Here is a 261,823-nt window from a genome sequence, read left to right as displayed (position 1 = left end):
AATGCAAAATTAAACATTTCCAGCAATAAAATAAATATAGACATAGATTTATAATAAATGAAAAACTGTATAATAAATAAACTATAATGAGTGAAAAGTATAATAAATATCATAACCATTAGGTTACAATGATAAGAAATATGTTTTCTAATTGTACTTGGCTCCCAATACAGAGCTTCTAAATCCTTCTGGATTTCCTAAGTGATAATAAGGTGATTTTTAGTGGGTCCTAAATAGCTTCAATATGGAAGCTAGTTGTCAGAGGAACTACCCCTGTGATTAAAAGGTTTCGAACTTCCAGTTCTGTTCCTGGACCTTCTGAAAGGAGAGTGGAAGTAGAGAAATGGTCAATTATTTAACAGTCAACAATGTGACAACCATGCCCAAGCAATGGAATTGCTATGGAAACTCATCAAAATGTAATCTAATAAGCTGCAGACTTGATCAATATATTCAATTTGCTGGGAAGGTAATACATCCAAAGAGGACATAGAAAAGCTCATTACCACTTTGCAGCTGTATCTTACTCAATGTATCTTTTTCATTTAGATATATATCATTTATAATAAATGAGTATAAATAAAATACTTCTTGAGTTCTATGAGACAGTGTAACAAATTATTGGTCAGTACTAAGGGGTCACGGGAATTCCATGGTCAGTCAGTTGATCAGAAGGAAGTGCAGGTGGCTCTGGACTTTCAGTTGGTAGATGGAATTGGAGGAGTCATCCAGCACTTTAGGTAGAATAGAAGAAATAAAGATAGATAGAAAGGTGACAAGGAAATGAATAATTTTAAAATTGTACTCTTAAAAAACTTCAGCTTCATGACCCAAAAAGTTACACCAGACTTTTGCCCTTCCAAGAAGGGTAAAAAAGTTCCACTCTCCCCCCAAAAAATTTTAAGGATCTTAAAAATACAATTAAGTGTGCATTGGGCTTTAGACCCATGCTTTTTACCTGTAAACTGCCCTTTCTCTCACCGTCCTCCATTTTAACAAACGCAACAGTATTTATAGGCAATATATTCCAGCTTCATACAGGAGCAAACAACTTGCATTCTACCATAGTCCACTAAAAGAATAACCTGATAGAAAATATAAATACACACATTATATCACCCAATTTGAAGTCACTCTCAAGACCACATAAAAATCCCCGAATCCCAGACTGTAACGCAACTCTCTCAACTGCATTCACTCTATTGTCTCTGAGTGTGTGCTTCTTATAAATGTTGCCTAATAAACCTTTTTATGTCTGTTGTCTATGTATCTTGAAAATTGCTTTCCTTTGACAAAAGTCAGCAAACCTACAGCCTACCCCACAGGTGGAGTAAATTGAGTCTCCATCACTTCTTTAGGGCCTCATTTGGTGATAGGACTGAGTGGTTAAAACAGTGCAGACCGATGCTAACTCTTTATTGTTAGAGTCAGAACTGTATTGAATTGTTGCATATTGCTATGGTTTGCTCTCACCAAAAGTCACATGGAGATTTGGTCAATGAGAGGTGGTGTGGCCCTTAAGTGGTTTTGGGGTCATAAAGAAGCCACTTCCATGAAGAGATTAATGCTCTATCTTGAGAGTGAGTCCTCATTCTTACAGTACCAGATTAGTTACCCACTTCCTAATAGCACACTCAGTCACTGAACTTACCAGTGAATAAATTCACCAATGAGTTCAGCATCTTCCAGGATTCAACAACCTCCCCAAAACACCACTTATGAACTCATAGGAGTTTTGGGGTAATTCTTGTTTTAAACTATAACATGGCATGAAACAATGTACCCCAAACAGTGGTTAATGGGTGCTTTTAGAAAAAACTAAATAGAAATATTTTAAATAGGAAGCAAAGACAAAATATGAAGCCAAAAAGGTGTACTTAATTCTTTGCTTGAAATGTATAAATTATGCTTGTGAGATGTAGCAAAAATATATAATATTGTATGATATGAACCTCAATACATATAGAGCAAATATTTAAGATAATTATATGTAAACAATGAAAATAGAGGATTATATCATCATAAATTTTCTACACTTTATGACTGCAAAATACCAAAAAAGACATATATAAAAATGATACACATATAAAATATTTTCACATTTTGAAGTATGATATATTAAAAGCATATTTAACTATTTTAGAGTATGATAAATTATATTTTGTGTTGGCAAAATGTCAACAACAGTCAGTGATACATATATAACAATATTTTGATATACCATTATCAAAAATGTCAGCACAAATAGATACAAGAAAGCACTAAAGATAAACAAAAATAGTTCTAAAAATTTGTTCAGGAAACCTATAGGAAAGCAGGAGGAAAAGCAGGGAAATTAAAAGACAGGGGAAAATGTAAAAGAAAAAGTAAAATAACAGACAAGCCATTATATTTCAATAATTTATTGAATGTGAATAAACTAAATACACCAATTAAAAAGCAGAGATTGGCAGAAAGGACTTACAAACAGACGAAATCTTGACTCAGTGCTGTCCACAAGAAATTCACTGCAGTGTTACAGGTTGGTTGAGAGTAAAGTGAAGGAAAATATAAAACAGACAACTTCATAAAAATGAATAAGCATATTTTTAATAGATTAAGTAGACTTCAGAGTGAAGATAATCACCAGACAAAGAAATAGTATGTAATTTAAAAAGAGTCAATCTGCCAAGAAGACATAGGAATCTCCCTTCTTTTCTTTATGGAAGTACCAGGGTGTATGGGTCAAATGATAGCACTGCAAACTATATATAGAAAAAAACAGAGCAAAAAACTAAACCAATCCAAAATTTATACAGACTTCAAACCTCATTCTTCCATAATTGATACAAGATAATCATTGTCATTCATTTGATGCCATTGTACCATTTATATTTGTTATTTTGTAGTATTTATATTCAGATTTACCACTTTATTACTGTATTTTCTGTTTATCAGTTCTGGATTTCTTTCTCTATTTCCTTTTTTGCATTTGAACATTATTTCATACTCAATTTTAATGTATTCTTTTGATTTTTACTAAATATCCTTATGTAATGTTTCAGTGGTTGCTCTAAAGGTACTTATTTGATTTTTCACAGTTATTTTAGACTTATATTTCACCATTCTGAGTGCAATTAGCAACCATACTACATTGTACAATTTCTTATATCCTCCTTTAAGGTTATAAATTTTATTTTATTTACATTCATTGAACTCTGATCAAATAGTATTGTATTATTTTTAATTTGCTTTCAACAGCAAAGTACTTAATGAGTTCTCTAATAACAAATATTTTATATTTAAATTTTCTGTTATTTTTTCTTCTAAAAATGCATTCATGGTATTTATTTCAAAATATTCTCTTTAGGGCCTGGGGATTTAGCTCAGCGGCATAAGCACCTGCCTTGCAAGCAGGCGGTCCTGAGTTCAATCCCTGGTACCGATTAAAAAAAAATCCTCTTTTCTTAAAAATTTTTTAAAAATTTTATTTAAGGAGAAAAAGAAAAAAAAACAGAAAAAGGGTACAAGTTATACCGAATTTCAGAAAAAATAAACAGTAGGAAATCACTAGTTAATAGACTACATATTGTCATCTTAGAAATAGTTGTTCAAATTATAAAATTAAAGCATATAAAGTGGACTTTCAAACAGTGAGACTGCAAACAGTTCTGTTCAATGATCCAACAAAACAGTAACATGGTTATCTATCTTATACACTTAAATATACATGCAGTTGTATCCTTTAGAGCACTTTATTTTCCTCTCTTTTGTACAATGACAATTACACATTTTGGGTTTTACTACTCCCACAGTTCTTATTACTTTTTTTTGAAGAGAATAAAACCAAATGCGACATAACAGAACAGAGTCAGTCAAATCAAAAGAATGGACATAATACATAATGTAAAAACAAAATACAAGGTGATCAACAATGGTTACCATACTGCCTCTTGCTATCTTAAAAAGAATTGCCTATACTATCAGTTATAATAAAATTGAACAAAACAGTACAGAACAAAACCAATAAAGCCAAAACATTGGAGACATTAGAGGACTTCAAAAGAAGATAATAGTCAACTAGAATGGGCGTCATAATGAATCTTATTGTCTTCACAGTTGTTGCCTATACTTTCGAACGTGGTACTATCAAGCAAAACAGAATAGAGGAAAATCAGTTCAAACAAGATGGTGAGAGCAATATAGGATTTCAAATCAAGTTAATAGAAAATCAAAGTGGGTTACTATAATATATCCTGCTATTTTTATTTATTTTTCCCTTAATTAAAAAGATAAAAATAGAAAAGTAAATAATAAAAAAAAGGAGATTGAGATAAAAGAGGGCATAACAACAAAACAGCGCAGGTCAAAACATAACCATTTAAGCAAAATAGTGTTTCACCACAAGATATCCCGACATAAAAGTAGTAACCATAGTGTCTCTTTCCTTGAAATCTTTGAGTATAACTTCGTATACTCTAGCATCAAACATATCAAGACAATGTAAAACCATTCAAGAGAATGACAGTATTACAGGGTATTTGAATCAACTAACATAAAATGAACCATGGTTTCTGTATAATCTCATTGTCTATAAAAGTTTTTGTTTATATTATCACATATAATAAAATCCAATAAGATACAACATGTTAAGACCAATGAAGACAGAAGAACAAAAGCTTGATGGGACTTCAAAACAAGATGATATTAAATCAGCACTAGCTATTATGATGTCTTGTTTTCTCCAAAATAGCTGTTCCTACCATCCAATTTCCTCTTTAGCCAGACATGGTGTCTCACATCTGTAATCCCAGCATTCAGGAGGCTGAGGCAGGAGGTTCACTGCAAATTTGAGACCAGCCTGAGCTACAAAGTGAGCTTGAGACCATCCTAAACTGTGTAGTGAGATTCTGTCTCAAAAAAAGACCAAAATATCCTCTTTACATAACTTTGTAATTTGACTTTATTCTCCAGTTGTACATATTAAATATTTTAAAACACCAGTAAGTAACCACCTAAATCATAATATTTAGTGCTTGTTAAAATACTATTGTCCATAAAAATGAAAATACTAAAACTGTATCATTTTTATCCTTTTTTTTTCTTTTAAAATTTAAAAAAAGACTATCCAGACTTATGAAAGCAATCCTGGGAAAACAACAAAAGCAAAACAAAAATCATTACAATCCTGGATTCCAAGTTACATTGCAAAGCTACAGTGATAGAAACAACATGGCCCTGGTCCAAAAACATGTATCTGAATCAATAACAGAATTGAGAAGGCAGAACAAATTTCAGGCATATAAAACCATTTGACCTTCCACAATGTTTTCAAAAACACACTGGAGGAAAGATAGCCCTTCTAAAAAATGATTCTGGGAAAGCTGGTTATCCACATACAGTAAAATGAATTTAGGTTCATATGTATCACGATGTACTAAAATCAAACAAAGTGGATAAACTACCTATATAGAACATAAAAACTAAGTCTACTGCAAGATAAAATAGGTAAAGCTCTTCAGACATAGACATAGTAAAGGACTTTCTGAACATAACCCCAAATGGACAAGACATGAGAGCAAGCAACAAATGGAACTATGTCAAATTAGGAAGCTTCCGGCACAAAAGTCTGAAGAGTCAACCTAAAGAATGGGGAAAAAAAATGTTAACCATTCTACAGACAGAAGACTAAATTCAAGAATATGCAAACAACATAAAACAAAAATTTATATTCCCCAAAATAAAAGATGCAAGCACAAATTGGGTAGTACAAATAAACAGACAATTCCCAAAAGAAGTCCAAGTGGTCAATAGGTGCATGGGGAAAAGTTCAGTATCTTTGGCAATTAAAGAAATGTAAATAAAAACAACACTGAGATTCCATGTCATTTGAATGAGAATGTTTACCATCAAGATCTCAAAAAACAACAAATTCTGGCAAGCTTGTAGGGGAAAAGGAGCTCTTCTACATTGTTGATAGAAATGTAGAAGAGTGCTAGCACTATGGAAATCAGTATATAGACCTCTCAAAAAATAAAAATAGAACTTTCATTTGACCAACTGTACTTCTTCAGGATGTCTTAAAGAGTTTAAGTCATTATATTACATGCATATGTGCATGCTTATGTCCACACCAGCACAGTTCAAGATAGCTAACGTATGGAAGTAGGCTATAGATGATGAATGTGCAAACACAAAGAAGAATAGATCATTTGAGCCATTTGTAGCAAAATGCATGTATTTTGAGTCTATAATGATACAGCAATAAATCAGGCAGGAAAGATTAAGTATTGTATAGTTTCTCTTATATAAGAAAATAAAATTATAATTTAAAGAACAAAGTGAAAGTAAAATAATGTGAATCAGGGAGATACACTTTGTGGAAATGCTAAGGAGATCTGAGTACGCAGGGAGACAGCAGAGAGAAGGAGGAGAAGTGAAAGTAAAAAGGATCAAGATACATTATATGTACCAGTACCACACAATGAATATATTCATTGTGTATGGCAAACATGTATCAATAAAATGTTTTGTTTATTGTAAAGAGGACAACACAAAATAAAACCAATCATAGCAAACCAGTGTAAAAGATACAGGACTTGCAAACATTACAAAATCAACAATAGTTACCATAATGACTTTTGATGTTTTCAAAATAGCTGCAGATAAATCCAGACAAGTAACAGTCAAACAGAACAGAATAGAATAGAGACAATAAAAAAATGAGTGCAATAAAGGACTTCAAAACAAACCTATAGTAAGTCCAAAATTGCTACTCTATCTTGGTGTCTTTGAAATAGTTGCTCTTGCTATTGGATTTGGCATAATCAAACAAAAAAAGAGAATAAAACCCAACCCAACAAAACTATTGAAAACAATATAGGGCTTCTAAAACAAGACCATAGGCAATTAACAATGGCGGCAAACCTCCAAAGGAGATCCCTCTAGATGTCACACTGCATACTACTATCCTCTGAACCTATGATCAGACCACTGGGCATAGATGTGTAACGTTAGTGGAACACCAAAACATCACAAGCATCCAATTGCATTTCACCTCCATAGCTATCATCACAGCCGGTGTTTCTCTGGATAAATCTGTTGCTTATGGTGTGGGGGTTGGTACCTCTTGTACCAGCCCGCATGCAGGAAGGGGCTAAGGTCTGTCCGTCCAGTCTGGCAGTGGCCCGCGCATAGTGTTGGTTCCTAGACTGGGCTTGCTGTCTCATGTGGCTTTGTTCTCTCTACCCCTGATCCACAAATGGCACTGACTCATGAGGAGAGTCTGATGTCTGATTGCTCCAGTAGAGCAGTGGCTCATGCATGACAACAATAAAAAGCTTCTAAAATGAAAAATAAAATTAGGTAGTACCAGTTTTAGGTCAAGAAACCACATCTAATTCTTATCACTGAATCATGAAGTGGTTCACCTTTCTTTTACAGATAAAGAAAATTAGGGAGAGTAAAGTTACATAGTTTGCCTAAAAGTTACATTTATTAGTTTAACCCTAATCAAAATGCCTCCACAGCCCATGAATATTTATGGTGATGGAATATCTGATATAGAAGTACCCAGATAAAATCAAGATTCAGTAACAGAAACACACATATACAGGTCCATTGTCAAAACTTTCATTGGCTTATTTTTCATTTAAATGGTATTCTTTACAAATATTTGCAAAACAGAAACTTAAGTATATTATTTATTTATGTTTAAATCTAATTTCTTCATAAAATTTGCATATTATTATATTTTCTTGTGCATAAAATTTCTGAAAGTATAGAAACTTGCATTTATCAAAGGAAATTATATATAATAAATTTAATTATGAGGCTCCCTCCTATCTGATATTCATTCCTCTGCTCTGAAAGTGTCCTGTATAACAGAATTTTTCATGTTTTCTGGATGCCTTTTGTGATAGATGAAGTTTATTTTATAGTCACAGATATAAAAAAATCACTTAAAATATTAGAATGACATTACCAAAACTGTGCTACAACTTGCCTTTTTCATCTAAAATAGCATATCTCTAGATTTTCATTTGCATTTCATTAAACTATTTAAAATATCTATTGAATATGTATATTGCTATTTACATGAATTTATGTCTAAATTAGTTATCCATTGATGCATAACAAACGTCCTAAAACAAAAACAACTTAAAATTTTAAAAATGTGTATTATTTCATCATTTATATGAGTCAGTAATTTGAATTTGGGCTATCTGAGTGCCTCTGACTCCAGATCTCTCAAAGACCACAGCTACAGAAGAATAAGGATAACCTTACCTCCCTTCCAAGCTCACTTCTTGATATATGATCACTAGAGAGTATGTGACTGCTTTCCTAAGACTAAACAACAGAAGATACCCAAAACAAAATTGCAACCTTTTTATAAGTGCAGTGCTCTCACTTCATGAGTATTCTACTCATTAGAAACAATTAACTAATCATTATATACTCAAAAGCATAGGACTGCAATAAGTGTGATTACTGGGAGGTGTGCATTGGTGGGATTCATCCTAGAAAGTGTTAAATACATCATTTGTTATATAGTATTTATCTACCCCCATGGAAACTGGCCACACATAATTTCCAGATATTTAATCTAGCTTTTTTCAGACAAATTTTGCTTATTTTGTTGTCATTGTACTGTTCTGAATTTTAAGTACAATTGTAACTTAAGAGAAATATAATTTACTGTAAAAATACCATATTACCTCAGATCGCATCAACTTCCTAAAGTAGAACATTCAGAGTCTTGGAAATTTAAGAATGCAGTGGGAAATGCTTTATAGTAATTTTAGATTTCATTGTTAAGCAGGTATTTTTAAAAAGGTTTTTCTCATTTATATAACCATTTCTTAACTTCCTGCATGCTGCTCTGAATTATAAATTTAATCATACATGACTCAAATAAAAGCTAAGCTTAAAAGAGATGTAATTTAGAGTGCCACTAATATTAGCTGGTTATAAACACACTAATATCTTACCTTGTGGATAGATTTATCTTTCCCAGATGAAATATCTAATTTTCAACTGAGCTAAAGCAGTTAATTCACATAAGCCCCATGCGTATATCTTCCGGTTTAAGGGACAGGATTTCATTTCTATCGTCATCATCACCAAGACTGCTTTATTGCTGAGGGAGTATCCACATGGGAGTATAAAATGTCCTGGTGATCCATTATCTACATAGGAGGTTGTTAGATACATATAAATTTTCTCATTATTATTTAACTTTCCTCCTCTTAATGGATGAGGAATTTTAGATAATTCTTTCCTAATTAAAAATTTATCCAAAGAATATAATATGTTTAACACCAGAGACGTAGTTTATATCTATGTATTGGTTTGTGTCACCATGTGTTATGGTTTGTATTTGGATGGCCTCTCCAAGCCTCACGCAATAAGGGAGGCAGCTGAATCTAGCATTTGTGATTGGTTCTTTGTTGAGGGCTGGGATTAACAGTAAGAGTGCTACACCTGTCCAGGGGAGGGAGGCAGGCAGTTGTGCTTTCCTCTTTTGAGCTTTTTGTCCTTTTGCTTTTGCTCTTTGCCACTGCCATGAATGGCTACCCCTCAGCCATATCATTCTGCCTTGGATTCAGCTGAGTATAGACTGAAACGTCCAAAAAATTGTAATTTAAAAAAAAAACCTTTTCTTGCTTTACTTTGGGTGTCAGGTATTTTGTCTCAACAAGGAGAGAAAAGTAACCAGGACAGTATGGCCAACCAATTTTTGACTTTTTGAGCTAATGATTGTTTTCCAGTTCTGAGGATCAAACTATGGGTTTTGTACATGATAAGTAAGTGCTCTGCCACTAAGAACTACCCTAAATCCTAGTTGATATTTATATGGGATATTTCACTTGAGAGTTGATGCTGGAATGAATTAATTTTTGGAGAGAGTGGAATGGGATGGATGTATTTTTTTCCATGTGATAGATGGGAACTTTCAGGAGCCAGGGAATAAATTTGGAGTGTGTAAGTGTGATCTTCAAAAGATAAGTCCACTTGTGATCTCAGAATATGACTTTATTTGGAAGAAATGTCTTTACAGATATTAATAGAGGGACCATGAGGTAAAATCATCTTGATTTTGAGTGAACCTTAAATCCAGTAATGAGTGTGCTTAAAAGGAAGTGGAAAGCAAAAATACAAAGGTCACATGAAGATAGAGACAGAAATTCAATTAATGCTGCCATAAGCTAGCATCACAAGCAGCAAATATCACTAGCAGCAAACAGAACCTGGGAAAGCCAAAACAAAAATTCTTCCCTAGAGACTCTGGAGCAAGCATTGCTTTCCTATCACCTTGATTTGTGATTTTTAACCTCCAGAATTGTGAGAATACAAATTTATGTAGCTTTAAACCACCCAGTTTATGCTACCATATCATAGGAGCTTTAGAAAATTAACACATCAGTTTAGAGATTTGTACCTGCACATGTTGATTTTCGAAATGGCTCTCTTGATCTCTGTCTCCTTCCCTCCAAGATAATCCCTAGAGCTTTTTAGGCCTTCTTTTTGCATACTGCTCAAAGGAGCTTCCCGTACTATCACCTCTGGCTACATAGATCCTCTCTGGTGTGTCACAATGTCTTCCCACATGCCACAATGAATATTTATTCAGCCAACTAACCCCATGGTTCCTGGAGTTTGAAGAGCTCAGCAGCTTTGGCTGGCAACTACAATTGTATAGGGTGGTCCTCAAACTCCTGTTGCATCTGAATGGTGGAAAGCAGAATATCCCACATGTACAGAGCTTTTGAGGGTTTGACTGGGTAGTGGAAAATTGTCTATTTTTGTAAAGATCTAGTACCTTTTCTCTTATCCCAGATCATGCTGGTGCAACTGTTACCCATAAGACTCACTAAAAGATGGCTCTATCAGTGTCTGGTTCCATTTCCTAAGAAAGACCTTGTCAGCCTTGGTGCATCACTCAAAGACTGGTAGAGACCTGCCCAGCATACCCCATCATTGGAGGACCCATCAGAAGTTTCTTCTAGGCCTATTTGGGGCCCTCCCAGTAACCCCCAAATGACCCGGAGATACCTGTGCTCCACCTCATGAGCCAAAAGTGCACACAGTGACTTCCATCCCCTGGGGAAGATTCCCTGTGTTTCTCAGAGACTGTTAGGGCTCATCTCTGCATCCCCTATCACTGGAGGACCCACTTGAAGTTCCCCCCTGGCCTATTTGGGCTCCGCTCAGTGACACCCAAGTAGCCCAGACCTGCCTGCACTCGGCCTCTCAAGCCAAAAGTGTGGACAGGAATTTTCATCTAATGGGGAATCCTCAGCACATAGCTAGGAGACTGGAAGGCCCCGCATAGCATCCCCCATCACCAGAGGGCCGACAGGAGGATCCCTCTGGGCCATTTGGGCCCTGCCCAGAGACTACAAGTGACTATGAGCCACTTGGTAAGGCCTGTCTAATAGCATCCACTCAATTGGGGAAACTCCCTGCAGTAGGGATAGATATTCTCAACCCAAGAAACAACTGAGACTTTGCCTTCAGCTTCCCTAACAGAATACAGGAAAATGAAAAACTGAAAGAGCAAAATACAGTCTGAAACCTCCAGCCCATCCCAAGTAAGCCTAGGAGACATGGACACAGAAGAAAATGTAAGCCATCCACCTGACACTCCTGAAATGGCAGCGACTGAAGTAAAGACACAACTCAGGGAAGCTATAGAAGAGTGCAGATCAGAAATAATCTCCAGGTAAAAGAAAAAATGTTAAATGTAACAAAATAAATGCTGAATACACCTAAAGAACATATAGTTAAAAATTAGAGGAACAATGCAAAAAGATGGAAACCTTGAAGGAACAATATAAGTACAAACAGGATGCAAGAAGCTGATTCAAAGAGATGTACAGGAAATAAAAAATTCCATTGAAAGTTGTAAAAACTGCCTTAAAGAATGTAAAGACAGACTTTCATACCTCAAAGGCAAGATTGCAGCTAGCAAACAGGAGAGGAAAGAACTTTTTAAAATAACAAAGAATTGGGAAATAATTCAACAGCTGCAAGATAATGCAAAGAAAACTACAACATAAGATTGATAGTTATAAATGGAACAGAAGGCCACAACACAAATGATATCAAGAGGCTATTTGCAGAAGTAATAGCTGAAAAATTCCCAAGCATGAGAATGGAAACTAAGACACAGATAAGTGAAGCATATAGAACTCCAAGTAGCCATAACTGAAATAAAACTACACCCAGACATAATAACTAACATCCCAGAATTTCAAGATAAGAACAGAGTATTAAAAGCTGTTAAAGAGAAGAGACAGATCACCTATTAAAGAAAGCCTATCAGAACCACAGGAGACTATTCAACACAAACAACGAAGTCAAGAAGAGCATGGAGTGAAGCATTTCAGAACCTAAAGGAAAATAACTTCCAACCCAGACTGATGCACCCTGAAAAAGTGTACTTCAAAATTCATGGAACAATAAGATACTTCCACGACAAAGCTGAAGAACTTCATGACCACCAAACCAACCCTGCAAAGAATACCGAAAGACAGTGTAGATAGACATAGGAAAAAGCCACTAAGCAAGGCAAACAACTCAACAGAATGGAAAGGTAAAGAATCAACAGCAGAAAGATAACATGTCAAAAATAAACCAATATATATCAATTATAAGCTACAATGTAATTGGCCTCAATTCACCAATTAAAATAAGCAGACTTGCAGAATGGATCAAGAAACAACAACAATATGCTGTATACAAGAAACCCTTCTAATCTGAAAGGAAGCTCCGAGTGAAAGTCAAAGGAAGGAAAACAATACTTCAAGCAACAGGAACAGAAAAAAAAAAAAAAAAAAACAATCAGGGGTAGCTATTGGGTTTGCAGACAATGTGAACTTCAACCCAAGAATGATCAAAAGAGATAAAGAAGTACACTACATACTAGTTAGGGGAAAACTTTAAGAGGAAGAGATAACAATTGTAAATATATGTGCACCAAATTCGGGACCACCCACCTATGCAAAACAAATATTAACAGAAATGAAAAATCAAAGAAGCAATAACACAAGTATAATGGGAGATGGTAACACCCCATTGACACAAAGAGACAGATCAATTAGACAGATAATCAGCAAAGAAATAACAGAACTAAATCCCACTTGTGAACAAACGAACTTAGTGGATGTATACAAAGCGTTCCACAAGACAACATCAGAATATACATTCTTCTCAGCAGTACATGAAACATTCTCTAAATAGAACATATACTAGCCCACAGAACATGTTTAAGGAAATGCAAAAGAATTAAAATTTTTCCCATCCATGTTATCGGATCATAACACCATGAAACTAGAAATTAATGATTAAACCACATGGAAATTGAATAATACACTCCTGAGCAATCAGTGGGTCACAGTGGAAATTAAAGACCAAATTAAATAATATCTACAGGGACTAGAAAATACAAACACAACTTATCAAAACCTGAGGGATGCAATACAAGCAGTCCACAGAGAAAAATTTATTGTTGTCAATTCCCACATCAGGAAAACAGAAAAAAACACAAATAAACCACATGAGGCTACAACTCAAACATCTAGAAAAAGGAGAGCAGTTCAAGCCCAAAGCCAAAAGAAGGGAGGAAATTATAAAGATCAGAGCAGAATTCAATGCAATGCAATAGAGACTAAGAAAATAATACAAAGAATCAATGAATCAAAGAGTTGGTTCTTTGAAAGAATAAATAAATTGAAAAACCCTTGCCAAACTTACTTTAAAAAAGCAAAGAAAAAACTCCAATTCATTCAATAAGGAATGAAAAGGCTCAAATCACTACAGACCCTGTGGAAATACAAAAGCTCATCACTGCCTACTTTGAAAACCTCTACTTTAATAGGTTTCATAACACAGAAGAAATGGACAGATTCATAGAAACATACGAGTTATCAAAGCTGGATCAAGAAGATGTAAAACTACTGAATAATCTAGTTTCAATTAATGAAATTGAAAATGTAATTATAACCTTACCAATAACAAAATGCCCAAGTCCTGATGGATGCACTGTGGAATATTACAAGAAATTCAAAGAAGACTTAATGCCGACACTCCTCAAACTCTTCAATGAAATTGAAAGGGAAGCAATTCTTCCTAACTCATTCCTAGAAGCAAATATTACTCTAATACCCAAACCAGAGAAAAAACAAACCAAAAAAGAGAAATACAGGCTAATCTCCCTAGTGAAAATAGATGCAAAATTTCTCAATAAAATACTGACAAACAGAATGCAGCAAATCATCAAGATGATTATACACCACGACCAAGTGGGATTCATCCCAGGAGTGCAGGGATAGTTCAACATAAGTAAATCAATAAATGTAACCCACTATATCAATAGAGCCAAAAATAAGAATCACATGATCATTTCTGTAGATGCACAAAATGTTTTTGATAAGGTGCAACACTCATTCATGATAAAAACCCTACAGAAAATTGGAATAGATGGTCGTGACCTCAATATTATGAAATCCATCTATGGCAAATCAACAGCCAGATTCATATTAAATGGCCAGAAGCAGAAAGTCTTTATTCTAAAATCAGGAACAAGACAAAAATATCCATTATCACCACTCCTATTTAATGTAGTGCTAGAAATACTAGCCAGAGCAATTAGAAAAGAGAGAGATATAAAAGGAACAAGGATAAGAAAAGTTTAAATTATCATTATTTGCAGATGACATGACACTCTGCATAGAAGACCTCCAAAACTCCATTGAGAGACTTCTAGGTATAATAACTAAATTCAGTAGGATAGCTGGATACAATGTCAACACTCAAAACTCAGTAGCATTCCTATACACTAACACATTCACTGAGAGAGAAATAAGAGAAGCCATACCCTTGACAATAGTATCCGAAATTGAAATACTTAGGAATCAATCTAACAAAAGAAGTATTCAGCAAAAATTATAATACCCTAAAAAAGTAATTGAATAAGATATCAGATAATGGAGAGACATTCCTTTTTCATGGATAGGAAGAAAAAATATTGGAAAAATGGCCATTCTCCCAAAATTGTTATCCAGATTTAATGCAATTTCAATCAAAACACCACTAGCATAACTCACAGATCTAGAGAAATCATTCCTAAAATTCATCTGGAACCAGAAAAGATCTAGAAGAGCACAGACAATTCTGGACAACAAAGGCAAGGCAGGAGACATCACAATCCTTCACTTGGAGTTATATGACAAACCAACTGTAATAAAATCAGCATGGTACTGGTATATAAACAGAGCTAACGATCAATGAAATAGCTTAGAAGATACAACTACAACTACACTTGGTCACCTTATCTTTGATTATGGGGCCAAACAGTTTCAATGGAAGAAAGACAGTCTCTTTAATAAGTGTTGCTGGAAAAACTGGTTCTCCATATGTCAAAAACTAAAACTAGATCCACACCTATCACCATGAACTAAAGTAAACTCAAAATGGATCAAAAATCTTAAAACAGAAACACTAAATCTACCAGAAGACAAAGTAGGTAGTAAGACATAGAGGTAGGCAGAGAATTCATGGACAAAAATCAAACCACAGAGGAAATACTTCCCAGGATCTATAACTAGGATCTCAATCTTATAACTAGGATCTCAAGTTTTTGCATATCAAAAGAAATCTCCAACATAGTAAAAAGGAAACCCATGAACTTTGAAAAAATCTTAGTTAACTGTCCCTCAGACAAAAAAAACCTTTTGTCTAGAACATATAAAGATTTTAAAAAATCAGATTCCCAAAATTCAAACCCCAATCCAAAAATGGGCCTCTGAGATGAATACACAAGTTCTCAGATAAAGAGATACAAATGCCAAATAAATACATGAAAAAAATATTCTGTATCATTGGTCACTGAGAAATGCAACTTAAAACACAAGTGAGATTCCATCTCACTCAAGAAAGAATGGCCAGGATAAAGAAAACTACCAACAACAAATGAAAGAGAGGCTGTGGGGGGAAAAGAACACTTCTATACTGTTTGTGGAACTGTAGACTGTTGCAACCGTTGTGGAGGTTATTCTGGAGGTTCCTCAAAAACCTGGGATTGGAAGTCCCATTTGACCCAGCTATTTCACTTCTGGGTATATTCCCAGAAGTCCTGAAAACATCACATCACAGTGATATATGTGCACTAATGTTTATAGAAGCACAATTTGTATTAGCCAGATCTTGGAAACAGCCTTAAAAGCTCATCAATTTACGAATAGATAAAAAAGATGTGGTACTTTCACACAATGGAGTACTACTCAGATATAAAGAATGGTTGCATTGAAATATTTGTAAGTAAACGGATGCAACTTGAGATGATACTCATAAGTGAAATAAATCAAACTCACATGGGTAAACACCATATTTTCTCCCTAGTGCAAGGAATGGTAAGAGTACACGTGATATAAAATTCTCAATAAATACAATGAAAGGGTGAGAATCTGCTTAAGGCAGGGGAAATAATATCTCAGGGAAAAGGAAGGGAAAAAAGAAAAGAAAATGAAAAAACATCTAAATTTGTATATACACATTTAGGATAACTAAGATGATTGTGCTACAAATTCTATTATTTCTTGGAACAAAACAGCTAACATTCATAGGATTGGAAGAATTTTGCTTGTTTGTGTCTGGTGATCTGAGGAACTCTTTTGAAGATCACTGTATAAAAGAACAACCTTAGTTATGTTCCTACCATCTTGTTTTAAAGGCCTATATCGTCATTGTTTTGGGCTCTTTGCTATTGTTATTTATTTGTATTTTTTGTTTCTTGTTTTTCTAGTAATTTTTGTTTCATTTTGTTTTGTTTTTCCCTCTAGTTCAGAAAGGACTTTTGTACACGTAGAGGCTTATACATTCCTAGATCTTCTCCTGAACAGTTGATGAGAATCGATTGTATTGTACATGATGAAGTGAACAGCTATTTTGAAGAGAAAAGACATTATGATATCCATTGCTGATTCCCTACCATCATACTGCGAAATCCAGTAATGCTTTCATTCTTTGTTCAGAGTGTTTTTAGTGTGTTTTTTATTATTTAATTTCAATATACTTGAAGGTATGGACAGGTATTTTGAAGAGAAGAAGATACATTATGGTAGCCAATGTTGATTTTCCTATTGTCTGGTTATGAATGCCTGTAATGCCTTCATTATTCTGTTTTGATAAATTTTATACTATTTTTGTATGAATTCATTGTGTGTGAAGATATAGACAACTATTTAGAAGAAAAGAAGAGACATTAATGTAGCCACTGTTGATCTCCGGTTGTCTTGCTTTGAAATCTGTGTCACTTACATTGTTGTCTTCTGGTCTGCTTTGTTCTGTTTTGTTTCACCCTCTTTTAAATAAAATTAAAAAAAAGACCTTGTCCTTGTTCCTTTATTTTCCTAAATGGCTTGTTGGTGCCAACTCAGTCACTGCCTTGTGAATGATGCTCTGGCTTTCATTTTCCCTAGTGTTCTGATTTATAAATATTTTGCTCACTGATCTCCCTCTTCAGTGAGAGAGGGTTCATGACACATGGGTACCAGATAGTTGTTGCTGGGCTAGTACACATGAGTCACAGCAGCCTGGCCACATCTTTTCCCCGAGATCACATAATCACTAGGCCTGGGGTATAACCAGTGCCAGCATCAAGGAGACAACCCTGCTCATTTTTCTGCAAGGCAGGCGCTTATGCCGCTGAGCTAAATCCCCAGCCCCCTCATTTTTCTGTATATCTCTGATAGTGGGATTCATCTGGTGGGGCTCTCATTTATGTTGCCTTTTTATATTTGGGTCTATGCCTACATTATTACCCAGCACCTGCACTTGTTAGTGCACACTTTATAACTGACTCACAAGCACTATTGCTTCTATTTAGCCACTGCAGAATCTTGGTCTTGAAGAAATTTTAACAAACCTTACCGAATAACAGATAAAACTAAAAGATAACAATTGAGAAAATATGCAGAAAATTTAAACACTATGCATAACAATTCAGGTGTGGTGGTCTACATCAGTCATCCTAGATATTTGTGAGGCTGTGACAGCTAGCCTAGAAGTACAGTGAAAAACATCTCCTTTCACAAAAGGTTACACATACAGGAAAACAAATCTATTTACTTGACATAGAATACTGCACAGAACAACTACACACAGAACATTCCAGAATAAGTCATAAGGGTGACTGAAAAGCAAGCCTCAAAAAACTTCTGTAGGAGCAATACAATCTACACTTAATGGCTGATGTTAAGGAGGTTGGTGCTTTCCTTCCTCTCATCTACCATTATTGTGAATCCAAAGGATACTAATTTTCAAAAATCCTTGCTTCAGGTAGCATTCTCCATTCTTCAAACCTTGGACCTGAAAAGATCAAATAACAGGCTTTTTCTTTGATGAAAGGAAAATTTTCACTTCAGTTAAGTTACAGGAGGGAGGTTTTCTGTGTGTAAACACAGCGGATGTCTCAGGGCCCACTTGGTTCATGTCTTCGGCAGAGTAGCAAGTAATCATTCTGGGCCCTTGCTGTCCATTCCATCACCTCCTCTCCTCTCCTCTCCTCTCCTCTCCTCTCCTCTCCTCTCCTCTCCTCTCCTCTCCTCATCTCTACTTTCCTTTCCTCTTTTTTTCTCTCCTGTCCTTTCTTCTCCTCTTTTCTTCTCCTAGTTGTCCTTTTGGTGACAGGGGGGTGTCAGAATCTCTCCTATTTTGTGTGTACCTAAGGCCAGGACTTCATGCTGACCAACTAACACATGGTGAGTAATGAAGATGATGTTTTGTTGCTAATGTTCTCACAGGGTTCTTCTGAGGAGTATCTGGGTAGTCTGAATCTGGGAATCTGAAATAGATTAGGAGAGCTGCTGAGGAATACACAAGAAAGTACTTTCATTACAAGAAACTAAATTAAATAGAAATTAATATATGGTCAGAGAGGGACTGGGCTGTCAAGGAAGTTAGAGGAAAAAATAACGACATCAGAATTGTTGCTGGAGGTACGTCTGAAGCAGACTAGGTCTCAAAATAAAGATGAGCAGACCTAGATGCCTCTCCTAAGGGATAAGTAGCAACTTGAATTATCCTCTAATTGGTACCTGGTCCAGTAAAGTCCAGATAGATATCAGTCACCCACATGGTTGACCAGAGCATCTGGACCCGTCCTTTCTCCTAAAATACCTTTGTTCTTTCCATGTACACTTGTTGCATGACTCGCTTCTCTACTGGATCAATATTACCTAAATGGTTATACTTGTAATCTTATTGCTTGATTATAGTTTGACCCATGTTGTACTAACCTTGAAATTTTGTACCTGTCTCATGATGTTGTTCAGTAAAATATGCTTAGAGAAGATTTCAGGTTCCCTTCTGTCTCTCAGAAGCTATCTTTCAATAAATCTTTCCTACTATTAACCTTCATTTTTCCTTAGCATTCATTCTTCAATTTCAGAGCACACCAACTCAGCATATCTGACATCTAGCAGGATTTGGAATTATATTTTTACCTATGCCATTTTGTCAGTGCTAAACTGACAAGATGGAGTCCTTACAGGAAATTATATCTCCAGGGGCATAGATAGGAGAGAACTCAAGGCAATTGGAGGCTAAATTTCTTGTCCTTATTGTCGTCTCTGCTTTCTCTACATCAAGGAGCTGTTTCCCACTGAAATCATGCCATGTAGATGAAGCCAGCTAGAGTCAAAATTCTTGGGATCCAGGTACTTATTGGATATAAATATAGGGAGTTTTGCTTCCAGGTTTTGTGCTGGTTATATTACACTGTATTCCTTCATTCTGCAAATCCAGTGAACTATGAGTGTCTACTGTACCACAAGGTGCTGTACTTACATTACACATGTTATATTAGATACAAAAGGACTCTGGCCTCAGAATCACCAGGTTTCTTATATTGCTAAGGCTTATTCAGGCACTAGAGCTTCTGTGGAATCATCAAGACCCTACTTGGAGAAATTTGTGGTAGAAATGAGCACTCTAGATTTGGAATGACCCCTCCATGAACAACATTATTTAATGTCACATCATAGTGAAGTTTTCTTAAGTTAGGATAAAGTAAATCAAATGTTCTAAGATTAGTCACATAGCTGAAATCAACTCCAACCCATTACACAGACAAAGCACAAAAATCCAAACTGAAAAGTAAATAGCAACTTTTATTAGATGACTGTAAAGAGAATGGAAAGAAAAGTAGTTTGATAGATGTTTCCACTGATTACAGTCAGAAATGTAGCTCAGAAAGTCTCAAACTCAAGAGACTTGCAAAAAGGAAAGGAAAAGGGGGAAGTACCTGGGTTTCAGTACATCATTCAGAACCTTCTGGATATTTCAGCCTGTGTTGGAAGTTCCTTCTTAGGTCTCTTTCTCCTGAGAAAGGATGTCTAGGCCCTGAGAGAGGAAGAGAAATCAGCATATGAGAGAGTGTAAACATTTCGTGTCAAGAAAATATAAGGCAGGAAACAATGCAGCTACAAATTACACTCTCAATCAAAATTTAAGTTTTAGATTTCATCAACATTATTATGTGAACATCTTTATAAAATCGTAAATGTTTTGGCTTGAAAAGATGTGTCTCCCCAAAATTTGTGTTGAAATTTACTCTCTAATGAAACAATTTTAACTTGTGAAACTTTTAGAAAGTAATTAAGTGATGAGGACTCAAGCCTTATCTGTAGGATTACTGCATTTATGGAATGGCTCATGGCAGCACTTTTCTCCCGTTATTCCTTGTCTGCCACGTAAGGATGCAGCAAGAGGCACCATCTGTGAAGCAAAAACAAGCCACTACCAAACACAGAGTCTACTGGTACACTGACCATTTTATGCTTTCTTTTTTTTTTTAGGGGAGATGTTCTTTAGGTTTTGATTTTTACTATTTGATTAGCTTTTTCTGTCCTCTTTCTTTCCTCAGTGTTTTTTATTGATATATCTTCATGTGAATGAACACTGTGTCTAATCTTTCTGGTTAGCCTCAGTATTTGTTTACTTTCTCCCTCTTTGTTTATCTCCTGTCCTCTTCTCCAGCTTTCCAACATTTGGGTGATCATCTTTTGTCCTTCAGTTTTGATTCTACTATATTTCTCTTCAGTTACTGCTCTGATTTGTCTCCTATTCCTCTTAAATGCCTCTTCCCCACAGGATAAAATCACTCCACCAAGGAGAAAACTCTGCATAGAAGTTTCTGGATTATGTTGGTTGTTGTTATGTAACAATAGATCTTGCTCTTATTCTTAGAGATACGAATTCAGCAGTTACTGCAGATTGTCAGTTTCTAGGCTGTACTTGATGATATTGTTATTGCTCATTGTACCACTTTATCCAAGATGCCATACTTGTAATCATTTGCTCACCTTTGTCTGACATCACTGCATTAATCTAGGGTTAATAACTACTGAGAACCAGCTTAACACAGTACAGAGCGGGCAATAATTAATATTAATAAATTGGCACAAAAATAGAGAGTGTTGTAGCCCTAATGCAACCTGTGTCGAGACCTGAGGCTGGTTTATAGACAGATTAATCTTTAAGCCAATGACCAGAGCTGAGACTAGCAAACTGTGAAATTGTGATGCCTTAAAGTAAGATAACATGACAAATGAGAATTTGTTTCAGGCAAATTCCTTTTAGTTCAGTAGTCACAGTTAGCAGACAATCAAGTTAGTAGTTAACCATGATCCATTCTTGTGTGCTTTTAAAAATACATTGTTCCTCAATTCTTGAACCTTGAGCACATCAGAAGTTCACCTCCACTGTTTCCTGAAGCCCACCAGCACACACCCCAATCAAGCTGTGCACATAATAATGGCCAAGGACACCGTGCCTCATGGTATTAATCCTTACTAAGCTTTGAGCATCCTGTTGTCCTTGCAATTAAAGTATATATCATGTCTGTATTTTATTCTGTCATCATATATCTGAGCAAGAGATCAGTGGTCCTAGACGAGGACCCCAATGCATAATCATCTCCATAGTCCAGAATCAAAGGACTGGGTGCTGATCCAAATAGATAGTTAAATCCTCATCCATAATAGAATAGGAAGATAGTATCTTGGAACCAACAGAAAGAATAACAGCCAGCTACATCTAGAAGACACTTCAGAGGAATAGTCATTTCTTAGGAAAGCCTTACTACCAGTGATAAAGTTACTGAGCATAAGAAAAATAAAAGCAATAGCACAGAAAACAAATTAATTTTAAAACATAGAATATAACAATACACAGAATCAGACTTCCACCAGACTCAGTACAAATCCAGGAGAGAGCAGGATAGAGGAAATCAGAAGCTATCCACCTGAATTTTCTTGAATGACAGAGAAATAAAAAAAAAAAAGATATGTGAGTCTGTAGAGGAAAATATAAGAGAAATGCTTTATCAGATAAAAAGAGAATTGAAAACCATAATGAAGGACTTGGTTGGCAAATTCAGAGTGAGCACAATAAAAATGGAGAAACATAAGAAAAAGATTTTTTAAAAGCCTACAGAAAATCGAAATAGATGGTATTTATCTCAATCTACACTTAGAAGAAAATGTACAGCTGGAAATGACTACATTAAAAAGAAAAAAATATTTCAAATACATAATCTATATACCATAAGGAACTACTAAAAATAATAGTAAATTAAATACAAAATTATCTGTAAGAAAGGAATTGGTATAATCACAGCAGAGATAAATGGATTGGGAATAGAAAAACAGTAGAATCAACAAAACCAACAGTTGGTTCTTTGAGATGTTCAAATAAATTCAGAGCTAAAATGATTAAAGACAAAAATGAGAAGCTTTGAATAATTAAGTCATTAAAGAAAATGGAAACACTATTGTTGCCTTACCAAAATAAACAGGATTACAAAATAATACCATGAACTATGGTATGTTAACATTTATATAACCTATGTAAAATGGACAAATTTCTAGAAAAACACAAATGATCACAAACGTATCAAGAACAGTTGAAAAAACTCAGTCTCAATAGATTCATAACAAGTAAAAGAGACTGAGTCAGTCATCAGAATCTTTGCAACAAAAAAAGCGTATGATCAGATAACTATATTGGCGAAATCTACCAAATATTCAAAGAAGAAACAGTCCCAATCCTCAAATTCTTCCAAAAAAAAAATAGAACAGGAGAAAATATTTAATTCAATCTGTTAGAACAAAATCAATCATAAACAGCAACACTATGACCTAAAATCCTTTATAAGTTTGAATACGGAATCTTCAGCAAAATGCTGTAAAGCTGAATCTGGCAGAACATTACATGAATTATACTTTCCAACCCAGTAGGATCTATTGTATGAATGAAAAGTACTTGAATAATTAAAATCAAACACCATGACTCACTGTATTAGTAGAAAAATGGAAAATATAAGATTAAGTCAATTGTTTTAGAAAAGCATTCAATAAAATTGAACAATCTTTCTATATAAAGGCACTCAGAAATGTATGTGTAGAATAGAATTCCCCTAATATGGTAAAAAGCATTTATGAAAACTCCACAGTGTTAATCCTGCTCAGTGGTGAAAGGACAAAAGTTTTCCCCCTATGATCACTAACAGGAAAAGGATGTCCACTTTCACCACTGCTGTTCACCATCGTGCTGGAAGTTCTAGCCAGAGATATTATGCAACATAAATAAATAAAAAGCATTCACATTGAAAAGGAGATGCTAGAATTATCTCTACACACAGATAATGTGATTCTATATACAGTATATCTAAAATGTTCCCCTAATTTTTTCTCTGTTAAAAATCAGAGAAGGTATGATAAGAAATAAAACATTGCCCTTGTGGAAGATGCATCAAATGTCAAGCTGAGATCTTTTCCAAAGTTTTCACTTGAACCCTTACAAATTTCCCTTGAGTTAGAGTCAGGATTTCATTTGACACATCAGAAAGTTAATGACAAAGAGTCAGTGTCACATCACTATTTGTCTGACTCCAACACCTATATTCAGAACTAGGAGCAAAACTATCCTCTTCACATGCCTCACTCACACTGATCAATACTGGTGAGTGTACAGTAATTTGGAGAAAAAGACAGCACCATCTAGTAAAATATTTGATTAACTCAAATGTGATCCTGCATTATGACCTAGAAGTTAAACTCTTATTATACAAGCTGGAAATCATCTGCCATGAGAGCTCAAGGAAACAAATTAGATAAATAGCCACTGACACAGTATTTATAATAAATCTATAAGAGTAAACTACCCATCAATACCGATAGGTTGTTGAAAAAGCATATTGTGGCACATTCATACAATGGAATCATACACAATGGTGAAAAATGAAAAGATATCTACCATAAGCCTACAGAATCATCTGTGAAGTTCAAAGTGGAATATCATTTTCAAGGGATGTAAGGACAACTGTATAGTGAATTTCAATGCATATGTAGAGTTACAAGTATGCAAAAGAATACATTCTAATTATGGATATAGTCATTGGTACTGAAAGTATAAATCATAGAAATAAATTCTGAGAGCAGTTAGCTCTGAAAGGAAAGTACAATTCAAAAAGTGTAACAATTGTAGTTGTACCATTTCATGTCATATGCCATGTTCACAGCTATTATATTTTATAACATTTTATAACAGTTTGAAAGTCTACAATATTTCAAAATTAACAAGAAACACTAAGTGGCCTTTATTATTTTTAAGTTTTCTTACTTGACTTTTAGAAATATTAGGACATTCAGCCATAGAAGAGATTCATGAAATCATTTTGGGATATCATCATGCTCTAAAATAAAACCTAATTTCTTGGGTAGAATGCCCAGCATGTAAGCATAAATATGTTGCCTTCTGAGTCAGTGACCATGGCTCAGGCAGAACTACAGTTGTGACTCTTTTACAAGTGACTTTCAATAGCAAAGTAACACCACAAAGTTACTATAAATAAAATATAGGTTACATTTTATCTTCCTTATCACAGCAACTATACCTCTTACATTACCTCCAGTGTACAGATTAGAATTCAGCAAAAAACTGAGTGTACAACCTTGTAGACATGTAAGTAATTAAACCTGGGGTTACTATATAAAATATTTTCTATTGTGCTGTGATACCTTTAGGACTTTGATGGTTCTTATATCCTGGGTCTTGGCAATTGATGTTCTCCACTATAGTGCTCAATTTCAATTACAATGTACTGTGTTTTTAAAACCAAAACATTATTGAAATTTAAAAACACTTTCAAACTGGCAAAAAGATAAATGTTCTGTGAAAACTGAAGTGTAATTATTTGTGAATTGTATATAACACATAAAGCTGAAATACTTGAAGTGTGAAGCACATTTAACCACAAATATCAGCAGTAAGATTTCACATAAAAATATATAGGCATAAAGTGCAAATTTTAGCATACCAAACCCAAGAGAAATAGCAAAGTGTAAATAATAATTGAGATAAATTCAGATATTAAATAAGAAACCAGCTAAAATGAGTAGGTATTATGTGAGTATAATTTTGAGGAATACGTGAATATCTATTTGAATATATGTAAATATATATATATATATATATATATCCTTTAGATCAGAGGATAAAGATCAAGAAGTTAAGATCTACAACTGAATTGTGCTGTAATTTCATTGTATAAATATATATAGCCTTATCCTTTAAAATGCTTTAAATCTGGAAAAGTATCATAATAATAACTTGAATAAATTTCTGATTGATTTAGAAATATGTATGTGTCAAAGAGAAATAAATGGACAATTTAAAATCAATGAAGACATTTTATTCAGTATTACTGCAATAGGAGAAAAAGACTGAAGTATAGAACTGAGCTCAATTTCAAATGCAAGGACAAACTTGGATTATTCAACCACAGAATAGAGTGAGGGGGTAAAAAGATTCTTGCTGATTTGATGTAAAAGTAGTTTTCCTAAAGCTAAACAAAAGTAATCAGGTGTCAATGGTGGTAGATAAGGACCTAGACAATGTATCAAGAATGATCATATATCAAAGAAAGGATGATAAACTTAGTGTGGCTCTGTGCTAAAACTTACTCCAAAAGGTGAAGGAAAAGACTGTGAGATAGATCAAGTCAAACAGGGTTCAAATGAGCATAAGTCTGATCAAGGAGGGAATTTTGACATACATGTATATATACCATTTTCAAAACATATAAAAATGTACAGTTTAATGAGGGATACAGGTTAAAATAATTGCTTTAATGCATTAGAATTGCTTTAATTGTGTGTGTATGTGTGTGTGTGTGTGTGTGTGTGTGTGTGTGTGAGAGAGAGAGAGAGAGAGAGAGAGAGAGAGAGAGAGAGAGAGAGAGGATTTCTATTGCTGAAGCATAACAAAGTTGTGAGTGTTACTAGATTTCTAAATTCATCACCCCATACACATACTGCCTGGTGCATCTTTATTTCCATCTCAGACAGAATCTATCTTTTCCCTTTTTGGATTTATACATGCCCCAAAAAGACAGAAGTAGAGGGATTGGTGTCATCTGGTAGAAATTTAAAAAAGATCACAGTTGATACCATGACACTCAGGTCCCCATCACCCTCCCATCACTCTTGATCAGTTTCCATCTGGAATTCCTAAAGAAGCAAATTGGAAAACAGTACCTGTATCAATCTTGTTTTAGGTTTTCCTTTCCTACAAATTAATAACCCTAACCTTTGAAATGAGAAAATGTATGATATTCTTTAGAATAACTCAAGAAACAGTGTGGTGAGTATATAACAAGTGCTGCTTCAAAAATTCTTAGGTATATTAAAAAGCTAAACAGTAGCATATTTTGATATTGACACCATATATTCTGTTAATCGCCTGTATACTCTACCTGCTCTGTTCCCTCATATTGCTAGTTAACTTGTTCACCCTGTAGATATATCTCCTCCTAGAGACCAGGCCACTAAGATTCCAAGACCCCATGACACTTTAGGCTGCCTACACATTCTCTCCATCCTCTCTCTGTCATCTGCTCTCTAGGAGCCTATGGACACAGCTGCCCAGACACCTTTCACTGACTCATGCTCTGAGCTCAGAGGCAGACTGTTGCATAGCAACAGAGGTTCGGAGCCAAATATAGACACTGGAAGGAAGAGCAGCCAAAGATAATCCTTGATTTACTTGGAAAGAGAATAATAACCATACCTTCAAAACATTCTCAGAAGCAGCAATACTCCTCTTCTACCAAGCCCCCTTCTCCCTCTCCCCACACTGAGACATCTTTGCAGCACTCTGTGCTCTGAGAAAAAGGCACCATTGCCTAATCCCTCTATTTCCCAAGCACCACATGGTCTTATTAACATGAAGGGCTTCTATTTGCCAGATACATAGTTTACACACACACAGGATAGTAGTCCATCTCCATGACCACTCTATAAAGTACTGCTGTATTTCCCTTCTTTGAGATGAAGAAACTGTCTCCAAGATGTGTAGAACCAGAGCTGTCTATCCTCAAAAGTCAGCTTGCACCAATTTATGAGATGAGTGCAAATCCGAGATTTAGCATACCTGGATTCCCATTTCAGAAGTCATATAAAAGTACTCTAACGTATCTAGGCCAGCTTCTAGTTACCATGTATTGTAGTGATCAGTTCTTTTTATGATCTTCCTGTTCCATTCAGAGAATTGGATGAAACAATCTGTGAGTGTGAAAGTTTAACATTTATTTAGGGCAGAAGAAGAAAAGAAAAAGAAAAAGAAAAGAATTGCTCAATAAGAAAGAGTTCTCTGAAAATAAGTGGTCCCAAGAGCGAGTGGTTCAGTTAAAGTATAAAAAATATACTTTGCAAAATTCAACATGGGCTGGTGAAAGTCTCACAGAAGCCATGAGCTTATAACTCCTATTCCAACTTGAGATCTTAAAAATCCTTTTGATCTTGTGCCAGAAGATTAGTACCAGGTTCAGGGCTTTGTCTTAATCTCATGTCAGAAGGTTGGTATCAGTTTCAGGGCTTGCGTTGATCTCATGCCAGAAAAATTAAAGACAGCTTTCTCTCTGGGTAACACGTCTCTGTGACTGATGCATCAGGCTCAGTTGTTCAGCTGATTTGCCGTGCCCTAATATCCTATCTTATTTCCAACTAAAAAATATAAAAGCCTATAATTCTTTATGAGTTGCTGAGAGAGTATACAGCTCTGTCTTTGAATTGATACTTCTGCTGAAAGTTACTATAGGCTCTATCTGCTGGAGATTATGTACTTTCTAACTACTTACCTTAGGATGACATGGATCACTGGCTGAGCTGATCAAAACCCTTTAGAAGACAATTGTTGAGCTGCCTGTTCAACTAAACAGAGCTTGGTGAACCTGTCAGGAGCCAATGGAGATAAAGAGGGATATTAGGTTGCTAGTCACCATTTATAGTAACTGCTGTTTATAGTATCTGTCTGCATTTTTTTCTTTTGCTGAATTTTTTATGTCTGGTCTTGAGCTCCTCTGAGAGGCTATACTCAAGCCCTTCACATACCTGCTCCACCATTTCACATGATGTTTTAAGTACTTCTCTTAGCACATGAGAACATTTGGGATTCTCAGACAACGTACTTCTTTGCTTCTGTTTCCTGGTTCACGCTTAGGCCTCAGCTCTGACAGGAAATGGTGTGAATCAAGGAGCAGCAATGGAGATGGTTCATGGAGCTGTACTACTGGATCTCTGTAGGCACTTCTTTTCTGTGGGGACTGCAAGGCTACTACCACCCAAGCAACTCTGGGACCACTCTCAGCGTATGCTCCTCCTGACCTAGATGACCAAAGCTAGGCTGTTGGCTGGGATTTAGTCTGACAACTTTTCAGTGGAGGAACATGACAAAATCCCAGAGGTCCTAAAATTTACAAAGTCCTTCCAGATCAATCTTTTGTGGAGTTAGTTTGTTAAAGATGCAAAATTATTTCAGACATGTTAACTTTAAAAACTTAGAAATATTACGCAAGCAGGAAGTGACTGGAGCCAGCTGAGAATCATTAGCCAAAGCAGTCATCGTAGATGAGCAGGCTACCCACCCACTTGCCCCAGGACAGGGTATTGCTCATCCATCCACCTGAGAGAATGTGCAGTTAAGGTGTTAAAAAAAAAAACAGCTTCTTACTCGGCCTGGCTCTACCATCCCAGCTGGAGGTAGCACCTCCCCACTTGTGTTAGGGCCACAGTATTCCCATTTCTTAAAACATGAAGCAGAGGACATATATTGAGAAGTGTGTGCCAACCAACCATTTTAGAGGTGCTAACGCCTGGCTGGTGTGGGGGTGTTGCCTAGAAGTGGTTTGTCTGTCTCAGGCACTAGATTTCTGAACCACACTGCCCAGAGCACTTAGTTCCTGTCTTTATGAAAACCATTGTGGGTATCTTTATCTCCAATGAATAACATTCTTTCTCACTAATTTTTGTAAGTAGTTCTCAGCTTTGTAGCTCAGGAAAGGGTGGGGTTATGAAGTAGCACATACCATTTGGTTCTCAAGCACCTACCTGGTAGCAGCTGCAGCCACTTGTCTATACAGTCCTGAATGCTCTGGTTCAAGGCCTTGCTAGTTTCATCTTTCTGTTCTTTTCCCAGAAACATGGCATAGCATCTTGTGTTTTGAAATGTGAAAATTTGTAATTTCTATGCAACTAATCTTAAGAGCAAACCACTTTCTAGGCTTGTTTCTATATCCACTTCCTGTAACCCCTCTGCCTTGGCTCAGTGGGAGTACCACAGGTAGACAAGCTTCTGGGAAAGGAAATTTCCCCTGAAGAGGGGCCAATTAGTCTTCATGTGGTACCACTCAGTGATACACTCTTAGCAGAAGAGGTGGGTCACAAGGTATGGCCTTCAAGTGCCTGCTTAGCCTCCAGTCACATTATACAGAACCAGAGCAGGGCTCTAGATTCCACTCAGTTTTCCAACGTGCTCCTGTGGTGCTGTGCACCTGGTGCTCCTTGCTGGCTCACTGCCTCTGCTGAAACACAGTTACAGAGCCACAGAGTATCAGGTACTTCAAGAAGAGGAGCCCCAACAGCCAATAGCTGGCATGTACCATCATGCTTTCCCCTGGGAGGTGGCCAATGTAAAGGTAAGTGATCCTGGAAAGCATCTTGGCAAAGTGGTAGAAGGTGCCATGGCTGTAAAACCAGGAGACATGGATCGGGTCCAAAGGTCATGAGCTGTGCTGTCTTCCTTTGCTGCTCAGCAGCAGGGTGGTTGCTTGGCTATGTACATACCCAGCACTGTGCCCTGGACTGGCTGTGCCACTAGGAACCAGGCTGCTCTGTGAGGGCCAGGCTTCATAGTCTTGGGCCTGCATCTCCTGCTGCAGAGACAGCAGGGTCTTTTCCAACAGGTAGGGTGGGAATGCATAGAGCTCAACTAGCATATCACAGTATAACCTGGAGGGCATGCAAGGCCACGACAAGTTCACTTGGACTATAGCCACATATTGTTTCCTGAGCGTCTAGTAGCCTGTGTGCTGAGACCAAAGTAGGTTACATCTGAGAGCAACTCAATCACCTTCCTCTACCCCAGCCGTTTCTTTGCACATGCCAGAATGTGTAATACATCACATACCAACAGGCCACTGCCATAGAACTATACCTTCTATGCCAGGTGGGTCATTTCCAGGGGGCTGGCACTGATGGCATCATATTCTGGTCAAGAATGCCAATATTTTACATTTCTAATAGCATTAATTTGTGTCTTTTTCTTCATTTTGTTGTAAGATTGGCTAAAAGTTTGTCTATATTATTGATTCTTTCAGAAAAAAACAGTTCTTTGATTCATTATTTTCATTTTTTAGTCTTCATTTCATTAATTTCTGTTTAATCTTTATAATTTCAATAAGTTCTACGTATGGATTGTTCTTGTTTTCTGCAACTTTGCATTGCAACATTGGGTTATTTATTTGAGCTGGTTCTGTTTTTCTGATTTAGGCATTCACTGCTATGGATTTTTCTCCTAAGACAGTTTTTACTGTTTCCTATAAGTTCTGGTATGCTATACTGGCATCATCATTTAATTCTAGGAAACGTCATATTTCTTTCTTAATTTCCTCTGTGACATATTATTTAAGAGCGTGTTGCTTAAGTTTCATATGTCTGCCTAGTTTCTGTAGTTTCTGTGGCTATAAGTGTCTAGATTCATTGCATTATGATCTGATAATATGCATGGCAAAATTTTAATTACTTTGCATTTGCTTAAGCATACTTTGCTTTCTAGTATGTGGTCTATTTTGGAGAAAGTACCATATTTGATTGAAAAGAATGCATGTTCTGTTGTTGGGTAGAACAGTGTTTATATGTAACCATTTGTTTGAGGAGTTTGGTTCAACTCTGATATTTCCTCATTGATTTTTTTTTTCTTTAGTTGACTTATTTGTCATCGGGCTACATGAGATCCCTCACTATAATTGTAGTAATGTTTTTCTAATCTTTTAAATCTATTAAAGTTTGTTTATGAAGTTCAGTGCACCATGGTTTAGTGCATATGTTTTTAATTGTCTTTTCCTGTTCAAAAGTTCTGTTAAGTAATATGCAATTTTCTTTTTGTGTCTTTTGATCAGCTTTGGCTTCAAATCTGCTTTCTTTGAAAACAGGATACTACCCCTGGGTTTATTGTTGTTGTTGTTATAGTTGGATGGAGTATTTTTTCCATCCTTTCATTTTTAGTCTACCAATTTTTTGTTAAATATATTTCTTGTATGCAGTATACCACTGGATATTTTTTTTTTGATCTATTCTGCTAACCTGTGTCTTTTGATTGGCAAGTTGATTACATTTATGTTGATATGTATAATTGATAAATATTGATTTATTCCTTTCACTGCATTAATTTCCTGTTGCTATTTGGCTCTTTTCCCTTCTGGTTATTAGCTACCCTACCTGATGTGTTCATTTTATTGCATCTTTTGGCATTGTTAGCTTCATTGTTCTTTCCTAGGATATACTTGAGAATATTTTGGAGTATTGATTTATTGGTCATGAATTTATGTTTGTTTGTTTGGTCATGAGAGTATCTCATTTCTCCATCAATTTCAGAAGATAATTTTTCAGGATACAACATCTGTATCAGAACTTATTTTGCTCAGGAGCTTGAACATTTCATTTTTTGCTCTCCTTGCCTTTAATTTTTGTGTTGAGCAAACTGTTGTGGTTCTAATAGGTTTTATTCTATAAATGATCATTGCTTTTCTTTAGTACCCTTAAAGATTTGGTCCTTGTGTTATATTTCTGGTATTTTAGTTATTATGTGGGATGGAGAGATCTTTCTGATCATAGATATTTGGGGTTCTATGTACTACAATTATCAGTACATTACTCTTTTTCCATATCTGGAAAGTTTTCCACTATTACTTATTTTAACAGGCTTTTCATACCCTTGGTACTGTTTTCTGATTTGTTCTTTGCTAATTCCATTTCCTCTTTGGGTTTTCTAGGAACTATTAGATCCACTTTTTATGCTCCCTTATTGTGTTTTTTATCTCTCATTAATTGATCATTGATCACAGGCAGCCCTATCTTCTAAATCTGACATTCTACTCTGTCTTTACATTGGTTGCTTCTGCTACCTACATTTTCAGTCATGCTTTTAGTCACCTGGATGTCTGTTTGGAATTTTCTAATGGGCTCCCATTCTTTTCTTTGCTGTGTGTGATAGCTTGTGTCTGAATGTTCCCCCAGAGCTTCATGAAGACATAGGTGGGACTTTTCAGGGGAGGCTAGATCTAGAATGTGTGAAGACATGATTGAGGATTATGATTATTAAATTTGTCCACTGATTGGTTTGGCATAGCAGATAATGGGAAGGCCCTTTCTGGATATAATATAAGGGACAGAAAGAGGGTTGCTGTTTGATGATTGCTTGCTGCTTGCTGCCTTCTGCCTGCCCTGTTTTTTCATTTATGTGATGCCCTTCTGCCAAGCCACACAGATTATGTATAAATGGAAATTTGTGCTAACACAACTGCTTTGGTGTTAGGGAAAGATTCAAATCAAAATCACAGAAAAACCAAAAGCTACACTGTTATGAAACCTCCTCTAACATGAAAAGACATTTTCAGTTCATAATGTAAAGGTTGTTGAAAGATTTTATCATCAGAAATTAACATTTTTCACTATAATTTGTCACAATGTCTTGAAAGAGTGTATCTATGGAACATTTTATATTTATAAATCAACAAAACAGAGGCCAATATCACAGTAAATTAAAATTCAATTTATTGGAGTATTTCTTAAGAAGTGCTTATGGTATGAATTTTCTCTTTTTCTACTCTGAACATTTTCAAATCTAAATAAATTCCAAAGAGTAGTGAAACAAGTACACTTAGACATTTTTTTGTCCTTACTTGCTTTTGATACAATAGCTAAACATGTAAATCTGTCACAGGCATGCCTTTTCTCTCTTTACCCATTCTATACTCAATGTCAAGTAAGTTCTTTGCTGCGAAATATGTGTCTAGTATCTGACCACTACTGTCTTTTTCTTGGAATAAAGTATTAGTTCCCCCCCCAATTTTTCTTTTTGTTGACATTTATCCCTTCATTCTCAAGATAGTATCATGCCAATGTTTTATTTTCCACATTTTTATCTATTTATCTTACATATTTTCTATCTCATCTATTAATCTCTGAATTTCATGAAGACAAGAGATTTGCACATTTTGTTCATTATTTTCCAAAATCAATTACATAGTAGGTTCATATCACAAATTTTTTGAATGAATAACATATTTTCTTAGAGTCATTAGAAATAGTGATATGAAAGCTTTCCAGCTAGCGATGTCTGTAGATATAAGGGATTTTTCACATTTTACTAGGATAATTTAATTCTCTACCGTAATCACAGACACAAATCTACAGAATGTGCTACTCATTAAGGCAGAACTATGGACAGATTTTTATTAACTTCTAAGCACCCAGTTTCATAACACATACCAGCAGCCTGCTGTGTCCTTCACAGTCTCTGTAGTTCATGTTTTTAAAGAGCTCTTTGACCTAGCACTCTACACTAGATGCTATACAATGAATCTTGGACCATCTAACCACATGGCATTACTTTCTTTTGCTCAGACTCTATAAATAAATAACAGGAATTTACAAATACACTTTTCCAATAGGGATACTGATATGTAGTCCCCAAGTCTGGCAGTCTTTTCTTCTATTAAATAAAAAATTGTCAAGCTGTTCGTGATTGTGTACACCTGGAATCCCAGCACTCTAGACTCTGAGGCAGAAAGACTGCTGTTAGTTCAAGGCCAGCCTGAACTGCATATTTAAACACCCTCCCACAAAAAAAACCCCTGACAATACCTTGTCTCAGTATGATACTCGAAACTCTTTAACAATAATAACTTTGAATCTAGTATGATGCCCAAAACTTTTCAACATTATTTATTCAACATGATAGCAGTTATGCACAAATGATGATCTACTTTGTGAATTTTGAGAACATCTACTCAAGTAATGTTGTAACAGAGATCAAGATTGGGTAAGAACAAATTCTGAATGTACCTTGATTAATTCTTGGCTCCCTAGAGGCCCTTAACTTTCTATTTTTAAACAAAAATGAATATAAATCTTACAGAATTTTGTATATTTACAAAAGGTTACATATAGATTACATATGTAGATGCAAATACTATATGGATATAAAATTCAAAAGATCCATAGTAACAAAGATTTGTTGGTATACCTACAAATGGAGTGTGACACTACGTGCAGTAAGATGCACATGATTTCTGAGTGTTACAGTTTAGAGATAAAATAAAGCATGAAGCATCAAAAGTGACTATAAATAGCTGTTTAAATATATGTCACTGGACAGTGACATTTAGATAACCTAATAACTATGCCTCACCTGAACCTGCACAAAAAACAGAAGGTTTTAGCATCATCTCAAACAGACTCTTGTGAGGGACAAATTAAACTGAAAAGAATAGGTTGAAAGCATGTGTATTAATTCATACAAAAATAACAATTTTCAATAGAGCAAGTGTTACTAAATTAATTGTCCTAGGAAACCTATCTGGAGGGTAGAGTTGGTCAAGTTTCTCAGTATCAAAAGTACATGTGACTAAGAAAGTGGAAAGTGGCTATTGATACAATTAGATTAATTAGAACTGAATGATTATGTGTACTCAAAGGTGAATCTCCACACCTAGAAAGTGATCAATAAATTATAAACTGAGGAACAATCAGTTTCCTAGATATTTCCAGACCATAAATTACAAAATCTTTCAAGCTCCTTGTTATGAAATGTTTTGACTCTCGTCCATTAATAAAGAATAAAGTAACAACCAACCCAAGACATTATTAAAATAAGACTTTAACAGACACATCCATATATTTTAACTTCTTTGCCCAATAAAGGATAAGAATGCTTAAAACACCTGAATGGTTATACACTTTTTTCTCATTCAGATTTGAAAATTCAGAACACTTCAAGTACTCAAGAATAAGTTTGCCATCAGATTAGAACAGTGAGCATAATATAAACAGTTCTTTTTTAAAAATAAAAAAATCACTTAAAATGCATTTCACACAAGTAACTCAGACCATGTTTGTTTACATTTAAGAATCAAAACAAATATATTACTCTAGTGGAGACATAAAAAATCTCTCACTCTTGTACTACACAGGACAGATACATATTTACTTTTACACGGCCAGAAGCATCTAGATATAGATAATTTATAATAAAATGACATTTCACTGTATTTTATACGTCAAGGAACTATGAAGTAAATTAATTAAATTTTAAAGTTTGAAAATACCTGAATTAACTAGTTGCCCTAATAGCTCTTAATTTTTAAGTCAAAGAGTCTAAGCAATCAACATTTAACTGTGGTGGAGCAAATATTTCTAAATATCCCCCAGATGTTTATTTACTTCCTAGACTAGCAAGTAAATAAAATATCCATGATATGTATTTAAAAATTTTTAGTTAAAAGGATTTTGCAGGGAGTCATTTAAACTGGAGATTGATCACATGTATGGGGCTAAAGCAAGGCAGCCCTAAAAACACATAGAGCCCAAAGCAAGGTGTTCCAGCTACAAGAAGTCAAGAGACCCAGGCCAGGCATGCAAACAAGTTGCTAGGCTGTGGGGGTGAAGTTGATATTCTTCTTGGGAGTATATAAATAAACATGCTACAGCAGTTGAGCAGTTTCTTCTCTCTCATCTCTTTTCCTAATTTTCCCATCCTCTAGCTGTCCTTCAACTGGGAACATCTAGAGCTGCAACTGGTCACCACATATGGCATCTGAACATGATTCAGGGTAAGAAGAAACAGTAGGCGAAGGGACACTTCTCATTTATGTGCAACAGAGGTGAGAAGTAAATGGGTAGTGGTCTATATTCATCACTTGGAATGAATTGATATTTCCATCATCAGGTGTAAAATTTGGTGACAAAAATTAGTCCATTAGGGCTAGAAAAAAATTAAAAATAAAATGAATAAAACGCCACAGACAAATAGGCTTGGTAGAAGCCAAAGAAACAAATAAGCTTGAAAGAATGGAAAGGGAAAATTAGTTTACAAGAAACCAAAAGGCAAGAAATGTATCAATTTTACCAGTTCTTAGGCATGGGGCAAATACATTCTAAAGAATCAAAAATAGTTCTATATGTGGAACTGTTGGCTGTGTGCTTGATCCTAGCGTTTACATTTTTGTGGTGGATCTGGATTAGACAAGGTGGTAATTTGTGGAGTCAAGCACAAAAGAATGACCCCAGGCACTGTTTTAGAATCAAGGTTAAGATAGATAAGATAACTCCTACTACAAATTCTATTAGTTCTTGGAACAAAATAGCTAAGACCCATAAGATTACATCAATTTTGCATGGCTGTATCTGACAATCTGAGTAATTCTTTTCAAGATAACTACACAAAATAACAGACTTAGTTATACTCCTATAGTTCTCCTTTTAGTTGGTTCTTTCTCTGGTTTTGGTATCAGAGTAATACTTATCTCCAGGAATGAGTTAGGAAGGATTGCTTCCCCTTCAATTTCATTGACAAGTTTGAGGAGCATTGGCATTAAATCTACTCGAAATTTCTTGTAGAATTCAGATGTTAATCCATCAGGACCTAGGCTATTGTTTGTTGGTAAGGTTTTAATTACATTTTCAATTTCAGTAGCTGATACTGGGTTTTTCAAAATTCTTATAGCTTCTTGACTCAGCTTTGGTAATTCATATGTTTCTAGAAATACATCCAATTCCTCTGTGTTTTCCAACCTATGTGAGTAAAGCTTTTCAAAGCTTTTCAAAGTAGGTATTTATGATATTTTGAATTTCCACGGGGTCTATAAAATTTCTCTCTTTTCATTCCTTATTGAATGAATTTGGGTTTTTCCCTTCTTTTTCTTGATAAAGTTGGCTTGAGGTTATCAATTTTAACTATTCTCTCAAAAAACAGCTCTTTGATTCAGTAATTCTTTGCATTGTTTTCTTAGTCTCAAGTGCGTTTAGTTCCACTCTTATCTTTGTAATTTTCTCCCTTGAATGAGCTTCTGGGTTTTAATTTCTCTTTTTTTCTAGAAGCTTTACGTGTTGCATTTAGGTTGTTTATTTGCACTTGTTGTGATTTCTTGATGTGACAATTTATTGCCATATATTTTCCACTTAGGACCACTTTCATTGTGTCCCGCAGGTTTCTGTATGTGGTATCTACATTTTCATCAAATTGTAGTATGGCTTAATTTTCTTCTTTAATTTCACCTGCAACCCATTGATTGTTCCAGAGCTTGTAATTTAATTTCCATGTATTTATGTTGGTTTTGCAATTTCTTTTGCCATTAATTTCCAATTTCAGTGCACTATGGTCAGATAATATGCATGAGGTAATTTCAATCCCTTTACATTTACTTAAAAATATTCTATTGAGCTCAACAATCTCCATCCAGCTGTGCAACTTTGACACATCACTTGGAACCTGGTAGGGTCCCACCTAGCATCCATAGTCACTGAAAGAACTTCAGGTAGGTCTTTGTACCTAGTTGGGCCCTGTACAGTGACCATGAGTGGCCAGCAGTTGCCTGAACTCCATGTCATGAGCCAAAATGACATGCAGCAATGACCATCAAAATTTGCAGCCTCAGCACTTGGCATGGAACATGATAGGGCCATGCCCAATGCCCCCAATCATCAGAGGACCTTTTAGTGTGTCCCCAGAGAACCTGAGTGGCCAGGGACTGACCTGCACGCCATTTTGCAAGCACTCATCAGTGAGCCCTATCCAGCTGTGCAACCTCAGCACATCTGTCAGAGACTGATAGCACCCCATCCACTGACCCAATGCAAATGTGGAGCTCTGGCATGTCATGTTGCGTGAGATAAAGGCCTGCATAGCATACTTCACCTAGATGTATGGCATTACTATGCCATGCAGAATTGATCAGAGTCCCAACCAGCAACGTCAAGCAACTAGGGAGCTTCAAGGCTTACACAACGTATGCCCCACATTTGAGGAGCCTACATGTGCCACTAGTGATGTGGTAAGTCCTGACTAATGACCTCCACTCAACTGAGGAAACTCCCTTTAATACAGCAGAACCCAAACCAAGAAACAACTGAGTCCTTGCACTCACCTTCCCCAAGGGAATACAGTAAAAGTACAAAATGAAAGAGCAAAATACAATCTCAAGTGTCCAGCCCATCCAAAACAAGCCTGGGGGACATTTAAATAGAAGAAAATGTAAGCCATACAGCTCAAACTCCAGAAATGATAGCAACTGCAGTAAAGAAAAACCAAGAAAAACCCCAGGAAGCTGCAAAGGAACACAGATCAGAAATGACAAATGTAATAAAAGAAATACTGAACACATCTAAAGAAGAGATAACTAAAAAAAAATTGAGCATAGCTAAAACAAATTGAGCAACATTGTAAAAAGATGCAAACTTAAGTGAACAAAATAAAAAAGAAACAGAATGCATGAAACAGCTTCAAAGTAATATCCACAAAATCAAAAATTCCAAAGGAAACTGGCAAAACTGGCCCTATGAAAGTGAAGATAGCCTTTCAAACCTCAAAGACAAGATTCTAGGTAATGAACAGGAAATGAAAGATCTTTTAAAAATAACAAGGAATAAGGAAATAACAATTCAACAGTTGCAAGATGATGTAAAGCAAGAAAACATGAGATTGATGGGTGTAAATGAAAAAAGCGACACAAGTAATATCAAAAGACTATTTAAAGAAGTAATAGCCTAAAACTTCTCAAACGTGGGAATGGAAGCTGACAGACAGATAAGTGAAGCATATAGAACTCTAATTAGCCATAACCAAAATAAAAATACACACAGATGTATAATAATCAACATCTCAGAAACTGAAAAAAAGAACAGAATACTAAGAGCTGTTTAAGACAAGAGACAGGTCACCTACAAAGTCCTTCAGAATCACAGACTTCTCAACCTTAACAGTAAAGTCAAGAAGAGCATGGAGTGAAGTATTTAAGATTCCAAAAGAAAACAACTCCCAATCAAAATTGATGTAACCTGAAAAACTGTCCTTCACAATTGATGGAGAAATAAAATACTTCTATGACAAAGAACAGCTGAAGAATTCTATGACCACCAAAAAAGTGCTGCAAAGAATACTGAAAGATATTCTAGATAGAAATAAAAATAATTACAATTTCAAGAACACCAGGAAAAAAACACTAAGCAAGGCAAAAAAAAAAAATCTAAACAGACAGGAAAAGTAAAGAAGACAGATAACATGACCAAATAAACCCATATATAGCAGTTATTATCATTAATGTAAATGGCCTCAATTCACCAATTAAAAGAAACAAACTGGAAGAAACATTCAACCATATGCTATATACAAGCAACCCATCTAACCCAAAAGGAAGTACATAAGATTATTAATACCTATTTGAAAATCCTCTACTCTCATAGGTTTTGTAACATTGAAGAAACAGACGGATTCCTGGAAACATATGAATTACCAAAATTAAATCAAGAAGATGTAAAACTGCTGAAAAATTCAATTTCAATTAATTAAATTAAATCACAAATGTGATTAAAACCTTAACAACAAAGAAAAGGCCAGGTCCTGACAGACTCACTACTGAATTCTACAAGAAATTCAAGGAAAATTTAATGCTAACAATCCACAAATTCTTCAATGAAATTGAAAGGGAAAAAATCTTCCCTAACTCATTTCCGGAAGCAAGTATTACCCTAATAACAAGACCAGAGGAAGACCCAATTAAAAAACAGAACTATAGGCCAACCTCCCCAATGAACATAGATACAAAAATTTTCATTATAATACTGGCAAACAGAATGCAGCAAATCATCAAGAAGATTATATAACACAAAAAATTGGATTTATCCCAGGAATGTAGGGATGGTTCAACATACAAAAATCCATAAATGTAACTCATCATGTCAATAGAGACAAAGATAATCATATGATTATTCAATAGCTACAGAAAAAGTTTGATAAGGTCCAACACTCATTCATGATAAGAACCCTACAGAAAATCAGAATAGATCGTCTTTGTCTCACTCAATATGATAAAAGCCATCTATTACAAACCAACAACCAGCATTGTATTAAACGATCAAAAAATGGAAGCTTTTATTTAAAACCAGATACAAGACCAGTATGTTTATTATCATCACTCCTATTCAGTATAGTGCTAGTAATAATGGTAAGTGCTAGAAATAATTAGTCAAGAGAGAGAAAAGTACTAAGGATGAGAAAAAGTTGCTGAATTATCATTTACAGATGACATGATACTCTACATAGAAGAATACCAAAACTCCATTAGAAGACTCCAAGGTTTAATAACTGAATTGAGTAATGTAGCTGGATACAAAGTCAACACTCAAAAATCAGTAGTATTCTTTTTTTAAAATTTTATTTAAAAGGAAAAAGAGAAAAAACAAAACAGAACAAACAGTGTAAGGGTACAAGTAATACAAAACTACGAAAAAAAACCAGTAAGAAATCACCAGTTAATAGATTACACATTATCATCTTAGAGATAGTTGCTCAAGTCACAGTATCAAAGCATACAAAGTGGACATTCAAACAGTGAGACTGCAAACAGTTGTGTTCAATGATCCAAGCAAAACCATTAATATGTTCATCTATTTAACACCCCTAAACACACTTGCAGTTGTATCCTTTAGAGCACTTTTTTTCCTTCTCTTTTTTACAACAAAATTTACACATTTTGGGTTTTATTACTCCTAAGTTCTTATTATTTTTTTTGGAAGCAAATAAACTCAAATATGGCAAAACAAAGCTGTCAGTCAAAACCAAGGATAGACATAGCACATGATGTAAAAACAGAGTACAAGGTTATCAACAATGGTTACCATAATGCCTCTTGCTTCCTTAAAAACAATTGTCTATCTCATTAGGTATTATAAAGTTGAACAAAACAGTAGAGAACAAGACGAATAAAACCTAAACCTTGTAAACATTGCAGGACTTCCAAGGAAGATAATAGTCAAACCATAACGGGCATCATGATGAATCTTATTGCCTTCAAAATAGTTGCCTATACCCTCAAACTTGATACTATCATACAGAATGGAACAGAGTCTAATCAGTCAAAACAAGATAGTGGGAATATTACAGGACTTCAAATCAAGTTAATAGGAAATCAAAAAAGTTACTATAATATGACCTGCTAATTATTTTTATTTTTTCCCTTAATTAAAAAATCATAAAAAATAACTAAATAAGTTTTTTAATTAATAAGGGAGAGATTGAGATAAAAGGGGACATAACAACATAACAATACAGGTCAAAGCATGACAGTTTCAGCAACCTAGTGCTTTACCACCAAATAACCCGACTGAATAGTAGTTACCGTAGTGTCTTTTTCCTTGAAATATTTGAATATAACTTCATATACTATAGCTTCAAATATATCAAGTAAGTGTAAAATCATTCAAGTGGATGAAAGCATTGTAGGGTATTTAGAACCAGCTAACAGAAAACAAACAATGGTTTCTATATTATCTCTTTGCCTATAACAATTTTTGTTTATACTATCACATATAATAAAATCCAGCAAGATACATCATGATAAAACCAATGGAAACAGAAGAGCCATAGTTTGGTGGGGCTTCAAAACAAGATGATAGTAAATCAGTACTAGCTATTATAATGACTTATTTTCTTAAAAATAGCTGTTCATTTCATCACAGGCAATAATATCAAGCATCCCAGAATAAAGCCATTCCAATTAATAAGTGAAAACTTTATAAGCCTTCAAGGCCACATAATGGGTAATCATGATTACTACATACTATTTATATATTTGAATCATTACTTACATCAGGGAAACTATTTGGTATTCACACATGCGAGATTGATTTATTTCACTTATGAGTATGGTCTCAAGCTGCGCCCATTTATTGATAAATATCTCAATGTGATCCTTCTTTATAGATGAGTAATACTCCATTGTATAGAAATATCACAACTTTTTTTATCTATTCCTCAGTTGATGGACACTTGGGTTGTTTCCAAGATCTGGTGATTACAAATTGTGCTGCTATAAACATAGGTGCACATATATCACTGTGGTATGATGCTTTCAGTTCTTCTGGGAATATGCCTAGAAGTGGAATAGCTGGAACAAATGGGACTTCCAATCTCAGCTTTTTGAGAAATCTCCAGACTGACCTCCAAAAAGGTTGTACCAGTCTACACTCTCACCAACAGTGTAGGAGAGTTCCTTTTCCACACAGCCTCTCCGGCATTTGTTGTGTTGGTTTTCTTGATCCTGGCCATTCTTTTTTTTTTTTTTTTTTAAATGGATTACATATTGTCATCTTAGAAATAATTGTTCAAGTCACAAAATTAAAGCTTGTAAAGTGGACATTCCATCAATGATACTGCAAACAGTTCTGTTCAATGATCCAATAAAACTCTGTGATATCATTTTCTATCTTATACACTTAAATATACATGCAGTTATATAGTTTAGAGCACTTTCTTTTCCTCTCTTTTGTACAATGACTATTACACATTTTGGGTTTCATTGCTCCCACGGTTCTTATTACTTTTTTGGAAGAGAGTAAAACCAAATGTGACATAACAGAACAGAATCGGTCAAGTCAAAAGGGTGGACATAATAGATAATGTGAAAACATAATACAAGGTGATCAACAATGGTTACCATAATGCCTCCCGCTATCTCTAATAGAATTGCCTAGATCCTGGCCATTCTTTCACGAGATGAAATCTCAGTGTGGTTTCAATTTGCATTTCTCTAATGACCAATGGTGGTGAACATTTTTTCATGTATTTATTTGCCATTTGTATTTCTTGATGAGAAGTGTGGATTCATCTCAGATGCCCATTTTTGGATTGGATCTTTGAATTTTGGGGGTCTGAGTTTTTTAATTCTTTATATGTTTTAGACAAAAGTCCCTTGTCTGAGGGGGAGTTCACTAAGATCTTTTCCCAGTTTGTGGGTTTTCTTTTCACTATGCTGGAGATTTCTTTTGACATGCAGAAAATTTTTAGTAAGAGGTGGTCCCAGTTATTGATTCTGGGAAGTATTTCCCACGCAATTTGAGTACTGTTCATGAATTCTCTACCTACCCCTATGTCTTCAAGGTTTCTACCCAATTTGTCTTCCAATAGATTTAGTGTTTCTGTTTTAATATTCAGATCTTTGATACATTTAGATTTTACTTTAGTACATGGTCATAGGCATGAGTCTAGCTTTAGTTTTTGGCAAATGGAGAGCCAGTTTTCCAACACCATTTATTAAAGAGACTGTCGTTCTTCCAGTGAACCTGCTTGGCTCCTTTATCAAAGATAAGACGGTTGAGTGTGTTTGTAGTTGTGGTTGTATCTTCTAATCTATTCCATTGATCTTCAGCTCTATTTTGATTCTCGTACCATGTTGATTTTACTACTGTTACTTTGTAGTATAACTTCAAGTCAGGGATTGTAATGCCTCTGCCTTGCCTTTGCTGCTTAGAATTGCCTTTGCTATTCTAGGTCTCTTCTGGTTCCAGACGAATTTTAGGAGTGATTTCTCTAGATTTATAAGGTATGTTGATGGTATTTTTATTAGGATTGCATTGAATCTGTATAACAATTTTGGGAGAATGGCCATTTTCACAATGTTTGTTCTTACTATCCATGAGCAAGGGATGTCTTTCCATTTTCTGAGATCATCTTCAATTTCTTTTTTCAGTGTATTATAATTTTTCCTGTATAGGTCTTTCACTTCTTTCATAAGAGTAATTCCTAAATATTTCATTTTTTATTGCTAGTGTGAAGAGTGTGGTTTCTCTTATTTCCCTCTCTGTGATTTTGTTGTTATTGTATAGCAATGCTATTGATTTCTGAATATTGATTTTGTATCCAGCTACATTACTGAATTTATTTATTATATCTAAGAGTCTTTCAATGGGGTTTAGGGGGTCTTCTATGTAGAGTATCATGACATCTGCAAACAATGACAATTTAACTTTTTCTTTTCCTATCTTTACCCCTTTTATTTCTCTCTCTTGTCTAATTGCTCTGGCTAGTACTTCCAGTACTATATTAAATAGGAGTGCTGATAAAGGACATCCTTGTCTTGTGCCTGATTTTAAAGAAAAGGCTTTTAATTTTTGGCCATTTAGTATGATGCTGGCTGTTGGCTTGTCAGAAATGGCCTTTATTATATTGAGGTAAAGACCATCTATTCCAATTTTCTGTAAAGTTCTTATCATGAATGAATGTTGGACCTTATTGAAGGCTTTTTCTGCATCTATAGAAATGATCATGTGATTCTTACTTTTGGCTTTATTGATATGGTGGATTACATTTATTGATTTATGTATGTTGAACCATCCCTGCATTCCTGGGATGAATCCCACTTGGTCATGGTGTATAACCTTCTTGATGATTTGCTGTATCCTATTTGCCAATATTTTATTGAGGATTTTTGCATCTGTGTTCATTAGGGAGATTGGTCTATAGTTCTCTTTTTTAGTTGGGTCTTTCTCAGGTTTTGTTACTAAAGTAATATTTGCTTCCAGTAATGACTTAGGAAGGATTGCTTCCCTTTCAATTTCATTGAAGAGTTTGAGGAGTGTTGGCATTAGGTCTACTTTGTATTTCTTGTAGAATTGTGCAGTGAATCCATCTGGGCCTGGGCTGTTCTTTGTAGGTAAGGACTTAATTACATTTTCAATTTCATTAATAGAGATTGGGTTATTCAGCAGTTTTACATCCTCATGATCTATCTTTGGTACTTCATACATTCCTAGGAATCTGTCTATTTCTTCTGTGTTATCAAACCTTTGAGAGTAGAGGTTTTCGAAATAGGTGTTGATGAACTTTTGAATTTCTGTAGAGTCTGTAGTGATTTCATCTTTTTCATTTCTTATTGCATGAATTTGAGCTTTTTCTTCCCTTTTTAAAATAAGGTTGGCTAAGGGCTTATTGATTTTATTTATTCTTTCAAAGAACCAACTCTTTGATTCATTGATTCTTTGGATTGTTTTCTTAGTCTCTATTGCATTGATTTCTGCTCTGATTTTTATAATTTCCTGTCTTCTTTTGGCTTTGGGATTTATTGCTCTTCTTTTTCTAGCTGTTTGAGGTGTAGCATCAGGTTATTTATTTGTATTCGTGCTGTTTTCCTGATGTGGGAACTCAGTGCAATAAATTTTCCTCTGAGGATGGCTTTCATTGCATATCACAGATTCCAGTAAGTTGTATCTGTATTTTCATTTTCTTGTAGATATTGTTTAATTTCTTCTTTAATTTCTTCTGTGACACACTGATTACTCAAGAGTGTGTTATTCAGTTTCCATGTGTTTGTGGGATTTTTGCAGTATCTTTTATCATTAACTTCTAATTTCAAAGCTCTATGATCCGATAACATGCAAGGGATGGTTTCAACTCTTTTGCATTTGTTTAAATAAGTTCTGTGACCTAATATATGGTCTATTTTAGAGAATGACCCATGTACTGCTGAGAAGAATGTATATTCTGATGTTGTTCTGTGGAACATTCTGTATATGTCTATCAAGTCCATTTGTTCACAGGTGTGATTCAGTTCTGTTATTTCTTTGTTCATTTTCTGTCTGGTTGATCTGTCCCTTGGTGTCAATGGCGTGTTAAGGTCTCCTGTTACAATTGTGTTACTGATAATTTGAGTTTTCATTTCTGTTAATAGTTGTTTTATATAACTGGGTGCTCTGGAGTTTGGTGCATATATATTTAAGATAGTTATCTCTTCCTCTTGGAGTTTTCCCCTAACGAGTATGTAGTGACCTTCTTTGTCCTTTGTGATTTTTTTGGTTTAAAGTTCATGTTGTCTGCAAACAGAATGGCTACTCCTACTTTTTTTTTGGATTCCTGTTGCATGAAGTATTGTTTTCCACCCTTTGACTTTCAGTCTGTGAGTATCCTTCTGGGTTAGATGGGTTTCCTGTAAACAGCATAGGGTTGGATTTTGTTTCTTGATCCATTCTGCTAGTCTGTTTCTTTTGACTGGTGCATTGAGACCATTTACATTAATGGTTATAACTGTTATATGCTGGTTTATTGTTGACATGTTATCTCTCTGCTGTTGCATCTTTATCTTTCTGTTCTGTTTAATTATCTGCTTTGCTTAGCGGTTTTTTCCTTTGCATATATAAACTGTCAATATTTTTTGCAGGGTTGGCTTGGTGTTAATGAAATTCTTCAACTGTTCTTTGTCATGGAAGTATCATATTTCACTATCAGTTTTGAATGATAGTTTTGGCAGGGTACATCAGTCTAGGTTGGAAACCGTTTTGCTTTAGGATCTGGAATACTTCACTCCATGCTCTTCTTGACTTTATTGTTTGTGCTGAGAAGTCTGCTGTGATTCTGATAGGTTTTCCTTTATAAGTGATCTGTCTTTTCTCTCTGACAGCTTTTAATAATCTATTCTTGTGTTGGATTTCTGGGATGGTGATTATTATATGTCTGGGTGTAGTTTTATTTTGGTTATGACTATTTGGAGGTCTATAGGCTTCACTGAACCTGATGTGAGTTTCTGATCTCATGCTTGGGAAATTTTCAGCTATTACTTCTCTAAATATCCTCTTGACATCCTTTATGTTGTCCCCTTCTTTTTCATTAATCCCTATCAATCTTATGTTGTTTTTCTTTGCATCATCTTGCAGTTGTTGAATTGTTATTTCCTGATTCCTTGTTATTTTTAAAAGATCTTTCCTTTCCTGTTCACTAGTACAATCCTGTCTTCAAGGTCTGGAATTCTATCTTCACTTTCATTGAGGCAGTTTTTGCAGCTTTCAGTGGAGTTTTTTTATTTCCTGTATATCTCCGTGCATCTGCTTTATGTATTCTGTTTGTTTCTTATATTGCTCATCTAGGGATTCTATCTTTTTGTTTAGTTCCTCCAAATCTTTAACTTTGTTTCTTTAGATATATTCAGAATAACTTTCATTTCTTTTATCATTTCTGCTTTTACCTGGGAGATTATTTCGAGTTTGAATTCCTTTAAAGCTTTCTGGAGTTGCTTGTTTATTTCAGTAGCTATTATGTCCAATATTTGAGGTATATGACATATATTTTCTCCTATATACATCGCTCCTAGGGTTTCTTGAGATGGGCTGGAGGTTTGAGGTTGTAATTTGGTCTTTCGTTTTGTCATTTTCCTATATTTCTGTGTTTCAAGTGTTATTCGGAAGCTTCCTCAGGGTCTGTTGGCAATCCACTTCTATGTTCGCAGCTCCTCGGACTCTGGCACCCAGTTCCCCCAGGCCACTGGGCCTCTAGAACCAGTGGCCCTCTTCTGCCTGTTTAGAACTCCGTAGTTCCAGACAAGCTGGGCTCCAGGGACACTGTGCGCCAGCCTGCTTGCTGGAAACTCCACAGTTTTCCGAGCACAGCCAGAAATGGGAGGCAGATGTAGCTGTCTGGGGCCCACTTAGCCACTTCACTGCACCCAGAAGACTCGAGGGTCCCGAACAGTCTGGGCTTGGGGCAGAGTGCACTGGGCACTTACCACAGGCCACGGGGCCTCTGGAACTGGTGATGCTCACCTGCTTGCTGAGAAATCCACAGTCCTTCAGACACCTGGGGAGGCAGATGCAGGTGCCCCAGATCCGCCCAGCCCTTACTGTGCACCCAGACAGTGCAAGAGTCCCACATAGGCTGGGCTCTGCCTGCTTGCTGGAAACTCCCCAAAATCAGTAGTATTCTTATACACAAACAGCAAACTCATTGAGAGGGAAATAAGAGAAACCACTGCCTTCATAATAGCATCCAAAGAATGAACTACTTAAGAATCAATCTAACAAAAGAAATAAAAAAATCTATTCAGTTAAGATTTTAATGCCCTTAAAAAAGAAATGTTAGAAGGTCTTGGAAATTGGAAAGAAATTTCTTCTTCATGGATAGGAAGACCAAACATTGTGAAAATGGCCATTCTCCCAAAATGGATATACAGATTTATGCAATTCTAATCAAAATACAACTAACATACCTCACAGATCTAGAGAAATTATTCCTAAAATTCATCTTTAACCAGAAGTGATATAGAATAGCAAAGGCAATTATGTCAAATAAAGGCAAGATAGGAGGCATCACAATTCTTGTCTAGAATTTATATTCCAAAAATACTGTGAAAAAATCAGCATGGTACTGGAATAAAAATAGACCTGAAGATCAATGGAATAGATTAGAACATACAACCACAACTACAAACACACGCAACGACCTTATCTTTGACAAAGGGGCCAAAAATATTCACTGGAAGAAAGATAGTCCTTTTAATAAGTGGTGCTGAAAATCTTGGGTCTCCATATGCCGAAAACTAAAACTAGACCCATGCCTGTCACCATGTATTAAAGTACATTCAAAATAGGCCAAAGGTCTAAAGATTAAAACAGAAACTGTACATCTGCTGAAGTCAAAGTAGGTGGAAATCTTCAAGACAGCAAATTCATGAATGTAATTCAAACTGCATGGGAAATATTTCCCAGACTCAACAACTGAAATATCATCTTATTAAAAAGTTTCTTCATATCAAAAGAAATTTCCAACAAATTAAGAAGGAAACCCAGGAATTTTGAAAAAATCTTAGTTAACTGTCCCTCAAACAAAGGACTTGTTTCTAGAACATATAAAGAATTAAAAAATTAGGACACTGAGGTTCAAAACTTGATCCAAAAATAGGCATCTGAGATGAATACACAGTTTTCACATGGAGAAATACAACTGGCAACTAAATACATGAAAAACTGTTCATCATTGGTCATTAAAGCAATGCAAATTAAAATCACAATGAGATTCCATTTCACTCCAGAAAGAATGGCCAGGATAAAGAAAACCACCAACAGCAAATGCTTGAGAGTCAGTGGGGGAAAAGGAACTGTTCTGCACTGTTGGTGGGAGTGTAGATTCAGGAATTCAGAAGTTCAGAAATTTCAGATTTATGACTTTTAATGCCCTCTCAATGTCTCCTGTACTTGTTCCTGATGGACTAGATATTTGAGATTACATTTTGCTTTTTAGCTTTGTGAATTTCACCTCTTCAGCTAATATTTGGTCTTTCAAACCTACTAATCTCAACTGTCCATAGAATGTGCCTTAGGGTCCTATTATGTGCTTGATGTTTGCACAATTACTGGGTCAACAATGAAGAGAAGGCCCGTCAGCTGAATTCCTCCTGGAGGGCCTGTTGGGTGAGTCCTATATTCTTCCTAGGCTGATTAGCTAGGAATATTGATGTAAGTCAACCCTGAGTCCCTGCTATTATTATGGCTTCAGGTTATCCCAGGCCACAAGTTCAACCTGGCTACAGAGTTTGCCTCAGCTAGGATCCTACTTTATCACTGGGTGTTTCATAAGCCATTTTGATTTCCTCCAGGTTGGGGGAGGCCTTATTGGCACTCTCCTCAACCCACCTTGTGTTCTCTGCATGGAAGAAGGATTCACCCACACACTTTCCAGGCTCACCAAAGTCCTACAGCTTCATGGGACTTCACTACTGCTCCTGTTTACACTCTGAGGTCATCTATTTGAGGGGGAAACTCACCATACTGTCACAAGCCCACTGAGGTCTTCTGTGTCATTAAGGGTAACTGAATCTCCCATTAGCCCAGCAAGGTTAATCAGCTGCCATCCAAGGTCCAGGGGTTGAGGGGAAGGGGCCGCCAAAGATTGGCATCCATCCCAAGTTGGGCAAATGAACAGAAGGGCAGCCACTGATCTGTGACTGTTCTAGGTCAAGAGGTCGAAGGGGAGGTGCAACTGATGATCCGTGGCTGTTCTATGTCTGGGGCTCACAGGGAAGGATAACCAATGATCTGTGGCCATCCTAGGTCCAGGGGAGAGGAGAGAAGCAGAAGATGATCCATGCCAATACTAGGTCCCAGGGTCAAGGGGGATGGGCAGCTGACAATCAGAGGCTGTCTCTGGCACTTTGTTTTGAAAGCCTATATTGTTATTATTTTGTAAACAGCTACTTAGAAGAAGATGAGACATTATGCTAGCTATTGCTGATATTCTATCATCTTGTTTTGAAGTCCAATAATGCTCTTATTCTTTGCTTTGATTGGTTTTAGTCTGTTTTGTATTATTTCATTTCAGTATGGGTGAAGATATGGACAGCTATTTTGAACAGAATAAGAGACATTGTGGTAGCCATTATTGATTTTCCTAATTTCTGGGTTTGAAGGTCTATAATTCTTTCATTCTTCTGTTCTGATCAATTTAATACTATTTTGATTTGCTTGAATTCATGGTGTGAAGATATGGATGACAATTTTGAAGAAAATGAGGCATTATGTTAGCCACTGTTGATCTCCTCTTGTCTTGTTTTGAAATTCTGTGTCACTTGCATTGTTTTCTACTGATCTGCTTTGTTCTGTTTTGTTTTGTTTTATTCTCTTTTTTAAAAATAGAAAGAATCAAGTACTTCACAGGACAAGGATGGTAAAGCATCAAAAACCCAATAAAATTTAGGCCCTCTGACTTGCTCAGGTAGATAAGAAAGGAGCATTGAGGGACAAAGGAGAACTTTCCCCAGTAGATAGAGCTTTTACCTCAGCTGAACTAAAGGCAGCATTTCCTGCCTTTCTAGCCCAGACAAATTTTGCTTTGTAACAGGTTAGAAGGTCCACCCCTAGAGGAGTACAGCTTTTTGCTCTATTTCTGTTGCAATTGGCACTAAAAGAAGCCAGACAGGCAGAGGAGTACATGGAAGATTTTCAACATACCCATCTAGTTACAGAACTTTGATAATCCAGGGCAAATTATAGGTCTTTATGGATTGGTGCATTTTAAGCCACTAAAAGAATTAAAATATGCTACTCCGATCTATGGCCTTACAGCCCCATTTAGCTTGGGTTTCATAGAGCTCCAAGGACATCAAATTTATGGCCTCAAATTATTGAAAAGGAATAGCAAAAGTATGTTTAAATCTAGGGGATTATTCTTTGAGGAATGGAAATCTTTTTGAATTGTGCACAGATCTGACTCCTGCTGTGCTGATCAGAACATAGCTATTACAAAAGATATGTTGATTGGAGATGGTGTCTTTGCTGCTACAGGCAGTCAACTTACTTTTGATATGCAAGGGTTTAACTAAGTTAGAATAGTAGCCACAAGCCTGGATGGAGCTGTCCTCAAAAGGTGAGACCTTCCTTGATTTGACTTCTACTCATCAGGGTAGAGATGAACCATTTCAAAATTTTGGACCATGCTTGTTGCAAACTAGTGAGAGAATTACAAGTGCAAAGAATTAAGTAAGTTAATAGTTCAACAGCTGGCTTTTGATAAATGTTGTAAAGAATCTTACCGAGCCCACAAAAAAAAAATGTGTTACACTGTCTGCAATGATTCAGATTTGTGCAGATACTGGCCCATTATATGTACAGGGGGCTGCATTGGTAGCAGCTGTCACTCAGGTTATTTGTCTACAGCCTAAAGGGAAGGGAAAGAACAAGGTTAATTGTTTCCAGTGCAGAGAGGAGGGACATATTGCTCAAAATCGTTCTACTGCTACACCAGTGGGAACAACATAGTCACTATCTTTCCTTTCAAAAAAGCCTTTTACTATCTGTCCAAAGAGTAGTGGAAGATATCATTGGGGAAGTAAATTTCAAACCAAATAGATGTGGAAAGCTGGACCATTCCAGAAAACTTCTATCCAGGACCTGAACTTGGGCCCCACAAACAATGGGGGTACTTTCTTCAATTCCTTCTCAGCCCCACCCTCTGCCACCATGCACATTTCAGACCTCTGGTGAACAACAAAAGACAGCCAAGATTTGGACCTCAGTCCCTCCTCTGGATTCATACTAACTCCCGAAATGGCACCCAAATTTATTCCTTAACGAAATGTGGAAAATCTGAAAATAATAAAAGGAGATCCAATGGTTTTGGGTCTCCTGATACTTACTGGGTTCAACCATTGGATCTCCTATTATTTTTAGATTTTCCAAATTTTGTTAAGGGAAGAATAACTAATTGAGCAATATAGAATCTGGGGAGATTTGAGCCATGTTTTGAATAGATTGAATGGTAACCTTGATTTACCCTGTATAATCAGCATCAAGGGCACCTGGCAAAACCAGAGACTATTTAAATTGAGACTGCTGTGGCCTAATAATAGACCCACTGTTCCTTGAGGCAAAGGCCCACACACTCCAGTAGGAATAACAAATGATGGCAAGCATTTAGACCCCTCCAATAGCTCTTGGAATACCCCAATTTCTATAATACAAAAGAAGTCAGAAAAATGGAGATTATTTCAAGATTTGTGGGCTGTTAATTGAGCCACGGAACCTATGAGAGCACTTCAACCAGGAATGTCCAATCCTATAGCTATTCTTTTACATTTTTTCCTTATGGTGACTGATTTAAAAGACTGCTCTTTTACTATCCTCCTTCATCCTCAAGATTAAAAAAAAGTTTTGCCTTTAGTCTACTTTCTATTAGTCATCAGGCCCATATATGTCACTTCCAGTGGTGTTATTTGCCACAAGGAATGGCAAGTAGACCATTTCAATGTCAAGAGTTTGTGGCTGCAGCTGTTTTGTTGGTCCATCAAGCTTACCCATCTATTTATCTTACTCGTTATATGGATGATATACTGTTGGCACATGAATACTTATCCACCTTGTACCAAATATTTATTGAATTAGGCAATGCCCTTTGTAGTGCAGGCCTAGTTGTGGCATCTGACAAGTTATAAACCATGGCACCTTTTTCATATTAGGGTTACATCATCCAGCAAAGACATGTTATGCCCCAAACTGTTCAGAATAAAATTAATCATCTTATAATTTTATCTGATTTTCTGATCTTACTTGGTAATATTAATTGGCTTTGCTCAGATCTTATGCTGACAACTCATGATTTTGGACCTCTCTTTGACAGTCTCAAAGGGAACCCAGCTCCCACATCTCCAAGGACACTTACTTCAGAGGCTAAAGCTGCCTTGGCAAAAGTTAATCTGGCTCACTCTAATGCCCAACTTTGTAGAGTTGACTCATCTTTTCCAATGTTTTTAATTATTTTCCCTACTCGAAACAGGCCTACTTTGCCAGTTTCAGAGGCCTTTACAATGACTATGTATGTCATATACTCCACACAAAAACATTACTCCCTTTTATGAGGCCATGGCAGAACTGATCATATGTAGACAAACATGTGTTGATCAGATCATGAGGTACAAATTCTCATTGTTCCCTTTTCTTCTGTTCAACAACAGTGGCTGTGGCAGTTTTCATCCTTTTGGCAAACTGCGTTTACTAAATTTCCTTCTGTTATTCAATGTTGTTATCCTCCAAATAAATTAGTTCAACTTGCTTTCCTTACCCCTTCTGTCTTTCCTTCAAAACTAAGTTCAGTCCCCACAATAGGAGGTTTCTCTATTTTTTCAGATGGGTCATCTTCAGGCAGGGAAAATTATGTAATGTCTTCCTCTTTCTGAGTACAGGATATGGGTTTCTCTTCACAAAAGACTAAGTAACAAGCCCTCATTTGGGCCTTACAAGAATATTCATCTACTCCAATTAACCTCTTTTCAGACAGTGCTTATGTTTGTGGTGTGATGGGACACATTGAAGCTGCCACTATGCACACTGGTCAGAAGAGAAGAGTTTTTTCAATTATATTACACATCCAACTTGTCATTAGGTCACACCATGTTCCCCTGTTTTATTAGCTATTTATGTTCCCATTCCCAGTTACCAGTGCCTCTTATCATGGGAAATAATGTAATAGACAGATTGCTGGCTACTGTCACTGTTGCCCACTCAGATGCCATTCTACAACCTTCTGCCTCTTGTACCACATTCCATCAAAATGCCCTCTGCCTTGCACAGTTTCATTTAACCCAAGAACAGGCTCAATATAACATTAAGTAATGTTCTTCATGTGCAATTAACTTTCCTTCACTCTATATGGGGCTAGACACCAAAGGTTACACGTCAATCATCTGTGGCAGATGGATATCACTCACATTCCTAAGTTTGGCTCTCTATACTGGGTCTACGTTTCAATGGACACTTTCTTGGGATTTATCTTTGATTATTCTGGCACTGTTGAAGTGACCAAACTTGTAATTGCTCACTGCTTGGATGCCTATAGTGCACTTGACTGTCCATAGACACTTAAGACTGACAGTGACCCAGGCTATGTGAGATCTGCTTTCCAAAAATTTTGTCAAGCTTTTCATGTTTCCCTTACCGTAGGAATTCCTTATAATCCTCAAGGCCAAGGAATTGAATCTGCTTAGTGTATGCTCCAAATTCAATTACAAAAAAATGTGAAACTTTCCTTACCAAATTTATACCTCATAATAGACTTCACCTGGCAGTATGTACTATTAACTTTTTAAATTCTATTAAGGATGAAACTACAGCATCAGAAAGACAATTAGTCAGGTAAAGAAAAAAAATATTAGGCAGGGTCCTTTGGAAGGATCTTCATACTGGACAATGGAAGATATGTAGTCCAGTGCTAATTTGGGGTAGAGGGTATGCTTGTGTTTTTCCAGAGAATGTTAAATGGCCTATCTGGGTGCCAAAGCATTCTGTCTGGCTGTATCATGGAACCAAAACCAGAAAAGGAGCTGATTCGAAATCTCAAGAAGCTGATGCTCAATTCTATGACAGTGATGCCTCAGAGATCATACTACAACTGATAGAAAAGGATGAAGCTAGAAGCAACCTTAATTGACCCAGGATGCCCAGAAGCTAGCAACCAAAAATAAAACTAAAGGTCAAAATAAATGATAGGAGTATTATGCTAAGTCCTGTGACAAAAATACACAGTAATTATATATAGCATTTTGTCCTTTTTAAATTCTGTTTACAAGAGATCTCTGCTGATCGACCTACAAAAAATCTAACTAATCTATTTATAGTTACAAATTCTACAATCATAAAAAGTTAGTGTCATTCGGCTTGGCTAAAATACATTTGAGTACACTCTGATTATGTAAGATATATATCAGTATCTGTGTATCATTTTGTCCAGTCTGTGAAACTGTTATTGGGCATCACTGAGCTAGTGCTCATTCACATGTGCAGAGCCAAAAGCACAAGTGCCTGTAAAGAAGTACCCAAGGGCACAGAGCACCTAAGAAATGTCCTGAGGCTATGGAGTGCTGGAGGTGAACAGGTGTTCTAATATGGAGGATATGGGGTCATAAGAAGCAAACTAGTTCAGTAAAGGGGTGTGAAATAGCCCCTGAGAACTTAGAGAGTTCTTGGGGACACTGATAATTCTGTTTGCTTTTATGTCTGCTTGAATCTGTACAGATTGTCTATCATGTTGGTCCATTTGTCCATTCTGTCAACAGCTGTTCCTTTTTATTTGAGCTCAATGATCTTTCTTTTTTTACATCTTTCAATCATTTAATTACATTTTAATTTGGGTAATAGGCTTAAAAAGCAAGCTTCCAACTAGGTTTGCAGTTAGTCAAAAAGATGCTAAAATTGGTTGTGTAAATGTAATGTATGTACATTGTTGTTTATATCTTGAGTCTCCCATTGTTCAAAAACAATACATTAAATGTTGTGATTGAGTGTTTCATATGTCACTACAATTATTAATATGATTAAACAAAACCCCTTAAGATGAGGACAGATTATTGGAGAGGACATCAACTGATAAATAAAAATGTGGCCACCTGGTAACAGCTAACAAGGTCTTGTTCATTGATCAGAGGCCCCAATGATCTCCGTAGACTTGTGAGAGACACCATAACTAAAATTGTAAAATATATTATTGGAATATGATTGCATTGGTCATCTGCAAAAGAAATAACACAATAAAGTGCTTGATTTAAAGATGCCAATACAAAGGTTTTCATATGGCAATGATGGATTGTTATTATCTTCATGGTGTATCAGTGTATTCATGCTTCCAAATGTACAGGTTTTCCAAAATGTAAAAAAGAGATTATTTATGGTGACAAATTTTTGTTTCAGATTCAGACCTCTGCCTTTAACAAAACTTATGTGACATACGTTCCACTAAAGGTCAACAAGTTAAGTAAAAGATTCTTATGTGTTAGATAGAGATGATTAACTAAAAGCGGTATTTTATAACAAAATGAAAATTCAAGTGTGTTACAAAATGTCATGTTATAATGTTCTATATAGTTTTGATTTCTAATTTTCTGTGTATAATATGTAATTATCTATTAACGCTATCCAGGTATTCAAATGTTAAAAATCTAATGGTTCTATTTTATGTTCTAAGATGTTATAATATTTAGATAAGATGATAATGTTAAGCTTATTACCTGTACTACACTGTACTTGTATCAATCTTCTGGATATTGAACAACTGAGATTTACAGACCAAAAATTAAAGAAGTAGATGAGCTGAGAATAGCCAATATTGTGGCCCTAGCCTTTTGAGGTCAGTGAGGACCCAGAAAGTGAGAAAACCTCTGCTATATCATCTATATTCAGTGAGTCCCTGATTTTCTGATCAAGAATATTGTGAGACCACAGAAAAATGATCATCAGTGTGTGATGTGCCTAAGGAGAGTCACCAGGAGAAAAGTTCTCCCAAGCTTTTCACAGAAAACAACTTTGCCAAATAATGGCCATGACTCATCAGAGAGTTGACACTGACAGAAGACCTAAGAGATGATATGCATGGTTCCAAGGTAATTCCTGAGGAGACTTAACTGATATTGATAGATAACCAAAAAACTAATTGTGTTTAAAAATATAGGTCTCACTTTAACTTGCTCTTGGACATCCAATAGAAAAGTATAATCACAAAATATGTAAAACAATGTTATAATAATGTTAGTCATAAAATAAACTCAAATTAGTAACATCTGACAACTGTCAGTAACACTAATAGCTGCCTATTTTTATGCATTATTGGACCACACAGGATTAAATTACTGAATACAGGAACTTAAAATCCTTGGACTACACTTTAAATGAAACCCATTCAAGAATGAAAAGGCCTTGCAAAGAGTTCTTCAAACAACTCCAGCTTCAACTGATCAATCATTCTGTGCTATAACAAAACATAAAAGAGGGATATGTAGGGAGCCATTGAGGTTGGAGTTAAAAGGGTTTTGGAGGGAGACATTGAAGCTGGAGATTGATCACATTTGTGGGATTAAATCAAGGCAGCCCTGAAAACACAGAGATCCCAAAGCAAGCCACAAAAAAAAACTGTTCCAGCCAGCTCTAAGAAGGTAAAAGTCCCAGGCCAGCCAGGAAAACAGGTTGCTAGACAATGGGGTTGAAGTTGACATTCTTCTTCTATAAATGGGGGAGAAACAACTGCTCCACCACTGTAGCATGTCTACATGCTAGCCATGTTTGTGGAGCAGTTCTTTCTCCCCCATCGGGAGAGTAAGGACTCCATGTGACCTCAGCTTTCATCTCTCTTCTTTATTTTTCCATCCTTTCACCACAATTTCCCCTGGGAATATCTAGAGCTGCAGTCAGTTGCTACAGGGTTTAGGGTTTTTTGAAATTAATTATTTGAAAGCCCACAGCTCTGCACTAATGGCCAAAGGTACAGGAAGTGGTAGAAAGCTACAGGGTTATCTTGTTCTGTAGTTTTTCTAACAGCACTGCATTTAAACAGGCCAGAGCTTCTCAGGGTGTTAAAATTTCCAAACGACTGCCTACACAGCAGCACTTCAGTTACTGCCTGAGGCCCAGTCTCGAGATGTGAGACAGCTTAGATTTGTGTCTAGAGTATCATATTCTAGAATCCAGAAAACTCTAAAAGATTTGTTGCTAAATGAAAGAAGACTAAACAAGAATTCACATTTTAATAAATGATTAAAAGTAATATTTGTTATGTGTATCAGTCAGTCTTCACTAGAGAATACACACACACACACACACACACACACACACACACACACACACAGGGTTGGCAAATAACAGCAAGGCCTTGATACAAAATTCTAAAAGTCTCTGTCATGAGTTACAATTGAGCCCTGCCAGATACTCCCAAGAGCATCCCTATCTGCCACTGACACAAGTACCATTAGATCAGCTGGATTCTATGGCCACATATGGCATAGCAGCTACAACAGCATCCAAGACCTGTTGCAAAACCTTCTGTTCTGGGCCTCACTGAAAACTATCAATATCCAAGTCACTGGTCAGTGGTCCAGGGTAACACCTAAATTAGGAATGTGTTGCCTCCAAAATCCAAATAGACCCATTAACCATTTTCTCTCCTTTGTGGTTGTAATAAGAGTCAGATGCAACAAATGATGTTTAACCTTAGAAAGGATATATCTGCATGCCCCATACCATCCTGAATATTATTCAGATTCATTTCCCATCACTTAGATCATAAATGCTTTACTAAGAAGTCCCAAGTGTTTGCTATCTCTTACTCGCTTGGCCCAGTCAGCATAATATCAATGCAATGTACTAGTGTAAGATTTGTGGAAGAGATGGTCAAGATCTCTATGAAATAAGTCATCCCAATGTTCTAGAGCTTTAACACACCTGTGAGATAGAATAATGAAGTTGTGTTGCTGACCTTGCCATCTGAAAGCAAATTATTTCTTGTGGGTCTTAGAATAAGTGTGGAGAAGAAGGTATTTGCTAAATCAATGTCAGTTGTCAGGAACTGTATTAATCTGCTTAAGCAAAGAAACAATGTTCTATTTAGCAGCTGCAATTTGACTTGCCAATTGATATTTTTCATAAATTCACCATCATTTTCCAAGACACATCCATCTTCTGCACATGCCAAACAGAAGAATTAAATGGTAATGTGATGGGGACTCTCACTTTTGCATCTTTGAAGCAGTTGATAGTGCCACTAATCTCTGCAATCCTTCCAGGATTATGATACTGTTTTTGATTCACTATTTTCCCAGGTAAAACCAATTCTAATGGCTTCCATTGAACCTCTGCAACCATAACAGCCTCTTATACTATAGGCTAGGGAATCAATGTGAGTATTCTGTCTACTGCTAAGTATATATACTCCAATTTTGCATTGTGGACCTGTGTTTGTCATATATGATAGTCACATTTCTTTTAGTTATTTATTTCTTATATATAGAATTTTAAAATTTCCTCTTTTTGTCTGTTATTTGCACATTTTATGTACACATAATGATCACATTCATTACAAGGAATTTGTACCTGTATATGATATATCTTGGTTCCTACTTTTTACCCATTTCCATCCCCTCTTTTTAAACTCCCTTCTCCTCCCCATTCACAAAGCTTTGTTTTCATTTTATCATTCCTTTTCCATTTTTTTTCTTTCCTTTCCTTCACCTCTTCCCCATTCCAACTTCTTTTGTTAAACAGATTCTCCTTATTTCATGGTATTTATTGTGCATTTTGGTTCTTAATTACATTTTCAGTTTCTCACACCAAAGAGATAACATAACATTTCTCCAAGCGTGTTCAACATATTTCATATATGATTATGATCTGAAGATTCTTCTGTGTAGCTAAAAATGTCTCAAATTTATTTTTTATGGCTAAGTGGTACTCCATGATATCAAAAATATACATCTTTTAATCTATCCATTAGTTGATAAGCATTTGGATTGCTGCAAAATTTCAGTTATTGCAAACTGTAGAGCTATAAATATGGGCATGCATATATAGCTGTGTTATGATACTATTAATTCTTCTGGGAAGACACTCAGAAGGTGAAAATCAGGGACAAACAGTCAAATGGTCAAAGACTCATCTGAGTTTTTTGAGGAATCTCCACATTGATTTCCACAGTGGTTGCATCAGCCTACATTCATCAACAGTGAAGAAATATTCCTTTTCCCTTGCAGCCCCACCAGCATTTGTTATTAGTTGTTTTCTTGATTATAACAATTCTTTCTGGAGTGAGATGAAAGCTCAGAAATGTTTTCATTTGACTTTTTTAAATGACCAGGATTGTTGAGAAAAAATTTTATAAGTATCTATTTGCCATTTGTACCTTTTCTTCTGAGAAGAGTGTATTCATATCAGATTCCCATTTTTGGATTGAGTCTATGTCTTTCATTTTATTAGAATAAAGGTTCTCAAAGTATGTATTGAAAATTCCCTGGATTTCTGTAAAATATGATTTCACCCTTTTCACTCCTAGTTGTATGAATTTGAGGCTTTTAAAAATAAGGGTGGCTAAGAATTTATTAATTTTATTTAATCTTTCAAAGGACCAGCTGTTCAATTCATTGATTTGTGTATTATTTTCTTGAGTTTCAATTGCACTTATTTCTGGTCTGATTTTTATGCTGTCCTTCTATGCTGTCCTTGTATAAGCCTTGGGCTTAAATTGTTCTTCTTTTTTAGACACTCAAGATTCAACATTTGGTTTTTCATTTGAGCTTTTTCTGTGTACTTGATGTCAGTATTCACCATTATGGATTTCCCACTTAAGGCTGCTTTCATCATGTCCTATACATCCCAATAAATCATACTGGCTTTATCATTTAATAGTAGGTAGTGTTTACTTTTTTCTTTAATTTCATCTGTGACTCATTTAAATTTCAGTATGATATTAAGTTCTACATATTTATGGAGTTTTGTGATTTCCAATTTCATTGCATTATGGTCAGGTAATATACATGGGTTAATTTCAATTATCTTCCAGTTACTTACACATGTTCTATGAGTTTATATGTGGGGTATTTTGGAGACCATCCCATGCATAGGCCACAAAACTGTGCATTTGATGTTTTGGGGTGGAATATTCTGCAGACATGTACTAGGTCCTTATGTTCACAGGTTTGGTTCAGTCTGGATATTTCTTTATTGATTATTTTTCTTCTTGATCTATTCATGGTAATGGAATGTTGAAGTCCCGCATGACAATTGTGTTAGTACTTATTTGATTTTTCATGCTCATTAAAATGTATCATATATTTGTGGTTCTCTTGTACTTGGTGAATACATATTTATGATTATTATCTATTATTTTATAATTTTCTCTTAACAAAAATATAGTGACCTTGTTTATTTTGTTCTAGCTGTCTTGGCTCAGAGTTCATGTTGTCTGCAAATAGAATAGCTATTCCTAATCTTTTCCAGATTTCTATCACATGTAATATTGTTTTCTATCCTTTGCCTTACAGTCTGTAAAACTTTTTAAGTGTTTATCTTGCATGTCACATATTGTTGGATCTTGCTTCTTAATCCATTCTTTAGATCCACTATTGATCCATTATTACTTTGGTGAATTGAAATCATTTGCATTGATGGTTATAGCTGATATGTATGGGTTCGTATTTGCCATATTATTTCCTTTTCTATTCCCTCAGGTTAATTGCTTTCCCTGTCTGGTGGCTTCTTTTTATTGGTGTTCTTGGATTTGTGCACATGTTATATCTCTCTATAATGTCTTTCAGAACACATTGTAGCTCTGATTTGGTGGTCATGAATTTCTCCAGTAGTTCTTTGTCATAAAAGTATCTTATTTCCTCATTTATTCTAAAGACAGTTTTGCAGGGTACGTCAATCTGAGCTGGAAGTTATTTTCTTTCAGCACTTGAAATAATTCACTCCAAGTGCTGCTTCATTGAAGGATTTGTGTTGAAGAAGTCTTTTGTAATTCTGAGAAGCTTTCTTTTATAGGTGAATTTTTTCACAGTAACAGATTTTTATATTGTGTTCCTGTGCTTAATTTCTAAAATTTGGATCATTATTGTCTTAATATAGATTTATTTTTCTCATGGCTATCTGAACTTTATATGTTTTACTTATCTGTATGCCAAATTATTTTTTCATTCTTGGGATGTTTTCTGCTATTAATCTGTAAGCAGTATTTTTTGGTCATTTGAGCTGGCTTCTGCTCTTTCATTGATTCCAATCAATCTTATGCTATTATTCTTTGCATCATACAGTAGATGTTGGATTGTTCTTCTTTTTTATGATCCCTTATTATTCTTAAAAAAATCTTTCTTTCCATGGTGACTAACTGCAATCCTTTCTTCTAGGCCTGAAATTGTGTCTTTACTTTTCTTCATGTGGTTTTGAAATTTTTCAATGGAATTTTTCATTTCCAGGATATCTTTTTGTAGCTTTTTCATGGATTCCATTTCCTTCTTATTTTGGATATTCACAATTTCTGTCATTTTTCTATATTTTTATCTTTATCTACTCTAGAATTGCTGAATAAGATTTCATTATTGTCATCTCTTTTTTAACCTAGGAGATTAGGATAATGAAAGAGAGAGGAGAAAGGAAAAATGAATATATAAGAATACAAGGAACAATTGAAAAGAAAGCTTTTGCAAATAAGGACGGAAAGAGGGTTGAAGGGGAAGGAATTGCAAAGCATAAAGAGCACGATATATCATCTATAGCAACAAATTTCCTATGGTGAATGGTATCATTATGTAGATCCAAAATGTACCAATACAAAAATGCAAAAAAAAATTAAAAAACAAACACTGAATTAAAATTTGATTTTTGAATGCATAGAAGACATTAAATAAAACAATGAATAAAAGAAAATTTTACAGGTAAAAATACAAATTTATCGGTCAGCAAACCAAGCTACAGAAACCTAAATGGCAGGTTTATTTCAGGTGGCATTAAAAAAATGAACCAACTACCCAGTAAATTCAGCAGAGGGAAAAGACAAATACACAACATATAAAAGACAAATCTGAAATAGCAATTCATAAACAAGAATTTTTTAGACACTTAGTGATTATTCTTCACAGCTTTATTCAAATATATTTAAAAATAAGAGGAAGTGGATAAATTTCTAGAAAAAAATTCCAAAAAGGTACAAGTCAAGACATGCAGTTTGAAATAAGAAATTACATAGAAAAAAACCAGAGAAATTAGTTAAAGAGCTATCCCATAGGAAAAAAAATTGCAAGATTTTTCTAGAGAATTCTAAAAAATTTAAGGGTGAAGGTAATGTTACAGTTTGTATCATGAATGTACCTAAAAGAGCACATGTTGAGGTCTTGATCTCCATCTGTGGCACTATCAAAAGGAAGTAGAAAATGTAAGGAGTGATACCCAGTGGAAAATAATGTTAGACCATTAAAGATATGCCCTTGATGTAGACACTGGGGCAATTTGCTTCCCAGCCTCTAAAAGATGAATGATTTTTCTGTCATGTACTCTTGCTCTAATGAGCTTCTAATGGCCTAAGGCAACTTGGTCAATTGATGATGTACTGTAACCTATGCAACCATGAGTCAAAACTAAGCTTTCCTCTTTTAAATTATTTACCTTCAGGATTTTCTCATAGCTGTAGAAAGTGCACCAATACAGGTGAGATTATTTCAATGCTATTTAAATAACTCCAAGAGAATAGAAAAAAATGAAGAGCCTTTAAACTCTCATGACAAACTTTCCAAAATTATACCACAAATGAAAATCACAGATTAATTTTATATAATAATATGTAAGAATATGTTGAAGAGACAATAATAGTATAAGTGACTTGCATTTTTTTCTTTTCCTTTCTGTCCTTTCCTTTTTCCCCATCCTACTTCCTTTTACACTTTTGAACAATTTCTTCCCATTTCACAGTATCTATTGTACATTTTAGTCCTTATTTACTCTTTCAGTTTCTCACACCAGGGAGACAATACAGGTTTATATGTGTGAGTCTGATTCAGTCCACTTATGAGTATAGTCTCAAGTTACATCATCCATTTCCATAAAAGTCTTAAGTTCATTCTTCTTTAGGGCTAAGTAGTACTCCACTGTATAAAAATACTGTATCTTTTTTATCCATTCTTTGGTTGATGGGCATTTGTGCTGTTTCCAAGATTTAGTTATTACAAACTATGCTGCTAAAAACAAGGGTGCACATATATTACTGTGGCATAATGTTTTTATATCTTCTGGTAAGATATCAAGAATGGGATAGCTGGGTCAAATGGAACTTCCAATCCTAATTTTTTGAAGAATGTCTGCACTGATTTCCACAGTGATTGCACCAGTCTACACTCCCACCAACAGTGGAGAATGTTCCTTTTTCTTCATAATCCCTCCAGCATTAGTTATTGGTTGATAGCTTGATGACAGTTATTTTTTCTGGAGTGAGATGGCATCTTAGTGTTTTTTAATTTGCATTTTTTCCAATGATCAGTGATGTTGAACATTTTTTCATACATTTATTTCCATTTGTATTTCTTCATTTGAAAAATGTGTATTCCTCTTAGATGGCCATTTTTTGATTGGGCCTTTGAATTTGGAGAGGGGTGTCTCATTTTTTTCAGTTCTTTCTATGTTCTAGAAATAAGCCTTTTGTCTGAGAAAAAATTGGTTAAATTTTTTCCACTCTGAATTGTCTCTTCACTGTGTTGGTGATTTCTTTTGCTGTGTTAAAAGCATTTTAATAAGATGAGACCTCATTTGTTGATTCTTTGAAGTATTTTCTGCATAGTATGGATTTGTTAATGAACTCTCTATCTACATCTATGTCTTCAAGACTTCTACCTACTTTTTCTTCCAATAGATTTAGTGTTTCTGTTTTAGTGTTTAGAGCTTTGATCCATTTTGACTTTAGTGCATGGTGATAGACAAAGGTATAGTTTTAATCTTCAGCATGTAGAGAGCCAGTTTTTCCAGCACTATTTATTATAGAGGCTATCTTTATTCCTGTGAAAATGTTTGGTCTCTTTGTCAAAGAAAAAGTGACTGAATGTGTTTGTAGTTATGTCTGCATTTTCTAATCTAATTCACTGATCTTCAGGTCTTTTGCTGTTGTTGTTTGTTTATTGACCGGTACTATGCTGATTTTAGCACAGTAGCTTGGAAATATAACTTCAAATCAGGGCTTGTGATGTTTCTTGCCTTGCCTTTGTGGTCCAGGATTGCCTCTGCTATTCTAGGTCTCTTCTGGTTCCAAAACAGTTTTAGGAATGTTTTCTCTAGGTATGTTAATCATATTTTGATTCAGATGACATTAAATCAGTATAACAGTTATGGCTATTTATATTATGTTGGTTCTTCCTATCCAGGAGTAAAGGATATCTTTCCATTTTCTGATATCCTCTTCAGTCTCCTTTTTCAGAATACTATAATTTTAATATATAGATCTTTTATTTCCTTTGTTAAACTAATTCTTATTTCATGTTTTTTTTTGGGGGGGGGATGTTTAGATGGCAAGAGATGAAGCCTTTGCCAAACATCAAACCTGCTGGTCCTTGGATCTTAGATTTTCAGTTTCCACAATTAACAGAACTCATTTCTATTATTCTGAAGTCATCCAATTTCTGGTATTTTTGTTACAAGAGCACAAATAGTAAAATAATTGGCCCCTCCAGGTGGAGAGCCACCAGTGTCTCCTGAGAGCCACACCATGCTGGAACTTAAGATGCTGAGAAACCAAGCAACCAGCTCACCTCCCTGCTACGCAATAGTGAACCTACTGGTACTCAGCTAGAGTCAAACATCCCACTTCCCCTACACCTCTCCCTTGTCCCCCTGTTAGCAAATGGGAACCAGAAATCTGAGCATCTCTTGGGAGGTTGACCATAGCAAATAAGGGGGGTTTCCTTCTACCATCTCTTTGAAGGCAAATATTTTTATTACTGTTTTGCTTTATTCTGATTAATAGTACTGCTCTATTCAATATTCTGTTTTGATAAGTTCTATACTGTTCTGTATTTCATTTTATTTTGATATACATGATTGAAAGAACAACTATTGTAAAGATAATGAAATATACTGTGATACCTATTACTGTTATCCCGGTAACCTGCTGTGGAGTTCTGTACCAGTTTCACTACACTGTCTCAGTTGGCTTTATTCTGTCTTGTTCTCTTGTACTTTACTACTTTCAAAATAAAAATAAATAAATAAGTAAAGTAATTGGATAAGCTGATTACCAAATTCATTTGGTAGAATAAACAACTAGAGTGATCAAATAAATACCCCAAAAGAAGATTAGTGAAACAATTAGCAGCAAGTCCAATCAAATATTAAAGCATACCATAAAGCATATGGGTAATAAAAGTTTGATATTAGCCCATTAATAGGTAGAAAATCTAATGACATTGTATGAAAAATATTAACTTTCATTCAATTATATTCGGAAATCTAGAATACAACTAAGGCAGTACTTCAATTGAGTAGAGATACAATGTGTGATTTGCAGAGCTATGTTGCAATAACAAGATAACTATACCACTGGAAATACATGAAATCATTACCTTTCTCCATCTTACATCTGTACAAATTCCAAAGGGTTCTATTTAATTTTTTACAATTCTTTACCTTATTTCAAGAAAGCGTTAGTGAATTCCTATGAAATCTGAGAAAAAAAGAAACTTCCTTACGACTCAAAATCCAAGTGTATTAACATATTGGTAAATTTGACCTTATAAAAATAGCAGTAAGCTCCATGGTAAGTGAAGATCATGAGTTTGATCCCCTGTACCAAATATATATATATATATATATATATATATATATATATATATATGAAAATTGCATGGTAAAAATGTTTTAAATGTTACTTGGTTAAAAAAAAGATCCTACCAAACTAATTTCCCACCAATACCCTTAACAAAGTGCAGATAACCTTTATATACTAAATATTTTCAATATAAATGCATTAAAAATAATGCTATGAAAGATATGCTAGAAAGAGAAACAAGGGGAAAAGAGGAAAAGATTCAAATGTAAGTAAAGAAAATTCAGATGACACTACAAAAAGGTAACATTCCTCATCAATTACATTGACTAATCAATATTTTCCAATGCACTCAGTTGGTGAGGAAGGGGGAAATATGTGTTTGCATATATTGCCCACAAGTATACAAAGTGATACAGTCACTGTAACACATTTAATACTGACTCAAGTTACTTTAGGTACTAGGTGTTGGAACCTAAAAATATTATGTATGTGGGAAAAAGTCTTCACAGATGTGGTTAAATATTTTGAAATGGAGAGATTACCCTTGATGATCCAGATGGACTCTAAAGCAATACCATATGATAGGATTATTTCCAGAAGATGAAAAATATTTCCAAAAGATGAGGAATATAAAACAAAAGAGGCCTTTATTCTGGGAACACGGGGAGAGAGGACTGGCACGCTGGCCGCTGGAATCTGGCGAGCTTTCTCACACGGACAGGTGGTGTGGGGGAATATAAGTAGCCTAAGCTTAGGGCAGTGCCCTAAGGCCATTAGAGATGCACAGGTATTTCATTGACACACATTTGGTGCCAGGGGCAGATTCTGAAGGGTGGGGGCTATAGGGTTACAGGTAAATCTCTAGGGGTGGGAGAGACAGGAGCTCCCTAATTCCAGCTGAGGTTTTTTCTGGCTACAGTGTCCGGTCTGGGCCAGCAACCCTTTCACCATATACCCTTATAACAATGAGGCAAATCAACTTGACATGGACAGAGAGGACAGCAATCTGACCAAGGATGTGGAGCAGTGTAGTCAGTTATAAGCCAAATAGTTGAAATATGCACCTGAAGCTGGAGTAAGAAAGACTGGGTTTTTCACTGTCTTTAGAAAAAAACATAGTCCAAATGGTAATGTAGTTCCTATAAAACTGATTTTGAGCTTTTTAGTAGGCAGAATTGTGAATAAATTTGTTTTTATAGACATTAATTTGTTTTTTATAATAGACATAGGGAACTCACAGAACCATTATGGAGGTGAACTTGATAATACATAACAAAATTACTTATGCTATTACACTTTCAGAAATCTCATTTGCAGAAACATGAACAAACGTGCACACAGTATCAGCATCCATGAGAGATTGCTTCTAGGATTCTATTCAGATATAAAAGTCTGAATATGCTAAATTTTTTAGACAAAATAGCATAGCATTTACATATTTTCTATAAATATATATAATCATATATATCTCATTATCTCAGTTAATTATAATGACTAATGCTATGTAGACAGTTTTATAACGGGTTTATTAGGGAATAATGAGAAGAAAAACAGTTTTAGCATACTCAGTATCATGCTGATACAATTTCATTTTAATGCTGTAAACCATGGTTGATTGAATCAACAGATGCAGAACTTGCAGATATAGATGACTGACTATAGATAAAGATATGTATGATATGATTGTGTGTTACTTTTGTTCTTACTGAAATAAAATACCTCATATCCACAATTTAAAGGTGGATAGCTTTATTTTGAATTACCATTCAGTCCGGAGTCATCTGGGGCCAAGGCAGAACAGAATGGCAGAGGGCTATGGCAGAGGAAGAGTTGCTCATACCATGGCATCCATAAACAGAATGAGTCAAGGAAGGAACTGGGAAGGGTGATATAAACTTCTGAGTCACTCCTACAGTGACCTGCCTCTTCTAACTGTGCCCTACCTCCTCACAAACAAGTCAGTGATAATGTCCTCATAGTTACATAGCCTTCCAACGGTCCTTCCTTTGATCCTCTGAGGCTTCAAGGACACATCTAGATATAAACTATAACATGGTTACTCATGTATTTCCTAAAGACATATTGGTAATGACATCGAAGCTTACAGATATGAATATAGATATACACTGTAGTGTTATTTGTGGAGCAGGATTATAGAAATAATCTAAACATCCTTTGTGTGATGCATGAATGAACTGTTCTACACTACATAGCAGTGGGAACTACATGAAGTGTAAAGATGAATGATAAAAATCGCTACATGAGGCTATGGAGGAATCTCTGGGTTTCAGACTAAGTCAGGAGACATAAGGATGTAAAAAGCATGACACTTTTTATTTAATAAAGAGGAAGAGACTAATATGGAAATTTTACTAATTTATAAATAGAAGGAAATAATTTCTGCTTGAGGGACCAGAAGGAATGACTACACTCCCTCTCTTACTTCTGCTAGACACAGTTAAAATCCCTGGGTATTGTAAGTAAAACAAACATAAAATTGTGGAAATCTGCCTCTAAAAAACTGCCAGAAAAGAAACATATAGTAAAAAAATAAAGTGTTGAGGGCAAAATTTCCCCACTCTGGCCAATCAGTACACAAGAAAATATAGCCCTAGCACCAACATGCAAGCAAAGGCTAAGTGGGAGGCATGGATTTAACACTCATCTGACTAGCTGATTTTCTCTCCCCATTTCCTGAGATAGTACCAGAAAAGATAACGAGGAATCTAAATGATTATCTTTATTTATCTTTTACAGTAACTTTATTCTTCCACTGGAATGGTGCTAAATAAACCTTGCTAAAACATACAATTTAAAAAAGATCTTGAGTCACGGAATACAGCATCCAAAGTGTTCTGAGTACACTTTTAAATCTCTCTTCTATCCACGAATTGGGAAAATACCAACGTGAATGAGAAAAACTGATCAACAAACAACCTTAAGATGTTATAGATACTGTTACTGTATGACAAAGATATTAAAGAAGTCATTAAAATGATAGCTCAGTTAGTAAGTACAAGCTTCTTTGAAACAAATGAAAAGGCAACCTCAGTAAAGGTATTGGAGATATAAAGAAGAATCAAATGAAAGTTTTATAAATGAAATATATTAGGGATTTCCAAACAACCAGAACCAACACAGGAGAGAGACTTATTTTATGGAATTGAATCTCATTTATTTTGTGGAATTGAATCTCAAAAACCTGGTAAGTCCAAAATTTGTATGGTAGGCTACCAGGCAGGGGATCCACAGAGGGTTTCAGTTGAAATCCAAAGAAGTCTGAAGTCTCTGGCAGAATTATTTCTTGCTCAGATGAGGTAAAATATGTTTTATTGAGGCCTTCAGATATTTGAATAAACCACACCCACGTTGTGGAAGGTAATATTTACTGAAACCCATCATATTAAATGTTAATCTTATTTTTAAAAACCCTCCACAGAAATTTCCAGGATGACGTTTAACAAAATATCTGGTTAACATGGTCCAGGCAGGATAAAAGAAAAAATTAAACATCACATAAAACACAAAATAACAAAAATAAAAATTTTATATATGGACTCAACAAAAGATCAAGAGGAAAAAAACATGGTGAGATTGAGTGCAGAACAATAGAAATTGTCCAATGGAAACATTGAAGAAAAACAGAAAAAAATAAGAACAAAGCCTTGTGGACATTTGGGACTCCAACCATTGAATTATCTAAGTGTTAATGCCATTGTTATTCTAGATGGACAGAAGAAAACTAAAGGTGAAGAAAATATCTTGAAATCAGGAGAAGAGAAACAACGTGCTACCAATAGGAAAAAATAATACAAGGGACAGTGAATTTCTCACCATAATCTATTTGACCAAAAAAAAAAAAAAAAAAAAAGCAGCACATTTTCAAGAGCTAAAGGAACTACCAAAAGTCTCATAAGTGGAAGTCATGATTTCCAGACAATTCCTGAATGATCAAGAATCTGAAAGGGACATAAATGAAAAAGTGGTACCAAAAAAGTCTGGGCAAGAGACATATGGATAAACCTCCCTGAATCAAGGAAAAGATGAGAATATTTCTGTTCAATGTGACTGCCTAAACAATTGTACCTCAGAAAAGGACGTGAATTGTCTAGAGGACAGAATAACTAGTTCAGTTGATTTTATTTAGCCTTTACTTCTAGATACTATTGTCATCACTCACAGACACATGGTGGCAGAAATGGAGAATATGCTTGCCTCAGCAATAACGAGTGCCACTCACGAAGGTCATCTTGGCTATAACCAGTTCTGGTAAGTAATATACCAGTGACAGAGGTAAACCCTAAATCTCCATTACAGCATAACTTCCCAGGGGTGAACAGCTAGCTATATTTTAATAGATTGCTTACAATAGATCAATTTCTGCATGGAAATGGCAACATTTTGTTCTTATGGGGCTATGTTCTTACTCGAATATTCTGTGTATTTACCTACTTGAATGCAATGTTTGTGTTAAAACTATCATCTATGAATTTACAGCATGTATATATTACTCACTACCATAGTATTTCATACAGCATTTCTTCCAATCAAGAAATTAACTACACAGAAAAGGAAGTGTGACAAAGGGCTTACACTCATGAAATTTATTGCTCTTTTTTTGAAGAGTAGAATATATTTATTGAGAGAAAGAAAGCTTCTGTCTGAAGAGAGACAGAAGGGGGTCTGGAGTGGGTTGCCCAGGACACTGTCTTTTCCAAGGACTTTTATAGAGTAAAACCATGGGTTCAAAGCAGGGGAAGACTGGGGACTCACAAGGCAGATGGGCATAAGGTGGGACATAACTATAGTTAGCCAAAAAGATCAATAGTTTAGGTAAAATTAAGGAAAAGTGGGAAAGCAAGCTATGTAAGAAGTGGGCATTCCTAGAGATCAGTGACTCCTCCTATAGGGGATTGGGATGGTAACTCTTGGTTTCTCAAATTGATCCAGGTTTAATCCCTAAGAATTACACTTAAGGGTATAGATGCATTTGTTTTGCCTTCTGTCTTCTGGCCCACAGCAAGAAGTGTGTGTCCCCTCCAAGGTCATCAGATATCTGGTCCTCTGTGCTGGCTTCTTTGAGGGCTTAGCTCTGTCGGACTGCCTGTACTATTTCTAACTGGCTCAGCTACCTGTAACATTCCCCCATCTGAAGAAGTAACCCAAACTGCTGTGAGGGTGTCATGGGCAATGACCAATCCAGCTGCTTCAGGCTGAATAGGGTCACAGTGTGAAATGACAGTCAGAGGACTTCTGCAAAGATCCTGTCTAGAGGCCCTTGATAGACACCAGGCATTTTCATCTTGAGTATGTGCACAGCTTTAAGTCTGGAGGCAACAAAGCCAAAGAAATAGTTAAGTATGTATGGGCCAAAGATTAAAATCAATAAGACAATTATGAGTATAGTTAACAAAGATTTCCACCAAGGGGAACTAGAATTACTTCCTATAAGAATAAAGTTTAGGGAATTTTAGAATCTGATATGTCACTGATTTGTTATCTAATGTTTTGAATAGCTACTGAGATATTAGCAGAAGAATCAGGAATGTATACACAGAATTCAGGTTTTTTTACCTATCTCTGAACCCGTGGGGAGCACAGTCCATGTTACTTGAGATGCTTGGTCCTGTGGATTTATTGTCCTATCTTTTCTATCTTTAGTTGCCCATACTTCAGGATTTCTGTCTCCACAAGGGAAAGGCAGCATACCTGACCTGGGTGTATATGTATTGCAGCATTAAACATGATAAAATTTCTCTTCCTAAGAGAAGAACTGGAGTTTTAGGCATAATAAAAATGAATGTATGAAAACAAAATCATCCCAGTAAGGATTGTGAAAAATAGCGAATTACTTCCTTACCAGTGACTCCTTTTGCTGAGGTGTGGTGACTAGAAGAAAAGCCAGGATTAAAAAGAAGGACTAGAGGCTTGCACCAGTATTCATCAATAGGTTGGCTTCTTTCCCCTCTATAGTCATGATTATCCAGGGCTCCTCTGTGGAGATGACAGTCTGGCCAGAGGGAGAGGGCAGCAAGTGTGCTGGGACCCTCTAGTCCTGCTGGACCAAGAGTATTGGTCTGAACCCTGGGGCCTTGCTCTCAGAGGGCAGTCTGACCTCCAGTGGTCACCTTTGCAGTTGGGGCATGGACCATGAGGCTTCTGAATGTAGTCCCTCTTATGGTGACCTGGCTTGTGGCAGTGATAGCAGGTCTTTGTTGTCTTTGAATTCTTCTTGGAGCCCCAAGAAAAGGACTTAGGGTCTGTTTCTCTTAATGCTGCAACTAAGGCAGCTGCTTGTTTTTGGTCTCTTTGTTTTCTCTCCTTGGCTTTCTCCTCATTATGGTTATAAAATAGTGAGGAGGCAACTTTTACTAAAGTATCAAGTGAACTATCTGTAGCTTTTTTCTAATGTCTGGAGTTGACTAATAAAAATGTCTTTAAGCAAAATCTGTCCCTCTATCATATCAGGATCTATAGACATATGTCTTATTATAGCCTCTGATAAATGATCTAAGAAGTCAGAGGGGTTTTCACCTTTTTCCTGAGAAATAGCTGTTGTAACTCTCCCAAAAAGGCCCCTGAGATGAAAAACAGGGCAAGACCCCGGAGATGAAAAACGGGGCAAGATGACATCATTTTAAAAAGAAGCGCTTTTATTTTAGCTGGCCCAGCAACACAGTGCAGATGGAATTTGCAAAGCTGTGCAACTGAGTTAGAATTTTGACTGATTTTTATAGTCATTTATGATTAACTCATTGATCATTAAGTACATAGCGATGAGAAACAGAAACAGGGTGGGCCTTTGTTCCCCTTTGCTTGAGGTCAGAGGCATTTCACAGTGGGTGGTTAGCCAATTCATAGCCCTTGGTCTGCCAATTCCAGGAACATTTGTGTCTCATAAAGGGAAAATGGTTGACACAGCATCATTTGTCTCTTACAAGGGGAACAAAAATTGACACAGCAAACAGGTTCCTGGGTTGGAGGGGAACGATGCATACAGAACAACATGACTATGTGGTCAGTGAATTTATAACTAATTTAAAACAATGTGGTCGGTCCTCCAGGTACATGGCTACTAGGGCGATAAGCATAGAGCATAACAATAGATGACAATTTAAAATAACTAGAAGGTTTCGTTTTTGTCCTTTTTAGACCTGTAAAAATACACACTTGCCTTGGATAGGAACTGCTGGTGCCCCTGTGGGAACTAGTGGTTTTCCTGGCTGTCTATCTTCTGGCCATCTAAAAGTAACAATATGATATTGATCTCCAAAGGCAATAGCAGCTTATGATGCTGCTTCTCTCTCACTAGAAGTTAATCTTTGATTTAAGAGTAACATTGCATCTTTCCAGCCTAGCTCATAGGTCTAAGTAAATCCTTTAAAGACATCAATGTACCTATCAGAGTCATCTGAAAATTCTCCCAGTTCTAGCTTAATTTGCTTCAAGTCACTGAGAGAAACAGACCTAAGAATGGGAGTGGTCTCAGAAGGATTATAATTATACCAGGAGCATAGATAATCTTTTAATGCAAAGAAAATTTTAACATACTGCAGTTCTAACCATTTTTTCTTCTTTCTTACAATATGATTTTAGTTCTAAAAGAAAATCATAATTAATACTTTCCTCTGTATTTCACTTTGGCTCTAGGAGTAGGAAGGCCACACGTGCCTGCAGAGAAATACTAATTGTCTCTCTTTCAACATGGAAGGGTCAAATCTCTTCCAGTGCTTAAGAATGCATTCCAAAGGAGTTAGGGGCTTTGGCATTGAGTTGCCCATTTCTGTAATGTAAAAGCAACATGTAAGACTATGAAACCTTTTGTAACAGGAATTGAACTTAGGAAACTCTGCTGAGCTCTCTTTAGCCCTGTAGTGCTAAAGACTTTGACACTAAGCTATCTGACTATGCAGAAAAGAGATAACAAAGGTGTCCCTTATTGTTCTTATTTGATAATACCCTCAAGGTGTTCCTTGGGTTGACTCTGCTCCAGGGCAGGTGGATGCCATCTGGAGAGCATGAAAGGGCAAGCCTGTCCACCCTCAGCCTAGCGATAATCTTTATCTCCCCTGTTAGTTCATGAACTTTGTTTCCATAAGAAATGCTTAAAGAAAGAATCATAACTTTGTAATAACTGTGCTTTTGGGAGACAGTATAGAATGCTTTTCAGGTTGTAAAGTAACTCTCCTCTAGAGATAGGCAGAACAATTGACTGGAGGAGGCTCCTCTGTGCACTGGGCAAAGGAGTCTCCAAGCATTTGTCTCCCACTTAATTACCTAGGTAACTTTTCATAGTAACAGGATAAGGCTATACTTCATTTAAATTTCTATATCTTTGAAGCTCACAGGTTAAATTTAACAAATCATTATCTAACAATCACTGTTTATGTTAGAAAAAGGTACATCAGTTTTCTAAGCACATAGAAAAGAAAAGCCTATTTACTCTTAATTAACATAGATAAGGCACAAATACAAATCCTTTTCTACTACCAGTTATAAGATGTAAACAACTGTTGAAAACTACCTCAGTCTTATCTTTGAAGGCTGTGGAAAGTAGTCTAAATGATCTGAAAATCCACTGAAAAGTTTAGAAATAAGGACGATGGAAAAGTGGAGATTTTAAGTGGTCTTGAGCAACTGTTCACTGAGGAACTTTTGGGTGTCCAGCAGAGAGTTTCCCTGGCCAGGAACCCTCAGTTCTGTTTTTATTAGCTCAGATAACCAGAAATCAGTCTCCAGAAAGGAATCCAGCTGTCTATCTGGTCAACATCCCATTGACTCTATCAGCCACTGGCTTCAATGGGGATTCACCAAACAGATGCTAGAGAACCTGTCCTCTGCTTTTGAGGGTGGCAAGTGCTTTAAGAGTGACTAACTAGCTGGCAGAGTAACCACTGTCTGTCAAAATTCTATAAGGTATAGTTAAAAGCCTGAGCAAGATCATTACTCACTGCTCTATGAATTTACAGTAAAGATTTTAAAGTCCACAACTTGAGAGATGGAAAACCTCCTTATTCTAAGTGTGTTTAGGTCCCATGTGTGCTGTTTTTGAGGACAGCTTCTTTCACTGTCACATGAAATCTGGTTTTCCCCACTTTGTCTCTGGTTTAATCTTCAAAGGAGATTTGCCCAGAACACTGAGCTGGGACATGGCTCTTATGTGTGTTCTCCTGGATGGGCACAATTCTGATTGTTTCATCTGACCCAGAGATGGGATATGTGTCCTTTATCTAAGATGATTTCCCTGTCTTCAGGGTTACCAAATGCTCATTTTCTATGGGCTTAATTAAGAAGGAAGAAGTTGAAATAATCTTTTCTTTTTCTAATCTCACATGCCTCTATAAGGAAAGTGCCAAGTGGGAAATGAGTAGAGGTAAAGTCAAAGTTAGGAAGCTGGAGCAGAACAGACTTGACATTTCCTCTAGAGCACAGAGGAGAATCAGAGCCAGTCTGTCTCAGGGAAACCTGTCCTCCAAGTCTTAAGACCGACCACCAGCCTAATGCTGCTTAAATGGTGGAAAGAATCTCAGTTTTTTGTAAGCATGTATATTTTCTAAGTCTGAGCTAGATTTCCACTTAAAAGAACCATTTTATAGAAGTTTACATTAGAGCCTGTCAGAGGTGTTCTAATATTTTTCTCTAGTGCTATTTTCTAAATACAGTCAAGCAAGGAATACCAGTAACTTTAGCAACTAATTTAAATTTATCTTGTGCAAGAACAAAATAATAATAATATACCATTAAAGAAATATCATAGCATTATAAATTTCACATGTTTCAATTTAGATTCACATTATTTTACTAAAACTATATGAGACAAAGCAATTAAAAACAATGGGCAAATACCAAACAATTATCACAAGTATTTATAAACAGTTGGCAAAGACAAAGCAAAATTTGAAGCATAAAAATTTGTTACCTAAATGAGTCCCAGTCCAGTCTATGAAGCAAAAGCAAACTCTCACCTCTATCCAGTGATCTCCATGGAAGACGCCCAAATGATACAGGGGAATGAGACTCCTAACCTACTATGTCCATGAGTTCATGTTCTCTAAAATCGAAGAATGAATTTTAGGAACAAAGGAGGTGAAGAGTAGAACATATTTATTGAGAGAAAGAAAGCTTCTGTCTGAAGAGAGACAGAAGGGGGTCCCGAGTGAGTTGCCCCAATTTACCACTCTTATGATGTCCTTCACTATAATGTAGTAGCTGGCTTGACAGAACAATTTTTAGATAGATTATATGATACTATATAGTAAAATTTCATAGAAATTTACTCTTAGTACAAGCAATCTCCCTTTTAAAAATTTATTTCAAAGAAACAAGTGATAAAATATTCCTAGTAGAAAAATTCTTAACATCAGAAAATTCAAAATAAGACAGATGTTTATCAGTAAAGGACAGCTGAATAATCTGAAGTGTATCCACATCAGAAAGTATCATACAGTTGTTAAAAGTAATAAATTCTCAGAGTGTAGATATAATGCCGTTGTACAATGTAGTCATAATGCTCATGAAACCCAGATTCAATCTCCAGTACTTGATAAAATAATAAGTAAAAAGCAATAGAATCTCACTGTCTAATGTGCTATGGAGTACTGTACAATACCTTGTTATCTGAAGAATGGGGCAGAGAAGTGTTCTTCTGCTTTATAAAACAGTAGCCACACATGACTATTTAAATTTCATCTTAAAATATATTTAAAAACCTGAGTCATTTTAGGGCAGAAAAGCACTGGTGATGGAAATGCATGATGTGTACTCTCTGTAAATATGATACCTATTTACTGCCTGTATGCACTGCCAAAATAAAAAACAATGAACTCAACAGCAATGACAAACCCCACTACCTCTAAAATATGTTCCCACTCAAAGAAATTAAGCTTCCTTGGAGAAAAAGACTATTCCTAAGCTAGGGTAGTGTTTGTTACAGATGCTTATAGGTCAAGGTATCATACCAGAAAGCACACCAAAAAGATACAGTCTTATTATATAGATTGCTGGGGATTAGTTTCAAATAAATTTTAAAAATAAAAAATGAATTTTAAAGCATGTGAAAAAGATACTAAAGCCAATCTGAATAGACTCTCACTCTCCAAATACAGAACAATTTGAGCATTAAATAAAATGATGACCACAAGTAATTAAAATGCGTGAAATACATAAATATTTATCTAATCTCAGTGGCATGCTAAACAGAAAAAAAGAAACAGAAAAAACTTCACCACTTATCTTTTGAGGCCCTTAGGAAAAGAATTCGTTGAGAATTGGAAGCATTGCAAGTTAATCATTCTATCATACCCTTCTGGGCATACCTAAGCTAAGCTTTGATGAAAGAAAGTTTCTTGGTGGGGGGGAAACAGCTAAACCATAATTGCAGAACTAAAACATCATATTTTGGCAAACTTTAAAGAAATGCAGTTCTGGTAACGATCTTCAAGAAATGCAAAAGAATAAGGTAAAACACGCTTGGAAAATTTTATAATCAATGATCAGGCTGACAACAACTGAACCCAGGCAGACAGCCAGACACACATTGATCCTCCTATTGTAACAGGTTCATTGACAATAGAATGGCTTGTCTACTGGAGCCCTAGGATAACTAACTCCCTGTGTCTCTATGTCCTGATAATTCTCCTTCCTGATTCTTCACTTTTAAAGTGAGCAAAATCCCTGAGAACAGGCTTGTGCTTTGTTCCAACAGTCTGGGCAGTATTCTACCAATTGCTTGAGGCCAAGTCTAGTTACTCTAGTTAATATGATTTCTCTAGCCACCATGTGAAGAGTGAAGTGGTTTTGCTTTCAGGGATGCAAAAGAACAAAGTACAAAGTTGTGCAGCAACACTGTCTGAGTGTGGAACCAGCATGTGCATACATGTTGTCATAGTAACCTGAAGTCATCAAGGTGCCAATTATATTTTCTTTTAATAGCGACTTTAGTGGCTTGGTGAAAAGAGAAAGGGCCTGCCTTCAGGAACTGGACCCAGCTGAGGGTCTGAGCATCTCACGGTGGGCACCGAGCCTCCATGGGGTGTGGAGAGATGAAGTAATCCCATAGCCAAGTGAACTTATTCCCACTTTGGGACTCAGTGCCCATCTGTCTTGGGAGGGACAGAGATATAGGACACTTCTGGCACCAGGACACCACATGTCCAAGGTAGTATTATGAAACTCCTTGCCATCTACAGAAGGAAACAATTCTCACCCAAAGAATTGCAGGATTCTACAGTGATAGCACCTATGTAATACTGATTCCCATGTACCACTCAGGTAGTTGTTGAAATATGCAGATGGTGAGAGATCTTCCTAACAATTTAAGGTTTTAATATGCATTCTTCTGTTGCTGCCACTTTTCAGTTCACAACATGTTGCTTTGTTCCTGCTTTGGGCCTCAGTGTTGAGCACTCTCATGAAGCAGAGACATATGAGACCTTCCTGGCTTAAAGAAGTGCAATACCCCATATCAAAGATGTTTTGGAGCTATTTTCTGTCTAAAGGTAAGGGAACAGGGGCACAAGACAGGCGATTGGTGGTACAGAAAAGAAGAAAGTGCATGTGTGTGTCCCCTATTCAGTTCTTAGCACATAGTAAGAACCAAATCAAGGCTACAGCTTCTTTTACCCAGCTTTCCAGTGTGGTTACCATGGTGACTCAGTGACTGCTATGGGGTTTAATACAGACTAAGCATCTGCTTCTGATTCTTGCCTGAATCACTTATTAGTACAACATCCAGCAAGTGTTAATTTTCCAATTCTGTGATTTTTCCATAGCTTTCTTTTCTCCTTTGATTTTTTAATTCATGTATTTATACCACTATGACTTAGAGTTGGCATCTGAGAAAAAAATGCATTTTTCTTCATTATTTATTAATGTAATTCATTAAGATATGAATATGACAGATATTCACATTTTTCTCAAAAGTCTACTCTCTGTTAGTACAATTATGTATTTTGATGTTCAATTTTTTCTAGCATTGGCTAGTGGAAGCTCCTTAAAGGTGGCCTCAGCATCTCTTTGACATCTCCCTGTATTACTTGAAGTATGTACTTTGCAATCTGAACCTGTGCACATCTCCACTTGTAGAAAGGAAATAATGTTGCCCACCTGAGAGCATCACTTTGAGACCTTGAAAGGAAAACATCTGAAAATACCTTACAATGTATTCCATTCAGTAAGCACTCAGTAAATGTGAGTTCCCCATTCCAGTTTTGTTCCACTCTATCAATGTGATGCCTCTCACATGAACATAACAGCATGGCTCCAAAAAGAATACTTGGAAATGCAACAGCAAGCAGGGATAATCCCATATTTCCATTATGTGTAAGCCTCAATAATGTTGCTGCCTGAGGGCTTTGGAATGGAGTTAAGGAAGAGGAAAAACATAATTGCATGGTTACCAGTTAACTGAGTCTAAACTTATGAGATGTCAATACACTGCTCCCTGCGTTTCACATGCTTTCCCATACTTTTTAATTTTTATGACACACACTTTCTGAGACAGCCAAAAATTTAAAAGTATGTAAAAATTTTAGCTCACAATCATGAGAAGATTTAATACTAAAACTAAACAAGGTTTACTACTGCATTCTCTAATCTGTCTGGCAGTGACATCTCTCAGAAGGTAGTAGCCTATTGGTACTATGCAAAAAGGCAGAAAAATGGCTCAAAGTGTTTCCCAGAACAATGCCTTGTCTGCACCCAGCAACATAATGTTCAGCTGATATGCTGAGTTTTCAAGTCTCAGGGTGAATTTAGGTCTAAAAGTGCCTGAAACAGAGTCTTTTTGAAATCGTACACTATTACGTGGGCTCAAACATCCATGTTGCTATCTGTGAACACTTTCAGATTTACAGATAGATAGAGGAAGATAGTAAATAAACACACAGAATTGTATTGACAGTGCATGACACAGTAAACACTCATTATATATCTAAGAAATTTATTAGATGCATATGTAGGAGTATGAAGGAAATACAAATATGTACATATTTTTCAATATTTTTATACATGAATTTCTAAAAATTTGGATCCCATTATAATTACTGTTTAATCATTTGCTTGGAGGAAGTTTTATTTCTGTTCCTAAAAATACGTTTTCAACTAGAGAAAAATAACCTGTACAAAGTAAAAACAATTGCCATCTAGTGATCAAAATTAAAATTGCAGTATGAAAATTCCAACCAGGGAATTTAAAATAGAGGAGTAATGGGTTGGAGTGAAAGAAATGAAAAGATTCCATCACACAGACCACAACATTCTAAAAATGTACACACACTGGCGGTGGTCTTTCATATTTACGCTTACCCTGGGTTTTTCAGCTGTTGTTTGGAAATCCAATCCCAGGTGAGCTAATAAAAAGCAACACAAGTTAGTGTATGAGTATTTAGCATGAATTGGTTACATAGAACCACTCATACAGAGAAATAATATCAAAAAATTGATTTGTTTCCTTTATTCACAAAACAATATACTGTAAACATGTTTCTGAAGCAATGAATATATGAACATTACATTATCAGAGTAGTAAACTCACACTCATTTTGTTTTCAATGTTCTATATAACTTCATAACTAAAAACATAAATTGCAAATGTGTGAAATGGTAGTACCATTTTTATCATCCACATGTATATCTAATTATTTAAAAGAAATATTTTAAATTTAATATTTTCATGAATCAATATATGAACCTGTTTCTAAATCAATAAATGAATTTCTACACAATCATTCTGGGACTTGCTTCAAAGATTTTCCTGTTTTGGAACTGCAGTGTAGCTCAGTGGGCAGAGTGCCTGCCTACCGTGTGCAAAGTCATGACTTCAATTTCCAATGCAAAGATTTTTTTTTGTGTTATGAAACTTTATTTTGATATCTTCTTTAGATCATCAGACAATAATTTCTAAAGAATATAAAACAATATAGAAATACGTATCTAAAAGCCAAATTTTTGGTTTCTTTCTGTTTTGCCCTCCCCTGACCATCTTAATGAAAACATCAACTCTGCTAATTTCTTGCTACCCATTCACCAGATTTTTTCTATATCCAATAAACGAATTCACACATATCAACTTTCCCATTTTGACATATATTTAAAGTTTTATGTGCAGTTTTTGCAAAGTACTCTTGCTGAAGATCCTGTTTAGTTACTTTGCTGACTGGTGGCCTTTTACTCTAGCACTGATTGCTGTTCAATAGTGCTATACAATCAGAGTCGAACTAGAATGTATCATTTACATGAAGTCCTATTTTGTTTTTGTGTCATTCTTTGTCTTTGTCCAAGACCTTATTTGAACATGATTTTATTCTTCTACAACTTATCTTTTCTTTCCTAGGAAATTTCAGATCTGGTTTATCAAACATAAGATTTAATAACACATTAGAAAAACTCCAGAAAAAGAAAAAAGAAAATGATGCAGTACAAAAATCTGTAGTAATTTCTACTGTATAAATTTCAAAAACAGGCTCACCTCAATAGGAAAAGTTCGTCTAAAGCCTTATGCCTGGAAAACTGCTTTTAGCACATGTGTCTGTGGCTTTTATAGCAGACAGATTCTAAGAATGTCAGCCATCTTTGCAGCCGCTAGAAAGCTGGCTGAAATTATTTTTTTTTATTTTATTTAAGGAGAAAAAGAAAAAAAAAGCAGAGAAAGGGTACAAGTTATACAGATTTACCGAAAAAAAAAAATAAACAGTGGGAAATCACCAGTTAATGGATTACATTTTGTCATCTTAGAAATAGTTGTTCAAGTTACAAAATTAAAGCTTATAAACTGGACATTCCAACAGTGAGACTGCAAACAGTTCTGTTCAATGAGCCAACAAAACTCAGTAATATCATTATCTATCTTATACACTTAAATATACATGCAGTTATATCGTTTAGAGCACTTACTTTTCCTCTCTTTTGTACAATGACAATTACACATTTTGGGTTTTGTTGTTCCCACAGTTCTTATTACTTTTTTGGAAGAGAGTAGAACCAAATGTGACATAACAAAACAGTCAGTCAAATCAAAAGGGTGGACGTAATAGATAATGTAAAAGCATAATACTAGGTGATCAACAATGGTTACCATAATGCCTCTCACTATCTCTAATAGAATTGCCTATATCATTAGTTATAATAAAATTTGAACAAAACAGTAAAACCAACAAAACCAAACAAAACCAACAAAAACAAAACATTGGAGACATTATAGGTCTTCAAAAGTAGATAATAGTCAACCAGAATGGGCGTCATAATGAATCCCACTATCTTCACAGCTGTTGCCTAAACTTTTGAACCTGATACTATCAAGCAAAACAGAATAGAGGAACCTCAGTCAAAACAAGATGGTGAGAGCAATACAGGGCTTTAAATCAAGATAATGGAAAGTCAAAGTGGGTTACTATAATATATCCTGCTATTTTTTTTATTTATTTTCCCCTTAATTAAAAGGATAAAAATAAAAAAGTAAATAATAAAATGGAGATTGAGATAAAAGAGGGCATAACAGCAAAACAGCGCAGATCAAAACATAATCATTTAAGCAAAATAGTGTTTCGCCACAAGATAATCCCGACATAAAAGTAGTTACTATAGTGTCTCTTTCTTTGAAATCTTTGAGTATAACTTCGCATAATGTAGCATCAAATATATCAAAACAATGTAAAACAAATTAAGAGAATGACAGTATTACAGGGTATTTAGAATCAACTAACAGAAAATGAACAATGGTTTCTGTGTAATCTCCTTGTCTATAAAAGGTTTTGCTTATAATATCATATTTAATAAAATCCAGTAAGATACCACCTGTTTAGACCAATGGAGACAGAAGAACAAAAGCTTGATGAGACTTCAAAACAAGATGATACTAAATCAGTATTACCTCTTAAGACGTCATTTTCTCCAAAATAGCTGTTCCTATCATCCAATCTTCTCTGCCTCATTTGTGTTGAGCTCTTTTTGTTATCTCTTCCTTTTTGAGTTCTCCCCAATCAGTATTTAATCTTTCTTTATCTCTTTTGATCATTGTTTGTTTGAAGTTTACATTGTCTGCAAATGGAATGCTCTTTTTGATAGGGATGTTTCCTGTTGCATGAAGTATTGTTTTCCCTCCTTTTATTTTCAGTCTATGAATTTCTTTTTGGGTTAGAGTGTTTTCTTGTATACAGCATATGGCTGGATGTTGTTTCTTGATCCATTCTGACAGTATTCTTCTTTTAATAGTTGAATTGAAGCCATTTACATTAATGGTTATAGCAGATATAGATATAGATATAGACATAGATATATTGGCTTATTTTTGTTATGCTATCTTTCTGCTGTCGGCTCTTTACATTTCCCCTCTGTTTAACTGTTTGCCTTACTTGGTGTTTTTTTTTTCCTGTTGGTGTTCTTGTAGCTGTAGTTATTTTTCTTGTCTATCTAGAATATCAGTATTTTTTGCAGGGTTAATTTGGTGGTCATGAACTTCTTCAGCTGTTCTTCTTCATGGTATATCTTATTTCTTGATCAGTTTTGAAGGACAGTTTTGCAGGGTGCATCAACCTGAATTGGAAGTCCTTTTTCTTTAGGATTGGAGTACTTCACTCTATGCTTTTCTTGATTTTATTGTTTGTGCTGAGAAGTCTGCTGTGATTCTGATGGGATTTCCTTTACAGGGGATTTGTTTGTTTTCTCTAACAGCTTTTAATATTCCATTCTTATAAACAAGACAATATAATAGCTAGTGCTGATTTAATATCATCTCATTTTGAAGTTCCATGAAGCTTTTGTTCTTTTGTCTCGATCGGTTTATCATGTTGTATCTTATTGGATTTTATTATATGTGATAGTATAAACAAAATTTTTTATAGACAAGGAGATAATATAGAAACCATTGTTCGTTTTCTGTTAATTGGCTAATTCTGTTAAGTATTACCCTGTAATACTTTCATTCTCTTGAATGGTTTTACACTGTCATGTTGTGTTTGATGCTATAATATATGAAGTTATACTCAAATATTTCAAGGAAATCGACACTATGGTAGCTACTGTTATGTCGGGTTATCTTGTGGTGAAACAGTATGTTGTTTAAATTGTTCTGTTCTGACTTGTGTTATTATGTTGTTATGTCCTCTTTTATTCTGTCTTTTAATTCTTTTTAATAAAAATATGTTGCCACTGCACTGGAATTTTGAAAACAGCAAAGAGAATTGGATTCAAGGGTGGCAAGAATCAGGTGGTGGCATTTTAATTGCCAAGTACAATTCTAATGATTGATTCATTGAGTCAACTTGAGAAGTTTAGAAGCTTAACTAACCCAAGGAGTTTTATATCCTGGGGTATAAAGGACATGTCATCATCACTCCAGGATATGTTTCATTGTGTCAATTTGAGAAATCTAGAAGATTATCTAAGTGACTCAGCAGGAGGTCAGGGTTCTCACTTGGTAAACATGCTGAGCCTGTGCAAGTAGGAGTAATAAAACCCAAAATGTGTAATTGTTATTGTAAAAAAGAGAGGAAAAGAAAGTGCTCTAAAGGATATAACTGCATGTATATTTAAGTGTATAAGATAGATAACAATATTACTAAGTTTTTGTTGGATCATTGAACAGAACTGTTTGCAGCCTCACTGAATGTCCACTTTGTATGCTTTAATTTTGTAACTTGAACAATTATTTCTAGGATGACAATATGTAATCTATTAACTAGTGATTTCTTACTGTGTATTTTTTTGAAATTCTGTATTACTTGTACCCTTTTTATGTTTTTTTTTCTTTTTCTCTTTAAATAAAATTTAAAAAATATTCCAGTCTTATGTTGCTTTTCTGGGATGTTGATTATTAATGTCTGGGTGTACATTTATTTTGGTTATGGCTAATTGGAGTTCTATATGCTTCACTTATGTGTATGTCTGTTTCATTTCCCCATATTTGGGAAATACAGCAACCTTAGTTATGTACCTTCTAGCTTGTTTTGAAGGCTTATATCATTATTGTTTTGGGCTGTTTGCTATTGTTATTTATTTTTACCTTTTGTTTCTTGTTTTCCTCGTAATCTGCTTTGTTTTGTCTTTTGCTCTAATACAGAAATGATAGGTATACGTGTACAGGCTTATCGATGCCTAGAACTGCTCCTAAACAGTTCAGAAAATCAATTATATTATGCGTGATGAAATGAACAGCTATACCAAAGAAAAAGAGACATTATAGTATCCATTCCTGATTCCTTATCATCATGCTGTGAAATCCAGTAATGGTTTATTATTTGTTCAAAGTGGTTTTAGTCAGTTTTGTATTATTGAATTTCAACATACATGAGGGTATGGACAGCTATTTTGAGGAGAACAAGAGACATTACAGTAGCCATTGTTGATTTTCCTACGTCTGATTTTGAAGGCCTGTAATGCCTTCATTATTCTGTTTTGATCAGTTTTATATATTTTGTTTTGTATTAATTCACTGTGTATAGCGATACAGACAACTATTTAAATGAAAACAAAAGACATTATGGTAGCCAGTGTTGATCTTCTGTTATCTTGCACTGAAATCTGTGTCACTTACGTTGTTTTCTTCTGACCTGCTTTGTTCTGTTTTGTTTTGCCCTCTTTAAAATAAAAAATAAAACAAAGCAAAAAATTGCACCCCAAAAAAATGTATTTTAGATCAAAACAGAGGCTATATCTCCCCACCCACCCCACCCATCATAGGATACTAGATACTGAACTCTTGAACTCAAAAAGCAGTGATTAAAAAGTTTTTAACTCTTGAAATAGTCACACTAACTTGCCCATGCAGGCCTCAAAGTTATGATACCCTCATGAAACTGTTTCTCTCTCTCTCTCGCTCTCTCTCTCTCTCTCTCTCTCCCTCTCTTTCAGTGCTTAGGATTGAATTTCAAGGCAATTTGGCATGGCAGAGGACCTCACAGAGGAAAAAGGGTTTGTGGCAAGCAGAAAGTACAAGGCAGAAAGACAGCAAACTACAAACTACAAGCAATTACTCTCTTTTGGTCCCTTACATTCCATTCAGGCTACCTGCTCTTAGGCTTGGCCATCAGAATATGTTAAACTGATCAATGGATTAATTTACTAAGTACATGCCCTTAATCTCAGCAAAACATGCTCTAGATCCAGTCACCTCTGAAAAGCCTCAACTATGAAGGGTTTGAGAGAACATCTGGACACCAAGTATAACACTGTTCCCATTCCCTTTCTTGAACATTCATCAATATTTCTGTTATAAATGCAAGATATTAAAACCCAATATTTGAGATAACAGGGTTGATTAGGATTTCTTTCTTCCATCAACACTTGATATATATTCTCCTCACAATGCATAGCATTCAAATATAGAAAAACAATTACCAAGTACTTGACATTTTGTGAATGAAAAAATAAAAGCATGAAGGAATAGCAAAGAAAATGATACCACATTTCTCTGAAGTCTTCAGGGGTCCCAGAAAGACTATTACTGGTTTAGTCCCAGTCACTTTCTCACACTTTGTGGCTCTGGGGTTGTGAGCCTTTTATCAGATATGTCAATAAGAAGGGAAAATGGACTGCTCTCATTTGGGTACTGCATTATCCTAGCAGTATTTTTTATAGCAAGTCATGGTGAGTGTGTTAACAAAAATAAAAAATATAGACTGATAACAGTTACAATCAAATAATTATGAATGAATTCAAATAGTGATATTAGAGGCTAGTGAGCTTGAAGTGCACACTGTTTCTTGAAATGTGTATTTACTATTTTTGTGCTGCTTCAAGATCCTTGTTAATGTATTCAATTGAATCCGTTCATTTATATAGTGTTGAAAAAAGTCTGGAGAGTATGTTTCTTATATTAATATTGTTCTCCTTCAAATGACACTTAAAATACTTTAATTGTTGCAACAAAACATTTTCCTAGCTGCACATGGTGGCTCATGCCTGTAATCTCAGCAAACTAGTGGGCTGAGCCAGGAGGATTCTAAATTCAAGCTGAACCTGGACATTTCAGAGATTTAGTAAGACCCTGATTGAAATTTAAAAAAAAATAAAACATAGGAATGAAGCTCAGTGCAAAGGCCCTGGATTAAATTACCACAACCTTAAAAAAGTTTTCTTTATTTCAGGCTTTATCCCATAAGGCACAGCATTAGCACATGAGTGCTTATTTAGTCACTATCCTCATATTCTCAGAAGCTATGGATTCTCTTTTTTCATTCTCTCAATGAATTAAAAATCATATATATTAATTTCCTCTTTTGTTTTAAACACAAGTTCCATTTTTTTCCACTCACAATGCCAGGTTTCATATCATTCAGTCCAATGTAATGTGGAATTTTCAATTCCACAAACCAATTATGCTAGATTTTTAATATTAATGGAAAATACTTCTTTTATTCTGAATTTTCTGATAGAACACAGTGAAAAGCTCACAATTCTCACAGTAAATTAATATATTAAAATAGTTCCTCAGGCAATATAGTAATATGAGAGTATTATGCTAAAGTAACATTGGGAAAACATTTGTATGTCATATTGACAAATTTTGAGACATCCAAAACTTAAGTGCAACATCATCTTTCATTTTACTGTACTTGTGTACAATTTTACTTTGAATGTGTTTTGACAAGAGCCATTAATTACCTGAAATTTTGTTTCATAAGTATAAATCAATCTACAATACCACTCTGGAGTCTTTACCTGCCAATAATTACGAAGTAGTTTTTTCAGTCCCCTTGAACTGAAATGTCTTTTTTCAATTCCTTTAATAAGATATTCCTAATATTACAGAATAATGATGAATAATTTCCTGATAAGGTAGCTTATTTGTCCCTAATTCTCTTCTAATGATAATAATGTTATTTATTTCAACACAGAGAAACTGAGAGTAAATAAGATCTAAATGTACAACATATATTGCGAAATAGGAAGAAATGATTCAGAAGGAACTAGGATCGGGGGAAGGGAAAAGAAAAAATGCAAGTTACTTGTATTATTTGTGTCTTGGTTATACTACTTGTGTCTTACAAAAGGCATGTTTGTGGTAATATCAATTAACAACTTTTTATGTCCATATTTTGTACTCTGAGTAACTCCTTTACAGATAACAATACATAATATATTAAACATTGCTATTATTTATTTTGTTATTAAGTTTTTACTTTTTTCAATGAGTTAAAAAATTATTACATATTAGCAAGAGAATTTGAATCATCTACTGATAATTTTCCCTAGATATTCTTCTGTATTTTCATGCAACAAAGTGAATCCCATTTTTGTATTTTACAAACAGTGAACTGTTTCTGTATTATTGTATGGACACTGGGTTGTCCTTTAATGTTCATCTTTTAAGAAGAAGTGAAATTATATTTCTAATAGTTTTATGTTGGATACAACTAGTCATAACACTTCTAAACACTCTTTTAATTAGTGATATCATATTTTCTTCAAATAAAGGTTTGATTGTTTTCTGCATTATTTAGAACTATTTAATTGGCAGTAGAAATACCTTCGTATTATGGTCTCAGAGGTTATATCCCTGGAAGCCTAGATATTTGTAATGGTAGCCTATTAGTTACCACAATTTCTCCTATTTTTCTGATTTTTAAAATTTATTAATTTCTATATTTTTTCCATAAATTCATACAATTTATCAATACTTTAATGTGTTCTAAATAAATTTACACAGTGATATGCCAGTAATTTAAAAACATTTCTTATCATCTTATTTTTCCCTATGTAATTTATACAGAGTTGTAGTTTAATAATTCTTTCCTTGCAAATAGGTCTCATTTATTCACAAATGAGAAAGTAAAGAGCTAAGTAATATAATACAAACAATTTTAACTTGGTAAATACTTAAGGATACACTACTCACACATACAGAGATTTGTACTATATAATGTTTTATTTGAGAGAGGGGGAACTATTTGGAGACTGGATTCTGTTATTTCTCCTTACAAATTGAGTGAAAAAAATTCTTTCTATTTTTCTTTCTTTCTTTCTTTTTTCTTTCTTCTATTCTTCTTTCCTTCCTTCTTTTTTTAAAAATAACTGAAAATAATAGCTAGTAAGCCAAGTTCCTTTTTAAATAAAAGGACCATGATACTCCTCAAGCAAAGTTGGCCCAGGGCTCAGAAAATGTCAAATTCAGGACTGGATGACAAATAGCTAGAATGTAGCCTGTTGGAGAGCACTACAAAGTGGCTCTGAGCAGGATTTAAATTTTACTAACTGGCTTTCTATGTTTACCTGTGAGTCTATCCGAGGCCTAGGCCCCTTGCCTGGTGATGGGAGCTGATTCATAGTAAGTGAACCTCTATGAATCATTCACTGGTCCTACCTGAGACCTGTAGTGGCCTGTGAGGCCAGAGATACTTCAAAGGGCAAGATAAGGCCACAGCTGCTAACACTTGGCTCCAACCCCAATAAACAAGGTACAGACTGCAACTGCAAAGACTACTCCTACAGTTTCACTTCTACCATGCCTTCATGATAAGACAGGTAGACTAATTGACTTGATTCATGGCTTGGAGATGTCTTTGAAGTGACTCCCACGCTCCTGCTCATTGCCTGCACTTTCCTCAGTCTCTCCGTCCTTTGTCCTTGGTTCTAATATAAGTGGACTAATCCAAAGAAGCTTTTGTCTTAACCCTTGAAGTCTCAAGTTTAATTAAAGGGCTTTGACCCTCCTGGAGCCCTAAAAATCATATAACATGTCTCTTTTTATTTAACCTCCGCTGTACCCTTGCTTGGGAGATCAGGGATCTTGGTCAGAACCCGATAGTAGACAGCATCATACTTCTGATGTTATTGAGTAGGACTATGGAAGCTTGAAACTATCAAAGTCCTAAACCTGGCATCTCTATAATGTTTGTGCATTAAAGACATCTTCTCTAAATATCTTTTAATGGGGATCAAAGGAAGCTTCTAGACTTCTTGCTTTCTATTTGGTTCACATCAGAAAAAAAAAACTCTTCAATCATATCTAAATGATGTGGTTTACTGACTTCTTGTATTGCATTTTGATTGTGCTGTAAACAGTTGTTGAGTGTTTTAGTTAGCTTTCTTATTGCTGGACACGTTATCTGATACCCACAACTTAAAGAAGGAAAGGTTTGCTTGATTTGGGTTTTCAGTACATGATGAAAAATGTACTGAATATACTCAATATATTAAATATTGTTATTCTTCTATTATTTTGTTATTAAGTTTTTACTTTTTTCAATGAGGTAAAAAAATTATTACATATTATTCAGAGTTTGACCTAAGGTAGGGACATCATGGTGTAAGGATATGGCAAAACAAAGCTGCTCAGTTCTTGGTAGTCAGGGAGTAGGATGGATGAGTAATGCCAGAGAGGAGCTGACAGGGGACCATGTACAGTAGTTACACCTCCATGACCCACCTAGACACCCAGTAACATGATTTCAACACACTGCTAAGCATTTCTTCATACTGTGAAGTCAATATAACAGTATTATTGATCACAGTCCACCTCTTGTTCACTTCACATGTAAGAGTATTTCCTTAAACCCAATTAAAAGCAATATCAAGTTCATAATTCTACCTAATATAATACAACCAGCATGGTACAACCAAAAATACACTAATCCTTTGTGAAACCACTTTTATGAGAGGCAAGACAAACTCTTATCTAACAACCACTGCAAAAAAAGTTTTTTAAATGTTACATAATCCCAAGGTACAATGACACAGCATAGGGAGGAATAGAGAGATAAAGAATTGGACCAAAGTATGGCTAAAAATAATCAACCAGGCGAACATTGGGAGTTGTCGCTCTATATGTGCCACCCAGGGCATGTGGTGGTAAACTCTTGAGTTCCAAAGGATTTGGGCAGCCCCATTCATGTGACCTTGCTAGTTATAGCCCACATGCCCTCTCTTTTAAGCTAGTTACGCACACAAACTTCCGTTTTCATTGGCAGATATTCCACTTTCCTAGAATTCTGATTTCCTGGTGTCCCCACTTCAAATATGGTTTAATTCACAAAGTCCCTTCTAAACGGTTGCCTGGACTTTATTTTACTGCACAACTCTTGCTGGTAAAACCAGTATTACATGGATGATACCAAGGTGTGCTGTCGTGGGAACTATGTCTGCAAAACTCTCTGGGGGTGCTTGGGTGGCTCAAGCAGGATAAAATAATTCCTAGGGAAATAATTCTTTAGCAAGCCCTTCTTGAGTAACTGGTCAGGGACTTTTCTTTAAAAATGTTTATACTTTTGCAACTTTCAGGCTTCAGTGAGTGTTGTCTTGCTGATTTCTAAAATGTCCCCAAGGCATCTTTCTTCTTGTCCTTGTAAAATACTTTTCTTTCTTTCCAATAGTGTTAATCTCTTCAGCAGCACTTATTTTGGCTTCATCTAAGTCAAGATTCTAGTTTCTCAAATTTTTCTGAACTACTTTTTCCTCCAATTCTCTCTCTAAATCTGGTTAGAAGCAGCCACCTGTATCAAGACCCAGCTTAAATGTTTGGACATGGTGAAATTTCCTCCACCAGACTAATTAGTTCACTGCCTTAATCTCTTTTTCCCTATCATGACAGTGACAAAATATAGACAAATTTTCTCCCAGTGTGTCTAGTCTAACTGCCATTGGAGTCTGTTCCCAATTGAAAACTTCCAAGCCTGGGCTTTACTCTTTGCATCCCTGTCAGCATTCTGGACTTTTGAGGCCTGATCATAATCATCCACCAGGCTTTGAGTTCAGCATTCTAAGATTTCTCCAGCCCACATTTATAAGCCTTTCCAGACTCCTCAGATAGAACAGTTTCAAAGTCTTCTAAAGTCAAAGTCAAAACAATGACTTCACTTCTCTGGTACCAGTTTGATGTGTTAGTCAGCTTTTACATTGCTAGACCTAATACAGGACACCAAAATTTAAAGGAGGAAAGACTTAATTGATTCATGTTTTCAGTCTATGATTGGCTGGGCTCCAAGTTAAATACAGCATGGGAGAGAGACAGACTATCAAATCTGGTCCATTCATGCCAACCAGGAAACAGAGCAAAATGACAATGTCAAGCCTCCATGATCCACACAGACACATTCAGAAGTGTGTTTTACTAATGCGTTAGGTGTTTCTTCATCCAATGATTGTGACATATCAGGATTAACAGTCAAATAGTGTCAATCCAAAGCTTTTCTGAATACAGGATTAGAAATGGATCACATCTTTTATGGTCATTATCTTTTTCCCAAAATGATGAAGAGCTCTGTTGCCCAAGGTTGGAGGAATAAGTGATGGAGACAGATCTTCATCAGCATGGCAGACACTAAGCTGCCTCTCACCTGAAAGTCATAGACACAGGAATCTGTGCAGTCTGATATGTGTTGAGGGAGATTCCAGAATAATTTCAAGGTTGGAAATAATTTAGACCAAAATATAAGTCAGTCCCACTAGCACACAGACCTGTGCCTAGTTCTGAGGCAAGTCAACAAGGCTCTGTCTGCGAGTTCCAGCCTGCATGTAGAGTCTTTGGTTTGTACCCAGGACTCAATCTCTTTATGATATTCCTAGTAATAAGCTCCAAGACAAAATCTTGTGGTCACTTTGTGCCTTGCTCCTCAGTAGGTGTGATCTTCTTCCTCTGCTGTCTAAATAGAGTCTGTCATCACCCTTGCTAATTCCATTCCAAGAAGTCAGTCTACATGTATTGTCATAGAGAAAGGGGTTAGAGTTGAGGGATCTTTATAAAAACAGATTTTACTAGCCAGTTTGGTGCTGAGTTTCAAGTCTAGGATCTGGACTTAATTCTCTTTCCCTCTCCCAAGCAGGGAGTGTTTCTCCTTACAGTAATTATAGCTGTGATATGAATGATGCTCGCAATTATTTCCTCTATGCCATCTTCAATGTGTCTTTCTGTCATACTGAAATCAGGCACTAATTTTCACGCACTATTTGAACATGCTTACTCCAAAAACGTTTTACTTATCATTAGAAGTATACATTTAGCTGGATCTGTCATATTTTATTTGATAATCTTAAAGTGCAGATGTCCAACAATTTCTAGAAGACATATTACCAGCAAGTTCAGATTAGTTGATAACATTTTGACTTCTGTGATTTTTGGTGAGCCATGGTTTTGTTTTCTCCAACAACATCTTGATATACACCATAAAAGATAGGCTTTTCTTTTAAATTCATATCACATCATTCTACTGTATTTGTTAATTCAATACTTAATTATCCTCATTCAGAGGGCCAGGATCTGCCAGTATATTTTATTCTTATTATCATGGTACATGCCTCTACTGGCCTCCAGGCATTCTCATTTATAAATACCCTTCCCTCTACACACATGAATTATCAGGTAAGAACATCTGATCAACAAAGAGAGTGGCTACAATCAAAATATGACATATTCATGAATGTAAATGTCATAGTGAAAGCCATTAATTTTTATAATTAATGTTGATAGTTATAATAAAATAAAGAATCTCTGACCCATCTAGTTTATTCCAGCCAATGTCTGAACCTTACTTTCCAACTTATGAAAGCAAAATGTACAGAAAAGTGAGAGAACAGTGGATTTAGAGTCAGAAGTGTGTTAGAATTCTCACTCTGACTTTCCCTAAGTTGTCCTTGGAAAACAAAGAGCATATTTCTGATACTTCTGTCTTGCATCTTTCTGACACTTGTATCTTGAGAATGTTCTTCAGATTTCATGGGAACATCTGTGCATTTGGTCCAGTCCCCTGTGGTTCATGTTTTTCCCTTCATTTGCCTTTTCTCTCAATGTTAACTCCCTTAAATGAGTACTGGCAAATTGTGATGTAACTCATAAAAAAGATAAGGGGAAAATATGTAAGCATGTATTAATTTTCCACTGTTTTCATAACAAAGTATCCCAAAATGAGCATGCTAGTCATCAAAAGTGTACCATTTCACAGTTATAAAATTTAGAAGTCAGAAAATCAAAATGTCAACAGAATTAGTTCTTTGTGAGGGCTCCAAGGGAAAGATTTGTGTCAGACTCTCATTGGCTTACAGATGATCATATTCTTCTTGTGTCTTTTCATGTAGTCTTCCCTGTATGGCTGTATTTGAATCAATATTTCTCTCTTTCATAAGTATTCGATTAGCCCTAATAGCCTCATTTTATTATCTCTATGAAGATGTTATCTCCAAATAAGGTCATGCTCTAAGGTACCGAAGGTTAGGATTCCAAAGTATCTTTCCTGAGGGTACAAAATTTAGCCCAATAACAAAGGATGACAGTCTGATTTTATATCATAAAGGATGAATGAGTGAAACAACACTCTGTAATCTTTATAGGTTAAGGAGCTCATGACTGGGAGAAAAAGAATATGAATACTTATCTATAGAATTTCAATTAGGGTTAAATTGATGTTACACCAGAGAATAATATGAGAATAATCACATTACATCTCATATACTTATTATTGACAACTAAAGACTAAGCAGTAAAGATGAGCACAGGAAATTTGGGATTAGCCCTTGATTTCTCAATGTAGGATCTTATATAAACATGTAGGATCTTAGAAAATGGAGCACACAGTTCTGATTCTTAGAATATAAAGATCATATTTCCACATTTCATAAATCTTTGGTGAAATATCTGTGTGTCTTAGTCACTTTTTCAAGTACCAGGTGGCTGCAACTTGAAAGAGGAGAGATTTATTCTGGCTTGTAGTTTTAGTCCATGTTTGGTTGATTTGAAGGCAGCAACAGGATGTCAGAGGGACATGACAGAGAAAAAAAGTATTCAATCTATGGTAGCCAGGAAGCAGGGAAAAAAGGAGGACCCGGAGAAGAATATTACCTTTAAGATTATATGCCTAGTAACCTCTCTTCAAACCAGGTCCCACCTCCTATCAAACCCAATTCCAACCAAGCCCCACATGCTAGTAGCACATTCGGCTACTGAAATAAGCCTTGGATAAATGCACTGATGAATACAATGCCCCCTAGATTCAACCACTTTCAAAACACTTTTTGACTTTTTGGAAGACATTTTAGATCTAATTCATGACACTGAGAGAATCTGTGTCAGGCACACAGAATTCCTTGAAAAGGCAGATAATCTTGTAAACTTCCCTTCTTTTGAAGCAGTACCAATAGGCTTCATAAATGCAATATTAATAATATTGATTATGACAATGATTTCCTAAATTTCAGTTAATTTTTAATTAAATTTTAAATCATAAAGCTTATATCAACTTATATTCATTCCTTATTTAATTGATTCCATTCTTTCATTAGAATTTTATTTTTTGCCTACACTTATGGTATTGCATTATATTCAAGAACTCATTGTCAAATCCAAGGTTTTATAGCTTTAGCTTTTATAGTTAGGCTGTTAATGTATTCCATTTTCACTACAAATTCACTAATTTTTATGTGGATATCCAACAGTTTCAGCATCATTTGTTGAAGAGATTACACTTTATCCCTTGATTGGTCTTACTAATCTTATCAAAAGTGAATGGACTGGGGGCTGGGGATTTAGCTCAGCGGCATAAGTGCCTGCCTTGTAAGCAGGCAGTCGTGAGTTCGATCCCTAGTACTGATAAAAAAAAAAAAAAGCCAATGGACTACAGATGTACACATTTCCAGAACTTCAGTTTCATTTCATTGCTGCATATATCTATGTAAGTGCTAAAAACACAATTTTGATTATTGATGATTTGTAGTAAATTTTGAACTTGGTAAGAACGAGGTCTCCAGTTTTATAGTTTCTAAGACTGTTTTTGGTATTTGAGGTCTGTGATACTTCATGAATTTGAGTATTGACTTTTACATTTCTAAAAATATGTAACTGGAATTTTTTAGATTGCATGTGTAAATCATTTTAGCAGTCTTTACAATACAATAATAGCAAATTTCTAATCTATGATTGTGAGATACCTATCTACTTACTTAGGCATTCTTCAGTTTCCTACTGTGATGTTTTGTGGTGTTGAGTATTTTACACCAATTAAATTTATTTCTAGCCATTTTATTCATTTGGGTGCTATTGTACAATGAATTGTGTCTTTAATATCATTCTCAGATTGCTTATTGCTGATGCGCAGAAAAGCAAATGGTTTTGATATGTTTATTTTTTACAAATTGATGTCCTTTGCAAATATACTAAATTTGCTTATTAAGAGGTCTAAATTTTCATGGGTTATTTGCAGTTTTCTACATATAGGATTATATTATCTGCAAATAGAGATGATTTCATTTGGTAATTCCCAACTTTTATGATTTATTTATTTTTCTTGTATCATTGCTCTGGTGAGAATATCTACTTCAATATTAAAAAGAGTAATGAGAGCAGGAAATTTTATCTTGTTTCTATCTTAGAAAGTTTTAAGGATTTCACCACTTAGTATAATGTTATATATGTGTGATGAAATATTTTTAAATGTTATAGTTGGTTAGAGGTAAATGTTAACAATCACCCATTTTTTTATTTAAAAAAGAGAAAAGTCAGACAAGAAAAACAAAAAGCAAAAGGCATAAACAACAACAACAGATTCCAAACAATAACAATGCAGGTCTTCAAAATAGAATGAAAGAAATTTAACAATGTTTGTGATATTGCATAATGTTCACATTTTGCAAATATAGAGAAGAATATTAAAGAAAACAGAAAAACAGAAATGAAGTATAGAACAATATAAAATTCAAAAAAAATTACCATTGTAGAATCGCTAGTTATTACATTCCTCATTGTCATCTTAAAAAATAGCTGCCAAACTCACAAAATCAAACCATAAATAGTGGCTAGACACTCAAACATTGATAGTACAAATCCTTCTGTTCAACATTCCAACAGAGATTCAGTACTATGATCATCTATTTTACACACTATACATACCTTTATACTCTTTAGAGCCCTTTCCTTCCATTTTGCTTTCACAGTATTTATTATACTTTTTGGATTCCATATTCTGTCAGTTTTTATTGTTTCTTACACTAGAGAGACAATGTGATATTTACTCATGTGAATCTTGTTTATTTCGCTAATGAGGATATTTTCAAGCTGCCTCCATTTATCTATAAAGACCTCAAGATAATCCTATTTTATAGCTGAGTAGTATTCCATTGTATAAAAATACCACATTTTTTTTTCATCTACCCTGCAGTTGATGGGCATTTTGGTTGCTGCAAGACTTAGCTATCACAAACTGTGCTGCTATGAACATGGATGCACATATATTTCTGTGACATGACATTTTCAATTTTTTCTGGGAAAATACCAACGAGGGGAATAGCTGGATTGAATGGAAATTCCAATTCCAGCTTTTTGAGAAATATCCATACTGATTTTCATAGTGGTTGCACCAGTCTAAACTCCCACCAACAGTGAAGAGTTACTTTTGCCTCACATCTTCTCCAACATTTGTTATCAGTTGTTTTCTTGATGTCAGCCATTCTTTCCGGGGTGAGATGAAATCTCAATGCTGTTTTGATTTGCATTTCTCAAATGACCAGTGATAGTGAACATTTATTCATATATTTATTTGCCTTTTATATATCTTCATCTGAGAACTGTGTGTCATCTCAGATGCCCATTTTTGGAGGGGGGTCTTTGAATTTGGGGGGTTTTATGTTTTTCTTTATATGTTATGAATATAAGTCTTTTGTCTGAGGAATTGTTGTCTAAAATTCTTTCCCATTCTGTGGGTTTTATTTTCACTTTGTTGGTGATTTCTTTAGAAGTACAAAAACTTTTTAGTAATATGAGATCCCAGTTGCTGATTCTTTAAAGTTTTTCCCATGCAGCTTGCATTTTATTCATGAGTTCTCTCCTTACTCCTATGTCTTCAAGGTTTTTACCTACTTTGTCTTCCACTAGATTTAGTATTTCTACTTTAATATTTAGATCCTTGATCCATTTTGACTTTAGTTTATTGTATGGTGATAGGCATGGGCTTATTTTCAGTCTTTGGCATGTGGAATTCAACCTTCCCAAGGAACAATACTGATTGCAGCAATTTCATTTATAGAGAAAACATCTGGTCAGAAAATTTTCCTATCCCAGACTTTCATTTTGCCTAGAAGAAAGAATTTTAAAACCTCTTGAGTCACCCTCTTCATAAAGTTCTTCATAATGCATCACTTAATTAAGCAATGGATATGGTAGATTTTCCCATAGATAGGAAGTCAAATGATAAACTCAAATCTTTATGTTCATTATGTTCATTACTGATGCATAAGTTATACAATTTTTTTTATTTGCACAAAAGATTGATATAAAATGGATTCATGGGTAGTATAATGAAGTGCTGTATAGATATGAACTGCAAATATCTGTTTTCTTGAATCAAATCAGAAAAACCTCTGTCCTTGGTGCCTTTGAGGTTTAATTTGCAAACACTTATATGCATGATGAAAGCCAGTTAATTTTCCTAACAGAATCTACATGATAGAACTGGAGAAGTTCCCAAATTTTTATAGTATAGTAAAATTTTATTCCTAAACCCTATCATAGTTATCTCAGGTTATCTGAGGGTTATCCAGAAATCTGGATCCTGATGAAAATCCCTGATGAACTCAGGTGTAGTGCACATACTTGTAATCCCAGCACTCAGGAGGCTGAGGCAAGAAGACTGCCATGAGTTTAAGGCCAGCCTGGGTTAAAAACTGGATTCAAGACCAGCCTGAAACACGTAACAAAACCCTGTATCAAAGAAGACCAACAAACAATATCAGATGATTCTGATATTTTAAGATTATCAATATTTGGAAACAATGCATCTAAGCCCACGTCCTCACAACCTAGTATTTCTGGATCTTTCACCGAAGTCTAAGAAAATACTGGGAGCTGTAGATATTCATAAAAGCAAATTATTATTTTTATTATTACATTTAATTCTGGACATTCATCCACTTAGCAATAATAGAAGTAACACAACTGTTGAAGCTATCCAACTCGTGAGAGGCCTGAGCATAGGTTGTTCTCAAATGCTCTCAGACTATATAGTGCTAATCAATCTGGAGGAGTAACTACAGAGAATATATCCCATATACCCTACTGTTTGCTTTACAGTTACTTGAACTAGCAGAGGGACACCACTCACAGAAGCCCTAGAGAAACTGGTTCCTCAGGTTCTGACACAGTATATACAAAGTCAAAACTCATCAAATACAACCTAAAAAGACTATAAGGAAAGTAAAAACAAAACCAGTTTGTAATTAAATCCAACACTACACCACAAACGAATATCCCAAGCACATTACCAGCAGAAGGCTGTTCAGTAAGAAAACCCTTATATTAAAAGAAAAAGAGATATCCATCTCAGATGTGCAAATCTCAACATAGATAAACCTGAAAAAGCAAAGATACAATGACTCTTCCAAATGTTTATAACTCTGTAATAATGGAATCTAAAGATATCAAAAAGGTGAAATCTCATTGAAAATACAAAGGTTTATTTGTAAAACTGTGAATGTACTCAAATAAGATCTTAATAAGATGCTGAAAGAATTAAAAAAGGCTATGAAAAATATAGAAGAACATCACATAAAGAGCTAGAGAGTCTCAAAAAGAACAAAAGAGAAAAATTAGAAATGAAAAGCTTAACAATTAAAATCAAATCTCAATGAAAAAACCTCTCCAAAACATTAGTTGAAGCAGAAGACATTATTTCACAGCTTTAAATGTAGGCTGATGAATGATCATTTTTTAGATATGTGAAGAAGAAGAAAAAATAAGAAACTATGAATAAAATACATAAGAACTCTGGAAGAAGATTGAAAGAACAAAATAATGAATTTTCTGTAAGTAAAAGCGCACTGAAGCACAGCCTAAGGACAGAAATCTACTCAGTGAAAGAGTAACAGAAAATTTCCCAACTCTCAGGACAGTTACAGACATCTAGATATAAAAGACATTTAGAAAGCCAAACACACATGATCAGGAAAGAACGTCTCCAAGACATATTATAGTTAAACTGCTGAAAGTACATAAAAAAGAATAATAAATGTTGCAAACAACAAGTTTCAAGTTACTTACAAAAGCAAATGCATCAGAAAAACAGCAGATATCTATGCAGAAAATCTAAAAGATCAAAGGTTATGCAATTATCTTGTTTACTTTTCTCTCATTGTAAAGACAAAATACCTGACATCCAAAATGAAGGAAGGTCAAGTTTATTTAGGTTACTACAGTTTTTGGAGGTTTCCATACTCAGCTGGTCCCAACTCAGGGTGGCGTGGCTAAGTGGCGGTTATTCATAGCAGCCGCAACGTAAAAATGCAAAAGGACAAGAAAAGGAAAAGCATGCCCCTTTCCCTCATATAGTATGCCTCCTAAACACCAGTGGGAGGGTACAGCACTCATACTGCCAGTCTCAGTGCTAGACAAGATACTAGTCACAAATGCTAGACTTAGCTGCTTCCATGATTGCATGAGGCTTGAGGGGTCATCCAAACATAAACCATAATAGGCGTGGTGCATTTGATGCCCTAAAGTAGAATAAATGCCAACATACCTTATTATATCTAACATAGCAATTGGTCAAACTCTAAAGAGAAATAAAGTCCTTCCAAAATAAGTGCAAAGTACAGGAATTCATGATCACTGATCCAGCATCGTAGAAGATAAAGGAATCCTACACACATAAGAGGAAGAGTAAGTAAGCAAATGGGAATGAGAAAAGAATCAACATCTAAAAGACAGAAGGAATTATACATGTCTGAATAATAAATAGGCTTAATTCTCCAATTAAAAGACAGAAGCTGGAAGACTGTATTTAAAAGCACAAACCAGATATTTGTTACCTACATGACACACACACATCATTGGAAAAACATATACACACTAAAATGGACAGGATGGAAAATAATATTCCACGGAAATGGGAGGGTTGACAAACCTTTAGCCAAACTAGTCAAAATGATGACCCAAATTAATAAAATTAAAGTAGATATTGTCTTGGGGATCATTGCGGGATATTTTAAACACCTATGTTCCAATAAGATGAAAAATCTAGAAAAATGTATATATTTCTGGACAAATATAACCTACCAAAACTGAACTAAGATTATATTTAAAAAAAACTAAAGAGATCAGTAACAATCAGTGAGACTGAAGCAACAAGAAAGTGATAATATCCAAACCATCTCCCAACAAAGAAAAGCACAAGACCACAAAAACATAAGAACATACGGATTCACTGCTGGATTTTTCCATGCTTTGAATAAAAACTAAGTCCTGTGCTTCTCAAAATATTCCATGAAATGTAAAAAGAATGACTTCTTTCAAACTCATTCTACAAAATCACTAAAATCTAGATGCCAAAACTGGATAAGAGCATAGCAACAACTAAAACATCAGTAAAAGAAAGCTACCAGTATTCTTGATAAAAAATAAATGCAAAAATCTTTAATACAATTCTTGGTAATATAATTCAATAACATATTAAAAACATCATACACTGTGATCAAGTTGGATTCATTCCAGGGGTACAAGAATGGCCCAATGTGTGCAAATCAATAAATGTAATACACTACATACATAGAGTGAAGTATAAAAATCTCATGATCTTCCCAATAAATGCATTTAAAAATTTGACAAAATTAAACAACTCTTCATAATAAAATCCCCAAAGAAACTGAATATATAAGGATCTTATCTCAACATAATAAGGTCTATACATTACAAACCCACCGCCAACATCATTTTGAATTGGGAAAAGCTGACATTTCCTCTGAAATTACATACAAGACAAGGTTTGTCCGCTCTCACTAATCCTATACAATATACTTCTTTAAATTGTGGTCACAGCAATTAGGCAAAACAAAGAAATAAAATAAATACAAATAGGTAAGGAAGAAAGTGAAATATTCCCACTTTCAGATAATATGATATTTAGAAAGCCTAAAGATTCCTCCAGAAAACTTTTAGATCTCATAAACACATTTAACAAAATGCAAAATGAATATAAACTATCAATATATTTGTGTTCACCAATAATGGGCCTATGAGAAGAGACTCCAGAAAAACAATTTTATTTAAAATATAGTTTAAAAAATAAAATAATTAGGAATAAAACTGGCCAAGTAATCAAAATATCCCTACAGCAAAAAGTACAGACCACTGAAGAAAGTTTGAAGATGATGCTAGAATATGGAAAGATTTCACATGTTCATGGACTGGCACAGCTAATATTGTTAAAATAGTCACATTGTCATTTAATAAATTCTATATTCCCCACCCAAACGCCAATGATCCTCTTCAAATAACAGAGAAGTAATTCTAAAATTCATATGGAAGGACCAAAGATCTACAATACACCAAGCATTCCCAAACTAAAAGAGCAATGTTGAAAGAATCAGAAAACACAATTTGAAAATATACTATAAAATCATTGTAACAAAAATAGCATGGCATTGCTATAAAAGCAGCCATGTAGATCAGTGGATTAGAGTAAAGGACACAGAAATGAACCCACACAGCTACATGCATATGGTTTTTGATAAACTAGCTAAAATATGTTGGAAAAAAAGAAAGTCTTTAGCAAGCAGTGTTTTGGAAAACTGGGTAGCCATATGTTCATCATAAAAATGATTTATTTAACCAAAGCTGTACTCAAAAAATTTATTCAAATAGATCAGACCCCTAATTGTAGAATCAAAAACTGTGAAACACAAGGGAAACACTTCAAGATATAGACACAAGCAACAACTTTAATGGATCTCCAACAGCTCTGTAAATAATAGCAAGACTCAACAAATAGAATTGTATCAAGCAAAGAAAACAGCACAGTGAAGAGGCACCCTATGGAATAGGAGAAAATCTTTGTCAGCTACTCTTCTAACAGAGGATTAATATCCAATATACAGGGGCTGAGGATTTAGCTCAGTGGCATAAGCGCCTGCTTTGCAAACAGGCAGTCGTGAATTCGATCCCTGGTACCGATAAAAAAGAAAAAGACAAAAAAAATTTTTTTAAAAAATATCCAATATACATAAGGAACTCTCTATAATAAAAGAACAGATAATACAATCAATAAGGGGACAAATGAATGGAACAGACATTTTGCAAAGAAAGTATAAATGGCTAGTAATTATATAAAACCCTTAGCCTTCAGGTAAATGCAAATCAAAACTACATTGATATTCCATCACAACTTCACTGAATGGCTACCATCTAGGGTACAAAAAACAAGTCCTGGGAGGACATGGCAAATTTTTACACTGTTGGTGGGAATGTGAATTGATGTGGTGATTCCTCAAGAAACTAAAAATAGAACTACCATATGATCAAGCTACAATACTCCTTAGTATATGTATTGTATGTCCTTAGTATATACCTGAAGAAATTAAAACAAGCATCTTGTAGAGATATCTGCATATGCAGTTATTGAGGCACAATTCACAATGGCCAAGTTATGGGATCTGCCCTGGTGCTTTTCAACAGATCAGTACACAAGGACAATGTGAGATAGATGATAGATAGATCTCTGTGTTTGTGAGTATACAATGGAGCATTAGTCAGACATAAAGAATACAACATTATTTGCAGAAAAATAAATGAAACTGGAGATCATCATTATGTGAAATAAGTTGGCATAAAAAAGGGAAGTATTAGATATTTTTGGTCATATGTGGGATATAGAAATGAAAATACGTATACGTTTATATATATATATATATATATATATATATATATATATATGTAGAAAAAGAAGCAGATGAGTGAAAGAGGATGATGCAAGCAGAATGGGAGAGTAAGAACTCTTTAAAAAGGAGGGAATGGATACAAATACAAAAATGCCATAACGAAAGCCCTTTTTCTGTACAATTAGTATGCTACTGTTATTGTAAAAGTATTGGATGTATCTCAAAAGCATTATTCTGAGTAAAACTAGTCAGATATACACACAACTTCTTTATGATTGAATTTATATGAGTTCTACAAGAGTGTATTCACAGTCTAGTAATATCCAACCAAAAAGTTTTCTGGCAGAAATATTGCCATTGTAACACTATTATTAAAATGCTACACTTCAGCATTTTAACTATGGATAACCAAAATTTAGTTTGGAACATAGGAACAGATATAGTTCACATTTAATATTTTGCATACAGACTGCCAGTTTTCACAGAATCATTTGTTAAATAGGTTATTTTCTTGCAATGTATGTTTTGGCCATTTATGACCTAATACCTAAATGTATTGGAGATGTTTCTGTGCATCTGTTATGTTCTATTGATCCACATGTATAATTTTATGACAATACCATAATATTTTTATCACTGTTGATTTGCAGTGTAATTTGAAGTTTGGTATTGTAATGCCTTCTGTTTTGTTCTTGTTCTTGTATGTCATCTGCAAATAATGATAATTTGACTGCTTTTTCTATTCTGGGTCAGTAATTATATGGAAACAGATTTAAAATCAGCAGTTCTTCTGGTTCTATATGATTTTTAGGATTGTTTCCTCTAGTTATGTGAGGAATGCTGTTGGTATCTTGATTGGGATTGCATTGAGTCTGTATATCACTTTTTGTGGTAATATTATTTTGAGCATATTCATTTGCCTATCCAGAAACAGAAGACATTTTTCCATTTTCTGATGTCCTCTTCAATCTCCTTTACCAGATTCCTGTATTTTACCTTGTAGAGATCTTTCGCTTCCTTGGTTAGAGTAATTCCTAGGTACTTGATATTTCCTAATGCTATTGTAAATGGTAATGTTTTCCTAATTTCTTACTCATTGAGTTCACGATTGGTGTACATTAATGTTATTGAGTTTTGTGTATTGATTTTGTATACTGCTTCAATTTTGAAGTTGGTTATTAATTTTAAGACTTCTGGATAAAACTTATTGAGTTTTCTATATGGAGTAGCATGTTATCTGCAAATAATGATAATTTGAATTTATCTTTTTCTATGTGTAATTCTTTTATTTCTTTTGCCTTATTACTCTGGCTAATGGTTTCAGTACTAAATTGAACAAGAGTGGGGACAGTAGGCATCATTGTCTTATTCCTAAATTTAGAAAAAATTCCAAATTTTCCCCATTTAATATGATGTTGGATGGTGGTTTGTCATAAATGGCTGTTATCAAATTAATGTAAGGTTCTTCTATACCTATTTTATTCAGAGGCTTTTTTTATCCTGAAAGAGTGTTAGATTTTGGCAAAAGTATTTCCTGTGACTATTGATATGATCAAGAAGTTCGGTATCAGAGAGGTGGTGGTTTACAGGAAGAAATAAGTTTGGAAGCACTCATTTCCTTTCAATTTAATTAAGAGTTTGAGAAATACTGGCGATTTAACACTCATAAAGCTTTTGTAGAATTCAGTAATGAATCTATCAGGTCCTAGGGTAGGTAAGTTGGTAGACATTTATTCCTTCCTGAATTTCATTGCTTGTTATTGAATTGTTCAATTGGAGGATCAAAGCACTACCCAGTACAGGGTTCCAGTGCAATTCATAAGGAAGTTGCCTGGCCAGCTGCATAAGTCCCAGAGGAAAATGACAAAATGAAAGAGCAAGGTGCAGTCTCAGTCCTCCAGACTACCTAGAAAAAAACCAGGAGACATTAGAAATGCAAGACACTGGAAGTCACACAGCTGAATTTTCTGAAATGATAGGAACTGAAGTCAAGAAACATGAAGCTAGAGAGGAAATCACATCAGAAATACTCTCACAGGTAACAAAAAAGGATTGACAAACATTATGAAAGAAATGTTGAGTGTATCTAAAGAAGATCTATGTAAAAAATAGAGGAACATAAGAAAATGATGGAAATCTTGAATAAATAATATAACAGAATACAATGCATAAAACAGATTCAAAGGGATATTCAGGAAATTAAAGCTTTCATGGAAAGCTATCAAAACTGCTTCAGTGAAGCTGAAGATAGACTCTCAGATCTTGAAGACAGCATGGAAGCTTATGACCATGAAAAGAACAATCTCTTAAAAATAAGGAAGCAGGAAACAACAATTCAACAGCTGCAAGATGATGCAAAGAAAAAAACATGGTATCAACGAAAAAGAAGTCAACACAAGTGACATAAGAGAACTTTAAAGAAATCATCACAGAAAAATTTCCAAACACTGGAAAAGACTCTGTTATAAGACAAATGAAGCATACAGAGCTCCAATTAGTCAGAGCCAAAATAAATCTTCTCCCAGACATAATAATTAAGATTTCAGAAATTCAGCCCAAAAACAGAATACTGAAAGTTCTCAGAGGAAAAAAAAAGATGACCTACAAAGGAAAGCCTATCAGGATCATGGCAGACTTCTCAACACAAAATTTCAAGTTAAGAAGAGGTTGGAGTGAATTATTTTGAGTCCTGAAAAAAAAAAAAACTTCCAACCTAGAGTGATATACATTGCAAAAATATGTTATAATTGATGGAGAAATTAGATACTTAAATGACAAAGAACAACTGAAGAAATTAATGAACACCAAAATAACACTATAAAGAGTACTGAAAGATACTCTAGGAGATAAAAAAAATAACTAAAATTCCAAGAACAACAGCACAAAGAAACCACTAAGCAGAGTAAACAAACAGAAAACATAGAAAAAAATAACATTAAAGGGATAAGTCAGTATATATCAACAATATTCATCAATGTAAATGGTCTCAACTCACCAATAAGAACAAACAGACTGGCAGAGTAGATTAAGAAACAAAATCCAACAATATAATGTATACAAGAAACACATTTAACTCAAAATAAATTCATAGACTAAAAGTCAAAGGATGGAAAACAATACTCCATGTGACAAGAATCCAGAAAAAAGTGGGGGTAGCTATTCTGTTTGCATACATGTGAACTTCAAATCAAGAATGATCAAAAGAGGTAAAGAGGGTTGCTACATACTTGTTAGGGTAAAAGGTGAAGAGGAAAAGATTACAATCATAAATACATATGCACCAAACATGAAAGCATTCTACTATACAAGACAAATATTAATAGCTATTAAATATCAAGTAAGCAAAAATACAGTTATAAATGGGAACCTTAATACTTTATTGTCACAAAGACACAGATCAACCAACAAAAAATCAGGAAAGAAATAATTGAACTGAATCAAACTTTTAAACAAATGGACGTAATAGATGTGTAAGGAATGTTCCACCCAACATCAGAATACATGTTCTTCTCAGGTGCATATGGATCATTCTCTAAAATAGACCATATACTAGCCCACAGAACATACTTAAGAAAATGCACACAATTGAAATTGTTCCATGCAAATGATCTGAACCTGTTGCAATAAAATTGGAAATTAATGACAAAAAACCCAACAACCCCATAAATACATAGAAATTAAATAACACTCTCCTAAAAAATGGGTCACAGAAGAAATTAAATAAGACATTAAACAATCTCTAAAATTGGAAAAAATGCAAATAAAACTTAACAGAACCTGTGGGACACAATGAAAGCAGTCCTCAGAGGGAAATTTATAGCAATAAAATCCCTCATCATGAAAATGGAATGAACACAAACAACCTAGTGCTGTCTCTCAAATTTCTAGAAAAAGAAGAGAAAGTCAAGCCCAAAGCGACCCCCGCCCCTAAAATGGAAGAAATTATAAAGGTGAGAGCAGAAATTAATGCAATTGAAACTAAGAAAACAATACAAAGAATTAATGAATTGAAGAGTTGGTTCTTTGAAAGAATAAATAACATTAATAAACCCCAAGTCAACCTTATCAAAAAGAGGAAAGAAAAAACTCAAATTCAGGCAATAAGGAATTAAATGTATGAAATCACTATAGACCCTATGTAAATACAGAAGATCATCAATAATTTGAAAAGCTCTACTCTCATTGGTTTGGTAACACAGAAGAAATGGACAGATTTGTAGAAACACATGAACTACCAAAGCTGGATCAAGATGATGTAAAACTGTTGAATAACCCGATTTCAATTAACGAAATTGAAAATGCAATTCAAACCATACCAACAAAGAAAAGCCCAGATCCTAATAGATTCAAGGCTGAATTAAACAAGATATTTAGGAAAGACTGAATGCCAACTCTTAGCAAACTCTTCAGTAAAATTCAAAGGGAAGTAAGTCTCCCTAACTCATTCCTGGAAACAAGAACTACCTAACACCAAAACCTGAGAAAGACCCAAACAAATAACAGAACTAAAGGCCAGTCTCCCTAATGATCAAAGATGCAAAGTCTTCAATAAAATATAGGCAAATAGAATGCAACAAGTCATCAAAAGATTATACACCATGATCAAGAAGGATTCATCCCAGAAATGCAGAGGAGATTCAATGTATGCAAAACTATAAAAATAATACACCATAACAACAGAGCCAAAAACAACAATCACATGATCATCTCAACAGATGCAGAAAAATCTTTTGATAAAATCCAACAGTCATCCATGATAAAACCCTATGGAAAATCAGAAAAGTTGGCTTTTACCTAAATCTGATCAAAGACATATTTGATAAACCAAGAGCCAACATATTACTAAATGGACAAAAACTGAAAAGTTTCAACTTAAAATGAGGAACAAGACAAAGATGTTTATTCTCACCGCTCCTATTCAATGTAATGCTGGAAACATTAGCCAGAGCAATTAGACAAGAGAGAGAAATAAAAGAAATACGAATAGGGACAGAAGAAGTCAAATTGTGATTAGTTGCAGATGATATGATAGTCTACATAGAAGATTCCCAAAACTTCATTGAAAAACTTCCAGATGAGATAACCAAATTGAGTAATGTAGCTGGATACAAGGTTAACATTCAAAACGCACAAGAATTCCTCTATGCAAACAACAAACTCACTGAGAGAGAAAAATAAGGGATATCACAACTTTCATTATAGGATTCAAATAAATGAAATATCTAAGAATTAATCTATCAAAGGAAGTAAAAGATCCATACATTGAAAATTGTATTACTCTGAAAAAGACATTCCTTGTTCATGTATTGGAAGATCAAACACTGTGAAAATGGCCATTTTCCCAAAATTTTCATACAGATTTAATGGCATTTCAATCAATATATCATATGCATATCTCACAGATCTACAGAAATTATTCCTAAAATTCATCTGTAGCCAGAAGTGACCTAGAATAGCAAAAGCAATTGTGGGTAACAAAGGCAAGCCAGGAGGTATCCCTGACTTGAAATTGTACTGTGGTAAATTACCATGATAAAATCAGCATGGTACTGGCAAAAAAAGCTTTGAAGATCAATGGAATAGATTAGAAGATACAGGCAGAAAGACAATCACACTCAGCAACCTCATTTTTGACCAAGGAGCCAAACATGTTCACTGGAAGAAAGATAACCTCTTTAATAAATGGTGCTGGAAAAACTGGCTTTTTATATGATGAAAACTAAAACTAGATCTATATCTGTCATGATGAACTAAACCAATGTCAAAATGGATCAAAGGTCTAAATGTTAAAACAGAAATGCTAAATTGGCTGGAAGACAAAATAGATACAAATCTTGACAACATAGGAGTAGGCAGAGGGTTCACGGACAAAAATCAAATTGCACAGGAAATGCTTCCCAGAATCAGCAACTGGGATTTTTTCTTATTAAAATGTTTTTCATGTCAAAAAGTCTCCAATAGAGTGAAAAGAAAACCCACGAATTGGAAAAAAATCTTAGTCAACTGTCCCTCAGACAAAAGACTTCTATTATTCATAAAGAATTAAATAAAGTCAGGTCCCCAAAATTTGAAAACCAATCCAAAAATGGGCATCTGAGATGAATACACACTTCTCAGATGAAGAAATACAAGTGGCAACTTCTGGGAGAACATGGTAGATAGATAACAGCAGCTACAGAGGCTCTCTGAGATACCCAGCTTAGAATCCAGGAATGGTGTGGTGTGAGGAGTCCCAAGCAAGAGGAGATATACCCTGCCAACCCAGGAATGAACTAAGCTGAGAGAAACCAACTGGAAATGCAATCCTGGTGCTATAACCGGAACAGATAAAATTTCAGCACCGAAGCTGGAACCTGCGCCTAAAGAAACTGTGATTTGAATTTCCGGCTGCCACTGCTGTGTCCAAATCAGCACAACAGGGAGAAAGACACGCAAAAGCTCGGAGAGCAGGAATAGGTGAACAGAGTTGAGAGCGGGACTGATGGGGAGCCCTGCATTGACCTGCGGTGAGTGAGAGGAATGGGACCCTTCGGTAGACAAGGAGGCTCCAAAAGAAGACATTCTGGGACCGGGCAGACTAGCCAGAATAGGACGCTGCAGTGACTTTAGTCATATATTCTCCTCTCAAGTGGGATTGGTGGGGAATGCTTGGGCTGGGTGATGGTGCTGACTAAGACCCAGTAGGCTAGCCCAAACCAGGTCCCAGTGCCTGGTGGTGCACCCTAGCAGTGAAGCCTTCAGTAGGTTGACCTGGAGGGGCGAGCCCAGCAGAGGCTGCCCATGTCTGTGTCTCCCTAGTACACTGCAGTGGACAGGAACACTTAGCCAGCAGATTTAAACAAACTGTAACCAACAAAGAAAAAAACTGGGCCTCCTATATATGCTTGCATGGAAGGAATAAAAATTATGGGAAGAGGGAGCAACAAGAAAGGGTCCTCAGTCCCCAATCCTGAGAACACTGATCCAGGAAAGGTTAATGCAAAGGAGAATGAGGACAGAAAACATGCAATATCAGGTATGGCACCAATAGACATACAGCAATATCTTTGGGAACTCATAGATGAGTTCAAAAGTGAAGTAGTTAACCAAGTAAAGCAAGATATAAATAGAATAAAGAAATGCTAAGCACCTCCCAAGAAAAAAAACAGATGGTGGAATGGAAGAACAGAAAAAAAGGGGAGAATTGTGTGATGGAGAAAATAGAGAAAACATAGAATACGTGAAGCAGATTCAAAGATATTACCAGGAAACTAAAAACATTATCGAAAGCTGGCATAACAGCTTGAAAGAAACTAAGGATAGATTATCTGAACTGGAGGGCAGATTTGTAATGTGGGAGCATGAAATGAAAAACTTCTTAAAAATAACAAGAAAACAAGCAGCAATAATACAAAGGCTAGAAGATGATAAGAGGATATATAACTTAAGAATTAAGAACATAAAAAAAGAAGTAGGGATACAAACAAATGAAATACAAAAACTATTCACAGAAATAACCCAGGAGAATTTCCCTAATTTAGCAACAGGTAAAGATACTCAGATGTATGAGGCGTACAGGACCCCAGCCACCTACAACCCAAACAGAGCTACACCCAGGCATATAATAATCAAAATTCCAGAAATCCAATAAAAAAGAACAGAATATTAAAAGCCGTCAAAGACAAGAAACAGATCACTTACAAGGGAACACCCATCAGAATTACAGCAGACTTCTCGGCACAAACCATCAAATCACGAAGAGCGTGGGGGGAAATAACTCAAGCTTTGAAAGATAATAACCTCCAGCCAAGATTGATATATCCTGCACAACTGTCCCTAGAATTTGATGGGAAAAACAAGGTGCTTCCAGGATAAAGAGGAACTAGGGGAATTTGCAACCACCAAGTCAACTCTACAGAGAATACTGCAGGATATTCTAAAAAAGAAAAATACCAAGATTTCAGAAACAGTGGTAGAGAGGCCACAATGAATGCAGCAGAAAGCAAAATGAAGAAGACAAACTGACAACTAATGACAGAAAAAGAGCTCAACAGAAATGAGGCAGAGAAGGTTGGATGGTGGGAACAGCTATTTTGGAGAAAACAAGATATCATAATAGATAGTGCTGATTTAATATCATCTTGTTTTGAAGTCCCATCAAGCTTTTGTTCTTCTGTCTCCATCAGTCTTAACATATTGTATCTTATTGGATTTTACTATATGTGATAATATAAACAAAAACCTTTATAGACAAGGAGATTATACAGAAACCATTGTTCATTTTCTGTTAGTTGATTCTAAATACCCTGTAATACTGTCATTTTCTTGAATGGTTTTACATTGTCTTGATATGTTTGATGCTACAGTATATGAAGTTATGCTCAACGATTTCAAGGAAAGAGACACTATAGTAACTACTTTTATGTCGGGATATCTTGTGGTGAAACACTATTTTGCTTAAATGGTTATGTTTTGACCTGCACTGTTTTGTTGTTATGCCCTCTTTTATCTCAATCTCCTTTTTTATTATTTACTTTTTTATTTTTATCTTTTTAATTAAGGGAAAAATTTAAAAAACAAGATATATTGTAGCAACCCACTTTGATTTCCACTTAACTTGATTTGAATCCCTGTATTGCTTTCATCATCTTGTTTTGACTGATTTTCCTCTATTCTGTTTTGCTTGATAAGTACCACGTTCGAAAGTATAGGCAACAACTGTGAAGACAGTAAGATTCATTATGATGCCCATTCTGGTTGACTATTATCATCTTTTGAAGTCCTGTAATGTCTCCAATATTTTGGTTTTATTTACATTTTTGCTCAATTTTATTATAACTGATGATATAGGCAATTCTTTTTAAGATACCAAGAGGCAGTATGGTAACCATTGTTAATCACCTTGTATTTTGTTTTTACATTATGTATTATGTCCATCCTCTTGATTTGACTGACTCTGTTCTGTTAATGTCACATTTGGTTTTACTCTCTTCAAAAACAAGTAATAAGAACTGTGGGAGTAATAAAACCCAAAGTGTGTAATTGTCATTGTACAAAAGAGAGGAAATGAAAGTGCTCTAAAGGATATAACTGCATGTATATTTAAGTGTATAAGATAGATAACCATATTACTGAGTTTTATTGGATCATTGAACAGAACTGTTTGCTGTCTCACTTTTGAATGTCCACTTTGTATGCTTTAATGTTGTAACTTGAACTATTTCTAACATGACAGTATGTAATCTATTAACTAGTGATTTCCTACTGCTTATTTTTTCTGAAATTATGTATAACTTGCACCCTTTTTCTGTTTTTTTTTCTTTTCCCCTAAAATAAAATTAAAAAAAAAAGAAATACAAGTGGCAAATAAATACATGAAAAAAATGTTCAACATCATTGGTCGTTAGAGAAATGCGAGGTAAAACAACACTGAGATTCCATCACACTCCAGAAAGAATGTCCAAGATCAAGAAATTAATCAATAAACAGTGCTGGAGGGAATGTTGGGAAAATGAACTCTTGTCCACTTTTGATGGAAGTGTAGACTGGTGCAACCACTGTGGAAATTATTGTGGAGATTCCTCAAAAAGCTACAATTAGAGGTTACATTCGACCCAGCTATCCTCTTCTGGGATTTTTCCCCAATGAATTGAAATCATCATATCATAGTGATATATGTCTACTCACGTTTACAGCAGCAAAATTCGTAATAGACAAATCTTGGTAACCATCCAAGTATCCATCAGTCAAGGAATCGATAAAAAGATGTGTTATTTTTATACAATGTAGTCCTACTCAGCTATAAAGAAATATTGCATCAAGGCTTTTATAAGTAAAAGGACATGATTCGAGAAAATATTCATAAATGAAATAAATCAAACTCACATGTGTAAATATCATATTGTATCCCTAGTGTAAAAAAATGAAAGAGCAAATAAAATCCAAAATCTATCATAAATATTTGTTAGGGTAAGAAATTGCTCAAGGAAGAAAAGTTACTTAGGTAGGGGAAAGGAGAACAGAACAAAGAGAAAGCAAAAAGATATAAATTTGTGTATATATATGCGTACATAAGATAGCTAAGAAGACTATACTACTAATTGTGTTAGATCTTAAAAAGAACAGTTAATATTCATATGATTAGACTAATGTTACATGTCTAAATCTGATAATCTAAGTGACCTTTTTGAATATGTTCCCACATATGCAGTATTACAACCATTGATAAGTTCCTATCACCTTGTTTTAAAAACCTATACAGTTTTTGCTTTGGGTTTTTTGTTGTTGTTTGTTTGTCTCTTTTCCTGTTTGTGTCTTTTTTCTCTTGAATAATAAAAAAATGGAACTCACTGAATCCAAACACTGGTGCAAGCGCTTACCTGTCAATGCGATATTTTGATTTTGATCTCTGGTACCAAAAAATGAAACAAAACTTTTACGGTAAAAAAGATATTCATCAACAAAATATCAAAGGCTGGAAAACAGTTTTTCATTCACCAGGACCTTATAAGCAAGCTGGGGTAGCAATTTTACTCTCAGAAAAAGTAATCCACTTGCTAAAACAATCAGAAAGGACAAACAATGTTATTATGTACTACCTAAGCAAATAATCTAACATGAAGTGACAACATTGTAAATATAGATGCAGTGAATACTCCATCATCTACCTTCATAAAAGAAACATTGTTGGACATAAAAGACCAAATAAACACTATCCCAATGATAGTGGATGACCTGATTATTCCACTTTTGCAAAGAAACATATCAACTATACAACAAAATAAACATTATTAGAACCCAATTACAGCCTTATGTTCATATGGACCTAATAGGTATCTACAGTGTGTCTTACAAAAGAGTATGCATGTACATACAAAAGAGTATGTATGTACTCCTAGTACAAAAGAGCATTCATTCTTCTCTGTAGCACACAAAATTTTCTACAAAATAGACCACATAATAGTTTGAGCTATCTGAAAATATGGGTTAATAAAAGTAAGGAAGACAGATGTATATTCTGGGTACTAGGACCCATGCTAAGACTATCATTATAAGACATAATAAAATATGGTGTCAGAAAATAATCTAAGAGAAAGCAAGTATAAACATACTAGCCACAATTGTAAATCTATGCCTACTTTCACCTCTACTCCATCTAGCCCAGAGACTACTATTAAACAATCCCACACTTAAGCTCTGTTTTATATCCACAACTATATTTTTAGATCAGCTCCAGTATAAAATTTCATATTCTTTGGGAACCATATGCATGAAATTCTTACCATTTCCATGTACAGCTTCCCTCTTTATATTTCAAAATTTTACCAAGAAACCTATACTTTTACTAAGTAGCATTTACTAAGCCTGGGTCAGAGAAAGACAATATTCATGTGCTAGACTTTACCTTGTGGCTCTCACTACTTAAATACACATCTTTAGTAATTCACTCAGTATTATCTAAGGCTATATTAAATCTGTATGAATAGAGCTCTAACGGATATAACAGCAAGTGTGTTTAGGGGTGTTAAATAGCTGACTATATTAATGTTTTTGGATCACTGAACACAGCTGTTTGCAGTCTCTCTGTTTGAATGTCTACTTTGTATTCTTTGATACTGTGATTTGAGCAACTATTTCCAAGATGATAATATGTAATCTATTAACAGGTGATTTCTTACTGTTATGTTTTTTTTTTGTAGTTCTGTATTATGTGTAACCTTACACTGCTTTGTTTTGTTTTGTGTTTTTCTCTTTTTCCTCTTAAATAAAAAAAAATCTGTATAAATAAGTTCCCTTGTGCCTTAAAACAAACAAATAACTATTCGGAACTTAACAACAAGACCTACTAGTGCTTCGTTAGTGACTTCACCAAACCTTGGTTAACAGAAAGACTTGTAACTACTTTTAAGATATTTATCTGGTCTTAACTCAAAAAGCATTTCATTAGCATTTTACCATCTTATCAAGAATGGCAACATTACATATTTTGAAGTTGCTCTGTTATTTTTATTGTTGATGTTTCGAGGACTGAACTCTAGGTCTCTGTACTGAGATACCCTCATTCTTTTTTTTTTAAACAGGGCCTTGCTAAGTCACTAAGTTGCCCTAGGCTGGGTTCAAACTTGCAAACTTCCTCCCTCGGCCTTGCATAGTACTGGAAATATAAGCATATTGAGACCACACCTGGCTGAGGTTGCTCTGCTTTAATAAATGCTTATTTAACCAAAAATACTATGTTTTTGAGGACATATTTTATAGTTGAATTCAGACATATTACAAATTTAATTTGTTCAGTTTTTCTACAGGCTCACAAATCTTTTTTATGTTCCATTCCAAAAGACTATTAGTGACTGAAATCAAGCATTAAAATGCCACATATTTTATAATCTTGGTTTACTAAAATTTTGATTTTTCTCATTTCTCATGCACTGCAACACTAAGAGAAACTTAAAAATCAGATAAGGATGTTATGATACAGTGAAACATAAATACTGAGTTCTAATCTTGGATTTGTCACCAAAGTAACAAGAAATCTTGATAAAGTTCCTTTACCTTATTGGATATCCCTGTAAAAGAATAGTGATGGGGCTCCAGGTTCCTGTTAGAATGTTTACTTAAAGTGGTCACATAAATTGCCTGGACACGTGTGTTACTGCCCAATTTATCAGTTGTTTACTCGTTACTTCAATGTATTTGGAAGGGAACTGTCTCTGTGTTAGACATTTTCTGCAGTTGTGGTCTCTTGTTTTGTGTTTCACAGTACATCTAATTTAGCCTGTCTGTGGGGTAAAAAAAATGACTACCTGTATCTTCACAGATGCTTTCACTCGTCCTTGTCATTCACTATCTGAATGATAACTCACCCCTGATAACTGAGGTCCTAATACCTTGAACAGACCCAGGGCCACACAGATCAAGTTTCAAGGATTGACTTGATGTTTTATTTAGCTTACTTTTAGACTGTTGGAAAATTGAACAAGTAGAAAGTCTATAGACTGGTTTCCATCTTGTTTACCTTAACTTTGTATTGATTCTGTTATGGTCTAGTTCTAAGCTTATAATGTATTCATTACATGTTTTAAAGAAATTTAGGTAAACTGAAATTAACAGTTTATTTGAGTAAAGAATGATTCATGAATTGGAAAGTGCTCAGCATCAGAAGAGGTTCAAAGATTTCATTCCAAAGGATAAGCTCATAGGCAGAACATGGAAGAAAATTATTCACTTGCCTAGCTATAAATCAGTATTTCCTTCAGGCGTACATGTTTGCTTTATTTGAACATGGTGTGACCAGCTGCCTGTCTATGATCGTCTGAAACTCAGTTGTTTGTCACAAAATTTTTGTAGTCAGGGTTTACAAGGGAATAGATTTAATACAGGGCACATAATTTATAGAGTTATTTTATAATATTCACTCAAAAAGCCAAAGTCAGAAGAGCATAAGAAGTCTATTCATGCACTAGAGACCCAAAAAACTCCACTGAGGGGATGGATCCCACAGCAATGTTCTGCATGAGTCCAGCTGGAGGCTTAGAGCCCATAACAATGTCTCATGCAAATGTCTATCAAGAATCTACATGGGAAAGGCTCAAAAGTATGGGGGGAGCCAGACAGTCTGCACCAGGGGACTAAAGGATCTAAGACAGCAGACAGAGAGATCTGCACTGGAGCCAGAAAGCAATGCTCAGTATATGGACCCGAGCTCCTCTGAAGAGAACTGCAGACTTGCTTAGCAACAGCAGGACCTGAGCTCCAATGATAACAGCTGAGTTCTTATCAGGAAAACCAGTGTGACAAGCTTCTCCTAGAAAATCAACAGCACATCATCTTCCCCTCAATTTCTCCTTTTATGTTGCTGGCAACAATCCTCAGTTGGTCCTTCCATGCCAAGAACCACACGGATTCAGTTCAGCTTTGTGTTAGGATTTAAACACAGGTGCATGCCATCAATCTTAATGTAAATAACTTATATAAGAAAGTTCAGTACATGCTGACATAAGTAACATATAATCAGGGTCATTAGTGGCACATAATCACTATTAAGTAGGACCCTATATAAAACTGGAGTGCCATGAAGGCTAGAAGTCAGGCTAGAGTCTTGAGTACTGCTTTGATTGTACAGTGGTTGGAGGCCACAGGAATAGCTAAACAGATAGACTACGGCTAAGCAGCTACATAAAGATATCTAATCCATTCTATGGCTCTGTGTCTCCTTTGGGCTGCCTGAATCTCAAGTTAACTCCTCAGTCTGAACTAACAACAAAACAGTTGGCACAACTGGCCTGATTCATCACAGGCTGCGCCAAGTCAAAATTTTCCTTAACAGGAGGTACCCACAGCAAAGGGTTAAAATAACAGACCAGCCTGAAGCAGAACACTGAAAGGAAAGGTATATGCTGCTTGTAAATTGTGTCTAGAAAAAAATGCATGCTGCCAAAATAACAGAGCTCATCGACTCAGACAGGTTGGGAGCTGACGAAATTAAGCTGCTTCCTTACAAAAAGTACCATTCAGCAATAGTACAGAAATTGAAGCAGTGAACCACAGTCTAGCAAGACCATAAAGGTAAAGAAGTGCAGCATTAGGGCTAGGATGGGGGCAGAGCCCACTCCTGAGACCTTGAGCCTGAGGGTGGCATCCATGTTGGAGTCACAAGAAAAATTGAAATTTGAGTCCACACCAGAGCTGAAGGCAGACCCAGGGCCCAGGCTGGGGCCACTAGAAGAAAAGCAGCAGGCAACAGATCCTGCCCAAATGACTGATTTATGGCTGCTGAAGCCAAAGATAGACTGGTTTAAGGCAACAGCACAGAGAGACTAAAAAGACTTCATTCAGCCAGAAGTTGAGTTATCAAATACCCACAAATGTAAAACATGTGCTCAAGTTAGTGGACATAAGAAAGACTGTATCCTGATTTGTGGTAGTTGTGATAAATTCTCAGGTAAGACAGCCTATATAGATTAATATGTGGGACACACCGTTAAAGTGAAATCAATGACTGACACTAGGTACAGGCTGTTGGATGCTTCAAGATACCTTGCACATCTCCCTGGTACCTGAATACACCTTGGGGATGGACTTTCTCAAGGAGCTGAGAATCAAAAACAGTTTTCCCTCATATGAGAAGAAAGCTAATAGATATTCAATATATTGCCATATGGCAAGACCTATAAGAGGTAGGCCACACAGAAGAGCATAAGAAGTAAAATAGACAGGAAAGGGCATGGCCAGTGATAGGCTTATTGCCTTTGCAGATTCTGAACTGCACTAAAGTCCACAAGAAAAAAAAGGCGTTTTCCCAGGACAGAGAGCCACTTTCTGTTTTCCACAAAGGCACTGTCCAATGTAGGGAAGTTGAAAAAAAAAAAAAGCTCTTGTGTTGGGCCCCGGAAAAAAACTAGAGAAATTTGAAAAGAGCACGAGCTAATTTGGTTCCAATTGTTGTACCAGTTGAGTGTATGTGTCTGCCTGGGCACCAAAGTGACTATATGCAAGGACATACAGTAGAAAGAGACTTTACTGTGGCCTATAATAAGTTCTCCTAGTTTTGCCACTAGGACAATGGGGGCAAAGATCACTCCTGTGGACCTGCATACCCTCTGTGAAATCACACCCCAACACCTGAAGGGTGTGGATTGTAAAGAAAAACAAAGCCTGGTAAGGCCACCAGCACTGCACTCCAGAGATGTGTCCTTGCTAGCTGCACAGAGGATGTGAACTCTGCTCAGCACAGCAACCCAGTGCAATCCATCAGGGGAAAGCCTGGCCAGTCTCACTGGTCACAGAGGTACCAAGCCCAGCCCAGTCCAGAGCCCCAGAGCAACCCATCAGGGAGCTACAACAGTCTTGGAAAATTTGAGCACTGCTCATAATAGCACAAGGCCCAAGCCCAATAGTTCAGCAGTGCAGACCATCTAGTCGTGTAGCAGGTCCTGGAGGTTCTGAATCTACCCAACCAGGAGCAAGGCCCCGGCACCCTATGGGATGCACTCTGACTAGCTGCATGCTCTAGACATGTTGAACTCCTCTCAACCAAAGGCAAGGTCCAAGTGGTTCCACACTCATGGTGATGCTCTGCCTAGCTGCCTAGGTCTTGGAGGTTTTGAACTCCACCTAGCCAAGCAATAGGCCCTGGTGACACACTTGGGGTGTGTCCCTACTAGCCTTCTGTGTCCCAGAAATTCTCACCTCTACTCAAACTGGTTCTAGTTACCAGAAACACACTCCTGGAGTCTGCCCCTGCTAGCAGCAAGAAGATCCAACCTCTTCCCAGCCCAGTATCTGAGAACAATGCAATGTAGTATATCAGGGGAACACCTGGCCAGCCTCACAGGCCACAGAGCACAAGGATCCAGTGCCTTAAGTTTGGGGTTCACCCAGTTAGCTACAGGGATGTCAAGAGGATTGAAACTCTGCTGCTCCATGGCAAGCCATCACCAGGAAGGTACCTGACCAGCCACATAGGTCCCAGAGGAAAATGAAAAAACGAAAGAGCAAGAAGCAATCTTAGCCATCCTGCCCAATGAGAGTAAACCCAAGAGACAGTAAAATGGAAGACACTGGAAATTGCATCACTGAACTTTCTGAAATGATAGCAAATGAAGTAAAGAAACAACTTCATGAAATTATAGAAGAAATCAAGTCAGAAATAATCTCTCAGGTAAAGAATGAAATGACAAACATTATGAAAGAAATGCTGTCTGAATCTAAAGAAGACCTAAATAAAAAGTAGAAGACCATAAGAAAATTATGGAAACCTTGAATGAGCAATATAAAACAGAATTAGAATACATCAAACAGATTCAAAGGGATATTCAAGAAATTAAAAATTGGGGCTGGGGATTTAGCTCAGCGGCATAAGCGCCTGCCTCGAAAGCAGGCAGTCGTGAGTTCGATCCCTTGTACCAGTAAAAATAAAAAAGCCAAAAAAAAAAAAAAAAAAGAAATTAAAAATTACATTGAACGCTAGAAAAACCACTTGAGTGAAGCTGAAGATAGACTCTCAGACCTTGAAAACAGGATTGAAGATTATGACCATGAAAGAAAAAATCTCTTAAAAATAACAAGGAACCAGGAAGAAACAATTCAACAGCTGCAAGATGATGCAAAGAAAAACAAAATAAGATTGGTATGTGTCAATAAAAAAGCAAGGCTCAACACAAATGACTAGTGGGGATTATTTGCAAAAATAATAACAAAATTTTACAAACATGGGAAGAGAATCTGATAAAAGATAAGTGAAGCATACAAAACCACAATTAACCATAACCAAAATAGATCTTTACCCAGACCTATAATAATTAAGATATCAGAAATTCAGCACAAGAACAGAATACAAAAGTTGTCAGAGAAAAGAAACATCACCTATGAAGGAAAGCCCATCAGAATCATGGCAGACTTCTCAATGCAAACTTTCAAGTCAAGAAGAGCTTGAAGTGAAGTATTTGAGGTCCTGAAAGACAATTTACAACCTAGATTGACGTATCCTGCAAAACTATCTTTGAAAATAGATGGAGAAATAAGAAACTTCCATGGCAAAAAACAACTGAAGAAATTCATGGTCACCAAACCAACAGTACAAAGAGTACCAAAAGATACTCTAGAAAAAGTCAAAGTTAACTACAATCCCAAAAAAACAATAAAAGGAAATCACTAAGCAGGGCCAGCTTTTAAACAGAAAAAGTAGAAAATGAACAAAATAAGTTAACATGACAGTGATAAGTAAGTACTTATCACTTATATCCATTAATGTTAATGGTCTCAACTCACCAATAAAAAAGTGACTGGCAGAGTGGATTAAGAAACAAAATTCAACAATATGCTGTGTACAAGAAACACATTTACCTCAAAAGAAAATTCATAGACTAAAAGATGAAGGATAGAAAGCAATACTCCATGTGACAGGAACCTAGAAAAACCAGGGGTAGCTATTTTGTTGTAGACAACATGCACTTTAAACCAAGAATAATCAAAAGAAATGAAGGTCACTACATACTTGTTAGGGGAAAAATTGAGAAGGAAGAGATTATAATCATAATTACATATGCATCAAATATGAGAGTACTCAACAATATAAGACAAATTTTAATAGACATGAAAAACCATAATTCTTATTACTTTTTTTGGGTGTTAAATGGCTGACTATATTAATGTTTTTGGTTGGATCACTGAACACAGCTTTTTGCAGTCTCACTGTTTGAATGTCCACTTTGTATTCTTTGATACTGTGATTTGAGCAACTATTTCTAAAATGATAATATGTAATCTATTAACTGGTGATTTATTACTGTTTTTTTTTTTTGTAGTTCTGTATTACGTGTACCCTTACACCGCTTTGTTTTGTTTTGTGTTTTTCTCTTTTTCCTTTTAAATAAAATTTAAAAAAAAAGAAAAACCAAATAAACAATAATACAGTTATAGTAGGGACCTTCATGCCCCATTGTCACAAACAGACAGATTAATTAAACAAAAAATCAGCAAAGAAATAACAGAAGTAACTCAAACTTGTGAACAAATGGACCTAGTAGATGTGTACATAGTGTTCCAAGCACTTCAGAATACACATTTTACTCAGCTTCACACAAGTCATTCTCTAAGATAGATCATACACTAACAGATCATGCTTAAGTAGATGCCATAGAAATGAAATAATTCCATGCATATTATCTGATCACAGCACAATAAAATTGGAAATTAACAACCAAAAACCCCACAAGAACCTCATAAACAATTGGAAATTATTTTTTTATCTGTACCAGGGATCAAAACAATTGGAAATTAAATAACACTCACTTAAACAATCAGTAGGTCACAGAAATTGAAGAAGAAATTTAAAAATATGTACAGTGGGATGAAAATGCACATACAAATTACCAAAAGCCATGGGACACAGTGAAAGCACCTCAGAGGGAAATTTATAGCACTAAACTCCCACATTAGGAAAATGTAAAGAACATACATAAATAACTTAATGCTGCACCTCAAACTTATAGGAAAAGAAAAACAAGTTAAGGCCAAATCCCAAAGAAGGCAGAAAATTATAAAAACTCAGAGCAGAATCAATGCAATTGAAACTAAGAAAACAATGCAAAGAGTTAATGAATCAAAGAGTTGGTTCTTTGAAAGAATAAATAAAATTGATGAACCTCTAGTCAACCTTTTAAAAAAGAGGAAAGAAAAAGTGCAAATCCATGCAACAAGAAATGTAAAGGGTGAAATCACTACAGACCCTGACAAAAACCAGAAGATCATCAATGCCTACTTCAAATAACTTTACTCTCATAGGATTGATAACACAGAAGAAATGGAGAGCTTCCTCAAAACATATGAATTACCAAAGCTGAATCAAGAAGATATAAAACTGCTGAATAACTCAATTTCAATAATGAAATTGAACACATAATTCAAACCCCACCAACAAAGAAAACCCCAGGTCCTGAAATATTTACTGCAAAATTCTATAAGATATTCACAAAGAAGACTTAATGCCAACACCCTTCATACCTTTCAATGTAATTGAAAGGAAAGCAATTCTCTCTCACTCATTCCTGGAAGCAAGTATTATCTTACCACCAAACCCAGAAAAAGACAAAAAGAAAAAAGAAAATTACAGACCAATCACTCTAATGAACATAGATGCAAAAATCCTCAATAAAATACCAACCAATAGAATGCAACAAGTCACCAGGAAGATTATACATCATGATCAGGTGGGATTCATTCCAAGAATGCAGGGATGGTTCAACATACGGGATCAATAAGTGTAATACACCATATCAACAGAGCTGAGGAGAAGAGCTACATGTTCAGCTCAATAGATGCACAAAAAGTTTTCAACAAAATCTAACAGTCATTAATGATAAAAAATATCTACAGAAAATTGGAATAGATGGTCTCTACCTCAATCTAATAAAAGTCATATTTGATAAACCAACTTCCAGCATCTCACTAAATGGACAAAAACTGAAAACATTCAATCTAAAATCAGGAACAAGACAAGGATATACACTATCATCACTCCAGTTCAATATAGTTCTGGAAACATTAGCCAGAGAAATTTGACAAGAAAGAGAAATAAAAGGAAAAAGGATAGGAAAGGAAGCCATTAAATTATCATTATTTGCAGATGACAAGATACTCTACATAAATGACCCCCCATGCTCCATTAAAAGCATCTTAGACATAATATTCAGTAACGTAGCTCAATGCAAGGTCAACACTCAAAAATGAATAGCATTCCTGTACACAAACAACAAACTCACTAAGAGGGAGATAAGAGAAACCACACTCTTCACAATAGCATTCAGAAAAATGAAATAGAAATCAATCTGACAAAGGATGTAAAAGATCTATACAGTGAAAACTATATTGCACTGAAAAAGGAAATCGAAGACTATTTCAGAAAATGTAAAGATATTCCCTGTTTTTGAATAGGAACAGCAAAAATTCTGAAAATGGCCATTCTCCCAAAATTTTTATACATATTTAATGGCATTACAATCAATATATCATATGCGAATCACACAGATCTATAGAAATTGTTCCTAAAATTTATTTGGAACCAGAAGAGACCTACAATAGCAAAAGCAATTCTGGGTAACAAAGGCAAGGCAATACGTATCTCAATTCCTGATTTGAAATTTTAGTACAAAGTTACTGTGATAAAATCAACATGGTAGACCTGAAGATGAATGGAGTCATTTAGAAGATTCAGCCACAATTACAAACACACTCAGCCACCTAATCTTTGACAAAGAGCCCAAAAATGTACACTGGAAGAGACAGCCTCTTTAATTAATAAGTGATGATGGAAAAACTGGCTTTCCATATGCCAAAAACTAAAATTGGGTCCACGTCTATCACCCTGCACTAAAACTAATGTCAAAGTGAATAAAAGATCTAAATATTAAAACAGAAATGCTAAATCTACTGGAAGACAAAATAGGTGGAAATCTTAATGACATAAGAGTAGGCAGAGAATTCTTGAAAAAAAATATCAAACTGCACAGAAAATACTTCCCAGAATCAACAACTGGGATCTTGTCTTACTAAAATGTTTTTTACTTTGCTATCCTGAAAACTATTATGTTATATCTCTTCTAGTGAAGTTTGAGCTAAAACAAACAAAGGAAAACAAACAACAAACTATCTCATTTGATGACATATTAAGCACTATAAGAAAAGACACTAAACAGTAAACTCTTTTTGGAAATGAAAGACAACTTCCTTCTTTTATCATTTACATAGGTTAAAGTAACTCTCAGAATTTTCAGATATTGTGACTAGATACAGCAAAGAAATTTGATTATCACAAAGTTACACTGGACATATGAAGATGGAACATATGGAGATTCAGCAATATTAAATTAATTTATATCACTAATAGTATTAGTAGTCTAGCTCCAGATGTAATATTTACTTAGGGTAAGATTGACTTTTTGTGTAACTGGTAATTCACAATCTTTTACATCTAAATTAAAAACTTCTGCACACTATATGTTGGTTAAGTCACAATCAGCTACATATCTAAAAACAAACTGTATATTCCTCTCAGCATTTCATCATATTCTCTTTGTTATTTTGCTTTTATCCACTGTCTGTTCTAGAACCTTTCTTAACAACTGTTTATTTCCATCCTGTAGACATACTGTCAATATATTCACAGGATATTTGTACAAGAATATCCATTTAGCATTTCTGTAATAAAATACTAAAATTCCTAAATATCAATGTGAACTGTTTAAACTAATTAAATGCTATAAATTGTAAAAATAAAGATGTAGATTATATATATATATATATATATATATATATATACATGGAATAAGTTTTATAACTTAGGGAAAGTGATCAAATCACACAGTGTATGCTATAAGTTAGGTGAAATATATATATAGAGAGAGAAAGAGACAGAGAAAGAGAGAGAGAGAGAGAGAGACAGAGAGAGAGACAGAGACAGAGAGAAACAGAGACCGACAGAGACAGAGACAGACAGACAGATAAGAGACGGAGAATATGCTTCTGAAAAATCTGATAAGAGACCCTGCCCAGCTTCCTGAAACACCCCCTTGGAGGCATGGGAGGTCCCACAAGCCAGACCTGGCCATGCCTCACCACCTCCATTGAGCCCCGGGAGCAAAGGGCACATAAGGTGATTTCCAGCATGCCTGTGCTCACTCAGGGAGCATTTTGGACCATTACTCCCAGCAGTAAAGGCCCTGCCCTGCATCCTAGCCCACAGAGGACACACAGAAGGTTCCTGCAGTCCAAACTGGCCATGCCCAGTGACCTCCAATCAGTCCTACGGAGATGTGGGTGCATAAGATGACTTCCAGCATGCCTGTGGGAAGCTTTGGAACATCACTTAAAACTCAGAAATATAGAAAAATGACAAACAAAAGACCAAAATGCAATCTCAAAACTCAAGCCCATCCCTAGGAAGCCTAGGAGCCACACACATAGAAGAAAATATAAGCCGTACTCCTGAAAAGGCCTGAAATGATATCTACTGAAATAAAGAAACAATTCCAGGAAGCTATAAAAGAACTCAAATCATAAATAACGTCCCAAGTAAAAGAAGACATGATAAATGTAATGAAATAAATGCTGAACACATCTAAAAAAGACAGTTAAAAAATTAGAGGAACAATGCAAAAAGATGGAAATGCTGAATGAACAATATAATAAACAAACAGAATGCATGAAGCAGATTCAAACAGATAAACAAGAAATCATAAATCCCACTGAAAGTTGATAAAATCACCTCAACAAAAGGGAAGATAGAATTTCAGACCTCGAAGGCAGTTAGTGAACAGGAAAAAAAGAACTTTTAAAAATAAAAAGGAATCAGGAAATACCAATTCAACACCTGCAAGATGATGCAAAGAAAAGCAACATAAGATTGACAGGGATAAATGAAAAAGAAGGGGACAACATAAAGGATGTCAAAAGGATAGAGAAGTAATAGCTGAAATGTTCTCAAACATGAGACTGGAAACCGACATCAGGATCATTGAAACATATAGAACACCATATAGTCATAACCAAAATAAAACTACACCCAGACATATAATAATCACCATCCCAGAAATCCAACATAAGAACAGAATATTGTAAGTTGTTAGAGAAAAGAGACAGATCACCTATAAAGGAAAACCTATCAGATTACAGCAGACTTCTCAACACAAGCAATGAAGTCAAGAAGAGCATGAGTGAAGTATTTTAGATTCTAAAGGAAAAAGACTTCCAACCGAGACTGATGTACTCTGAAAAACTGTCCTTCAAAACGGATGGAGAAATAAGCTACTTCCACAACAAAGAACGGCTGAAGAAATTCATGATCACCAAATCAACCCTGCAAACAATACTGAAAGACGTTCTATATAGACTTAGGGAAAAAACCACTAAGCAAGGCAGACAATTAAACAGAGTGTAAAGATAAAGCAGCAATAGCAGAAAGATAACATGTCAACAATAAACCAATATATAACAGTTAGAACCATTAATGTAAATGGCCTCAATTCTCCAGTTAAGGGAAACAGACTGGCAGAATGGATCAAGAAACATCAACTATATGCTGTCTACAAGAAACCCATCTAACCCAAAGGGAAACTCATAGACAGAAAGTCAAAGGATGGAAAAGAATATTTCATACAACAAGATCCCCCCAAAAAGCAGGTGTAGCTATTCTGTTTGCAGTCAATGTGAAATTCAAACCAAGAATAATGTGAAGAGATAACGAATGTCACTACTTACTAGTTTGGGGAAAACTTCAAGAGGAAGAGATGAAAATCTTAAATATACATGCACCAAATTTGAGAGCACCCAGCTATATAAAACACATATTGACAGAAATGAAAACTCAAATCAGCAAAAACACTATAATAACAGGAGTCTTTAACATGCCACCAACACAAAGGGACAGATCAACCAGACAGAAAATCAGCTAAAAATAACAGAACTGAATCAAACCTGTGAACAAATGGACTTGATAGACGTATACAGAGTGTTCCACCCAACAACATCAGAATATACATTCTTCTCAGCATTACATGAAGCATTCTCTAAAATAGACCATATAATAGCACACAGGGCATACTTAAACGCAAAAGAAAATTATCCCATGCATGTTATCAGATCATATTGCCATGAAACTAGAAATTAATGGTAAAAGAACCTGCAAAAACCCCACAGACACATGAAAAATTGAATAATACACCTCTGAGCAATCACTGGGTCACAGAGGAAATTAAAGAAGAAATTAAACAATATCTATAAGTAAATGAAAATAAAAATACAACTTACCAGAGTCTGTGTCTTCAGAAGAAAATTTATTGCACTGAATTCCCACATCAGGAAAAGAAGAAACAATACAAATAAACAACCTGATGCAACATCTCAAACATCTAGAAAAATAAGAGCGAGTCAAGCCCAAAGACAAAAGAAGGGAGGAAATTATAAAGATCAGAGCAGAACTCAATGCATTACAGACTAATAAAATAATACAGAGAATCAACAAATCAAAGAATTGGTTCTTTGCAAGAATAAATAAAATTGATAAGCCTCTAGCCAATCTTACTTAAAAAACGAAAGAAAAACTCAAATTCATGCAATAAGGAATGAAAAGGGTGAAACCACTACAGACCCAATAGAAGTACAGAAGATCGTCAACACCTATTTTGAAAACCTCTGCTCTCATAGGTTTGATAACACAGAAGAAATGGACAGATTCCTAGAAACATATGAATTACCAAAGCTGGGTCAAGAAGATGTAAAACTGCTGAATAACCCAATTTCTGTTAATGAAATAGAAAATGCAATTAAATCCTAACCGACAAAGAAGAGTCCAGACCCAGACGGATTCACTGCGAATTCTACAAGAAATTCAAAGAACACTTAATGCGGACACTTCTCAAGCTCTTCAATGAAATTGAAAGTGAAGCATTTCCTCCTAACACGACCTTGCAAGCAAATATTACTCCAGTACCAAAACCTGAGAAAGACCCAACTGAAAAAGAGAACCACAGGCCAATCTCCCTAATGAATATAGATGCAAAAATTCTCAATAAAATATTGGCAAACAGAGTGCTGCAATTTATCAAGAAGATTATACACCATGACCAAGTGGGATTCGCCCAAGGAATGCAGGGATGGTTCAACTTATGTAAATCAATAAATGTAATCCACCATATCGATATAGCCAAAAATAAGAATCACATCATCATTTCTATAGAACCAGAAAAAGCTTTTGATAAGGAACAACACTTACTCATGATAGGAAACTTACAGATAATTGGAATAGATAGTCTTTACCTCAATGTGATAAAGGTCACCTATGACAAACCAACAGCCAGCAACACATTAAATGGCAAAAAAAAAATGAAAGCCTGTACCGTAAAATCAGGCATAATGAAAGGATGCCCATTATCACCATTCCTACGCAACATAGTACAGCCAGAACAATTAGACAAGAGAGAAATAAAAAGAGTAAGGATAGGAAAAGAAGATATTAAATTAACATTATTTGCAGATGGCATGACACTCTACATAGAAGACCACCAAAACTCCATTGAAAGACTCCTAGATATAATAAATAAATTTATTAATGTATCTGGATAAAAGTCAAAACCCAAATATCAATAGCATTCCTATATACTAACAACAAAATCACTGAAAGAGAAATAAGAGAAGTCACACACTTCACAATAGCATCCAAAAAAATGAAATACTTAGGAATCAATCTAACCAAAAAAGTAAAAGATCTATACAGAGAAAATTATAATACTTTGAAAAAGGACATCAAAGAGGATCTCAGAAAATGGATAGACACTCCTTGTTCATGGATAGGAAGAATAAATATTGCTAAAATCACCATTCTCCCAAACTGTTATACATATTTAATGCAGTCAAAATCAAAATACCACTAAGATACCTCATAGATTTAGAGAAAACACTCCTAAAATTCATCCGGAACCAGAAGAGACCTAGAATAGAAAAGGAAATTTTAAGCAACAAAGGCAAGGCAGGAGGAATCACAATCCCTGACTTGAAGTTATACTACAAAGCTACTGTAATAAAGTCAACATGGTACTGGAATAAAAACAGATCTGAAGATCAGTGGAATAGATTAGAAGATACAACCACAACTACAAACACACCCAGCAACTTACCTTTGATAAAGGTGCCAAGCCCATCCACTGGAAGAAAGATAGTCTCTTCAATAAATGATGCTGGAAAAATTGGCTCTTCATATGTTGAACACTAAAACTAGACCCATGACTATCACCATATACTGAACTAAAGTCTAATTGGATCAAAGATCTAAATATTAAAACAGAAACACTAAATTTGCTGGAAGACAAATTAGATAAAAATCTTGAAGACAGGGTTAGGTGGGAAATTCATGAACAAGAATCCTACCTCACAGGAAATACTTACCAGAATCAATAACTGGGATCATGTCTTATTAAAGAGTTTTTGCATGTTGAAAGAAATCTCCAGTGTAGGGCTTGGGATTTAGCTCAGTGGCATAAGTGCCTGACTGGCAAGCGTGAGGTTGTGAGTTCGATCACCAGTACCACACACACACACACACACACACAAAAAAAAAAAAAAAAAAAAAAAAAAAAAAAAAAATATCTAGCATAGTGAAAAGAAAACCCACAAATTTGGAAAAAATCTTAGTGAACTATCCCTCAGACAAAGGACTTCTCTCTAGAACATAATAAGAATTTTTAAAAAATCAAACCCCTGAAATTCAAGGACCCAATCCAAAATAGGCTGAACATACAGTTCTTAGATGAAGAAATATGAGTGGAAAATAAATACATGAAAAAATGTTCAGCACCATTACTCATTAGAGAAATTCAAATTAAAACCACACTGAGATTACATCTCACTCCAGAAAGAATGGTCAGGATCAAGAAAACTACCAACAACAAATGTTGGAGAGACTGGGGGAAAAAGGAATTCTTCTGCATTGTTGGTGGGAATGCAGACTTGTGCAACCACTATGGCAATTAGTCTGGAGATTCCTCAAAAAGCTAGGATTGGAAGTCCTATTTGACCCAGCTATTCCACTTCTAGGCATATTCCCAGAAGATCTGAAAACATCATACCACAGTGATATATGTGCACCCATGTTTATAGCAGCACAATTTGTAATAGCCAGATCTTAGAAACAAACTGTGGAAATTGGAATGATTTTATCCTAGTTTGTCTGATTTATTATCTGTGATGATATGAACAGCTATTTTGAAGAAAACAACATTATAATAGCGAGTGCTGATTTAGTATCATCTTACTTTGAAGTCCTACCACACTTTTGTTCTTCTGTTTCCATTGGTTCTATCATGTATCTTACTGGATTTTATTTTTTGTGACAGTATAAACAAATTTTCTATGGAAAATGAGATAATATAATAGCCATTGTTCATTCTCTGTTATTTGGTACTGAATGCCTTGCAATACTTTCATTCTCTTGAGTGATTTTATACTATTTTGTTATGTTTGATACTATTGTATATAAAGTTATGCTCAACTATTTCAAAGAAAGGGACATTATGGTATTTACTGTTAATTATGGGTTGTCTTGTGGTGAAATACTGTGTTGCTTAAATTGTTTTTTCTGATCTGCTTTGTTATGCGCTCTTTTGTCTTAATCTCTTTAAACTAAAAAATTAAAAAACAAAAACAAACAAAACATGAGGAACGGATAAAAAGTTGTGATATTTTTATACAATGGAGTACTATTCAGCTATAAAGAAACATCACATTGAGTTATTTATAAATAAATGGACACAACTTTAGACCATACTCATAAATGAAATAAATCAAACTCACATATATAATACCATATGGTCTCCCTAGTGTAAGTAATGGTAAAATTACGTAAGATTTTATGGTAATCATGGTTCCCCATTATATTGCTTTGAAGTCTTTATAATATTTTCATTCATTGGTTGGAATGGTTTTATTCTGTTTTGTTTGATTTTATTATGTTTGATTGTATGAACAGGTACTTTGAAGAAAACAAGACATTATCGAAGCCATTTCTGATTTGATATCATTTTGCTTTGAAATCCTACCATGCTTTTGTTCTTTTGTTTCCATTGGTTCTATCATGTTGTCTTACTGGATTTTAATATGTGTGATAGTATAAACAAATTTTTTAAGGAAAATGTGATATTACACTAGCTATTGTTCATTATCGGTTATTTGGTTTTGAATGTCCCGAAATACTTTCATTCTCTTGAATAGTTTTATACTATTTTATTGTGTTTGATACCAGTGTGTGTGAAAGTATGCTCAACTATTTCAAAGAAAAGAGACATTACGGTAGCTACTGTTGATATCTGATTGTCTTGTCGTGAAGTGCTGTGTTGCTTGCATTGTTTTGTTCTGATTTGCTCTGTTCTGTTCTCTTTTGTTTTACTCTCTTTAAAATTAAAAAAAGAAAAAAGAAAAATATGATAAGAAACTGATTTATTTAGCTGTATTGAGACAGGTAAACTTGGACAACTGTTTCAGGTTGAGAATAGAGAAGCATTATCTGTTTATATTTTGTACTATTTGTATTATTTTAATCCATGCACGTGGATTACTTCAAAAATTTTTTCAAATGGTGATTTTTTTTCTTCAATTAAAATATAGTGCATGCTTATTGTAGAAAATCTAAATTTCCAGGTTTTTCTTTTGGTTTTTTCCATGTCTCTACTCTTTTGGTCTTCCCTCTTTTCACTTTTCTACTTTTTAAAGGTAAATTCCTCTTTGAGCTGGGCACTACATATTTTTCTTTGAATTACTACTGTTTTGTCTTTCCTATGTAGGTGGGATGGGTCTTACCTTTTTCATCCCTGCCCAAACTTGGCCTTTCAGTCAGTTTCCTTTTTTTATTTGCATCTGTACAGAACAACATCGTTTTCATAGAATCTAAAGTTATGCATTCATAAAAAGACTTACTGGACATCTCTCATGTATGAGACACCATAAGAGATGCAGACGAGATTATCTACTAATCTGTCTCACCCTTTCCTTTTTTAGAGCCCATGAAATAAAAGATCTTATATCTGAAACACAACAAGCCCTTCATCTTCACTCTTGGACCTAAATAGTCATTTTACAACCTGTTCTTTCAATCTCTTTCTAAAGAGGCCAACTCTTTTTATTCCCAAAAAGTACTAAATCAAATACAGCAAACTTGGTTTCTTGATACTTTTCATGTTTCTTTTACAATTTCTATGGGTTCAGGATGTATTAGCTTTAGTTTCTGTCCCTTTAATTTAAATGTTTCTGGCCTGAACAACGAAGTGAACATTTCTAAAATATTAAAGATTGTTAGGCTTTGCTTTAATGTTTCTGGATTCAAAACTGTTAATTTCTAGTTGTTATAAAATTTCAAAAAAAAAAGATAGCTTTACTTAAAATCCAAAGCTAAAAAGTGATAGCATCTTAAAAATAAAGCACATTCTAAGATTTTAAAAAGCCAGGTTTGAGCACAAATGACTGAGTTTTGGAAAGTCTCTTTATTTGAGAATGTAGTTTCCTTATTCACAAAAGAAAGTAGAACTAACTGCTGTATTTCTTCATTAGTGACATCTTATGGTGTTACTTGTTACCATTTTTGTTATTTTTTTGATTTATCCCAGTCTTATAATCCTATTAGAATGTCAACTTTTCTGATTCCACTTAAATGTTAAATTGGAACCATTTTTCCTAAACTCTTTTATATAAGTACAATTAAATATGTATATAGTAGATAGTTTTAGTTTAGCCTCTACATGATAAGACCATTTATGGTTTCCCTCTGTTTTTAGCTTCTGCCCATGCTTTTCACAGTAGGGATACTTACTAAATCTTCAAGGTTGAAAAATAACCATTCCCAGGTTTTCTTCACCTGGGGCTCAGGATTGGGCTGCCTGTGGGTCATGTAAGTCCAGTGGAGGCATGGAACTCTCCTGTTCACCTGGGGGCCAGGCTCCTCCAGCTCCCTGTTGGTCCGGTAAGACCAGGGAGGCAGGGAACCCCGCCCTAGGCCAGTGAACTATTTTCTTTGCCTGGGACCCAAGATCCAGCTTCCTGTCGAAATCAGTGAGTAAGGAGGGAGCAGGGACCTCTGTCCCAGCCTGGCTGATCTCTCTACCTCACTTGGAACAAAACTTGAAGCACAAAAATATAGGAAAATGACAAAACAAAAGACCAAAATGTAGTCTTAAACATCCAGCCCATCACAAGAAAGCCTAGGAGCCATGTGTATAGAAGAAAATAGATGCCACATACCTGAAATACCTGAAATAATAGTAACTGAAATAAAGAAGCAACTCTGGGAAGCCTTAAAGGAATGCAAACTAGAAATAATCTCTCAGGTAAAAGAAGAAATAATAAAAGAAATGAAGGAGATGCTGAACATATCTAAAGAAGACACAGCTAAAAAATTGGAGGAACTAAACAAAAGGTTAGAATCTCTGGATGAACAATATAAGAAACAAACAGAATATATAAAACAGATGCAAAGAGATATAAAGGAAATCAAAAGCAACATTGAAAGTTGTAAAAACCACCTCAATGAAAGTGAAGATAGAATTTCAGACCCTAAAGACAAGATTGCAGCCAGTGAACAGGAAAGGAAAGATCTTTTAAAAATAACAAGAAATCAGGAAGTAACAATTCAACACCTGCAAGATGACGCAAAAAGGAACAACATAAGGATAAATGAAAAAGAAGGGAACAACATAAAGGATGTCAAGAGGATATTTAGAGAAGTAATAGCTGAAAATTTTCCAGACATGAGACTGGAAACCAATATCAAGATCAGTGAAGCATATAGAAATCCAAATAGCCATAACCAAAATAAAACTACACCCAGACACATAGTAATGGCCATCACAGAAATCGAACAAAAGAATAGAATATTAAAAGCTGTAAGAGAGAAAAGACAAATCACCTATAAAACAAAACCTATCAGAATCACAGCAGACTTTTCAGCACAAACAATAAAGTCAAGAAGAGCATTGAGTGAAGTATTTCAGATCCTAAAGGAAAATGATTTCCAACCTAGGCTGATGTATCCTGCAAAACTGTCCTTCAAAATGGATGGAGAAATAAGATATTTCCATGAAAAAGAACAGCTGAAAAACTACATGATCACCGAGCCAACCCTCCAAAGAATACTGAAAGACAGCCTAGGTGCATCTAGGAAAAAACCACTAAACAAAGCAGACAAACAGAACCGAAAGACAAAAATGCAACAATAGAAAGATAACATGTCAAAAATAAACCAATATATAACAGTTATAACCATTAATGTAAATGGTCTCAATGCACCAATTAAAAGAAACAGACTGGCAGAATGGATCAAGAAACAAAATCCAACCATATGCTGTCTACAGGAAACCCATCTAACGCAAAAGGACACCCACAGACTGAAAGTCAAAGGATAGAAAACAATACTTCATGCAAAAGGAACCCCCAAAAAAGTGTGGGGGCTGCTATTCTGTTTGCAGACAATGTGAACCTCAAGCCAATAAGGATCAGAAGGGATAAAGAAGCTCACTGCATACTGGTTAGGGGAAAACTCCAAGAGCAAGAGATAACTATCTTAAATATATATGCACCAAATTCCAGAGCACCCAGTTATATAAAACAAGTACTAACACAAATGAAAAACCAAGTTAACAGTGACACAATTCTAATAGGAGATCTTAACACACTATTGACACCAATGGCCAGATCAACCAGAAATAAAATCAGAAAAGAAATAAAAGAACTGAATTGCACCTGTGAACAAATGGACTTAATAGACATATACAGAGTAGTCCACCCAACAACAACAGAATACACATTCTTCTCAGCAGGACATGGGTCATTTTCTAAAATAGACCATATATTAATTCACAACACATATCTAAATAAATGCAAAAGGGTAGAAATCATCCCTTGCATGCTATCGGACCACAGTGTTATGAAATTAGAAATTAATGATAAAAGATACTACAAAATTCCCACAAACACATGGAAACTGAATAATACACTCTTGAGTAATCAGTGGGTCACAAAGGAAATCAAAGAAGAAATTAAACACTACCTGCAAGAAAATGAAAACAAAAATACAATTTACCAGAATCTGTGGGATGCAATGAAAGCTGTCCTCAGAGGAAAATTTATAGCACTGAGTTCACACATCAGGAAAACTGAACGAATACAAATAAATAACCTGATGTTATACCTCAAACATCTAGAAAAAGAAGAACAAGTCAAGCCCAAAGCCAAAAGAAGAGAAGAAATTATAAAATTCAGAGCAGAAATCAATGCAATAGAGACTAAAAAAAATCCAAAACATCAATGAATCAAAGAATTGGTTCTTGAAAGAATAAATAAAATTAATAAGCCCCTAGTCAACCTTATTTTAAAAAGGTAAGAAAAAGCTCAAATTGATGCAATAAGGAATGAAACAGGAGAAATCACTACAGACCCTATAGAAATACAGAAAATCATCAACACATATTTTGAAAACCTCTACTCTCAAAGGTTTGATAACACAGAGGAAATGGACAGATTCCTAGAAGCATACGAAGTACCAAATCTAGGTCATGAAGATGTAAAACTACTGAATAACCCATTTTCTATTAATGAAATCGAAAAGTTAATTAAATACTTACCTACAAAGAAGAGTCCAGGCCCAGACGGATTCACAGCAGAATTCCACAAGAAATACAAAGAAGACCTAATGCCAACACTTCTCAAACACTTCAATGAAATTGAAAGGGAAGCAAACCTTCTTAAGTCATTCCTGGAAGCAAATATTATTTTAGTACCAAAACCTGAGAAAGACCCAACTAAAAAAGAGAACTACAGACCAATCTCCCTAATGAACACAGATGCAAAAATCCTAAATAAAATATTGGCAAATAGGATGCAACAAATCATCAAGAAGGGATGACCAAGTGGGATTCATCCCAGGCATACAGGGATGGTTCAATATACATAAATCAATAAATGTAAAACACCATATCAATAGAGCCAAAAGTAAGAACCACATGATCATTTCTATAAATGCAGAAAAAGTTTTTGATAAGGTCCAACATTCATTCACGATAAGAACCCTGCAGAAAATTGGAATAGATGGTCTTTACCTCAATAAGGCCGTCTATGACAAACCAACAGCCAATATCATACTAAATGGCCAAAAATTGAAGGCCTTTACTTTAAAATCAGGCACAAGACAAGGATGTCCCTTATCACCTCTCCTATTTAATATAGTCCTAAAAATACTAGCCAGAGCAATTAGACAAGAGAGAGAAATAAAAGGCATAAAGATAGGAAAAGAAGAAGTTAAGCTATCATTATTTGCAGATGACATGATACTCTATATAGAAGATCCCCAAAACTCCATTGAAAGATTGTTAGATACAATAAATAAATTTAGTAATGTAGCTGGCTATAAAATCAATACTCAAAAATCAATAGCATTCTTATACACTAACAACAAAGTCACAGAAAGAGAAATAAGAGAAGCCACACCCTTCACACTATCAACCAAAAAAAATGAAATATCTAGGAATTACTCTCACGAAAGAAGTGAAAGACCTTTTCAGGGAAAATTATATTACACTGAAAAATGAAATTGAAGATGATCTCAGAAAATGGAAAAACATCCCTTGCTCATGGATAGGGAGAATAAATATTGTGAAAATGGCCATTCTCCCAAAACTTTTATACAGATTCAATACAATCCCAATAAAAATACCATCAACATACCTCATAGAACTCGAGAAATCACTCCTAAAATTCATCTGGAGTGACAAGAGACCTAGAATAGCAAGGACAGTTCTAAGCAGCAAAGGCAAGGCAGGAGGTATCACAATCCTTGACTTGAAACTATACTACAAAGCAACGGTAGTAAAATCAACATGCTACTGGAACCAAAACAGAGCTGAAGATCAGTGGAATAGATTAAAAGATACAACCACAACTGCAAACACACTCAATCACCTTATCTTCGATAAAGAGGCCAAACAGGTTCACTGGGAGTATGACAGTCTCTTTAATAAATGGTGCTGGAAAAACTGGCTCTCCATATGTTGAAAACTAAAGCTAGACCCAAGCCTATCACCATGTACTAAAATAAAATATAAATGGATCAAAGATATAAATATTAAAACAGAAACACTAAATCTATTGGAAGACAAATTGGATAAAAACCTTGAAGATATAGGAGTAGGTGGAGAATTCATGAACAGGACTCAAACCACACGGGAAATACTTCCCAGAATCAATAACTGGGATCACCTCTTATTAAAAAGTTTCTGCACATCAAAAGAAGTCTCCAGTGTGGTGAGAAGAAAACCTACAAACTGGGAAAAAATCTTAGTGAACTGCCCCTTAGACAAAGGACTTCTGTCTAAAACATATAAAGAATTAAAAAAATCAGGCCCCCAAAATTCAAAGACCCAATCCAAAAATGGGCATCTGAGATGAATAAACAATTCTCAGATAAAGAAATACAAATGGAAAATAAATATATGAAAAATGATCATCATCATTGGTCATTAAAGAAATGCAAATCAAAAGCACACTGAGATTTCATCTCACTCCTGAAAGAGTGGCCAAGATCATAAAACCAACAGCAAGAAATGCTGGAGAGGCTGTGGAGAAACAGGAACTGTCCTGCATTGTTGGTGGGAGTGTAGACTAGTGCAACCATTGTGGAGGTCAGTCTGGAGATTTCTCAGAAAACTAGGACTGGAAGCCACACATGACCTAGCTATACCACTTCTAGGCATATCCCAGAAGAACTGAAAGCATCATACCACAGTGATATATGTGCACCCATGTTTATAGCAGCACAATTTGTAATAGCCAGATCTTGGAAACAACCTAAGTGTCCATCAACTGAAGAATGGATAAAAAAGTTGTGGTATTTTTATACAATGGAGTACTACTCAGCTATAAAGAATGACCACATTGAGACATTTATAAATAAATGGACGCAGCTTAAGACCATACTCATAAGTGAAATAAATCAAACTCACATGTATAAATACCGAATAGTTTCCCTAGTGTAAGAAATGATAAGAATACATAGAAGTATGTGGTAATCGTGATTCCCAATCATATTGGTTTGAAGCCATATAATGTTTTCACTCATTAACCGCATTGGTTTTAACCTGGGTTTTTCGATTTTAGTATCTATGATAGCATGAATAGCTATTTTGAAAAAAGCAACACAACATAAAAGCTAGTGCTGATTTAATATCATCTTGTTTTGAAGTCCCATCAAGCTGTAGTACATCTGTTTCCACTGGTTTTAACATGTTGTATCTTACTATATTTCATTATATGCTATAGTATAAACAAAACTCTTTATAGGCAAAAAGATAGTATACAAACCATTGTTTGTTTTCTATTAGCAGGTTATAAATAACCTGTAATTCTTGCATTCTCTTGAAAGGCTTCACACTGTCTAGATACGCTTGATATTATAGCACGTGAAGTTACACTCAAATAATTTAAGGAAAGAGGCACTATGGTGACTACTATTATGTTAGATTATCTGATGGTGAAACACAATGATGCTTGAATTGCTCGGTTCTGCCCTGCGTTGTTCTATTACAATGTCCTCTCTTATCTCAATCTTACCCCTATTTTTAAATTAATCTATTTTCTCTCATTTTTTTAATTAAGGGAAAACTAAGTTAAAGAATAACGGGACATATTATAGTAACTTTTTTTGTTGTCCTATTAATCTGACTTGAATTCCAGTATTGTTCTCTCCATCTTGTTCTGTCTGATTATTATATATTTTATTTTGTTTGATAGTATCAAGTTTGAGGGTATAGGCAATCACTTTGAAGGCAATAAGATATACTATGATGCCCAATATGGTTTGACCTTCCCCCTCCTTTTTTTTTGAAGTCCTGTAGGGTCCTTAGTGTGGATTTTATTGGGTTTTTTTCCGTACTGTTTTTATCAATTCTATTATACCTGATGATATAGACAATTCAGTTTAAAAATAGCAAGAGGCACAATGGTAACCACTTTTGATCACCTGGTATTCTATTTTTGCATCATGTGCTATTCCCACCCTTTTGTTCTAACTGACTCTTTGTTTTGCTTAGTCACATTTGTTTTTATTCTCTTCAAAAAAGTAATAAGAACCGTGAGGGTAATAAAACCCTACAAGTCTAATTGTTACTGTGAAAAAGAGGAAAGTAAGGTGGACTAAGGGATATAACCGCAGGTATGTTCGAGAGTGTAGGATGGAAAACCACATAACTGAGCTTTTGTTGGATCATTGAACGGAAGTGTCTCCAATTTCACTGTATGAATGTTCACTTTATATGCTTTAATTTAGTGATATGGACAACTGTTTCTGGGAAGATAATGTGTAGCCTGTTAACTGGTGATTTCGTACTGTATATATTTTTTCTAGAAATACTGTATTATTTGTACCCTTTTACTGCATTGTTTTTTTTATGTCCTTTCTTTTTTTCTTCTCTCTTTAAATAAAAAAAATGACCATTCCCTTTTGTTCATCACTTTTACCCCTTTTCTGACTCTTCTCCTCCTGAACTTACTATTCACCATCCTGTTTATCTTCTATTAACTTTGATGTACCAGGAAAAGTCTAACTTACACCTTCCTGGGTCTGGGCCCTTTATTATGTTTGGAATTGAGTCCTTAAATTATATCCTGGGTTCTTCAATTGCCTGAGACCCTGAATTATTTCCATACATAAAGAGTCTTTATTGCTTATTCTGGTTCAAACCTCAAGCAAATTAGAATCGTGAGCCCTCTCTTCTGAGAGAAAGAGCTTGTTCTCTGTAAACTATAAAAAGTATGTTTGTTAATCTGTAACAGACATTCAGCTACACTGATTTGGAAATCTTGGCCAAATTTTCAAAATTCTCAAATGTCCAAGTCCCCTCCATTCAAGCCAGAAGCTTCATTAAGAATTTTGAGACTTATAGATTATGAAATTAGAAATCAGTAGTCATAGATAGGAGTGACGTGTGAAATGATTCAGAACTTTATTAAAAAGAAAATCTCTTATTAAACTAAAAAAGAGGGGTAAAATTCTTTAGATCATGTCTAGAGTACAAAAAGAATAACAGAATCTTTTATCATTGATTGTATGATGTGTTATCCATTGATTGATATACAAACATTTTCTGAGAAATGGTCTTGATACAAGTAAGTGTTTAGGAAAACAAAAGCACCCACTTAAATGACTTGTTTGAAACAAAGAAATGATTTAAGTTAATAGAAGATAAAGGATACTATGATGAGGAACCTTATTGTTTTCTTCTTTAGATGATAATAATCAACTTCTAGTCTTTGGCTACCAGGATTCATGCTCTAGGAGCATGAACTGATTGACTAGTATTGGTGGAAAGTGGATACTTTCTAACTGAGGATGCTGTTGAAAAACGTATGGCAATTTTATGTTACTAGTACTCCTGAGCTAAGACTAGCTAAGAAGATAAGATTTCCTGAGTCTCTTCGTTTCTATTGGTGATTTTTCTGCTGCATGTTAGGCAGCAACATCTGTAACTCACTTTGGGTCTCAAAGCTCCACTATTGTCAGTCACAAAGCTAAATAAAAACTGTATGTTTAAAAGAGCAAATAGATCACATCCCCTTCCCTTACCAGGGTCTTTCTTGGGGAAACCTAATTAACCCAGAGTCCCTATTCTAACCATTTGGAATGCAAATATCCCTCAAAAAGACTCTGAATTTCATCCATTTGAAATGTCAACACCTAAGAAAGTCTCCCTGGTACCTTGGGACCTATTCATCTTACTTAAGCTTTAATTGGTGTCTTAAAGAGGAAGAAAGAGATAATACTATTCTTTTGAATGAAAGCAATTAATGAAAACAAAAGCTATTTCAATTTGGGATTTAATTTAGGATGAACTAAATAATGAAAAAATTATACACAAATTGTAAGGTTTTCAAATCCTCCTTGTCTCCACAAAAGGAACCTTATGCTAACCATTTTTTTTTATTGTTCTGGCTCCCACTTCCTACCATCCAAAGAACATATCTGTCCCAGTAACTTAAAAACAATGAATCTACTCTGCTCTTTGTCTCTACTTTCTTTACCTGGTCGCTGTTTTAAACCCAATCTCTTATGCTCTGTGCATTGGAAAACTTATTTTATTTTATGGAATGAATTGCTGCCCAATTACAAAATTCAAAATAAAATAACTTAGTATCCTTAAAATAAATTTGTTTTAATTTTGCCTTTTGATAGTAGACTCATTCAAATTGCTTAGGTACATACAGTGTGAATATGCTTATTTAGCAAAAACGTCATTCTTGCTTTTCTATGTTTTATGGAGAGTATTCTGTATTGGTAGGATTATTATTTACTGAATAATGTAGATATCCAAAGGGTTGAGATGGAGTAAAGAATAAATTAGAAGTTAATAGTCTGGGCTATGCCATGCCTGGTTACCTAGAGTTTTAAGCAGCTAAAATACTGAAATTACACCCAAGTCAGAGTCTGAGAGGCGAGCAAATCATTATACATTTCTTCAGGAGAAGACAGGATTGTAAGACATAAGCAATAGGGTAAATACATGTAGACTAGCTAAAGACATTCAAGGGATGATAACATACAGAAAAAGCAAGGAAAAGTAAGTAGTCAAAAATGTAAGTATAGTCAAGAATTTTGCAGAAGCAAAAGTGAGATAGACCAAAGAGAAAGTACACTACCCCTACATTAGGAAGGAAATATAAAGCAGGCTGTCCTGGCTAGAAGATTCACATATTTTCCATATAATGAAAAGTCAGTTGTAGGGATAGCCTACAGCAGGTAGAAAGACCAAGATTTCCCTCTAAAAAGTGAAAGTATTACCATTCTACTGATAAGAATACCTACTTTTCTATTACCTTTCGGCAGTTTAAGAAGAGTGACATCAGCAAATAATGTGTGCAGTAAATGTAAAGAGAGCTCTTGAGGTTAATTCTGATTTAAAAATTTGACCTAACTATGGGTCTGGTTAAATAACGTATGTAAATTATGCAGCAAAAATGATGCAGCTATTTAAAGGATAATTGAAATCATTGTACTTATGCTAAGCTATATACTACATGTGTGTGTAATTTTTTAAAATTTGTCCATTACACAAAGTATAGATAGTGCTCATTTATGATCACTGTGCCTGTTCTTTATACTTATTATTTTGTGCCAATTGTTAAATATTTTAAATATCGTGTTATGACATATGCATAGAATGTTTATCAAAAAGTGATGATCTCTCTCCCTACATGTTCTAAAATTTCTACTTTACTGTCCTTTAAACAACAAAAACATTATTTCTGGCACAGTGTAATGAAGTTATTCTCTAACCTAGCAGTGCATCACAATCATCCAAGTGCTTTAAAATGCTATATAGACTGTTTTAATTAATCTTGGTAGGATTCAAGCATGTATATTTTTAAATGTTCTGTGTAAGTCTCATATATAATTAGAATTAAGAGGCAACTACATTTAAAAATACAGCCTATGGAGTGTACTCCCTAGGCTTGAATCCTTAATGTCATGTACTCTTCCTACAACTGTAGGAAAAATATATAGCCTCTCTGTGCTTCAATTTTTACCTGCAAAACAATGAAGATGATAGTAAGACTTATTGCTTTGGATTTTGTAAGATTACCATCCCCCATACACAAACACACACACACACACACACACACACACACACACACAGGTAACTATCCTTAAGATAGTTTACATATTATAAAAATTTATTTTGCACTGTGTCACTAGCCATATCTCTGAGACACCAGTACATATTTCCTCATGAAGGAACACTGCATAAATATCTAAAAGAAACCACTTCCAAGAAGATGCTGAGAATGTGAATGTATAACTCTGTATCCAGAAAGTCTGGCCTCTATTTTCTGTAAAGATTTTACCTGAATTTGGAAACAAGCTGTTGGGTCTTTCAGGAACATCTCAACTCTCCTTATTTTTAGGAAAAAAAGTTCAGACTCAGGAAAAAAATAATTGGATATCATACTGGGAATGGAATTGTGTTCTCACTTCTTATGCCAACTAATAAATTGTCCAGATGGGAGTCAGGTACTGCTCACTGATGCACCATGTTACTCAGTGTTAACACCAATATAAAACAATCTGACCATGTACATCTCAAAGAATTTTCAAGAACGGAAAGAAAAGGAAAATAAATAAAAGCAACTATTTATTACTACTTACGTCTACTAGCAGCAAACTCTGTAGGAAACATTTTACATGAAGCACTTTATAAATAGCAAAATACTTTGAGCTATATTAATTATACTTAATTGAGATATGTTACTGCTACTCATCATTACTTACCTTTATGGGCACCAGGACTCCTATCACTACCTCTTGAGATTTCTCCAGTTCTACATCCTTTTCCTTTCTTCTTACTTTTGCAGTAGACATTTCATTGTCTGTCCTGATCTATGATTCTTAATTTTGGATTGTTTTTTTTTTTCTTTTTTCTTCTCATCAGAAATTATTTGGCCATCTGGGAATGTAACTCAGTGGTATAACACTTACTTCACATGTGCCAAGTCCTAAGTTCAATTCCCAGCATCACAAAAAGAAATTTGTTCTATGTCCTATCAAATAATAGTTTCACCAGTAAATTGTGCAAATGAATGATAGAGACAGATTGATTTTTAAAAAGCCCTATTTAAAAGGATGTTACTGTTGATACTTACAATTATTGCAGTATGCCAAAGGAGGAAACATTTTGAAGGTGGTACTGAGAATTCACAGTCAGAAAGACAAAGATAAGATTCTCAGGTCTACAACAGTTACACATTATTGAAATAATCACTTTTACTCTAATAAACCCACTTTCTTTGTCCTATAAAATAAATGCCAAAAAACTGTTACCAACTATTTTAGGACTAAAATCATAAGCTTTCATTAATAATGGATCTTTTTTTTAACAAGTTATAAGTAGAAAAATTATTCTGAACTCTATGTTATGCTATATTTTGCTGTTCCTATTAAAGACAGGAAAAATGACAGTTTCACAGTGATGCCAGAACTACAACCTGATCCCTGAATGAGACTCTGAGCTTTAGTTTTTAATAGTACAACTTAGTTCTGAAATCTAAAGCAAGTTTACCCTTCAGTTTCTACATCTAAAAAAGTGAGTAATATTAGTGCTTTTTTCATTTTACTGCTATGTAATAATGATACAAATCACATGAAGCACTTAACACATGTTTATTTAGTAATATAAAACTCAATAAATCTAGTATCAGTTTGTTATAAGAATTCTAGAAGAAAATATAAACAACCATCAAAGAGAGATAGTGGAATAAAGGGTATATGTTAGTGTATGTGTGTGTGCACATGTATGTGCATGTAGTGAGAGTAGCTATATCATATACATATTAGTCAGCTTTCTCATTGTTGAGACACAATATCTGACTCCCACAGCTTAAAGGAGAGATTCAGTGTGGCTCATAGTTCCTGAGAGTTCAGTTCGTGATAAGATGTTCCAAGACAAGAACTTCAAGGCAGAAGATATGATGCAAGAAAGATGCTTAGTTCATGGCAGCCAGAAAGCAGAGCAAGGAAACAGTGCCAGGGAAAAATGGTTAAGGTACCATATGTCAACTCATAATGCCAGGCCTTAATACCTACCAAAACACATCCATGTGTGTGCTCCACCAATTCCTTTGGAGGATTTCAAAACCAATCAATTTAGTGCTCCACTCTAACCACACCATTTCACCCCTTGTCAACAGATACATCTCCAGGAATCATACTTATCTCCAAATAAAGAAAAAAAGCAAGTTAATATTCCCACCTAAAATAATACAACTAACTTACATACAACTTTAAAAAGCAGTAATAGCTTCCTTAAAGACTCACAATTTCAGTCTTTTTCAAAATCTTAAATTCAAGTCTCATCTGAGACTCTCTTAGCTAAAAAATCAGTAAAACATTTTTAAGAATTACACAATCCCAAGGTATAATACTACAGAGTAAGCATTTAATGGAAAAAGAAGAAATAGTAAAGAATCAGACCAAAGTAATATAACTCATTCTCTGGCATCTAGGGCACAAGATGCTGAAATGTGAGTTCCAGAGGGCTTAAGCCGCCCCCTCCCCCGTCACAATGGCTTTGCTGCTTGTGGACTACACAGATTCTCTCCACTCTACTTTGGTTTTATTCCCACAGCTATATACCTTCTTAGGGGCTCCTTGACAAAACTCTCTTCTCTGTTTGAGTGTTTAAGCTTTTGTACCTTTGATCCTTCAATGGGTGAGGTCTTGCTGGTTTCTCAGATGCTGCTAAGGCATTTCTTTGTACTCATATGAAGAAGTTGGTTCTTTTGGAATGGCACTGATCTCTTCAGGAACTATACCTGTCTTGGCTCCAACTTTGTACATGATTCTTTCTAGGCCAAAATTAATTTTTTCAAATTTTTGTACCTTTTTTTGCTCCCATTCTCAGTATAAATCTGATAAAAATAGCTAGCAGTACTCATACCATTACCTGGATATTAAGCTGCTTCAAAATTTCATCAACCAGATCGATTAGTTCACTCCACTTAATATCATTCCCTGAAAAATTGTCAGGACAGGGACAAAATGTACAGAAATGTTTTGCTAGAGTGTAACACACAGGACCTCTAGACCAATTTGCCAGTGAAGTCATTGTTCCCAACTAAAATTTCCTGAGCTTAGCCTCTACAATTTACATTTCTATTGGCATTCTGGTCTTCTAACCAGAATTGCCCAAGTAGTTCTTTTTTTTTTTTTTCATATATTCATCTGGGATTTATTTAGAACATATCTAACAAAACACTGACATAAAATACTATGTATTATTTCTACAGAATTTCACCAACTGAAACATCTTAACAGGGTTTTTAAAATAGACTTACATATATTGTTTCTTCCTAGTGATCCTGTTTGATTTGATATAAAATATATATAGTAATGGACTGTGTGCCCTGAATCTTTTTCCACATTGTTTATGGACATAGGGTTTCTCCTTAATGAGCTTTAACGTCTGTTTAACGAAGATTTGCAAAATCTCTTTACATTGCTTGCATATATAGGGTTTTTACACTGTGGCTTCTTTCATTTATTTGACAATAATTATATGTACCAAGACTTAAAAATTGCACACATGTGTAGTTTCTTTTCATTTTGTCATGTCTCTGACAATGACTGTTTCTACTGAAACCTTCCCCACATTCCTTACATACAAAGAGTTTCTCTACAGTATTAATTCTTTCATGATATTAATAATTATGTGTGATCAATGGTTTTCCACACTACGTACATACATAATCTTTCTCACGAATATGAGATCTTTCATGTAGTTTACAATTTCTGTGTACTGAAAGCTTTCCCACATCGCTTACATACATAAGGTTTCTCTCTAGTGTGAGATCTTTCAAGTAGTTTACAATAACTCTGTGCGCTGAAAATTTTTCCACATTGCTACATATATAAGCTTTCTCCCAGTGAGAGATCTTTCATGTAGTTTACAGTACTCCTGTGTATGAATGCTTTCCCTCAATGCTTACGTATATAAGGTTTATCACCAGTGTGAGTTCTTTCATGTCTTTTACAATAGCTCTGTCTACTGAAAGCTTTCCCACATTGATTACATACATAAGGTTTCTCTCCAGTGTGAGATGTTTCATGTAGTTTACAACACCCCTGTGTACTGAAAGCTTTTCCATATTGCTTACATACATAAGGTTTCTTTTCAGTGTGAGATCTTTCATGTAGTTTACAGTACCATAGTTTACTGAAACCTTTTCCACATTGCTTACATACATATGGTTTCTCACCAGTGTGAGATCTTTCATGTCTTTTATAACTCCTGTGTGTCCTGAAAGCTTCCCCACATTGCATACATATATAAGGTTTCTCACCAGTGTGACATCTATCATGTAATTTATAATTTGCCTTTGTTGTGAAAGCTTTCCCACATTTCTTACATACATAAGGTTTCTCTCCAGTGTGAGTTCTTTCATGTATTTTACAATTCCTCTGCATACTGAAAGTTTTCCCACAATGCTTACATACATAAACTTTCTCAACAGGGTGAGTCTTTTCATGTGCTTTACAATTTGACTTTGTACTGAAAGTTTTTTCCACATTGCTTACATACATAATCTTTCTCACCAGTATGAGATCTTTCATGTAGTTTAAAATACCACTGTGTACTGAAAGCTTTTCCACATTGCTTACATACATAAGGTTTCTCTCCAGTGTGAGTTTTTTCATGTAGTTTATAATGACTCTGTCTGATGAAACCTTTTCCACACTGCATACATACATAAGGTCTCTCACCAGTGTGAGTTATTTCATGTCTTTTACAATTGATCTTTATACTGAAAGCTTTCCCACATTGCTTACATATGTAAGGTTTCAAACCAGTTTGAGAGCTTTCATGTAGTTTATAATGATACTGTGTGCTGAAAGCTTTCCCACATTGCTTCCATGCAGAGGATATATCCCAACTGTGATTTGTCTGATAGATCTGAGACAGCACCTGTTTCTTAGTTCTACTTAAAATCTTAAAAGCTTGAAGCCATATTTGTCATCTCTATACATAATATTAGCTCTTCCAATCACTTGTAATTTCATATATGTCCAGCATACTTTCATTCCTCTGCTTCCTTCCTTTGAAAACTCTACTACATCTCCATCTTTTTCCTTAATGCTTGAAACTAACACTTGGCTTGCACTATGGGCATTTCCTTTTCTTGAGAAATTTGACAATTCTTTCAAACACACCATACCTCAGACCCACAAATGATTGCAACAATCTCCCAAACACTCAAGAGCCAGTTCCAAATAATCATTCTTATATGAAAGTTTCTCTCATGCTGTCTAATTCATTTGCCTTTCTTGATCCTTATTACCTATAAATTTCCTGGTTATTATTCCTATTCTCATATCCTTCTCTATCTATCTCATTTTACTCATCTTCAGTTAGTTCACTGTTCGTGTATGCAAATGAATTAACTCCATAACTTCAAAGTTATTCATTTATTTATTGAATGATTGATTTAAAATTGAATCCAGGGCCTTTTCTCTGAGCTACACTCTCAATCCTTTTTATTTTTATTTTGAGACAGACACTCATTCACAAGTTGTCCAAGGATGAACTCAAACTTAAAATCCTCCTGCCTCAGCCTCTCAGAGTCCTGGAATAACTGTATGCCATCATGCCCCGGTACTTTATACCTGGTTATTCAATTCCAGCTTCCTTCACTATTATAATTCATAAATGCAATCTCATGACCACATCCTGAACACTATCTTCATTGATAGTTTCTATACTTTTAACACCTTAAACTCTAGTACTATTTTCTAATCGCTACGACCTACCTTTTCACCTATCTCCATCCTGCAATGAGTTTTCTTTCTGGCTCACTCTCATTTCAGTTTACAGAAGTTATGTGAATACAACTGAGCCCTTAGCTATGTCTATAACAGACTATAGAGTAATGACTCACATTACTTTATCTTGACTTGTAAATCAATATACTCACTTTGTCTTTCAGATTTTTGAAGATGTATTAAACTTTGTGAACACAAACAAAAAATCTTCTCCTGTCCCTTTTCTTCCCTTCCTCCAAATCTGTTTCTCTTTTCTTTCTATATTTTATATCATAACAACTAGTAATTTTCTGTAAGAGAAAATGTTCCCCGCCTCCACCACCAGTTTACTTCAGTTTGCTGGTTGCCTAGGTACTACTTTCTGTTTCAGTTCTGGTTGCCCCAGTCTCTTAGAAATAGGTGGTTACTGCTATGCATAGCAGTCACTATTATGCATATTGTATAAAGAAACCCCCAATTGACAAGGCATTCTGCCTCTGCACTTCCTGCTTGCTTATCATATATAAGTCCTAGACCACCAGAGATCAGGGCCTGATATTCTGGGAATGATCCCAATCAGTGCCTGTCAAGATAAATAAATCTAACTCCAAATCCAGATATCATTCAGTGTTTCTTCTTGCCATTGCAATGTTAGCCATATGATTCAAGTCATTTTTACTACATTTTAGTACTGCTCACCATATACTTTTATCAAATCAACTGCCAAATACTACCTTCTGTTTGTCTCTTGAATTTTTCCCTCTGTTCTATTCTTTGTCAGTACTTCATTCTAACTGTTGTTATTTCAGTAAAAATGTGGAGCACTGTTACATGTTCTTAACTTAGCTCCTCCCTCTCCTAAATTGCCAAACTGATTCATAACAAATAAAAGATACCTAGTCAGTTTCCTATTGAATAAAGAATAAGAACTAAGTCCTTAACATAATGCTCAAGGCCCATTATGATTTGATCTCTGATCTTAATCTTTTTTGGCCACTTCCCTACATGTGTGGACTAAATTTTAACTAAATCAAACTACTCATTGACTTTTAAATGAACCATATTTTCTCTTGTCTCCTTGGCATCATATATGCTTGCCTCTTTTGAATTTTAAACTATTTTTTTTGTTTTGTGGAAAAAGAGTAAAACAAAATTTCATAACAAAATGATAAGAAAAACCAATAGTTAATACATTGAATATTGTTACCTTTAAAGCAGTGAGAGTATAAGATATGTACACAAATTTTCTTCAATAATATTAGCACAAACCTTTCATTTCAGTGAACTAAGAAAAGCTAGTAGCATAACTATATTGTGTTTTGTTTGTTTCGCTTTTCCATCATCCTCATCCTAATTCTTTTTTCCTTTTGAAAAAATTTTCCCATTTCACAATACCTATTGATGTTTTGGATGGTATTTACTGTTTGTTTCTCACACCAGAGAAACAACACAGTGTTTACACAAGTGAGTCTGATTTATATTACTTATGAGTATGGTCTCCAGTTGTAATCCCCGAATTAAAATTATGCTACAAAGCCACTGTGATAAAATCAACATAGTACTGGCAAAAAAAAACAGACTTGGGGATCAATGAAACAGAATAGAAGTTGGAGATACAACTACAAACACACTCACTCATCTTCTCTCTTTGACAAAGAAGCCAAACATGCTCACAGAAAAAAAGATAGCCACTTCAATAAATGGTGCAAGAAGGCTAAAACTAGACCCACCTGTCACCATGCACTAAACTGAAATAAAAATGTATCAAGGATCTAAATATTAAAATAGAAATACTAGATCCACAGGAAGAGAAAATAGGTTGAAATCTTGAAGACATATGTGTAGGCAGAGAATTCATGAACAAAATTCTATGGTTTCAAAGGAAATACTTCAAAAATAAAAACTTGGATATAATCTTATTTAAAAGCATCTTCACATCAAAGAATATCACCAACAGAGTGAAAAGACAAACCACAGAGTGGAATTAAAAACATAATACTACTGAGATATATGTGCACCCATGTTTATAACTGCACAGTTTGTAATAGCTAAATTTTGGAAACAATCTAAATGCCTATCAACTGAGGATGGATACAAAAGATGTGTACTCTGTGGCAGAGTACTACTCTGCCACAAAGGATAACCATAAGACATTTCTAGCTAAATAAATGCAACCTGAGACCATACACTTACATGGACTGATATGTATAAGCTTTTTAATTTTTTTTTATTTAAAAAAAGACTAAAAAAAACAGAAAATAGGTAGAAACTACACATACATTCAGAGAAAAAAATCAACAATAAGAAATCACTAGTTGATGTTTACATATTGTTGTTTTACAAATAGGTGTTCAAGATTAAAAAAAAATGGAACATGTAAAGTGGGAATTCAAACAGCAAGACTGCAAACAGTTCTGTTCAACTGTCCAACGAAAACTTAGTAACACTGTTGTCAATCCTATACACTTAAGCATACATGCAGTTTTCCATATCTTCTTTTATGTTGAGATTAAACAAATCAAACCAGGCTAAAATCACTCTAAACAAAGAATAGTAATATTGCTGGATTTCACATCATGATACTCCGGGATCAGCACTGGGAACTGTAGTGTATTTTTTTCTTTTTAAATTTTATCCAAAGAAAGATTAAACAAAACAGAAAAAAGGCAGAAATAATACATGCTTTCAAAGAAAAAATAAACAGTAAGAAGTCACTAGTTGAAGATTACAGATTGTCTTCTTACAAATAGTTACTCGAGATACTAAAGTGGAGCTTATAAAGTGGTGATTCAAACAGTTAGATTGCAAACAGTTCTGTTCAACTATCCAACAAAACTCAGAAATATGGTTATCAACCCTATACACTTATACAAGCAGTTACCCATATCTTCAATTATGTTGAGATTGAATAAACCCAAGCAAGCTAATATCACTCTGAACAAAGAATAATACTATTGCTGGATTTCACATTATGACACTCCAGGATCAGCACTGGGTATTTTAGTGTCTTTTTCTTCAAAGTATTTGTTCATTTCATCATGTGTCATAAGATCAGTTCTCATAAACTATTTATAGATTCTACACATGCATGAGTTTTAACATGTATTTCTATACTTTCTATATTAGAGGGAGAAACAAAACAAAGCAAAGCAAAACAAAACACATTCCTATAAACACATGAAACGAAATAAACCTATAAGACTGTTGTACAAATTGTTCTACCAAGGTTCCTGTGTTGTCTCTTTTTATCTCCAATTGAATTGGCTATATCATCAGACATAGTATAATTGAATATATCAGTACATAACAGTATTAATAAAAACACAACTTTGTATATAGTATATAACTTCAAAAACTGGCAGTTATCAAACCAGAATGTGTATCGCAGAGTCTTGTCATCTTTAGTGTAGTTGCCTATACTCTAAGACTTCATACTCTCAATCATATCAATTTTGAATAAAATCTTCTCTGCCTCATTTCTTTTTTTTCTTTTTTTTTAATTTTATTTAAGGAGAAAAGAAAAAAAACAGGGAAAGGGTACAAGTTATACAGATTTACAGAAAAAAAATGAACAGTAGGAAATCACTAGTTAATGGATTACATATTGTCATCTTAGAAATAATTGTTCAAGTCACAAAATTAAAGCTTGTAAAGTGGACATTCCATCAATGATACTGCAAACAGTTCTGTTCATTGATCCAATAAAACTCTGTGATATCATTTTCTATCTTATACACTTAAATATACATGCATTTATATAGTTTGGAGCACTTTCTTTTCCTCTCTTTTGTACCATGACTATTACACATTTTGGGTTTCATTGCTCCCACGGTTCTTATTACTTTTTTGGAAGAGAGTAAAACCAAATGTGACATAACAGAACAGAATCGGTCAAGTCAAAAGGGTGGACATAATAGATAATGTAAAAACATAATACAAGGTGATCAACAATGGTTACCATAATGCCTCCCGCTATCTCTAATAGAATTGCCTATATCGTTAGTTATAATACAATTGAACAAAACAGTAAAGAATAAAACCGACAAGACCAAAACATTGGAGACATTGTAGGTCTTCAAAAGTAGATAAAAGTCAACAAGAATGGGCGTCATAATGAATCTCAGTATTACTCTCACCATCTGGTTTTTAACTGATGTTCCCCTATTCTGTTTTGCTGGATAGTATCAGGTTCAAAAGTTTAGGCATCTGCCTCATTTCTGTTATGTTCTTTTTTGCCATCAGTTGTCTGCTTATCTTCTTCATTCTGTTTTCTGCTCCATTCATTGAGGCCTCTCTGCCACTGTTCCTGGAATCCTAGTACTTTTCTCTCTCTCTAGAATGCCTTGCAGTATTCTCTGTAGAGTTGGATTGGTGGTTGCAAATTTCCCAGTTCCTCTTTGTCTTGGAAGCATCTTGTTTCTCCATTAATTTCTAGAGACAGTTTAGCAGGATATCAATCTGGGATGGAGGTTATTTTCTTTCAGGGCTTGGAATATTTCGCTCTAGGTTCCTCTTCACTTGATACTTTGTGTTGAGCAGTCTGCCATTATTCTGATGGGCTTTCCTCTGTAGGTTATCTGTTTCTTGTCCCTAACAGCTTTTAATATTCTGTTCTTATATTGAATTTTTGGGATCTTGATTATTGTATGCCTGGGTGTAGCCCTGTTTTGATTGTAGGTGGCTGGATTTCTGTGTGCCTCATATATCAGGATATCATTGCCTTTTCCAATGTTTGGGAAGTTTTCCTTGATTATTTCTGTGAATAACCTTTGTACTTCCTTTGTTTGTATCCCCACTTCTTCATTTACATTATTTATTCTCAAGTTATAGATCCTTTTGTCATCTTCTAGCCTTTATTGTTACTGCTTATTTCCTTGTTATTTTTAAAAAGTTTTCCCTTTCATACTTCCAAATTGCAAAATAGTCTTCCAGTTTGGATAATCTATCCTTAGTTTCTTTCAAGCTGATTTGCCATCTTTCCATAGAGTTTTTAATTTCCTGGTGATCTCTTTGAATCTGCTTCATGTATTCTATATATTTTTTTATATTCTTCACCAAATGGTTCTCTCCTTTGTTTGAGTTCCTCTCTTCTTCTGTCTGTGTCTGCTTGAAGGGTGCTTAGTATAACTTTTATTAATATTCTTATATCTTGCTTTATTTTCCTAAATATTTCACCTTTGAACTCATCTATGAGGTCCCAAATATATCTCTTTATGTTCACTGGTGCTGTGTCTGACACTGCATGCTTCTTGTTCTCATTCTCCTTTGTATTTACCTGTCCTGGGTCAACGTTCTCAGGGTTGGGGCCTGGGGCTTTTTGTTGTTCCTTCCTCTTCCCATCTTTTTTGCTTCTTCCAGGAGTCACTAGTTTCTTGTTTCTTTCTTTGTTGATTATGATTCTTCTGAAGTGCACTGGCTAGATGACCCTTTAAACTGCCCTGTGCTAGTGAGTTGCAGACATTTTAGGTGCTATGGCAGTTTTTGACAACATCTCAAAAGAATTAAAAACATACCAAGCACTCATTTTTATAGCAGCACAATTTGTAACAGATAACAGATAAATCTTGGAAACAAGTTAAATGCCCATCAACCTAGGAATGGATAAAAATACATATTCATTTTATACATGGAATATTACTCAGCCACAAATAAGGATAAACTTGAAACTTTTACTTGTAAATTTTGAACTATTATGTCAAGAATATCTTGAGAAATTCTCAACATGGCTAGAGGAGGAGTCACATCAGAGATAATCATGGAAAATTAACTAAAAACCTAGTTAATTGGAAGCAAGGGAGGAACTTACACCCTGATACAGAAAATTAGTTTGAAAAAAGATACATATAGATTCAACCAAACACCAAGAAAGTAGTTAAAAAGAGGGAAAGTGTTCCATCAGGGCCAGTTTACATGACCCTCACCCTCATCCTGAGAACAGCCCTCTTGAGAACTTCCCAAATACCCAGTCAATTAGTGTTTCAGAGACTCATCTTCTAGGATAGATTCGGTATACAGGCCCCTTCTCCAAACACTGAGGAAACTACAACCCTGTGATATCTTCAGGAACACTCAGCAATGTCAGAGGAAGCTCCTGCCCCAACAGCCTGATTCTGGGCAAGAAAAAGATAAAAAAGTGAATGTTTAACTCTGAATCCACCCAGCGTCTTATCCTTGCCTTAGTAACCACCTGGAACTCTACATCAGTACTGGGCCCATTTAAGTGTCCACTGAGTGCACCAGACACATCCAAGTCACCACAGGTTATGATGAATTGATCCCACACGCACCAAGGCCTCCATCTGGCACCTAAAGCTGACACTGTTCCTGTTTGTATCTACACCTGCCACCGCAAATTTGATTGAGTCTCCACCCAGTGTTCACATCTCAAAACATCCCTAGATACACCAGAGACTCTGACATCCATTGGTGCCTCATAGGACACCCCAAAACCCTGAGTCTCCGTTATGTTCCCTGTGTCTGTTGGAGCTGCCACTCAACTCCACACTCTCCATCCACTCCCTGGGTACACCAGGAGTCTTTGTCTTGTGCTCTGCAACAATCTTAAATCTCAGTTGAGCATCTCAGAACACACAGAATCTCAGCCTGATGCATCACACATGCTGGAGTCTCTGTCACTCAGCACTTTTGTTATAGGCCTGCCTGTTCTGTTGGGTGTCCTTTGCCTATTTGAGTTTCTACTCAGTACTCAGAGGACAAACTTTGGGCCTTGTAGAACATTCCCACATCAGTCCTGGGCACAACTGGGTTTCCACTGTGTGTCTCAATCTATATGAGCTTCCATCTGGTGTTCTGAGTTGATCCTATGGCCAGCAGAGTCTTCATCTGATACCCAGCACTGGTTCCCAATGCACTAGAATCTATGCCAGGCATCTTAATCTCATTTTAGTCTTCACTCAGAGTCCATCACTACACACTTTCTCTGGGCCTGTCTCCCAGATTTCACATTTGCCACAGATAGATGTTTACATACTCTGAGGGATCTCCACATGACAAACCACAGGCTCTAAAGAGGGGCAGAGAGGACTGTGACTTGTTGGATTAAAGACAGAAGTTTCTGCAAGAAATGCACTCATTTGGAAATACGTAGAAAATTTTTTTTCTTCTTCTGACCCAATATTTTTTCTTTTCCTTTTATTGGTATATTTTAATTTCTTTTCATGGAGTTTGGAGTTTTATCACCCACATTTTCTTGTTCTCTCTTTTTAATATTACTCTATTTTGTTTGAATAAGTCTCTTTTTTTCTCTCTCTCATTCAATTTGTTTTATTATATTTTCTTAGATTTTCTTCTAATCTCTATTTCGTATCCTTCGTTGTTTTGTTGCTCTTGTAATCTAATGCTATTTTTAACTTCTTAATAAGATCTTTTATTTCAATTTTTTCATCTTCTCCACAGATTCCATTGTTTAATTTATCAAACTCTATTTTATCCATGTTCTCATTCACTACAACTCCCACAATCTCTATCTTTACTACTATAACAATTAACATTTATAAATCTGTAGGTAGTTAACTATATCTTCCTATGGTTGAACACTGTTCTAATGTTAATGGAGGCAAAAGTGCTCTAGTGAGTAGATATTTACTGTATATCAATACCAAATTTGTCTTGGAGTTTGAATTATAACTATAGATCTCATTTCTATGGTTAAGAGTGGCACATTAGGGTTTTTAAATGTTGTCATTATCCAATTTGCATTTAATGCTATTGTTTTTGCTGATTTTATTTTTCAGCTGGAGTGACATAGTCATTGGTATTAATTGGTTTTCTCTGTCTGGATTGCCCAAGGATCATAAACTATTCCCAAAGAACTAGATACTGTGACAAATAAGCTAAAACCTCTGCTCCCTAATAAAAAGGAGGTAATTGGATCTTGGCAAAGACCCAACAGCCAAAAACCAGCTACACCTAGAGTATATTTCTGGAAAGTAAACATTACCTAAAGAGGTCTTGATCTCAGCAATAAAGCTACCAACCATAAGCAGCCTCCAAGCCTCAGCACAGGAAACAAATGAACAAATAGAAAATAAAAAAGTAAGGAAATAATATGCCTCAAAACTCCCGAATACCATAAACACATTTACGGGACACTTGGGTGGGGTGAGAAATCAAAAGCCACACAGTCAAAATATCTGAAATGGTAGCAGTGGAGGTAACAAAACAAATTGATAAGACATTTGAAAAAGTCAAAACAGAGATAGAGACATAATTCTAACGATCCTAATAAAATACGTAATCAGCAAGTCTATAGAAGACACGAATAGAAAACCAGAGGAGCTGAAGAAAGAGATGCAAACCATCAATGCCCAGCATAAAAAAGAATTGAAGTATGTAGAAAAAAAGCTTCAAGCAGAAATCCTGGAAATTAAACATTATATTGAGAATAAAGGCAGTGGAATCATTCAATGTGAGAAAAGAATGTCAGAAGACATGGCTGTAATTGATGATCACCTAACTAGCAACAACTTAAGATAACAAAGGAATGTGAAAAAAAAGGATTCACCAGCTGCTAGATGATGTAAAGTAGACTAATCTAAGATTAATAGGAATTGACAAAAAACCAGAAGGTAGCATAGAGGACATTAAAAAAATTGTTTACAAAAGTAATAGGAAAATTTTCAAACATGGAAAAAAATGACATACAGGTGAGGCATACAGAACCCAAAATAGCCAAGATCAGAAAAGAAACATGCCAAGAAACATCATATTCATCTCCAGAAATACAACACAAGAAGAGAAACCTAAAAGTCCTACAGAAAGTGGATTACATGTAAAGGAAGAACCATCAGAATTACATCATGTTTCTGAACACAAATAAATCAAGGAGTCCTGGGAATGAAGTGTTTCAAAGTCTAAAAGAAAACAACTTTTAATCCAGATTGATGTGTTGCACAAAATGATCTGTGAAATTTAATGGAGAAACAAAATACTTCCATGATAAGGAGCACCTAATAAAATTCATAACCACAAAACCAGCACTCCAAAAAATTCCCAGAGACTTCCTAGAAAGACACAACGAATCTAACAATGTCAACAAACATAACAGAATGAATCTACCAAGCAGAAGTAGAAGAATAAGAAGGGGGATCAACAGCAAGAAAATAATATAATGACAGGGTTAAGTCCATATCTATCAGTTATAACTATCAATGGGAATGATCTCATTTCAACAATGAAAAGACACAGATTAGCAGAATAGAACAAGAAATAAGATCTAATAGCATTCTGTATACAAGAACTACATTTAACCCTGTAAAAATTTCATAGACTGAAATTTAAAGGATAGAAAACAATATTCTATATAACAGGAATCCAGAAAAAAATCAGTGGTAGCTACCCTAATTGCAGACAAAATGGATTTCAAGCTAAGACAGATCAGTAGAGATAAAGAAGGTCACTATGTGTTGGTTAAGGGTACAATTTAACAAGAACAGATAACAATTATAAGTATATGTGCACTAAAAACCAGAACATCTATCTTCATAAAGCAAAAACCAATGGATGTGAAAAATCAGCTAAGTACTAAACTAATATGGGAACCCAATGCACCACTCCCACAAGTGGACAAATTAAATATACAAAAAAAAATCAGAGTTTAACCTTTGAATGAAAAGACTTAATACATAGGTACACAGTGTTTCATTCAACAACAGAATACGTATTCTTCTCAGCAGCACAAAGGACTTTCTTCAAAATAGATAAGAACAGAAAAAAAAAAAAAAAACCAACACACTAGCCAATAAAGAATGCTTAAATAAATCCAAAAGAAGCACAATTATGCCATATATATTATCAGGTCATAGTACAATGAAACTACAAATCAATGGCAAAAGACGCCAGAAAAACTAAGCAAACAAGTGTGTCTTAGTTACTTTTTACTTGTCACTGAGACAAAATACCTGATGCCCAAAGTTGGGAAAGGAAAGGTTTATTTCTTACAGTTTTTGGCGGTTTCAGTCCATACTCAGTTGGCTCCAAGGCAGGGTGGCATGGCAGGCTAAAAACAACAAGGCAGAAACTGGCAAGAGACAGAGACATACCTTCTTCCTGCCATTACATTGTATGCTGGCTCCACCCCTACGTGGGTGTAGCACTGACAAGATCAATCCAAGCTATAGACAATGCATAATGCAAATGCTTGAAACCTGGGGGCTACCAACATAATCCATGACAAATTGGAAACTAAATACTCTCTTGAATAATCAATGAGTCATAGATGAAAGTGAAGAAGAAATCAGTTTCTAAAATCAGAGGCTGTCATTGTGACATACTAGAATGTATGGGGCACAATGAAATCTATCCTAAGATGGAAGTTTATAGAGATGAATTTCCACATTCGAAAAGCAGAGAGAGCTAAAATAAACCAATGATGCACCACAAGATTCTAGAAAACAAGAACAATAAAAAAACCAAAGTCAATAAGAAGAAAATTCTAAATATCGGAGGAAAAATTAAAGAAATTGAGACTTAAAAAACAAAATACAGAGAATCAATAAAGAGTTGATTCTTTGAAAGATTAGACCAAGTAGACAGACCTTAGTCAGATGCATCAAAATGAAAAAAAGCAAAGCCCCAGATCAATGAAATTAGAAATGAAAAGGGCAAAACTGTAACAGATTTTGCAGATATCCAGAAAACCATCAGTAACAACTTTGAGAACATATATGTTGAGGACAACAAACTATAAATTGACCTAAAATCTGTCTGAGGCTTTCTTTTCCCTACCTTGTGGATCAGTTTTGGAATGTGGAAACCCAACTTTTAAAGGTCACTGCTGAGATCTTGATGGTCAGTGAGGCTGTGGTGCTGGCAGGGCAACATGAAACGTGCTGAGGACAATACAGGGAGAGCTAGTACCCAGCTGCAGGGATGAATCTTAACTTGTTTCTTTTATGATGTTAAAATTGCCTATTCTCTACTACCTCTACATTGTTTTAAGAAAAGCACCCTATCCCAACCCCTGTACTGGCTAATAAAATAGTGGCAAGTTTAAGAGTCTTGTTCTTTGCCTATGCTGAAGAATTGATCTCCTATTGCCCTTTTTATGAGCTATTAAATGTCTCTGTTTTTTCTTCATCTTTCATCATACTACTCAAACCGACAGTTGGAGTTCTTGGGCAGGTCCACAGTAATGGGCTTTAAAATAATGAGAAACTCAAAAGAAATGAATAGAGCCCTAGATAAATACAAACAGCCAAAGGTGAACCAAGGAGATACAATAATTTTGAATAATTCAGTCAATGAAATTACAGAACTAGCAAGAAAATATCAAATAAGAAAATCCTAGTCCTTGATAAATTCACTGCCAAATTTTATAAAAAATTTAGAGGAGATTTAATGTCACTGACCTTCAAAATATTTAATGAAATGAAAAAGGAAACAATACTCCCAAGTCATTTCTGGAAGCAAGCATTACCCTGATACCAAAATCAGAAAAGAGCCAACCAAAAATTACAACTACAGGCAAACATCTTTAATGAATATAGATGCAGAAATTCTCAATAACAAACTGGAACACAAACGGATCAAATCATCAGTAAGATTATATTACATAACCATGTAGGATTCATTTCAAGATTGAAGTGATGACTCAATATACACAAATTGATAAACACAGTAGATTACAGAAACAGACGCAAGGACAAAACCACATGGTCATCTCAAATTGATGCAAGAGAAGGATTTGACAAATCCAATATCCATTCATGATATAAACTCTGAAGAAAATAGGAATAGAAGATCTTTATTTCAATTTGATTAAAGCCATCTATGTCAAGCTAACAGCATCATACTAAATGGAGGGTAACTGGAAAATTTCTCTCTAAAATCAGGAACAAGATAGGGATGTCCACTATCACCTTAGCTAGAGCAAATAGACAAGAAAAAGAAATAAAAAGGATAGAGTCGCGGCCTGGTGGAATGCCATGCCAATGACTGCTGCCCTCAGTGACCCTCCCCACCTCCTCCCAGAACCTTAAACTGCAGTGGATTAACCATGCTGAGTTGAAGGGAGATTCAGTGACCACTCACCCAAACAGAGGACCTCAGCAGGCCCCAATCACTATGCTCCTGTGCTTCTCCTGGCATTTGTCCTACAACTTCAACAACCAGTTGCAGTTACAACTTCACTAAGTAGAATAGGACCAAACAGGATGAAACAGAGTGAACCCACTCAGCATAAAACCATGAAAGTGATATAGGGTTTCAAAACAAGAGAGCGCCCCACAGACATCTGGACTGATGCCACCAGCCTGCCCCTCAGCCCAGGACTATACACACCACTGCATTATGCTTCCTGTGTGCCCCGTGGATGCCAGGACTGACGCCACCAGCCTGCTCCCTGGCCCAGGGCCACCTATGCTGCTGTGCCACGCTTCCCATGCACCCAGCAGATGTTGACACCCAGGACACATGCTGAACCCTCAGGGACACTGGCTACCTCCTGGACCTAATACTGCTATTGATCCTCAGTTCCCACCCTTTCTCCCAGAACCTTGGAATACAGTGGATTAACTGTGATAGCTTGAAGGGAGACCTAGTAACTGCCTTACCCAAACAGAAAATCTCAGCAGGCTCCAGTCAGTGTGATGAGTATACTCCTGAAACAGAGGTGAACAGTGGGCAAACAGGGCCAGTAGTAAAGCTCCCTCCAAATAACTGCAAGACCTCGGTGAGTCTGACAAGAGTGTGAGTGACTTCTTCCTGCACACAGAGAACATCAGGCAGGTGAGGAGCGTGCCAATAAGGACTGTGCCAACTTGGAGAAAATCAAAAGGGCTTATGAGACACACAGGCACACAATAGGTATGCAGTAGAGGGTCAGCCGACACAAACACTATAGACAGGAAGATTTGCTGACCTGGAATAACCTAAAGATAATGTAACAGCAGGAACTAAAAGTTGACCTACATCAACACTACTAGGCTTATCAGCCTAGGAAGAATATAAGACTAACTCAACAGGCCTGGCAGGCAGAAGCCAGGTGACTGACCCACCTCTTCATTGTGGAATGCAGCAATGGACAAACATCAGCCTTACACTAGGACCCCAAGATACATACTACCAACAGTTGACACTACTGGGATTGAAGGACCAAATATTAACTCAAAAGAGGAAAATAGCAAAGCAAAATGCAATCTCAAACATTTAGTGCACCAGGAGAAAGTACAGGAGACACTGAAATAGAGGACTTCAAAAGTAACACACTGGAAATCTCTGAAAAGATAGAAAGTGAAATTAAAAAAAAAAAACAACTCCATGAGGGTATAGAGGAAACCAAATTAAAAGTACTCTCCCATGTAAAGATAGAAATAACAACCTTAGTAAAGGAGTTGCTGAGCACAGCTAATGAAGAAATAGAGATAAAAGTACAAGGACATGGGAAACTGATTGAAACCTTAAATGAACAATATAGAAAACAAGCAGAATTCATGAAACAAATTCAAACAGACATCTAAGAAGCAAAAAATTCTATTCAAAGCATGAAAAACTGTTTAAATGAAGCTGAGGATAGGATTTCAGACCTTGAGGACAGGATCACAATTAGCAATCATGAAAGGATAGAACTTTTAAAAATAACAAAGCAGCATGAAACGACAATCCAACAACTTCAAGATGATGCCAAGAGAAATAATATAATATTAATAGGCATCAATGAAGATGCAAGAGTCAATGCAAATTACGTAACAAAAATATTCATAAAAGTAATAGAAGAAAATTTCCCAAACATGAGTAAAAATCTGATATACAGATAAGTGAGGCATATAGAATGCCAAACAGCCACAACCAACATCAATCTACACCCAGACATGTAATAATTAAGATCCCACACATGAAGCATAAAAACAATACTAAAAGCTGTTAGAGAAAAGACATAACTCACCTATCAAGGAAAGCCCATCAGAATCACAGCAGACTTTTCAGCACAAACCCTCAAGTCAAGATGATCTTGGAGTGAGGTACTTGAAGCCCTGAAAGAAAAAAAATTTCAACCCAGCCTGATGTACCCAGAAAAACTTGCACCAAACCAACCCTAGAAAAGTATTGAAAGATATACTAGATAGAGATAAAAATGACCACAATCTCTAGAACAACAACAGAAAGAAACCACCAGGTAGGACAAGCAATTAAACAAGGGGGGAAAACAGAAAGAAAATAACTGGAACATAACATGGCAAAGTCAAGCCAGAATGTATCAGTTATAACCATAAATGTAAATGGCCTCAGTTCACCTATTGAAAGCAATAGGTTGACAGAATGGATCAAGAAACATGATCCTAAAATATGCTTTATACAAGAAACACATATGACCCAAAAGGAAACTCATAGATTAAAAGTCAAAGGATGGAAAAGAGTATTCCATGCAACAGAACCCCAGACAAAAGCAAGAGTAATTATTCTACTTGGAGAAAATGTGAACTTAAAACCTAAAATGATTAAAACAGATAAAGAAAGTCACTACATACCCATTAGTGGAAAAATTCAAGAGGAAGAATTAACAATTATAAATATATATGCACCAAATACAGGAGCACCCAACTATATAATACCGATACTAATGGACATGAAAAACCAAATACACAAGGTCACAAATTATAACAGGGAACCTTAACAGTCCACTGTCACAAAGAGATAGAACAACTAGACAAAAAGTCAGCAAAGAATAGAACTATATCATACTTGCAAGCAATACGACTTAGTAGATGTTTACAGAGTGTTCCACCCAACCACATCAGAATACACATTTTTCTCAGCTGCACATGGGACATTTTCCAGAATAGGCCATATATTATCCCATAAAACATTCTTAAGTAACTGAAAAGGTACTGAAATTACCCTATGCATAATATCTCACCATAGCACATTGAAATTGGAAATTAATGGCAAAAGAAATTGCAAAATTGCATAAATACATGGAAACCAAATAACAACCTTCTGAACAACCAATGGGCTACAAATGAAAGTAAAGAAGAAATAAAGCAATACCTACAATTCAATGAAAATGCAAAAACAACATACTGTAATCTGTGGGATGCAATAAAGTAGTCTCATGCAGAAATATATAGCAATAATTGTCATATCAAGAAAAAAAATGAGCACAAATAAACAACCTACTGCTTCATCTGAAGCTTCTAGAAAAAGAAGAGCAACTTAAACCCAAAGCTCATAGAAGAGAGGAAATTGTAAAGATTAGAGCAGAAATCAATGCAATTGAAACTAAAAAAACAATACAAAGAATTAATGAATCAAAAAGCTGTTGTTTTTTTTTGAGAGAATAAAAAAATTGGCAAACCTCTAGCTAACCTTATCAAGAAAAAGAAAAAAAAATAAATCCATGCAATAAGGACTGAAAAGAGGGAAATTACCACAGATCCCATGGAAATTCAAAAGATTGTGAATAACTACTCTGAAAATCTCTACTCACCTGGAGCGGAAAACACAGAGGAAATGGGCAGATTTATAGAAACTTAACTACCAAAGCTCAACCAAGAAGATTTAGCAATTTTAAATAACCCAATATCAGCTATTGAAATTGAAAATGTGATTAAATCTTACCAACAAAGAAAAGCCCATCTCCTGATGGATTCATGGCTGAATTCTATAAGAAATTTAGACAAGATTTAATGCCAATACTTCTTAAACTCTTCAGTGAAATTCAAAAAGAAACAATCCTCCATAAATCATTCCTGGAGGGAAGTATTACTCTGATACCAAAACCAGAGAAAGACCTAACCGTTTAAAAGGAGAACTATAGACCAATCTCACTAAAGAACATTGATGCAAAGATTCTCAGTTAAATACTGACAAATACAATACAGCAAATCATCAAGAAGATTATACATCATGAACAAGTTATTTCATTCCAGGAATGCAGGGATGGTTTAACATATGCAAATCAATAAATGTAATACACCACATCAACAGAGCCAAAAACAAAAACCACATGATTATCTCAATACATGCAGAAAAAGCTTTTGATAAAGTCCAACACATATTCATAATAAAAATGCATCAGAAACTCGGAACACACGGTGTCTACCTCAATCTTATAAAGGTCATCTATGACAAACCAAAAGCCAACATTATACTAAATGGACAAAAACTGAAAGCTTTTCTTTAAAATCAGGAGCAAGACAAAGATGTCCACTATCATCATGCCTATTCAAAGTATTTCTGGAAAGTCTAGCCAGGGCAGTAAGACAAGCAAGAGAAATAAAAGTAATAAAGATAGAAAAGGAAGAAGTTAAATTATCACTTTGCAGATGACATAACACTCTATATAGAAGACCAAAAAAACCCCATTAAAAGACTACTAAAGGTAATAAATTCAGCAGTGTACCTGGATAGAAAGACAATGTTTAAAAATCAATAGCATTCCTGTACACAAACAAAACTCCACCGAGAGAGAAATTATGGAAGTATTGCCCTTTTTAGCATCCTAAAAAATGAAATATTTAGGAATCAACATAACTAAGAATGTAAAACACCTATATGCTGAAAATTATGCTATGCTGAAAAAGGAGATTGAAGAGGCAGGCAATTCTGGGCAACAAAGGCAAGGCAGGAGGCATCTCAATTCCTGACTTGAAAGTATACTACAAAGCCACAGTGATAAAATCAGCATTGTACTGGCAAAGATATAGACCTGAGAATCAATGGAACAGAATAGAAAATACAAGCACAAAGACACTTAGCCACCTGATATTTGACTAAATATGTTCACGGGAAGAATGATAACTTCTTTAATAAATGGCGTTAGAAAAATTGGCTCTCCACATACTGAAGACTGAAACTAGATCCATGCCTGTCACCATGCACAGAACTAAAGTCTAAATGGATCAAAGAACTAAATATTAAAACAGAAACACTAAATCGACTGAAAGACACGGTAGGTAGAAATCTTGGAGACATAAAGGTAGGCAGAGAATTCCTCAGGAAAACACAAACTGCATGGGAAACACTTCAAAGAATCAGCAACTGGGATCTCGTATTATTGAAAAGTTTCTGCACTTCAAAAGAAATCACCAACAGAGTGAAATGACAATCAACAAAATGGATAAGAATTTTAGCCAGCAACCCTTCAGCCAAAGGACTTATATCCAAAACTATAAAGAACTGAAAAACATCAAGCCTCCCAAATTCAAAGACCCTCTCCAAAAATGGGCATCTGAGATAAACACACAGTTCTCAGATGAAGATATACAAATGGCAAATAAATATATGAAGAAATGTTCAACATCACTGGTCATTCAAGAAATGCAAATTAAAACAGCACTGAGATTTCATCTCACTCCGGAAAGAATAGCTGCCATCAAGAAAACAACTATAACAAATGTTGGCAAGGCTGTAGGGGAAAAGGAACACTTCTCCACTGTTGGCGGGAGTGTAGACTGGTGAAACCGCTATGGAAATCAGTATGGGGAATTCTCAGAAGACTAGGACTGGAAGTTTCACTGAATCCAGCTATTCCCCTCTTGTGTATCTTTCCAGAAAAACTGAAAGCGTCATGTCACAGTGGAATATGTGCACCCATGTTCATTGCAGCACAGTTTCTAATAGCTAAATCTTGGAAACAACCAAGATGCCCATCAAACTGCACAGTGGATATAAAAGATGTGATATTTTTAATACTATTGAATATTACTCAGCTATAAAAAAGGATGATCTTGAGGCCTTCATAGGTATATGGAAACAACTTGAAACCATCCTCATAAGTGAAACAAATAAAATCATATTTATAAATATCACATTGTGTATCTAGTGTAAAAATAATAAGAAATGTAGGAGTAATAAAACCCAAAATGTATGATTGCTATTATAAAAAGAGAGGAAAAGAAAGTGTTCTAAAGAATATAACTGCATGTATGTCTAAATGTGTAGGATTGATATCCATATTACTAAGTTTTTGTTGGATCGCTGAACAGATCTTTTTACAGTCTCATTGTCTGAATGTCCACTTTGTATGCTTTAATTTTGTAACTTAAACAACTATTTCTAAGAGGACAATATGTAATTCATCAACTAGGCTTTCTTACTGTTTATTTTTTTGAAATTATGTATTGTTTATACCCTTTTTGTTTTTTTTCTATTTAAATAAAAATTTTAAAAAGGATACAGATGAAAATAAAAAGCCAAAGTATTATTTGCTGATAATGCTTTACATAGAAGACCCCAAAAACTCCACCTAAGAACTCCTATTATCAATAACGAAATTATGTAGCAAAGTAAGTTATAAAACCAACACTGAAATAGCATTCCAGTGCACCAACAAAAAAAAAAAAAACTCATTGAGAGAGAAATTAGAAAAAACATAATGTTTGTTATAACATCGAGAAGTAGGAAAAATGGAAAGAAAGCTTTTTTAAATAAAGAAAGGAAATGGGATTTAAGGGAGGTTAGGGAAATTGGAAAATAAGAATCAAATTATATCATATATAAGTACAGATTCCCTATGATGGATATGTGCAGTATGTATACCTAAAATGTACCAATAAAATTAAATAAAAAATCAAATACTTAGGAATTAATGAGATCAAGAAATAAAAGCACTTTACAATGAAAAACTATAGTACTCTGAAAAAAGAGACAAAGAGGATATTAGAAAATGTGTTTAGGCAGAACAAATATAATGAAAATTTCCATATTTCCCAAACTGTCAAATAGATTTAATGTAATCTCAATCAAGACACCAATAGAATTTTTTCAGATAACTGGAAAAAACAATCTTATAATTCATATGGAACCAGAAGAGACCTAGAAGATTCTAGGCAACAAGACCAAGGGGGGGGGGAACCATCACAATCCCACAATTTGAGTTCCTTTACAAAGCTACAGTGATTATAACAGCATGATACTGGCCAAAAAAAATAGATCTGTGAGGTCAATGGAACAAAATATAAGCTGCATATACAATTTCAGGTATATTCATCTACTCTATCTTTGACAAAGGGGCCAAATACCTTCTTTAGAAGATAGATAGTCCCTTTATCAAAGGTAACTGGGAAAACTGGTTATCCATGTGCCAAAGGTTGAACCTAGACCCATCTCTGTCACCATCCATTAAATTAAAAGTACAGTGGATCAAAGATCTAAATAACAAAACAGTAGCACTTAATGTGCTGGAAAACAGAAAAAGTAAATCTCTTGAAAACGTGGATGTAGGCAAAGGCTTCCTGGACAAAACTCTGTATGAGAAATACAAAAAATTAACATATGGGATCACATCAAAATAAAGATTCCACACAAAAATAACCAACAGTGTTAAGAGAGGACCTACAGAATGAGAAAGAATTTTTGCCAGCTAATCCTCACACAGAGGACTAATATCTAGAATATATAAATGATGTAAAAAATTAGACCACAAATTTAAGGACCCAATTCAAAATGGGAATCTGAAATGAAAAGATATTTCTCTAATGAAAAGGTAAAAATGGCCCATAAAAAAACTTTTAAAAAATGTTCAACATAGCTGGCTATTCAAGAAATGCAAATTAAGGCAACACAGAGATTCCATCTCATTTCAGATTGAATAACTATCATCAAGCAATTAACTAGTAACAATTGCTGCAGGTAAAAAAGGAATCTGTTTTGATTGTTGGTAGGAAAGTAAATTGGTATAGCCATTATTGAAATCAGTGAGGATATTAGTCAAGAAACTAAAAGCAGAAATTTCATTTCACACAGGACTAATTCCTCTTCTAGGTATCCTCCTAAAAGTATTAAAGTCATCATAGTACAGTGTTACATGCATACCTATTTTGTAGCAGCATAATTTGTAATAGCTAAATCTTGAAAACAGCCATATGCACACCAACAAGTGACTGGATAAAGAAAACGTAATGCTTGTTTACTGTGGAATATTACTCTGCCACAAAGAAGGATAAACTCATTAACTCGAGGCATTTTGAGGTAAACAGATGCACCTTGAGGCAATAATCTTATGTGAAATAATTCAGGAACACAATTTTAGATATTACATTTTTTCTCTGATTTGATAAATCCAAAGTATAAGTAATTGGAATAAAAGATATTAGGAAGAAGGAAAACCTCTCAAATGAGAAAAGGAACAAGAGATGAAAGGAAGGAGTAGAGAAGGAAGAGAAGAAAAAATGGAAAAAGAGCTTTTTTCAAATGGGTAGAGTAAGAAGAGTTGATGGGAAGAGTAAGAGAGAAAAGGGGAAGGGGGCAAAACACAGTTAAGATGTGTTATGTATATTTTTTGTTTGTTTGTTTGTTTGTTTGGTACTGGGGATCAAACTCATGACTTTGCACTTGCCAGGGAGGCACTCATGCCACTGAACTAAATCCCCGGCCCTAAGTGTTATGTATATTTTCAATTTCTCCGTGATAAATGTAAACATGTACTGTAAACATGTACTAATAAAGAATTCCTTCATGTTGGCACCCTCTTTTTCACCTTTAAGTATTCATTCAGTTTAATAGTAACGTCCTTGTGAAGCATCACTGAATTTAGCTAATTACTCCTCTTTGATAATTCCTTTTACCCTGGATTACTCTGATCATAGCATTCCTTATGTGCATTGTAAGCCTAATTACTTGTCTGCCTGCTTCATCAGGCTGAAAGCCCTCAGAGGACAAAAAAGTGCACTTTTCTATGTATTTTTGCATCTCTAACACCTATCTAACTTCTGGAACACAGTATTTATTAAATGTTGTATGGATCGAATAGAAATACTTGCTTAAATCAGAAAAAAGGTGAGTGGTTTGATCTTTTGGTTTTTCTCTATCCCCTAAAAATGTACTTTCCAAATAATAGAAAAACAAATTTCCCAAATCACAACATGCCCAACCCATATGTATAGTTCCACCATTCTTCATCTTCTGCCTATATTACCCAAATGCATGTATACATGGAATCATGATAGTCTCTCTCCCTTTCCAAATTTGTCACATTAAGGGACATAAAAAGTGGCCTTTAGCAGTAGTCAACATAGCTCATGTATCACCTAACCATATTCAGAGAAGTTGGAGGAAGGATGGCCTATTGTAATTAATAGAGTTGTAATGGAAGGTGAGTAAACCCTACTGTTTTAGCTGCTCTACAGGACATTAGAAAGTTCCGTGAAAATATTAGGTTTAGATATGGAAACTCATGACAGTAAACATTTGGTATGACCAAAGAAATATGTATTACTCATGCAAGCAGTGAAATCCTGAGGCAAAGGGCTTGGAGGATAACATTGAGAGAATGTCAGAAAGGGAAACAGAAAGAAAATAAGTACATAGGAATACGATAAAATGAAATCCCACCAGCATGAGATTAAAAGAGACAACTTCCAGAAAAAAAGTTGAAAAGAGGCATCAAGGGGATGCCTAAAGTTGCAGGATATGTGTGTAAATGTAGTGGGCCTTATCAGAGTACTAAAAGACACAACAAGCAAAGGTAGAAAATGTTGTGTAGAGGTTTCTGGCACTTAAATACCAACAGGGATACAATTTTTATTTTTTCCCTGTAGCCTACAGAGTTAGGCCTGATATCTGAGGTAGCCCAGCAGGCTCCCAAGTTTCCTATAAATGAACTTATTCTTCATCTGAGAGAGACCAAATTGGCAAAGCCAAATTGAAATAATTAGAACCATAGTAATTGCAGCTTCTTAAAAATGTAGTACCAAGATTATCATTGTGTGAAGAAAATAACCAAAGCAAGGTATTAATTGAGGTTCCAGAGAACTTTAAAGTTGCCTTGTAATACTAGGAATAATTTGCTTTGTTCCATTTGTTTAAATATTCTGGAGACATTTCCATGTTAATGACCTATATACAGCAAGTGGTAGCCCCCTTTAAAACACAAACTGAGTAACAGCAAGTAGTCCAATGCTAGTCTTCTGTAAGCTACCATAGCAACTAGAAAGCTTTGTGCCACATTGAAAGATTCTAAATTTTGAGCTGCTTGGTGTCTCTTGTCTACCAGGAGTTCTGACAATGTTGGGATGACCTGTACGAATTGAGTTTGTGCTATAGAACTTAAAATATCTAAATTTATGTTTATTATTCCAAAGATGATGATAATATGACAAAAAAAAAACCTATGTTGGTAGTCTTACTGTGGGAAGGTTGGATGAGATAGGTTGTTGTGAACTTCATGTTTATGTCCCCCACACATTATATTCTGATATCAAAACTTCCCATGGAGTTATATTTGGAGATGGGGCCTTTGGAAGATAAATAATTATATCATGATAATGGAGCCCTCATGATGAGATTGATATTTCATTATAAGTGATATGAAAGAAATTGCTCCCTCTCTCTTTTCTTTGCTATGTGAAGACACAGTAAGATGATGACTTTTGCACATCTGACTATGATAGAATCCTGAAATCAAACTTTATAGCTTCTGAAAATGTGATTAACTAAATATCTATTGTATTTTATGGAATTCTGTCATAGCAGCCCAAACTAAGACAGAGGTAGATTTTCCTCTTGGATATTGGGTGACCTCAGTGCTGAGTATTCATAAAACAAAACTGAAGTTACAGGGGGCAAAAAGAGAGAGAGAGAGGAATGGGGAAATATAATGTGTGGCCCTGCTAAACAGGAAAGTCAGTAGTGCAAGGAGAGGAAATTTCCACTGGATAAATCTATCCCTGTGTAGATAGGTGAGGGATAAGTTGTCTCAATGAGAGAGTATGGCTGTATATGATATCAATTTTGGCATGGAATTATGGTGATAGGATCTTTCAGACTTCCAGTTGAGTTTAGATTACCATCTAGGATGGGTTGATCTCCTTGGAAAACATAATCATCCTGTTACTGTTGGACTGCTATTCCAAGGTCATCATTCCTGAGGTATGGTTGATATCTTTTACCAACTTTTGAATGTTATTTATAAGAACCCTAATATAGTTGGGATAAGGGTGCCTTGATATCAGTCCAGAGCTAGCTTAAATACATTTACATTTAAAAAACTTACTGCAAAAGTAGCTCAAGATTTGTCACTTCCCTAAGAGTTATGGAGCCATTTCTTGTGCAGAAAATATTAATTGATTGAATACTTCAAAAAAGAAAAATGAAAAAGAATCCAAGGATTTGCAGTGAAGTCATTAACAAAATAATACATAACCAGGAAAGGCAAAAATAATGAATTCTCTACAAAATTTCTGGACTTTTATTACATATTCCACCATGCTTTAGGAGATACTTGTTTATTGTAATAACAGATGTGAATATTGTCATCCCAGATCCTTTAGTGGCTCCTCATTCAACATTACTATAATCCTATTTAAAGATATTTGCTTTGAAAAGATTTTTTTCCACTGGAAGAAGCACACAGTTGTAAATATTGGATCTCTTCTCTGCAATGAGGAATCTCTAATCAAACTTCAAAACCATGACTGGACGATGACAGTATAAATTGGCAAGAAGTTTTCTCATATAATATAGAATAAACTTGTAGGGTAGAGATAAGGTCTGATTTTCAGTGATCCCTAATATGTTATTGTGTCCATAATCCAGGAGCAAACTGGCATCGTTTGTAACATGATAGGAAGATCAAAGAGGTATAAGTACATTAAAAATGATATTACATTTTGGTGATGTATTCCTATACTCAGATGTGGCAAGTGCCCCTTAAATAGCTAGAAAAATGATAACAAAAGATTCAGGAACAAAGCTACAAGCACAAAAGACATCTAATTAATAGAAATATTTAATAAAATCCAAACATTTTGCTATTTATATAGTCAGTTATGTATTTTCCTTAAGAATTTACTTCCTTATTAGTGAAAAGGAAATAAAAATATACATCAAATAAATTATCATTGAAAAGTAAAATAAGGGGCTGGGGATTTAGCTCAGCAGCATAAGCACCTGCCTTGCAAGCACGCGGTCGTGAGTTCGATCCCCGGTACTGATAAAAATGAAAAAGACAAAAAATAAAATAAAATAAAATAAAATAAAATAAATAATGTATATATTTTAAGTGCTATCATGCCTGGCACTTAAATTATCAGTATGTATTAACTCTATGTAATTTAACCCTTTTTTAAGATCTCACTATGTCATTCAAAGTGGTCTTGAACACACTGTATATTTACGCTGGCCTCAAACTCATAGCAATTCTCTTTCCTCAACTTCCCAAGTTCTGGGATAGCAGACTTGTGCCACCACATCCAGCTCTATATCATTAAATTCTACTCCTCCCAGCCAACTAGAAAGAGAATGAAAATCAGTGCAGGCTGGGAAAATTTAATGCATTTTGTCCGATTTTTCTGTAATATGAGTAGATTTATATAGATTTTTTTTCTTGGAAAATGAGTGGTTTATATGGATTTTCTTTAGCTGTCAGCTCTAGTGGTAAGTGGTTGGCATCTTTGCCATCTGTTCAGGACCATTTGGATAATCTCTAAGAAGACTGAGGTTTTCTCTACAGGTTTCTTCTTCCTATGAGACCTTACTAGAATTTCCCTTAATGCTATGTTCATGGAAAAGTCAGCTTTTAGTAGAATGTTCTTCCAAATTCTTCCACCTTTTCCCTATTATCACTTTGAATGCCATTTTCATGGTTTTAGATACTTAAAGCAGCACCTCATTTCTTGATACCAATTCTTGCTTTAGTCTGTTTGGGCTACTAATATATCACATTATATATATAAACAACACAAACTTACTACTCAGGATTCTGAAGGCTAGGAAGTCCAAGATCCAGGTGCCAGTAGATGTGGTATTTGTTCATATCTCATAGATGGCGTTTTCTAGTGTGTCCTCACAGGCCAGAAGAGCAAAAACATAAAACAATTTCTCTTAGGTTTCTTTAATAAGAACACTAATTTTGGCTAGTCATTTCCAAAAGACCCTATCTCTTAATATCAACACTTTGGGGATTTAATGTCAAGATATGAATTTTGAAGAAACACAAACATTAAAGCCATAAAAATATTAAAGTATTTGTGGGCACAATTTAAAATAATCGTGCTTTTTTCTTATCTTGCTGTCTTCCATCCTTTCATCCTACTAATTTCTCATGAGAAGTACCAACAAATAAATAATATTTTAAACTTTTTTATTATCATTAATCAAGGATATGAAAGTCTTCAATAATTAAAGTTTTCATGGTCCTTGTACTCTGAGAGCCCCAGGGATTGATGAATATGTGCCAGTCAGTGTGCTTGCTACTTGACACAGACTCTCCCCAATTACTATTTATGACATCTTAACTATGATCTAGGGTATTATTATCTCCATTCACTGGATGATATCTTGGGTAACACAGTCACTGTATAGAAAGATTTGTATTCTAACTCATGTCTCTGTGATAACATATTCAATATTATTGCCTTTAACACTGGAGCTATCTTTGAAAAGAAAATGAGATTAAAATATTGGAATTGACTTCCTAAGTCATCTTATGGTATATAATTGAATTATAATACATAGACATATTAATAGATAAAGAGCAATGGAGAAAGAGTGTAAAGACTTTTTTAGTCATATACATTCTGCAAATGGAAAATATGGTTTGATCTTGTGTTGGAACAAAGATTTCACTTATTTGATCAGTTTCTGTGACCCTGGTGGTCCTGTGAAAATCATACCACAGGTTGTATTCCAATCAGTGTTTTCTTCATCAATTTCAACCTTATTTCACAGGTGTATTGACTCTTGGGAATGGAAGCCTATTTGCAAGATCAATCGAGTTTGACACTTTAAATTTTAGTCTTGATAAGGAAGGACAAGAATATATTTCATTAATTCATTGTTGTTTGAGTGTAGAAGGAAGTCCCCAGTTATGATAAGACACCATAAACTGCATAAAATCTAGGAAAGCAGTTAATGTCCTTAAACAGTAGACGTGCTAGTTTGATGAGAACTTGAGTGGATTTTCATAGGATACTGTATTAAACTTGATTACATTTTGTCCTGGTAAAATGATAACCAGTAACACTAATTCAGGGTTCTTTAAAATACTTTTGTACTCTTATCATAAAGCAGTCTATTAGGGCTACTAAATTCAAGGCCTGTAATCTTGCATTAGTCCCAATGTATCTTTTGATGCCACTATTCCTCAATATCATGAATCAGAAGATATTTATTTAAAACAGTTCACCTAAGCCTCACATTAGTGTCTTGCACAATTATGGATACTTGACAAGAAAGTTTTGTGAATATGAGGTTGATAGGTTAGGTAAAAGAGTTAGGTGAAAGCATTTGTTATAGTTACTGAGCTGGGTTTGTCACTGGGCCCCAGATGTATTGGATCATATAGTTCAAACAACAGTGTAAATTTGGACCCAAATTTTGACCTGTTGCAGAGTCTTTTCCTACTTTTGGCCATACTCAGCAAACCCAGTAAATGGATCACAACAGTATTTTCCAGTTGTAATTCATTCCCTCCATGACTGAAAGAAATTCATCAGATATGGTGTATCGTGCTTAGTGGTTAACTTCAAAAAATACTATAATGTGTGCTGTGTCTTCATGAGGCTGTCCCAATAGCATGCCCAAGACCAACAGACTGCTAAAAATTAATTGACATGAATTTGTGATAATTTTCCCTCATTTTCTGAAGTACGTACATTTATTCTACTAAGGACTCAAGTAAATGCACTAGCTCCAATTAAAATGATGCTCATATAATTTGTCAGCATAACGTTCTTGAAAAATGTACAAATGGTCCACTTCTCTTCAGATTATATTACAACATAGTGGGAGTTCTAACACATTCCAGGGGATGAAACCATAAATTAATTTTGTAGTTTAAATTATGTGAATGGGGGCTGGGGATTTAGCTCAGCGGCATAAGTGCCTGCCTTGCAAGCAGGTGGTCGTGAGTTTGATCCCCGGTACCAAAAAAAAAATGAAAAAGACAAAAAAAAATTATGTGGCCAGGGATTTAGCTCAGCTGCATAAGCATCTGCCTTGCAAGTTCAAGGTCATGAGTTCAATCCCTAGTACCAAAAAAAAAATATGTGAATGTGAATGATATTTAGTCATTCTTTATAGTAAGGACAGAAATCAATTCACTTGTTACATCAGTGTCACATACAATGTACCTAAAGTCACATTAATCTGTTCTAGCGAAGATACCATAGTGTCTTAATCACTTTTCTTACTGCTGGGATACAATATCTAACACCTACAACTTAAAGGAAAAGAGGTTTACGTTAACTCACAGTTAAGGTCAATGGTCAGCTGGCTCCAAAGCAGATACAGCACAGCAGAGAGGAATAGCAGCAGAGGAAATGCTGCTCATGTCAGCCAGGAATCAGACAGAGAAAGGAGGAGCCAGGGATGGAGATAAACCTTTGCATGTCATGCCACTCCTCATTTCTGAACCAAGACTTAACTTGTAAAAGCACATTTACTTGCCGAACTCAGCAGTAGATGAATCTACCCATGAGTACAGTAGTCCCATAATCCAAGTACTCTTAAGAATCCTATATATGAGTGCAAAGGGTGTAGAGAGATTTCAGAACTAAACCACAGCACAGGGCCTCATTAAGTCATCATATCACCCAGACCTGGCTTAAATTTGCAATCCTCCTGCCTCAGCCTTCCAGAATTCTGGGTTTACAGTTGTGCATCACCATATCTAGCCTATTTTATATATCTTATTTATATATCTCAATATTTCTGCTTGCTCTTCTTTAATTTAGTGTTGTGGAACAATATATTTGCCATTGTTTCTTATCATTGAATCATTTCTTGATAAAACCAAACATTTCTTTGCCACCTAGTCAGATTCATTTCTACATCAATCATATAAGTCATGCCTTGAAATTACAATCATTTCTTTTGTTCTCTGGTGTCTTTATATGTATTATGTGTGGTAATAATGATTTTTTAAATCCTCTCATTATTCAAAATGAGGCACATACACTATATTTCATTGGCAATATGATAAAAGGATCAATAACATGTTTTTTATTTTTAGTGACTTCTCATGTATTCAAAAATATGTTCCTTTACTGATTTTTGCCATCTCTAACCTTCTTCTTAGACCTAAATCTTCCCCTCACCCTCACCTTATTTTATATGATATGAAAGTTTGGCAATTAAAATTATCTCTCCTCAAAAATATAATTCTCCTTCCTTCTGGCCCAATGATATAAGCAGTTCATTTAAAATGTTCTTTTCTTTCTTTTTTCTTTTTTGTGTCAGGGATCAAACTCACAACCTCATGCTTGCCAGGCAGGCGCTTATGCCACTGAGCTAAAACCCTCACCCAAGAGTTCAGTTATATTGCCAAGTTAAAAACCATGTAAAAGTTAATTCCTCCTATAAGACTGAGTTTTGCATTCCTTAAATGGTATTAATGAGTTCAGTATTAATCACCATTGTATAATGATTGAGAAATTATCAGAAATGTCTGGCGTATAGCAGGCTTTCATAATAGTTACACTCTGCCACATTCCACTTTCTCTGCTCTGTGAAAGAAATTACAGTACTTTGGCATTCACTTAATAGCATGACTGTCAGAGAGAGCAATGATAAATATAAGAGAAAGAAAGGAAAGTATGAGCTGATTGTCATAATGCATGACTACACTCTGGTGTCATTTTCATGTTATAGTATAATTGAACAAAGTGGATTCACTTTTTGGAGAATTCAAAGCCAGTAAGTGCAACCAGGAGATAAATGAATGAAGAGACATTTTTACAGCAAACTAGGAGGGCACAGACAATCATTCCTAAGGCAGTACCTCCAACGCTTTTACTGGAGAAACTCATATGCATTCATGCATGACTGACTGACTTACGGTTAGGTAGAGACAGACACATTCTTGAGCATGCTCAGTTTTATGTAATGCCTTTTCATACATCCCATGTGCAAAAAATGAGGAGCATTCCCATCCTGCATAGAGGACTTTGTATTATAATGAGTAAAGTTTACTTCTAGGTCAACTAAAAGGGTGCCACAAGTTTAGGTGGTCTGGAGCACATATTTAGGTCACCTTGTAATTTTCTATGGCAGACTTTGTCGGAAACAAAAAACAACTTTAGAGGTAGACTTACAATTATTTCAAAAGGCCACAGCTTTTTTTTCCCCTGTAAGCTTAGGTGATTGTCCTCCTTGAAAATACTGGCCTAAATGCTAGTAATAACTAGCAAAATACTGGACTAGAAGCTAGCAATTGCTAAAGAATGGGAAGAAAATGAACTACTTTCTTTTATTTCATGCATTGTATTCTCATTTTTACTCTTTGAAAAGCAGACACAGAATTTTACATGAAACCTAAGAAAGATGAAATAATTCCAGAATGTAATAAATATTTGTTGAATACTCTAAATATTTAGAGTATTCAAATAAATTTATTTAGAATACTCCAAATATTTGTTGACACTTAGAGGAAAGGGAGCAGTGCAGAAGCACTGTTAATCCAATTTCACAAATCTTCAAAAGCCCATCATGAAAGAATGCTTAAGGCCATTGCCCAAATTTCATGTTTTAAGTCAGTTGACTCTCCCATAAAATGGCTTTTATGTCTCTTCTATATAAAAGTATCATATTGATGCGTATCACTGCTGAGGGCTAAACCATGTTCACAGTCTTGCTGGTCAAGATGTCTGAGAAATGTAATGTATAGGATTCCAGATTCTACAATACGGGAAACCATAAACGGGGTGAAAAGACTTCCCAGTGCCAGCTGAAAATATGTGGGCAAGTTCTCTGAGTTTTACTCGTCTGATCTTTCCAATTGCTTTGAGTATCTGATTCCTACATTAATCTTTTCTGTTTAAAATTCCTAGTGAAATTCTCTTTTACTGGCTAAATGTTGAGTGACATACTGTATCAAATATTCAGATTTAATATTTCTGATACAAATGTACTGTGATTCATATTTTGAGAATTAATTCTTGAGGCACTTTGTTTCATATCAAAGAGAATAGAATCACATCCCATTTTTATACTTACATTGTGCTACTATTTCAATACAATATTTTTGATTAAAATTATAATTGTTTAAAAGAGAATAAGATGGAAGATTAGAGAAACTACCCATGGACTCAGGTAATCTTGAGTAAATTGTTGAATGAGGAAAACTACATAAAGACAGATTCTTATGAACCCAGAATTCCAACTTTCTGAATTTGCTATTCAGTTTTAACTAGTTGTTACCAGTCAGAAACACACAAACACTACTGCCAATTTTCAAATGTTTTCAAGAGCCTTTTTTTAAAGGGGGTAGGAAGCATACTTTTTAAATGTTGTTGAGAAAGTAAATGAAACATTGTACAAGTAAAACAACACGTCTCTGAGCTAGACTGAGGGACCTAGGCCTGAAGGAGCACGGCTTTTGACCTTTGTCTTAGGACTATACTGGGTTAGAGCAGGAGGAGTTAAAAATAAAATGAGATAACATAAAATGTGTTTTGTTTCAAAATGACCCCGGGTAATGGAGAAGGACAAAAAACTATAATTCATTACAAGTATGCATCAGATATAGGTGCAATTCAGAAGAGTGGCTTGAATTCCAAGCAAGGACAGAACATGTTACCTGGAGGCAGTGATTTATTATCTAGGTTTCAAGGGATGATAAGATATGATAAGGACTTGAAATACAGAATGAAAATAAGACTGAACAAAAAAACCTACCCAAGAGAAACTTTTGCACAAATGTACCAGGATGTAAAACCCTTCACAGGGAAATACATAGGATATTGTAAAATCTTTATGGAAAAAAACTATAGATTCTCATGACAAATGTAGATGCATCTTAGAAACAAAATACTGTATGGAGTCAAAGAAACAAGTTCCAGAATTCAGGAAAAAGATACAAATTTTTGTGAAATTTGAAACCAATCAAAACTAAACAATGCTATTTAGGCATTTGTGACAAGAAAATATGTTAAAAGAGCAAGAAATGATAAACATATTTTAGGATTTCGGGAGTTTGAGGGAAAAGGAGATAAAAGAATTAATTTATGAATAATATTGCAGTTCTTGGCCAAGGATTTAGCTCAGTGGCTTAAGAGTCTGCCTGGCAAGTGTGAGGTCATGAGTTTGATCCCTTTTACCAAAAAATAAAGTTGCTGTTCTTCAAATGGGTAACCAGATTTATGAGAGTTTCTTGTACTTTAGTGTGGGTGTATGGGTAATTAAGTAAGTCCTTACTTAAAGGACCATGAAGAAAATATGTAGATAGATTTTCTTTATGTGTATTCTCTGTACTAAGGAGCTATAAAACAAGGCAGGATATATTTAAGGCATACTTTAGATGTAAATTAATAGATTTTTCCAAACTTTTTTTTCTTTTAGAGACAGGGTTTCCCTATGTAGTGTAGACTTGCCTTAAACTGACTTTGTTACCCAGTTTGACCTCGAACTCGCAGCAATCCTCCTGCCTCAGCCTTCCGAGCGCTGGGATTACAGCAGTGGGCCACCATGCCTGGTTAGATTTTTTAAAATTGGTTTTACATCACTCTGCCAAGGGATGAAGCCTCACTGTACTAGGCACAAATGATCTTTCATCCCATGCTCTTTATCTTTGCCTTTGGCCAGCATCAATTCCCTTTACCGGAGACAGGTTACTCAACGCCACAAGGAGGGGAGGCGTCTTGAGGGTGAACACTGTTCCCATTGGTGGATAGGAAGCTAGAAAGAGGCTCCAGGGAAAGCTGGGAATGGGGGCAACAGGGGCGGGGCTAAGTAAGAGGCGGGGCTAAAGAGAAGGCGGGGATAAACCTAACCAGAGCAAGGCGCCCGTGCAGTTGTACGCAGTTTGCCCTCGCTTTGCGCCCAGTTCAGTCACGCCGCTGACAGGGAAGTATTCCCCTCTTGAAGCTACGGTCTCTACCGCCTACCCCTTCTACGCCGCCAGCGGCGGCGACAGCAGGGCTTGTGCCTCGCTCCTCGCCACCTCCGACTCCCGCCGGCCGCTGACTGTGGCGGCGGCGGCGGCAGCGGCGGCGGCCGCGGCGGCCGCGGCGGCTGCTTCGCTAGGTCGGCGGCGGGGAGGGGGGGGCAGTAGTTTTAAAGTAGACACCCGCCCTTACCTCAGAGAAGGTGAGTTCCTCTCTCGGGGTTGGGGGCGGCTCCATCAACTTCGCTGCCTCTAGTTAGCCCGTCTGAGAACGCCCGGGGCGCGGTTCGCCGCCACCCCACCCCCCACCTGCTGTGGCGCAGTAACGGCCAAACGTGTTAGCCCGGAGAGTGCGAAACGCACCGTGGCAGAGAGGCGCTTCCCTACGTTGCCCCTCGGAGAAAGATAGGGACCTCAGGCAAAGGGACTATCGGTACTCACAAAATAGGAGTTTCTACGAGGGTAAAAAACCCCCAAGAAACCTCACATAGTTTCGGCCCCGCCAGGTTATTTTACGGTACAGCGCTATGATCTGGGAAGAGTGTAGGCAAAGTAAAAGTGCCCTGGACCCAAAGGGTCAGGGAAAACGAAGGAGTGTTAAGGTAAAAATGACACAGAAATCAAGAGAGAAAGGTCAAATAAATGAAAACGAAAATTCCGTTTTAGTAAAATTAAACTTCTTGCTCTGTAGAAACTCCCAGTTAGGAAATTCGTAGACAGACAAGGTTAGAATTTGGTGGTGGTTATCCTGTAGGATTTTAGCGACTGGTGGCAGGAGCTGTACTGGAGAAAGGCGGAGTTTTGGCAGAAGGACAGATTTGAGAAATAACTTTGAAAAGTTTTGTTTTGTTTCGTTCCATTTCGTTTGGTTTTCTGCTTAAGACTGTGTCCTAGTAAAGCAAAGTCTATGAACCCATCTCTAAGTACTTTGGATTTGAGTTAAATGCTCTTGTACCTACCAACACATTACTGCTAGTGAAAATATACTTCTTGAGCATCTCAATACAAGAAGCTTTAGTTCATACAATACTGCATACTTGTAAGCACCCTATTAAAACACCGTAAAATGCGCCATTGAAATGCTTTTTAAAGCAATTTTGGAAATGTTCATACAAGCTGGAGACAGACTCCTCTTCAAAAGATCTCCATAGACAATTTGGCGATCATAAATTTTTGCTAACTTACCTCCAGAGTGAAAAATTGTGGAATGAAATAAAACTTAAGTTCCTTTTTTTGGAATAGGACATCCTATTAAAATTACCCCATAAAAATTATTTTCACTTCACATTTGCAAACGATATATCCCAGTGTACTGTTCTGTAATGTTTCACACCTTTCACTTTGGTGGAATAGCAAAATGGTAAAAACAAATCACCCACAATATTTGCAATAAACACATTTGAATAATGTGCTTACTAAATATGGAATTTAGTGATGCGCTGTAATATGATGATATCTTATTTATTGAGCTCTTAGTAAAGATCACCTTTGGGAAGACTAGTGTCTTCAGTCAGTCTGGATTTATATTATTGTCCTAGAGTGAGGTTTGTAGATTTTTAACTTTCATGCAAACTTTCTGTCCATAACTAGCAAGTAAGTGATGCAAAAATATTTGTTTATAACTAGTAAATAGACAAGGGTAGATTTATGGACATAAAGATTACCACTCAATTTGACTCTCGTGACCTATTCAAGGTAATATAATATTTAGGACCACTTTTTTCATGGTAATTTTTTTGGCCTGGCTCTGTAACTAGTTTTGTTTTATCTTTGAATTTATACAATAGTAAAGGTTTTAAGAGATACAGGTTCAGAAAGTAATAGCAATATCTTATGTATTCTATTATCAGGCAGTAATATGAAGAGAACCCTGGCTTAGGAGTCTGATGCAGTAAACATAAACTGTGTAGCTAATTAATCCACTTGATTTTGTGACCCTGAACAGGTCCAAATCTTGCTGGATTTGGGTTTTGATATTGCTAAACTAGGGAAATTGGGATAAATAATCTCTGAGTTTAATTTCAGGTCTGAGATTATGAACCAGGACTTTGGCTTCCTTCATTAATTCTTTCAGTGGCATTTCCATGTTTATGCACTTCAACAGTAATTCATAAATTACAAGATACCTTGGCCAATAGTCATTATCTCACATTCATTGAATAATGAAATCTATGTTGAATTAGTGTTGATAATTTTCTAGGATACGAAAACCAAATATAACTGATGCTTAAAAGTTGTCTATCATTTCATTTTAGCTAAATCTCCTAAACTGTTCAACAGGTAACAAATAATTGATATGCTACACTGTCCAAAACACTTATAAGGCTCAATGTTTATATTTATAAAATCCATAAGCAGTTACTAGATATAGTAAATAAAAGAGAAAAGAAAAACGTCAGATGATTGTGTGCCAATATCTTTTGTTTTTTCTAAATCCTAGTTAGAATATGGCTTCAAAAGATGTCAAAGAATTATCAGGCTATCAACTATCACAAGTTCGTTTCTGATGAAAGCATTGAAAGTGGATTGACAAAGCATTCGCTGATCCATTTTAAGATATACCTAACACTCAAGGATTGCATGGGATTGGTAGTGAAAAAAATATCAGTGGATATTAGAAATTGTCAAGTATGGCACATTAGAAAAATTATTAAAATGACACTGAGTAGTAAAATTAAAAAGTGGCAAGTGAACATCTGTTCATATGAATGTTCATTTGAAAAGACACATACATGTGCACTCAGAATTCATGGTAAGAGGAATCATAAAATGTTGTGGAATATTTCTTATTTCCTTAGGTAAAGATTGCCAAAAACGTGCATGGCTCAAAAATGAATTTTCTCCCAATAATAATGTTACTGTCTACTCATACTAAAGGCCAAAACAAGAATAACAAAAACCTTCCTTGCTTATTCACTTCTTTCTTTTAAGAAAAGTATGAAATGGTTTTTATTTTAGGTTGGAGCTGTTTATTGTTAACTTATTTGCATAGCATTTATCTAACAAAGTTTTCCTTTTTTACTTCATATTATTAAGTAGTTTTAAGTCATATGTTAGTAAGCTCACCATATGAAAACTAGTTAATTATACCTTTTCCTTCATTTACTAAGAATCACTTATGGAACACTTAGGTATGTGTGCCAGTCATTTCTTAGTACTAAGGATATAGAGACAAATTGATACAGCTATATGAAAGAAGCTGATCATTGTACTTTATAGTAAAATTATAAAACAAATGAGTAGTGAAAATATACTTTTAAATATGGCTAGTTTGGCTCCTTAACTATCAAGAGTATTCCTTTGTTTATTATAAATATGCTATCTGATGATATTGTCTCACTTAATATAAGCACAATGCAGCACATTATGCTATACATCTAATGTTGGTGTCTGCAACGAGTAATCAGTAATCTGTTAGAATTGCTTTTCTGCTTCATAAAACTTTTATTAATACATGTTTGTTATACATAATGATTATATACACTTTAGGGGATTGATACTTGTACATAACACATTCCAATTCCCCCAAAAGTATTCCTTTTTATTTTCCAGGCATCTGATTCATTTATTTATCTTATAAAACCTTATAAGGTTAATTATCATATACAGACTAAAAGCCAACCTGTAAGCCAAAGTACTATTAGAAATCTTAACACTGCATTTGGCAGATTGGGAATGTCTGGAAAGATATTAGAGATTATTTGTTGTTTCCTAGCCCTCTATCTGTATTAGACACCAATATTTGAAAATATTTACTGAGCTTGTTATAAATACTAACTGAGGCAAGTCTTCTTTATTATTCATTACACATCTCTTAAGATAGAATTTTAATTATTTTCCATCTGAAACAAGTTTTACTTATTCACATTTATTAACCTGATGAAATGAATGACATGTATTTAGTGGTTTTCTGATGCAAAGTGGCTGTCAGGAAATCAAGTAAATTAATGGAGTATACAGAATTTTAATTCAGTTTCTGACTTCACAAAAATGACCCCTGAAATCAGTTAGCCACAGAAGCTTATGATTAAGATGATGTGGTTTAAATAAAAATAGCATAAGTATTATACACATAACTAATATTTTCAATTATTGCATTAACTTCTGTTTTATAATTGTTCAGGTGCCATGGGACATCCTTCATTATCTGTTTGATTGTAATTATCTGTGTGAAGTAGCTAACATTTGACAAACACATAAATGAGATATGAATCTAATAACTTGAAAATCTAAGGATGTAACATAGTGCTATAGCTATGAGTGTTAACCATTCTGACAGGTTCAGATCTTCATTCTTCATAATTAATGTTTCTGAAAAATTCCCTAAGTGTAGTGTGGCCTTTAAGGAGAAAAGAAAGTTTAAAATGCCTCAGCAAGTTTAACATAGTTCCCCATCTTTATCTTAGTATGGTACTCATTCTTTCCTAAGGTTATGGTACTATTGAAAATTGCTGTATCAGGTCAGCTTTTACAAAGAAGCATTCTGTTTAATCAAGAATGTTTGAGGGAGGTTGTCTCTAAAGATGCAGTCATAGAAAATATAGCAGATGTGCTTATGTGCTTTTTGCTAATTTCAAAATGCTAATTTCTCAGATTTCAGATTTATAATTATAATATTGCAGTCATCTCCTGTGAGCTTTTCTCCTTTTTTTCATGTTGTTAAAATAGGGTATACAAGAAATTCTCTATCCCATTCTAGAATTCTCTTTTTGTTTGTTTGTTTGTTTGATACAAGGTCTTTCTTTTTTTTTGCAACTGGCCTTCAACTCACTATGTAGTCTAGGCTGCCCTAAAATTTGCAGTGATCAGACCTCTGCCACCTAAGCGCTGGGATTACAGGTGTGTACCACTATATCCAAATTTCTTTGGTCAAGATCAGTGAGACTTTGAAATTCCAACTTTAGCAAAGCATTAAAATAGCTAGTATAAAGTTGTGCCATAAATATTTGATGAATTGTCCTGAGGCGAAAATAGACATTTTTTATAAAAATTCTGGTTTTCATTTTTTAAAATTCAAAGAAATACTCATTTTATTAAATATAACCAGTTATATCTCGAGTCATCTTAGTGGAATAAATTTAAACTTATCAGAGTAATCTAAGAAACATTTCATTAAACATAAAATTTCTTTGCTGCAACTGGAGAAATACGATAATATTCTAATTCCCTTCATCAGAGATCTTGTATGGCTTATAATTCTATAAGCAAGGATAACCAAATTCATTTTTTCTGACTCAAGTTATAAATACTACACTTTTGTCACAAAAATATATATAATCCTATATTTCCCAATATCATCTAATAGTATTAAAGACACTTCCACATATGATAATTTGAATATTCACAGTTGCATTTTTGTAAGCAGAAATCAATGGCATTCTCATAACAGTACAGCTATTTTCAGTAGGCTCAATCCAGCCACAGTGATTAGAAAGTTTCCTGTCAAGTGCTTCTTTATTTTTTATATCATTAAAAGCATATATTGTGGCTAAAATGTTTCCTGTCAAGTGATTCCTTATTTTTCATAACATTAAAGACATATATTTGGGACAAGTTGATTTGAATATTTTTAGTAATGTCCAAATGTATAGAATGAGAGCCATTACTATTAATAATTATAGATGACTGACTTAAGAACATCCCTCTGCTATTACTATTGCCTTTCCCCAGACTACAGTAATTTTTAATGAAATACATCTGAATTTGGAATCCTTTATTTCTGTAAACTTAATTCTTTGTTTCCTATAACCTTTCTGTCCCTTATGCTTCCTTCTTTATGAAATATGAACATTAAATTATTTTTTAATTTTTTTAATTTAATTTCTTTTTGTTTTGGCACTGGGGATCGAACTCAGGACCTTGTACTTGCCAGGCAGGCACTTATGCCACTGAGGTATATCCACATTCCCAAGTTATGCTGATTTTAAACTCCTCTCCAAACCTTTCCTAATTCTTCCCTTCTCACAAGCCGATTCCAAAGGCTCCTGAGCCACATAGTGAGGTATTGTCAGAACAAAGGCATCACTTCTGTTTCTAAATACTGTCTTAGTTACTTTTCTTATCTCTGAGATAAAAATACTTGACATCCAAAGTTGAGGGAGAAAATATTTATTTGGTTCACAGTTTGCAGAGGCTTCAGTCCATCATCAACTGGCTTCAAGGTAGGGTGGCATGGCAGATAGACATCACAGAGGAGAAAACATTCATGGCAGGCAGAAAGTAGCAAAGCAACCAAGGGAGCCAACAAGTGACTTTAGCAGCTTCTTTTTGCCCCTTTTTATATTCTATCTAGACTACCAGGATGAGGATGGTGCCAAACCAATCAGTGGAATGATTTAGTAATCACATACCCTTTATCCCAGCATCACACACTCTAGATTCAGCCACCAATGAATGTATAAAGTCAATGACTGAATGAGGTTTTGAGGTGACATCTAGACATGGCCATAACACCTTCCCACTCATGTCAACCCTTAGTCTCTTGGACCTTGTCCCATTTGCAAACGATTCATTCTTCTATCTCCCTTTATCCATCCTATGTTAATCTTTTTGATGGTAGTTTCCTTACTGAAATGAGAGATAGCATATGGTATTTAAACTTGTGTATCTGATTTATTTCAAGCAAGATTGTATTTTTCAGGTGCATCCATTTTCTTACAAATGTTTCTAGTCATCCTTTATAGCCAAGTAGTATTCCAATATGTATAGATACCACATTTTCTTTATTCAATTGGCTGTTGATGGCTATGTAGGCTACTTCTAGGACTTAACTGTTATAAATTATGCTACTGTAAGCATTGGTATGCATGTGTTGCTGCAGTACAATATCGCAAAACTTTTTGATTCCCCCAGTAGGAGAATACTTGGATCATATGGAATTTATAATTTTAGTTTTGAGTAATCTCCATACTGATTTCCATAATAGTTGTACTAGTTTACAATCCACCAACAATGTAGGAGGGCTCCTTTTTCACTATAGCCTTACCAGCATTTGTTACTATTTGATATCTTGATTGCCATTCTTTCTGGAGTAAGGCGGAACTTAATATTATTTTAATTTATTATTTAATGGCCAGAGAACATTTTCTCATATATTTATTGGCCATTTGTACCTTTTCCTTTGTGAATTCTTTATTCATTTCACTTGTCCATTCTTTGACTGGGTCTTTTATTTTAGGTGGTCTACTTGTTTTGAGTTTATTATATATAGTAGATGTTAGTCATCAGTGTAAGGAATAGTTGGCAAAAATTTTTCCCATTTTATAGGTTGTCTTTTCACCCTATTAGTTGTTTGTTTTGCTAAACAGAAGGTTTTTAATTTGATGTAGCGTTGTTTGCTGATTCTACCTGTTATATTTTGTGCAGTTGAGCTTCTGTTGAGAAAGTCCTTTCCTACACCCATAGCTTCAAATGTTTTAGCTATTTTGTCTTCTAGTAGATTCAGTGAAAAGCATTGGACTGTCCTGAAATTTTTTCTACCAGATTAATTTGTCACCCTTAATCTCAGTCTTAGGCAGTCTCTGGACACAAACAAAATGCAAAAATAACTTTCTGCAAGCTATAACATATATCTCCTGGAGTCCAACAGCTAATGCAGTTCTTTCCAGCAGAAAATTTCTGAACCTGGTCTTTATCGGCAGCATTTTTATCAGCATTCTGGTCTTCTGAACTCTGACCAGAATCTTTCCATCAAGTACAGCCTAAGGTATTCCACCTCTGCTTTTTTACTTGAAAAACATTCTGATGTGTCTGATTTCTGGAAAGCAAACTAAAAGTTATGTTGCGTTTTAGTAGTTTGAAAACCTGAAATATATGATCACAAAGCAAGGCAGTATTTTCCTCTTTACCCTGAGTGTAAAAATACCCATTAAACATTAGTTTTGTTTTATCTTTTCCATATCCTATCAATTTAAGCTCTCACTCTGTTACCAGATTTAGTCTATTCACCCACTGTGAACCTTGTTTTTTTTACAATACTTTTATATTCCTCATTAAGTTTGTTTTATTTTTAAAAGTGTAAAGAATGAGTTAGTACCAGAAATGCCAGTAGGTTTTGAACCGTTTATCTCAGTCCATATTTGAGAGCATGCCCTTGTGCCATTAAGGTTTCACTGCCAAGCTTCAGTAAATTGGGTTTGATTCTGAGTATAAAATACTGATTTGCTATCCATATCTCTTTTCTAAATTAATACTTACATAGTATAAACATTTAAAAATACGAAGAAAAGAAAAATATTTCAGAAGTACTAAGCTAGAAATATTAAAATAACATACCTGAAATTAACTAGGGGTTATTTATCATACCATGTTCAAAGATGTTTATTTGCTACAGATAGGAAATAAAATCATACTTTGCACTGTTTAGTATATCGTTATTTGATATTATAATGTATAATTTATTTATATTTTCAACCCTAGGTCTCCTAATTTCTTACAAAATTAGATTCAAAGATGCATGAACATCTTCTATGAATTTTGTGTATTCATTGTCAGAAAAACTACTTACACCTAAATAATAATCAAAATATAAACTTTGCTAAAGCAGTTTTTTCCTTTCACCATAATAAATAAATCACTGCACTCTGTAGTAGAAATGCTGTACACGTTTTTACAAAAAAGTATTTTGGGGAAAACCAACTTTTGGATTAAGATATAGACAACAAAATGAAGATAATGGAAGATTTAGGCAGAGACAGTGGGCCTTTTGATTTTTAAATAACCTTTAATCTACATTGACTGTGTAGCTGCTCAAAAATTGAAATCAGTTTTGTACCTTGTGATATTATCCAGAAGCAACTAGGATTGCTTCTGGATAGGTCCTCTGTAAGTATCTGTTCACAGTTCTGCTTCATGTATTCCTATTTAAATACATTTCCCACTGATCGCCACAAAATGTATAAAGTCAAGTACAAACGAAACTTCAGAAATATAAATCTGAAAGAATGTGGTATGTTCTTAGTCATACAGTTGCAGTATGTAATAGCATATAACCACAGTAATACGTTCTCTTATTCTGGTGCCTTTCACAGTTTTTACTGGTCTAAGAAGTAAAAATTATTACAGTATAGGTTGACATTCAACAAACAATGGATGAAAATGCATTTGTTTAATATTCTAATGAGTTAAAAGAAAAAGCATGGGAATAGTTTGAAAAAGAAAAGAAAACAGGAAAGATATAAACTTCCAGGTTTCTCCAGCTATGTTGGCTCCCATTCCTACCACAGTCAGTTCCTAGATCCCAATTCTTTGCTGGAACACTGGTTCAGGGCATGTAGTGAACGCTTAGTAAATACTAATTTCTTGCCCAGACAGCTTCTTCACAGCCAATATCATTTGATCACCTGACCTGTAATTTAACATTTATTCCCTGAGATCAGACTTTCTCCTTGACCTGATACTGGCTGAAAAATTACTATCACCAGTTTACGCTCTCACTTTTAGAATTGACTATAGAACATTTTTTAAATTAGTGTACATTAATTACACAGAATAATGAACATAATTGTGACATTTTCATACATGCGTGTAAGATACTTCAATCATTTGAGAGTTCAAATAACATTTCTCAAGTTGTGGGACTGAAAGCAAATGGCTGTAAAGAAACAGTTCTTTGCCATCTCTTGTGAATCATGCATGTTTCTTATGAATGCCAATCCTAGAAAGGAAATCTGTAATTCAAGACTTTGGACATTCTAAGAACTGCGTATTAAAAACAAAAAATAACTGGATATCAGGGTCTTAGGCAGACTTAGATTTCAATCATTGCTTTGATGCTTACTAACTTTGTGACTCTGAGAAAACTCTTTTAAATTTTTAAGCTTCAGGTATTATTATTGGAAAAGAATTATCATCATATTCATGACAAATGGGGCTGGGGATTTAGCTCAGTGGCATAAGCGCCTGCCTTGCAAGCAGGCAGTCGTGAGTTTGATACCTGGTACCAATAAAAAGGAAAAAAGACAAAATAAAAATGTCATATTCATGACAAAATTAGGGGAAATCCAGCTAAGGAGAATTGGCAGCATAGAGTGACCTGTGAGAAATAGATTAATTAATTAATTAGTTTAGAAAGCCACTTTGGAAAATTCTTGATGAAAAATTTAGGATCCAAAAAAGATCTTAAAATAATGAAATAATTAGGTGAATCTAATGATAAAATGTAAGTGGGACAAGATGAAATCTAAGTATATACTGAGTTCTTTTGGGAGTTCAGCAAAATTTCTGTCTGTATACCTCTCCTGGAAAAGCAGTTTAATCACCTCCAGATGAGATGGAAACATATATTTTAGTCAAAAGTTGGCTGTGTATGACAGCTGATGGTGTGACCATCAAAATTTGTGAACCTATTTTAGTCTACATTAATAGATAAATATTCAATATATAAATTTGAATTACTGAATACTACTGAACAGTATGGTTTAAAATGGTTGAAATGACAAATTCTGGCTTTTTTTAACCACACCTTGAAAAGAAGGTATTTACTGCATTTTACTTGTATGCTGTTATTGTGACCCTATTAAGGGAATGTATTGAAGAAAATTTATGAATGGCAGAACTTTAGACAAATTTTAAAAAGAATAGAACTCATGCTATCAGAATGATCCAAGACTGATTCACAAAAGGAGTAAAGGAATAGGAAAGTATAAAGGGTATAATAATTCTCTTACAGTACCAAAGAAACATTGCAAGAGGAATTATATTTACCATATCTTCAAGAAATTAAAATGGAAACTGTAGGACAACAGTTGTCAAAATATGGCCCTTGAATCAATAGCATCAATACAACCAGGGAACTTTTTAGAAATACAATTTTTAGGCCATTTTATGGTTTTTATCCAAATGTTCCACAAAAGCCTTACATGCTTTGGAGGGATGGGGCTTTGGAGAGGTGATTATGGCATATAACTAAATATAATGCTGGGAGGTAAAGCCTGCTCATAGAAGGTGGGTCACTGGGGTGTGGCTGGAAGGTTATATCTCCCTCTCTTCTCCCTTTATCTGTCTCTCTGCATTCTGACAGCTATGTCATAAGCTGTTTTCCTCTGCTTTGCCTTTCTGCCATTTCACCCTGCCTTGGTAACAGAGTAGTAGGGTCATTGCTTTGACATTGCTGGATCATGTAGTTCAGAAGCTTTTGGAATTGTCTTGTGGGAAGAGTTTGGAAAATTCTGGAAATGCTATCTGAAGAAGCAACTCTAGAGTTCTAAGAGCTGAACTTCATGAGAAGTTCTGGTCCGAGATCAGAAGACCAGAATGTTGACAGTTGTGTAGCATTTAAAGTTCATGCTCAAGAGGTTTCAGTTGGGAAAAACTGACTCCACATGTGTTATGCTCTGGCAGAAAATTTATCTGCATTTTTCTCACATCCAGCGATTTTGCAAGAGACTGAGATTAAGAGTAGCAGACTAGTCTGGCAGAAGAAATTTCAGAGCAGTCTTAGTTGAGGCAATGGAATGGCTATACCTGGGGGCTTTTATCGAGCTCTATCTTGAGACTCAAAAACAAAAGGCACACCTTAATGATTTTAAAAGTATTGTGTTTGGCCACAAAGGAAATTTCCCTAAAGTAGGGGACTGCATAGTTGGAGCAGAGGAGACCTTGATTGCTGGAAAAAAATTAAAAAGAAGTCAAGTACTTTACAAAAGGAAATTAGAAAAAAATGCCTTGAGGGAACACGTGAAACTAGTAAGGCCCCACCCTTCCCATTTTCAAAATTGTAATACTAAAAGACTTTGCATTGACAAGAGAGACCCAGGGCAATGTACTCCAGAATGGAAGCAGCATAGGGAATGAAAATTGATTCTCAGTTACTATAATTCAGTTTACTATGCTCAGCCATTCAGGTACTCAAGGCCTCTGGAAGGCCTCTCCTACCCACCAGGATGATACACAAGGATTCACCTATTGATCCAGCTTGTGGCAGACCTTGGCATCATCCACATGGTGCTGGCTTTATAAAATGCAAGTTATGGGATCAGGAAAGCTTTCACCCAGATTTCAGAAACAGGGATTAGAGGCCAGGAATTTTGATCCTAAGAGTGTGTTGTGTGAAGATGTGAGGGTGAAGCCAAAAGTATAGTGGAAACCCCAAGATGTTAGGAAAGACAGGAACATGCAACATCTGAAGAAAGCTGAAAAGAGTGAGCAGAGCCAGCCAAAGAGAGATCATGAGGGCTATAATCACCAGCAGTGCCATAGAGGCAGGGCTGCACAAGCCTTCAAGTTCCCATCTTACCACAGTTTGCCCAAAGTGCTGGACATAGAACTACAAGATTTAATATTTGCTCTGCTTCACTTCATTTCACTCTTGCTTGGTCCTGTTCTTTTCTGTTCCCTTATTTCTCTCATTTAGAATGGGAATGTTATCCCTGTACCACTGTATGTTGGAAGTGTTTAACTTTCTTTTCATTTTCACAGGGAGTTACAGCTAAGATTTTGCCTTACATCTCAGAGAAAACAGAATTTACACTTTTTAGCAGTGGTGTAAGCATTAAAACTTTGGCAACCCTTTTATACATGGACTAAATGCGTTTTGCATAAAGAGATGTACATAAGTCTTTTGGGGAACAAGGCAGAATGGTATAACTTATATCCAGATGTCTTATCAAAACCTCATAGGAGGTGGTTGGATCATTTATAGCTAAATATGATTTGGGAGGTAAAGGCTGGTCAGAGGAGGTGGGTCCCAGGGAGTGTGGCCTGGAAAGTTGTAACTCCCTCCCTCTTCCTTGGATCCATCTCTCTGCTTACTGTTTGCCATTCTATGAACTGTTTCTTTTCTGCCACGCCCCTCTACCATGCTGCCTTGCCTTGGAGCCAGCAAACTATAGACTGACATCTACAAACTCTGAGCTGAGATAAACCTTTGTTTCTTTAAATTGTGGGGTTTAGGCATTGTGTTTCAGCAATGACTAAGACTAGCCCCATCCCAGAACACTTGAATTAGAAATTCTCGGGGCAGGGTGCAGTAATTTCATTTAACAGCTTTCCAGTAGATTTTGATATAAACTAAAGTTTGAGGACCTGCTGTCCAGGAAAACAGATTTCAGTTCAACAATTTCCTAAAAAGATAGTCCTTGCTCTCAAGCTTCACTATGAAATCACCTGAGAAGATTCAATAAACAAACAAAAAACAACTGAACCAGTCACACAGATTCTGATTAATTCTGATTAATGTGAGATTGAGCCTGAAAATTGCTGTGTTATTTTATTATTCTAATGTGCAGCCATGGTTCAGAACTACTATAATGAAAGGTTAAACTAGACCATTCATTTGACAGTCATAAGAAATCACACCCAATTATACTCCTAAGGAGTTTGCTTAAAAACTCAGATTTCTGGGTGTAAAATAAGGAGAATTAAAATAACGCCAAGGAATATTTTCTTCCTTCCAAAACCTCTACACATTAGAGTAAGTATAATTTATCTTGATAAGTAACACTATAGATGACAGCACCTTTATGTAGTTCTCCTTATTCATCAAATGAATGTTGATAGGCATTATGTTAAGAGTCTGACCCTGCCTTGTCAAACAATGATGGTCATTAGAATCACTGGGTAAGAAATGAATCAGTCACAGATTTTTATTTTGATTCAGGATGTATTATTTTGAAAAGTTATACAGATGAACTTGATGTGAAACACTGATAAAGAAAAAAAAATTCCACGAAGGATGAAAATTTGAATAGATACAAACGTATTTGAGTTTATTTAAGAACCAGATCCTTTTATGTACATTGAAATAGGAACCATGACTCTAGTACCTTACCCAGAATTGACATGAATGAGTTATTTACTGGGAAGATCATCTCAGTTATTTACTGAGATTTTGGAATATTACAATATTTGATAAAAACTGGCCAAGACTTTAAGGAAATGAATCATTAATTCTAGGTAATACTATTACAATGAAAAGTTGTAGGGGCACCAGTAGTTTCATGAGCTTCATAGAACTTATCTGGAATATCAATAATGGAGTAAATATCAGCCTTGGCATCAACCAATTAGAGTGTCAGTTGTAAGCTATACTACCACTGGGGAAACTTAGAATTCAGGGTTGATCAAAAGAGAAAGAAGTGCAAAATTTTATGAATCATTTACCCTTTATTGAAATGTGTGATACTCTGAGCTTTTAAATAAATACTTCTGTCATTATGTTTCCACCAAAAAATAATATTCAGTTGTTGTTATTATTAAATATTTTTAATAGGAAGCTCAAGATTATAACACTATGCTCACATTACACATAATTATTCTAAAACAGGAAGACCTGAAATACTTATTTGTTGCCCCTTTTCCTTTGTAGGGTCAAAAATAAATTAGTCATATTTTCAAATAATCTCAAAATTAATTCAGAAGTAATACGACAATTTTTAGGGTTAAATTGTAACCATGAAGTCATTTCTGATGTGTTTCTAACTAGTCATTCTTATGTTGAACATGTAATTTAAAATAACTTCTTAGTCTTAGGTTAGAGTATTTGAATTTGGGGGCTGGGGATTTAGCTCAGCGGCATAAAAACCTGCCTTGCAAGCAGGCGGTAGTGAGTTCGATCCCTAGTACCGATAAAAAGTTAAATAAAAAAAAATTTTTAAAAAAGAGTATTTGAATTTGTCTGTGTACGTTTACCAGCCAGTGTTACACTTTCAGTAGAGTGTTTTGAAAATTATGCTTAGTTGAAGGTGTGTAACATAAGTTTTTGTTTGTTTGTATTGTTTTGTTGGCCTTGAACTTACTTATATAACCCAGGATGGACTCAAACCCTGGGCAATCCTCCTGCCTCAGCCTCCCAAGTGCTGGGATACTGGCATGTGCCAATATATCTGAGTAACATACGTTTTAAGTAAAAATTATTTTTGCTAACTTTTGGGTTTAATTTGCACAGAATATCTTTTCCATCCTTTCACATTCTACAGATGTCCTTTTATATGAGGTGAATCTCTTATAGCATCATATATTTGGGTCTTGATTTTCTATTAATCCATTCAGCCACTCTGTTTAGAGATTGAGAATTTAACCCCTCTTACATACAGGTTATTATTGATTTAAGGACTTAATAATGTCATAGTATTGTTTTTTTCATGTTTTTATATATCTTTTGTGGTTGATTTCCCCCCTCCCCCCTGTGGCTATACTTTCATTCTTTTCGATTTTTTTATGTGTCTGTTATTGATTTTTTTTAAAAATAGTGGTTAGTATTTACAAAAATACAGTTACAACATTCTATTTTAAGCTAACAATTTTTATCATTTAAAGCTACACTTTTACCTCCCCCCACCATTTTATATTTTGATGTCACAATTACATATTCACTTTATACAATATATCCCTTAAATTACTAGTTACGTCATTGTTCTTAACAGTTTTGTCTTTTAACCTTCCTACTAAAGATACAAGAAGTGTACATACCACCATTATAATACCAGAATTTGCACTTACTTTTACCAGACAGTGTTTTTTCTTTCATATATTTTCATGCACTTTTTTCTTGAAATTTGTATTCCCTTTACCATTTCATGTAAGGTAGCACAGGTGGAGATGAACTCCTTCAGCTTTTGTTTGTCTTGGAAAGTCTTTATCTCTTCTTCATTTCTGAAGGACAGCTTTGCTGCATATGGCAATCCTCTTGCCTCCTGCCTGACGTTTCTTTTTCCAATAGCACTTTGAATATAACATCCCATCCTCTTCTGGTCTGTAGTCTTGGCTGAGAACTCTACATATAGCCTTTATGAGACTCATGTAATTTGAAACTCCTTTTTGTGTTTTCTTTTCTCTTTCTGCTTTCAGGATTCTCTTATTTGTCCTCAATTTTCGATAGTTTGGTTATAATATATCTAGAAGTAATTTTGTTTCACTTGGGTTTCATTGGAGACAGTTTGTCTTTCTGTAGCTGGATATTTATATCTGTCCCCAAATTTGGAAACTGTTCTATTTTTCTTTAAATAAACTTTTAACACGTTGTCCTTTTCTCTCTTCTTCATGAATTTCTTTAATCCTAGCATTTTCTCTTTTGATGTTATTTTGTAAATCTGCAAGCTTGTCTTTCTTTTTTATTTGTTTGTTTGTTTTTAAGACAGGGTCTTGTTAGGTCCAGCTGGCCTTGAACTCACTATGTAGGACAAGGTGGCCTCTAACTCATAGAGATCCTCCTGCCTCAGGTTGCCAAGTGCTTGGAGTACAGGTAGCACCATACCCAGTCCCCAAAACTTTCTTCATTTGTTTTCATTCTTTTTCTGCTTTGTCTATATTTTCAAATAACCTACCTTTGAAGTCAAAGTTTCTTTTGCTTCTAGCCTTCTAGATCTGGTCTGCTGATGCTGATCTGTGTTGTAGTTTTCATTTCATTATATTTTTCAACTCCAGAACTGATTTTTATTGATAATTTTTTATTTGTGTGTAAAATATCTAATTTTTGCCACTAATGCTTTCTTTTCTTTTCTTTTCTTTTTTTTTTTTTTTTTTTTTTTTTTTTTTTGTCTTTTTGAGACAGGGTCTCGCTGTGCAGTTCAAGCTGGCCTTGAGCTCACTTTATAGCCTAGGCTGGCATCGAACTCACAACGATCCTCCTGCCTCAGCCTCCCGAGTGCTGGGATTACAGACGTGAGCCACCACGCCTGGCTCAGTAATGCTTTCTTAATTCATTGAATTTTATATTTTCTTGGATTTGTTAAGCTTCTTTAAAAGTTATTTTGAATTCTTTATTAGAAAGTTAATATATCTTCATTTCTTTTTAGTTAGCTAAGAAATTGTGTTCTTTTTGTGATATTAAGTTCCCCTGGTTTTTCATGTTTCCTGTCACCTTACATTGATAGCACCACATTTGACAAAGTAGGTATTTAATCTAGAGTTTTTGCAGATTTGCTCTGTTAGGGAAAGCTCTTTACCAGTCAGCTTGCCCAGAGATTTTAGTCAGACCATCTGACACGGTCCTCAGGAGAGCTTTGCTTCTTCCTTCCTTAGAAATCTGACCAGTACCCAGATCATCAGACATCCAGGCACGGCTTCTGGTCCTCAGGACTAGGTCTGAAGTCTGAATCTGGCATGGTAAGCCTGCTGATTGGGTCTCCAAGAATGGTCCTCAAGCCTGGATTCACAAGGGCAGGCCTGGATCTTGTGCCTACACAAGCTAGCTAGAAACCTGATCCCAAAGAAACTTACCCAGTGTTGGGCCCTAAATCTAGGACTGCAGGGTGAGGCTTGAGTCTGAGGCAGGGCTGGTACCTGGGACCACTGGACCACTGAGTTTTCTGGACTGGTTTTAGAACTTTAATTTAAGGCATCCAGCCTGGATCTAGGATCTACTAGGGTGGGTCTAGGCTCTTAGTAGTCTAGAGAATGCTTAAAATATGAGTCCTTTGGCAACTAAGGCTCCAAAATCAGACTGGTACTGTGGCCAGTATATAGCCAGAGTCTGCAGGGGCTCATTTAGAGCCTAGGATCATATATGTTAATGGGATGCCTAGAACCACTGAGCCTACCCTAAAGGCTGGGACTTCTGATGTTGTTGTAAAGTTTGGTTGTGTTGACATAGAGGTTAAATCAACAAAGGTAAACTTAAATCCTGGAGCTTCAGGGGTCAGTCTGGTATCTGGGTACACAGAAGTAGTCTTAAATCCTGGATCTATGGGGGATAGCACTAGAATCTAGTGGAACAGCCCTGGACCCTCATCTTATGGAGAATGGAGCTATAGGGACTAAACTGGAAGGTGAGACTGTAGGAACTGCACTAGAGCTACAGGATCTTGGCCGACACTGGGGCATGTTTAACAGCTCAGGCAGTGAGTACAGGCCTACAGCCTATAATTACAGGTTCTGGCTTGAGGGTTGGGTCCATGCATGTGAGCCTGATACCTAGGGCTGCAGGAGTCAGCCTGATTCTAGATCTGGCCTAAATCGTGAGGCTGTGGTGGAGGCCTGGATAGTGCTGAGGGCAGTCCAGCGTCTAAGGCCACAGAGGTGGACCTGGCATTGGAGCAACCTGGAGACTGAGTTTGTTGCACAGACCTTCAGCCTGAAGTAATAAATTTAGACTGACACCAGAACAAGAATGGAGGCTCAGTCTGCAGGTGCCAGTCTATGGGCTGGGGCTGTGGAGACCTGCTTCCTGTTAGGTTTCACTGGGGTGAGTTTTACTGGTGTGGGCAGACTTAGTGTTGGCTTTTAAGACAAAGTCTGGCTCTCTCTTCCCTCTTCTTCCTTCAGCCATAGGTTATTTTTTTTATGCTGTGTCACTTGGGATTTGGGCAGGGGTGATACTTATAACGTCAAATTGAGCTTCTTATACTTCTCAGTGTACCTTATTTCTGTGGTGTACCCAAGAGCTGTAATCACTTCCCTTGTTTCATTAGTGCTTGTCAAGGTATTTTCATGGATGAACAGTTTTTCAAATTGAGGATTTTACGGGAGGACAAGCACTGAAGAACACTATTCTACCATCTTGCAGATATCTATTCTGATCATTTTAAATTAAAAACTCATATGTGTTTTGCAAAATTAAGACAATTGTATAGAGAGAAAATAGTTGTTTTCTCTCATTAATCCTTCTGTCACTTCCCACAGTTAATAATTTTTAATTTAGTTTATATCATTCATAATTTTATTTGTACATATGTGCATATATTTAATTTTGAAATTAAATATGTGCTATATTCTACATCTTATTTTGGCATCTTTTCACAAAAGTGTATGTGTTATTAATTCATTCATACAAATAACCAAATAATAAGCAAAATTTTGATATTTTGTGATTTATATCCTTTAGATAAACTGCTAACCTTTGGTACAATATAGTGAAGCTATTAAGGACTTCAGATAAAGTGATGACTTTAAATGTAAATACAAAATATTTGGCATGTGTTACTTACTACAGTGAAAAACACTATAGCATGAACATGATATCATTGGGGGAACTTATATATGAGATTTATTTAGCCAAATGAATGCCCTAGTAGTTGTACAGTAATACAAGATGTTTGCCCTCATGGACAAAGGTGATTTGTGGTTCCCTGTGACTTTTGAGTAACACGGGAATTATATCTCCATATTTAAGTGACAGTCTTAAAACAATACATTTCTTAGGATTTTGTGCCATAAAAAGCACAATATCAAGGCTGGGGTTTTTAATTCTTTCATTATTGATTATCCAAATCAGTCTGTGAAGCTCATGAAGTTGCTGATGTTCCTGTATATATTATCTATATATACAGGATTACCATCCTAAATGAATATAACTTTTTGTGTCATTAGACATAGAGGCAAACTTAATATTTGTATATAAAATTGCATACTTGGGAAACAAACTATTTTTATATCTTCAGAAGCACTCAGATTTGAAGAGAAATAATACATATTTGAGGAATTAAATGATATGTCCAAATATTCATTAATATGATACGTCGTCTTACTTCCCTTTACTTTGTTCATAGGTACCACTTGGAGTGAAGAGAAAATGCCTGAACATTTTACAGATAACTTTTGTCAAATATGTGGAGTGGTTCTGCGATTCAAATCACAAAGGATTGCACATTATAAGGTTGGTTAAGCATAATAAGAATACCTAGAAAGCAAGTTTTTAAATGTAGCAAATAAACTTCATATAAGTCATCTTATTTGATTATTACAAGAATCTTGCGAAATAGATGGTAATATTTCCCTTTGATGGATGAGAATATATTGGCTCAGAGAGAGACAGTAGCATACTACCTGAAGTTTGGTGAGTCTGATTTAAATTCAAATTGCTTTGACTTCAAAGTTTATTTTCTTTACTTCACACCATCTTGTTTTCTGTTGTGTTTATTAAATCACTATATCATGTGTCCTTGTAGTAAATATAAAATAGGAAGTATCACAGTTGCATAGGAAGCTATAAATATAAATGTGAATTAAAGAATCTTATGGGACACCGAGAGTGTTCCTTTACCACAAATGAAAGCTTTAGAAACTAAATGAACCAATCTTGAATTTGGATTAGCCACATGTTTTTAGGCAGTCAAACATAAAATTTTAAATCTTCATGACAACATGGGTACTTTTCTTACTCTTTTAGTTTATAGATTAAAAAAAAAAAAAAACAAAATCCAGAGTAATTCTTTGTGACTAGTATTGGCATGATGAAGCCTAAAAATGATTTTTTCTGATTGCATACTCAGTGTTCTTTCTTTTCATTTATCATTGCTTCATATTCTGCATCACCTGGTGAGACATTAGAATTATTTTGTATTTGATATCTAGATTACCAGTGCATAGATCCATGTTCTTCAAACAACTATATTACCAGTTCTACTTTTTGAATCACCTCATCTAGTTTTGCCATTGCTAATCTTATTAGCAGCTATATTTCAATCTTTATATTGATGGTGATTATATTACTATGATTATTGATAGGAAAATCGACTACTTGTACAGCTGGACAAGCCACATAACCATTCCGAACATGATTCTTAAGCCTAAAATATGAGAGTAACAAAAAGTCTCTTACTGTTTGTGTGGAAATTAAGTGAAATCAAACATTGGAGCGTGATTAGTATATTCTCAGATGCCATAAATCAACTAGATTAGTAAAGAATTAACAGTGGCTCTATAAAAACTGCTGTCAGAATTATTTGAACTTAGTCCTCAAAAGTAATTTTTGATGTTATTCATTGTAAAAAATATAACAAAATGAAAACAATAATTCTATCATTTGTACTTAATTGTCATTTAATTTTTCCTTTGTTTCTATGATTTTAATGTATTTTTGATGCTAAATAGGTGTACATTCTCACCAAAATAATTATATAAATATATATTGTTTTTTGCATGGTTTTTCATACGAGAACACATTCTGTACATTTTATATTATATACGTTATTTGTAGCTCTAGAAATTGCACTCAGGATCTTTGCACTGAGCTATATCCCAAATCGTTCTTTATTTTTCATTTTGAAGCAGGGTTTTTATGTAAGTTGCCCAGGCTGGTTTCAACTTCCAGGTCTCTTGCTTCAGCCTTCCAGAGATCATAATAATTTTAACTGCTATGAAGAATTATATTTTTAAATTTAAATTTTAGCGATACTTGCAGTTAGGTTGTTGAACCTATTAAATGAATTTAAAACTAGTGATAACATTCTGTATATTAAAAATATGTTCTCTGTAAATATTCTACTTAAAAAGCATGAATATTTTTCCCTTTGCATTATAGCGCAGTTAAGGCTGTCAGGCTATATCAAGATAGTATTCATTGTACATGTAAAATATGACAAATTAGTAGGATTTTGAGGTTGTATTTATTAGTATTTCCCTTTGTATTTATGATTGTGATTGAGAAAACATCCTATATACTTTTCTTATGTAAGTACTTCTGTTTTTTTCTAATCTTTGAAAACTTCATTTTGCACATTAAGGTGTTAATTCACTTGTTATTAATTTTTGTGTGGAGAAGGTGATAATGTATTTTCATATGGATACCAGTTATAACCAGAAATATTTATTAGATGAGGTATGATACTATGGCAACTAAGTTTTTAAAAATTGTTACGGTACATAGTGAATTGCTATATATTCCTTTCCCAGTACTCTCTACCACTTTGAATATACTTGTTCTTATCACTTCCTAAAACAGTTCGGGAAGTCCTCTTTCATAAGAGTCTTCGGTTGCACAGTGTAGTTGCCTCAGGTCCCTGAATCAACTCAAAATATTTACCTTTTGTGGCCATTTTAATTTTGAAGAAGTTACATGGTGCGGCACCAGTAAATGAAGCAAATGAGGATGCACCATATTTTTATAACCCTGGCTTTCCATTGGATAGCACTCAGCATCAACAGTCACTGTATTTTTTTGCAACATCTTGCAAAGTTACTCACAAAAGAGGACTTGCAGAACTACTTGTGAAAGTGAAAAGAAGGATAGGATAAATGTACTCAAAATATGGGAAGTATTTTAATGAGAATTAATAGCAATTTATCTTGTAATGTAATGATATTTTAAAATGTAAACATTAACCATATATTTGGGTCATCTCTTGTATAGTCCAACCTTACTACACTAACTTACAGTGCTGTCTCTGTCATATTGCATCCCACATATATTCATCTGTTTTTGATACTATTTTTCTGTTTATTTTATTAGCTTGTTTTTCTTTCTGTACAACTGTTTCACCTTAAGTCATAGCTATGTAATAAGGCATTATACCTATAAGGTAAATTTATATGACAAAAAATTCATAAAGTAAGTTAAAAGAGGAACTGCAGATCAGGTAGTATTTCTAACCCAAAACATTAATGTCTGGAATATATAAAGACTACAAATCAATTAGAACAAGAATCCAAAAGAAAAAAAAATTGATATGAATGGGATAGAGAAGAGTTATTCAGTTTTGCTAGTGTACAGTTTTCATTTCATAGTTAGTGTTGTACTCTACTCAAAAAACAGGGCCCCATGATGAAAAATGGGGCAAGACCCCAAGATGACAAACGGGGCAAGATGTCCTTTTTAAAAGAAGCACTTTTATTTTAGCTGGCCCAGTGACACAGTGCAGATGGAATTTGCAAAGGTGTGCAACTGAGTTAGAGTTTTGACTGATTTTTATAGTTCATTTATGATTAGCTCATTGATCATTAAGTACATAGTGGTGAGAAACAGAAATAAGGTGGGCCTTTGTTCCCCTTTGCTTGAGGTCAGAGGCATTTCACAGTGGGTGGTTAGCCAATTCATAGCCCGTGGTCTGCCAATTTCAGGAACATTTATCTCTCATAAAGGGAACAATGGTTGACACAGCATCATTTGTCTCTTACAAGGGGAACAAAAGTTGACATAGCACACAGGTCACGAAGGTGGGGGGGATGACGCATTACAGAACAGCAGAACGACGTGGTCAGTTAATTTATAACTATGTGGTTGGTGCTTGGTTACTAGGGTAATGAGCTCAGTACAGAATGACAATATTACTAATAACTATTTTTTAAGTAACTATTTTTGTTAATTATCTTTTGATCAATTATTTTAATTTTTAGCATCTTAATATAACATTCCCCACTGATTTTTGTCAGTGATCCAAATCTTTGGCTCATGGAATTTTTAAGCAGTTGTATTTGTTTATAAACTTGTGTCCTTAAAACCATGAGTTTTATTGTTTGAACCTGGTCTTTGACATAATTTACTAATCTGTTTATAATGTAAGGTCCAATTGTTAAACAAGTGGTAAGATTAACAGAGGTCCAGAGGCTGTTGTGATTAACATTGTCAACGAGGGAGATAGAGAAAACCATTGTTTAAACCAATTTTGTTTAGCTTGTCTGGCTTGTTTTCATTTCTGTAGCCACCTTTTAAGGATGGCCATATTTTGTCTGATAACCCCAGAATGATTGGCATACAAACAACAATTTTTTTTCTAATGCCAGACAAAGGCCTCCTTCCTTTAGGAACAGGGGATCTAGACCCCACTGGTTTTTTAAAACCATCTCAGTCAGTGAACTTAAAGAATCGTCTAATTTGGAGACAGAGTCACTAAGGGCTGCTAAATCTTGGTCAATGAGTGCATGTAAGTGTCTATAATTTTGGTCTTTTGACTATTAGGCTGGACACTCTTAAACCTATTGACCTTGTTATCTCAATTTTTAGTAATACAGGTAATAATACAGGATTTTTTTTTTTGTTCTTACTGGACTCTTTAAGTCAAAGCTAGGGAACAAGTGACTCTTACCATTATCTCTAGAGTACCAATATAGTTGGGAAAAGATATGGACTAATATGTAAAGCTCAGGGCACTGGGTGAACAGGTGATACATGGAACAAGGAGTTATATTAGAAGTACAGGCAAACCAGGCTCCATTGGGAGCAACAAGGTGTTGATTAGCAGGATAGGAAAAAGTATAAATCAAAGCTGGAGAGGTAGGATTACAGAGTGCAGCATAAGGGGAAGTGTGCAAGGAGTAGGAAGCAGAGTAAACACAGATTTTTAGAGCACCCTGTACATTGTCCAGTGTGAGCAGGGGCTTAGCATCCCACCAACAAAAGGTGTCATCTGTAGAGGAATTTAAAAGTTGATTTGCCATAAGCAATGTCCAGAGGCAAGAAGGGGCTAGACATGACACAGAAATTGCAGAGGGTAAAAAGGTCTCAGGAGCAGGAAGTCTAGTGGAGGAGAACAGAAGATGGGGTCTCCAGAGTGAGGAAAAAAGGTAATGACCACATTTATTTTTCTGTCAAGGAGATACAAATTTTCAACCCCAATGTCTACAAAAATATTTCGTCTCTACGGACTGTGAACACCTATGATCAGAGGCTGGCTGTTGGTTTTGGGGGCAAAGATACAAGCCAGTGGACTGTAATTTTTTTTTTAATACATAGGTCCCTGTAATTCTCTATCAGCAACCAATCAGGCAGGATGACATGCAAACCCAACAACATTTTTTTGTCTAATTTTTGCTGGGATGTTATCTAATAGGGAACATAAATCTATCTTAATTATCTCATAGACAGTAGCATTGGCTACCGATAATTTACCAGTGAAACAGTCAGTAATTAAGTTTTAAACAGAGGGTTATAAGGTATCTCCTTGGGGTCTCCACAAGGAATAACACTTAAGAACAAGATTATCAGATACATTTGGCAATCTTAAGCTTTAAAGAATCCTTGGAGGGAACAACAGTCCACTTATCTGTAGGTTGGTTGCTGTCAGAGACCAGAACTGGCTTGAGGTGGCAATGATGAATCGAGGCAGGCTTTTTTGTGACTTTGATGACAGTCAGAGTGCTGAGGACCACGGTGTAAGGGTCTTCTCACCATGGTTTGAGAGACTCACGGTGATGTCTCTTGATGAGTAGTGTCCTAGGTTTTACTGCAGGACGTTCATCCTCAGGATGGGCTGAAGGCAGAGGTTGTTGTTCTCAGAATAACTGGTGGATGGAAGTCAGAGCTAGCTGAAGGGCCTGGAGGAACTTAACAAGATTTGATTAGCCAGATCAGCTAATTTTTTTTTCCAGAAATCTTAGGAATAAGAGGAGGAGGTCTCCCACATAGAACATTAAAGTGGAAACAACTGTAACATAGGGGGTACATTGTGCACGCAAGAGGGCAAAAGGAAGGAGACTCACCCAGTTCTCACCAGTTTTTAATGCCATCTTAGTTATTACCATTTTTAAAGTCTGGTTTATCTTTTTTACTTGTCCTGAACTTTAAGGCTGGTAAGCACAATGGAGTTTTTAATCAATCTGCAAAGCTTGGGTTAGTTTTTGAGTTATCTGGGCTATAAAAGCCGGGCCATTGTCAGACCCCATGGATAAAGGGAGGCCAAATTGGGGAAACTGCTATCAGGGCTGACTCAAGACTTAGTAGGAAAAGCTATCTACCAGTACTCATTTTCTTAAAGTCCAGGCTTTTTTATTTTTGTGAACTCTATTTCTCAATGTTTTTTAGGCATAGTCCCATGATACCAAGTGGTTTTCATTTGTTCTGGTTGCTTAGGGTTTACCAACTGGCACTGAGGGCCTCTAAGGCTCACAAACTGGAGTAAGCTTCGATAACTGAGGAATAAAGAAATGATCTCAAAAAGAGCAGCGAGTTTTGATCCTCCCATGTGAGTGGACTGATGAGCTTGTTGGATGAGTTTTTATCTCAAGGCCTCGGGGAGGAGGACTCAATTATCAGGCAGTTGGTACCAGCCCCCAGGGATATCAGACTTTGCTTGAAGTTGAGCTGCCAAATGTAAGTCTTTTTGAGTGCAAAATGGCTCTAACAGAGTGGATGGAATCAGTAGCAATGCCGGGATTGTCTCAATCCCCACTGATTTTGTGGCTGCTTTTTGGGTAGCTGCGTCTGTTAGATTATTTAATAGCCATATTCCTTGGCATCCAAATGGCAGCTAACAAATCCAAAACTTGGGGAGCATTTTTATCTTTTGGCCCCCTTAAGTCAATGAACCTCATTCCTAGTAAATGACCCCATGAAGATGGGCAGTAGCAAATGCATATCTGCTATCAGTCTGACAACTTGAGGGCCTCAGTGAGGGCAATTAGTTCAGCCCATTGGGCTGATGTTTTTGGCTCCAGGGTTTGTTCCCATAGAATCTGAGAGTCTGTGACAGCGGCTCCCACGACCTGCTTACCTTGATAGGTGTGACTATTTTCATCAGAGAAATATGATGGAACTCCGGACAGTGGCTCATCTGTCAAGTCTGGTCGAAGCCCCATGAAATGATCAGAGGGGCAAGGAGAGGTCATCATCAGGCAGCTGAGTATCTGGGTTTAAAGACACTGTCCCCTTGAAACTGATGGTAGTCAGATCCAGAAGTAATGCCTGATAGGCAGCCATCTGTCCGGTGAAGCTTTGATGAGAGTCTCCATTGAATGAGAGGAGATAATTAAAAGTTTTTGTCCAAATGTCAACTTTTGGGCCATTTTCACCAGGAGGGCCACCAAGGCAATCATCTACAGGCAAGGCAGCTATTGGGCTGTCACATTATCAAGTCTCTTGGAAAGATAGGCAATAGGCCTTTGCCATGGTCCTAAACTCTGGGTCAGTACTCCTTTTGTTATCCCTTGTTTTTTATCAACATAGAGTGAAAGAAGTTTTTGCAACTTTGACAGAGCCAGAACTGGAGCTTTTGTTAAGGCTGATTTGAATTGCTGAAAAGCCTGGTCTCGTGAGTCTGAAATCTAAAGCAGGCAATATCTTATGGCTCCTAGAAATTTTTATATTTGCTTTTTAGTCACAGGAACTGGAATCTGTTGAATGGCTTGCACCAGCTGGGAGGAAAGAGTCAGTTTTAAGCAAACTCTAATACTAACTGAGGGGCATTTTTTAAAATCTCTCAAGTCTTTGCAACTTTTGCTTAATATCAGGGGCGGACAGTTACAAAGGTATTATTAATGGCCCTTGCCTTTTTTAGGTGCTACCAGATCTACAGGTGTACAAATGTAATAGGCCTCTAGTAATCTCTCCAGAAACCCCGAGGGGGCCTCATCATCTAATTGTCTCACCTCTGTTACCTTGGACAAATTGGTGGGTTTTCTGGCAGCCCTTAAAGGCTTCTGAGAACAACTGGCGATACTGAACGGGAGCCTTCTTACCTCTGGTTGTCCGATCGGGGCGGGACAAAGAGAAAACACGGTTCTTGCATTCAGGATCAGAGGACAGGTTTTTATTTGGAATACACAGTGTTTTTTATCCCACAACATGAATGTATTTTTTTCTCTTTTACTGTAAACAAAACCTGCAGAATCTTCTGGCAGTCATCACAAGTGGGGTGATGAATTGGGAAGACAAATTTCAAAAGAGAAATTAGGCCCTGAGGGTCCTTAGAAAAAAGGGGGGTCAGGAAGAGGAGTCCAGCAATTCTGAACGCTGATGGCTCCTAGTACGGATGGGAATGAGAATTACAGCCTTTTTAAATTTTTATTTTTTATAGGAAAATATATTTTATATATGGTCAACACTGACTTTTTACCATTATATAAACTTGGGATGACAAAGGGCTCCAGTTTATCCTCCCCTTTTTAGAATATAATCTCATTTTAATGGAAACATTTTGTAGTAAAAGTTTGCTGATCCAATACTGTCAAATTCTGAACACATTTGTTTTTTGTTTTTCTGTTTCTGTTTATTACCCGTCAATTACCTTTTTTCTAGCTTTTTAGACAACATTAAAACTTTTAACAAAATCCTTGAAGTGACTTTCTTAGTAGTCTAAAATATATTAAATCATTGTATGTCTTTTTACCATCTTAAAATGTTGCATTTTAAAAACTGTAACTTTGTAAACTGGCTCAATAACAGTATGACATGGCTTTATTTGGTAAAGCCAATATGATTTTAAAAACCATAAACATATATATATATATATATATATATATATATATATATTTACATTTTAACCAGAAAAACACTTTTAAAGGCATGCCAAGGTTGTACATAATCAGTTGAGGACTAAAACATTAAACAAGGCACCACAAAAGACAAGACCAACATTAAAGACACAAACAAAGGATTTTCTGTCCATGGTTTAGCGACCTAAAGGGAAATAAATTTTTATTATGACCCTTAAGTCCAATAAGCCACATGGAACCTGCAACAGTAGTTTAAGAGAAAAAAGAAATCTAAATGTTAGTACTGAGGTAACAGATTTAAATGAACAAATGGCTCCACTGTAAAAATATACCAAGCACAAAACCAAATGGATAAAAAATCCCAAATCACAAATGGGCTAGAAGCCCTGTCCCAGAGGGCGTCCCGCTCCAGTGCAGAAGGAGCCAGCCAAACTCCTCTGCAACTTTAAAGGTGCGCACTCAAATTACAAAGAACAAAAGATCCAAATACTTACAGATGTTTCAAGCCAATCGATCGGTGAAAAAATGTGGGGAGAGGTCCCCATGTAATCCCGGACGAGCCCCCAAATGTTGTACTCTACTCAAAAAACAAGGCCCCATGATGAAAAACGGGGCAAGACGTCTTTTTTAAAAGAAGCGCTTTTATTTTAGCTGGCCCAGCAACACAGTGCAGATGGAATTTGCAAATCTGTGCAACTGAGTTAGAGTTTTGACTGATATTTGTAGTTCATTTATGATTAGCTCATTGATCATTAAGTACATAGTGATGAGAAACAGAAATAAGGTAGGCCTTTGTTCCCCTTTGCTTGAGGTCAGAGGCATTTCACAGTGGGTGGTTAGCCAATTCATAGCCCGTGGTCTGCCAATTTCAGGAACATTTGTCTCTCATAAAGGGAACAATGGTTGACACAGCATCATTTGTCTCTTACAAGGGGAACAAAAGTTGACATAGCACACAGGTCACGAAGGTGGGGGGGATGACGCATTACAGAACAGCAGAACGACGTGGTCAGTTAATTTATAACTATGTGGTTGGTGCTTGGTTACTAGGGTAATGAGCTCAGTACAGAATGACAATATTACTAATAACTATCTTTTTAAGTAACTATTTGTGTTAATTATCTTTTAATCAATTATTTTAATTTTTAGCATCTTAGTATAACAGTTTGCTGTCTTCAAGGCAAAGCAGTATGGCAAAGGGGAATGGGATATGAGAAAGAGCTTATGGTAAAGTAGGCAGAAAGTAGTACATGCTCAAGGGAGGTAGTGTATATGTATCATGCCTACAGTGAACCAGTAAACCAGCTCTTCTCACCAGGCTTCATCTTCTAACATCACACCCAGCTAGATGCCCATCAGTGAACTGATCCAGTGATGAGTATTGCATACCCTTGTTCCACCCATCTTCCAAAAGCTCCACTTAGGAACACATGCTTTAGGGGAACGATTAGATATAACCTTTAATATATTGAATGATCCAATGTTTGTAGTTTTGTAAAATTCAACATTACATAAACTTGATGGGTACTTGCATATGTAGTAGTAGTATATTCACTTTCCATTACTGACAAATATCTGAGATAAAAAACTTTAACCAAAGGTTTGTTTTGGCTGTTTTAAAAGTTTCAGTCTGTGGTTAGCTACCTCCATTGTTTCTGGGCTTGGGGTGAGGCAGAACATCATGGCACAGAAAGGCTACTTACCTCATGTCAGACAAGAGAGAGGGAGACAAGACAGGACAGGAAGAGACCAGGAACAAAATATACTCTGCAAAGATATCCCCCTCACCTACTACCTGCAACTAGGCCCTATGTCTTAGAGTATCCACCATCTCCCAACAGCCCCTTGAACTAAGGACCAATCTTTCACCACATGAGCTCTTTGTGGAATTTATTATCTAAACTATAACAGGTATTAAAAGAATAAAAACATGAAAGCAAGTGATATACCTCAGCTTTATCTATGAAGATAGAAAACTATTATGGTGTAGGATTCAATCTGTAAAATTTTACCTCTTTTGAAGGGGAGATCTGAAGAAATAGAGAAAAATTCAGGTATCTATAGAAACTAAATGGTGGGTATGAGATTTTAGTCATATTCTTTCCTGGTATTTCTTTATGATGAATAAATTTCACAATTTAAAATTCCAGCCTGGCATAATGATGCACACTTGCAATCTCAGCACTTGGGAGGCTGAGCCGGCTGGATCACCATGAGTTCAAAGTAAGCCTGGGCTACGTAAGAGTCAAGGACAACCCATGCTACAGATCAAGACCCTGTTTCAAAAATACCCATAAAGAAATGATGGTTACCTCAATGTGTTCAGGAAATGTTAGTTTCTCTTCTATATACACAAAACACCCTGGATATTCCTATGCATTTAGCTATAAATTTTTCCTAATAATGACTTGAAGCCAGGAAAGTTTATTCCCTTACAAAAAATAATTTGAGAATTAGACTGATATTACAGCTCTGTAAAATCATGAGAATCCAAAATATTTTCTGTCTTTCTGCTCTAATGAACTGCCTTTTGCCCTAAAAGTTACCCATGGCCCAAGATGTACTCCATTCTTTGTGTCTTAATTTCAGAAGCAGAAAGCAAGAAGGATAGTACAAAGGCTTATCCCCTAGTCTTTTAAGAAAATTTCCCCAGAGTATATCTTATTGGCCATAATCTAATTACATAACTACATCTTGGTGAAAGAGGCCAGAAAACGTAATGTTTTAGCTGGATACATTTCCCAAGACTTGTCATTAATGAAAAATAAACATTTAATATGGGGTGACAACTGGAAGTTTCTATAAAAACAATAATTTAAAAATTACTGATTTCTAGATTGCAGCATTATTTTAAGTGAGATTTAGATTTAAAAAGCATGGGAAGCTCTTTCATAAATATAATATGGACAAAATACAATAAAAAATCACAACTACTATCCTTCAGTGGCAAAACGAAACACCAACATGACACACAGCATTTGGCAGCAGATTTATTTTACATCAGTGGGCACTGATTGAGATCAATTCCAAGCTATCAAGCCCTGATTTCTTGTGGTCTAGGTTTATATGGGATAAGCTGCCAGGAAATACAAAGGCAGAATGGCTTGTCAGTTAGGGGTTGGTTCTTACAATTGCATCATAGTGACCAGCTATACATCTTAGTGATCAGCTGTTTTTAAGAGATAAAAGTAACAGTAACTGGAACTAGAACTACTACACAGGCAACTAACAAACATCAATCCCAGCTTGAATTTGTAGCATATATGGTGGGGGAAGGTCTTGTGGCTGGGGTTAATGTTTCAGTCAGTTGGATATCTGGAGAAGGTTTAGGCCTCTGGACCGGGTTATTTCGGTCGTAGGTTTGGCATCATTGTTAGAAGTTTTCCCAACAACATCAGGAAGTAGTAGCAGGATAGCTTTGGCCAAAATAACTTTGTCCAAGGTGACCACAGCATCTAGCCTGTTAGACATATTGAAGAGTGTCTGATGTGCCTTGATTCATCAAATCTTGATCAAGTGTTTGATTGATTGTTCTATTCTCTTGGGGTAACTGTCCATAGAAATCACAATTATCAGGAGGTTGAGAAGCAAGGACTGGAATGAGCAGCCTGAAAAGACACAAAATTCAAGGGAAATACATATGGAGCAATCCTGTGAATAATTTTCTCAGGTTTCTGCAATGCATGGACAAGTCAGCATCCAGAGTGACCAGAGCAGGGATTTGAGTGCATCATCTCTTCAGAGTGTTCTGAGTGGTCCAGACAAGTTCTCCAGTGGATCTAAGGCTAGGATTCTAAAACTTGTAGAGGTTTCCTGCGTTATATGTGTGTGCAGGAGTGCCTATAGGTACCTCATTCTTTTTTTTTTTTTTTTTTTTTTTTTTGTATTTTTCATTTTTATCGGTACCGGGGATCGAACTCACGACTGCCTGCTTGCAAGGCAGGCACTTATGCCGCTGAGCTAAATCTCCAGCCCCAGGTACCTCATTCTTAACAGAGATACTTTCATCTGTAAACAGGTTGTGCTCAGAAACTGTCAGGTGTTCATTTTTTAAGTTTAGTCAGCTCAAGAACAGTTTATCAGTCAGTGTCAGACAATTCAGGAAGTTCAGTACAGCATGTGGCACTTGGACTGTTAGGACTTGACCTAAGGATAGCTTGTCAGCTTTTTTTAAATCAGAAGTACAGTGGCTACTAGAGTGCAAAGGCAAAGGAGGAGGCAGCCTTTAGTGACTAGACCAAGTATTTGTGCAGTTAAACCACTGAGTGCTTCCAGAAGCTGAAAGTCTGTTTCTCCATAGAGAATAAACATGTTTTTGAACCTCTGGGAGATTGAGTCCAGATCAGTTGACTTTTTAGTCCAAAACTGGGATCTTTTTGAACAGCGGTTGGCTAACAAGAGCCAATTAAACCCAGAAGGCATTCTTTAGGTCCAGTCCGGTGTATCATTAGGCTGTGGGGGGGGGCATAAGACTGAGGAAGCATATATGGAGGGCAACTGTGGCAGCATTAGCAGCTAAGAGATCTTCAACTTTACAGGCAGGAGAGGTGTATTGTAGCAATTTGACAGTCTATAAATATTTTGTAGTTTTGAAACTTCATTTGTTTTCTTTCTCAAGGGACTATGACAGAGCTGGAAGGGACAGAGAAACAGGCTGTCTTAAGAAAAGGTGCTGGCAGCTTGGCCAAATGTTTCTTTGGAGCCTCCCCACAAATAATGGGAGAGTTCTCAAACCCTTATGCACCTGAGTAACAATCCAGAAAGGGTTTATAGGTTGGAAAGTGCAGAATACAAAGTGACAGCTGAATTATTGAAGGCATGGAGATCTTGCCCAAAGTGATTAACAGTCTATCATGCTAATGTGTAGTTGGATGCCTGTTTGTGCTTCTCATGACATTTGACAGCAAAGGGGATAGCGGTGAAGTGTCATGGTTGACGGCCAGGCCTAGAGATGACTCTCTAGTCCATACCTCCAGGAGGAGAGTTTTTAGAGCTTCAGGATTGCAGTTATCTATCTCAGGCTGATGTGGGTATCATCTTTCTCTCAGGAAATAGTCAAAGTTGAAAGTGCAGGGCTTCAATGAGAGGAGGTTGACTGGTTTGGTGCAAGGACAATCACTTCTAACTTGAAGAGGAGGGCTCTTCCCCAAAGCAGTATGGGAACCAGCTTATACAGGAATTTGTGTTTGGTGAGATGTCCTCCCAGGCTGCAAGTTTGTGCCTGGAAGAAGCAGCAAAAGGCAAGAGTCCCATTTGCCCTAGTGATGGTACTTTTTGACTGAGTTCTGTGTCATTGTCCACCAGAAAAGTCACAGGTTTGTCCCTGACTTTTGCAATGACCATAGACTCTGGGAGTCCTGTTTGATAATAGCTCAGTCTGTCCTCTCCATGTAGGTCTTTCAGGGCAAGGAGAGATTCAGGTGGAGGTGGACCTGGAAAATCAGTTTTTTTTGTGTCTCACATGGAAGCAGCATTTATTTTTTATGTCCATAACCTATATGATTCATAGCCAGAGAGTATAGCTGTCTGTCAGAGAGTATTTTCTTACAAATATTTGGTGCTTTTCTTTTGTCAGGTTTGTGGGTAGCAGTGGTTAATAGGCTTTTTGCCCCCTATTTGATGCTTTTGAGAGGTGTCCAACTAGGTTGTTTCTAGGAAATAACAGCTTAAGAAAGGCCATGGAAGCTCGTTCATCAGGGCTGACAGTCCAGTTTTTCCCCAGTCAAAACTCAGAAAGAATTGCTTAATCATTTTGGGTGAACGTTAGATGATGCTATCTGATCAGGATAGGCATAGCCATGAAGCAAAAGGCTCCAGGGGAGGGTTTTATGGCTGAATCAAGGTAGTGGCTAGCTTTCACTAGTTCAACTGGCTGAAAGTAGATGAGTTGAAAATGGAGAGTGAAGCTACTGGTGTTGGCAGCAACTGCAGCATCCAGTAAGAGTGTTCAGGTGGAATTCTCAGGAAAAATGGGCTTCTTGTTACCGTTTATTTTTCTTTAAACTTCAGGGAGCAATTTGGTTTCATTTTTAACTCCGTAAAAGCCCTTTTTCATGCAGTCAAGGACTTTGCAGTTTGACTAATTAATCCTCATCTCTGTTCCCCTAAGTGTGTTGTGTACCACTGAAAGAAAGCACAACAGACAAAGGATTGGTACCCCTCAGATAGAGACCATTCAGATGCATGCCTGGCCACACCTCTCACCTGGACTGAGACACAATTTAGCTAAGGAAGTTGTGAGGCCTTCAGTATGCCATGTGTCAGTCACAAAACCCCAGGTGATGGTTCAGTCAGCTACCAAGACAAGTACTTCCCAGTCCTGATGCAATGATGGAGCAGCTTGTTGTTTATGCTGTCTGCTCCTCCCACTCACACATTCATTCAGCTGTCATTCAGAGGTTGAAACATTCAAATTCCCTTCCCTTGAGGGTGGGCCTGACTAATGAGAGTTGATGAGGCTACCCATCTGTTCAAGGCTAAGAGGACTACAGACAGCTACCAGGGATCTTACTGGAGTCAGGAAGGCAGGCAGACAGACAATCTGCATCCTCCTTCCTATGGTTTCCAATGTGAGCTACTCAAGTGGGGAGCTAGGAATCCTCCTCCCAACCTTCGATGGGACTCAAGAAATCTCAAAGTCCCATCAGGACTTTGAGAGGCCCTTGCTCCTGCTGCAGGATCCATAACCAGTGACCAAAGAGGTCAGCATAGTTGGTCTTTCCAGTGAATATATCAGGTGCAACGGCCAGAAAAAACACTGAAGCAACATTCAGGATTTGGAGGCAGATTTATTTTACATTGATGGGCACTGATTGGGGTCATTTCCATAATATCAGGCCCTGATCTCTGGTAGTCTAGGACTTATGGGATAAGCAAACAGGAAGTATTGAGGCAGAATGGCTTGTCAGTTGGAGATTGGTTCTTATGCTGTGCATCATAGTGACCAGCTATATATCACAGTGACCAGCCACTTCTAAGGAATAACAGTGACAAGAACTGTAAACGGAACTATTACCTGGACAGCTAACAAACAGAAATATACTGGCTGGAGGAGGAATTGCTTTCTGTTACACTTACATTCAGAGAGATGTTAATTTTGAATGACTGTTGCTGAATAAACAAAGTCATGTTTTATCTTTCTTTTTCAGAGTAAAAAACATGCTCAAAATGTTAGATTTTATTTTCAAATGAATAGAGAACAAAAGGAAGTACCAAATAAAAGGAAGATGCATGTTAGGAATTTGAAGGTTTGTAGTTTGTATAAATGTTATATTTCTGAATTTTGAGTTGTTGAATTTTTCTAACCAAATTGTGCTTACTTCAGGCATATAGGAGAGGAATACGGAACAGAAACAAATTTTGTGACCTCTGCAACATGACTTTTAATTCTCCAGTTGTTGCTCATTCTCACTATGTGGGGAAGGTTCATGCTAAAAAGCTAAAGCAATTATCAAAGAAATATTATCAAGTGTCTCCAAGGCCATTTCAGCCAAAGACAGGTAAGGTGCCTTTACCTCTTTATTTTCAGGGTCTAGCTCCAAATCTGCCCTCTGTTTTTTTATCGGAGAGACTGTCATTTCAGTTGAAGTAATTTTATTATTATTTTTTGCTCTATTAATCACTATGTTCTTATCTATGGTAATTATAATGACCAAATTAATTTTAAGAAATTTTATGATGGTTTCCTTTAGTTTACTAAATCCAAATAAAATCAAGTGGTTTGCTATATGAGTATCTATAACAATGACCTAGAGTTTAAGTCACTTTATATTAAAATTATAAAATCTTAGATCTGAATTTTTTCCCCATGGCATTTTATTTTATTATAGAACTTTGCAAAACATTATCTTAAATATGTGTTCAGATCAATATCTTTACCATAATATAGCTATAGATACAGCCTTTCCTGACTTTAGCTGTATGCAAAATAAAAAGAAGTAACTGAATCTCTTACCATGATAGTCCATTTATTTTTTCCTGTAAACATAAAGAAAAAGTACCATTAGCATTGTAAATCAGTAGTTCCTATGTATTTGTATTATATTAAACCCAAAAGATACTAGGAAGAATTATAAATCATTACCTCTTTTCTTTTTACAGTGATATTGGCCTACCAGTAAATAATGAAAACTCTGACACAAAATTGCCTGAGATGCCAGATTGCACATTGAAAAGGCCAAATATTTTAAAAAATTTGTATGCAAACTAAACAATAATGATGAATATTCTGTAATACATAGTTTACTACATTCATAGTTGCTTTGATGCTGTAGTACTATGTCATACCTGGCGTGGAAAACCCACTAAGATTAGTTTTTCAGTCATATATAGTCATCACACAGAAAAATCAAAGCCACAGAAAATATTATAAAAACTTACTGTTTTCTTAATAAGTAAAACCAGAAATCATTTTTTAAATTTATTCTAGTGTAATTGTTTTATGTTTGTTTTTCTTCCTGTAAATTAAAAAGAGGGACAGAACTACTGTGTCCTGCAAGAGAATGTATTATTTAAAAGCCTTATCTTCAGTCTCCTAAACTTATTGACTTTATTGTAAGAAGAAAAATAACTGTGACTGTGAAAACTTTTATAGTTTTATAGTCTTAATTCCATAGATTTTATTCTGATTCAAATGTTGACAAATATAGATAGAATAAATATTTTATTGTTTCACTCAATGAAACCAAGTTACAAGTTGCTATCATATGTTTTGCCCTCACTAATTGCAAAGAATCACCCTTAGATGGCTTTCATGCCTTTATTGATTCCTCAAATGAATATAGTTAGTTGTTCCTGATGCAGAATATGCCTTGCCTGCCTTGTCTTTATTGGAGAAACTTGGTGACAGACTAATATTGAAATGTCCACTCTCAACAAAAAATAATTCTTTTTTTACTTGAGTACCATTGTCTAACATCCCTGTGTTGAAAAAATCCAAAGAGAATGAGATTTTCGTAGAACTCCAAATTTCTCTACTACTTTAAAATGAGTGTATCTCTAATATCTTAACACGTTAATCATTTGTCATAGTAACTATTTCAACTGGTGTGCTCTTCCTACTTGTACAGATGCAACTCTTCCGAAGCTTCTTGCTCTTAAGCTTGCTCCAGGTGGAATTATTCCTTCCTCTTCTGGCAATGCTCTGCATTTCAATAATCAAAGCACATATTGCAAACTCTTTCCTGCTTCCTGTAATAGTCCAGTAATGGTCCACTGACACTATGTTGGGCAAAACCACAAAAGAAATGTGGCTAGGAAGAGGGTTTTAGACAAGGAGAAGTGTCTTCCACTAAAATCAAATGCATATGGTAAACCAGAAGATTATCACAAAACTCCTTAATTGCAAGTTTGTATTTTATAAAATATACTATCTTATTTATATTTTATTCTTATTGATTGAGAGGTAGTATTCATGGAATCACAGAATTTTAGATAAGTAAGACCTTTCAAGTCCATCTAGTTTGTTGTTTTCTATAAAATGAGATCCAGAATGGTTCACATGACCCTTATTGAAAATTAAACACTGTTACTCATATAATTGAATATAGTCTTAGATAAATAATGAAATATTTTAAAAAGTATCATGTTGTGACATTACTCATTCACTAAATATGCTTTAAATATCTTTTGATGATAACATTCTTGGGAATAAAAATTGGAACATATAATTTTTTCCATGAAGAAGCAAGTGCTTAATCATGTTTGCAGGTTAATAACACTTTACTGGAAGAAGTTATAGCCATATATGTTTGTGTACATATTTTGGTAACTAAAAGAGTGAGGCATCAGTATATAATCTCCACAGGTTTTGATGATTTTGATTTATACAAGTGGGAAAGAGAAAGGATGATGAAAGGGCCCAAAACTAAGAAAGAGTGGCAAGAAATTAGGCACAATTTTCACACTGATCCTGACTGTAGTGATCCATCCACTTGCTCTTCTAACCATATTTTTCTCCATTTTTCCCCATTCTCATTATTAGTGTATTTTATCCCCATTTCATATTCTCTCTTGAATCCACTTCTTTTCCTCAATTCACTGCTATTTTTTCAGTTTCTTTCTTACTAGACGTTCCTGCTTCATGTAATAATGTTCATTATTTCCAACATCTTGAAACTCTATTCTCCTATGTTCCTGGCTATTTATCTGTTTTTTATATAGACTCTTGTTTTGTTAGTTACCTTGATATAAGTACTTTCATTATTCTATTCTTGACTTTAAAAACATATTTCAGTCTATTATTGTTTTTGTCTGTCATCTGTATGTTTATCACCTTTCTGTCAGACTTCTGACTCAGATATCTAAATGGCAGTTAGTGATTTACTTGGATATCTCAAAGCCATTTCAAGTGGACTTATCCAAAGTTAGAAAACCATAGTTGATTGTAAATTTCCTGTTATACTTTCTCATCTCTGAGACACAACATCTGACACAGTTAAAGAAGGAAAAGTTTATTTTGGCTCAGAGTTTGCAGAGGTTTCTGTCCATAATCGGCTAGCTTCAATGTAGAGCAGCATGGCAGAGAAAGGTTGTTCATGTCATGGCAGAAAAGAAGAGGAGAAAGATCAAGGGAGTAGGAAGACAGATTAAACTCTTCCATTCCACTCCGTGCATGAGTGTTCCACCTCCTCTGACCAGGCTTTAGCACCCAACCCAATGTTTAGTTATAAACTCATCAGTGGGTTAATCAATTGATGAGTATCATACTTCCAAGATTCAATCATTTCCCCAAATCCTCACCTATGCATTCATGAGGCTTTGGAAGGACATCCAATTACCATTCCCCAGTCCCCAATACCACCTTCTTTAATTTCAGTGTTTATCGAGTCACCAAATCCATGACCCTTTTACATCCTGAATATTACTGTCTGTTATCTCCAACCATGCTCTTTGCACATTTGTTTAGATCCTTAACATCTTTCCTAGAGTTCTGTTACTCAGACTGTTGGTTGTGGATCAGCATCATTAGAATGACTTGGGAGCCTGTTAGAAAAAGTTATCCTTGCCTTGCAAGCAGGCAGTCGTGAGTTCGATCCCTGGTACCGATAAAAATGAAAAAGACCAAAAAAAAAAAAAAAAAAAAAAAAAAAAAGAAAGAAAGAAAGAAAGAAAAAGAAAAAGTTATCTTAGGCCCCATTGTGTTAATCAGAGTATGCATTTTAAGAAAATCTCATTGTGATATGTACTCAAAAAACAAAGAGAAACATTACCCTCATATACTGCTACAACCTGCTAAATTCTCTCCGTGCCTCTAGTTTTATCTTTCCAAATATACCCCAATTTAACCATTAGAGTATTTCACTTAAAATACAAATATTTCTATGTGATTCTCTTTCTTCAAAACCATCATTGCTCCTTCATCTTCTGTGGATAAAATCTAAGCTCCAGAGCTCGTATTCCTGCCTGCCTTTTCCAGGCTTATCCCCTACTACTTTCTATACATGATTTGTGTGGGTCAGTATGTGTAAATTGCATGTGGTTTTTTTTTCAAATCTTTACCTTATTTCTTGTATGTACGTCCTTGCTCATACTCTTACATTGCCTGGAATAGCCTTCACAAACCACTTATGGCTAACTCTTACTCATTCTTTAGGAGACTGCTGCTGTTAACTTCCTTCAAGGCTAATCTTCCATGCTTCTTTAACCATCATAGCTAAAGATCTCTCCTTGTGCTTTTTCTTTTCATTACAGTGTAATATCTTTGAGAGAAAGGGCATTACCTAACTCATGTATCAGAAATAAAAGTGGAAAATAAGTAGACCGACCTCAGTAGAGTAGTTTAATACGCAAATCAGTGAACTACCTTGTGTATGTATTATTTCAGTTTCCTACTTAATATGATTCACAAATCCCCCAAAATTTCAATATATGGTTTTATCTAAAATCTGAGAGAATGTTGATTTAGGCACATTAGAAATATATGTAAGGGCTGGGGATTTAGCTCAGCGGCATAAGCACCTGCCTTGCAAGCAGGTGGTCGTGAGTTCGATCCCCGGTACCGATAAAAAAAAAAAAAAAAGAAAGAAAGAAAGAAAAAGTAATATATGTAGTAGGGATTCTAAAAATAGGAGATGTAGGAGATGTTTGGGTAAATGTCAAAATTCTATTTGTTAGTAGGGGATTACCCTAATGCTAAGCTGACAGTATGAAATAAATGGTATTCAGTTTTAGTGGCATTTGGCAAAGTTGAACTGAGTTAGCTAACATAAGTGCATTCTTGGCATTACTAAAGGAAGGTTATTTTAGCATGTTACAAATCAGTGTTATTGGAATGAAGGAAAAAGAATTTTATGAGATTATTGGTGTTGGGACAGGGGGATAATCAGTATAATTTAAGCCAATCATTGAAGTCATTTTATACTAGCCTTTCAAGCTAGGGCTCAACAAACAGTTTTTCCCAATCTTAGTTACTGCCTCGAGAGAAGTAAACATTTGAACATTACAAAAAAATGGAAATTTTTGAGAATTTTAAAGAATGCTGAGAACAGAAGCCCATTTTACATGTAAGAAAATGTTAAGACAAAAACAATTTAATATATGACGCCTTAACTATTTCAATCTTTACCCATTTTCTCCTTTCTCTTTTTCTCCATCCTATTGTTTGTATTTCTTCTACATACCTAATCTCATTCTCTTTTCTTCATTATTTTCAGTGCTTTCTTTCATTCCCTAAGCAACCCATATCTCAGTAGCACAGGAATAGCCACCATAATAATATAGAACTAAAATGTTTAGGTATTTAATTTATTCCAGTTGTTTGGTTGTCTTGCTGTTTCATCACATTACTACACATAGATGCTTTTCCTTCACGTTTAACTCAACATATCCATCAGTGAATAAATAATCTTCTATTAAACCAACTTGAATTTTCCAAGGTTTATTTTACTGCTATTTATTAATTACCTCACTTCAATCTTTGAGAGCATCAGTGAATATATAATTACATGAATACTGTCCATTAACAAGTATTATCAGATCTCCTTAGAAATATCTCTTTCTGTACATTTTCATTACATTTCCACTACCATCACCTCACATCTTAATGTGAAAGACCCTTTTTGAAAGCTTTACTTATACACCATTGTTATTTTGTTATGCCCAATTAGAACATTTTCAACCATGAATCCATTTTATTCTACATCTTTTCTACTCCTACATACAGGCTACTATGTGATGCTATGGAAAATTATATACACTTAGATGCATTTTACTCTTACTGTCTTCTCTTCACTTAACTCAATCCACAACTCAGTGCCATTTGTTGTTGCACTTTCCCTTACATCACCACTCTTATCACACCACTGAAATTATCCCTCCTGAGTCATAATGACCTCCAAATTTCTAAATCTAATTAATTCCTTTATTTATCCTCTTTGATATCACTCTCTCTGGTTCATCGGTAGTTCTGGCCTTTACTTTGCGACTTTTCATAGGTTCCTCCTTTTCTACCAACTTAAAGAGTGGTACTCTCTAAGGTTTTGTCGTTGCATTGCAATTTCTCTGCTCATGCACACATTATCCACAGAAGATTTCTTGCATACTGATTATTTATCTACCTTCATGTTCTGACACCTCTAAAACCTCTGTGGCCTGTCTTCTGCCTTTCAAACTCCTGTGTGTTACTTCCTATTTGATACCTTTACATGGTTTCTCACAGTTATCTCAGACTTTGTGTGTTCAAACTTGTGCTTACATTGCTTAACTCCCCCACTCCGTGAAACAAGACTTTCTTCTGAAGATCCAAGTCCAGTTAACTGGATCTTTATCCATTTGCTTAACAAACTAGGAGTCTGGGAATTATTTCAGATGCCTCTAGATTATTTCCTCTCCTCTCATTTTCAGTCAGTCACTGATTTTTGCCAGTTTTGCTGATAAATATTTCACCAGTTCCCCTGATCCTCTCAATACCTAAGACCTGTCTATTCCATTCTCTTACTAAATTTTGCCTAGTCTATTATATAGACCCTTCATATTGAGGACTTACTTCCAGATTTGCTTCTCTTAAAATCATGTTCTTTTTTTAGTGAAAGGCAACATCCTTCTAAAACACAGTCGGCCAAGAGTTACTTAGTACTCAAACAACTTTAAGGTATTCTAATACACAGGAAAATGGTCTAGGTTTCTTAACATATTAAGTCTTTCTTTCATTTGACCCCTTTTTTCTGTCCCATCTGTCCCCTTATATTTTCCTTTAAAACAATTTCAAGTAAAAAAAAATTTCTATACACACACCTGTGCTTTTTTTTCATGCTATTTATTAGGCTCTTCTTGACTCTTTTCATCAAATTATCTGTCATCTTTGCATGATCTCTTGGAGTAGCCTTCTTTAGCCATCTTTACCTATACTAAGTGCTTCTGTATCATTGCGCTCTCATACCTCTTAAGTATATCTCTCATACTTTTACCAAATGAGACTGAAACCTTCGCTCCTGTTTCTCTTTTTCATATTTCAGTTTTAGGGAACTTAGCTGCTTAATAAATCTTGCATTTCTAGGATCCATCATGATGCTTGGTGCCATAAAGGTGCCCATTGTTTTTTGAAAGGTGAGAAATGAGGTTGTACAAAGTGACAAAAAGTAAATGAAAAGTTTAGCTTACTCTCCCTACCCAAGAACTAGTGAGTCATGTTCTCTAGGGGAATGTCCTGGGAATCTGTATTTTTATAATAAAAGTCCCAAGTGATTTTTATCAGTAATAAGTAAATATCATTCAATTGTATCATCTATGTTATGAGGAGATATATGTTTCCACTTCCCACTTTTTCTTGATGTCTATCATTCAGAGTATACTTTCCTTGGCATAAAAGTATGTAGGAAAAATTATATTCAGTGACTTGGTGTGCATGAAATTGACACACAGGGAGAAAGGTTAGTTTTGAGGAGTCATTCATTCAAATTTTGATGTTTCTGCTGAGCTCATCTGGTCCCACAACAATATATGTCCCAAACAGAGTCTAAAGTCCTTCAAATTCATCATCTTTCCCCTTGACAATAGTCTCTTGTTTCCATGAATAAGCTTTACTGAGATAAGATCAGTACACTTAATAATGATTAATTTAGCTTCCTTTAAATGATTAGGCTGCTGTTCAATTTAAAAGATGACCTTAGTTGTCCTCCAAATGTCTACAGTACCATTTTCTTGCCTCCTCTTTAGGATGAAATTGCTTTTATATATGGCTTATTAATTGGCTTCTTCTGACAAAAGAGAAAGTGGAAACACAACGAGGTTAAGAAAATAAAAAATTGATTACCCCTGCTTCTAATTCTAATAAGGAGAATAGTGAGGTAGATATTATAAAATTCTTACTTTGTAGTTCTTGATTTTTCAATGTGGTAACTAGCAGTTACCACCAGTAATTGATAAACAAGTGGTAATTTGTTTTAGAATTTTGCTTTCAGGTTTCATCTTCTTAGTGAGACTCACTGGACCTTTCTCCTTTTTAAAATCTGGAAATTAATTTTTGTGACTAATGCACTACACTGATTTCAGGTAGGAGAGTAAAAATTTGCTTTCATTTGTGTTTAATCTTTGGAAACATTTTAGATTTTGATTGGATGGAGAAATATTTAAAGACAAACAAAAATATGGAGGGAGTGAGTCAAAGATTAGCTAGGCACTGCCAAATTTGAAGTGCCTGCTGCACTTCCATCTAGCAATCATTAGCAAGCAGATAGCAGATTCTTAGCGAAAATGTCATGGCTAGGGGAGCAGTGTGGTATAAAGAATTTTGGTCATTACATTAAAAGATATGGACACTCTTAAGAAGCTAACTTTATTACTAAATGCCTCTCTGATTTTCATCACATCATTCGACCTGTCTGGACCCAATCTTGGAAAATTGGAAAAAGTCATGTTCAGTAACTTGTAGTCCAGATCAAATATGTGATTTCCAGTACATCCACGCTGAATATCTTAACTTGAACTCTCTGTTTTTGCAGCATTTAATAGGAGAACCTACATTTGCTACACTTGTAGAATCACATTCACATCTTTAGACATGTTCTGGATGCACATGAAAGGAAGTCAGCATCAACTTAAGTAAGTGTTTTTTTTTAATTTGCCAAATGTTCTCACGATACCAAATATTAGAGTTTCTAGTCTAGTCCCATTTTATATACTTTGCAAACATTGCAGATATTCAGTTCCTATGGATTAAACATGAATATTGTTGATGTGTTTTGTAACATATTATACACCAGTGTGTCCAAGAGAATTCTCTAGTTACAGTAATATGCTGCAGAGCTAGCTAATTCGTAGCCATCTTAGCCAGACAGCATAGCCCTTCTTTGGTCATAGCTGAAGGGTCATTCTCAAACTGACCATACAAATTTAAAACATCTCTAGAAGGTCAGCTTAGTTATAACATTTCAGTAATCCAGTCATCATTCTGTCAATGAGGTAATAGTGGTTAAAAACAAAGCCCTAAAGTGAATGTAAACACTCTGTGCTTCAAACATATACAATTAAAAAGAATATTTTAAAAAAATCCAAGGTCTGTACATTAGACCATAAATTGGAATACAAGTTCCATATTTTGATCAAGTGTAACCTTAGACATCCCTGAAATAATATTGTTATAAGGAAACAGAATAATATGTATTAAGTGCCTGGCCTGGCCCATCATACGAGCTCAGTGAATGTTTGATCAATTCTGTTTTAAGGAAAGGAAAATTGAATGGACAGTTGAAGAGTGCCTGGATCACATAGTAGGGCAAAGTCATTTAGCTGTTGTATATTTGACTTATCATTTTTAAAATTAGAGTATCTATTTTTGTTTATTATTGAGAAAGTATGTTGACTCTGAATACAGAAAAGGTAAGTCATAATACTCATCAGATTAACTTGCCTTTAAATTTAAAAAATAAGAAACTCAGGCTCCATAATAAATATCTTTCACATGTGTAGATCTATGTAAGAAATAGACTAACCAAAACTTTGAAAACATCATGATATTTAGATCAGACCATCTTTTAGGACATTAAATATTAATTATCCTTGTTCACATAGCCCCAACATTCTTTAGCACTTTTAGTACTGTAATAGGATCATATATATTTGCACTTTTATGGCCATCTTTCCTTTTATTCTGGTCCTGTAAACTTGTTTGCATAAAATTGTATGGTACCTGGTACATATCTGACAATTGCTGTGACATCTTTTAAGCATAAAGTCTTTTTTTATCAGATCATTTTTGTACATGTTTACAGGACATAATGATTATATCTATCTTGGTGGTTTTGGATGAGATTTTTTATAAATATATATGTGCAATACAGATTGAATACATTTATTGTGGGTAATTGGTACATATGCATGTCACATCTTGATACATTTTACTCCCCCTCCAATGCTCCTGTCTCATCTCACCCCTCCTTAGATCCCTTTCCCATCTCCTCAAAGCATATCTCCTATTTCTTGTCATCTGTCTCTATGTCTATCTCTAAAGTATTTACTTACAGTTTGAGTTGCTCATTTGAGAGCAACCATGCACTATTTAACTGTATGTGTCTGGTTTATTTTGTTTAGCAATACGGTAATAAAATTCATCCATTTTCTGACAAGTAACAGATTCATTCTTTTTTATGGCTGAGTTGTATTCCATTGTGTCTATGTGCCATATTTTCTTTACTCACTAATCTGTAGATGGGCACATCCAAATTTAGCTATTATGAGTTTTGTTACTATAAACATGGGTACACATGTATCACTGGAATATGATGTCTTTATCTCTTTTGGGAAGATACCTAGAAAAGGTATAGCTGAGTCAAATGGAAATCCTATTTTTGCATATTTGAGAACTCTCCATACTGATTTCTGTACTGTTGGTACCAGTGTACTTCCTCACCAGCAATGTAGAAACTTTTCCTTTTCCACCACAATCTTGGAAAAATTTGTTGTTTTGAGTTATTGATGATAGGTCATTTTTAGCAGGGCACGATGAAATCTCCGTGTTGTACTGATTTGTGATTCTCTCATGACCAGAGATGAACATGTTTTTATCTATTTATTGACCATATGTACTTCTCTTGAGAAGTGTCTATTAATTTAAATTGCCTGTTTTTTGTCTTTTATTTTTAGAGATCAGATTATTTTTTAGTTCTTCATGTATTCAGACATGTTAATCAGTGGAACAGAATTGAGAATCTAGAAAAGTCATTCTTTATGCATTTTATAATGAGATAGGTTTTAAGAATTTATTTTGACTTTCATTGATTTTGATTTTTTAGAGTAGTATTTTGGAAGCAAAGAAAATATTAAGGATAAAATACTCTAGTAACAAAACTTTGTACTGTCTTCTTTGCAGTGAATCTATTGCTATCAACCTAGTAAAGTATTCAAAGATGCAAGGTAATTACCAAGATGAATATGCAAATTACATCAAAGTACAGAAATACAGAGACCTAGAGTCCAAGATTTATTCCAGAAAAATGGAAGAAAACACTTCAGAAGCTCATAGGGGAGTGGTTGATTCCAGATTCAGACATAAAATATTTGAACATAGACTCCCATTTGATACTTGCCAGTCATACCAAGGACTATACAATAATTCACAAGCAGTAGAAAACCAGTTACCTCATTGCTTACCACCTCATTCAGAGAGGACATATGACTCTTTCCAAGATGAACTTGAAAACTATATCAAAGTGCAAAAAGCTAGAGGACTAGATCCACAGACTTGTTTTAGAAGGATGAAAGAAAACTCAGTGGACCATGGATACAGAAAAATGTTGTATTCTGGATACAGTCAAAAAATATGCGAGCAAAACTTTCCATCTGAGACTTTACATAGGCATCCCCAACTGTACTATAGTTCACTAAAGGAGGGTCCCTTACCTCATTGGTTACCAGCTCATTCAAATACATACAACTCCTTCCAAGATGAGCTAGATGATTACATTAATGTGCAGAAATACACAAGATTAGAGCCAAAGCCCTGTTTCAGAAAGATAGTCAATAGCTCTGCGATAACTCATAGGTACGGAGAAATGTCTGACAGTAGACCCAGACATAAAATGTTTGAGCAAAGACTCCCAGCTGAAACCTTCCAGACCTACACAGAACCGAACAGTAGTTCACAAAAAGGAGAAAACCAGTTGCCTCATTGTTTACCAGATCATGACAGCAAACAGACATTCAATTCAGTGAGCTGTCAACTCACCAGAGGCAATTTTCCAGATAAAGAAGTACCTCTGAGCTTTAGTCATCAGGAAAACAACTCTCACACATACAGTACAGAATGTGAAGTTGACAAGCACATCTCTTCAGGAAACCATGCTAGTGACCCTCAAGCAAGTTGTAAACAGAGACATCAGAAGAGACACCGACACGCGAAGAAAGGCAAAGAGAGACCACAGAAGGAGAAGTCCAAGCATAAAAACAAAAAGAGTTATGAGGCTACAGAGTTAGAAAAAGACAAGACCGTCCACCAAAGTAAAAGGAAGGAAGATAAAGTCAGTGTCAGTTCAAGAAAGCTTAAGCATCGAAAAAAGAAAAAAAGCCATGATGTAACTTCTGAAAAAGAACGTAAGCACAGGAAAGAGAAAAAGAAACCTGTTGAAGAACGAACTGTAGAGGAAATTCTTTGGGATGAGTCAATTCTTGGATTTTGAACTTTTAGTTTACCCAAGAATTATTCAAAGAAAGCAGCACGAATTTAGATAACAGGGTCATTCAATTAAAAAAGGAATGGTAGTGTTAGACTGAGAAAACTGTGTTTGTGTTTATGTGTAAAATTTTAATTGAAAGAGAAAACAAAAAGCCTAAATCTAGTTTTTGAAAATTAACGTAAGGAAAACTTATTTAAGAAAAGACAAAAGAGTCTGTATTTGGGTAAAGCGTACTATTTGGAATTTTTAGTGCTGTTTGCCCAAAGATAAATTGAAGAAATCCATTAAGAAAATGAATTTTGACAAAAGCAATTGCATATAGGAAAAAGAAAATAGATACATTATAGGGAAGTAAATTAGTCCCCTTCTTCCCTCCATACCTCCTTTCTTTTTCCTGAAAAATACAAAATTTTATTGAGAGAAGAAACAAAAAATATCCTAAACTTAGCCTCTGAGATACAAGAATATATGAAAAATTTAAGAGAAAATGAAATTATTAAAAAACAAGAGCCAGTGTTTTGGCATGAATCTACCCCTAGTTTTTAAACGTTTCAGTTTTGTTCACTTACAGTTTAAGAAATAGGAAAGTTTGGTTTTATTAAATTCATGCTATTTGAAGTTTTATTAAATTTATGCTATTTGAATGTTTCTATATGGACAATTAATTTCTAGAAAAAAGATAAGTAAAAGGATTCAGTATTCCTTTTCCTCAAATAACTTTTCTTCATTTTCTAAAAAAAGAAAAAGTACTAAATATTTCTTACAAAGAAGGTAATTTCCATAAATGCAAATAGGGTTGTCTCTACTTTGTTCATTAGAATGCTTTGATAACAAATTATTTATTTATTTTAAATTAGAATTACTTAGTGTTGCATTCTAGAGCCATACTATCCTCAACCCCCTGATCTTTGATCTTGAAAGGTAGATAAGCCTTGTCAGGCCGAAGGGAGACCAGGCATTACAGAATAGATTTCCTTGGATGTTTGTCTTAGCATTGGTGGTATTTTTTAAATTGCTATGTGTTATTTCTGTTTCTTGATTCTTCCCAAAGGAAAATGTATGAAATAATTTCAAATAGTATTTTTTGTTAAACATGATTTGTACTGTTTTTATTTTGTAGTTCTGATGTGGAAAATTAGTCTGTAAGCTTAGATGATACAGTCTAAAAATTGTCAAAAAGTGCTGATAAAAATTATTGTATATTCTGAAAATGTTTATATTAAAGGTGTTTCAATTTTTAAAGTTACTTTTTGTAAGTGATCATTTTACTTCCAAAATGATTGTTCTAAGAGTGGGAAAGGCAACAATGAAACATTTTGTACCTAATATTTGTTGGGAGATCACACTGTAAAGCTTCAATAATTTCATTTCTTCTTCATCTCATATAGTAGAAGCTGGTACACTATCTTGAGCTCAGTGTCAGGTTAGAAAAATATGATCAACTAAACACTTGAAACTAAAGAAGGACAAAAATTCAGTGGTAGAGGGCCATAAAAGTTTATTAGCTTTAAATTTAACTTTTTATTAAATATTTTTACTCTAGTTTTCCCTTCTTGGGATCACCACTCCAATAAGCATTTTAATGCCACCATGGTATAGCACAAAATGCCGTAGCCTGAGAATACAAATTGGAGTATTCTGGTCCCAGTTGTACCATCAAGTTGCTTTGTGATCTTGTAAGAATGCCAGCAGAATCCCATGTGAAGTCACACAGGAATAGGAAATATTGGTTATAATTTCTTGGCCTGATAACCTTATCAAAATAAGTAAATTTCAATGATTATATACCTTTTAGTCAAGCCATTAAATAGGTAGGTTTTTTTGAGAGTTGAATAAAATAGTACATATGTGCTAAAAACTTTGGTTGTATTCATATGTAATAGAATTAATGCTACCAAAGAGAGTGAGATACTACTCAAATCAAGTTGTTTCATGAGACTATTGTAATATTATTTTAGCTGAATTTGTTGGTGCACACTTGTTATCTCCAGCACTCTGGATATGTAAGTTCCTTTTGGGCCACGTAGAAAGTTCAAGACCAGCCTCAAATATATACTAAGACTCTGTCCCAAAAATCCAGAAGAGGATTAGTTTATGCTATAGTATGAGCCCTCCATTTTTATTAGTACATACTACTTATATGTTATAGTGGATATCATTCTGGCATATTCATAGATAAATGTAGCACATTTTGGTTTGTTCTACCCTACCATTTCCTCCTTGCTCTGCTATCCCACAATCTCTTTTACAACCTCCTCATTTCTAATAGTTTCTCTTCTACTTTCTTTTCATTTTTTTAAAGTTCTACATATGAGAAAAATGTGATTATTTGTCTCAGTTGGGCTTAATTCACTTAATATCATCTCTAGCTCCATCCATTTTCTTGCAGGTTACATGATTTCATTACTTATAGCTGAATCATCAGTGGACGCATATAGCTAAGCTGTTACAAATTTCACTGCAATAAACATGCATATACAGATATCTCTGTTATACACTGTAATTCTTTTCAAGGAAGGATATATCTGGATCCCATCATAGCTCTATATTTACATATTGGAGAACAGGTAAACTGATTTTCATAGTGGCTGTATTAATTTACATTTCTAATAGTGGGGTAGAAAGGTTTCTCCTTACATCCTCACAGTTTTTTGTGTTGTTTTATTTTTGTATTTTTGATGATAGCCATTTTGAGCAGGGTGAGATAAAGTCTCAACATAGTTTCCATGCACAGTTCCTTAATGGTATATATCTTGAACTTTTTCATATTTATTGGACTATTCATTTTCAGAAATGCTTGCTCGGTCTATTTCCCCACGCATTGTTTCAGCTACTTGTTTAAAGATATTTTTTTGCTTATTTATATATTCTGAGTATTAATCCTATCATTCTATTGTCTTATCTTTCACTATTACGTGTTTGCTGTGTGAAAAGTTTTTAATTTGCTGTAATTCCTTTTATGAAATTGGTATTATTTCCTGCACTACCGGAATCCTATTCATGAAGTCATTAGTTGTGCCTACACCTTGAAGTATTTTGTGCTATATTTTCTTTCAGTAGTTTCAAATTCTCATGCCTTGTACTTAAGTCTTTAATATGTACTTTCAATTGATTTTTTCATAAGATGAAAGATTCAAATCTAATTTTGACCTTTTTTTTTACATAGATACCCAGTTTTTTCAGTACAATTTATTTAACCTTATTAGAACATGTTTGCAATACACAATGAAGACATTCATCATGGAGAAGTTTTTTATTTTGAACTGTATGTTTTGGCCACGTTGTGCAAAACCAGATGGCTATGCTTTCATGGATCTGTTCTGTTGTCATCTATTCTGTTGCATTGGTCCACTTGTTTGTTTTTATTCCAGTACCATGTTATTTGTGTTACTGTAGATTTGCAGTTTATTTTGAAATCAGATATTTTCATGCTTACAGCATTGCTCTTTTTGCTCAGGATTATGACTATCATAAGTCTTTAGTGTTTGCACAGTAATTTTAGAATTATTTTTCTAGTTCTCAAAGAATGTTACTGATATTTTAGTGGTAATTTTATTAATCTGTAGAAAACTTTGATAACATGACCACCTGAAAAATGTTAATGATGCTGATCCATCAGTTTGGAGGGCTTTCCATCTTTTAGTATCTTCTTCAGTTTCTTCCTTAGCTGTACTGTAAATTTCACAGTAGAAGTTTTTCACCTCTTCATTTACACTTATTTTTGAAGTGCTTTTATTTTTTGAAAGTACTGTGAATGGAATTATTTATCTGATTTCTTTTTTCAGTTGTTTCATTACTGGTGTATACAGAACAGATAATATGTTAGTCTAATGCAAAAATCTTCTCACAGAGCAAGACATAATCCTTAAGAATAACTTGACTTCTTAAGTATATTTAGCTCTATTTAAGTCCCTTGTGTTTTTTTCCCCTTGCCTAGTTGGCTCTGGCTACACTTTGAAGTTCTATGAAGATTATTGGGTGAGAGTGAATACTCATGTCTTATCCTTAACTTTAAAAGAAATACTTTCAGCTTTTGCCCAGTAAGCATTATGTTGCCTGCAGGATTGTTATATATGGCCCATATTATAAGCAGGTACGATCTTTGTATACCTAGCTTCATTGAGCTTTTATCATGAAGGAACATGGAATTTTGTGAAAGACTTTCTATGTTCAATTTTCCTATCAATGGGAAAAAAATCTGTAACATACAATAAAGGAATACACTTGGCTCATGGTTTCAGAGAGTTCATCCCCTGGCTGGCTGTCAACAAGGCATAAATTATATGGCAAGAGTGCCTAGTGGAAGAAAACTGCTTAGTTCATGACATCCAAGTAGAGGAGCAAGGGAGAATAAAAACGATACTATGTCCTACAAAGGCACTTTCTCAGTGACCTCTTTCAAACAAACCCCACCTCTTAAGAGCATATTTGGCTATAAATTAGCCAGTGGATTAATCCATTAATGCATATAACACTCCCATGATTCAGTCACCTTCCCAAAACCCCACCTCTGAATATCAGACTTTTGGGGGACATCTTAGATCTAAGCCATGAGTCTTTTTCTGCAACTTTTGAGATAAGGATATTATTTTAGCCTTTCTTTCTATGTGATGTATTAATATTTATTGATTTATGCATGTTGAATCATCTTTCTTTGGAATGTAACCAACTTGATTATGGAATAGAGTGTTTTAAATATTGGATTTAATTTGCGAGAATTTTGTTGAGGTTATATGAATTTTTGAAACAGGGGCTGGAGATTTAGCTCAGCGGCATAAGCACCTGCCTTGCAAGCAGGCAGTCGTTAGTTCGATCCCTGGTACTGATAAAAATGGAAAAAAAAAGACAAAAAAAATTTTGAAAGGATATTTGTATGTAGTTTTTTGTTGTAGAGTCTATCAGGTTTTGGTGTTAAGATAATACTGGCCTCATAGAATTAGTTTGGAAGTGTTACTTTGTATTGCTTGGAATACTGTGAAGGTTGTGAGTTAGAAAATGTACATATTTCAGAAATGCATTCTGTGGGGCATCTTATTCCTAGTTAAATCTTCAAGGATGCCTGCATTGTGCACAAAGTTCTGTCTTTAAAATTGCATATTGTCAAGGCCATTTATTAGGTCTCACAGAAGGTCCTTTTTGACTCTTTTTGGATCAATGTTAGTGCAGTGTCTTGTAACTGCTTTATATGTATTGGGCCAAACTGTCTAACAAGAAAATTTTGCTGTTGAGGGTTTTAAACCTTTTGTTAACAAGGACTAGGTCAGGCATGGTCGTGCACACTGGTAATCTTAGCACCTAGGAGGCTGAGCCAGGAGGATTGCCACAAGTGTGAGGTCAGCTTGGACTACACACATAGTGAGTTCCATTCTAGCCTACCTGGCAAAACACTGTCTCAATCCCCTCCAAAGTGAAACCAAGAATAACCTCCATAGAAAAATGAACCAGAAAAATGAAGGCATAATACTGATGAAAACAATAGCCTAGTATTTCTAAATTAGCTGAAAAAGACAACCTTTAAATTTTTGAAACAGGGGCTGGAGATTTAGCTCAGCGGCATAAGCACCTGCCTTGCAAGCAGGCAGTCGTTAGTTCGATCCCTGGTACTGATAAAAATGGAAAAAAAAGACAAAAAAAAATTTTGAAACAGAATAAATTAAAAGAACCAAGAAATAGATAAGAAAAATAAAAACTCATAGAACTAAGGAAATGATTACAAAATAATTATAAATAAATGAGAGTTGTGGCCATCAAAATATAAGGTGAATGCTTAAAAAATTATTATGATGAAAGACACATTGCCATTAACTCCCTCAAGATACTTCCCCTTATCTGGAACACACTTCCTGTAACATTCTCGTTACTTTCTGAAGCAGTTCTGAAAGTTCGCTTTCATGAGTGTCTTTATGAGGTGTGATTAAAAGTATAGTGAATACAGGCAGCATAACATCCAATGGAAAGGCAGATTCATAATATGGCAAGATGCCTTGTTGAAAGACTAGAGGCAACAGTGTTCAGAAGATACCAAGATCTATAGGTTCTCAAATGTAGGAGGGAGTGAACAATAACCCAAACACGTGAAGACAACTTAACAGTGAAAATCACCATATGAATTTCAGTATTAGTGGTGTTTAGATAAAGAAGAATGACCACTTCTTGATTTTAGTACTACCTATAACCCATGACTCGTGAGCATCTCATGTTGGGAAAAGATTTAGCCCCCAAGAGAAGAATGAATGCAGAAGTGACTGGTGGACATTTTCAGTCAGTGCTCATGCCAGCACTGCCCAGTGCTCATCTTTCTACCAGGACATGGAGGTCAGTAATGGAGATATTTGTAAGATAGAGTCTCTTTAGATGAGAAAGCTAGATAGGGCTAGCCAGAGAAACAGTCATACAGTAGTGACTAAGTTGGGAACAACTAGCCCTAGAACAATCCCTTCCCCCAAAAAGGCACTATTCTGGTTAAGGATATTGAACTAGGCATTAAGGGACCTGTGGGACAGTGAGACATAGGAGCATGCAGCAGCTTTGGTGTGATACAGCACTGGAGAAAAAGACACTGGAGCACTGTCAGTGTAGCCAATCTGCCACTACCTCCCGTTAAATGCCACTAAGCTCTGTGTCCTTGTGGGATCTCACTTACCACCCATCCTCCAAACAATGTGGAGAATGGCATCCTAGCTGGATTCCTTATACTGCCCAATAAAAGCTGCAGAACTATTTGGCTATGTGAACTACCTCCCATTAGCCCACAAATGCTACTGAATTCCAAGCAGCAGGGCTATCCTCCACTGAGCCCTAAACACCACTGAATTCATAGTCTCGATAAGAGAATACTTGTGAGAGTTTTGTACAAATTGAGAAAAGGAGCATGGTTGGAAAGTGTTGCATGGTGTGCTCACCCAGAGAGATGTACAAGAGGGATAGAAAGAGTAAAAAGGAGACATAAGCAGTTCCCAGGATTATCGTGTAGGGACAGGGACAAAGACTGAGGAATCCCCTCCAGAGATCAACAGAATACAAGGTGTCTGACCATTTCTTCTCAGCAGTTTTCACCTCCAATACAATTGAAGGAGTCAAAGTATAAGAGAAGAAGTCTAAAACTCAGGGCCAGTTACACTGACAAGAGCACAAATCAAACTTTGCAGACTTCTATCTCAGTGATCCATTTGAACACTTTGGCCTCTTCATTCATCAGTAGGCAAGAGTAAAAATAATTGGTGAATGAGCCCAAACACAAGTTGGCATATCTAAGCTCCTAGTTACAACCATAGTGGATTGAAGCTCCGCACCTCACAAATGCTGCACGGCAAGTTCTGTCCATTTTTTAACTATGGGAAAAGAGTTCATTCATTAAATTCTGACTGCAGTGTAACACAGAACTGAAAGGTCTATTTTGTATAATTGTATATCAGTGATTTTTCCATTTCTCCTTTCATTTAATATTATACATGTATTATATATTATGCATGTATAAATATATTTATTATATTCTTATAAATATTTATATATAATATAAATATTTAATATATTTAATATATAATTTTATATAAATATTATGCATGATATTATATATACATGTATATATGTATATATAATATATATTTAATATTATACATGTACATATATGAGATTAGAAATCATTTTTTATTTAGATTATATACAGTTGTACCTCAGTTCACAAACTCAGTTCTCTCAATGAGTCTGATTGCAAACCAAACTGAATGAGAACGAAATCAAATTTCTCCATATGGACAACATTGAATCCAACCACTGAATTTAATTTGATTCTCATCCAACTCGGACTGTAACCAGAAGCATGGAAAGAATCAAGTTCATGAACCAAGGTACCACTGTAGTATCTTTCATGGTCATATCTGGTTAGCCTTCAATAAAAATTGTGTATGGGGATTCAAACACCAACTTTCTATGAGCATATTAATTGGTTCCAGCCTTCTTACAGGTTTCCTCAGTCTCTAATTGCACTTGCATTCCCCTTTTTCCTTTGTCCCACCTCTAGGATAACCACCAATTCTCATCTACTCCCTCCCTCCATTGCAGATATAAAACTCTTTTTTAAAAATTGTATTTAAAGAGAAAAAAATAGTAGAAGAGTACAAGTGATACAGAATTTCAAGAAAATAAACATTAAGAAATCAAGTTAACAGATTACATATTGTCATCTTAGAAACAGTTGTTCGAGTTACAAAATTAAAGTATACAAAGTGGACATTCAAACAGTGAGATTGCAAACAGTTGTGTTCAGTGATCCAACAAAAGCTTAGTAATATGATCATCTGTCTTACACACCTAAACACACATGCAGTTGCATCCTTTGGAGCACTTTCTTTTCCTCTCTTTTTTACAATAACAATTACACATTTTGGGTTTTATCACTCTCACAGTTCTTATTACCTTTTTTGGGGGGGGAGAGAATAAAAGCAAATGTGACAAAACAAAGCAGAGTCCGTCAAAACAAAGGATGGACATAGTACATGATGTAAAAATAGAATAAAAGGTGATCAACAATGATTACCGTAATGCCCCTTGCTACCTTAAAAAGAATTGATGCCCATTCCGGTTGATTATTATTTTCTTTTAAAATCCTGTAATGTCTCCAATGCTTTGGTTTTATTCTTTACTGTTTAGTTCAATTTTATTTTAACTGCCAATTCTTCTTAAAATAGCAAGAGGCAGTATGGTAACCATTGTTGATCACCTTATATTTTGTTTTACATTATCTATTATGTCCATCCTTTTGATTTGACTGACTCTGTTCTGATATGTAGCATTTGGTTTTACTCTCTTCAAAAAAAGTAATAAGAACTGTGGGAGTAATAAAACCCAAAATGTGTAATTGTCATTGTACAAAACAAAAGAAAGTGCTCTAAAGGTTATAACTGCGTATATGTTTAAGTGTATAAGATAGATAATCATATTACTGAGTGTTTTTTGGATCGTTGAACAAAACTGTTTGCACTCTCACTGTTTGAAAGCCCACTTTATATGCTTTGATTTTGTAACTTGAACAACTATTTCTAAGACAAGAATATGTTATCTATTAACTAGTGATTTCGTACTGTTTATTTTTTAAATTTTGTATTACTTTTACCCTTTTTCTGTTTTTTCTTTTTCTCTTTAAATAAAAAAATTGCTTATATCATCAGGTATAATAAAATTGAACAAAACAGTACAAAACAAAACCAATAAAACCGAAACTTTGGAGATATTACAGGACTTCAAAAAAAGATAATAGTCAAACCAGAATGGGCATCATAGTGAATCTTATTGCCTTCAAAGTAGTTGTCTATACCCTCAAACTTGATACTATCAAACAGAATAGAGTAAAATCAGTCAAAACAAGATGGTGAGAGCAATACAGGGCTTCAAATCAAGTTAATAGGAAATCAAAAAGTTACTATAATATATCCTGCTTATTTTTTTAAATTTATTTTCCCTTAATTAAAAATAATTAAAAAATAAATTTTTAAAAAGAGAGAGACTGAGATAAAAGAGGACATAACAACATAACAACACAGGTCAGAACAGAACAATTTAAGCAACATAGTGTTTCATCACAAGATAACCCGACATAATAGTAGTTACCATAGTAGTTCTTTCCTTGAAATATTTGAGTATAACTTAGTATACTAGCATCAAACATATCAAGACAGTGTAAAACCATTCAAGAAGATGAAAGTAGTACGGGGTATTTAGAACCAGCTAACAGAAAATGAACAATGGTTTCTACATTATCTCTTTGCCTATAAAAAATTTTGTGTGTACTATCACATATAATAAAATCCAATAAGATACAACATAATAAAACCAGTGGTGACAGAAGAACAACAGTTTGATGGGACTTCAAAACAAGATGATATTAAATCAGCACTAGCTATTATGATGTCTTGTTTTCTTCAAAATAGCTGTTCATAACATCACAGACAATAAAACCATTCCAATTAATGAGTGAAAACATTATAAGGCTTCGGAGCAATACAATGGGGAATCATGATTACCACATACATTTATGTATTCATATCATCTCTTACACTAGGGTAACTATTCGGTATTCATACATGTGGGTTTAATTTATTTCACTTATGAGTATGGTCTCAAACTGCACCCATTTATTTATAAATATCTCAATGTGATCGTTCTTTATAGCTGAGTAGTACTCCATTGTATAAAAATAGTACCGCTTTTTTATCCATTCCTAAGTTGATGGACACTTAAGTTGTTTCCAAGATCTGGCTATTAAAAATTGTGCTGCTATAAACATGGGTGCTCATATATCACTGTGGTATGATGCTTTCAGTTCTTCTGGGAATATGCCTAGAAGTGGAATAGCTGAAACAAATGGGACTTCCAATCCCAGCTTTTTGAGAAATCTCCAGACTGACCTCCACACTGGTTGCAACACTCTACACTCCCACCAACAGTGTAGGAGAGTTCCTTTTTCCCCACAGCCTCTCCAGCATTTGTTGTTGGTGGTTTTCTTGATCCTGGCCATTCTTTCAGGAGTGAGATGAAATCTCAGTGTGGTTTTAATCTGCATTTCTCTAATGAGTGATGACACTGAACATTTTTTCATGTAATCGTTTGTCATTTGTATTTCTTCATCTGAGAATTATGTATTCATCTCAGATCCCCATTTTGGATTGGATCATTGAATTTTGAGGGTCTCATTTTTAAAAATTCATTATATGTCTTAGAAGTCCTTTGTCTGAGGGACAGTTCACTATGATTTTTTACAAGTTTTTGGGTTTTCTTTGCACTGTGCTGGAGATTTCTTTTGACATACAGAAACTTTTTAATAAGACATGATCCCAGTTATTGATTCTGGGAAGTATTTCACACGCAGTTTGATTTCTCTTCAGGAATTCTCTATGTACTCCTATGTTTTCAAGGTTTTTACCCAATTTGTCTTCCTATAGATTTAGTGTTCCTGTTTTAATATTTAGATCTTTGATCCATTTAGATTTTACTTTAGTACATGGTGATAGGCATGGGTCTAGTTTTACTTTTTGGCATATGGAGAGCCAGTTTTTCCAACACCATTTATTAAAGAGACTGTCATTCTTCCAGTGAACTTGTTTGGCCCCTTTATCAAAGATAAGCTGTTTTAGTGTATTTGTAGTTGTGGTTGTACCTTCTAATCTATTCCATTGATCTTTGGCTCTGTTTTGATTCCAGTACCATGTTGATTTTACTACAGTTGCTTTGTAGTATAACTTCAAGTCAGGGATTGTGATGCCTCCTGCCTTTCCTTTGCTGCTTAGAACTGTCTTTGCTATTCTAGGTCTCTTCTCACTCCAGATGAATTTTAGGAGTAATTTCTCGAGATCTATGAGGTATGTTGATGGTATTTTTATTGGGATTGCATTGAATCTGTATAACAGTTTTGGGAGCATGGCCATTTTCACAATATTTATTCTTGCTAGCCATAAGCAAGGGATGTCTTTCCATTTTCTGAGATCATCTTCAATTTCTTTATTCAGTGTAATATAATTTTCCCTGTTTAGGTCTTTCACTTCTTTCGTGCAAGTAATTCCTAAATATTTCATTTTTTTGGTTGCTAGTGTGAAGGATGTGGGTTCTCTTTTTTCTGTCAGTGATTTTGTTGTTATTGTATAGGAATGCTATTGATTTTTGAGTATTATCTGTCCAGCTACATTGCTGAATTTATTATATCTAAGAGCCTTTCAATGGATCTTTGGGTGTCTTCTATGTAGAGTATCATGTTGTCTGAAAACAATGATAATTTAACTTTTTTCCTATCTTTACCCCTTTTATTTCTCTCTCTTGTCTAATTGCTCTGGCTAGTATTTCCAGTACTATATTAAATAAGAGTGCTGATAAGGGACATCCTTGTCTTGTGTTAGATTTTAAGGTAAATGTCTTCAATTTTTGGCTATATAGTATGATACTGGCTGTTGGTTTGTCATAGATTGCCTTTATAATATTGAGGTAAAGATCATCTATGCCAATTTTCTGTAAGGTTCTTATCATAAATGAATGCTGAGTCTTATCAAAGGCTTTTTTGCATCTATAGAAATGATCAGGTGATTCTTACTTTTGGCTTTATTGATATGGTGGATTACATTTATTGATTTACATATGTTGAACCATCCCTGCATGCCTAGGATGAATCCCACTTGGTTGTGGTGTATAATCTTCTTGATGATTTGATGCATCCTGTTTGCCAATATTTTTTGAGGATTTTTGTATCTGTATTCATGAGGGAGATTGGTCTGTAGTTTTCTTTTTTAGTTGGGTCTTTCTCAGGTTTTGGTACTAGAGTAATATTTGCTTCCCTTTCAATTTCATTGAAGAGTTTGAGGAGTGTCGGCATTAGGTCTACTGTTTCATTTCTTGTAGAATTCTGCTGTGAATCCATTTGGGCCTGGGCTCTTCTTTGTAGGTAAGGACTTAATTACATTTTCAATTTCACTAGTACAAACTGGGTTATTCAGCAGTTTTACATCTTCTTGATCTAGCTTTGGTACTTCATATGTTTCTAGGAATCTGTGTATTTCTTCTGTGTTATCAAACCTTTGCAAGTAGAGGTTTTCGAAATAGGTGTTGAAGATCTTCTGTATTTCTACAGAGTCTGTAATGACTTTGCCTTTTTCATTCCTTATTGCATGAATTTGAGCTTTTTTTTCCTTTTTAAAATAAGGTTGGCTAGGGGCTTTTCAATTTTATTTATTCTTTCAAAGAACTGACTCTTTGATTCATTGATTCTTTGGATTATTTTCTTAGTCTCTATTGCATTGATTTCTGCTCTGATTTTTATAATTTGCTCACTTCTTTTGGCTTTGAGCTTGACTTGCTCTTCTTTTTCTAGCTGTTCGAAGTGTAGCATCAGGTTATTTATTTGTATTCGTTCTGATGTGGGAACTCAGTGCAATAAATTTTCCTCTGAGGACACCTTTTGTTGCATCCCACAGATTCTGGTAAGTTGTATTTGTATTCCTGTTTGCTTGTAGGTATTGTTTAATTTCCGCTGTGACCCACTGATTACTCAAGACTATGCTATTCAGTTTCCAGGTGTTTGTGGGATTTTTGCAGTATCTTTTATCATTAATTTCTAATTTCATGGCACAATGGACCGATAACATGCAAGGGATAATTTCAACCCTTTTGCATTTATTTAAATATGTTCTGTGAGCTAATATATCGTCTATTTTAGAGCAAGACCCATGTACTGCTGAGAAGAATGTGTATTCTGATGTTGTTGGATGGAACACTCTGTATATGTCTATCATGTCCATTTGTTCACAGGTGTGATTCAGTTCTGTTATTTCTTTGCTGATTTTCTGTCTGGTTGATCTGTCCCTTGGTGTCAATGGTGTGTTAAGGTCTCCTGTTATAATTGTATTACTGATAATTTGGTTTTTCATTTCTGTTAATACTTGTTTTGTATAACTAGGTTCTCTGTAATTTGGTGCATATATATTTAAGATAGTTATCTCTTCCTCTTGAAATTTTCCCCTAACCAGTATGTAGTGACCTTCTTCATCTCTTCTGATCATTATTGGTTTAAAGTTCACATTGTCTCCAAACAAAGTAGCTACCCCCGCTTTTTGGGGGAATTCCTGTTGCATGAAGTATTGTTTTCCATCCTTTGACTTTCAGTCTGTGAGTATCCTTTTGGGTTAGATGGGTTTCTTGTAGACAGCATATGGTTGGATTTTGTTACTTGATCCATTCTGCCAATGCCAGTCTATTTCTTTTAATTGGTGCATTGAGACCATTTGCATTAATGGTTATAACTGTTATATGTTGGTTTACTGTTGACATATTATCTTTCTGCTGTTGCATCTTTATCTTTCTGTTCTGTTTAATTGTCTGCTTTGCTTCGTTGTTTTTTCCTAAGTGTATCTAAACTGTCTTTCAGTATTCTTTGCAGGGTTGCCTTGGTGACCATGAAGTTCTTCAGCTGTTCTTTGTCCTGGAAGTATCTTATTTCTCCATTGATTTTGAAGGACAGTTTTTCAGGATACATCAGTCTAGGTTGGAAATCATTTTCCTTTAGGATCTGAAATACTTCACTCCATGCTCTTCTTGACGTTATTGTTTATGCTGAGAACTCTGCTGTGATTCTGGTAGGTTTTCCTTTATAGGTGATCTGTCTTTTCTCTCTGACAGCTTTTAATATTTTATTCTTATGTTGGATTTTTGGGGATGGTGATTATTATATGTCTGGGTGTAGTTTTATTTTGGTTATAACTATTTGGAGTTCTGTATGCTTCAATTATCCTGATGTCAGGTTCCAATCTCATGTTTGGGAAATTTTCAGCTATTACTTCTCCAAATATCCTCTTGCCATCCTTTATGATGTCCCCTTCTTTTTCATTTATCCTTATCAATCTTGTTGGTTTTTTTTTTGCATCATCTTGCAGTTGTTGAATTGTTATTTCCTGATTCCTTGTTATTTTTAAAAGCTCTTTTGTTTCCTGTTCATTAGCTGCAATCTTGTCTTCAAAGTATGAAATTCTATCTTTACTTTCATTGAGGTGGTTTTCACAACTTTCAATGAAATTTTTTATTTCCTATATATCTCTTTGCATTTGGTTTATGTATTCTGTTTGTTTCTTACATTGTTCATCCAGGGATTCCATCTTTTTGTTTAGTTCCTCCAATTTTTTAACTGTGTCTTCTTTAGATATGTTCAGCATCTCCTTCATTTCTTTTATCATTTCTTCTTTTACCAGGGAGATTACTTCTAGTTTGAATTTCTTTAAAGCTTCATGGAGTTGCTTCTTTATTTTAGTTGCTAGTATGCCCGATATTTCAGGTGTATGGCATATACTTTCTTCTATGTACATAGCTCCTAAGGTTTCTTGGGGTGGGCTGGAGGTTTGTGATTGTAATTTGGTCTTTAGTTTTGTCATTTTCCTGTATTTCTGTGTTTCAAGTGTTATTCCAAGGCTTCCCCAGGGTCTGTTGGAAATCCTCTTCTATTCCCTCAGCTCCTGGGACTCTGGCCACCCAGTTTTCCAGATTCAGAAAGGGTCATTGGAGGTGGGGCATGCCAGCTCAAGACCACCGAGCTGGTTCAGCGCAACAGGAAGCTGCGAAGTTCCCTACCTGGGGCTGAGCCAGCATCCCCAAACCAGCTGGGCCTACAGGATGATGTGGGGGACACTCACCCCAGGCCACCCAGCCCCTGGAACTGATGAGCCCACCTGCCCAGAACTCCAGAGTCTGCCAAGAATGGCTGGGACTTCAGATTCTGCCAAGATATAAAGCTGGGAGCCAGATATAAAACTCTTATCACCAAAATCCCATCTGTTTTATTTGCTGTTATCTTTTTCTTCTTTTCTTCTCACTAAACTGTTTCATTGTTTTGTCCTCTTTACTTACCTTATTCTCTACACCTTAGCCTACTTGTCATCAATACAAAAGCAATATGAAATTTGTACAAGTTTTAAATTACATGATTGATATATGGTTGGCTCTTAAGATGCACAGAGAACTGTCAGTTGCTCTTTCCTTGTAAAACAATGACTGGGACTCAGCCCATTATGTTGATTAAGTTGAACATGTGCATAAACAGCAAAATGTTACAAAAGCCAAAGACACAGAGAGACATATAAAGGGTAATGAAAAAATTCAGTGAATATTCAAATTTAAAAACATTACAGTAAAATAAACATTGCCAAAAATAATGGAATAAATTTGTTTGGAAGGCAGGTATTTTTTATTAAGTGCAAGAGTATTAATGGCAATGTGTCTTTTATCATAATAGTTGAAATAACTTCTTGCATACTATCAGACCATAATGCATGTCTTAGTTACTTTATGCTCATCGCTGAGACAAAATACCTGAAGCCCAAAGTTGGGAAAGGAAAGGTTTATTTCTTACAGTTTTTGGAGGTTTCAGTCCACACTCAGTTGGCTCCAAGACAGGCAGGCATGGCTGGGCTGCAGTTCATGGCGGCCGGCAACAGCAAACTTGAACCAGCAAAGAGCAAGACACACCTTCTTCCTGCCATTACATCACATCTTGGCTCCACCCCTATGTGGGTGGAGCACTGACACCATCAATCCAAGCATTATACAATGAACCATCACATATGAACAATGCAAACTCATGAGGCCTGGGGGACACAAACATAAACCATGACATTCCACCCCTGGCCCCCAGGACTCATGTACATCCTTTATACAAAAGACATTTAGTCCACCCCTAAGAGTTGCCAAAGTCCTAACAGCTTCAACATTGCTGAAAAGTCCAAGTCCCAAGTCTCCTCCAAGATCTATGGTAAACTCTTAACTGTAAGCCCCTGTACAAAAGAAACAAGGTTAAACATTTCTGAAATGCAAAGGCACAAGATAAACATTACCATTCCAAAAGTTTAAAACAGGAGAATAGAAAGCATTCGAACAAAGCAATTCCAACATCCAGCAGGGCAAACATTAAGTCCTAGAGTTCTACACTCAGCATCTGAAGCAATCTGGTTGCAAGTTCTGAAAGCCTTGGGTGATTCCACCCCCAGGGCACTTCCAGTGATTTCAACTCCCGCAGCTTTTCTCTTAAATCCTCTCTCCTCGCTTTTTGCAGCTTTCCTTGGATCATCCACGTTCCTGGCTTTTCCAAACTTCTGGGGTCTCCACTGTACCTTTGGCTTCACACTTACATCTTCACAAATTGCCCTCTCAGGGGCACACTGCTTGGCCAGCCAGGCCCTTTGCAATCGAGGTGGAAGCCTTCTTACCCTCAGAATTTGTGCATTTTCCTTGCACCTAAAATCAGCACCTTGTGGATGCCGCCAAGGTTTGCTGCTAGCTGAAGCAGTAGCCAGGCTTTTCTCTCTCTTGGCTGTAGGGGTCAGTTGCCTGGATCGCAGGGCTCTGTTTACCTGATTGTGATGAAAAGCTTCTCTATGTTGCCGCCTTTCTGGAACCTCACATGGCCTCTGTCACCATTCTGGAACCTCACTTGGCCTCTGTCGCCATTCTGGAGCATGGCACTCTATAGATTTTTTCCTCTGAGCAAAATTTTTCATCTTTTCTGTGAGGCTGCACATAGTGGGGACTTGCTTCCTGGGATGCCCCGGGGCCATCTTTCTTATCTCTCTGTTTCTCCTCAGGAATCAAAATCTCAACTCTGTCTTTACAATCCACATCATTCCTGGAATCTTCTTTCGGGCCAAACTCACAGCATTGTACATTATCCTGCTGGGCTCTTTGCTCCTGATTTGAAACATAAAGCTGGCTAAAAGCTCCCAGCAATAGCCATGCCACGGCCTCAATGTTCGATTGCTTTTTAATTTCTTTTTCAAGATTAATCAGTCCACTGCCCTTTGTCTCAGTCTCAGGCAAAGTCTCTGGGCAGGAGCAAAATGCAGACAAACTTTCCGCCAAGCCATAACACACATCATGTGGAGTCCAACAACCAATGCAGTCCTTTCCAGCAGAAACCTCCCAAGCCTGGTCTTTACCAAGAGGCTTTCTATCATCAGCCTTCTGGTCTCCTGAGCTCTGACCAGAATCTCCTCTACAGAACAGCCTAAGCTGCTCCAGCTCTACGCATCCAGGCGACATGTCCAAACCTTTCCAAACTCTGCTCACAAGCCATTTCCAAAGCCTCTTGAAAAACATGGCCAGGTATAGTCCCAGCAAAAGACCCCACTCCTTGGTACCAATTTTTTGTCTTAGTTACTTTTTACTTGTCGCTGAGACAAAATACCTGAAGCCCAAAGTTGGGAAAGGAAAGGTTTATTTCTTACAGTTTTTGGAGGTTTCAGTCCACACTCAGTTGGCTCCAAGACAGGCAGGCATGGCTGGGCTGCAGTTCATGGTGGCTGGCAACAGCAAACTTGAACCAGCAAAGAGCAAGACACACTTTCTTCCTGCCATTACATCACATCTTGGCTCCACCCCTATGTGGGTGGAGCACTGACACCATCAATCCAAGCACTATACAATGAACCATCACATATGAACAATGCAAACTCATGAGGCCTGGGGGACACAAACATAAACCATGACAGTGCATGAAACTAGAAATCAATAACAAAACAAACTAAAGAAACTATACAAACACATGGACATTAAATAATACAACCTTAAATAAACAATGAGTCACACATATCAGGAGAGAAATTAAACATCCTAAAATCAAATAGCAATTGTAGTCATGTGTGGTGGTGTATGCCGGTAATCCCAGCCCTTTGGAGGCAGAGGTAGGAAGATCGCAGTAAGTTAGAGACCAGCCTGGACTATATAGTGAGTAAGTCTAACCTGAATTACAGAGCAAGACCCTGTCTCAAAAAGATAAACAAAAAGATAATGGCAGTATAAACATATGGAGTCCAATGAAAGCAATTATAACAAGGAATTTTGTAATCATCATTTTTAAAAATACAGTAACCTCAAATAACCTAACAGTGCACCTCAAAATCCTAGAAATAGTAGAGGAATGCTGCAGACAGAAAGAAATTTTAAAGATCAGAGCAGAAATTAATGAAATTGAGACTATTGAAAAAATAAACAAGATTGATAAAACCTTTAGTCAAGTAATAAAAAAGAAAGAAAGAAAACACGTATCAATACACTTAGAAAAAGAAAAACATTCTGGATACAACTAAAATCCAGATGATTACAGATGGTTTTAAAACTTTATATTGCAATACCCTGGAGAATCTAGCAAAAAAGGGGTAAATTCCTAAACACATTATCAAAATTCAACAAATATAGGAATCCTGAAAAGACAAATAACAAACAATAAAATAGAGACAGAAAAAAATCTGTCTTAGTTACTCCTCATTGCTGGGACAAAATAACTGATATTCACAAAGAGGATAGGTTTATTTTAGCTCACAGTTTTTAGAGGTTTCATTACAGTTTGTTGACTCAAAGACAGGGTGGCTTGAAAGAGGGTGAAGCCAGAGTAGGAATAGTTCATGACAGGATCTGCAGGAAGAAGAGAAATAGTGAGCCTACATTTCCTCTTATCCTATCCAGACTACAAGCCTATTGGTTGATGCCAACCATAACCAATGTGAACACTTCCATTGTCCACACGGAAACTTTGCTAAACCAATCAGTGGACTAATTTAATTATCACACACCGTTAATTCATATTCAAACACTCAGATCCAACCACATAAGCCCCACCGCTGAGTGCATGAGGCTTTGAGGAAATACCTAGATATGAGCCATAGCATAACATAAAGAAAAGCCCATGACCCAGTGGATTAACCACTGAATTTTATCAGAATATCATGAAAGAACTAATGGCAATACTCAATAAATTCTTCTATGAAATTGAAAGAGAAAGAAACATACAAGGAATTAAAAGAAAAAGAAAGCAACAGACAATATCCTTAATAAACTTTATCTTCAACAATATATTTACAAACACAGTGCAAAAGATCACTGAAAAGATCATACACTATAATTAAGTAAGTTTAATTCCAGGGATGCAAGAATTGTTTAATGCATACAAATCAATAAAAATAATATAGCATATAAAACAAATAAGGAGAAAAATCACAACCACTTCAGAAGTCAGAAAAAATCCAACAAGAATCATGATTTTTTTTAAAAATCTGAGTTAACAAAATTATAGGAAGAATTTACTTCAAATTTGTAAAATTTATATAGGACAAACCCACAGAAAACATCAACATAATAAATTAGGAAATTTTGAAAACATTCCTTCTAAAAGCAGGAACAAGTAAAAAGTATTCATCTCATCCCACACATTGTACTCAAAAATTTAGCCAAAACAATCAAGAAAGAGTAATAAGTAAAATGAGTATGAAGAAGAAATAATTAAAATTAACCTTGTTTCAGAAGACATGATCCTTTGCAAAGAATACCCAAAGAATCTTCCAAAGGACCCTTAGAACTAATGAAGTATTTAAGAATGTGAGAGAATACAAAAATACAACACACAAAATCAGTATCCTTCTTATACACCAACAATAAAACTATCAAGACAGAAATCAGGAAAAAAATTCCAATCATGGTAACTTCAAAAAAATTAAATACCTCAGAATTAACCTAACCAAAGAAATGAAAGGCCTGTACAATGAAAATTGTAATACTCTTAAGAGATTTAAAAGGATATTAGACAATGAAAAGACGACCCCTGTTCCAGGATAGAAAGAAATAATATTGTTAGAACAGATATATTTCTTAAAAAGATATATAGATTTAATGCAATTCCAATCAAAACACCAACAGCATTCTTCACAAAATTTAAAAAAATTCTATGTCCTATATTGAGTTAGAAAAGACCCTGAATAGCCAAAGCAGTCCTGAGCAAAAGTAGTGAAGCAGGAAGCAATACAATCCTGGATTTCAAGTTATACTACAAAGCTACAGTAATAAAAACAAGATGGTAAAGGCACAAAAGCAGATTTGTTAAACAATGAAATAGAATTAAAGTTGCAGAAAAGTTGCATGTTGCTTCACTCATCTGATTTTTTGACAAAGGGGCCAAAAGCATGTGCTAGAGAAAAGATAGTCTGTTTCACAAATAGTGCAAGTAAAAATGATAATTCACATGCTGAAGAATGAATCTAGACCCTTATTTTTCACATGGTAATAAAAATAAATAAAAATGGATCAAAAACCTATGTATGAAAACAGTAATACTGCTTAAGCAAAAAAGAAAAAAGTTACAGTAAAACAGTGCAATAATGATTATAAACAAATATATTTCAGTAATAACTTTAAATATGAATGATCTTAATCAAACAATCAAGACATAGATTGGCAGAATGGGTCAAGAAGCAAAATCTAACAGTATGCTGTATAGAAGCAGCACATTTAAACCAAAAGGATATTCATGTCCTAAAAAGTTAAAACTTGGAAAAACTGTTATTTGTAATGGAAACACAAAAGCAAACAGGAGTAGCTATTTTATTCCCAGCAGTGTGAACTTCAAGTCAAAACTGATCAGAAGCAAAGAAGGTCACTGCATACTGGTTAAGGGAAAAATTCAACAAGAAGAGATAACAATTACAAATACATTTGCACTAAACACTGGTAACATATAAATTCATAAGGAAAACACTGCTGGGAATAGAGACAGGATAAACTTCAACAGAATTTTAATGGATAATCTTAATTCCCCGCTATCACAACACATATGAACTAGACAAAAAAATCCAAAAAGAAATATAAAAGTTGAAACACATCTTTAAAATAATGGTCTTAACAAATGTCTGGGATCTGATCAAATCACCACTGAATTTCACAAGAACTTCATGGAAGAGCTAAGGCCAATACAACTGAAACTATTTAATGAAATAGAAAGGGAAGTACTGCCAACGTCATTCCTAGGAGCTAGATTTACCCTGATTTCAAAAACCATATAATGACTTAACTAAAAGAAAACTACAGGCCAATCACTTTAATGATCACAGATTCAAATATGCCCAACAAAATATTGCCAACAGAATACAACAAATTGAGTAATTAGCAACAAATCAGTCTCTTTGAGATTCAGAATGCAGACACTGGCATTTAACAATTTGGGAAAGAAAGGATGGAGGGATGTGCATTCTTAACACTCAGGAAGGGTCTGAAGGGAGAATTGGAACACATAAGAAAAGTGAAGAGACAGACCTCAGTGCAGAATAATGAGGTAGCAAACTTCACTTTATCCTGACTTCTAGGCTGTGGTGTGACAGAGGTGGCTTATATCTACAGAGACATAAGGAAGGTGAGTGACTCCAGAGAATGCAGCAGTGGAACAGAGTAGTAAATGCTGTGAACTACAACAGCTGGTAAGTGACTCCTGTTCAAGTGTCACAATGGAGAGTGTTGATCAGGCTCAATTTTAGGGAGAAGTCAACTGAACCTAGGGCACTTAACAGCCCTGGATTGGCTTTCTCTCAGGGCTCCCAGTAACTGGGTAAGGCATAGTTGTAGGAGATATATAGGGCCAGGGAAGCAAAATTAGACAGACAAGAGACACCCAAAGTATTAAAAGGATAAACAACTCATGTCCCAACCCCACAGCCAGAGGCCAGAATCAGCCTGGACTCCTGTGGAGTTGAAAGTACCAGAATTAGAAGACTGTAGGGTGGTGTGCTTCTAATCTCTTTCTCTTTCATTTCTCTATTTTTTCCTCTTATCCATTTAAATGTTCTCTCCAGAGGATGACAGTGCTCTATGGAGGTGATACTTATTGTATATAATATTCTTATTTCTTTTTGAATTTGTAATATAAGTATAAATCTTGTTACTATGGTTACAGGTAGCAAATTAACAGTTACCTCTGCCATTTTCTATGATGCAATTGATGCTATTATTATTGAAACTATTACTTCAGCCAAGGTGACACAGTTATTGTGATCACTGTTCTTTCTTATATGCCAATACTGATATTGTTTGAGGATCATGAACAATAACATAGTCCAGCACCAACAAACAAGTTGCTAGGCCAAATATGCAGCAAGTTCTCATCCCTAACAAATTTAAGAGGTACAATCTTGGCATAGACTCAAAGTCAGAAGCCCGCACTGAAACTAGAAGGCATCTCTGAAAAGTATCAGTTTCCTAAGGATGTCTTAGGAACTAATACTAATAACAAATGTCCTTACCATATGCATTTTATAAGCATCAATTCAGAAAAATACTTTCAAAAATAAACGATGAAAAAACGTGGAAGCAAGATGAAACTACAGACCTCCAAATTGCCAAAGGCAAATCCAGGCAGCAGTGAAAAAACTCAAAATCTACCTAGGAAAAAATTGTGAAACTGTAACAGCAGAAGTAATAAAGCAAATCTATGAGGCTCTAATAAGAGAACAAAGCAGAAATAATTCTTCAAATAACTAAAGAGACAATGACCATAGTGAAGGAGATGGCTAGTGAATCCAGAGTAGATACACATTTTTTAAAAATTGAGGAGCTTCAGAAAATGATGGAAACCATGAATTCCAAACACAGAAAATAAATGGATGGCATAAAATAGATTTAAATAGATGCTGAGAGATTAAAATGTTCATTGGAAGTATGCACAGCAGAATCAACCAATATGAGGGTGAAATATCAGACCTAGAAGAAAAGTTTATGGTTACTGATCATAAAAACTTCTAAAAAATAGCAAGGGAATATGAAAATTAAATCTACCAACTGTGAGATAATGCAAATAAGCATAACAGGAAATTGATCAGAATCAATGAAAAACCAGAAGATACCTCAAAAGACATTAAAAAAAAAAACTTGTTCACAGAAATAATGGTAGAAAATTCCCAAGTGTGGAAAAAGAATTTCACATACAGACAAGTGAAGCATACAGAACTATAGATAGACATGATCAGAAAAAAATATACCAATGCATGAATGCTAAATATTGCAGAAATTCAATACAAAAACAGAATATTAAAAGATGTTACAGCAAAGAAACAAAATACCTATAAATGCAAACCTATCAGAAACCCAGCAGACTTCTCCTCACAGCCTCTTAAATCAAAGAAAGCTAGAACTGAAATATTTCAAGCCCTAAAAGAAAAGAGCCTTCAACTCAGATTGATGTTCCCCATAAAACTATCATTCAAAATTGATGGAGAAATAAGATATTACCATGATAAATTACACTCAAATAAATTTAAGACTTTTCAACCAGCACTCCAAAAAGAGCTGAATGTTCTAGAAAGAGACAATGAGGAAATTTCTATGACTCTCATTAGGTTGAATGCACCAGGTGAGGCCAAAAATTAAACAGAATGGAAAGGGAATCAGCAGAAGAAAATAACATTACAAGGATAAATCAATATATATCAGTAATAAACATTATCGATCCCTGGTACCGATAAAAAGGAAAAAGACCCCCCCCCAAAATAAACATTAATGGAAAATGATCTCAATTTACCCATCAAAAGAAATAGTTTGGAAAAATGGATCAAGAAACAACATCCAACAGTATGCTGCATGGAATAAATGCATGTAACCAAAAAATAAATTCATACATTGAAAGTCAAAGGGTGGAAAACTAAATTCCATGCAACAGGAACCCAGAAAAAAGCTAAATAGGTATTCTATTTGCAGACAAAGTGAATTTCAAGACACGATTGACCAGAAGAGACCAAAAAGATCACTACATACTTGTTAAGGAAACAATACAAGAGGAAGACATAATAATCATAAATATATATTCACAAAATACCAGTATACTCATCTATATGAAACTAATAGTAATAGACATAAAAATCAAATAAGCACTAATACAAATGTAATGAGGAACCACAATACCTCACTGTCACAATTACACAGATCAACTAGATGAAAATCAATAAGAAAATATCAGAGCTCAACCAAGCATTTGAACAAAAGGATTTAGTAGAAATCTACAGAGTATTCTGCCCAACAACAATCAAATAAATATTTTCTTACTATCACATGGAACTTTCTCTAAAACAGTCTACACAGTAGCTGACAGAACATGATTAAGTAAATGCAAAGAATTGAAATTCTCCCATAAGTATTACCAGATACAGTGGAATTAAATTGGAAATCAATTTTAAAATAAATCACAAAAACTATATATATATATATATAATTAAATAACACCTTCCTGAACAAATGATGTGTCTTAGGTGAAAAAGAATAAATTATACAATTAAACAGTAATGTTAATGCTGTAGCTGTGTCTAGATATCCATCCAAAGCTTCAGGAAGTTGTAAGTGGGGCTTTTTCATACATGGCTGAATATAGATCATGTGACAGTGGGATTGATCCATGATGAAGTTCTAGGCTCAAGGGCTAAGATTAAGGGTGTGAGTGCTACCTATGCTAAGTACCCTGGATGAAATGTAAGGGCTATAAAGAGCAGTAGTCACCATTCTTTTAGATTTGCTACATTCTGCCCACAATGAACATTTTCTTCTCTGCAAAGTCTGTCTGTATTGCCCCCTGTCTTTTAACCAGCAGATTATAGACAGAAATGTTTAAAAACTCTGAGTTAAATAAAACATCCCCCCATTAATTTCGAGTGTCAGTTATTTTGACTCAACATGAGAAAAAAGTATCTAAGACAGATGGATGACATGTCATACCAGGACTTACAGGATGCAATGAAACCAGTCATAAAGAGAAATATATGTGATGTATTCACACATCAGAAACACTAAGTAAGGTCAAATAAATAATCTAATGTTAAGCTACAAGCTTCTAGAAAATGAACAGCAAGTTAAATTCAAAGCATGTACAAGGGAAGAACTTACAAAGATCAGACAAAAATTAATGTAATTAAGACTAAGAAAACAATACAAACATTCAATGAATCAGAAAAATGTGTTCTTTAAAAAATTAAATGAAATGCACAAATCATTATCTAATCTCTATCAAAAAGTAAAAACTCAAATTCATGCAATTAGGGACAGAAAAGATGAAATCACAGTGGATCCTATAGAAATCCAAAAGACCAACAATTCTATCTCAAGAACCTATACTCTGACAAGATTGAAAATGTAGCAGAAATGAACAAATTCATAAATACGTATGAATTTCTATATTTTATATACCTGAATACTGTTGTGAGTATTGACAGGAAAGTCTCCAGACTTTTATAAACTTCCCCAACGTGGTGCCAATTGCATTAACACCTTTTCCTACATTTATTTTTAATCATCCTTACCTACCCTGCTCCCCTTTTAAGACCATACATCTTAGCCAAGTTGTCAGCTACTCTTCTTATCCCCAAGATACAACCAATGCTTATAGCCACCCTAATGACTCTTTCCCTATCCCTACCTCGAGGCTCCCATCACTTCCCCTCATCTCAATCCCAGCATCTAGGACACTTCTACCTCACCACTGGTTTCATTCCAGCAAGCCTCTCAAGCCTAACCACCCCTAACTGACCCTACTCTTCCTTATCCAGCTGTGAGGACTACAGCCTATTATTTTTCACCTACTGCAATACAGTCTTTTAATTCCTGTCAGCTCCCTTTGTAACATCCCCATTATCCCTCCTGTTACGAAAAATAGATGGCTCTTACAAGCTGGTACAAGATCTCTGCACTATCAGTCAGATTGTCCTTCCTCTACATCCCATAGTGCCTAAACCATACTCACTTTGGTCTCCTGTCTTTCCATTTGCCACTCATTACTTTATCTTAGATTTAAAAGATGACTTTTTCACAATGCTCTTGCACCCATCCTCTTAATTTTCTTTTTTTAAATTTTATTTAAAAGGAAAAAGACAAAAACACAAAACAAAACAAAGCAGAGTAAGGGTACACATAATACAGAACTACAAAAAAAAATAACAGTAAGAAATCACCTGTTAATAGATTACATATTATCATCTTAGAAATAGTTGCTCAAATCACAGTATCAAAGAATACAAAGTGGACATTCAAACAGTGAGACTGAAAACAGCTGTGTTCAATGATCCAAAAACATTAATATAGTCAGCTGGACAGATCCTGATACTGGTCAGTCCCAGCGGTTAATCTAGACTGTCTTGATTTAGGGCTTCTGGGACAGCCTCCGCTACTTCAGTCAGGAACTTGACATAATTTACATTGCTTTCACCCCTCTCCTCTCACATCACACAGTATATAGATGACTTCTTTCTCTGCGGCCCCTCTTAAGAGTCTTCCCGTAAAGACATTATTGTGATTTGTTTGTGGATGAACCCCAAAGCCTCATGTAATTTTAAATATAGCTTTTTTTTAGAGACAGGGTTTCACCATGCAGTTCAGACTGGCCTTGAACTCACTTCGTAGGCCAGGGTAGCCTCAAACTTGGAGTGAGCCTCTGCTTCAGCCTTCTGAGTGCTGTGCCAGCACAGCATGTGCCGCTACACCCAGCCACATGCACTTTTAAATGAGTCTTTTTTGGAAGCAGTTGAATCTAGACTTTGTCATTGATTTATAGTGCAATACTGGGATTAAGGGTGAGTGATTCCTGTATCAATGTACTAATTGGATCAGCACTACCTTAGTCCTACCAGTTTGGATAAAATGAAAAGGACAGAAAGAGGCTTATTTCCCCATTTTTTGCTCCTGTTTTTTGTTTTTTGTTTTTTTTTTTTTTTTTTTTTTTTATCTCCTGCTCTCATGAAATGTTCTCCTTCAGCCATTTTCCACACAATCTTAGAGCCAGTCAGTTATGGACCAAAATGTCTACAAACTGTAATCTAAATAAATCTTTCTCCCTTTACCTTTGAGTGTTGTATATTTTGTCTCAGCAACAAACGAAAAGTAACTCTAACAGACACTCACTTATTACTGCAGCATCTAGAGTCTCTCCTTCTAAGGCCTAAATCTCTTTCTCATCTGTCACCTATCTGGGCATCATTCTACACAAATATGCTCAAGCCATACCTACAGACAGTGTCCAGATTATTCCCAGAATCCAGTCCCCACGACCAAACAGCAGATCCTCTCCTTCTTTAGTATAATAGGGTACGCATCAGATATCATAGCCCATGTAGGTCTTTGTCATCAATCTTCCACTTGCTCGGATCACCTCTTGTTACAACATTCTTCACAATGGCTCCTAATAGACATCAAAAATCCTTCCTAAAATGGATAAACATAACAATAAACACTCATCAAATACTGCACAAGGGACTCTTCCATCCCCTAACAGATGTTGCTCTAGCAGTCATCCTGAGTGTGTGGAAAGAATAAAATAAGAGTCACATACTTCTGTAATACCCACCACCAACGCTGTTTACCCAGACAAGGTGTTTTCTTCCTCTGTGGGACCTCCACTTATTTGTAATTTCCCACTAAATAGACCAGTGCCTGAATACTGACATACCTTCACCAAAAATAAACATTGCCCTGGGAAACCAGAGCCTGCTAGTCATCAGTAAAGCCCAGATCTGACAACACCAAGCCATACAACTAATACCACTTGTTACTATAGAGACAGATATAGCACGTTTATCTACCTCTGTGACATACTAGCCATACAGCTAATACCACTTCTTACTACAGAGACAGATATAGCACATTTATCTACCTCCGTGACGTACTATTGCTACCTCTCCCAAGATCTTTCTGACAGCCTCAAGGAAATAGCTGACTCCAATCTCATCATACGGAACCAAATGGTCTCCCTGGCATTCCAAAACTGTAGAGGTTTTGACCTTCTAAATGCAAAGATAGATGTGTTATTCATCTTTCTTGGGGGAGAATGTTGCTTTTACACCAACCAGTCAGGCATTGTACATAATGCAGCCAAAATACTAACAAAAAAATCTTCAAAAATTACATAGTGCCTGTTTAACCCTTGAGCTAATGTTTTGGAGTGGGCCTTGTGGCTTCTTGCACTGAATGTGCATCTTGTCTGTATTATCCTCCTCCTTCTCTTTGAGCTATACCTCTTCAAATTTTTCCTCACAGTTCTTATAGGACTGTGCTCAGGCAATTACCAACAGACAGATGCTGACTCTGGCCACTCCTCTAAATGGCTCTGTTCTCCAAAATTTCTCCCACATTTTGTTGCCCATACCACCCTATTTGTCACACAACAACCACTTTCTTGCCTCTCTCTGTGTATAAAAACAACAAGATGGGAATGTCATGCCTGACCTGGTGTTATGGTTGATAAATTGTGTCACCTTGAGAAGCTTGGAAATATAACTGAGAGACTCAGAAACCAGCCACGGTTCTTACTTTGTAAATATCCTCATCATGTGCAGGCAGAGGGCGAAGAGATTTTTGGGAGTTCTACACCCACCCTGGGAGGGAGTAACCTACGTACACTAAAAGGAAGAAAAGAGGCTTTCTCTTCCCTTCTTTTTGCTCTGGCTGCTGCCCCGAAGTGTTGCCCCAGTACCATGCCATCTTGCCTTGCAGCCCGCTGATTATGGACTGAAACCACCACAAACTGTAAGCTAAATAAACCTTTTCTTCCTTCATTTTGAGTGCCAGGTATTCTGTCTCAGCAATGAGAAAAAAGTAACCAAAACACATGGGCAAGATCTTCTCAGCAAACAGGCCATTATAAACAAAAACAGGAGCCACTATACTGGTCATGCTTCGCTCAGCAAATAGAAAAGATGGCCACAAAGAAAATGTAAGACTGAACATACTATCTTCCTGGTATAGGAAAGCCCAGCACTATTAGTGCAACTGCACTGACCATCCTTGGAACTTTGACCCCAAACATTCTATCCAGATTCCTTAGGATTGCGACTGTCCCCAAATTGTATATAATCTCAACTTCTCTGGCCAACCACTGATACATTCATGATCTCAACCTCTCTGAACCCAAACAATTAAATTCAATCTTTTGCTCATATGGGTCTGTCTCTAGGTCGTTACTCTTGTGTTGTTACTAATAGTTTGTCTGAGATCTCTACCTGTCCACTTCCTTCCAAAAGATTATTTGTGTATCAATCTTACCTCGCCTACTTGATATGTAAATGAAGTGTATTTGTTAGAGAAAATGAAGTGCACGTACAATGTAATTCCCTAAAAAATGTAGGAACAAGAAATTTGATGTAATCCTTCTCCTTCATTTATGGAATGGTCTGTGCAACCAATAACTTTATTAGTTTCTTCAATTTTCAATCATTGTGAAGTCAGTGAATCCAGAAATACAAAAAGAGGTATAGCCAAAAATGAGATTTATAATTTATCAAGTTCTCACATATCCCAAATCACTATATAAATGACTCAGAAAGTGATAATTTATTTGCCTTGCATATAGTTCACATATTTTTCTTCTATAGAGATGATAGAGACTTTAAATTCAGTGGGGCAGAGTTTATTTTTATTCCAGAGGGCAAAATCCTGACCTTATCTGTGTGTGCATCTCATATCCAGTGAATTCAAGAAGTAACCCTTGAAGCTTTTCCTGAATTCAGTTCACTGTATTATCTCTTGCTCAGTAACCAAGATCAGCCAAACAAGTGACAAGGTAAGTAATGGTACAAGAGAGGGAGAGAAAACTGTGCATATTATGAGATGATAACATGAAGTGGTAGTGACATTGGGACAAATTTTAAAATGCTGAATTTAAATAGCCACTCTCACACTTATTTTAGAAATGCTGAGGCTAGGTCAATTTTACTTTTTCTTGTTTGTAACATGAAGACTGACTTAAAAATTCACAGAGGTGTTTTAAGATTAAATAAAATAGTGTGTTTACAGTTTTTTTACATGTATTCAAATGTTAAATTAAAATATGTTAAATTTTAATTTAACAAAAATGTTAAATTAAAATATCAAGTAGAGACACCATGAATAGATGTTAAATTACATGATAATAACCTTGAGAAAAATCCTTTTCTAGTGGTCATAGTGGTCCAAAGGTAAAATCATGATTTGTATCTCAAGAGGTACTGAATACTGAAGTAGTTAAAGGTTGATTACTCAGCTAAACTGTATGGGTGGGGTCTAAAGCTTTAGGAGGTTTAATACCAAACTTACTCTCAAATCTCAAAGCTTCACTTACATTTCTTTCCACACTATTTCCCTTTACATACAATTTCATCACTTTAAATATGTATATATAAAATATAATTGGAAAATATGGTGAGCAAATTTTTTAAAAAATTATTACTGTAGGACACATTGCTTATCATCATCCTCAACCTATTTCTCTTTGCTTCAAACATGCTTATCCCATCATTCTTTCCACTTTCTCAAGAAAGTGTGGGTGTCCTGTTTCATGTATATATAAGAAGGCATGGTCAATAATATGATGAATTCTGCAGCTTAGTGTTATCCAGTAGAAATCCAAACTCATTACTATAGTGTGTAATCATCCACCATAGTCCTTAGATCTGACACTGACTTCTGGCTCTTCCCCAAACTCAAAATGACTATGTAAGATAAAGGTTTTAATCAATTCAGGCATTAAAACAGACGTAATGAAACAATTAAAGAAACTCAGGAAAGAGGACTTCCAGAATGGCTTCAGAAAGGGTCAAGAATGATGAATAAATCCAAAGATGAAGTATTTTGAGGATTATTAAGGAAATGACTTAATAAATCATTTTAACTATAAACACCATATAAAATCATGCACATTACTTAAGTATTTTACAGCAATTATTCATCAAGCCATTATCTTTTGTAAGCTGTCTTGGAGGTTTTCTTTAATGAAGCCTAGTAAAAACAAATATACAAATTAATTTCATAAAAATGATATGTGATACTGGACCTTTGAATTTAAATTTTGTTTCTTCATTATGTATCTTTATATCTTCATTATGTAATTTGGGTCTTCATTATGAATTATTACAAGAGATTTGGTAGGTTAAATTTTCCCTGAAGCAGTTCAGTGAAACATGTAAGATAAATTTCTTGAGTTGATACAGATTTCAGGCTATTTTGGGGGGAGGTATTTATTTTTAACAACAGCTGAATTTATTCAATAGTGAATTTGTAAATTAATAATTACACTACCTCAGATCACTTAATTTCTATTTATCAACCACTTTTGTTGCTGTGTGACTGATTCAACAGACAGAGCCTACGTTCTTGTGTACAGCAAGCAAAGTACTGCAAAATGTACACTGAATGGTGAAGGAAAAGCAGCTATGTTTACTAAAGGTTAAAAACAAAACAACGGTTCCAGAATGAAAAAAGTCACACTGAACATTACACAGATAAATGAGGTATGGGAGAGAGGGGAAAAGAGAGAGAGAGAGAGAGAGAGAGAGAGAGAGAGAGAGAGAGAGAGAGAGAAGACACACAGACAGACAGACAGACATGTAATTTGGTCTGAAGTTATGTGGAATGCTCCTAAGGTGATGTCTGAACTCAAAATTGTAAGGGGGAGTGATTAGGGAGGGATGGCTTTAGGGTGGATATTGAGCTCAAATGGGTGAAAGGGAGTGAATTCCTCAGGCTCCAATATCCTATCTGTATTATTATCTCCTGAGAAACATGTTCCCCAAAATTCTTTCAGGGATACTGAAGGAAAAAGTTTCATCTTTCATGGCTACTTCCTGTGGAGGAGTGGTGCTGGCCCTATCTTAGTGGGAACCAAGTAACTTTCATCTTCTCTGATCTATGAGTTCAGGGAAGGTAAGATTTCCCCTCAGGGTTTCTTCATAAGCCATGAATGTGGAGACAGGCTTTTATCTCAGGCTTGGGCCACCATACCTATACTACAGGCCCTTTTTGAATCATACAGAATGATTCAGGAAGAAACAGGAAAAAAGGAGGTCACAATATATCTTGTGACAAGGACCTTGTGGCAAAAAAGAACATGGGTCTACTTATATGATATAACAAGTTGGTTGGTGTTTCCTTTTCTGAAAAGAAACTTGAGGTTACCCACTGTTTTGCAGGTGTATGAAGTTCATGGCCCTTTTCATTTTCTGATGTTTTAAGTGGCTGAGTTTTGCAGTAGAAAGATGAATTCAACAATTTATTCCCTGTACCTTAATAGTGGAAAGAGTGGTTAGTAGGGTTATTTAAGGCCCTTTGAGGGTGATTTGGCCCTGGGATCCACCTTATTTCCAGGTCTTGACCTGGTCACCAGGATGAAAGTTGGATTGAATATTGTTAGGCCCTGGCACTGGAAGAATCTTTCTTGCATACTTCTGGAGAAGCTGTTGGAAAGTTCCCAGATGGGTCACATATTGAAGGAATTGGGAAGTTTAATGAAACTTCAGTAGGGATGTCAGATGTCAAAAAGAGTCTCCTATAAAGCATCTCCAATACACTGAGATTAAGTTTAGATTTAGGGGCTGCCTGAAGCTTCATTAAGACAAAAAGATCTAGCCACTTAATGGTGAGTTTCTTGAAATGGTTTGGCTAGGGTTCGCTTGTGAGTTTAAATGGTTGATATTTTGACTGGAGCATTCACAGAGTGCGGAAATGGTGCTTAATTCTTCGAGCTTTGGCGACTTCCTGGATGATTTGGTCAGTAAAACAACATCTGTTATCACTCTGAACAAACAAGAATTTAGGCAGCCCAATTTAGTGATTCCTTCTTAAAGGAGGACTCCTACTACCTCCAAGGCCCATTCTGACCTGGTAGTGAAGGCCTCTATCCACTCAGCAAAGATATCAGAACACACCCAGGGGATGTGT

At 35.3% G+C, this 261,823-nt stretch overlaps 1 protein-coding gene across 1 annotated transcript; it reads left to right on the top strand.

Annotated features, from left to right (window-relative positions):
- The first annotated feature begins 119,838 nt into the window (after positions 1–119,838).
- On the top strand, positions 119,839–229,534 carry Zmat1 (zinc finger matrin-type 1). The gene is made up of 8 exons (XM_063245569.1): positions 119,839–119,934; positions 162,156–162,335; positions 181,315–181,627; positions 200,849–200,955; positions 216,374–216,483; positions 216,558–216,724; positions 225,164–225,263; positions 227,530–229,534. The coding sequence occupies exons 1-8, from the start codon at positions 119,839–119,841 to the stop codon at positions 228,833–228,835; spliced, it is 2,379 nt and encodes a 792-aa protein (XP_063101639.1). The 3' UTR covers positions 228,836–229,534.
- Positions 229,535–261,823: the final 32,289 nt, after the last annotated feature.

The sequence above is a fragment of the Cavia porcellus genome, unplaced genomic scaffold (assembly GCF_034190915.1).
Source record: "Cavia porcellus strain 051 isolate PalLab524CR breed Dunkin Hartley unplaced genomic scaffold, mCavPor4.1 scaffold_3, whole genome shotgun sequence".
NCBI lineage: Eukaryota > Metazoa > Chordata > Mammalia > Rodentia > Caviidae > Cavia > Cavia porcellus.
The sequence above is the reverse complement of the archived record's forward strand: the minus strand, read 5'-3'. Positions and strand labels throughout refer to the sequence as shown.

Coding starts and splice junctions, on each gene's coding strand:
- Zmat1 (XM_063245569.1), top strand. CDS start 119,839: ATGGGGGCAAAGATCACTCCTGTGGACCTGCATACCCTCTGTGAAATC. Junction 200,956..216,373: donor AAAGGATTGCACATTATAAG/GTTGGTTAAGCA, acceptor TTTCTTTTTCAG/AGTAAAAAACATGCTCAAAA. Junction 225,264..227,529: donor GGAAGTCAGCATCAACTTAA/GTAAGTGTTTTT, acceptor TCTTCTTTGCAG/TGAATCTATTGCTATCAACC.